Source organism: Syzygium oleosum, unplaced genomic scaffold (genome assembly GCF_021117445.2).
Source record: "Syzygium oleosum isolate NSW1041296 unplaced genomic scaffold, Sole_v2.1 Sole_v2.09, whole genome shotgun sequence".
Lineage (NCBI taxonomy): Eukaryota > Viridiplantae > Streptophyta > Magnoliopsida > Myrtales > Myrtaceae > Syzygium > Syzygium oleosum.
Window position 1 is genome coordinate 9854835 of NW_026607493.1, and position 241071 is coordinate 10095905.

The 241071-nt window shown below is 41.7% G+C and overlaps 34 protein-coding genes across 60 annotated transcripts; 16 read left to right on the forward strand and 18 right to left on the reverse strand.

Moving 5' to 3' along the window:
• The first annotated feature begins 4603 nt into the window (after window positions 1–4603).
• On the forward strand, window positions 4604–12158 carry LOC115691212 (protein STICHEL-like 2). 2 transcript variants are annotated; one of them, XM_030617798.2, is made up of 8 exons: window positions 4604–5345; window positions 5855–7536; window positions 7642–7861; window positions 9079–9261; window positions 9377–9601; window positions 10269–11013; window positions 11304–11361; window positions 11735–12158. In XM_030617798.2, the coding sequence occupies exons 2-8, from the start codon at window positions 5941–5943 to the stop codon at window positions 11810–11812; spliced, it is 3105 nt and encodes a 1034-aa protein (XP_030473658.2). In that variant the 5' UTR covers window positions 4604–5345; window positions 5855–5940; the 3' UTR covers window positions 11813–12158. The 2 variants fall into 2 exon arrangements, with proteins under 2 accessions (XP_030473658.2, XP_056170237.1); XM_056314262.1 differs by having other exon boundaries at window positions 4604–5027.
• Window positions 12159–13676: 1518 nt separating this feature from the next.
• Window positions 13677–17531, forward strand: LOC115690780 (MA3 DOMAIN-CONTAINING TRANSLATION REGULATORY FACTOR 1-like). The gene is made up of 4 exons (XM_030617245.2): window positions 13677–13829; window positions 14168–14408; window positions 15215–15309; window positions 15440–17531. Exons 2-4 carry the CDS (start codon window positions 14189–14191, stop codon window positions 17243–17245), a joined length of 2121 nt encoding a protein of 706 aa, XP_030473105.1. The 5' UTR covers window positions 13677–13829; window positions 14168–14188; the 3' UTR covers window positions 17246–17531.
• A 946-nt stretch (window positions 17532–18477) lies between these two features.
• LOC115690789 (CBBY-like protein) lies at window positions 18478–22180 on the reverse strand. The gene is made up of 8 exons (XM_030617255.2): window positions 21730–22180; window positions 21021–21091; window positions 20697–20855; window positions 20044–20110; window positions 19544–19639; window positions 19182–19228; window positions 18919–18999; window positions 18478–18829 (listed from the first exon to the last, which is right to left on the reverse strand). The coding sequence occupies exons 1-8, from the start codon at window positions 22054–22056 to the stop codon at window positions 18706–18708; spliced, it is 972 nt and encodes a 323-aa protein (XP_030473115.2). The 5' UTR covers window positions 22057–22180; the 3' UTR covers window positions 18478–18705.
• A 2250-nt stretch (window positions 22181–24430) lies between these two features.
• On the forward strand, window positions 24431–27692 carry LOC115661998 (F-box protein At5g03100-like). Of its 2 annotated transcripts, XM_056314861.1 has the most exons (5): window positions 24431–24701; window positions 25075–25944; window positions 26024–26167; window positions 27218–27315; window positions 27408–27692. In XM_056314861.1, exons 1-5 carry the CDS (start codon window positions 24627–24629, stop codon window positions 27451–27453), a joined length of 1233 nt encoding a protein of 410 aa, XP_056170836.1. In that variant the 5' UTR covers window positions 24431–24626; the 3' UTR covers window positions 27454–27692. The 2 variants fall into 2 exon arrangements, with proteins under 2 accessions (XP_056170836.1, XP_030440042.1); XM_030584182.2 differs by having other exon boundaries at window positions 24433–24701; window positions 27218–27692.
• A 1246-nt stretch (window positions 27693–28938) lies between these two features.
• On the forward strand, window positions 28939–37248 carry LOC115691596 (lysine-specific demethylase REF6). Its single transcript, XM_030618292.2, has 7 exons — window positions 28939–30109; window positions 31128–31206; window positions 31451–31518; window positions 31611–31761; window positions 31938–32608; window positions 33745–34302; window positions 35152–37248. Exons 1-7 carry the CDS (start codon window positions 29251–29253, stop codon window positions 36975–36977), a joined length of 4212 nt encoding a protein of 1403 aa, XP_030474152.2. The 5' UTR covers window positions 28939–29250; the 3' UTR covers window positions 36978–37248.
• A 1132-nt stretch (window positions 37249–38380) lies between these two features.
• LOC115691604 (mitochondrial import inner membrane translocase subunit TIM22-4-like) lies at window positions 38381–40785 on the forward strand. Its single transcript, XM_030618299.2, has 5 exons — window positions 38381–38540; window positions 39347–39528; window positions 39659–39849; window positions 39955–40027; window positions 40394–40785. Exons 2-5 carry the CDS (start codon window positions 39363–39365, stop codon window positions 40477–40479), a joined length of 516 nt encoding a protein of 171 aa, XP_030474159.1. The 5' UTR covers window positions 38381–38540; window positions 39347–39362; the 3' UTR covers window positions 40480–40785.
• A 418-nt stretch (window positions 40786–41203) lies between these two features.
• LOC115691622 (protein NOI4-like) lies at window positions 41204–42735 on the reverse strand. 2 transcript variants are annotated; one of them, XM_030618327.2, is made up of 3 exons: window positions 42577–42735; window positions 41557–41763; window positions 41204–41467 (listed from the first exon to the last, which is right to left on the reverse strand). In XM_030618327.2, exons 1-3 carry the CDS (start codon window positions 42583–42585, stop codon window positions 41444–41446), a joined length of 240 nt encoding a protein of 79 aa, XP_030474187.1. In that variant the 5' UTR covers window positions 42586–42735; the 3' UTR covers window positions 41204–41443. The 2 variants fall into 2 exon arrangements, with proteins under 2 accessions (XP_030474187.1, XP_056170269.1); XM_056314294.1 differs by having other exon boundaries at window positions 41557–41766; window positions 42577–42731.
• A 1459-nt stretch (window positions 42736–44194) lies between these two features.
• On the forward strand, window positions 44195–49795 carry LOC115662204 (B3 domain-containing protein Os02g0598200-like). Of its 9 annotated transcripts, XM_056315015.1 has the most exons (9): window positions 44195–44336; window positions 45009–45226; window positions 45477–45634; window positions 47086–47899; window positions 48475–48537; window positions 48616–48660; window positions 48758–48924; window positions 49110–49209; window positions 49357–49495. In XM_056315015.1, the coding sequence occupies exons 3-8, from the start codon at window positions 45512–45514 to the stop codon at window positions 49185–49187; spliced, it is 1290 nt and encodes a 429-aa protein (XP_056170990.1). In that variant the 5' UTR covers window positions 44195–44336; window positions 45009–45226; window positions 45477–45511; the 3' UTR covers window positions 49188–49209; window positions 49357–49495. The 9 variants fall into 9 exon arrangements, with proteins under 9 accessions (XP_056170990.1, XP_056170985.1, XP_056170988.1 ...); XM_056315010.1 differs by lacking the exon at window positions 49110–49209 and having other exon boundaries at window positions 49357–49795; XM_056315013.1 differs by lacking the exon at window positions 49110–49209 and having other exon boundaries at window positions 45488–45634; window positions 49357–49795.
• Window positions 49796–51035: 1240 nt separating this feature from the next.
• LOC115692175 (adenine/guanine permease AZG2) lies at window positions 51036–52851 on the reverse strand. The gene has a single exon (XM_030618943.2). The coding sequence runs from the start codon at window positions 52849–52851 to the stop codon at window positions 51217–51219; it is 1635 nt and encodes a 544-aa protein (XP_030474803.1). The 3' UTR covers window positions 51036–51216.
• Window positions 52852–57415: 4564 nt separating this feature from the next.
• Window positions 57416–60423, forward strand: LOC115694512 (uncharacterized). Of its 2 annotated transcripts, XM_030621618.2 has the most exons (9): window positions 57416–57579; window positions 57876–57901; window positions 58114–58198; window positions 58312–58521; window positions 58887–59009; window positions 59089–59146; window positions 59226–59299; window positions 59736–59824; window positions 60013–60423. In XM_030621618.2, the coding sequence occupies exons 1-9, from the start codon at window positions 57478–57480 to the stop codon at window positions 60068–60070; spliced, it is 825 nt and encodes a 274-aa protein (XP_030477478.2). In that variant the 5' UTR covers window positions 57416–57477; the 3' UTR covers window positions 60071–60423. The 2 variants fall into 2 exon arrangements, with proteins under 2 accessions (XP_030477478.2, XP_056170757.1); XM_056314782.1 differs by having other exon boundaries at window positions 59736–60423.
• Window positions 60374–62578, reverse strand: LOC115694500 (uncharacterized). The gene is made up of 2 exons (XM_030621611.2): window positions 61624–62578; window positions 60374–61533 (listed from the first exon to the last, which is right to left on the reverse strand). Exons 1-2 carry the CDS (start codon window positions 62415–62417, stop codon window positions 60906–60908), a joined length of 1422 nt encoding a protein of 473 aa, XP_030477471.2. The 5' UTR covers window positions 62418–62578; the 3' UTR covers window positions 60374–60905.
• A 412-nt stretch (window positions 62579–62990) lies between these two features.
• On the forward strand, window positions 62991–66896 carry LOC115662388 (26S proteasome non-ATPase regulatory subunit 6-like). 4 transcript variants are annotated; one of them, XR_004003247.2, is made up of 9 exons: window positions 62991–63244; window positions 63345–63459; window positions 64316–64406; window positions 64506–64651; window positions 64736–64955; window positions 65062–65170; window positions 65392–65560; window positions 65694–65918; window positions 66563–66896. XR_004003247.2 is itself a non-coding variant. In XM_030584543.2 (9 exons), the coding sequence occupies exons 1-8, from the start codon at window positions 63109–63111 to the stop codon at window positions 65866–65868; spliced, it is 1161 nt and encodes a 386-aa protein (XP_030440403.1). In that variant the 5' UTR covers window positions 62991–63108; the 3' UTR covers window position 65869; window positions 66543–66896. The 4 variants fall into 4 exon arrangements, 3 of the variants coding, with proteins under 3 accessions (XP_030440403.1, XP_030440397.1, XP_056170895.1); XM_030584543.2 differs by having other exon boundaries at window positions 65694–65869; window positions 66543–66896; XM_030584537.2 differs by having other exon boundaries at window positions 65694–65869.
• A 2086-nt stretch (window positions 66897–68982) lies between these two features.
• Window positions 68983–75734, forward strand: LOC115694463 (uncharacterized). 2 transcript variants are annotated; one of them, XM_056314880.1, is made up of 12 exons: window positions 68983–69551; window positions 69680–69808; window positions 70413–70607; window positions 71315–71362; window positions 71441–71563; window positions 72008–72132; window positions 72645–72755; window positions 73372–73480; window positions 74033–74151; window positions 74358–74511; window positions 75094–75238; window positions 75519–75734. In XM_056314880.1, the coding sequence occupies exons 1-12, from the start codon at window positions 69426–69428 to the stop codon at window positions 75581–75583; spliced, it is 1449 nt and encodes a 482-aa protein (XP_056170855.1). In that variant the 5' UTR covers window positions 68983–69425; the 3' UTR covers window positions 75584–75734. The 2 variants fall into 2 exon arrangements, with proteins under 2 accessions (XP_056170855.1, XP_030477452.2); XM_030621592.2 differs by having other exon boundaries at window positions 68986–69551; window positions 71435–71563.
• A 1785-nt stretch (window positions 75735–77519) lies between these two features.
• On the forward strand, window positions 77520–79190 carry LOC115662193 (uncharacterized). Its single transcript, XM_030584371.2, has 2 exons — window positions 77520–77698; window positions 78567–79190. The coding sequence occupies exons 1-2, from the start codon at window positions 77605–77607 to the stop codon at window positions 78998–79000; spliced, it is 528 nt and encodes a 175-aa protein (XP_030440231.2). The 5' UTR covers window positions 77520–77604; the 3' UTR covers window positions 79001–79190.
• Window positions 79191–79906: 716 nt separating this feature from the next.
• On the reverse strand, window positions 79907–82380 carry LOC115662184 (nucleoside diphosphate kinase 2, chloroplastic). Its single transcript, XM_030584366.2, has 7 exons — window positions 82091–82380; window positions 81780–81836; window positions 81487–81573; window positions 81204–81284; window positions 80934–81046; window positions 80734–80783; window positions 79907–80193 (listed from the first exon to the last, which is right to left on the reverse strand). The coding sequence occupies exons 1-7, from the start codon at window positions 82355–82357 to the stop codon at window positions 80126–80128; spliced, it is 723 nt and encodes a 240-aa protein (XP_030440226.1). The 5' UTR covers window positions 82358–82380; the 3' UTR covers window positions 79907–80125.
• A 2631-nt stretch (window positions 82381–85011) lies between these two features.
• LOC115661833 (GRAS family protein RAD1-like) lies at window positions 85012–87151 on the reverse strand. The gene has a single exon (XM_030584034.2). The coding sequence runs from the start codon at window positions 86917–86919 to the stop codon at window positions 85327–85329; it is 1593 nt and encodes a 530-aa protein (XP_030439894.2). The 5' UTR covers window positions 86920–87151; the 3' UTR covers window positions 85012–85326.
• A 1576-nt stretch (window positions 87152–88727) lies between these two features.
• LOC115692170 (stemmadenine O-acetyltransferase-like) lies at window positions 88728–89285 on the reverse strand. The gene has a single exon (XM_030618934.2). The coding sequence runs from the start codon at window positions 89283–89285 to the stop codon at window positions 88728–88730; it is 558 nt and encodes a 185-aa protein (XP_030474794.2).
• A 21633-nt stretch (window positions 89286–110918) lies between these two features.
• Window positions 110919–114380, forward strand: LOC115694542 (uncharacterized). Its single transcript, XM_030621645.2, has 8 exons — window positions 110919–111674; window positions 112072–112239; window positions 112414–112512; window positions 112596–112697; window positions 112820–112939; window positions 113180–113317; window positions 113418–113741; window positions 113978–114380. Exons 1-8 carry the CDS (start codon window positions 111180–111182, stop codon window positions 114257–114259), a joined length of 1728 nt encoding a protein of 575 aa, XP_030477505.2. The 5' UTR covers window positions 110919–111179; the 3' UTR covers window positions 114260–114380.
• A 2075-nt stretch (window positions 114381–116455) lies between these two features.
• On the forward strand, window positions 116456–119286 carry LOC115694549 (lysine histidine transporter 1-like). The gene is made up of 7 exons (XM_030621656.2): window positions 116456–116734; window positions 116875–117258; window positions 117933–118326; window positions 118428–118533; window positions 118652–118743; window positions 118830–118898; window positions 119012–119286. The coding sequence occupies exons 1-7, from the start codon at window positions 116556–116558 to the stop codon at window positions 119108–119110; spliced, it is 1323 nt and encodes a 440-aa protein (XP_030477516.1). The 5' UTR covers window positions 116456–116555; the 3' UTR covers window positions 119111–119286.
• A 147-nt stretch (window positions 119287–119433) lies between these two features.
• On the reverse strand, window positions 119434–123287 carry LOC115694560 (uncharacterized). Its single transcript, XM_030621661.2, has 2 exons — window positions 122840–123287; window positions 119434–120199 (listed from the first exon to the last, which is right to left on the reverse strand). Exons 1-2 carry the CDS (start codon window positions 123126–123128, stop codon window positions 119625–119627), a joined length of 864 nt encoding a protein of 287 aa, XP_030477521.2. The 5' UTR covers window positions 123129–123287; the 3' UTR covers window positions 119434–119624.
• A 5590-nt stretch (window positions 123288–128877) lies between these two features.
• On the reverse strand, window positions 128878–131446 carry LOC115662152 (malate synthase, glyoxysomal). The gene is given in 7 exon segments (XM_030584335.2): window positions 128878–129534; window positions 129619–129783; window positions 129785–129953; window positions 130247–130572; window positions 130729–131034; window positions 131037–131083; window positions 131434–131446. Coding segments are annotated over 7 exon segments (1683 nt in total).
• Window positions 131447–133761: 2315 nt separating this feature from the next.
• On the forward strand, window positions 133762–139115 carry LOC115662118 (cyclin-dependent kinase G-2). Of its 5 annotated transcripts, XR_008817155.1 has the most exons (7): window positions 133762–133909; window positions 134366–135818; window positions 136252–136387; window positions 136476–136564; window positions 136666–136777; window positions 136862–137259; window positions 138057–139115. XR_008817155.1 is itself a non-coding variant. In XM_030584324.2 (5 exons), exons 1-5 carry the CDS (start codon window positions 134356–134358, stop codon window positions 136970–136972), a joined length of 1911 nt encoding a protein of 636 aa, XP_030440184.2. In that variant the 5' UTR covers window positions 133916–134355; the 3' UTR covers window positions 136973–137370. The 5 variants fall into 5 exon arrangements, 1 of the variants encoding a protein (XP_030440184.2); XR_008817153.1 differs by lacking the exon at window positions 133762–133909 and having other exon boundaries at window positions 133916–135818; XR_008817154.1 differs by lacking the exon at window positions 133762–133909 and having other exon boundaries at window positions 133916–135818; window positions 138239–139115.
• A 5345-nt stretch (window positions 139116–144460) lies between these two features.
• On the reverse strand, window positions 144461–146588 carry LOC115667090 (LOB domain-containing protein 42-like). Its single transcript, XM_056314742.1, has 2 exons — window positions 146580–146588; window positions 144461–145877 (listed from the first exon to the last, which is right to left on the reverse strand). Exons 1-2 carry the CDS (start codon window positions 146586–146588, stop codon window positions 145257–145259), a joined length of 630 nt encoding a protein of 209 aa, XP_056170717.1. The 3' UTR covers window positions 144461–145256.
• A 1241-nt stretch (window positions 146589–147829) lies between these two features.
• Window positions 147830–159941, reverse strand: LOC115662158 (uncharacterized). Its single transcript, XM_056314743.1, has 13 exons — window positions 158857–159941; window positions 157885–158071; window positions 157418–157563; window positions 157265–157332; window positions 156801–156903; window positions 156110–156231; window positions 152228–152421; window positions 151069–152174; window positions 149945–150131; window positions 149506–149651; window positions 149340–149407; window positions 148875–148977; window positions 147830–148291 (listed from the first exon to the last, which is right to left on the reverse strand). The coding sequence occupies exons 1-13, from the start codon at window positions 159886–159888 to the stop codon at window positions 148166–148168; spliced, it is 3588 nt and encodes a 1195-aa protein (XP_056170718.1). The 5' UTR covers window positions 159889–159941; the 3' UTR covers window positions 147830–148165.
• Window positions 159942–163893: 3952 nt separating this feature from the next.
• On the reverse strand, window positions 163894–167753 carry LOC115662488 (mitochondrial pyruvate carrier 1). Of its 3 annotated transcripts, none has more exons than XM_030584639.2 (5): window positions 167581–167753; window positions 164767–164875; window positions 164592–164646; window positions 164361–164496; window positions 163894–164177 (listed from the first exon to the last, which is right to left on the reverse strand). In XM_030584639.2, the coding sequence occupies exons 2-5, from the start codon at window positions 164857–164859 to the stop codon at window positions 164138–164140; spliced, it is 324 nt and encodes a 107-aa protein (XP_030440499.1). In that variant the 5' UTR covers window positions 164860–164875; window positions 167581–167753; the 3' UTR covers window positions 163894–164137. The 3 variants fall into 3 exon arrangements, with proteins under 3 accessions (XP_030440499.1, XP_056170468.1, XP_056170469.1); XM_056314493.1 differs by having other exon boundaries at window positions 164767–164891; XM_056314494.1 differs by lacking the exon at window positions 167581–167753 and adding an exon at window positions 166728–166772.
• A 1829-nt stretch (window positions 167754–169582) lies between these two features.
• Window positions 169583–174075, forward strand: LOC115692143 (beta-glucosidase 13-like). 3 transcript variants are annotated; one of them, XR_008817193.1, is made up of 14 exons: window positions 169583–169788; window positions 170127–170203; window positions 170397–170460; window positions 170631–170693; window positions 170805–170876; window positions 171006–171083; window positions 171167–171254; window positions 171349–171589; window positions 171761–171876; window positions 172607–172827; window positions 172930–172961; window positions 173041–173146; window positions 173246–173465; window positions 173646–173766. XR_008817193.1 is itself a non-coding variant. In XM_056314490.1 (14 exons), the coding sequence occupies exons 1-14, from the start codon at window positions 169683–169685 to the stop codon at window positions 173818–173820; spliced, it is 1548 nt and encodes a 515-aa protein (XP_056170465.1). In that variant the 5' UTR covers window positions 169583–169682; the 3' UTR covers window positions 173821–174075. The 3 variants fall into 3 exon arrangements, 2 of the variants coding, with proteins under 2 accessions (XP_056170465.1, XP_056170467.1); XM_056314490.1 differs by having other exon boundaries at window positions 173246–173354; window positions 173646–174075; XM_056314492.1 differs by lacking the exon at window positions 170631–170693 and having other exon boundaries at window positions 170801–170876; window positions 173246–173354; window positions 173646–174075.
• Window positions 174076–174471: 396 nt separating this feature from the next.
• On the reverse strand, window positions 174472–178182 carry LOC115693361 (adenylate kinase 4). Its single transcript, XM_030620341.2, has 7 exons — window positions 178080–178182; window positions 177381–177758; window positions 175788–175933; window positions 175564–175683; window positions 175293–175460; window positions 175000–175089; window positions 174472–174816 (listed from the first exon to the last, which is right to left on the reverse strand). The coding sequence occupies exons 2-7, from the start codon at window positions 177493–177495 to the stop codon at window positions 174715–174717; spliced, it is 741 nt and encodes a 246-aa protein (XP_030476201.2). The 5' UTR covers window positions 177496–177758; window positions 178080–178182; the 3' UTR covers window positions 174472–174714.
• Window positions 178183–178301: 119 nt separating this feature from the next.
• On the reverse strand, window positions 178302–181849 carry LOC115693353 (nucleolar protein 56-like). The gene is made up of 8 exons (XM_030620333.2): window positions 181526–181849; window positions 180859–181073; window positions 180574–180731; window positions 180165–180352; window positions 179834–180086; window positions 179435–179583; window positions 179211–179345; window positions 178302–178912 (listed from the first exon to the last, which is right to left on the reverse strand). Exons 1-8 carry the CDS (start codon window positions 181728–181730, stop codon window positions 178545–178547), a joined length of 1671 nt encoding a protein of 556 aa, XP_030476193.2. The 5' UTR covers window positions 181731–181849; the 3' UTR covers window positions 178302–178544.
• Window positions 181850–185891: 4042 nt separating this feature from the next.
• Window positions 185892–190305, reverse strand: LOC115661808 (argininosuccinate synthase, chloroplastic). Its single transcript, XM_030584012.2, has 10 exons — window positions 189958–190305; window positions 189573–189631; window positions 189339–189423; window positions 188913–189033; window positions 188470–188518; window positions 188143–188325; window positions 187209–187283; window positions 186930–187115; window positions 186708–186796; window positions 185892–186618 (listed from the first exon to the last, which is right to left on the reverse strand). Exons 1-10 carry the CDS (start codon window positions 190022–190024, stop codon window positions 186066–186068), a joined length of 1467 nt encoding a protein of 488 aa, XP_030439872.1. The 5' UTR covers window positions 190025–190305; the 3' UTR covers window positions 185892–186065.
• Window positions 190306–192187: 1882 nt separating this feature from the next.
• Window positions 192188–197229, forward strand: LOC115662579 (cycloeucalenol cycloisomerase). The gene is made up of 8 exons (XM_030584713.2): window positions 192188–192329; window positions 192436–192596; window positions 193773–193856; window positions 194212–194253; window positions 195020–195130; window positions 195223–195414; window positions 196008–196105; window positions 196769–197229. Exons 1-8 carry the CDS (start codon window positions 192323–192325, stop codon window positions 196959–196961), a joined length of 888 nt encoding a protein of 295 aa, XP_030440573.1. The 5' UTR covers window positions 192188–192322; the 3' UTR covers window positions 196962–197229.
• A 1735-nt stretch (window positions 197230–198964) lies between these two features.
• On the reverse strand, window positions 198965–212239 carry LOC115692922 (uncharacterized). Of its 3 annotated transcripts, none has more exons than XM_056314570.1 (28): window positions 212078–212239; window positions 211651–211843; window positions 211423–211547; window positions 211201–211317; window positions 210835–210981; window positions 209551–209919; window positions 209292–209449; window positions 208398–208519; window positions 208194–208285; window positions 207720–207966; window positions 207542–207605; window positions 206568–206716; window positions 206403–206473; window positions 206138–206311; window positions 205649–205720; window positions 203314–203415; window positions 203137–203226; window positions 202740–202815; window positions 202559–202652; window positions 202396–202465; window positions 202117–202296; window positions 200630–200752; window positions 200453–200536; window positions 200188–200372; window positions 199918–200056; window positions 199783–199842; window positions 199598–199702; window positions 198965–199431 (listed from the first exon to the last, which is right to left on the reverse strand). In XM_056314570.1, exons 1-28 carry the CDS (start codon window positions 212171–212173, stop codon window positions 199318–199320), a joined length of 3618 nt encoding a protein of 1205 aa, XP_056170545.1. In that variant the 5' UTR covers window positions 212174–212239; the 3' UTR covers window positions 198965–199317. The 3 variants fall into 3 exon arrangements, 2 of the variants coding, with proteins under 2 accessions (XP_056170545.1, XP_056170544.1); XM_056314569.1 differs by having other exon boundaries at window positions 209536–209919; XR_008817198.1 differs by lacking the exons at window positions 198965–199431; window positions 199598–199702 and having other exon boundaries at window positions 199793–199842; window positions 199918–200036; window positions 209536–209919.
• Window positions 212240–217798: 5559 nt separating this feature from the next.
• LOC115662520 (60S ribosomal protein L17-2) lies at window positions 217799–220429 on the reverse strand. The gene is made up of 7 exons (XM_030584656.2): window positions 220346–220429; window positions 220162–220198; window positions 219789–219829; window positions 218651–218881; window positions 218463–218565; window positions 218317–218384; window positions 217799–218130 (listed from the first exon to the last, which is right to left on the reverse strand). The coding sequence occupies exons 1-7, from the start codon at window positions 220346–220348 to the stop codon at window positions 218068–218070; spliced, it is 546 nt and encodes a 181-aa protein (XP_030440516.1). The 5' UTR covers window positions 220349–220429; the 3' UTR covers window positions 217799–218067.
• Window positions 220430–226922: 6493 nt separating this feature from the next.
• On the forward strand, window positions 226923–230487 carry LOC115661373 (SNF1-related protein kinase regulatory subunit gamma-1). Its single transcript, XM_030583662.2, has 6 exons — window positions 226923–227181; window positions 227796–227968; window positions 228492–228662; window positions 228788–229063; window positions 229621–229784; window positions 229937–230487. Exons 1-6 carry the CDS (start codon window positions 226998–227000, stop codon window positions 230232–230234), a joined length of 1266 nt encoding a protein of 421 aa, XP_030439522.1. The 5' UTR covers window positions 226923–226997; the 3' UTR covers window positions 230235–230487.
• Window positions 230488–233819: 3332 nt separating this feature from the next.
• LOC115693252 (exocyst complex component EXO70B1) lies at window positions 233820–236258 on the reverse strand. Its single transcript, XM_030620231.2, is given in 2 exon segments — window positions 233820–236015; window positions 236017–236258. Coding segments are annotated over 2 exon segments (2028 nt in total). The 5' UTR covers window positions 236112–236258; the 3' UTR covers window positions 233820–234082.
• Window positions 236259–241071: the final 4813 nt, after the last annotated feature.

A 241071-nucleotide genomic window follows, 5' to 3' on the forward strand; every position in this document is an offset into this window, starting at 1 on the left:
CTTAGAGTAAATGTGTTATAATGGATATAATTTAGAACTTTTTGTATCATAAAAAAAAAATTAAGGTAAATGTGTCACAATGAGTATAATTTGAAGTTTTTCGATGGTATTAATCCGTATATATAATATAAAAGTTTATAAATTATTCGTGTCATTATCCTTTTGTGGAACATGAGGGCCAATTTGTACCGGACTCCGTCCTAAGGCTTCAAATAAAAATAAAAATAAAGGTGAAAAACTCCACTTGTTGTTCCCCAGTTGCAAAAAATCTTATCCTAAACTTAGCATGGCATTGACACTGATGGTAGCCCAATCATGACATTGATAAGCCACTCCAACTTATCTCGTGAATCGTAAAAAGGTTCAGTTCGATCCGTCCCGATACCATCGTGTCTCGTGTGCTCAATCAAGTCAAGCTCGAGTTTCACGTTACTTCAACGGACCTGCTAGCGAGATCGAGCGAGTAACCAAGTTTTCGCGTAGCCTCTTAAATCAACACGGGGAATTTCCAATATTTTGATCTGACAAATTCGTATGGATGCGAGCAAGCCATTTCCATCCATATTTGTGAGTAAGGTTGCATCCATGAGAGGGCAGCCTTGGCCACGAAAGTTACTTTTGAGGGAAAGCTACTGTAATTCAAACACGGGATATGGCGTGACCAGAGTTCAAAAGGTTTCGACACTGTCAAAACGGGTCAAATGGTGAGGATAAGAAGTCAATATACGACCCCCTTTTTTTTTTTTTTTTGGGTTCTAATAAAGCTCGACTCGAAGAACCAAGCTAGAAGAGAGTGCCAACCTTTTCATATGTTTGAGCAAATAAGTCATGCCCATTTTGACCCAATAATGAGTGCAAGTAGAAATCGAGCAGGGCGTTTCACGCTGGTCTGACCAAAATTGTAATGCCCAGTATCGGTGGTGCAAAGGCCCATTAGGACAGCCGAAAGAGGGCCCAATAAAACCCCACTACCCTTTGCAAAATAGCGCAAGGCTTGTGAAGAAAGGCTTCGAACCGGTCGGCTCGGTGTATGGAGACCTAGCAGGGGAGAAACGGGACGTGCTTTTATGTTAGGGGTGAGCAACCGGGCCGCTTCAATTCGAAAATCAGCTCGAATCGGCCTTATTCAGCCAATTCACAAGGGAATCAGTCCGACTCTAAAAAATGGGAACCGGTCGGCCTTGACCGGTCCGGTTTATATCCCCAAAATCAGCCAGTTTCTACCTAGGCACTTGAAACTTGAAACTGAATCGGTTTAGAACCGGTTTATTGGTCGAATTGGATATGTTTGACATATCAGTAAAAAGAATTGTGTTCACATTTGACACGTGTATATCATCTATTTAACAAAACGAAACGACAAAAAAATAAAGAAACGAAAAAAAACACCATGGCTAGTTCTCGGGTTGATGCCGGAATTAGCCGTTTCGTCCCCAACTTGGTTTGAAGAGCTCAATAGAGCCGGTTCCCGATTCCAAAAAAACTAGAAAAATGACCTCGATAGCATGGGTTCTAAATTTTTCGGGTCCGGAAGTTACTCAATTTGGAACCGATTTACCTCCAAGTCTATGCATCGATTTTGCCATCTGAAGACACATTATTAAGACCGTGCGAGGCAGGGACATGAGCAATTATTATAGTGTTTTACGTGTTGATTCAAATGTCAATGAAATGCACCCTAATTTCCGGCCTCCCTCCAACTCCCCCTCCCAAAAAAAAAAAAAAGACACATGGAGAAGAAATTCAACAGCCGTATAATTTCTTCTCGGGACGAGGCAAAGAAAAAACAGGAAAGGTCCAGCTGGCCTCCCGCATCACGGAGTTGCCTGGTCGCAACGGGACGGGAATGGGAAGACGGGGGGAGGGGGGGAAATCACGTGAGCCCGTCGTCAGATGCGAAAACGGAAAACCCGCCTCCCCTGAATCCCGCGCGTAGGCCAACACCTCATTTAATCGGCCGCGGCGCGTAGGCCCCCCAACAACACTGTAGGGCGGGAGGGGAGTCGGCGCGTCACGGACTCTTTTGCAGGCCTATAATATCTATCTACCTATCTATACGGCCTGTCCTCCTCATCCGTCCCTTCGAATGGGGGGTAATTGCGGAGCAGCGACGTGGTCAAACACTCGCTTGAGCCGTCGCTAGTAGTAGTAGTACCACCTGTGCGCCCTGCCCTGTGGTCCAACCCCACTTCCCTTCCCCCCCTTTTTTTCTCTTCCCCTTCGAAAATTAAAATGTGTCCGCAATAAATTATTGCAATTCGGGCACTGAATCGTGTGGTTAGTGCTCGTGATCTCGCTCCCTTTCTTTTCTTTTCTCTCTTTCGTTTTTTTTTTTGGGTGAGAAAAATGATTGGTACTTTATAAGGAAAGAAAACTTTTGATTAGTATTTAATGACTTTGTTAGCGAAATCCCTGTTTCGAAATTCGTGATTTCGGGAAAAAGAATGAGTTTTTCTTTTCGCTCGTGAATTACCCAGATGCTCTTTTTTTTTTTTGCTATAGGCGAAGCTAATTTGTTGGGAGTCACTACAGCATGATGTCCGAAGAAATTGAAATCCTGTATCGATATCGCGTCGCATCGCTTGGTGATGAGTTTATAGGACGTGATCTTCCTAAAGTTATGTGTTATTTTTGTTTTTTTTTTAATTTTCTCATTTTTTTTGGCCTTTTTGTCTCGGTTTCGATTCTAATAAATGAAGACGGGTACTTTGGTGATGGAAGGACGAGTGCATGATTTGCGCGAGGGACTGACGAAGTCCCGTGTGCTCTTTGATAAGATTTAGTCGACGGGATCCGAAGCATGAATTTCGGAGGACACGTATCTCTGTCCTTTTTACCCCGAATGTGGGCTCCGTTCCCTGTTTTTTACTCGCCTTTGCCTTCCCGTTTCGGTTCTTCAATTGTCATCGAGAGCATGATCCACGAGCGTTCTCAATGCCACCATGCACCTAAGAAGTCGTGCTTTTTCAGTCAATGCTAGTTTGTTTTTGCTCTTGAAAGTAGGGATAAGCATGGTCCGGGTGGACGGTTCCCACCCTAGAACCGGGAACTTCCCACTAAGGACCAGTTCAAAAAAATTGAAACCGGGAACCGCCCATTGATTCCATGGATCCACCCAGGAACTGGATTGTTGGTCCGGTCCGGTTCCCTAGTGCGTCCATGGAACTGATCCCACTAGCCAAGGACAGAGACAGAAAGACGGAGATGAAGATGGAGAGTCGAAGACGACGAGGTGAACATCGATCAAGAAGAGTGAGAGAGTAAGAGTTAGTGTGAGGCGAAAGTGAAATAAGGTGTTTCTTGGCTCAATGTGAGACTGTGAACGTTGAGCGAGTTAGATTTAGTTTAGGGATTTAGGATTTTTTTAAATTAAAAATTAAATAAATATATTATGTCATATATTATATTTATTATTATATTACCGGTCAGATTCGGGTGGAAAGTTCCATACCTGGAATTGAGAATCGGACCGATTCCCTTAGGAACCACCGGTTACGGGCGGTCCAGACGGTTTCCGATTTTTTTGCACACCCTTACTTGAAAGGGTCTATTTGGTCTTATATTATTATTGATTACGAATATAATTTAGCAAGTATCTCGTAACCATTTATTGAGTGGCAACAAAGAAAGCGCTGTGATTTTTAGCACGTTAACTGTACGCATAAGGAGTATGCCCAGTTTTGAAAATGGAAACTTTCATTCATTAAGTAGGTTTAACAAGTGTCACGAAACACACATTCTTAACAAGATATTGTATACGATAGGGGCTTCCGATGAGTATCTTGTTTTGACCAAAAACAAAAAGAGAGTATCTTGTGGGCTGTTCGTTAAGTAAACAATAGGCAATCGTTCAATGTATTGATTATTTTCATTTTTTTATGTGTAATCAAAATACGTTTAGCAGGTACTTATAGCAAGTACTTAAAAACATGCATTAGCATGATCCTTGATAATTAATCCTTCTACTAAGTTGAAAAATTTACATCCGAATTTTTACGTTAGTATTTAAATGGGCGAGGACAATGCAAATGCATGCCATCGTTTTATTTCCTCGATCCCATTAATGAATTCAAAGAATTCATGTTTGTGTTACACGTGAATATAAAGATTCTCAGACCAACCGGGTTATCGTGTATAGAAATCCACTCACCCTCTTTTCGCTCGACTAATTGCAACTCTCAAGAGTGTAAAATTTCTTTTATTTGTTGCTTAGTAAGTAATCACTCTTAAACCTTCATTAATAACTTCTACCACATGTTATCGTGTGTTTCTAAGCTCTCAAACACTAATTAAGTGTACATTAAAAAAAAATTATTTTATTTTTTGAATTGTTAATTTGCTTGACAAAATGCTCAACGCCCCTTTTCTCAGCAAAATCTTAAAAACTGTTCGTCTCTCACGCGCCAACCGTGCGAGTGAAAGAACTTCGCCAAACGGACCGGAGACACAGCCTTTCCTGTCCCCCCCCCACCACCTTTTCCCAACTAACTAAAACCGTCGAGGGGGGCAACGTCAACTCGAAATCCCCAAAATACCCCCCATGGGCTCGCTGCACAAGAGAGCCAGACAGCCCCCCCTCCTCCCTCTGCAAAAAACTCTGCACGAGAGCAAAAGAAAGTCTGCAAAAAACCAATTTTTTTTACCCTCGAATCTCTCTTTCTATCTCCGCATTGCGATGGCAATTCCGCTCCTGCGAATCGCCCTCGCTCATTAATGGCATTTACTCCTGTGCCACTTACCCATCTTCCTCGCCGTCAATGTCACATCAATGCCGAGCGGGACTTCGACGAGGGGGGAGCTCCGCCGCCGATGCCCCCCGCTGCGTTCGAGGGCGTAGGGTTTCGTATTCCGCTTTTGACGTTACCGTTCCTCCCCCCCCCGTTCAAACCCAAACCCAAACCCAAACCCGTCGTTAACTTCGAAGAGGAGGGAATGGGGAGATGTTCCCTTCCACAGCCGCGCCCTCGTGGTGTCATGGATGGGCACATGGCATTTCTTTATTTGTTAATTCCTGCTGCTGGCTTCGGGTTCGAGCCTTTTCAACTTTGTCGTTTCGCGTTCGTTGTTTTCACTTGAATATGTGTGTGTGTGTGTACTGTTTTCTCTCTAACATCTTTGAATTCGAGATTCTCTTTCTATTACATTAGCTTTCTTCCCCTCTCTCTCTCTCTTCTTGGGGACTCTGACATGCTCTGTTTCGGAGAAATGGAGTAGTGTGACTCTGTGAGTGGCCGAGTGTGCGAGCTTTGTGCGCGTTGGGCGTGCACTCTCCTCCTCCGTTTTGATCGAGCGAAGTCGAAGCTGACACTGTTCCGAGCTGCACCGTCTGTGTACTATGGCCGCAGGTGCCATGCGCATTCTCTTGTTTTTGCCTAGCCCAGCTTCCGCTCCCCCCCCAGCTGTCCCTTTCCCTCTATTTCTGTTGCAGTGACATACATTTTCAAAAGAGTGAGTGGGTTGTCTTTTATTCACGTTCAGGTGCTAACACTCCTGTTTTAGCCAAAAAAAAAGGTGCTAACACTCCTTTTCCAGAGATCTCAGCATTTCGTGTTTTGCTTATTGCTTGATTTTTGCCTCAGTTTTCTTAAAAAAAAATAAAATTCTGAATGTCTGTTTTTGCTTTGCTCACCTCCTTACTTTCCTAGAAGCTAGAAAGTTAGAGCTGGTGACATGCATTTGGAGAACGTGAATGGAGTATAATTTTGTTTTTCCTAATTTTGATGTGCTGTGCTGTGTCTGTGTGCGTTCAAACCCTAAAAAGTAGAACGACGCTTTTGCCTTTTCAAGAATAGATTAGTCCGGTGGGGTATTCTTTTGATAACTTTGATGGGTTATTCGTTGTCTTTTCTTTCAGGGTCGCTCTGCTTTTCTTTTAGTTCTTGAGATATAAATCGTAGCGAGAAGTCCACTCTTTTCTATGGTGGTGGGTCTTTGAAGAAAATGATGGATGGTAGGCGGCATTCGGTCGATGTTCCTCTTTCCAGAGCTCTCGTAGCACTTAGGAGAGTGAGGTCACTCAGGGATCCCTCGACGAATTCCATGAGCAAGTTTTCTGCTTTGATCGAGAATGCTAATTGGGAAACCAATTCAAATAATGGGATATCTCTCCAGTTTATGAACAGTCCCCAAGAAGGCGCCTCTGTCGATAAGCGTCTAGCAGGAAAGGACTATGATATTAAATGTTTGGATGACTGTGATGCTAATCCAACATCGAGGAAGTCTAAGTTAGCTAATTGTGAGAATCGGTGCTTGGTTGGCGATGCGTGCGATCCAACTTGGAATGCACCGTCAGGAGAGCTGGATTTTTGCAGTAAAAAGCAAGAAGAGCTTATTAGGCCAGCAGATGAAGTGTATCGGCACGATACCACGGACAAAGGGTTGGACTTAGCCTGCGTAACTCCTAGCAATCATATGGAGGATGTGGATTCATGCAGCGAGATGTCAATGGGATCATCTCAATTGCAAAGGATCACAAATACTGCTTCAGAACGAAAATCTCAGTACAGGATCCAGAGAAGATCGCGTGGTGTTGTTGGTGACATCGGAAGTCGTGCAGGTACTCCAAGAAATACGGGAATTGATGCTTATCTAGAAGGTTCAACCCGTAGCCCGTCATTGTTTGCTAATGAAGTTGATGCAGATGATCACTCTCAGGATGGATGCAGCATTAGTTGTTGCTGGTCAGGGACCCCAAAATTCAAGAGGTCAATTGCTTTATCCGATGTTGAAGACAGGCCTCTGTTAGTTGAGGATGTGAATGAGGCAAACCGATGTGGATGGAAAGATATTTGCAGAGATAATGAAAGTACTCCGTATTCAGATACACTAAAGCGACTTGGTCAAAGGTCAAAGCCTAAATCTTTCAATGAATTGGTGGGTCAGGATGTAATAGCAAAGTCTCTACACGGTTCTATATCTACTGGAAAAATACCCTCCATATATCTCTTCCATGGCCCCCGTGGCACCGGCAAGACTTCTGCTTCCAGAGTACTTGCTGCGGCACTAAATTGCCTCATGTTGAAGGAGCATGGACCATGTGGATTCTGCAGAGAATGCACAGTGCTCTTTTCTGGATGGAGCAGAGACGTTAAGGAGGTGGATTCTATGAGAATAAACCGCACAGATAGACTTCGATCCCTGTTGAAAAACGCGGCCATTCCCCCAGTTTCTTCACACTTCAAGGTTTTCATCGTCGATGAATGCCAATTATTGCGTGCAGAGACGTGGGCTATGATTCTGACTAGCCTAGAGAAACTTCTTGAGCATGTTGTCTTTATTATGATCACTTCTGAGCTTGACAAGCTGCCGAGAAGTGCCTTGTCACGCTCTCAAAGATATCACTTTCCAAAGATAAAGGATGCAGATATTGCCGGCAGATTGGGCAAAATTTGCGTAGAAGAAGGTCTGGACTTTGATCAAGTCGCCATAGAATTTATTGCTGCAAAATCAAATGGTTCCCTTCGGGATGCAGAAATGATGCTCGATCAGCTCAGTTTACTTGGGAAAAGAATAACAATGTCCTTGGTGTACGAGCTCGTGAGGGCCCCACACTTTTCTCATGCTTTCAGCTCATCCTGTGTCAGATTGTTTCAGCTCATTTTATATTAAATGAATCATAATTGGCCATCTTCTCTTGTGCAGACGGGAACTGTATCTGATGATGAATTGCTTGATTTGCTTAATCTAGCTTTATCTTCTGACACTTCAAATACAGTCATACGAGCTCGGGAGCTGATGAGATCAAGAATTGACCCAATGCAACTGATATCGCAGTTGGCAAATCTTATCATGGATATTCTCTCGGGTCAGTCTCAGGAACTCAATTCAGAAGCCCGCGGGAAGTTTTCTAAAATTCACACCTGTAAGTTCTGTAGCCTGCTTCTTGAGCTAGCAAAGGCCAGAAGCATTCAAATTCATGTGTATGCATATTAACATGTCATCGAATTGCTCCAACATCAATGCATGAGGTCATGAGATGTGATGTCATATTTCACCATTATGACTGCCCAAAGAATATTGTGGATATGGTGCTCCACTAACTGTGGACGATATGAGGAATGAATTTATGAATTTGACTACTGCCATTTGTGTTGCTTCTCTTGGGATTTTCTTTGTAGATTATGGCGTTTGGTCTGCCATGATCGATGCCTAGTTTCCTTGAGATCTCATTTTCTGTACCAAGTAAAATAGGAAGGATCCAGCAAGCGCATGCTGTCATTTTGTACCATTACTGCATTAGTGTGATGAAATTCTGTAGTTATTGTCCGCCAGAACTTGATGACTTTTCCTGGTTCCTTAGACTTGGGGCAATTAGAAGCTATAATCTTTACGCAATGAACTTAAATGAAAAACATGAAATCAACTAATTATATAAAGGCGGTACATGTGGTTACATCTGTGATGGACTGGTGACTGGGAAGGGTTTTCTTTTTTCTTTCTTTTAGGGGGTGTAGTATTTTTGCCTTCAGTGATTAGGAGGTGTTAATAAACATTTGGTGTGGTCCACTTGCTTCTTTCATTGGTATGATCTGCTTTGTGAGTAAAGTTATTTGAAGGTAATTAACTTCATTTGAGAGCCTTTGCCAGCTCAATCTGTCCTTGGTCGATTAAAAATGTGTCAGCGGCAGGGTTTTACCTTTATTTATCTCGTCCTTCATTTTATGTCATTTAGTGCAATTGAGGAATCAACCTCTGCTCCTTTTCCTTCTGTCTCATCATTTTGAGTGGATATTTCCTAATGATGTTTCCCGCAGTCTTATTTTTACTTACACTGCGACATTCTACAAGTCCGTCTGGTCTCTTTTGCTGATCAGATGAGCTTGCAGAATGCAGCAATGTAATCTTAGTGCGTGTTGATGGACCACCAATCCATAATTTTCAGAAAACATAGCGTGGGTTGGTGGACTGACTCGATGCTTGCTTAATTAGTGTCGGGCAGAATTGCTATCACTTTATTCATGTCAGAGGACCTCTCCGGCATCTTCTGATTTGTCCTTATGTATTACACATTTAATATTTAAGGGCATGCTGATCATCTTGAAACGCTGTCGTCTGACTCGAACTGGTTTCTTCTTCTAGCTGAAGCTGACTTGCGTAAGTTGAGTCATGCTTTGAAGTTACTTTCCGATACTGAGAAGCAATTGAGGATGTCAAAGAATCAAACAACCTGGCTCACAGTGGCGCTGCTACAACTAAGTTCTGCAGATTCTTCCTCTTTGGATGAACGTGCTTTGAAATGTTGTCCACGGAACATGGAGAAGGGTGAGTGGCTTAGTTCAGTCACAGCTTTGTAACAGCAGTCTTTATTGATATAAGTTGGAGCAAGTTTTTAATAAGGTCAACGTAGTTAATTCATTTGAGACTAATTATTGTTCAGATATAGATGGGGACTGTTGCAGCAGACCCTCTACAGAAGAGAGCAAGAATCATTTCTCCCGTTGTTCATGTGATTGCGGCGGATTGTGTATAGTGGATGCACAGGTAAACTACAGGGAAAGGTTGGATTCTATCTGGAAAAGGGCTACGGAACTATGTCAGTCAAAGGCTTTGAAGAATTTTCTGATGAAACGCGGAAGTATGTCCTCTCTTCGCTTGGATCAAGGTACACATGCTTCCTATCTTTGATAGAGTCAAGTATGGGGGTCAATTCAACAGTGCTGTGAGAGAAATTGGTAATAGGCATTCTGAAACTAATATCTCTTGATCTGATAAGCTGTCATTGAGAAACTTCTGCTTATATATATACTTGACTCAAGATGCCTTTATTCTGATCTAGTGTGCTTGACCCCGGCATGATTGTGCCTTAAGCTACTATATGAGCCCTCTGTTGGTGCATTTATTAACAGGACGCAGATAGAGCCATTGCTGACATAATCAAAATGATCCACTGATGGCATTATTCAAATGGTGACTAAAACCAAATGGTTACCATCGAATGACACCTCTTATGTCATTATTTGTGGAAATATTTGCAGTTTTTTTGTTTTGGGTGATCTGTGTTGTGTTTAACTTGCCTTTGTTGCTTAAATTCTTTTCAATAATCAATCTGCATGCCGCTTTACGTCATCTTGCTAATTTGCTATTAGATGTCTACCATAACACAGTAATTTGTGGCAATGCATCTTTGGTTGCCTCCAGCTTGAGCTCATGCGAATCCAAGCTCTGAACTCTTCTGGATCATTTTATTGTTTTACTTTTCTTTTATCAATCTGTATTAGGTTTGTAATTTCACTGTAATCTGTGATCACTGGACATGTTTGACATCTCAGGTATTGCAGTTGCTAATTTGGACTTCAGTCATCCTGACTATGTGACAAGGGCTGAGAAGTCATGGAAACTGATTGCCAGTTCGCTTCAGTCCATCCTTGGCTGTAATGTAGAGATCAGAATCAATTATGTACCTTGCGCAGCGGAATCTAAGCATGTAAAAGTGAAAAGGCCATCTTTTAGTTTCTTCAGCTGCTCCCGCAGAATGCTGCAGAAAACACGGTCAATTGTTGAACAAGGAAGCGATTCTGATTATTCTGACTATACCTTTGATAAGTACACGACCAAGGCAAAAGCAAATCTGGCCTGCCCTTCTGATTGTAGATCTCAAATGCCGCATATAGGCGATCACCGAATCGGAGCAGTAAGCACTATAAGAAATGCCGATGGAAATGTTCTAAGTGTTGGTACAGACATGTCACAGAGGTCATCCCACGACCTGGAGGGCCATCTGCCTGATCCAGAGTCTGATTGTTCAGGAAGAGAGGCGATCTGCTGTAGACACCATGTAATCTCCAGCCGAGAGCCAGAAGTTCAGTCAAACTGTTTCCCCCGTGTTATGAAGGGTCAGAAGATGTCAAACATGCCTGACACTTCGCAGATGATCTGCCAGGATATGCCAGAGGAGAAGAAGCTTGCTTCGTCCTGCCCTGGGAAAATGGCCGCAGAGACAGTAAGCTTTGCGGACGAACGATATCTTTTCTGCAGTAGCGAAGCTTATACGAGCGTTTCCAGGGATGCTGATAAGTGAGTGGCTTTGCTTTCTTTTTTTCTGTGGCTATTGCAGATCTTTGTAGATACATCTTAGGATGGTTGTTCACCGGAATTTGCTGATTGCTTTGGCCAATGCTTTTTCTGCCATAACATTAAAGTAAATGTGTGTCCAGTAATGACATGCATTAGATGTAAAAGTGGAATGGTTGTTGAGATGATTCTGTAGTGTGTATGGTCGACTGCTTTGTTTATGTTCACGGAAAATGACACTATTTATCTCCACATGCTCTTGTATGTTTACTGCTGAATCTCTGTTTTTGCAGAACGAGGGAAAGTCCGGATATTCTTTGTTGGCAGACCCCAATATTGCCAATTAGGAAGGTAAGCCCCGAGAAGCTCTGCAACACTTTTTTTTTGCGGTGGATAGAAAATGTAAACTTGGTACGATGGGTTGATTGTCCTGTTAATGTTCTATTTCACGTGTCTCTGTGCTTGTTGGCCTATGCTCATGCTTTTTCCTCATTTGGAATCATCTCCCTAAACAATTCGACTATGTGCTTGCTCTCTGTCGCTAGACTCATCACTGCTCGACATATCTTTGATGTAAAGAGGGAGGACCTCTTCGTCGATGCCCCTCACTTTTTGGATGAAGCCTCCTCCGACACTGACCAAATATTTATTTACCTAGCTACAGTCTTGTAGGAGTTGTTTTCAGTTTTGGCCTTGATCGGAACAAACCGTGCGAATGTTGCAGGCATGCGAAAGGAGGCACGACAGACAACGCGGTCACTTTGTCGAGTGGGTGCTTCCCTGCGGCGGCGGCGCCAAGTAGTTCTGCTGTACGGAGATCGGCGAAAGAACCGATACCCGTCGGAGAACATCGATAGCCCGAGACATGCCCGATTTCTCTGAAGCACACAAGGCCAAATCGCTCTTCTTTTGGTATAACCTGAAGCCAAATGGCAGTTTTCTTTTACTCTGTATGGAAGGTCAACTGCATATGTTTTGTACCCTCATTTTGTCCACTGGCTTCTCTGAACTGCTATAAAGCCAAACTGGGTCGGTGAGAAGAGAAGGATCTTGGGCTTTCTCTTCCTGCTTGCCACCTGCATTGCAACACGAGACTTATGTTCTACATATGCATTGGGCCTTCCAGCAATCTTTGCAAGGAAAAAGAAGCTTCTGAATTTTCGCAGCCCATTTCCTCGGACCAAACGCATACGATGAATCGATGATTGATGATCCGATCCGGGTCCAACTTGCAATCACTCGTCGCCCCTCGCGTGCTCCAAAATCATTTCTTTAAAGGGTAAAATCTTGCCCGACACTCGTCGATCACTCGAGCGCGAACTTCGTCAATCCGCGACGCCGCCCCCCCAAATTCCTCACTCTTTTTTCTTTTTGGGGGGGGACCGCCGCACGTCAATCTGATCTGACCTCCTTATCATCATCAACAAGAGACCAAGAATCGAACCCGCTTGTTCTCTCGTGTCTATTTCCCAAGCGCAAGGAATCCGTAGATATAAAAAAAAAAGGGGGGGATTTTTATTATTCCCCAATAACATCATCCAAAAGATAATTATTAAATTTATCTTGCCACGCATGCGTATCAATCCATATATTCCTTGGCCGACCTACGAAGTAGACACCATACCAAAACCGAAAAAGGGATAATGACAAAAGGTACTCGAACTTTAGCTCCATATCTAACGTGATTCGTGAACTTTTAATATGTTCAATGTAATTCATAAATTTTAACTTAATATTTGATGTGATCTCTAAACTTTTAATCTGTTCGGTGTGATTCCTAGACATTTGGTACATATTCAATATAGTTCTTATGTTCATATAATTTAGGGATCAAATTAAGTTCAGGGATCACATTGCATATCGAATTAAAGTTTATGGATCACATTGAACAAATTAAAAATTCGGAACTGTTTATGTTATTTTTCAATTAAAAAAAAAAACCGTAACTAGACGCCCAAGAAAAACCCGGAAAATAGAAGGGGGGGGAAAGGGAAAAATCCGGAAAAGCGAGCGAGGAGACTGCAGAGAGCAACGATCTAGTGGCATTTCGGTAAAAACGGAGGGGGGCCCGGGGAGGGGGAGGAAACCCTAGAAGCGGCTGAGGAGGGGGGGCGCCAGGTGGCGGCACCGGCCGCGGGGCCTCTCCTCGGCTAAAACGATACGACCGGGGCTTCCCCAAAAGGGGCGGTGCCACGTGGGGACACGGAGGAACCTCCGCCGATGACGTGTGCTCGTAACCGCAGCGGTAGCCTCCGTATATAAACCCCCCGCCCCTCGCTCCGCCACTCCCCCCTTGTCTCTCTCTCTCTCTCTCTTCCCTGTGCTTCTCCATTTCTCGCTGCGTCCTCATCCATGTCCCTCTCATCCGCACCCTTCCTCGTGTTCAACTGATCGAGACGCGGACCGCCCACGCGAGCGAGCGAGAGAAAAAGACGGAAGCAAACAAAAGTAGTGGGGGGGAAAAAGAAGGAGGAACCGTTTGGATCCCCACGGTTTTCGTCGGGGCGGGCGGCGGCGGCGGCGGACGTGGTTTTTGATCTAGGGTTTGCTTTGCGTGTCCGATTTCGCTGCGGCGGCCGAGGGGGTGGGAAAAGCGCGCCCGCCCGGGGGCTCGTGCGCCTCTCGCGTTCACCTGCGACTTCGCTCGCTCGCTCGCTCTCTCGCTCTCTCCCTCTGTTTGTCTGTGTGCGTGCTGGATCGGAGATCCAATCTCCGCGCGCGCGCGCTGCCTCTCTCTGTCTTGTGGCTCGAGATTCGTCCGGGCCAAGCACGGAAGCATCGGGCACGTCTAGCTGCTGCTGCTGCTGCAATCTGTTCAGGTCCTTCTATCGAATCTCGCTCGCCGCCTTTGATTTCTCTTTTTCCTCGTTTGTTCGTGCTTTCGTTCTGGTATTTCCGTCTCGCGGTGCTATTTTTGGCTCAAATGCTGTCGACGATCGCGGCTCGTGGCTCAGATTCGAAGAGCGGCCGCTCCTTCGTTCGTTGTGCTTTGTCCCCCCTGTATCGACGCTTAGATTCGGTTTTTTTTCTGAATGCGCGCGAGGCCCGCGGTCGCGCGTGCTTTGTTCGTGAATCTGAGTGTGGATTGGTCGTAGGTGGCGACGAGTTAAGGTGTCGATGTGTGGTTTGTTTTTTATCGTCGTTTCTTGTTGTTTAGGAGCGGGGGCGCTGCGTGTAGATGGCGTCGAATGAGGGGTTCCTGACGGACCAGCAGAGGGAGACGCTTAAATTAGCGACCCAGAACGCGGAGATTCTGTCCTCCTCTCCCAAGTCGCCCAAGACTCTCCTCTCCGAACACCCGTTGAAGGTTCCCGCCGCCGGCAAGGCGCCCACGGCTGGAATCGCCGTGAGGCACGTGCGGAGGTCGCACTCCGGGAAGTTCATACGAGTCAAGAAAGGTAAAATTTGGCGCATTTTGATTGTGCCCTCGAGTAATGTTTCCGTCAAAGGGTTCAGTGCGCCGGTTCCGTTTGTCTATGTAGTCGAAGTCGATCTGATCATTAGAACTCCCATTAAGTCGTCATTATCCTCTCCGTAAGAGTTTATTTCCGTTCCCTGCCTGAGACTTATTAGGTGATCTTTTGCGAAGTGCGGCAGTTAACTTATCAGTTGATCTTTTCTGTCTGTGAACTATATATAATAGATGATCAATGGAACTCATAGCCATTATTCCTCTTTTCGTATATTTTTGTATCGTGGATTTTAAAAAAATTGCATAGCCAAAAGTATGATTTAGTTTTGGAACCGTCGGAGTTGTAGTTTTGGTCACGATCCTGTTTGTGGCTGCAGTGGGGTTGATTAGGAGGCCTTTGATTTAAAATCTCTTACAACTTGAGTTGGGCCTTTTTGTTTGGACTGAATGTGTGAGTAGCTCTGGTGTTTTTCTATTTCCAGTGACTCTACTGCAGCAACCCTAAGAGTTGCATTTGGAAATCTGCTTATTAGAGTTGGAATGAACTCAGGTCCTGCCACTTAATTGCTTGGGGCCATAGGCTTGTCACGATTATATCTTTTTTCCGCGCATTTATTGAACGTGTATCTATCTTTCTAAGTTATGTGATTATGCTACAAAGGAGAGTAGTTCAATTTAGGTTAGTTGTCTGGCTGTAGCTGTTTATAATTTACTGTTTAGGGTTTGAAACTTCTGATTGAGCAATCTTTTCTTTTTTGTGTGTATGTGCTATTACTTGTATATTGGAAACAGATGGAGGTGGTGGTAAGGGAACTTGGGGGAAATTGCTTGACACCGATGGTGGATCACATATTGATAGAAATGATCCCAACTATGACAGTGGTGAGGTAATGCCTGTGTTCAACCATTAATTGGCATTTATCACTCCTCTATCTGTGGGCCGGAGGTTAGCTCTTTTATTGACAAGTACTTGGTGACAAGTGTTGATTGTGTTGCTTCTACTATTTGTTTCTACAGGAGCCTTATCAGCTCGTTGGTTCAACAGTCTCAGACCCTTTGGATGAATACAAGAAAACTGTTGTTTCTTTGGTAGAGGAATACTTTAGCACTGGTGATGTGGACGTGGCATCGTCTGATCTCAGGGAACTGGGCTCGAGTGAATATCACCCATACTTCATCAAGCGGCTAGTTTCGATGGCCATGGATCGCCATGATAAGCAGAAAGAAATGGCCTCGGTTCTGCTCTCTGCCTTGTATGCTGATGTCATCAGCCCACCACAAATTAGAGATGGGTTTGTCTTGCTTCTTGAGTCGGCTGACGATCTCTCTGTTGATATATTGGATGCTGTTGATGTGCTCGCATTGTTCCTGGCACGGGCTGTAGTTGACGAGATTCTCCCCCCAGCGTTCCTCACCAGGGCTAAGAAAACACTGCCCGAATCCTCTAAAGGTTTCCAGGTTATTCAGACTGCTGAAAAGAGTTATCTCTCAGCCCCGCACCATGCAGAACTTTTGGAGAGGAGATGGGGTGGTAGCACACACATAACTGTTGAAGAGGTGAAAAAGAAGATAGATGATCTACTAAGGGAGTATGTGGAGACTGGAGATGCTTTTGAGGCATGCAGGTGCATTAGGGAGTTGGGTGTTGCATTTTTCCATCACGAGGTGGTGAAAAGGGCTTTGGTTCTTGCAATAGAGACACGAGCAACAGAACCCTTGATAATGAAGTTGCTGAAGGAAGCTGCTGAGGAAGGCTTAATAAGTACCAGTCAAATGGCTAAGGGGTTTGCCCGTTTGGCTGAGAGCCTCGACGACCTTGCTCTTGACGTTCCATCTGCAAAGTCCCTGTTTCAGTCACTGGTTCCCAAGGCTATCTCTGAAGGATGCCTTGATGCTTCATTTTCAAAGTCATCAGATAATGGAGACGTACAAATGGAAGATGAAAAGTTAAGGCGCTATAAGAAGGAAGTTGTAACTATAATTCATGAATATTTTCTCTCTGATGACATTCCTGAGCTCATTCGGAGCCTGGAAGATCTTGGAGCACCTGATTTTAACCCTGTATTTTTGAAGAAGCTCATCACCCTTGCTATGGACAGGAAGAACAGAGAGAAAGAGATGGCATCTATCCTGCTGTCTGCCCTCCATATTGAGATTTTTTCAACTGAGGACATTGCAAATGGTTTTGTGCTGCTTTTGGAATCGGCAGAGGACACGGCTCTCGACATTCTAGATGCTTCAAATGAGCTTGCTTTATTTTTGGCTAGGGCTGTTATTGATGATGTGTTGGCCCCGCTGAATCTAGAAGAAATTGGAAGCAGGTTGCCTCCTAATTGCAGTGGGAGTGAAACCGTGCGTGTGGCTCGATCGCTCATTGCTGCCCGTCATGCTGGGGAGAGGATTCTTAGGTGCTGGGGAGGTGGAACCGGGTGGGCTGTTGAGGATGCGAAGGACAAAATTCAAAAGCTTCTGGAGGAATACGAGAGTGGTGGGGTGGTGACCGAGGCTTGCCAGTGCATACGTGATCTGGGAATGCCCTTCTTCAACCACGAAGTCGTGAAGAAGGCATTGGTAATGGCGATGGAGAAGAAGAACGACAGGATGCTGGATCTGCTACAAGAATGTTACAGCGAGGGGCTCATCACCATCAATCAGATGACAAAAGGTTTCACCCGGATTAAGGATGGAATGGATGATTTGGCTCTTGACATCCCGAATGCAAAAGAGAAGTTCCATTTCTATGTGGAGTATGCTAATCGGAAGGGGTGGCTCCCATCTTCATTCGAGTCATCCTTATTGCCCGCTCCAGTCGCGGCTACTTGAGAGGGAAACATGTATTTCTGTCTTCTCGAGTACGTTGTAGCCTGTCACGTTATGTAACGAATTGTGCACTTTCAAGTGCTTCAGAAGCCTGATTAGATGGGGGATGTTTTGAGTTCATCTGGACGCCTTTTTTTCCCTATTTCCTTGTAGTTTCCCGATGGAGATCAGCTGATGTATAAAGTTAGTTGCTTATCCAGCTTTAGGCTCATGGTGCATCATATTTGTCGCATGCAGTATGACACTAAGATTAAGAATTCTTTGATGCCATTCAGCTCGTTTTTTGGTATTGTTCCTTGTCCCTTTTTTTAATTTTTGGGGTACTGCGAGACTGTAAGTTATTTCCACAAAAGAATGCGTTACCAAGAATGGCTTAATTTCCCCTATGCTATTTGGTCAGTTGCCGTCTTGGATGGGCAGTCTTAGATGTGAGAGGAAGCGGCACCTTTCATGTTTCTGATCACGGTGAACGTGCACTAGTCTCTTTCAGTTGACAAGTTTCTGCACGGCTGTCCGACGGTGGATGCGACTCTCCGCATCAACGCGGTTGTGCGCGTGATGGTGGCTTCAAAGGTTACGTTATCCGTGCTAGCATCGTTCCTGGGCTGGGATAAGGTTGGGTGATTGGCCAAATCAAGCGTCTCTTCAGCCACATCCAATTGTTTTTGTCACCGTCTGCGAGTAGTGTCATCTCCGAGGGCTTGATTAGATAGACTGCGCAATCAGTTCGACTAGTTACTGGGGCGAGCGTATTGAGGTGGCCTTGCGTGATGGACGGGCTGATGAGCAGACCTCCACTACTAAGACTACGGTCCGCTTTAAACACGCCACGCCGTTGTTTTTAGTCGTTGCCAATTTGCCATGACCAAAGCAGCTGTCCTACATTATAAATGCTAGATATTTTCAAACGCGTATGAACAATTGGCCTAGATAATATGGGACACTGCTGCAGTCAGTCCATCATATTTAACAATAAATAGAAGGCTTCCGAATCGTCAGAAACGTCAATTTTATGATCAGTGTTGATCTTTCTAACATTACTCAATAGTGAAATGGGAGCTTGCTTGTTCATAACAGGATGCCTTGATAGCCACTTAAAATCTCCGCCTGCCCCCGTAATATAAGGATGTCCTCGCCCATACATCCGTCGTAATCACTGGGAATGCATTATAAGCAATTAGCTCAGACATTAACAGTGGAGCCAACCTCGTTACACCGATAGAAGCACATCAACATATTCAGAACGGTGGAGTCCTGCAGTTTTAATTATTCATATCTTTTGGAATCGAACATATTGTGGGGCGATCACCGAAGGGCGATAAAAATTGAAGTCCCTTCGAGGACTTCTCTTCTGTGCTTCGTTTTAGGTTTATAACTCTACCATCATGGATCTCGAGAATATATTCAAGAGTATATAAAAGAAAATTGAAAGAATTGGCCAGAGGACCGAGAAGCAAGTTTGACTAGCTAACATACTGCTTCTCAAGAAGGCTTCCACAGAATGTAAGATCGAAGCGCTCCTCTGGAGGATCTCCGATGCAATCGAAGACCGCATCAGCATTTACAAAGTCCTCCTCAGCTGTGTAACTGAAACCAATTGAAGTTCGAGTCAAATTAGTGATAAAGGAAAGTATGGGTTAAAGAGCGCCTGCTAGGCGGTGAAGTAATGTAGTTACCCGCTCTTTGTCACGATGCATTTCATTCCAGCGGATTTGGCTGCTGCGAGGCCTATGGCGCTGTCCTCAACCACAACACAACTGCCGAACTCCAACATTACACAATATATATCACAGTACCATGAGATGAATCTAATACAGTCGACAAAACATATTTTAACTGAACGAGATAAAAGATGGATAAGGGCATTAAAGGAAGTTGCTGGCAGTATGCGCTTGACCTCATAGTTTAAAAGAGACTGAGCGAATGGTAGGTATATTACCTTGAAGGATCAACACTCAAGGTGCTGGCAGCCAACAGATAGATGGCCTGCCGAAGAAATAAAATCGATGAGTGACCAAGGACATGCATACAATAAACAAATAATTGGGCAAGGAAAAATTGACTACACAAAGATAAATATGGTTAGCAGTACATCAACTGATAAATCTGAACTTTTTGGTGAAGGATGAATCTTATTTCCAGGATTACTGACTAATTAAAACTAATTTCGACAATTTGATACTCGGCAAGTCTCTGATCAGTTAGTACAATGATGAGAAAATAGGACTATAATCAGATTATCTCATGAAGCACTACACTGTACATAACACCTTCATATAGATTAAGCAAACAAGACGTTACAGGATCTGGCTTTTTACGCGGAACCACGTCTCCAGCAAATATCTTGATTTTTTCTGCGCTTTCTGGCCCAAGCAAGCACGAAACTATTGCAGAGACCTGAAACCATTGCATGACTTAGAGTCCACAAGAGAACTTGACTTGAAAATCAATACCATCGCATAAATTAAATCAATAAACTGCAGCTTTACCCACAAAAGAAGCCAAATTTGAAGTCAAACCCTCTTTCATAGAGGAAAGCCATAAATGTAATTTTCGGTCTTTCATTTATAAATGCTCATACAAGAAGAATTTGTACTGGCTCAAATTCATTTTCTTTCAAGACTGTTAACCAAAGTTTTGAATAACTAGAATACCACATGAGCACTGAATTTACAGAGATAAAAAAACTGGAAGACGTCATTTCATCCTCCATTGAGAAGTGCCATTAGCAAGTTTAATGCACGTGAAACATTATTGGCACTGCACAAAATATTAATTTTGTAGAACCTGCTGAAGCCTACCGCCTTCTCATTCGAGGTACTGCAGACAGCAACTTGTACTCCTTTTGCTAGAGCTTGATCAATGAGCCTGCGCAATTGGTGAGTCTCTCAGCAGCATGACATCTGGAGAATCTATATATGTGAAGTCATGCTTATCAGGTTCTAACGAGGTGCATTGGAAGTGTACACATTCTTACAGTGGAATTTAGACATTTGGATGTGGATGCTAATTAATCTTATACATCAAATTTACAATTGCCAACAAAGAGCACATATCTGTAGTCATTCTTTATCGACAGGATCTTGCACAAGAACAGTATTCCGGAAACTAAAAAGGGTATGCTATGCTTAGCATCTGAACTTTGGGCCAGGATAAACTACAACTTTAAGAAAAAGCTAACAGAAGTTCATCTTCAAGTCTTGTAAGTTGTTCATTGCAATTCTTAGATCCATAGGGCATCCAAAGAGAGAGACGTTGTAACTATTCACTTCTCATCAGTGTGGAAGTAAACATAGCGAAAGCAGTCTGGTCAGAAGGCGAAATGGATGGGAGATGACCTCAACCAATCAAAAGAGCAAAAACTGTGCAAGCAGAAGAACTGGCATAAAAATAGACTTTTTTTTTGGCCAAAGCATAAAAATAAAGAAACTGAAAAGGGATCATGACAACGAACTTTGCAACTCCAGGTCGTAGGGGCAGCAATTTCTTTTCAATAAGGGCCATGAACAACTCTGTCTTTCGCTTGTGAAGAGAAGCAATGAATTCCTTCCTCTCCTCTTCACTCTTTGGGGCTTTTTCAGGCCACCCTGTCTTATTGAAATACGCTGTCATCCTGCAAACATATGCCTAGTTAAATATCAGTTTAACATTCTTCCCCTCTTGAGCTTAAACCACTTTGTTCACCTTCTTCTTCTCAAATTTAGAGAACCGCTTCAATGGATCTATACAGGCCTACACAATTTAACCTCAGAATTCATGGAAAATATCGACGAGATACCTTTCTTTTCCTCCTCCGATTTTCAAAAGTTCTCCATACAAATCTACATCCCAGGTGACGCCCAATTCTTTCTGAGAAAATTATGATCAACCGGATGTTAGTGTCCATGCACGAAAATCATCGAGCCATAGTTATGAGGCATAAATGAAAATTTCAACAGAATTACTTCCTCTGTTCGCATCAAGAACCACCTAACCTACATTGCAGCTAACCACCATAGTTTTCACATCCCACTACAAGGAATGGGTTCATTAACAAAAGTTTTTACAAGAAATACGAAAACATGATCCAGTGTCTTGATTGATTTCTCTCTAAAGATTAAAGCTTCTCGGTAAACACAGGGATAAGAAATTATAAGCAAACACTCAACTTCAGAGCAGACGATGTCGAGCCCACTGTTCCAGCCTCGCTAAAATGTTTCGGTCGGATATCTTAAACGAATCAAATGAGGCAATTCATCAAGTTTCCCGATTACTAAGAAAACTCGCGTTCCTCGTGCTTTTAACATCTTTCGCCAGTTGCCACCACGAAGTCTCTAGTCTAATCGGGAAAAAATCCCAGAATGCGAAAGAAGCTATAGATTATCTTACAATGCCGAGGCCATTCTGTTCCATACCAACGTACCCAATACCAGAGCTATAGCTACAAGACTACGAACCAGAACGAGGAAGGAAGTAGGAAGAGAAAGCGGGGAATGCGGAAACTTCACTTCTTGAAAAGTATCATTGAAGGAGATCCGGTGGCCGTCCTTCTCGGTATCCACGAGCACCCCGTCGCAGTCAAAGAGAAGAGCCGACGGCAGAGCCGAAGGCGGCGAGGACGACGATGCGGCGGCAGAGCAAGTGACGACACTCGTCCTCCCGCGGGAGTCTCCGACGGCCAATCTTATCATCAGTTTCGGCGGGCAAGTGCGCCCTCCTCTCGCGCGCGAGCTCGGACGAGGCCGCGGGACCTGGGGAAGCGGGAGGCGAGCGTGGGTCGAAAGGGTCGCGCCGGAGAGCAGCGTTGACGTTGAAGAGAGCGTGGCGATCGCCATTGGAAGGGCCTCTGTAGAGCTTTTCTTCCTCCTCGGTGACGCGAAGCCGCTGCGTGCCGGGGGAGATCAGTGTGGTGTTCTTGGTTCAACGGTTCGTGGTTGGTTGTCCGTTTTGGAAGTTAATCCAACCAGAGACCACACATAGCTCCAAGGGTGCGCACCGCGCATACCAGCGCCATGTAATCTTTTAGTGAAGGGACGGGGACACAGGTAGTTAAGGGTGATCGGTTCCCGGTCCGATTCAGTTTCAAGATGGAACCGGGAACCTGATCGAGAGAACCGATTCTCAATTTTGGGAACTGCGGACTGGATCAGTTGGTTCTAGGACCGGGAACCGGACCGACCGCCGGTTCGGTCCGGTTCCGGTTCTGGTCCAATAAAATCGGTCACTTAGAGTTTAGAAATTTTTTTTTTTGTTAAACACTTAAGGTTTGGTTCACATTTTACTAATTTTTGTCAATGAATCTATGTCAATGAAGTTCACTTAGGGTTTAATTCACATTTTACTAATTTTTATTAATGAATTTATGATAATGAAGTTCACTTAGAGTTTAGTTCACATTTTATTAATTTTGTTAAAGAAAAAATTAACAAAAATATATATTAAATAGTCGGTCCGGTCCGATCCGGTTCCCCCTTGGAACCGGGAACCGGACCGCCCGGAAACCGGTTCCGCTTTTAGGAACCGGGAACCAGATCGATAGTCCCGAGAACCGAACCAAACCCGTCGGTCCGGTCCCGATTTGGGCGGTCCAAGTTGCTCACCCCTACAGGTAGTATGTGAACTTTAATCCAATATACATCGTCGCCTCCGTATTTTTAATTTATTCAATATGGTTATTTTTTTGGTCATTGTTGTCCTTCCATTAATTCCAGTTAAATGATAATATTGAACATTTTCATAAAGTCTAGAAACTAGATTGAATATATACCAAAAGTTTAAGGACCATATTGAACAAATTGAAAGTTTGGGGACAACATTGCATATTAAGTTAAAGTTCGGAAATCACGTTGCATAATGGATCAAAGTTAAAGGATTTGTGTTATTTTCCCTTTAGTGAATTGTCTTGGTCAGTGTTGAGGACATTTCTTTAACGAAAAATGACTCAAGTGGTTTCGAAGCCTTGGTCTAATATGCTTTGTCGTCTCTGGACTTTTAAATTAATAAATGTTCGATCTAGTTAATTCAAACTAAAGGAATATGTGGCTTCCAATCCGTTAAGTTTGAGCCACGGGCAACAATAATAAAAAAAATCACACTTAGATTATCTAATTATAATATCTATTTCAAATCAGGATATAATAATCTATGTCAAAAACAAATCCACATCATTAAAAGAAACATCTAATTTGTCATTCGAGTAAACGGAAGGACTACATTGTCTGTTGGTATTGCATGGGAAGCTAAAGTTTGATGATCATTTCTATCATTTTCTCTTTCTTTATTATTGAGTACAGTCCGATAATAAAGACGTGATCGGTCTTTGTTATGATCCAAAGAATCACAAAGCTGTCGATCAGGTCAGCTCGGCCCATAAACTCATCAGCTCATCGAACTCCAAGACGAACGGGGGCACCGCCTGAGGCCCAAGCCTGCTCGAGCTGCAAAAAGACGAGAATGGCACGCCGCTTCCATTCGATTTTGCGAGCGAGTTATGACGCTTTTGTCGATAAGAGTGCGTTTGGTAACCATTTTGTACCCAGAAATAATTTTTGCTCAGAAATAAATTTTTTTTATTTTGTTATCGGAAACAATTTCTAAGCATTTGAAGGTGTTTGGTAACAAACCAAATTTTCCATTCTTGGAATAGAAAAAGAACAGAATTGCGTTGATAACTACACAAAATTTCTTCTTATTAATAATATGTTTAAAATTTTTAATATTTCTTTTCTTCTTTTCCTTGGCCGTGGCCGGTTGGCTGGCAACAGGAGAGGGTGAGGGCCGCCCTCGCCCAAGCCGCGAGCCTCGATGGTTGCCCTCGCCCTCCTCAGCGAGGGCTGGAAAAGGCCAGCGACGGCAGCTCCCGCCCAGGCCATGAGCCTTGAGGGCGGCCCTCGTCGGCTCGGGTGAGGGCTGGAAAAGGCCGACGAGGGCAGCCCTCGCCCAAATTGCGAGGGTCCAGCCCTCGCCCTCGCTGGCCATCGGCCATAGGCCAGGAAAGAAGGAGAATTGGCCACAGCCAAGAAGGAAAGAAGAAAAAGAAAAAAAAATTTCTCTTCTATTTCTGATTCTTATTTCCAGAACTAAGAAGAACCGATTCCGGAACAAATTTGTGTCCGAAAATAAAAAATTTATCAAATAAATTGCTATTCATTTTTTATTTCTGGGAACAAAGGAACGTAATAAGTTACTATTTAGTAAATTACCAAACCCTTCCTAAATAATCAATCATCTTGAAATGCTCTCCAATGTCCATCTCAATCGCATCCGGATCAAAGCTCTTCGAAAGAGCGAGAGAGATGATTTCCGTTGGTCTTCACCTTCTTCCGCCATTCCTCGGCGCCTTCGTCGGCGTTCTTCAAGATGCTCCGGCTCCTGACCGTCGTCTCGGAGCGAGCCCCCGGTGATCATGGACGGCGGCGGCGGCGGCGGCGACGACGAGTTTCGTCCGCCTGCCGATACCGCGGAGCATGCTTCCCCGGAGGTGAGTCGATTGTCCATTTTCCGACCACGTTGTCGCCCCGGAATTGTAGGCGTAGTGCTAGAGATGTCGGCTTGCCTGTGCTTTTCTTGGAAGGAGCTTGATCTTGAAATTGCTTCGGATTGCTACTCTTCGTTTCTTGCTGCGCCTGCGCTTTGTCGTCCATATGAACTGGCGGCTTCAAACGTCAAAAACAGCTGATGTGTTTTATCCACCTGTCTGCTTTTATGGTTGAGTTTATGTGTTTTTTGGTTCCTTTAGTTCAAGAAAGCTGTGCTTTGCAGCTGAGGTCATGGTTTAGTAGTTTGGTGTTCTGACGAGCGCTTGTTTGATTTTTTTGGGATTTTCTTTTTGTCTATTACATTGGATTCGTTAGCATGAGGAGAGGAACGAGGATCCGGAGGACATGATCGGTGAACTGCCGCATGAAATTCTTGTCTCCATTTTGTCCCTTCTGACCTTGAAGGAAGCTGTGAGAACTAGCGTTCTTTCTCGGAGATGGAAAAAGTTGTGGAGTTACACGGCGGGCAGCTTGGAATTTGAAGATTCGAAGACCATGCACGGCATCTTGCGTAACACGAAATCTTTGAGGGTGGAAAGGTTCAAGTTCATTGGATGGGTGAATCGGGTGCTGGACTCGCATCAAGGTTCAAGTATTCGTGAGCTTAGGGTGCGTTTCGATTTGAATAATCGCTCGAGGCGTTATGTAGATGAGTGGGTTGCAGCAGCATTGGCAAAGAGAGTTCAGAATTTGGAGCTGGACTTTTCACCCTTTCTCAAAGGGAACCATCCTACATGGTACACGTTTCCCAGCAAGTTCATTTTTCCAAACACCAGATGCCGTTTGGACTTGTCTTGCCTGAGGTCTCTGTGCCTGAAGTTCGTTAATGTTACGGATGAGATTTTGGAGTGCATCCTCAGCAGTTGTCCTTTTCTTGAGCGGTTGGTTATAGTAGGCTCGGAGCTTCTTTCAAATATAAAAGTTGCAGGCTCCTCTCTGTCTCTGAAGCACTTGTTTATATATTCTAATAACTTTACAAACTTTGAAGTTTCTGCGCCGAATTTGGTATCACTTGGTTATCACAATGATTCAAAACGAGCACCACAAGTGCTCATCGAGAATGCTCCTCTGCTAACTAGTGTTTATCTTGGTGCTCTTTATGATCCTATTAGTATTTATCTACATCCTCTTTGGAGCTCTTTGCATCAACTGGGAGCTCTTCACTTACACATGAATCTCTTCAAGGTGGTTTTTGTGGTTCCTGTTCAGATCTTGCTTTAAAGTTCTTTACGTTCTTGATAATTGTAATGTGCTGATCTTTCAGGATGGTCTAGAGATACCGCAATTTCCACTGTTATTTAACCTCAGGCATCTCACGTGGATAGTTCACACATCTGATACAGCAAGTCTCCTCGGTTTAACTTCTCTTGTAGAGGCAGCGCCATTCTTGCGTTATTTTGAACTCAAGGTAGATATTTCATTTTGTTGATGCAATGCGGGTGCTGCTTCATGTTGCATCTCTGCAGTTTGTTTCCCTGTTTCCAAGATAATAGTCTAAATATATGGGCTTCAGTTATGATCCCAGATATCTAATTCACTGTGGTGATATTTTTGATTGTTTCTGATTCTATCACTTTTCCTCGTGTCTTATCAAGACCGGTACTTCTTTTATATACTGCATTTTCTGGCAATTACTATTTCTGTAGTGAAATAATGTTTGCACCTGGTATTTCATGATTCTCAATTTGATGTATCTACAAGCATCTATAGATTTTCATCTAAAATGGTCACTCAATATGAGATTCATGTCGATCCGTCTTCATTCCTTAGTTGTCAAGACTGTGTAGCTGCTCAGTCATTGTGCAACACACAGAAAACTCTGTTTGTGACCCACATAATTGTGGAATATGGGCAATGTTATCGATTGGCCGAGTCTGGCGTGTTGTGAACTTGTATGAAGAAATAGGGAATTGCTACTTTAGGCATGGATTGTTAAGACATTTGCAAATTCACAACTTACTGTGCTAGCCTGGCTGATCCGGGGTAGGCTGAACTCATTGTTTATGGGAGGCCCATAAAATGGTTTGGCCACAAAAATTTGTTGTCTCAGTTAATAGTAATGGTTGATGTGGTATTTTGAGCTTAATGTTCATGGCTGACGCTAGATGATATTCTTACTCGATTAAAGATCGTTCAATTGAATTTGCCAAGCTGAACCATATGGACCTGAATTTTGTCCTACCTGTAGCTGTAGGCTGTTCTACCGCCAAGTAGACAGCAAAAAATAGTAAAACATGTAAGCATCAATGATGGCTATCCCGGAAGAAATTCCCGAGCAACTGTTGTTTGTATGATTGTCAAAGTATCTCATTTATGTCCTAGTCACATTAGGTGCTCGTATTATCACAAAGTTTCTTTTTGGCATAGCTTTGTTCTGGCGCTCTCAAGTGGTACACGGCGCTTGCTCTGATTCATATTGCATGTTGCAAAATGGGTATATGCTATAATTTCATTGCAGTTGGAGTGGACAGAACCATGGAGACGAAGGAATGCAAAAAAGGTGAATGCAACTCCGAATCGATATCTCAAGGTGTTGAAAATACTTGGCTTTAGGGGGTATGCAGTTGATTCGGAGATCATCTCATATCTGCTTGAAAGGGCCACAATGCTCGAGGAGATTGTTGTTGTACCTCGTGCTGATTTAACAGAGGGAACTCCCATGGAGGAGGAACAAGCTGCAAGAACAATGGCTGAGCAGTTGAAACCCAAACTACCTCATGCAGCTAAATTGATAATTTTGTGATCGGTTAAGATCATGGTGTACATTTGGATCGACTGTCCTTTGCAATCTAGTGACTGAGTGGGCGATGGGTCCCATAATGTCTATAATTGTTTTCCCTTGTACCAAATCAGTCTTGTGAACCATGTCCGTACTCACACTGTCTCGCATTGCCTCTAATTGCTTCAACATCGAACTTTACAGATGGTTGTCATACTGGTCTTACTGCAGTTTCTTCTAGATTCTGCACTTTTGCTTGCTAGTTAAATCTATCACTGCGCATGTAATGTGGAAATATACATGCCATCGTGCTTCATTTGCAATACATAGTTCTGCAAGATGGAGAATTGAATTGGTGAAACTGCCTGCTTCTGAGTTCTGGCGATAGTAGATGAATGTGAACACGTTCCTGTTTGGACATCTGTTTACTCTTGTCAAATTCTGAAATGCCGTCTTTATTGCCTTGGCCCTGTTACAGAACTGGTTTCTTGCCCACATTTAAGTTTCATATGGGGGTACTAGAAATCTGTTCTTCGAAAGGACCAAGTCGAGGTGTCGATGATTCACACTATCCAATGGGAAAATGCCCATCCAATTACAGTAGTAAAGTCAAGATTTGTGCTGAAAATGAAGCATATGAAATTTGGTTTCGAGAGGTGAAGGTAACTTTGTGAGCCACATAATCGAGCCGTCAAGTGAAATTCGATGTCACAATGTCAACAAGAGCAACTGCAACAGTTGTTATTGCCCGGGGCTTCTTCCCTCTCTTAAAAATGCACAATGATTTTGTCACCTTATCATTATTGTATTATTTTTTTTGCAGCTGATGTCATGGATAAAGACATCGCCAAAATACATAGTGATCTGAAATCCACGTGTGTCCGCAATTTTCCACAGCTTTTAAGGAGAAGTCATTTGTGGACGGTACCATACATTCATAAACCTCTCAACGAAGCTTTTATACAATAAATCGTGATATGTACCTCTACGTATATACATATAGGCACATAGAATTCATATCGTGGCAAAGTTTCATTGATTTTTGTCGAGCCAAGCTTTTGCTCCAACGATGAATTACGCCATTCGGCATAACCCCATCTCTGATCCGAAGAAAAGCCATGCACAAAGGCGTCAGAAAGAATACAAGTCGCAAAAGACAGGGGAGCCCAACTCCAATTCCAACTACAGAAAACCTTGAATGTTCTTTCTTTTCTTTTTTAAGCCTACATACAACTTGAACTCGAGGGTTCAATCTTTGCAAAGTTGCAGTCGCCATTTTCGTCCCGCTATAACCGTGCCGATTATCCACAACGGAAAACGCCGAAAATTGACGCAAAAAGATGCTCTCGTCAACCAAGAAAAAGAAAATGAAAAATCGAAAGGAAGTGGCAAAAGAAATTTGTAATAATTTGGGGAAACCACCGTCGCTGCTGAATATAAAACACGCCCCCACTCACTCCTCTCTCACTCCCCCCCGCTCTCTTCCCCCAGTTTTGCCCTCTTCTTTCTCTCTGCCCCTGCCTCTCCTCTGCCCTCGACTTTCACCATTCTTTCTTTCCTCTGCATTAAAAACAGAGGAATACGCATAAAACCCAGAAACTTTTTTGCAAAGAATATGTAGCGTAGAATCTGAAATCGCTTCTGGTCTTTCTCTCGCTTTCCTTCCTCCCGTTTAGTCTGCAATGGAGGTCCTGTGGTAAACCCACCAAAGAATAAAACGAGAGAGAAAGAATCCGAAGGCCAACAAGAGGAAACCCCCTTTTGTTTGTTCTATGGCAGCAGCAACAGAGCCGTCGCAAGAGGTCTTCTCATGGCTCAAGAACCTGCCCTCAGCCCCAGAGTATCACCCCACGCTCGCCGAATTTCAAGATCCAATAGCTTACATTTTCAAGATTGAGAAAGAAGCCTCCAAGTACGGTATCTGCAAGATTGTGCCCCCTGTGCCTCCCGCTCCGAAGAAATCAGCCATTACCAATCTTAACCGCTCTCTCGCTTCTCGCGCTTCGAGTTCCGAGCGAGCTAATTCCAAATCTTCACCCACATTCACTACCCGGCAGCAGCAGATCGGCTTCTGCCCTCGGAAGCCGTGCCCTGTCAAGAAACCCGTGTGGCAGAGCGGAGGGAACTACACTTTCCAAGAATTTGAAGCCAAGGCCAAGAGCTTCGAGAAGGGTTACTTGAAGAAATGTAGCAAGAAGGGGTCTCCTTCCGCTCTCGAAATCGAGACCCTTTACTGGAAGGCGGCTGTGGACAAACCCTTTTCGGTGGAGTATGCAAATGATATACCCGGTTCGGCTTTTCCGCCATCAAGTTCAAAGAAGGGGAGGGAGACAGGGGAAGGTGTGGTGACTGTTGGGGAGACCAATTGGAACATGAGAGTGGTCTCCAGGTCGAAAGGGTCGCTACTGAGGTTTATGAAGGAGGAGATACCGGGAGTCACTTCACCTATGGTTTATGTGGCTATGATGTTTAGCTGGTTTGCTTGGCATGTGGAGGACCATGACTTGCATAGCCTGAATTACATGCATATGGGGGCTGGGAAGACTTGGTATGGTGTGCCAAGAGATGCAGCTGTTGCATTTGAGGAGGTTGTCAGAGTTCAGGGGTATGGAGGAGAGGTCAATCCACTTAGTGAGTCCATCTTCAGGCCTGAATCTTGAGTGTCCCCTGTTTTTGTCATGGCTTTACATTTTCACCGGATGTTTGAATGGCTGCATCACTTTCTATCAGTTGTTTGGTTGTTGATAGGCTAGTTATATCTTTTCGGACTGCCATATCATCTCTCCCTCTTCCTCTCTCTCTCTCTCTCTCTCTCTCTCTCTCTCTCTCTCTCTCTCTCTCTCTCTCTCTCTCTCTCTATATGCTGGTGTTGGTTCCGTCATGTGATTTTCTGGTTAGAGGAGAGGTTAATTCTTTTAAATAGGATTTGTTGCATTGTAATCTCTAATGCTCTGATAAAAAACCGTGGGAACAAGTGAGGGTTTGGGATTTTGACCTTCATGTTTAAAATAACTATTGAGGAGCTAGGGGATGATAGGAATGCAGATCCATGAGGTTTGTCGGTTGTTGGAATTTGTTCCTTTGTGCGGTGTAGTTTAGCAAGGATGCAATAGTGAGATGTAACGTGGATCTGTTAATGAAGTAAGCGAACAGAGTTGATTAAAAATAGCAAGGATAATAAAGACGGGAAAACAAAATGTCGGTTTCTGATCTCTGGAGGTTTGGTTTTTGCTGGGGAGTTCAAAACCATCTTGGGATTTGTTGACTGTCATAGGACGTTGTTGTTAACCCGTTCCTTTTGTGTTTTGTCTCACTTTGACTAGGAGTGAAGAATGATATTGGATATACTAGGTCATTCACTTAGGATTCAGGAATGGATCAATCAGGTTTACTGACATGGAGAACATATGCACACTTTATCTTGTCTCTTAAGCCTGCCATGCAAAGGATAACATCATGAGTCTTCGAATGATTGTGCATCGTCTCATCAATTTCATCATTATTTTCTGGTTTTATTTCTGATTCAACCTTTCTTGCTCAACAGTGACACGATTTCTGTAACAAAGCAGTAGGTTCTAAGTATAATATGACGACTGAGTTTACGTTCCTTTGAAACATAATTAAATTTTTGTTGTCATGGTCTTATCAGTTACATTTGCCATTCTTGGTGAGAAGACCACAGTAATGTCTCCAGAAGTGCTTGTGGGGGCAGGAGTTCCATGTTGCAGGTGACCTCTGGCTCATTTTAGAGTGCTAATTTTCTTTGACTAACTGACTTTGCTCCTAGCTAAGAAATACTGGACATCTCTGCTAGAATTAATCGTGCTATTAATTGTTTGCCGCTCAATAATATTGTGATTTATGTATTGCTGAGATAGATACTTGAGTAGTTATTCCTGAAGTATATCTTCTGTTAGGCCTTTTCACCTTCATAAAGAAAATAGTTAATGATTTCTTTTTTTCCTTGATCAGATTGGTGCAAAACGCTGGAGAATTTGTTGTCACTTTCCCTAGAGCCTACCATTTGGGGTTTAGTCATGGTGAGGCAGCTTGTTTATGTGACGACTTCTGATTGGAAACAACTATCTCGTGTTCGCAATGGTCATGATTGTCATTTTTTGTATCTTTCCAGGATTTAATTGTGGAGAGGCAGCTAATATTGCCACTCCTGAGTGGCTGCTAATTGCAAAGGAGGCCGCCATTCGAAGAGCTTCAATTAATTATCCTCCCATGGTGTCACATTTTCAGTTACTTTATGACCTGGCTTTAGCATTTTGCTCAAGGTTGACCCAACACTGTGTCGCATCTTATCAGTGCTATTCTTCCATTAATACTTACCTATGTTTGCTCAGATTTAAAATTTTTTACTTATCTGGAATTAAACTCACTCTGCAGTAGATTAGATAAAATATTCTTTGAGGACTATAAGGAGTTTGAAGTTCCATTGTTTGTTGATCAGGCCTACATGCATGAATACTGGGCCACGCAGTTCTAGATTGAAAGATAAGAAAAAGGGTGAAGGAGAGTCCATGGTCAAAGAGCAGTTTGTACAGAATTGTATCGAGAACAATAAACTGCTCCATATTCTTGGAAAAGATTCTACCGTCGTACGTCTTCCTGAAAGTTCTTCAGACATTTCTGTATGTTCAAACCTACGAGTTGGATCCCATTTGAGGGTGAATCGCAGCTTGTCCGTGGATACTATGACGTCTCATGGAGGACTGGTGTCTGATAATCTTATTGCAGATAGAAAACAGAGCATTGATTTAGTAGAGGATTTGTACCCAATGAAAGCGAAATTTGCTTCCTTTTATGAGAGGAAGAGGATTATGTCGATGAACGGAAATGGTGATATTCAACCACCTAGAGATGGTGAAGGAGATAGTAAAGCACAAGGCGATAGGTTGTCAGATCAAAGACTCTTTTCCTGTGTCACGTGTGGAATACTGACCTTTGCTTGTGCTGCCATTGTTCAACCTAGAGAACCAGCTGCTAGGTATCTCATGTCAGCCGATTGTAGCTTCTTCAACGACTGGACTGTTAACTCTGGCGTTCCTACCAATGGCTTAAATGTTGCTGCTGCTGCTGCTGCTGCTGATATAATTGCATATAAAAGAAGACCCCAAGCAGGTAGCATTTCTGAAATTATGTTTCTCGGTGCATTAGTAAAATTCTTTCTTTGGCTTGTGAGTCGTTGGAGATATTTCTCGGCGACTTTAGTGTGACTTACGAAATGAGCTGAAATTATGCATCTTGCTTGACATTCACTTCATCCCACTAGCGGCTGCCAGCATTTTGACTTATCTTCTAGTTGTCTGGCAAACTTATAGAAGCCACAGTGTTGATATATTCATGCAGGAGAACTAAACTCCTGGATGTAGTCATCTTTAGTGAGTAGTTTGTGCAATATTCTTCTGAACTTCCCATCTTTAACTTTAACTTATCATTTACTCCTTTGCCTTTGTTCACTTTATGGTGGTTATATCTTGATTAACACCTAGTGATCAATCACAGGGGCTTTAGCAGCTTTGTACAAGCTCTGCTTGCATATTGTCCATTTGAACTATTTACTCGTGGCTTCTTTTCGAATAATATGGATCAGTAGAGGCCAGTATGCTTTTGATTGTCTCATGTACTGTCAGGAAAGCAGTTTTGCTTAAAATGTATAACCATTTGTGTTTTACTCTTATGACTCAGTGGAAACTCAAACAGATCTAAGTATGCAAGTTTTTCCAACCGGGTGTGTCGGGTTTAGGTCTGAATTTATAGAAGAACAACCGTTACAACCTGAAGTCAAGATTGTTTCCCTGGATCTTCGTTTCCATATTTAATTTTAATGTCAACTTTCTCTTCTACCTCGTTTCCACCTCTCTTCTGCTTTCCCCTGGAGTTGATTTCTTTCGGTAATTTGCTTAATGCATTTTTGGACTTGTCTTATGGGTACTTGTAGGATATTTGAGCTATGTTTTGTTATTATGTTGATCCCTGGCACATTTGCTATCATCGGTTGGACTTTATTTTGCTATTGAAACCATTCACTTCTTGTCTGTATGGTCAAATCAAATTTAATTTATTCAAAATATTGTATACAAGGATGGCTTATAGTAACTTCCAAGGCCTATTGAACATCCTGAGCCAAAGTCCAATTATATCTCTCGTGCATCCATTCTCTATAGTGCATACAGTCTGTGCTTCTTTATGCTATGGATTCTCTGTGTTCATTGGATAGGTATTGAAGTTCTTCACTAACTGTCATAATACTGCAGGATCTGTTGAGAAAAGTCGTGCTGCTGCTCTCTATGATGTCTCAGTTCAATCGACTAATTATCAACTCCAAGAAGCCCATCAAAGCTCTGAAGCTTTTTCAAATTCTGATAAACTAAAAGGGACTTCTGCCCTTAGTTTATTAGCTTTAAATTATGGAAATTCATCTGATTCTGAAGAAGATCAGATTGATTTGGATGCTCCTATTGAGATGACTTCAAGACCTCAGTATGGTAATAATCATCTTCCTGATTCAGGATTGCCTCCTATCTTGCCAGAACACCACAGTGGTCCAAATGGCGGTTCTCCTCGCAATTGCTGTCCCGAAATTGGATATAGAGGAGCTAACTTCGTGGATAATAGTAATCAGACCTTTAAGTGCTCTGCTAACTTCGGAGCTGATGAAACCAGATCAAGTGAAAAACATGGAAACACAGGTTTTCCTAAATCTGATGAAGACTCCTCTAGATTGCATATATTCTGCCTCGAGCACGCCATTGAAGTTGATCAGCGACTTCGACCTATAGGAGGAGTTCATATATATCTTGTGTGTCATCCCGGTAAACATTTGCTATTGGTTTTTGTTAAAGCAGTTTAGCATTTCATTTGCCAGAAGTTCTTTTACATCCGCAAATGAATGGTGAAATGTGACATTATGTTGACACTTTGCTATAGTTACTTGGGGAACGAAGGAGAGTATTAGTCAATTTAAACTTGATAGTAGGCAATCATTTGTGTCATGCATGTCTACATGCTTAGGCTATGTTAGCCTATGAGAACCTGCTTCCATAGCTAAAGTCACCTCTTTCACAGAAGCAAATCATATCTTCAAACCGGATAAATAAACTCTAGAACCTCCCATTCTTCCAGGGCAGAGGGTTCTGCAGGGTAGTGTTACATGCCCAATGGCACAGGCACACCTATCTTTTGCTGGCCAAGATGATTTACCCATAAGGTTTTTTTTAACTTAGGCTTTCTACTTTTCTTCGGACCTGACTGGTTGGTTTGTATTGTCATCTGAGCTGCTTTATCATCAAATTTTGCTTTGCGGTTACTCTATTTGCATTTGAGCTCTAGCTCAATGATTGAGGCAACAATGAGTGCATCTTGACAATGAGCAAGGAATATCCATCTTTTTGCTAAAGAGAATGCATTGAAGGTAATCTGTTAAGATACTTTTTATGAATGTCAGCTAATTACAGTAAGTTTGCTCCCTTGCTCCCAGTTGTTCAATCATTTTATAACTAGAGTCACTCTTTGATATATGATCACTATGAGTTAAACTCAATAGGATGTTCCTTTCTTCTGTACTATCGAAGATAATGGTGGCTGTGTGTGTCTCAAAATTTATGACATTGTGGCGTGTCTTTAATTTTATTTGTTTGCAACTTCTGCTTATATAACTGCAGACTATCCAAGGGTTGAAGCTGAAGCAAAGTTGCTGGCTGAAGAATTGGGAATAGATCATTCATGGAATGACATAGCATTCACTGATGCTACGAGAGAGGATAGGGAAAGAATTCAATCAGCTTTAGATAGTGAGGAAGCAATAGCTGGATATGGGGACTGGGCAGTAAAACTCGGCATCAATCTCTTCTACAGTGCGAATCTCAGCTGGTCTCCTCTTTATAGCAAGCAAATGCCTTACAATTCTGTGATATACAATGCATTTGGTCGTGAATCTTCCAGCTCACCTGCAAAGCTTGATGATTTCGGTCGGAGGCCTAGCAAGCAGAAGAAAAGTGTTGCAGGTAAATGGTGTGGTAGAGTGTGGATGTCAAATCAGGTCCATCCCTTTCTGGCACCGAAGGATTCTGAAGAAGTAGAAGAAGAGAGAAGCCTCCATGCTATGATGACACCTGATGAGAAGCCTGAGAGGCAATCTGGGTTGAATACAGAAACCAACTTGGCAACTAGAAAATTTTCTAGGAAGAGAAAAATGGCCAGAGAGAGTGGGCCATCCAAGAAAAAGAGTGTTTATAGAAAGGAAGAAGTTTCAGATGATGCCTTAGCCAAAGATTCTGAGAAGCTCACGAGTGTTCTTAAACACAAATCATCCAAAAGCTTTAGGAGAGAGGACACAGTTTCAGATGATCAAGTCGATGAGAGTTCTTGTTTGCGGCGTCAAACAATTCCCAGAAGGAAGCAAAAAAAGTTTGCAAAGAGAGGATACGCCAGCTCAGATGATTCTCTGGAGGACAAGTTTAAAGAGTTGCGTAAAAAGAATTTTAGAAGCAAGGCGACCAATTTCACATCAAGTGGCGACATGCTTTCAGATGATTCGCTGGAGGAGGACTCTCAGCAGCAGGGGAGGATTCTTACTGGAAAGAAGACCAAACATTATGAGAGGGATGATGTCATGTCAGATGATTCGGAGGGGAATTATAACAAGCTGCAGCATCCGAGGATCCGTAAGAAAACTCCAGCTAATGCCAAATTTGAAGGCGCAGATTCAGACAGTTCACCTGAAGATGCATTTCCTCAGCGGCAGAGGAGTCTTAGAAACCGAAAGGTGAATAGAGATACTCTTCGGATTAAAAATCAAGGGAACCTGTTGGAGAAACTGAAGAAGCCAGGAATTCCTAGGGTAACAAAAGAAGTTGGTGCTCGGCATCTGAAGCAGGAAAGTTCTCGCCTTCGGAGTAACAAATATGAGTGCAGTGTTGAGCGATTGGATGTATCAGATGAAGAGGACCAAGAGGGAGGCGGTCCTAGCACACGCTTGAGGAAGAGAACTGCAAAGCCCACGAAGGAAAGCAAAGCTGATAAGCCACAAGGGAAGAAGCAAGCAAATAATGGTAAGAAAAATGTGAAAACCGGGCCTACTGTGAAGCGGCCTGCGGGACGAAACGAAGCTAGAATGGAGAAGTTTGAGGAAGCAGAATACAAATGTGATCTTGAGGGTTGCACCATGAGTTTTGGCTCTAAACAGGAGCTAACCTTGCACAAAAAGAATGTCTGTCCAGTCAAAGGGTGCGGGAAGAAGTTCTTCTCGCACAAGTATCTGGTGCAGCACCGCCGAGTCCATCTCGATGACCGGCCTCTTAAGTGCCCTTGGAAGGGCTGCAAGATGACATTCAAGTGGGCCTGGGCTAGGACAGAGCACATAAGGGTTCACACAGGTGCCCGCCCCTATATCTGCGCTGAGCCCGGCTGTGGCCAGACGTTCCGTTTTGTTTCTGACTTTAGTCGTCACAAGAGAAAGACTGGTCACTCGGTGAAGGGCAAGGGTTAATTTAGGTGTACAAAAGAATCATCACGATTAAGGATTGCTAATGGGGCTTTAGTTTGGGTTTAGGGGGTAGCATCTGATAGATAGAAATGGGGTTCTTCCCTGCAACTCTTCATTTGACTTGGCTGTTTATTCCGTTCTGATCTGGGTCTCCATTTGGTTATTTATTTGCTAGAAGCAGAGAGCATTCTTCATTTTCTTGGAACACCAAAACCAATTGTTCTCAACTGTAAATCAATGCTGACCCCGACATGCATTTCGCTGATTTCTCTCATTGGCCTCGTTGTTTTTTTCATCGGTTCTTGTTTGTCAGCAACCTGTTCGCAGCTAGTCACGATGGCTGACCGGTAAACGGACGGGGTCTGATACGATGTTTGATCATATGTGATTCCCAGATGTAGTTTATCTTCATATTACTGATTTTGTTACTCTGATTTGCATCTATAGCTGAAGTCATCTGTTAAATTTGGTTGGATGATGTTGAGAGGGCAAATTGACTCTTTTTATTAGGTAGGCTCTGTGCAGATCAACCATTCCTCAATACATCATGTACTCTCACAGGGATGCAAAGAAGTCAGCTAGTCGATTCTTTTAAGCCAGTCCCTCACTCATATTGATGGACAATCTTATTTTAGGTCGAAATGCATCGACTAATATTTCATTTTCAGTTTTTATTTTTATTTGAAAGGATCAAATTGACGCCATTTGACTTCTAAATTTATTCTCTCGAAATTCGATTTACAGAGGGAAAATCACGCAAATAGTTCTTGAACGTTGATCCAATGTGCAATGTGGTCTCCGAACTTTTAATTTGTTCAATATAGTCCATGAACTTTAATCGAATGTGCAATGTGATCTTTGAATTTTTAATTTGTTCAATATCATTCTTGAATTTTTAACATATGTTCAATTTAGTTTTTGAATTATATGAAAATGTTCAATGTAGTCATTTTATTAATTCGAGTTTAGGGACTACATTGAATATGTACCAAAAGTCCAGGAATCACATTAAATAAATTAAAAGTTCAGAGGTTAGGCTAAAGTTTAAGGACTACATTGAACAAATTAAAAGTTCAAGGACCAAATTGCACATTGAGCCAAAGTTTGGGGACTGTTTGTGTCATTATTCCATTTACAAACACGCTCCGGTCATGATACCGTGTCACATCTGTCGAAGTGATTCGTCAAATCATAACATAAAAATAATTAAAGCAAAATTTCGCGCACAAAAAGAAGAACTCATTTAGTATAAGGTTTTGAAAAAGATTTCAATAATTTCAAGTGACCGAGACTTTTTGATAATTCGACTTGAACGGACCGCAGAAATGGTATTAGGACATCGTGGTGACGTCATGATTGGGCCGGTCCCAAGGAACCGGTTCGCTCCGGTCGGCGTCCGGTCGGCGTTTCCTGGTTATATTGCGGGGTCTTCTAACAATTCCCTGCCCTCTCCGTCTCTCTCTCTCCTCTCTCTCTCTCTCTCTCTCTCCTATTCGGAAGCGCATTCCCGCTTTCACCGGCGACATCTCCGTTCAGCTGCCGGCGAGCACGGACGACGCTCGGGAGGTCTCCATCTGACTATCTCTCTCTCTTTCTCCGTGCGATCGTCAGTTCTAGTTCCTAATGTTGTTTCGGCTTGTGGGGTGATGTAACCTGTCTTTAGCCTTATGTAGTGCGCCAAGTGTTTGATAAAATTCCCAAGTCAACCCACTTCGCATCAGGAGCGGCAATAAACGTTGCTGAATTCAAGTTCTTAAGGTTGTCTGATTCAGGGAGACGTACAGTGTGCCTTTCTGCGTCTGTTCAAAGCTCTAGAGCGCCCATAGATTTCCAAGCATCTTGATATTAGGTTAGCTCGTATGAGTTGCTAGATCTCAAGAACCGGAACAAGACGTCGTAAATATGTGACAGCCTGGCGCAGAATACAGATAGCTAGGATCGTGTCGTGTAGATGGTGCACATGTTTGGCTTTCCATGATTTTGATGGCTTGTTTGGGAAACTTTTATAAAGAGGAGGAAATTAGAGAGAACAAACTGGGAATGTAAGCGTGGAAGCAAAGAAAGTCCTACTTCCTAATGCTTGTTTGGACGAGATGAAAGCAGAGAGGATGAAAAAGGCGTGAATATCAAAATGTTAAAGTACATTAAGCATTATGCAGTTAGTTTTTCGAAAGGTGCAAACTGTGGTTACTTCCTTCAATTTCTGGTAAGGACAATGGGGAGGGAGGGAGATCTGTCCATTTTTGGATCAGTTGATCTCATGGGTCCCAGGAAAAGTATCTTCTAAAGAAAGATAACTCTTCCTTCCTCTTCCTTTCCACTGTCCCGAGCATTGCTTAAGTGCACACGTGTTGACGTCGTTTTGATTTCAGATTTAAGTCACCGTCAATGGCCGGCAATTCAGCGTCTGAAACAACCGTTGACGATTCTTCGGGCTTGAAAGAAGCAGAGAAGCCTCAAATTCAGCCATTAAGGTTGCCTACACCTGAGGAGATTCGTGGTCAAGATATTTGGAACAATTGTGCTGTTCGCAGTGTTGTCAGTGGAGTCATGGGTAAGAGTTCTCAACTCTTTTGCTGCTTTTTTTTCCATTTAGTGCGTCAGACCTCGTGTGCCGAGGGTAAAATGATGCTAAGATGCCAGATTTTGCTGTTTGTCAATATGTTTCATTGAAATTGCTGCAGGAGGTGGCCTTGGGATCTTTATGGGCCTGCTTCTAGGAGCACTGGACAATCCTATAATGCAGGACCAAATGACTGGAAAGCAACAGTTCATTTACACTGCAAAGCAGATGGGACAAAGAAGTTGGCACTCAGCGAAAACATTTGCAGTCATGGGCTTAGTTTTTTCAGCTGCTGAGTGTGTTGTAGAGAAGGTATCTTTGATCTCACAAAATGATGGTGAATGTATATGTTCAGTGACTGTACTGTTGTTCTATAGCTTTTGTCCTCCTGCTAATGTGTTCAGTTATTTATTATAGGCAAGGGCAAAGCATGACACCACAAATACAGTTGTTGCTGGCTGTGTTACTGGCGGTACTTTGTCAGCAAGAGGTAGCTGTTTTTGTTGTCATTGTTCTCCTTTATTTCATGAAGTGAACTTAAAACGGGAATCCTTATTCAGTAGTGTTCTTTTTCGTACCTAGAGATGAGTGCTGAAACTCCTTGTTTACTTCTTAACACCTTTTACTAAATTTTTCTAGAAAAGTAGGAAGTTGAGTTAACTGCAGCATCTTTATATCATATTTCCCCTACCTCTTTTTATTTTTGGATCTTGTTACATTGTCACTTAATGGGAAAGACTGGCCTAGCAATTTTTCGGAGTGGGTGACTGACATTGTTTTCTTAGCAGGGTTGTCATCACCTCTGCCTCTTTCGCTGTGCAGACATCTTACTTCTTCTTCTCTTTTTATTTTGTAGGCGGTCCTAAAGCGGCATGCGCTGGTTGTGCTGGCTTTGCAGCATTTTCTGTTCTCATTGAGAAATTTTTAGATAATCATAGCTGAATTGACATCATTCTGCTTCATTTATTTCCAGTCCTGGACAAGAGAAAAGGAGGGAGATGTAGGATTTATTAAATTTTTAACTGCAAGATTGTATACCGATTAATATGATTTTTTTTGTTCACATCTTCAGTGAAGAGAGATCTCTGACCTGTACCACATCTCTGAAATGTTGTATTGACCTGATTCATATCTAATCTCATCAATCTAGATGGAGGTGAGGATGGGTAGATTGGAATAAGCACACTGTATGCTTAGCAATCACATAAGTTATAGAAAAGAAATTTTGCTATGAAATTTGGTTGGTGATTTTTGGTGTGCTTGCCCATGTAGGATTTACAAAATATGAACTTTTGTGTGGTCCTTCCGTGTATCGCCAGCCACTGGGTATTTTCTTTCCTTCTAAATCTCATGTTGACGAGCAGTTTGATTGAACAAGTAACATGTCTGAAAATGTGGTGTTGTAATTCTACTTCCAGTTTCTGGCAGTTATTGTAATCAGATGCTTGGCGTTGAAGCTATTCAAAAAGTAGTGAAAAGTAAAGGTGGAGTTTGCTTTCCTTAGCTTTTGGTTTGTGTTTAGGGTTTTTAGGTCAAAATTGACCTATGAAATGTAAAAGTTTCAGAAGGGGCGATTGAAGTTTTCTCGTACAGAAAAATGCTGGTTCCTTCCTCTTCGCTTGTCTAATATGTTCAACAAGCAAATGTGGAACTGGAATCCGCATCATGAACTTGAAGAAGAGCTTATGTATTTAATTGTATGTAGATCTTGCGACAGGATTCATATGCATCAAGAATGCGACGAAGCCGATGATAAGCAAATTACAACATAATCTCTTTATTTGAAAAGGTAAAGGTAAGCACCAGGGTTACAGCCATTCGTTGCCTCTGGGACAAGAGTATGTAGTTCTGTGTCACGATGTTAATGCCAGTTGCATATTTTGAGCCTCAAGAGCAGCAGTCGAAGTCAGCCGCAGCAGAGCCATTTTCTCTGCGCGTTGAAACCATTTAACAGTTCTTAGCATCACAGAATGAGAATTTTGCAATCAAAGATTCAACAGCCACTGGTGTCAGCTCTACCTTAGAACTCTGCTGCCTCTTCTCGTTCTTGTTGTAAGTCGAGTTGTTTCTTTGAGGGGACACGTTCCTTCGAGGGGACACCATGTTCGCTGCAGTTCCGCTGGTCTTTTTCTCGTCTCTCGCCTTGTTGAAGATGACGGTGAATCCCTCGGCGGACGCCGGGTTGTTCACATCCCACTCCCCGAACTTGGGCAGTGGCCGACCTGCCTGCTGAATCGAAATACGGAATACACAAAGCACCGTGTATGTCAGTCATAGAAAGTCGAAATCCCGTTCCACGAATCCATAACATACACAAAAATGAAGAACAAAAACAATCTCTTTGTTAGATAAATTGTTCAAAAGCACTGTCTTGCTCCTCCTATCTTGTCTTAAAAGAAAAATCTCTCATAAGGTAAGAGCGTATATAGTAATATGCTCGCTCATTACCCAACACTAGAACATTAGAACCATAATTCTCGTACAATCTCTCTGATATATGATTCATTGATGAGCTTATTCACGAGCACGCCAGAATCAGAGCGCAACCAACATGTTCAACTCGCAGCGACTCTTTTACTCGATTCAACATCTCGAGTTTTAATTTAAACAACCAACCACAAAATCGACCGTCTGAAATTCTTCGACGTCGACCCATACAAAAGCCAAAGAGCAGATACTCAAGACCATGTAAAACGGATCTTTTTCGCAGCCATTGTTCCTTCCACGATGCAACATGAACCAGTGTACAACCAAAACCAAAATCATGCTTCATCGACCGCGAAGGGCAAACGCTACTTCCAGTTTCCCGCCCATCAAAATATCGTAAAACGTCACAATGCAAGGGCGATGCGGGAGAGTTCTTGACCACGGTTTCCGATCGCCGACCTGGAACCGATTGCGAAAAGGTTGGCATACACACGCACAGGCATTGTGTTCATGCGCAGATCAATACACACAACCATCCATGCATGCACCGCACGCGATTCTAATATGCAACAACGTGAACGAATGAAAAGGAGCAACGTGAGATCAAATTACCGCAGCCATGCAGGGCGAAGGGAATGGCACCGAGGATCGGATGTCCTTTCAGAGATGAGATGGTTCTAATGGAGAGAAAATCTCAGGAACAATGGAAATTAGAGAGAGAGAGAGAGAGGGAGGGACAGACAGGGACGTGGCCAACGCTGATTATTAGTGGGGGCGATCGATGATGATACGAATTAAGATTTGTTTTAAGTCCGGTCTTTAACGTTTGTTGTTAGTAGGTTGTTCGAGACAGCTGGTGGCTGTTTTTTAAGTTGGGAGATGTTTTTTTTTTTTTTTTGGTAAGGAGTTGGGAGATGTTTTTGGTCCCCGTGAATCTGGATTATAATTGTTCATATTTCGCGTTCGGTCCTTTTTACCTTGCTGAAAAAATGACATAATTCTCGTAATAATATGATGGGTTCCGAGGAAAAAAATTCTTATCGAATCGATTTTTATCGCGTGGTGAAAGTTAATGCGTGCGAGAAATTTGTGACAAGGGTTGCTTGTTGAATTTTCATCGATCTATCTGACTATATTAGAAGATTTTTTCAACAGTCTCCTCCAAATAAGAAAATGGAAATACATGCGGAAGAAAAACCCGATGGCATGGGCCGGAGTATAGAAATGACAAAGTCCAAGGGCTCAAGTTTGGGATTTTTACCTTGCTGAAAAAATGACTACATTCTTTTGGTTGAAAAATCAGATGACTAAGGGTAAATGTGTTATATAGATACAAGTTTATGATTTTTTATGTCACAACAAAAAGTTTAGGAGAAAATTCCAAATAAGAGCCTTAAATGCCTCAATTTTCTCAAATAAGGACCTAAAGTGGATCTTGTGTCAAATAATGTCAGTCTCAAATAAAGGCCTGAAGTGGCCATGATAGATTCAAATATGGGCTTGATCTCGTCGGTTTCCGGCCGGCTAAATATTCTAATCGATCAAGAATATTTTCGTTCAAAAACAATTTCAATTTAAAATATTTATTATTATTTTTTCCTTTTTTTGATTTTTCTTTCTTCTTCGCCGGTTGCTAGCCACTAGTGATGCCCAGAGAGGGCCGGGCGAGGGTCGCCCTTGCCAGCCACAGGGGAGCTCCACCCTCGCCTGATCTGGGCGAGGGTCGCCTCGCCAGCGGCCGGTGAGGGATGGCCTCGCTTGGGAGAGTCGCGACCCTCGCCTGGGCCAAGGTGAGACCGCTCTCGTATGCCACATGGTCGCTTGGGGTGAGGGTGCGAGACAATTATTCGAGAAAATGATGGCATTTTGTATCCTTATTTAAAATATTATCAAAGTTTATGATAAATGTGTCATGGTGTGTTCATCATTTGAGATTTCTGATGTTCAACAAAAATTCTAGGATAAATGTGCGGGTATAATTTGGGATTATTTTTTTGTGACTCATTCTCAAAAAGGAAAACGGAGCCTTAATTACTAGTACTAATTATGCACAGAAATCGCAATGCCACGACAATCTTAATTACCCACATTAATCGCACCTCCACGGTCCCCGAGATTCCCCTCTTCCCCCACCCCTCTCTCTCCCTCTCTTTCAAAGAGAGGACTTGTATAAAAAGAGAACCTTTCCAGCTTCTTCTTCGTCAAAACCACGGAGACCCATCACTGCTTTCGCTCACTGGTCATGGCTTAGCGTCGCGCCTCTCGCGTCTCCAAGCTTGTCCTCGTTCGTCCCTCGCAGCAGAAGTTACAACCGAGCAAGACCAACTCGAGCGGTGTTCCCGTCCCTTCGCTTCCTTCCTCGCCAACAACTCGTGGGTTCTGTTTTTTTATTTTTTTTGTTCCTCTTCTTCCCCCCTTCTGTAATGATGCTGTCTCTGCATGCTTTCTTGCATTGGTATCGGCAACTGTCTCTTTCCTCTTTGGTCACTGGGGCGACGAATTCGGGTGGATGTTTTGAGCCGCATTGTGGGTGTAATGCGTACGCTTGCTCGTGTCCTTGAACACACACGGCAGCGTCAAGGAGTGGGGGTGTGATCACGGCGGTCTTTGTGAGATTAGGGCTTGAGTTGTTGGTGGATTTTAACCCTAGGACAGACGGGTCTGTTTTCGAGTTCTCGGAGATGATCTTCGCGCTGTAAAGTTCTCTCTTTTCGCGCTCTTTCTTTCGGTCTTGATTTTTGCTAAATTTGTGGCCTTGGGACTTACGAAAAGGAACCGTCTTTTTTAAACATGGCGGGGCTGTGTAGACCTTTCGTTCGCTGAATTCAGAGTTGGGTATTTTAAGAGCATTTGACATAGAAAATTCTCGCTAATATAATCAAAAGTTAACGGAGTATATCAGGAAATTCTGGCTCGGTTTGATAGAGACAGTTCCAATGACCGTCTCTGCAAATTTTAGTTTATTCATTTCTTTCACCCTTTGAGGAGGCCGAATGTATGTTGAAGTAGCTTTGCATCCATTTAATAGTCTCTGATATATGTAGGAGCCTTGGACCGTTAGAAGGATGAAAATGGAAGCATAGAGAATATACACATATCTACACTTCAAAATGTGTAATTTGCCGCCAAATTTGTTCTCGCAGCGGCATTTCTGTGCGAATTCTTTTGGAGTGGCTGTTCTTATTTATTTATTCTAGAGCATGATCAGCTGCGGTTACATACAATGCAAGAAATCAAGGTTGATGCTTAGGACATACAACAGGTAATGTCGGTCTTATCTTATGGGGAGTCGCATGTGTGTTGTCTCACTCATTGGGTGAGCCTTTTAAAATTCAGCATCTTCTTATTCCTCCTATTCGGAAGCTGATTTTCAAACTGGAAACTGTCGATTATGCAGTTGTGAGAAAAAAACATCATAAGAGAATTAGGAACTTCTGCTCTTTGAGAATTGTATTTGTGCTTCTCCCTGCAAATGCTTTATCATGTTAAAGGAAATGCCTTTTGGTGCATAGGTGTCCAACAGATCAGATTATCAATAGGCTGCAAGATGGAAGCTTGTGCAGAATGCTCAAGGAATTGTGTAATTCTTCATGGAAAGAATAAAAACGCATCACCTAATGTTAGCTCCTTTTTCAAGGTCATGATTGGCAGTCAATTTTCTGAGCTATTGGTATGTTGCCACCCTCTTCTATTTATGACACTGTTATAATTTTTCCCAACTTATACTTTCTTTACCACTGGTCAGTACAAGCTAATTTCTTCTCTCTTTCATCCTTCTGCATGTTGACTTATACCTGTTGAAAAGATATTGGTTATCCTTGAAAACCAAATCTTTTAAGGTCACGTGCCTTGTGCTGTTTGTAAATTTTGAGAACTTACACTGCTTGATTTTGCATGCAATAGTTGCATCTGTCCTCTTGTTTAGCGTTTTTTTAGATGTCATGCAATTGTATAGGAGGTGTGAGGACCTAATTATTTTTTGTTGGGTCATGAGTAAGGATATACACTAGTAATCAAAAAACAGCATCGATATTGGTTTCTCATTAAGGAGTTAGCACAATAATTAGTCAGCCTACCAAAATTCACTTCTGCCATGCCCTAATCCAGGTTCTAGCTATTGTGTAACTAGTCTGGACTATTATTATTGGCAGCTCCACCCTGTGAATTAGTCTGGGCTATCTCTAATGAGTGACTTGGTTAATAAGAAAGGGTTGAAGAAGCAAAGTGAACATATCAACAGAAAATCCCTGTTTTAACAGACTCTTTTCTGGACTTCAAAAACTTTCAGTTAAAAGAAACAAGTTTCATGAATAGAAACTTTATTCGAATATGAAAATGAATTTGAGCACAGCCCTAAAGGTCTAACACAGAGTCATATTATATATGAGAATTCTACCTAGTGGTGTTAACCAGTTACTAACAAAACTTCTGTTATATATTAAAGATGCAAAGCAACTGAGAGAAATAAAAAGTTTAATTCGACATATGCTGACCAGTGAAACAGTAAATTGTTTCTTGAGATTCTTTGCTTCTGCATCAAATAATTGCCAGTTAGAAAGGAGTGCATTTGTTTGGTTAGATTGTGAAAGAAATGCCGAGCCATTTGTGGAGTTTTTCCTTGGGTTTTTTTTTTTTTTTTGATAGAGAAGAAAAATGAGATTGATCTAAAAATATGCAAAAGGAAACAATAAGAAGTGGCATAAGATATCATGTCATTCAATAGAAAGTAAAAATTTCTCGAGGAATATATCTACTGATTAATTTGTCAACCTTTAACCATCCGGTTATGTAACCCAACATGTGTGGTACTCAGCTGGTCTGGAGCCTTGATGGAGAAATAGGCATATGCTTCAGGTAGCTGACCGTATACAATTTTTATTTTTCCATATCTACATGACCTGAATGAGTCACGGTGTTTTTGTTCCAGATTATTGCCTATCAAGTGCTCGGATGGTTTTAGTTGTGGTAACTTGAAGTGCTATATTTCAGTACTGTGATGCTTGCGCAGTCAACTTTCTCCCGAAATTTGATCTGGATAGGCACAATCATAGTTTGTTGCTCCCGCCGATTTTGTTGTGAGAATGAGCTTTGTCTTACAATAGATGTTTCTTTCAATTGCAGTACATTCCTCCAAAATTTGCTCCCACGGTTTCAGGACTACTTAATCAAAGTATCTGTCTGGAGGATTCAGGTGGGAGGCAATGGGAAGTGACATTGTCCATGGTTGATGGATCTTTGGCATTCCAGAGAGGTTGGAATGCTTTTTCGTGCGACCATGGTTTAGAAGTTGGATATTTTCTGTTGTTCTATTACCTGGGTTCCCACTTCAGAGTCGACATATATGATCGGACTGGATGCAGAAAACTAGATTTTCCAGAAAATAGGACCAGTAAGAAAAGAACTAGGAGTATTAGAAATTCTCTGGATGACCCCACCAGTGACAAGAGTTCAAGTGAGAGTGCTTCAGTTGTGTCTGGGGCATCAGCTGAGCTAGATCAAAGCCATTGCAGAACAAATGTGGAAGAAGCAGTGAAACAGGTGGCATCGGTGCGTCTAAAGAGTTGTCGAAAAAGTCAACCTCTATCCAACACGGTCTATGCTGAAGAATTGAGCTATATGATGAATAGAGACATTGAGAACAGAGAGGGAGAAGAGGCGCGACCTGCATTTGACTTGTTTGGTTTCGAAATGAAAAACAACAAACCCTGTGCTGGTGGAAATCCCTGTATCATGGATGGGATTGGACCTTCTTCTGCTGGAGCCGTTATATCACAATTATGTCACGATGAAGCTGGATTAGCTGATAAAGACCCAATTTTGGATTCTGTCAACAATTGGACATGTGAGGAAACAAATCAACACATCAGGAAACTTGAGAAAAGTGGAAACTCAGAAGGGATAGATAAACAAGAGACTCTCTTGAATAACTGCACGAGTAAGAACTCTGAGCCTCTATGTATATACGGATCATGCGTGTGTGTATACGTATTTATTATCAATTGGAGTACAGAGATGATAACTGTCCTTTAATGGACCTTTTCTTTCCCTTGAAAAGAGAGTTATGCTAAGAAAGCTGCTATGGGCATGGTTACTGACAATGATGCTTCGTGACTTTATCTGATCTACTTCTGAGCTGTTAATGTTAAACACTCTCTAAGATCAGCATGTAATTGTTTCTGTAACTTGAATCTATTAAAACAAGATTAGAAGATGATTATTTGACACTCTTCATAAGTTAGGCTGGGTCGTAGGTTGTACTGGGCTGTTGGCAACCACCACCCAATATGGTGGCATATTACTCAGGTACTTTGCTAAAGGCTGGACTTGTTATTGTGAAGTTAATCAACATGACTTTTGATCAGCCAGCTACTAGTACCTTTTGTTTGCTCTTTGCTCACTGCACAGCTGCGTGCTTTTAGTACCATTGGTGTTTTCATTGGTATGACATGTATCAGAAGTTCTCTTGTTAGAGGTGCTTAATCTTTTTCTGTTGTTTGATATGGTGGACAGATGAAGTGTTGCCAATTGTCAAAGGAGAGCTGGTGGAGATGAATGAAGATAATAATTGTAAAGGTTTGCATTTGCTTTTACTTCAGGAGAGGTAATTGTTATGCAGTGATGTGGCAAAAGTTAACTTCATTTATCTTTCAGTTAAAAGGCCAAGGATTATTAAACAAGAGCAAGTGGAAATCTGTGGTATGATTTCAGAGAACCTTCGTAACTGGATGCTGATTCTGTGGGTCCATTTGATAGCATGCGATGGTTCTTGCTCAATCCATGCTCCTATATGCAGGAAAAGAGCCAATTGTTAAGGCAGAGTATGGTGGGGGTACTGCTTTAATTGCAAGTGATGGACAACTAGGAGAGGGTGAAGCTATCAATGCAATGGCTTCTTCAGTACATATGGCTGCCGATACCTCCTATTCAGTCAAAGTTGTGACGGACTGCCATTCTCATCTAGTGGGTTTTTATTTTATACAATCCCTACTTATTTTCTCTTGTGATTTGACTGCTGTTGATCCTCAAAATTGGCTTAGACAGTTTTGTTTTTTTTTTTTTTTCCCCTCCGAGATGTTAGTTTTATGACAGTTTTTTTTATTTGATATTTTAGTTTTCGTTTCAGCTCAATTATTTATTTGTAGTAGGAGCATTGTGGACATCCGACGGCCCACATCCCAGCTTCTAAATTGGGTTGGGTTTACTTCACTGGCATCACCCAATAGATCTTTAACTGAATAATATAAGGTGTTATTTTTAGAATAATTTCATCGCTCCCCTGGTCATTATTTTTCTTGTTTTTTACTTATCTTGCAGATACAATTGCGCTTATGGTATTACTTGCTTGTGTGCACCTAAGTAAGATTCCTTGTTTTCTTCCTTCTGTTGATGCAGGAGTTGCCTGCTGACCTGCCATCGTCATTTTTTAAGGGAACTTCTTCAAGAGACCGCAAAGTTGTGCTTCTCAAGGATCCATCTAAGAGAATGTGGCCAGTCCTTTACCACGAGAGATCGGGACTAAGATCACTAACGTCCGGGTGGGACGGCTTTCGCAAGGCGAATGGCATCCAGCAGGGAGATGAGTGTGTTTTTCAACTCAAATTCATGTCCAGCTCCCAGTCTCTGTATGAAGTCTCCATCGCCAGGGCAAACAAGCTTGCCCCAGGCCAAGAATTCAAGAATTGTATGACCGGTATCCTAGCTAACTAGACTGTACCATCTTATTCTCAGTTGGGCTTCTTCCCAGCCTTGAAACCCCTAACTGCCATGACTGAAAGAACTAGAATGCTCAACCTTGTTGTAAATGATCTGATTAGCTTTTGCGTTGCTTGAAGTTCAAGGATATTGTGTGGTAACCTCCTGTGACTTCTCACTGTATGCTCTGACCAAGCAGACGATTCAAACACTTGGGCTTTAGTTTGTTGTCCTATGGTGTTGATGACAAAACTGCAATATTCAATATTCTTGTTGTGTTTCATCTTTGAGCAACGACGACAGAGGAATACCCGAACCTTTTCTTGCTAAGGAATAGTCTCTCTCTCCTCTCTCTCTCTCTCTCTCTCTCTCTCTCTCTCTCTCTCTATAATTGGAAACATGAGGAGCTTTTTATTTATGTTGTGGACTGTTTACTGCGGTCTATCATGGTTCTTCAAGTTACCAGCATATGCGATCTGTGTTGTGAAGCTTGTCCTCTTAGCTTAGTAGAATGTGGGGTCAATATGCAGAAGCATCAACAAAAAAGCTGAGAAACTTGTGGTCTGGTACGTGGGAACTTATCCTAGATAAGTACTGTTAAGTTATAAACAATAAGAGGATGTTTTATATCATTTCACAAAAGCATGCGGTGTTTCCAAATGAGAGCTTACTTTTCATGCTCGTAAACAACCCTATTGATCTCCATTTTCCAAAATAATGGAGGGCGGAAAGCAATGTGTCATAATCGTTTCTTTTTACGATTTAAATCTGCTAATTTGCGGCACCACATGTATGTCACCTAGAATGTGGCCTGATGTGCATATTCGTCACTTAAAACGAAAATTTCAAATAAAAGCCTAAAGTGAGGTTATTTTCTCAAAAGAGTAATAATAAGAGTCTGAAGTAGTCAATTGAATATCAACTAATGACTTGAAATGGAATCATTTTCTCAAAAGAAGACCTAGTCGATCTTGCCTCAAATAAGAGCTTAAAGTAGCCAATTTAGTCTCAAATAAGAGTCTAAACCCATTGGCTGACCATCTTCGCCAATTAGCCTTTGGGTGCTTCTTCGAAAAAATCGCCCCGCTTCATATCTTCATTTGAGGCAATGTCCACTTTGAACCTTCTTTTGAGGAAGTAACCTAATTTCAGGCCCTTATTTAGAATTTTCCCTCACTGAAATCATGTTGCTTTCGAAAGTCGACTATTTTCATTAATTTAGATTAAAGAGCGCTTTCTTCTGCAAATCCTTTTGGGTAATCAAACTCGACATATCCAAAATGAGATGTGAATCTTTGTCGGATGGACTATTCAAGCAACCAAACTGAAAATACAAATTGCTAGAGACAATAATTAGAAAACTAAAAAACTAGATTGACTACATGCAAGAGTTGCCTTGAAAGGCACTGATATTGTCAAGAGGCCAAGCCTTTTGTGTGTGCATGACTAGCTCCTTTTTTGCTCTCTTCTCTCTCATGGCAACTCGTGCATCTAATCCCCATCTTCACTTTCACGACCACAGCCATCCAACAGTCCATCCGAAGAAACATCTTTACAGATTCAGGTCATTTCGTGGGCGGCTTCCGCTTCCGCTTCCCCGCCAGCCGATGCCGACACTTGATTTTGCTCCTTGACCACCATCTTCCTCATCTTCATCAACCCCCCAACAACCCCCTTCACAATGTCGTACAAGCTTAGAGCAACGTAAACCCCAATCCCGCCAATGATCCCATTGGCTATTGAATAGGTCAAGGGCATGAGAATGATGGTCACAAATGCAGGCACTCCCTCCTTCAGATTCTCCCAATTTATGTCCCTCACCACCTTCATCGTCAACACCCCGACCGTGACCAGTGATGGGCCTATGGCCCATGGAGGGACACTGCTCAACAGGGGTGTGATGAACAGTGATGCCAAGAAATAGAGCCCAACAATCACCGCCGTCAGCCCGGTCCGACCCCCCTCCCTTATCCCCGCTGACGACTCCACAAACGTTGCGATCGGCGAGACCCCTAACAATGACCCCACTACGGTGGCGCCGGCATCGACCATGTACGCTAAGTACTCTCCCTCGAAGCCGCCCCGATCATCAACGTAGCCCCCGAGCTCGGCCATCGTGTACAATGCCGCGGTGATACCGAGGACATCGACGTACAGTAGTGTTATTAGAGCCACCCAGACTTCGGTCTGGTTGAAATTCGCGAAGCTTATGGCGCCTGCCGTGGACTTAATTTTATGAAAGTCCACAACTTTCTTGAAATAATTGAATCTTTCGTCACCCAGCGCGGTGTGTGGGAAGTATGTAACGGCGGTGCCTCTAAACCAAGAGATGACTGTCACAAGAACAATGCCATAGATCATGCTGCCTTTGACATTTTTAATCAGCCCCAAAGAAATTACCAGGAACCCAACTGAGCCCAGCCAAAATGTGGGGCTCCCCATCTTGCCTCCAATGCACTCACCGGTCTCCGGATTTGTGGTTGCACAGGCCGTGACGGTCACCAATGTGGACGGGTCAGGCCCGACGAGGCCCAGGCCCTGGTGCAGTTGCAAGCCGACGAACGCGATGAAAAGGCCGATGCCCGCCGAGCAAGCCAGTCGAACCGGATGGGGTATGAGCCTCGCGAGCTTTGCCCGGAGCCCGAGAACGGCTATGGCGAGGAAGGCGCAACCCTCGACGAGCACCACGGCAAGGGCGGTCTGGTATGAGACGGGCCCGGATCCATGATAACCCACTAAGTTGTAGGCCAAGTAGGCGTTCGGGCCCATACCCGGGGCAAGCCCCAGGGGGAGGTTGGCCAATAACCCCATGGCCAACGAACCGATCATGGACGACAAAATGGTGGCCACGACCAGGTCCTTTTGGGTCTTGCTGAGGCAGTTCTCGTAGCCGGGGTCGGGCTTCAGCGTGCAGCCGGGGCTCCCGGGGACGGTGCAGTCCGCGGCGGAGCACCGCCCGCCCGAATCGGTGAGGATGGTGGCATTCACCGAAATTATGTAAGCCATGGTGAGGAAAGTGGCGGTACCCGCACGGAGTTCTCTCGTGAAGCAACTCTTCCTCGCTTCGAGCTTGAAGTATCTGCCGACCCGGCTCCTCGAAACGGCTTCGTTGAGGCCTCTCTCCATGTTTCTCCACGAATTCCTCAACCCTACACAGAGCCCACTTCCCATTCTTCCACATATTTCACCTCCCATGCTTTCGAGTGTTGGAGAGGAAAGATTGGTATGCTTTTTATTTTTTCCTTTATCTATGAGGGGACGGGCGGTCCTTTTGAAGGGATGAGGGTGGACTTATAAGGGAAACATAATGCATGCCAGTCAAGAAAAAACTGGCCTTCAATGACAAAATTTGGATACCCAGAAGAGGATGCTGAACGAGGCGTTATGGTCAGAGCTGGCTCTGGGTTTGTGGGTGCATCACACTATAAATGTCTTGGTTGGCATATATGTATTATATAGAGAAACACACACACACACACACATATGGATATGTATGGAGTCATTATAAGTAATGTCATTATTAATTCCCTAATTCTGGAGATGTGCAAAAGGGAAAAGTGCAATTGGGAGATACATGTCCATTCTCTGTTGAAGTAGAGATGCACGTGAAAGTACTTAGGGTAGAGACAACTCCCGCCTTCAATTTTTATTAGGTAATTCGAGGAAAAAAAAAAAGGAAAGAAACGACAAAAAACTTAAAATTTTGTCCACCGTGACACATTTACTCTATACTATTTTTCGTGACACTAAAAACTCCAAACTTGTACTCGTGTGACACATTTGCTCCAAACTTTTTTTCATGACACCAAAAACCCTAAACATAAATCCATGTAACACATTTACTTTCCCAAACTTTTTCTGCTACTCCAAATTTTTAGGACATAGAAGTTTGAGGTTTTGGGTGTTATAAAAAGAAGGTTCGAGTAAATGTGTTACACTGTACCAGTTTTGGGTAAATGTGTCACATATGCACAAGTTTGAGGTTTTTTGTATCACAATTTTTTTTTTTTGGATAAACATGTTACGTTAGGCATAGTTTATAGTTTTTTGTGACTATTACCTGAAAAAAAAAAAACACAGTGAGAATCTCAACTTTATGTGAGAGAAGATATTGTATTCAGTGGACATTATCATATTCCACTTTAATCTCTCGAAGACAACATTAATCAATGCGTGGGAAATCACGTTTAACATCAAATTCATTTAAGTTAGTCAACCAGATTCCTTAAGGCTCCTTAAATCCCGAAACATTAATTAGATATTTCGTTTGGATGATGACAAACACGTGAGATGTTCTTCCCTCGGGTTGATTGGAATCTTTTGATCCTTGTGCGGGACACTCCATTGCGTCACTTTATGCAGTATTATTATAACTTTGGCTTTTGCATAACCCAACAGCGATTGTAGGAGGTGTTTTAGACCTAACACCATACATTGCTTTTTGAAAGATGGATTTATTGTGTTTTTTTTTTAAGGATGAAGATTGATTGAAATTGAAAATGGGTCTTTTCGAGTGCAATGTAATGTGTGACATTTTCATATTATCATGCATATCTTTGCTCGTACTACTGTGTTTTTCATTATATTATTGGAAATTGACACGAACAGTTTCTAACCTTTGGCAGTTCAATATGCAATATGGTTCCCGAACTTTTAATTTATTCAATGTGGTCCATGAACTTTAATCCAATGTGCAATATGGCCCTTAAACCTTTAAGCTGTTCAATATGGTCCCAGAATTTTTTGTACATGTTCAATTTAATTCTTGAATTATATGAAAATGTTCGATATAGTCCTTTCATTCATTTAAGTTCAGTAAGTACATTGAACATTTTCATATAGTTCAGGGACTACATTGTACATGTACCAAAATTCGAGGGATCACATTGAATAAATTAAAAGTTCAGGGACCACGTTGAATATTAGGCTAAAATTTATGGACTAAATTGAATAAATAAAAAGTGCACGGATCATATTATACATTGGGCCAAAGTTCAGAAACTGTTCGTGTCATTATCCCTTATATTATTTCAAGTAAAAAAAAAATCTTAGCTAGATGCTGCAGCTGATGAAAATATTTATGAAGAAAACTCGAGACACGAAAAAACAGGAAGGAGGGCCCAAATCAATAATCGGTAGCTATATATATATGTTATATAGTCTAGCTTGATTTTCTTATATTATGTGACAGTAGGAGGTCGGGGTACGCCAACTTTGGGTGAGGAATGTTCACAAAAGTAGCTGCTTTTATTAAGTCTCGCACGCCTAATCGAATTTGAATTTGTAGGTGCACCTCGAAGCTTAGTCGCAACAGTGGGTTCAACTTTTGAGGGATACCACAAGCAATGTGAATGCCAAAATTAGACTAACAAAAAGAAAGGACAATATGACAAACTAAGCAATGATTGTTCTGAATGATCTTATATTATATCCTCATCTTTAATTAATTTCCTTCCTCTGTACTTGACCAATTTCACAAGAACACATACATGTCATAATCCATGATACTTGGTCTGAAATTCCAAAGTATTTCATACTTGAATTAGGTATCTACCTTGCATCTCCCCCAATCCGGGTTCCCGTGTCGGCCGCTGATAACACATAAGAATTGACTACGGAGAAACACAAGCACGTCCTTGCACAAGATGGATTGTCGATGCACTTGTTAAGTAAACACGAAGAAGACCGCTTGGTATTTCATGAGTTTGCACGAGGGATGGCACTGCAATTTATGCGCTTCAAGGAAATTGATACTTACCTAAGTAAACCATTAAAACAAGGGTAAAAGGTACGAAAAATTTCTAAACTATACTCACTGTGACACATTTGCCATAAATTTCTTTTTGTGATGCAAAAAATCTCAAACATGTACCAGTGTTGCACATTTTCCCTTCGTCAAAATTCTGTCAATGAGAACCATTAAAAATATGCATACATGGACGCCATAAAAGCAAACAATATTGACATGGACGTGCTTAAGTGAAATAAAAACGACGTTGTTTTGGCTAAACAGTCATCTAACGGAACATTGACGGAGAGTAAATGTCTCACATATGTACAAGTTTGTGATTTTCTTATGTCAAAAGAAAAAGTTTAGATTAAAAATGTCACGGTGGGCATAATTTGGGGGTTTTTGACGTAACAATAAAAAAAATGAGGGTAAACGTGTTACGGTAGACATAATTCGGGATTTTTTTGTGACTTTTTCCCTTAATAAAGTTGGTAAATTATCCACATTTTAGCAACAATTTCATCGCTCGGAACCACCATGTTTCCTCTCTCTCAGTGATGTGCATGCGTTCTCCAAGGGTCGGACCATGCAGGTCTTATGGCTAGCGATTCTTTCATAGGATTTCTTTTTTTCGTATTTATTAACCAATCGAATATTAAAAAATTACGACTTTTGATGCAACATTTGTATAGAGAGATCAAGAACATTTCGGGGTAGAGATAAGATGGTTTAATTAAGTCAAAAGGGCAGCTTTTCCTTCTGCTAGGTTCAGCAATTCAGAGCTCCCCCTTCTCAAAAGTTGAACCCACTTTGGACCCTCAAGGACGCAGAAAAACTTCAATTTTCAAAATATAAAGTAAAGATCGATAAAGTTTGTTCATAAGGGCACGCGCGAAATTTGTTTATTAGTCCTAAAAAGATTCGTTAGGATCGACAGGAGCAGGTTTAGAGCCTAATCATGCCATCATTCGGGTCATCTGATCTGATCAAGCTGGGCACGTTCCCTAGGCTCCAACTGAGAATCGGGCAAGAAACCACACCGATTTGGTGTTTGAGCGGCGAATCGCATTGTGCGGCGTAGTCCTTGAACTATGTATGTACAATCATTCATTGGTTATTGGCGTGGTGCAAATCTACAAATATACGTAAAACATAGGTTATCATCGTATATTGATATCTGATTAGCTTTCGAGATTTTTCTTGTGGGTCATATTATAATCAAGTATGTACGTACGTATGTTTCGAAGAAAAAGAGAAAAGAATAAGGAGACAAAAGTGTCAATTGGCATTGACTAGATTCAATTATCGTATCGTTTCACTTACATCTTGAATTTATGCATACCCAACACTGATTCACTCTTCGAACAAAGTAAGAATTAGAGCTATGTCAGGTTACTTCCTTTGCCGTCGCTATCTCATCTAACATTTTTCTTTCCTTTTCTATACTTGGGGAAAATTGTGTCATGATCGGCGCGAACTAAAAGGTGCAAGAGTAGATTTTTCATATTTCGATTGCACCCTTAATTGTCGTTATTCATACTCAATCTAATTCATCGGTATTTAGAAGTAATATCTATTATCTATCTCTAATAGAACAAGTTAGGCAAAATAAATCTCTTACGTGAACATATATTTAAGGGTGCATTCGTTTTCCCGAAAATGAGTGATTTGGAAAATATTTTTCCAAAAATGATTACTTATATCGTTTAGAAAAATAAATGAATGGAAATTTTTTTCATCGCCCACAAAAATAGACATAGATTGTTATCAATGACAAAAATATTTTCGTTGAATAATTTTTCTAAACCATATAAACAATCATTTTTCGAAAAATATTTTCCAAATCACTCATTTTCTGCGAAACAATCGGAGCCTAAGGATATCGATCACATTGCATGTCATTTGATTTTCTTAGGCTTTGTCAAGAATCAAAACGGCCCACCGTTTTTGGGCTTTTTATGAGAGTAAATGGATTAAGGCCCACGACCTTTGGGCCAATAATTTGAACGCTCATTCCATTTCCGGAAACTTCATTCGGCCACCGGGAAATTCTGGTCGACGAACTTCCGTTCTGTTCATTCTGCAGAGAGATGGAAAGATTTCCGGCGATCGCTCCGATCGTCCTCTTCGTCGCGATCTTCCTAGGGTTCCAATTCACGTTCTCCTCTGCATCTCCAGCTGAAATCGATCAGGTCATTCGTTTACTTCTGCCTCTCTCTTTCTCTCCATGTGTATATTTATCTTCGTAACTAGAAAAATTGTGGAGCTCGTGATGTTCGTAGTTGATGTTTGTTCAAGTGGACGATGTTACCTTAAAAAGGAACCTGGGTGGTTTGGTTCGATTCGTGTTGGTTCCTCTGTCAAGAACATTTGATGCTGTCCATTTTCCAACTTATGTGGTTTGATTCTTTCATGTAAAATATTGCAAATTTCAGCTCGTTCTTGTTAATTTCCGGGTGAATTGACGAAAAACATTTCATATTCATAGGAATTGACGAAGTCTGCAGCTGCAAGGTGATCTCGCCTTCTTACCAGATTAGCCTGAATGATGATGTCTTATTTTTATCATTAAAAATTGTGAGGGATAGGATTGAATTAAGGTCACTTGTGATGCTTCAAGATTGACGTTGGCGTCCTCGATAACTTATGTTATTCTTGGCGACTAGATTTTGCAATTTTAGGAGTGCTGGCAATCTAACATTCCTGGTGTGTTTGATCTTCTTTAGAAATCTTAAGCAAGAACAAGAGCACGCTCATGAAGTACATTGTTCTAGAGAAAGAAGTCGGGCGGCGCGGCAAATTGTTGAGGAGGTAATAGCGACTTATTTTTTTTCTTTCCCTATACCCTGCCTTTTTATCCTTGTACGTGAAGAGGTCTTTTTCTTTTCCTAACGTTTTGTGTACACGGTGTTTGGCTTGTGTAGTATTTGATGCCGTTTGTGAAACGAGAAAAGTTTCAGATGTCGAGTCCATGTAAGCTTCACCCTGATAATGACATGTTCCGAGATCAAGAGGAGCATAAAATTCATGTCGACATAAATGAATGGCGCTGTGGATACTGTAAGAAAAGCTTTCGTGCCGAGAAGTTTCTTGATCAGCATTTCGACAACAGGCACTACAACCTTCTGAATGTCGTATGTAAATCCTCATTCCTTGTCCTTAAGTGATTGGGGGTTTTTATTAGATAGTAAGCGCTACTAAATGTTTCATCACATAGTGAAAATTATATGATATAGCAATCAATGTAAGCGAAGACCTTACAATCATTTCTTTCCGATGGCAACTGCCTCTGATTACTCTTGGTGGCCTGTGATGAATAGATATTTCTTTTGCAAGAGAGAAGGTGATCATTGTGGCTGTAGCATATGCATATTAACAGGAAGTAAATACCTTTTGCTTGTTGCTGGTCCTTGAATTGAGAAGTCTCTACTAAATTTTGAAGTTACAACCTTTGTTTAGAAATTTTGTTTTGTTCTCTCACATTTCTCAATTGAACCAGAGTCGTAACAAATGCTTGGCTGATCTATGCGGCGCATTGCATTGTGATTTTTTAATCAATTCAAAGTCACAAAAGACTAAGTGCAATCCTGCTGCTGCAGCCAGGAACCGCCACCTATGTGAGGTTTACCTGCAATCCTGCAACTCCCATAACAGATATTCACTTTTCTGCCATCTTTTTTTAAAGTTTTTCTTGTTGGCAGAGTCTTGCTGATAGCTGTTTTCCTGTAAATCAAGGTCTTTCAGCAAGCCGACTTCATGGTAATATCCGTGTAGTTCTTTAATTATTCCAAGAACACTATTTGTGTTGCTAACCATAATTATATACTTGCATTGCTAGAGTTGTTTGTGCACCAATTTTGTGATGCTCACACTTGCTCTGAAAAGAAAACGCCTTTTCCGAGAGGAGGACTGGTATGGATTGTTTTCTTTTGATAGTATTAGTATTAGCTTGTGATATAGAGCCCACATTGCAGTTGCGAAGCCAAATCTCACTAGTAACCTGGCAGAAGCAGTAAACCCCGTTCCTCTTCCTATTTCTTTCTTTGATTTGGATAAAAATGGTTTTGGGTTATTGTCCCCACCCCAAGCCTCTCAATTGGCAAACTAGAGGCTATATGCTTATATGTCAAAAAGTACCTTCTAACTTTTCCCTTCAAACAAGAGGATTTATGAAAAGATTTACATGATGTCAGATATCAATATCTGTATGTTTATAGGATCTGAGGTGTTTGAGATTACACAAAGGTTGAATCTCAAATTCTTGAATGCGAAAGTCATTCCAAACACACATGTCGATGATGTTTGTTGTCCGATGATGGTGTGGTTCTGAAATTCTTCTCATCTGCAGAAGCAACCAAATATATTGTATCTCGCAACTGCAATATTGACGCTGATGCTCCTTCCTATTCTCTATATCATTGTATTCTTACATCAGAGGTACCATTTCTCCCCCTCTTTAATTTTGGTGTACTCATTTTTGCTTAAAAACATGAGGCAGGTTGATATCCCAACTAATTGTGTGTTATATACTCTCGTATTCCAATATATTTTGGCAATTTTGCTGGCTGCCTTTCAGTGTTTCGGTTACAATATGGGAATAAGAATTCTTGTTTCCAATTTTGTAGGGACATGAGAGGAAAACAAGAACTTAAGCGCATAAAAAAGAGAACAAAGCCTTCGTAAGTGGTGTGTTGACTCGACGGTCAATCAGGCACACAATAGCTGCATCATTACGAAAGCAAGACGGCATGGCCCAGCCATTGTTTTGGTGGAATATGGAATCATGCAATTCGAAACTTGGCAGTTGCTTTTGAACCTACTTGCTGAGGTCTTAATCTTCTTGGGCCGAAAGAAGTATACTCTCTCCTGTTACCTGGAGTCTGGTTTATATAAATTCAACATTTTGGAAAATAAGCTCGGTGTGGCTTTATCATATCTGTTGTAATACCTTGTAAATATGCATTGTTTTGCTAAACACAATCTGTATTAGACTAGTTGAAAGTAGTTGTGCAATTTTCACCCACCATGCTTCGAAACATTTTCGTCCTTTAATAATGACTGTGGAGTCTAGTTTCATATTACAGCAAAAATTTGCCAGAAATGTTTCTTCTCCTGTCTCGTTCTGGTCTAGCCATCAGGCAACACCTCTTGGATCCTTTTGGTGCAATGTTGTCTTATGATGTTTGCAGTCACGGTGTAAAGTTGATGAGTCTGCTGCATCCATCTTATCTCTTGGTTCCATCTCTTGATCTTCCCAATTGGTTCTCTATTCTCTAAGAGATAGCTTCATAAACTCTGTATGTTATCATTCATGTAAAGCTGGACAGCATCTGTCCTGATTATTACCTAGCAGGCGATCGGCTTTCATGCTGATTAGTGAGACTATTTCTGAATTCGAATTCACCAGCAAATGCAACCGAAGCAATCTTCTGATTTCTCAGCAGCAGGCAGCCTGACAAGAACTGCTTGTTGGGCTGTAGGTGTTGAGGCATATGCATATCTTACGCCAATCACAGTTTTATGGAGTTATGAGCCCAAATGCAAGCGATATGAGTTCATTTGACAACAGAAAACCATCTGGATCGCTGAGCCTCATATAAGCTAATCTTCTTGTGATCTCGCCTTTGTCCATCAGCAGGGTGTTCAATTCCCTGCCAGGCATGACTTTGCGGTCCTTGTCCATGAAAATCATGTGCCCGCTATCTAAGTAAGGCTCATAGACCTTGCAAAGAGAGAGGAGGAGGGAGTCGCCAAATGCTTCCCTGGATGATCTCAAGTCCAAACCTCTTGCAGTTCTCAGAGAGAGCATCACAACATCCATGGCCAAATCATCAACTTCAACATGATCATCTCCACACGAGTCTTTCATTCCCTCCTCCAACTTCTTCACATAATCCATGTATTCGTTCATTTTCCTTGGTCTTGAGAACCTCAACCCCTTAACATAACTAGCAGAGCCAAGGCCAAAACCATAAAAAGGCGAGTTCTTCCAGTATGTAAGATTGTGCTTGCACTCAAATCCGTCTCGACCATAACTGCTGATCTCATAATGGTTGTAGCTTGCATCAGATAGCATCCTTGATGCTGTTCTGTAGAAATCTGCAGATTGTCCATCTGAAGGCAGCGGAAATTCCCCCGGTGAGTACCTGCAGCAACATTCAACAATCAGCTTCAAACTTATTTGAATCACTAAAAGCTACGGCCTTCATGCGTGACTCTATGCTTGGGCAACTTACAGTTTTCCAAATTTTGTGCCTTGTTCCACTTGCAAGTCATAGACAGAGACATGAGCAGGTGATGCTTCAATCGTCAAATGCAAACTTTCCTCCCACATTTCACGTGTCTGATGAGGGAGAGATGAGATGAGGTCCATGCTCCAATTCGCAACACCACAAGACTTGACGATTTGAATAGCCTCATGAACTTCTTCAACACCATGTGCCCTCCCACAAGCCTTCAACAACTCTTCTTGAAATGCCTGAACACCTAATGACACTCTATTTACACCCAACTCCATCAAATCATTCATCTTTCTTGCATCGAAAGTGCCAGGGTCCATTTCCATCGATATCTCTGCATCCGCCACCAACCCGAATTTTACTCTCAACAATTCCAAGATCGAAGAAACAAACCTAGGCGGCACCAGAGACGGCGTGCCACCTCCAAAAAACACAGTTTCAAGAGGAGGGTTGGTCTTGAATCCGGCTCTTGTTGCCTCGATTTCACGTGAAAGCAATTGTATATAATTCACCATCCGCGGGTCATCCTCCTCCTGATATAGTGACCCCAGAGCAACAATGGGGAAGTCACAATAGTGGCAGCGCTTTCTACAGAACGGAAGATGGACGTAAGCTGACTTGGGGGGCTCTAGCACCGCTTGGATTGTAGGAGGAAGAGTGAGTGCGGCATTTGGTCGAACATCTGGCGAGACGTCTGAGAAGGTGCAGGCAATGGGTCGAAGGAGCGAGTTCTGAATTCTGGGTCTTGTGGGGAATGTAAAGAAAATGGGAGCGAACGTTGATCTGAGCATGATCTGAAGCTACGATGATAAAATAGCAGAGCACGAGAGAGGAAGACGAACCTGTCTTCTGTGTTGTGTGAGGCGAAATGCTCGCGCGCTTCAGCTATTAGTGTCCCGTGCAAAGAAAAGAGAGACATGTATATGGGCTTTTTGTCATGGACCGAGTTCTTATGGTGTGGGCTGGAAGACGACCACGCACTAGCGAATGAGCCCATATAGCTCCTGAATTATGAAAATAAAAAGGGATAAAGATACAAATAATTTTTAAATCGTAATTCTTGAAATTTTTAATTTATTCAATATAATTTATAAATTTTATCGTGTAATATCATTCTAGAACTTTGAAATTGTTTGATGTAGTTTTTGGATTTTAGTATATGTTCAAATTGACCTCCAAATTATATAATTATCATTTAATACCGTTATTTCATTAATTCAAATTCAAAGATAATATTTTAAAAATTTAGAGATTATATTGAACAATTTAAAAAGTTATCGTTAAATAAATGTTCAAAAAACATTTATGCTATTTTCCAAAATTCATTTTTTTTTACCATTTCTTTGTGGCATCGGACCGGAGCAAGATGAAAACCCCTTGCTCAAGTCACTTCCGTCCCCAAAGCTCCGTCCCACCCAAGCACCCTGCGCCAAAACTCCCACGAACTCGAAACGCCCGTCGTCGCCGGAGCGATCGGCGCCGATGGAAGGCGAAGAGGGATCCCAGCAGCCCCACCTCGCCCTTGCTCACAAGCTCTTCCTCCTCAAGCACCCCGATGTCCAGGACATCGACAAGGTCCGCCTCAAGGAGGAGGCCCTCGCCCCCATCAAGTCCGACGGTAATGACCCCCGCCCCGATTCGCTCCCGAGATTTCCTCTTCGTGGCTGGGGTTTTTGTTCACTGACTAGCTTGCATCTATCTGCGGTGGCCGTGACCAGATATGGCCTCGCTGTACGAAACCCTGGCGGCCGAGTCGGTCCTGGAGATGGACGAGGGGCTCTTGGGTTTGATGCGCGCGCGCATTGAGGAGGAGCTGAAGAAGCTTGACGAGAAGTGGGTTTCTTGAGCTTCGATTCTGTCTTTTTTTTTAAGTTCTCTTCCTATAATCGTAGATATTCGCAGGGAATGTGTGCGTTAGCTTAGCGCTTGAGCTGGGAATGTATGTCTTCTCAATTGGAATATGTCCTAATATAGTATATCGTGTAATTTATCTTACTTTTGCCACCTCAATCCCATAATCACCCGGGCTTAATGTCTTTAGAGAACGCAATGATATGTACATGCATGGTGCTGGTAGCTTCAATATTGGCATTGAAGGAACAGACAGGTTCACAAAACTTTGAATCGACAAAGTGTACCCTTTACTTCCCTGGAGCTGTATGCCTGGGATGAATTTTCACCCGGTACCGAATGTGTGAGGTCGCTCAAAGATGGTGTCATGCAATTCCTTGGATTAGTCCGTGATTTTAGTACGGGGCGGTTGTGGAAAAAAAAATCTAATTTTGCTTGCATTCTCTTATACCACTGTAATTTCGATAGCTCTCAAATTTAATGAAGCTCAAGCTCGTTTCTCTTATTTCTTTTGGTTTCAAAATTCGTGCGATTAACTGTATGACTGAAGAAAATACTTATGGTAATAGGAGCAGCGATTTTGTTATGAGTTAGTTGCCCAAATGTGAGACTTTGATATTTGACAATTGATTTTCTTGCGGAAATCTAATCAACAGTTATTGATTTGGTTCGTTTGGAAGTATACTGTTGCATGGTGATTGGTGATGCATTGATTTGAATGATGCTGTAAGGAAATGGTTTTATGGCTTAGGTCTGATTGATCTAATACTCTGAGTTATGCCCTACATCACACATTATGTTGGTTGTTTAATGAGTCACTTTAGTTACCTCTTTCCAGGATCACTGATGCTGAAGAAAACTTGGGGGAAAGTGAAGTTAGAGAAGCTCACTTAGCTAAATCCTTGTTTTTCATTCGAATTGGTGACAAGGTAAGGTTTTGCAGTTCTAGTTATTTCTGCTGGGTGCTGGCCATATATGATTTTCAATTGGAGTTTAATCTCGCACGAGCTCACTCCTTTTTGCGATAGGAGAAAGCACTGGAACAACTCAGGGTTACAGAAAGTAAAACAGTGGCTGTGGGGCAGAAGATGGATTTGGTCTTCTACACCCTTCAGCTAGCTTTCTTCTACATGGATTTTGATCTCATCTCCAAAAGCATTGATAAAGCAAAAAAGTAAGCCATTCTGTTAATTTGTTTTTTCTTTCCCGGCTCCTTAATGTCCAATTCTACGAGATTAAAAGCTTGTTACATTACCAGCTTATTTGAAGAGGGAGGTGATTGGGAACGGAAGAACCGTTTGAAGGTGTACGAAGGCTTGTATTGCATGGCGACACGAAATTTTAAGAAGGCTGCTAATTTATTTCTGGATTCCATTTCAACCTTCACAACTTATGAGCTCTTCCCTTATGACACCTTTGTATTCTACACAGTTCTTACTGGCATCATATCAATGGATAGAGTTTCCTTGAAGCAGAAGGTCTGTTCTTTGGCAGAAATAAAATTATTCTTTTTCCTTTTTGATATCAGAGTTTTGGCAGATTTGCATCACAGCATGAGTGTTAAAAATAGCATGCTATGGGCAGGTTGTGGATGCTCCTGAGATCTTGACGGTGATCGGAAAAATCCCCCATCTTTCAGAGTTTTTGAATTCTCTTTATGATTGTCAATACAAATCCTTTTTTTGTGCTTTTGGTAAGTATGTGTCAACTAATTTCTTCTACCTTTTCTAATCAGTTTTCTCATAGTACAACGCCTCCTTTTGTTCTAATGATGTGGATGTTCTCGATAGATAGGCATACTTTCCTGTTCTTTCTCACTGACCTGGGTATTTGAAATTGCTTTGCGTTATGGGCTTCATTTACCTAACAGTTGGATTTGAGCATCTAACGGTTCTTTCATTTCCTTTTGCTTAGCTGGCCTGGCTGAGCAAATAAAATTGGATCGGTATTTGCACCCTCATTTTCGCTATTACATGAGGGAAGTCAGAACTGTCGTTTATTCCCAGTTCCTGGAATCCTATAAGAGTGTTACGATTGAAGCAATGGCAAGAGCATTTGGAGTAACAGTGGATTTTATTGATCTGTAAGTGATTGAAATGTGGATTCTTTTCTAGACCTTGGATCTTTCAGTTGCAGATTCGTTTGATTTTGGTTTGGCTTCTTTTGGAGTAAACAATTGTGTATTGCTGCCCTAAAAAGATCTGAGTCTTCTGCAGAGAACTATCTCGATTTATTGCTGCTGGCAAGCTTCACTGCAAGATTGATAAAGTTGCAGGTGTTCTTGAAACCAACCGACCAGATGCAAAGAATGCTCTTTACCAAGCGACCATAAAGCAAGGAGATTTCTTATTAAATCGGATTCAGAAGCTTTCTCGTGTTATTGATCTGTGAGGTATGTGGAAGAGTAATGAACTTGACAAAGCGGATGAATATGTTACGAGGTACTATATGATGTTGTCTCTTGGTTACATCATTTGTAGATCGTTATAATGAAGAGTAAAATAGTGAGGGTATGGCCCTATGGGTATCTAAATGTGATTCTGATACTATATTTACTTTACAATAAATTTCAGAGGTTAGTTAGAACATTGCATGAAAACTTGAGGTTGCCCTAGTATATGTACATAGAGATCTTGATAGATTTGATCTATAAAAAGGTTATGGTATTAATGCTTCATTTTCTTTCAGTATGCACTGAGTAGGGTTTTTTTTTTCTGATAATTTCTATGCCTTTACATTTAATGTGAAGCATCATACTCGTTAGGTACTTCCCACGAGCATTGTGATGCCTTGCTCATCTCATCTGAAATTGGAGTTACTTTTATAATGTTCAGATATAAAAGTCAGTGGTTGTGGGATTGTTGCGATCACTCGGAAATTGAGTGATGGCATGCAGAATGATAAAATTAGCTACTATTTGGGCAGAGTGATGAAACTCTGAACTGGGAATATGACATTGTACCAAGAAAGATTTGTTTTGTTGCTGCATGAGCATTGTGATTGTTTGTCAGCTTCCATAGCTTATAGGATGCTCATGTTGCTTTTCTTGGCTGATGACTAACAAGACAGTTGTCTGCTTGCGCAGCTGAAGAGTTATTGGACTGCTTTGTTTGGCTGGTAGGATTATTGGCCACAAAATATCTTTGGAAGAAGCAGATATGTAGAAGTTTCGCTCATGGGGACATGAAACTTCGTTTTGGGCCCCTTACAGTTGAATTTTCTAGATTCCGTACGTTTTTTGATGTTAATGTGAAATGATTTGTAAGAGAGTGGGAGCGGTTTGTATCTTATCTCATTTCTTGAAGGATGGGATCTGGTGCTTGATACTTCTTTTCCTGGCATCACGCCATTGGCGATTTGTCACTTCTCCACGGGACACTATTAATGTTGTCAAATGGACCATCTTAACTTGCAGTGCTCATACTGTCTATTCTAAGTGAGTTAAAGAAGAAGAGTTTGCGTGCAAGCGTGTGGCAGAGAACCATCTTCCGGGAAGCGGGGATATTGGGGCTGTTTTTGAGCTGCTCTGAGCTTGATATAATAACATTCCCACAATCGAATCATTCTCTCTTGAAACTAGGAATAGACGAACAAGTATGTTGGAAAGTATAACCAGTGACTTGATCAGTGAAAGCCCATGATTCTCCTGTGAACTAGGGTCCGCATGACAACTATTCTGTGTCCGGAAATTATTTCTGAACAGAAATGATTTTTTTTTATTCTGTGTCCGGAAACAATTTTTGTGCATTTGAAGGCGTTTGATAAACTGTTCAAAATTTCTATTCCTGGAATAGAAAAAAACAGAAATGCGTTTGGTAACTAAACACAAATTTCTTTTTATTAATAATATTTTGAATTGTCTAATTTTTTTTCTTTTTACCCAGGCGACCGGCCACAGCTCAGGGCCGGCGAGGGCGTCACGGCCCTCGCCGGCCGTCGGCGGAGGCGAGGGTCCCCCTTGCCGGCGAGGGCGAGGGCTGGACCCTCGCTGCCTGGGCGAGGCGGCTCGTCGTAGGTCATGGTGAGGTCGGCCTCGCCCGAGCCAAGCCTCGCCGTCGCGACCCATGGCGAAGCCGACCCATTGTGGGTCACGACGGCCGAGGTTGGCCTTAGCCCGGATCCGGGCGAGGCCGAGCCTCGCCGTCGCGACCCACGGCGAGGTCGGCCGCGTGGGTCACGGCAGCAGGTTGGGTCGCGGACGGCGGAGCCTCGCCGTCGCGCACTTGCCACATCGGTCGCGAGGCCGGGCTCGCGACCCACCGGGCGAGGCTCGAACGGCGAGGCTCGGACTCGCCGGATCCGGGCGAGGCCGACCTCGCCATGACCGACGGCGAGCCGCCTCGCCCAGGCTGCGAGGGTCCAGCCCTCGCCGGCAGGGAGGACCCTTTCCTCCGTCGGTGGTCGACGAGGGCCTTGACTCCCTCGCCGGCCCTGGGCTGTGGCCGGTCGCCAGCGACCGGCCACAACCCAAGAAGAGCAACACAAAAAGAAGAAAAGAAAAAAAAGAAAAAGAAGAAAAAAAACTGATTCTCAAAATTGTGCCAAAAAACAAGAAGTAATTTTTTTTTACTTCTTGTTTCTCTTCCAAAACTGTTTCTCGGCATAAATATTTGCAAAATTGTGCCCGGGAACAAAAAGTTTACCAAACGCATTTCTGTTCCCAAATTATTTCTGGGAACAAAATAATAGAAATTTTCATTATTTGGCACGTTACCAAACGGGCCCTAGTGTCTGAGTCAGAGTATATATTGTTTCTCTCGATCAGGCAGGACAGCCTCTTTTGCAGCGCGAGCACCCAAAGCCCACTTCCCTGCATCAACACCTTAAAAAACAGGGTCTGCCGTCCTAGTTTGAATACCCGAAAATGCAATTTCAATGGCTTTTGTCCTGATTGGAAGTACAAAGGCATCGTCCTGTTCCGGACCATGTCATCTCCATTATTAAATCACTAATTAACAAGCCTTACATAAGATATCCACGGGCGCCGAAGGGACAAGGGAGATTCCTTTGTCGAATCATACTGAAATATTCTTTTTACAACAGGTTCTGACACCATGGCAAGCGAACTTTTACATAAACTTCTTGACAAAATTGACATAGACTACGGGATGTGTTTATTTCGAGGAAAATTTGATGTTCGGGAAATCAAAGGAATTTCATTTTCGTAAATTTTAAACATGCATATTTTCTTCGATCACGTGTGATTTTCCGTTGATTGATTATTTGCGTGAAATTCCAGAAAACAAATTCGTTGAAAATTCTCTCAATCAAATAAATGCACCCTACCCCGCGCAACTTCTGATAAAAACAGACTATGGTGCTTGTTGGCGGCCCGTCCTTATAGCTCATCACCTAAGTGATGAATCCACCCAATGGGAGCACGAACTCCGTAGGCATCAACTTCCCTTACCCGGAAACAACGTTAAGTGTCTCGTCCTGAATCGGCGATGGTTCCCCGTCCTTCCCCCTTCTCCTCCGTAACATGTACTCGAGGCGTGGATTGATCGGGGGCGTAAAGAAGCCCGAAAGGAAGGAGGTGATAGATAAGGGGGCCTGGGGTGATGTGGTGAGGAGAGAGGGGTGACGCCAAAAGCAGAGAGCTCGGGACCGCTTATTTTTGCCGAATCCTTTTTCCTTTTGGGCACTACAAGCCTTTCAAGCCAAGCAATTCGAGCTCGCACGCTTCGAGCCTGAAGTGAGAGAGCTGTCCCTTCCCCCCACAACTTCGGCTCTGTTTCACCAGACATGTATGTATATATATATATGGTATGCGCCTTTATCGGTTTCTCATCCACACTTCACGAATGTACAGCTGATGCTGCATCAAGAGCCACTGGTACCAGATACGACGACCCACGTCGTTTGATTAGTTTGTGAGTCGAATGGGAGCTTGCCGGTAGTACACGGGTTGTTGAGCGTGGAGTGATTTGACCAGGAGGCAATTCGGAATGCTCGGGAAAATGCCTCCTTTTGATCTCAGCAGCATTCAAGAAAATCTCTCCACCCAGTTGAGGCCTTGGCAGCGTTCCTTTCAGTTCTGGGTGCGAGCGGTTGATATCTACGCTGGTTACAAGGTGGGGAAGTCGCGCCCCCTTTATGTCGACCTCTGAATTTTTGTCTATGTTCTTGAAATGGATGCTGATTGGAACATGGGAGTGTGTGTGTGTGTGATTTCTTCTCCCGTTTTTTTCATTTATTTAAGGTGTTGCAAGTGCGAGTGTGTCTCGAGAAGGATAAGCAGAAACAGGAGGCAATGTGGGAGAGGCAACACGAGCTTGCGGCTGACAAGATATATGCTATGTGCTCCGACCTTGGCGGGTTCTTTCTTAAGGTAACTAAGCATTTCGATTTGCGATCTTAAAGCCGGTTTTCGCTGTACTTACTGCGCATTCCAGTTTCTTCTGTGCAATGCCATGCTTAACTGGATTTTAGTTCTTTGCTCATGTGCACCAACCACCATCCTTGTCGTGTTCACACGCTTTTAGATGGATTTTGGTTCTTTCTTTTTGTTTGAGTGCCTCTGCATTGAGTTTAAGCTTCAGTTAGATTTTGGTTCTTGGACGGACTGATATTTGATGTTCATTTTTTCTTTGTGGTGCTTGCGTGCGTTGTGTTGCTTGTTCTCTAGTTGACGGAGGGCTTTTTCAGTGTTCTTATATGGTTTCGGGTATCATCCTTCCATGGGAGAGAATTGAATACTCGCAATAATTCAAAGTAGAGGGATGTAAGTTTCTTGTCCTTCTGCATATTCAGAAAAGTGATTGCATACGCATATGCATTCTCATACATGTCTGTGCTGGCATCCGTGATCTCATGCCAAAATTGCATTTCTCTGATGATCTGTCATCATCATCTTCTCATATTGGGGTAGCTAGTCATGGATCTTTTTCATGAATACAAAATTTATTGATTTGAGAATTAGTGGTTCAACATAGGTAGCCCAAATCGTTGGGAAGCCCGACTTGGCCCCAGCTGCGTGGGTCAGAAGACTTGTTACACTATGTGACCATGCTCCTGCTACACCATTTGATGTTGTTCAGTTGGTGCTGGAGAGAGAGTTGGGAAGAAACCTGGGGGAAATGTTTGAAAAAATTGACATAGATCCTCTTGGTTCTGCGTCAATTGCACAGGTAATCAGGCTGCTTATAGCTACACCTACTTTGAAGCATGATTATGTACAATTAGAAGCTTTTTGGTTTTTTTATCCTTTTCCATTGGAGAATTTCCAATAATTGGCAGCAACAGTTATGTACAATTAGAAGCTTCACCACCACATGTTGTAGTGGGAAATTTTCCTGTTGTTTTGACAAATAACATCCTGGTGAAGTTCTCTTGTAGATGCTAGATCAGAAACATCAATGATCTCTGAGTTCCCGTATTGCATGTTAAATATAATGGCAGTATACAACTAGACACTTAGTTCAACTCTTTGTTCAATTAAAGCTTAAGTGAATAGATTCAACTATGATTACTTCCCTGTTCCTTCCATAAGAAACTTTATCCTTTGACAAAAGACTTTGTGTGATTAAGAAGTGAAAGAAACTCTGATTAACTTCTTAGTTCTTATACTGACATGCTACTCTGACGGTCTGTCCCATAATCAAAAGAATCTAGGTTCTTTGATTTATCATCTGTTCAGTATCTTTAAGAACTCCTCAATCCTGCTTCTCAAGTAGATCTTTCTTTATAATGGAATAGTCTTTATATGTTTTGATGCTTTCATTTGAGAGTAGGGATATATAATTAGATTGAGACTGGGATAGTGATGTATGTCAGAAGTTGCTCCTTACTAAAACATGCTCTTGGAGCAGACTGATCTGTTTCGTGCATAAATTAGGTACATCGGGCCAGACTGAAAGGTGATAAGAGTGATATAGTTGTGAAGGTAATGAGAAATATGAAATCTTCATCATGTTGATTTGTACGAATCAATTGTAAGTTTGATGCTGTGTGATAGGTGCAACATCCTGGAGTTCAGGAGCTGATGATGACAGATATCCGCAACATGCAAGCATTTGCTTTGTGCATACAGAAGACAGACATTAAATTTGATCTTTACTCGGTTACGAAGGAAATGGAGAAACAGGTGTGAGTGTGAGTTGGCTTTTAGGTGATCATGTCTCAATAGCTTGTTAATATCAAGGAAGGCAAGAAAGATTCGGTTCTCACCACATAAACTTCTATATTTGCAAAATTGATTGGAAAGTCGGTTATATCCGGAAAACTTAGTGCATAATTATCAGAATGGGTTGCTTCTAGACTTCTAATGATTAGCTTTGATTGTGTCAATGCTCGATATTCTGAATTTGACATGTTGGGTTACCATAAATTCTTACCACCTTACAGAGTATCTGGCAATTTACTGCAGTTGCATGTAACGTTCTATGTTCCTTTTTTATTTAAATTTTGATGCTGCAGATGATAGTAGACGAGTTCTTTTTCCCCCTTTTGTGTTAGCGCTGAATCATTGAGATATAAGAGAAGCATGTGACTAATCGTACACTTTTGGATTTTATTGTTGCTGCTGAAGATTGGTTACGAGTTTGATTTCATGCGGGAGGCTGATGCCATGGAAAGAATTAGACGTTTTCTGTTGGAGTCTAATAAAAGATCTCCTGTATTGGTCCCACGGGTCGTAAGGAATCTGGTCACAAGGTATGTATTGCCTAGACATTTCAGAATTGAAATAGCAAACAAGATTTTTTCTTTTTCTTTCCTTTATTTTATTATTATTGTTATTATTTTCTTTTTTCTTTTTTTTTTGGGGGAGGGGGGGGGGGGGTGTGGGAGTTGTTTGTTGCGCTTTTTGGAGATATGGTTTTAGAATAGAGGTAGCTCAATAGTGTTACACAGGGCCCTGAACTGATCCCATCAAATGGGAACTGGTTCTTCTTTTCTTGTTACATATGTCATTGAATGTCACTGTTATGTTAGATATTTGGTTCTTAAGTGGTGCTCCTCTTTTCCATTTTGAGCTCCCTTTAGATGCATGTGTTAGAACTCTAGGACCTCCTTCTAGATGCGTAGATTTTATGCCTTTGGGTTATAATTATCATCACTATTGTTTTCGTAAGCCATGCTTTTGCTTGTTCTGTTCCCACTCATCGCTACCCCCTGGAATATAATGAGCTTTACATCACAGATTATTGTATTTTCTGCTAGTGTAGGAGGGTTTTAGTGATGGAATACATTGATGGAATTCCCATCATGAATCTTGGTGAGGAAATTGCAAAAAGAGGAATAAATCCGCACGGCAAAGTTGCAGCAGCAGCAAAGCAGTAAGCTTCTCAACTGTCCCGGAGAGTATGCTGTTGTCATGTCTTTTGTTGTTCTTGTAAAGTAATTGTTCGTAATTGTTGCAACTTATTAGCTTGTTCCTTTTTCAAAGCATTGGCGGATTCAAGGACCAGAAAGCTAGACATGTTTGGTAGTTTAGCTGGCTTAGGAGTTGCTCTGAGCAATGGTTTTTCTTGTCACTCAAGCGACTCGGATGTTTAAAATTGAATAGCTACGGCTTTAGTTATGAAATAACATGGTTCAAAAGCGTTTATTGAGAATTTTCAAACGTGCGAATTGATTTCGGTGAATAGGATTTACTAGTGTCTTAGAGAAGGCACCGGAGGAAAAAGTAGAAAGAGCTGGGAATGAGAAAATGAATGGAGGCTGCGAGAGGAGATATTATGTAGGTAGATTTGTTTAATAAGGTTTAGATAATAATCTAAATAGCATGCAATAATTCATGTAGTTGATTTCACCTGGTGTAAAAACAAGTTTTGTTGATGAGAGCATGTCAAAATCATAACTTCTCATAACTTCTCAAATATGGAGTTTTAGTTTTCTCGTTTTAAGAATAAGAAACTGCTACCTCTCAATTGTTGAATGCCTCATATACAGGAACATCCTTAGCAGCTTGACAGAAGCATATGGTCAAATGATTCTGAAGAGTGGCTTCTTCCATGCAGACCCTCATCCAGGAAATATTCTCATTTGCAAAGGTTCACAGGCAAGTGCCCACTAACAAATCCTGCTTTCGCCTATGATCTGTATAAATTCTTGTTTTCCTGTGTAATTTTCTCTGAATGTAATATAGTGATTACCTAGACTGCTGGTCGGGCTTATTGGTGGGTATTATTTCTACACTAGGCATCATTGGCGTAATAACTAGGCATAGTGAGTCATGATTTATGTACAAGTAAGGCAAACATTCTTCCCTGTAATTTTAGGAGTAAATCCAATATGAAAGATCAGGTAGCTTTGCTGTTTAAGATGGCTTTGAAGAGAATGGAAAACCAAATATAATAGTTCGACTGTTGCATTTTATCATCCTTTAATTTAAATTCAACTATATTCAAATGCTCAAATAGATGGATCATGGGCTAATCTTCTTGGTGGAAGACCATTTTGTCCTCCTTTTTAGAATAGATTGTACAAGATAAATAATGGTAGACAATGTCTACTAGACATGAAATGCTCATCTTCTGATAGCTTGTAAATTCAATGTTCTATTTGCAAACTAGTATTTTCAAATTCAGCTTGTGATGTTCCCTAATTACAGGTGGCCTTGCTGGACTATGGGCAAGTGAAGGATCTCCCAGATAAGCTGAGACTGGGATACGCTAATCTGGTTCTTGCTATTGTGAATCGAGACCCTGTGAGGGCATGTGAGAGCTACAGGTGTGAGATCTTACTGTTTGATGCTCAGTTTTGTCATCCCTTTTGTTTTAACATTTCAGAGTAGAGATTGGTGAAATGAAGCCTGGATTTTACAGAGGAAATGTAATTCTTAGTAATGCAATAATTAAAAAATTTCCGATGACTCAAAATATGAGTCATAAAGTTGTGGTCACATTATCATATCTAACTATGCATCTGATTCTTAGGGAGCTGGGCATAGATACGTTAAGCAAATGCCAAAATGAACAGCAGGAATTGTTGAGATTGGCAGAGACGATGTTTGATACAAAGTTGCCTCCTGGTGTTGCGACGCTGCAACCGTTCTCTGAGGAATCTTCTATAAAAAAAATTGCGGTTCAGGTAGTGGATCAAATGTATTTATGACCTTGTTACTGCTTCGGTTGTTCATTACTTTAGTAAGAGTGTATATGGTTGTAGTGCACGAGTACTCTTCTCTGCTCAAGATATCAATGGGCCCTCAGTTACTGCAGCTTATCTTACTCTGAACTTTACTCGTCTGCATGGGTTAGAATTTCATTGATCACGCATTCTCTAGTTTTCTGGAAATTAAAGCAATTCTTTTGATTCAGACGGCCTCTCTGGAAGCATGTATATCTTTGGCATGCAGTGGAGGATTACTTAGACTTGCTAACTTTTGAATTCTTTCCATCTGAGGGATCTCACTGTCCAGAATGCAGAAATGAAATTTCGTACGTCTGACCATTCATAAGAAGATTAGCCACTAAAATTTATACTGGTGTATTTGTTTACTAACTATTCTTGCTTTGGTCTTTGATAGTTAAAGCATTTGTTACTGATATACCATATGAAGATCGCTTTCACATGCAACAAGAAGCTTGTTATGAATTCAGTTTGCAGATCTGCTAGATCATCTTGGGCTTATCGATGTTGAGTATCCTGACATGTTGTGTGAAACTGTAGGCTTTTCCAGAGGAGCTATTCTCTGTCCTTCGGACTGTGCATCTGTTAAGAGGTCTGAGTGTCGGTCTCGGAGTCAACTACTCATGTGCTGAACAGTGGCGACCCTTCGCAGAAGAAGCTTTGATTGCTGCCGGCAGATTAGAAGGTAAAACTTCTATGATTTTGTTTAGCCCGAGATGCAACAATCCATGTCTGATGAGAAGGAAATCCTTCGGTCGAAGATACGGCATCCCCGTTTTCTTTCCATGTCTTGTCCGGAAATGCTTTGAGCATGCACTGTCTTGTTTTCTCTGCATTATCTTCTTACTTCCATGCCACTAAACGTCGGTTCGTATTCAGGTTAAGTCGGAAAATTCTGCAGGAGTCCCATTTAGATACCTCGTATTGGCGTTTCCCTGCTGACATGTCCGAGTTTCTTGTTTTAGGAACCGATGTGAAGCCTCGAAGGCGTAGACGCAGTCTGATGAAGAGATTGTTGTGGAGAGGATGACCAACTCCAGAAGGAGTTCATTCAGCAACTAATAATTATTTACAGGTTTAATGGGTCAGCGATTTTTGGTGTACCTTGGTCCATGTTATCTGATTTCCTGTGTAGAAAGACTGCCATTTTTGTTGGTGCTGTTTCTACATTTTTTGTATAAGCATTATAGTCTCGATCCTGTAAATTTTTTTGGACAGAGCTTTGCCGGTTTTTCCAGTTTCATTTCCCCCTTGATGGTGCAGTTCCTCTACAAATCCCTTCACGTGTCAATTTTTTCCCATGACGACCTTATAAATCATCATTACATTAGCAAAATCCATCATAAAATATTGAATTTTGTTAATCTTTGGGTGTGCATGTGATATCTCGCAAATATTTAAAAATCACCCAAAGTTAGGAAACTTTCCTAAGCTTCGATAACGTGTCGGAGACGACTATCCGATCTCAACCATGAGATACGATACTCGGTGGCAGCAGAAAATCTTTATCCTATCCATAACTATTTGGATACGATAATAGTATTTTATTTTGTTCAAATTCAAACGAATTGCCTTTCCATCAATATCCACAATCACATGGATATGATCGGTGGTTCATATCGTTTCCTTAATTCAAAGATAGTAAAACAAATCTGTGGATTGCGTAATTTGGTTTGGATCGTGGTGATTATCTATCTATTTGATTTATTTCTTTTAAAAAGAAAATTCCAAAAAAGATTAGTTAGGATTTGAATTGATTTTATTAGAAGATAATGATGCATGTTTAGGATAGGTTTAGAATAACTTTCTTTGAATAAGTCGATAGGATGACTTTTTAATTTAAATTAGGAATTAGAGTAATTATTTCCTAGTTTAATTTAGATATTATCCGATCTCGATGGTTCATTTTAGGGTAATTCTTGATTTCGAATTTTCATAAAAATACCAAAAAGAAGTCACTTTAGGATAGATTAAATTATTTTTTAGAATAGATTGCATGTTAATTTAGGCATTTTTTTTAATTCCGAATTTCATTCAAAAATAAATCATTTGTCCAAAGTCATTAGAATTAGGTCACGTCAGTCGCATGACATATAGAGTTAAAATGTATGTTAGTGCATGTTAATTTGTTTTTTTGCGACGATGTCTTGGATCACTAAAAAATAATAATAATTATAAATTGTCGTAAGGTGCACTCATTCAAGAATTTGTAGGAATAAAACAAATCTCTATGTTTTACTAAATATGGTCCAAGCGAAAACTTTGCATGTTAAAACTTATCGCATTGTGGCTTAGCGTGCTCTTAACAATCCATTACCCGAGATTCGCACATCTTCACATGTCAATTTTTTCCATATAAATATTTAAAAAATAAAATAATTTTTTAAAAAAAAAAAAAAAAAATTTAAAAAACTGTTAAGCTAACATAACCCTTTTGTGAATAAAGTTATTTATCGAGTGTGAATATTACTAACTACAATCCTATCAATTCCTACTTTGTGCCACGTTGTTAAGTCACTAACCGCAATGCACGGAAAATAATTAGTTAATGATAGTGGTCACTCGTGCCTTTGTAGCTATTGGATTAACGTAAATCACTTTGCTTAATGGGAAGTTGATATTCACGTGGAAAAGGTCCTAGTCAACAATCACTAATCCTAACGGCCACGGTGGCAAATCCACCTAACATAATTGTTTTATTGACTTTTCAAGTACGAAAAGTAAAGTCCCGACCCACCCCCCAAAAAAAAAAATTTTGCGGACATGGGCCGCAGGTTGGGGCGAATTAGACCGGCCCATTAGAAAGCCCAATTAGGAACGAGACATGGGTCGACGGGCTGAAAATCCGGTGGGCCCGGCCCAACATCGGGGAAGCGTCTCTGGTCCTCCTACTCTCCTTCTTCTTCGTTTCGTCTTGGCGCTCCTCTTGAAATCATTTCCCGCGACCCAAATCGCCATAAATTCTCTCTCCTCTCCTCTCCACTCCTGTCACAGTCAGTGCCTTCTTCTCCTTCTTCTCTTCTGCGTTTCCACAGAGAGAGAGAGAGAGAGATGTTGGGAAGAGTGAGGGGGCCGTCGTCGTCGCCGGATAGCTTGGAGAGGTCGACGGCCAAGCTTCTCAAGCACGATCCTCTCTCCATCTACGGTACCCTGCTCTTGATTTTCGCCGCCTTTTCTCCTTCCTCCGATCGTTTTCGGATTCGAATCGCGCCGTGTGCTCCCCTTGAATTGATTGCTACGGCGGATTATTGAATTAGCTGTGTGGGTGGGGGAAGATGATGATCCCCATTGAATCTTGAAATCGCTTCTTGGACCCTGTACTAGATAGAATTGGGGGGGATCTCTGTATCTAGCTTTCTGTCGATGTCTCGCGGTCTAGAGAGTACCCAAATCTATCCATCGGATTGATGGGTTTGTTGTGTATCGATGAGGACGATGCGATATTTGGACGGCGACGTTTCTCCCAGAAGCTCTTCCGCAATGGTGGAGATCAGTGACGGGTTTTTTTTTTTTTGTTTCCGCCTAATTCCGGTGTCCCCCTTGTCATCACATTATAAATTGTTCATGGAACGCTTTTAGATCCTCGCCTTGTCGCCGAATTGCGAGAATAGCTCCACTCCAGACTGCTGAAGTATAAAATCTCTTCGGAACTTGATGCCTCTCTTGCCAAACTGTTAGACTCTAGCACTGAGTTTTGACATGAAGTGACTGCATAGAGATAATCACGGCAGAGAGGAACCTTTTCTTCTGTCTCTTATAGGATTTGCACACTTCTGGTAGTCTGTCTGAACACTTGAAAGGAGATGGATCATCCTCATTTTTCCATAGTAGACACTAAATTTGTATACTAACTTTTTGAAACAAAAGCAAGCTTGTTGGATTTTCGACGCCGAATCTGAGAGTTACTAGAAAAAAATTGGTAATCATGTGGGCTGAATGCAGTGGAAGGAATTTTTGAGGAGCTTGAATCTGAAGGTTTACTAAAAAAATTTCTTTTTGTTCTTTGGGTGCAGAAGCAACACTTCTTAAGCTTAAACAGGGTTCTCAGCAAATCCAAGGATCGCCAACGAGTGAGTTAGTGCGGCCACATGATTACTCCGCAGGAAGCTCCAACTGTGAGGATACGATGACCATGGAGTGTGACTGTAGTTGTCCAATTCCTTCGCATTCGCAACTCACATTGTTGCATGAAAAGAATCCGATAACCGTAAATGATGCCTGTATCTTGTCAAGTACCAGCGATGCTCATGCGATCGTCAACTCGAAACAGCGAAGCAACGATGATGTATCGATTCTTCATCTGTTTTCCAAATACAAAAGCTCACAGCATTCTTCTTCAAATAGCAAAATGGTGACGATGGAGACTAATTGTTCGTCGATCGTTCCCCCAAGTCCTGGTGATTACCTATCTCTCGGAAACATGGAACAAGAATGTGTCGGCTCCTGAGCAATAACAGTTTTATGATTGATCACTCAGACTGGTGGTCTTGTGTTATTTGTAATGTTCATGCACAAACTGTGTGCTTCATAGCACTATTAGTTTGTATTAACTTGTAAAACTTACAAACACAACCTTGAGGTCAAAAGATTTTCATGCTGATAAAGATGATATGAAAGCGATACTGTTATATGTGCTAGTTTCCTTTTCTTTTTGGTGCAAATTCCACTCCTTTAAGTGCTTGTTTACTTAATCTTGCACTCACTTGGCATAATATTTAGGGGAAGGTGATCTTGTACCGTCGTATTAAATAAAGTCTCATTTCGTCAGGATTCGATTGCCTATATGTCTGTTGTGATTATCTTATGTTTTGAAGAATTTCAGGGTTCACTATGAAAAAGTTTCTGACTTATGAGTTCGGTGACAAATGCTTTTCTGTCCTTTAAATCTGTATGAATACACATCGAGTATTCCAAATAGCCGAAACTGGAAACGTGTCTCTCGACATGCAATAGATCATGGTTCCAGTTTACTCTTTGAATTTTCTATCGTATGCAGGTATGTTCTTCAAACTTATCGGGAAGGACTTGGCCTCCACATAGATCTATTAACATTTAAATTCATCGAAATTGATCGCAACTTGGGTATGTTTTTATTGAGGTCCATGTCCTTACCACCTTGTGGCTTTGGACCTCCAATCGTTGTTTTCTCATTGATACCATCCTTGATCATTGTTATTGAATTATCTGTTGTTTGTCTGGTTTCCACTCCAAAATGTTAAATCAAGTTACGAGCTCATATCTCAATGGTTGTCGATTCCATAACTCAGGAATTTGATCATACATAGCTGCAGTTTGTCAAGTTTATACCTCAGTTTTGATGAAACAAATTCTTGCGTAACCAAAGTCAACGTCATACAGTTATTCAGGTTTTCCACATTATGACAGCTTGAGAGGAACCCCAAGTCATAAACAAAGACAGACTCACTAGCCGCGGTACAAAAGTTTTTCCAAGTTTCTCTCCCAGATTACAAGGTAATCCGGATATTTAAGCACTATTAACTCAGACAAAGAATACAATCTTGATATTACAGGTGGTCAACCAAAAAGCTTCTAGAATTGCATGAATATTTCATCACTCCCTTAGCCATGAAGCTTGAGCAGGTGTCCATTGGCACAATTCGCCTTCTTTGAACCAAAGAGCTGTGGAGAAAGGTAATTACTTCTCAGCAACTACACTCGTAACAAGAAAAATCAACAAAGTAGCTCCCGTCACATGATAAGGCAACACAACAATATTAGAGCAGCAGTCAAATTATCCTCTATACTGTTTTCCAATTTTCCAATGAAAGAGAAAAAAACTATGATGTCAAGGAAATGGATTCCAATTACCCTTGACCCCTTGGCTAGATAAAGGGGAAACTACCTAAATAAACAAGACAACATTGTTCGTGATCATCCCATCATTGACCAGTCGCCAAGTATAAATATACTCGGGTCCATAGAATCTTTGAAACACCTTGAAATACATATGTTCCATCATTCATTGAATGTGAATTATCATCATGTGGAGACCATCTACACAGGAATCAGTATATCCGTGCACCCATTAACCCTAAATGATGTTTCTATGACTCAAGATCCAAGTTTCTCGCTTCAAATTAAATTATTTCAAGTGAAGATGGCACATGCAACCGATAACAATCTATTAAGTTTATAATACTAGTGTCTGATGGAACGAACCAATTTCACGTTGGCCATTCTCAGGGCTGTCGCTGCCATGAACCACATTCCTGTCGAGACAGAACAATAAAATGTTGTAGACTTAAAACTTAATACGCATAAATGTGGATTAATAAACAACAGTAGAATACCAATTAAATCTTACACCAATTGACATCCAAGAAAACAAGCTCACTAAGACTACTAAGTGAAACAACAACCTTCCAGTTTGCACTGCAAGATCCCCTCTTATCGTTCCAGGCTCAGCTTGAAGAGGATTTGTTGACCCTATTAACTTTCGTGCAGAGGCAACAACACCAACACCCTCCCAAGCCTGCAAACATGAAGGCCCAGTAAGTTCTTAGGCAGCTGATAATGAGTTTTTGAAGCAAGTGAAATTTTTGAAAATAAAAAAAGAAAAGAAAAGAGACTCCAATTGCCAACAAAAAGCCAAACAAGCAGAAACTTTGAGAGTTATTCGTAAACCATACCATACAAACGACTGGTCCAGATGTGATATACTCGATCAATTTAGGGAAGAACGGCTTGGACTGAAGATCTTTATAGTGTTCCTGAAATCACAAACGAATGAACAAAGTATTCTTGATGGTTCAACCATGCAAGAGAAGAGAAATTATTTCAAAATCTTCATGGTTGGTGATGAGGGCAACAGACAATTGAAAGAGGGGCCAAATATGGGCAATAGAAAGTATTGGATGCTCCGGGCAAGTAGAAGAGAGAGGAATAAAACCAAAGGGTATGCAAGATGAGAACCTCAGCCAATTCTCTGGGGCACCGGAAGAGCTTCAAGCCAGTCAATTTGAACCCTTTCCTCTCAAACCTCGAAATTATTTCCCCGACCTATCGCGAATCCGCAATCCAGAGAACGGAAGACAAGCAACGCCGGTAAGTTTTTACGTTACGTGGACACCACACATACACAAACCCGATTTCATTCCTTGAGGCGAGACCGAAAATTCAACCTCGACATTCAAAATGGAATAGGCTCCACACAACAGACAACTCTCCATAATCAGGGGGATGCGAGAAGAAGAGGGAAAGCTTACCAGGCCGCGTTGAACACCGTCGGGCTTTATCATAATGTAAGTCTCTTCCACTTGCTCCTGCACGCAGATAAGAGAGAAACAGACCAAACCTTCAAAAAAGCGGGTCAAAGCAGAGAAATTGAAACGAACGGCCACTACGTCATCGCGCATTCGGTAAAATATTGACTTCCGACGTGAGAAATTAGAGCGTCAATTGCAGAATCTCTTCCCCCAATTCACCCAAGAACGAGAAACACACACAAGCTCCTAAGCCCTGGAACTCGCACTCTAGCGCAATCAATACTACAAACAGAGAGAGAGAGAGAGCGGACCGAGGAAGCGACCAAATGAGGGAGGAAAATGCGAGGCCTGGTGCGGCCGCGGGAAGCGCGAGGAGCGGCAGCAGGGCAGAACAGGTGCGAGGTCGACGGGAACGGCGACAGGCGGAGACGGCGGTGAGCGGAGGCGCGCGGGTAAGGGGCGCAGGATAAGACGGCCCGAGGTCTGCAGACGACCACTCCATCTCTTCCGCCCGCGGCGGTTGTTGGAGATGACGAGAAGACACAGCTACTCGCGCCTCCTAATACTACACCCTCCATTCTCTCTCTCTCTCTCTCTCTGCTTGCTCAGCTTTGAGGTCTGTTATATAAAATAGGAAAAATTTCAATTAAAGACCTCAAGCGGGGTCTTTTTGTTGAAAAAGGATTTCAAGTAGATATAATGTCAAATAAAGGCTTGAAGTACCCAATCAATCTCAAATAGGAATCCGAAGTACTTAATTAGTCTCAAGTAAGGGCCTGAGTTCGCCAGCCAGTCAAATACTTATCGGCCGGCATGGTTACTGTTCCAACGACCGGAAAAGGGCAGTTTCATCTTTTTTTTTTTGTTGCTTTTGCTGTTTTTTTTCCTTTTTTATTTTTATTTTCTTCTCTTCCCTTCGCCGGCCATAGCCAGGGCTGGCGGAGGGGCTGCCCTTGCCGGCGTCGAGCGAGGGCGAGGGTTGCCCTCACTTGGGTGGGCGAGGTCGAGGCCGCCCTCGCCGCGTCGGGTGGCCCTTGGCCCAGAGTTTGGGCGGGCGAGGGCAACCTCGCCGCCCTTGCGGATACGCGAGGCGGCCCTCGAGCCAAAATTGGGCTGGGTGGGTGAGGGTGACCCTCGCCATATCCGGCGAGGGCAATCCTCGCCCTCGTCCTCGCCGACGCCGGCAAGGGTCGCCCTCGCCCGCCCGACGCCGGCGAGGGCGGCCCTCGACTGGGTTGGGCGAGCGAGGGCGGCCTCCGCCTGAGGCCGTCGACCTCCGCGGGCCTCGACTATGGCCGGCGGAGGGAAGAGAAGAAAAAAAAATAGAAAAAGAAAAGGAAAAGGAAAAGGAAAAAAAAACAGAAAAAGGAAAAAAAAGAAGACGAAATTGCCCTTTTTCGATCGCCGGAACAGTAACTGTGCTCGCCGGCCGGCGAACCCATATCCTTACTTGAGACTAATTTGACACTTCGCAGCTCCTATTTGAGACTCGACGCACTTCGCACTTTATTTAACACTACGTCCACTTGAGGTCATTTTTTGAGAAAAAAACCCCATTTGGGGTCCTTAATTGAAATTTTCCCTATAAAATAGGTTAGAGCCTCAATTTATTGCGACTTTTGCAATTAGGTCCCTGCATTTTTTTCTGTGGCATCTACCTACCTCTTAAGAAAATAAGATAAAATAAAACATTCTGCGGTCAAGGGTCCATAGGCTTTAGCATATCTACGATAGCCATAGTCTTTAGAGTTAATATCACGAAAAACTCCAAACTAGTATATTTGTGATAAATTTACCCTCCAATTGTACTTTTGCCTCTAAAGATCTAGTTTGAGACAATAATGTGCTTTGCTAATTGCCAAGTCCTATTGTACTTTTCCCATGTTTGTTGAATGATTGATGTTTGGAGGTAAATGAATTTCACAATTTCAAACAAATCAATTCAAATTTCTCATGGTTTCCCCCCACAATCAAATCTCTATCTTTAACGGAGGGTAAATTTATCATAAGTATATCAGTTGGGGATTTTTTGTGGTCAAAAAATTAGTTCGGGGTAAATTTGTTATAGGTGTATTAGTTTGAGGTTTTTCGTGGTATTAACCTTAGTTGATGCATAGATTAATTGTGTCATCGAAACATTTATTATTTAATTGGTGGATTTTTTTTTCCTTCTTTCTAATTGCCAATATATAGTCAATAGAGAGTAGGACCGGCAAAGTATTAGTGAAAATGACACAAACGGTCCATAAACTTTTGATACATATTCAATGTGGTCCTTGAATTATATGAAAATATTCAATGTAGTCTTTTCATTAATTCCAGTTCAGGGATAATATCGAACATTTTTATAAAGTTCGGAGACTACATTGAACATATACCAAAAGTTCAGGGACCACATAGAACAAATTAAAAGTTCAAGGACCACATTAAACATTAAGTTAAAGTTCAAGGATTAGATTGAACAAATTAAAAAATCAAGGCCAAAATTCAAGGACTGTTTGTGTCATTATCCCTATTTCCATAGCACAACTCCCAAAAGCTCCACGTTAGAGGGGCAAAAACAAAATATAATTTCCAGATTCGACCCCTAATGGTGCAAATCTTAATTAAATCTTCGTTCTTGATTCACATTGGCGAGTAGAATCCTGAAGTCATCGAATTGCACAAGACTAGAATTCTAGAACCCGAAGCTATTTTATCAATGGCATCTTCGAAGCACATACGCCTGCGGCAAGAAGACAGACACCCTCCTTTTAACCTTGTTCCTGTTGTTCTTTTCTGTAAGAAATCCAGACAAGAGCTGGCTCGGTCTCTCGCGTCGAAGTCCAAAGAGAAATTCCAACTGCTGCTTGCCAAGAAAACAGGGAACTCCGTGTCATGCCCTTTCTTGTCTGTTCGGTTCCTAGCGGACAAAGATCCAATTCACCAATGTCTCTCAACAACATGACAGTTGCTTGGAGGAGATCAAGTTCATAATTGCATTCTTACTGCGATGCCAATTAGAGAGAGGACTGCTCTAATCTGCACAATCTCATTGAAACATAATTCGTTCCGTAGGGGCAATTCTTCTCTGTACCCGAATCAGAATGCGACCAGCGTGTTCCCGTGCGATCTTCTGCTGGATAGAACTGCGAATAGGTTGTCGTTGTAATTGGGCCTCAAGATGGAACTCATGTGTTATACAGCAGTGTTTCTTTCATTGCAAAGGTCAACGAGTGTTCACAACTTCACATGCCAAACAAATCGTCCCTCCATATAGTCTTATTATTTCATCTGTTAAAAGCACCGGAAGAGGTCGCACTCAAGCTCATATGCGAGCGCGACTTATTTATATCCAAATCCGGTGTTCGCACCCGCCGGATCACGACACAGCTACAAACCCATGTAGCTTAGCAGGCGTCGATTATTGTCATTACAGAAAAAAGAGAGGGAAGCCATGTTTATATTCCATCGGAAAGCGAAACCCATGGACTTTGTAACTGTTCCTTGAACTTTACTGGAAAATGCCACTCGTAGCAAACATGGTTCAAGGTGGGGTGTTCTGTTCTTAGCATTTCCAGCAAGAAGCAGCCACAATGGGCTTGGAGTTCCACCCCAGAACAAGACACCCTTTCTCTTCAACAACAGTGTAGCCCACACAGACCTTGTTCTTGCCGAGCCACTGCTTGGCCTGAGCCATCATCTTGATTGGCATCGACTGGAACCCGGCCCTGCTCATCCTCCGCCGCCACTGGTCCACCCTCTCATGCCGCTCCACCCTCGCTGGCCCCTCGCAGCTCACTATGTTCTTGATCTCCTCCGCGTAGTAGAACTGCTCCACCTTGGCCCTCCGGGTGTCGTACTTGGGCAACATAGCGTCCAGAGAGTCGAAAATTGCAGAGTAGTAATGCAGAGCCTCCATGAACCTCCCAAGAAAGAAAGGCCCATTGTGGCTCGAATCTTGCTCTACCAGGACCAGAACTTTGGGTGACAATTCATGAATCATTTGAAGCACAGAGTTCAGAGCTCCTCTGCTCTCTTTGACAACACAATGCAGCTGAAGAATGCTGTTCACAGCAAGCACTTCACCTTCACAGATTTTGATGTCTTCAGCCCGCAGATTCTCCAGATTGGTCTCCACCACAGAGAACTCCAGATTGATCCTGAACTTGAGCGCGTAGGTGCCGAGCTCGTCCCCGATGGAGCGAAACTTCTTGGCGCTGAGTCCGATGGCAGTGATGCGGAGGCGGCGCGGTGGTTGGCCGTGGCGGCCCGCGAGGCTCTGGATTAGCCGCCGCCACTGGTACCCACATGGCAGGCCCAGGGACAGCCCCAAGTCTACCACGTGGACGTAACTCTCTCCCTCAAAGGCTTCCAATATTGATGTGTTCGCCACGAAGTGGCCGAACTGTATGTACGGGCAGATCTCGTAGGCCAGCCGCAAGGCCTCCTCCTTCTCACCGAAGGCTGCGGCCCCAGCTGCTGCTGCCGCCGCCCCCGGCGAGACGAAGCCCGACGTGCCGAGCGGCTGGAGCAGGGACAGTCGGTCAGCCAGGCCCTGGACGAAGCACGAGGCCACTCGCTGGAACGAGGTACCAAACACGAGGGCCCGAGACCGGAGCTCCGACAGCAGCGATGATGCGTGCGACTTGTCGCGGCAAGCCACGGCCTCAGCGCACGCGACGAGCAGCTGGACGAGCCTCATCCCGTCGGCAGACCCATCCTCCTCTCCAACGCTGATGATGGAGGCTGCCGCCGCCTCCTCGACAGCCTCCGCCGCGAGATACTGCTGCGAGTACGTCCGTATGTGGTCGCGGATGTGGAGCCTTGGGAGGGTGTCGAGGCTGCTCGTGCTGCTGCACCGGCTGATCCGGCCACTGCTGAAACCGCTGGTATAAGCTCCAGGGCTGTTGCTCCCGATTGATTCGGCGAAACTGTAATTCCTCTTGAGCCTCTTCTGGCCTCTGGCCTCTTCTTCCTCTTCCCGGTCACAACACGCGAGCATGCCCTCATGATCGATCGAGCTCGAGCTCGTGGAGAGGTAGCGAGTCAAGGACGACGGAGAAGGAGAAGTGAGCTTGAGACAACTCACAGAGTCGATGGTAAGGTCGTCTATGTTAAGGTACAACTCATTAGGGACCTGAATAGGAACATGAGCCATCTATCCCTATTGCTGCTGCTGCTTCTTCTTCCTCTTCTTCTCAGAAGATATTCAATGAAGCTCTGAAAGAGTGCAACACCGGCCATGGACAACTTATATAGTTTGGATTTTTGACATGTCCCAAGTAGTTTCTTGTTCGGGTCGAATGTTCCTAGGCACAAGAGCACCACAAGAAAGTGGCCAAGAAAAGAAACGAAACACACCAAACACAAAAATAATCTGGAAAAAAAAATTGGTTTTTATTAGTTGTCGCCTTGTAAGCCGGGCATGCCGTGTGAAAAGGGGAAAATGCTTCGATCAATCATATTCTCTTCGAGATTCCTCGGAATTTTTTTTTTTTGGATTGCATCCTTGTTTCTTCCCCGCTTTTCGGTGGCAATATCTCTTCCACCTCTGGTTCTGTACCCTGGAGCCAATTCGTTCTTTCTGAACTTTTAGATTTCGCCTACAAAGTATAATGATCAGCAGCATCCATTAGGCCGATGTTTGTATCTCGAGTATCGATCATACGATGAATACTGGGTTTTTGCATAATCTGAAGGTGCTTTCTTTTTGAAAACGTAAAGTTAGTTGGAAAATATTTTCTAAGGAAAACGGTATATTGTTTGGAAAATTTTTAATTTGTATCCACTTATTGCTTATAGAAATAAAAAATCGACGTTTTTTTTAAAAATCATAAATTTATATTTTTCTGGAATTTTTTAAAAATCGAATGTTTTGAAATTATTTTTCTTTTGGTTAGAATTTTTATTTTTTTTTCTTTCCTTTTTTATTTCCTCTTCCTCCGCAAACCGTGAGTATCGGTGGTGGACGGCCACAGACGAGCTCGAGTGGCTCGAGGTTGTAAGGCGGAGGAGGAAGAAGGAAAAAAAAGAAAAACGAGATCAACGAAAAATAAAGTAAAAAGATTTATTTTCTTAAAATATTTAAAAATTCGAATACAAGCAATTAGGCCGATGGTTGTATCCCGAGCATCGATCATCTGATGAATACCAGGTTTTTGCAGAGTCTAACCTTTGATTAAGGATCACTAGGAATGATGAGTACCCCCCAGCAAGAGGCCGCCGGGTCTCAGATTCTGGTTCCTGCGCGCACATGCACTAGTGCTGTGCTGGGTCGGAAGACAACATCAAGATAGTACAGAACTCGCGTGAGGACGGCAGCGAAAATTCTTCCGCGCTACAATACCTGGAACGAGTCGAGTACGTCATTGCGTGCGTTGCATTGTTAATTATCTGAAGGATCATTGGCCATGCTGGGAGCTTTGTTCATCACAGCCTATGCAGGCATATTCATTGGCTCGAGTATCCAACAAGAACAGAAGTTAAAATTTTTGAACTTACACGCGAGCCTAGTCAAGGAGAATTCCCCGACGTGACGTATGATCCACTCTGTCATCGCGTTATACAAAAAGAAACCGGACACTGCGCATTCATCGAGAAATGCATGTAGTCAATAGATTTTTGAAAGAGAGCAGAGGAATGCATCAAAGACTAGGGTAGAACTGGATTGTGCTTCGGCAGACAGAATTTGGGGGACGAAAATGAAATTGCGGCAAATACGTTCTTGAATTTTTAAGAATTTGCAACTTTATTTCGCAGCTTCCTCCGAGTGTTTGCCTCATTACAATCGCTTTCAATTCATTCTCACACACGTTCTAGTCCACGGCTAAAGTGAGTTTTCATTTCTATTATCTTCATTTCTGTGTTGCGCGTGAGGATTCGGGGAGGTGATTCAGATGAGATTTATTCGGATGGGAACTCAGGGTTTGCCAATTGTTAACGAGGTAATTCTTCGAATTGAAGAACTCAAAGGCGAGAATTCGGTAGCGGACAGGAAGGGCTCTCAGTTGCTGAAGCAAATGCAAGCAGCTCTTGGTTCCTCTCAAAAACACCCGTATCTTTTTCTTCCATGGTCACCGAAGCTTCAATTCCATCGCCGTATCTCGATTCCATCAGGACGACGACGTTCTTGAAGATCAGCCCAGCGCTGCTCACCCAGACCGGCTTCCCCCAACCGAAATCAGCTTTGTATAACTGGAATTTCCCTAGGCTAGTGAATCTGTATATGTCCATGTTCGCCGAAACCAACTCGACTATCTGTTTGAGAGACTCGAAGATGAGGGGAAAACCGCTTTCGCCCTGCATTTTCCGAACATGTTCTCTGTCAAATTTCTTTATTGACTTCCTGATCTCTTTCACCAAGTCGTGCAATCCTATCTGATCACTACCAGGTGCCATTGCCAGCCAAAGGAGATTGCCAGCACAAGATTCTGAGAGTGGCGGATCGATCCTGGCTCGCAAATTCACTGTCTGTGTCAAAACAGATGAAACAAAGGAACCCAATCTTGCGCTAGACGCATCCATAGCACACTTCCAGATAAGCGCGGAGATCACCTCATTGCGACTAGGACGGTCCCCGCGAAAGCGGCTCGTGATTTTCTCTCAGCGAAGCGATCTTACAGCCATTGAACACGAATATTTTTGTAATGCACTTGTCTTTTGGTATGTCTAGCGTGGGCAATAAGCCTGACAAGTCTTTTTGCGGGAACAACTGCGGCCGGACAAAGGTGGGAGACAAATGGTCACCAGAACCTCTAGACTTAGCAGCCCAAGCATTTACTAGTGAAGTGAATGTGACCCCATCAATAAGCTTATGCAATGTGCAGAAGCCGATGGCCAATCCTCCACAGGTAAAAGCATTTACTTGGACTGCTAATTGGAATTCTGTGGATGACGATCTTGCAATGTGGTAATCACGAGGAAGTAATTGATCTAATAACTCGACCTTTGGCAGTCTTAAGATCTCCAAGAGGGGACAGTTCACTTCGGCCTCGATGAACTCGGCCCGTAGTCGTTGCACTCCACGAATTGGTTGTCTCTGACTTTCCCCGCAAGCAGGTAGAACTCGGCCAGGGCCTCCGATAAGGATTTCTTGAGGCAACCGATCTTGGCTTGAGCTCGAAGTCTGGTACCATCATCAATGTCAGCATAGTAAAAGATCATCGGGACATATTCTGGAGGAGAGAGCTGATCTAGGAGAGAGAGTTTCAAGTGTCTGAGGCTATGAGGCGTTGGAGAAGATGGTCTTATGGTGTCTTTTGATTTGATCTTAATTTTTATCACATCCATCTCTTGTGGTTTCAAAGCTAAACGAGGAAAGGGGAAGCTTTGATGCTTCGAAATGCAGAGTTGATATAGGCATTGAATTGTTGATTGCGGGTCATCAGAGCATTGGATTAAGCGATGAACTAGGTCTCCATTCTGAATTCGACGGTATCAACTAAGTCTTTTGCTCTCTTTTGTTGTGATTTTCTTGGACTTCCTTTGGAGTCTATATCGATGATCCAATGATCATTCCATTTTTATGTTAGAGTTGCGTTTGAAACTCCCTGAGATTGCGAAAGTACAAAAACCAGACCTTGCACTTAATCTCTTGTTCCTTGGATGTTACCACGGGAACACACTAAAAACCATAGAAAAGAACTTTTAGTTGAAGGAATGCGACAATTTACAGAAGTAAAGCCGAACAAGTACAGAAATACTAATGGATAAGTCAGTGAGGAAAATGCATATTCCATTCTCATAATGATATTTTAGGATCTATCCCCTTTTTTTCCTGGGCCATTTCATATGTCAAATGCAATTATCACGACTCGGCTGTCTCGTTTGTGAATGGGACTTGTCGATTCGCATTTCGATACAAATTATGAACTATTTAGATACAAACTACGAACTGATTTAGACTTATCATTAGACTTGGTTTAAGGGATTATTTATTAGATAAATTAAGAGGATCACTGCCAGGACGAGGACACTGAACCTTTAGGGAAAAAAAATGAAAAGTGAAAAGAAGCTCAACAGGGGGGCCATCACTGGTCAACGTGGGGTCAATTGCTATGCTAAGTCCGGCCTGAGCCTGCTCTTCTTCCTTGGCATTTTGGCAGTGTCACTGTCATGGCCAAAAAATCGTTTTATATTGGATTTTTTGCTCAGAAGTAATTTACAGAGTAAATATTGGATGAATACTTCATGCACAAACCAGAACCTGCCTGATCAAATCATGTCATGTGATCTTTTCATGTAACTTATGCATTTACTTTGGTGGTGAGATGTCGGCTTTGCATCTGCAATGATGGACTGCTGAGTATTGACCTTTCTCTTGGATGAAGAGAGTATCAACTATCTAGTTTTGTACAATGAAGAGAAGTGATCTGAAGGAAGGTGACCATAAAGATAAAAAAATCACTATTGAAAGATGGCATCTCTTATGCAGAATTAATCAGGGAAGGAATAATGCTAATGGAAGGTACATGGTACATGAAGCAACGAAAGTTACCAAGTAGAGGACAATTATTTCATCTCTCACACTAGCTAACATAATGTGTTTCGCGTACGTATACTTACAACCACAACAACAACAACTCTATATACATGTCAATTAAAAGGGAGGAGTACAGGCGATGCAAGCGAGCAAGAGAATGGCGGAGGAAGCCCCGTCTTCTTCGAGATTGGAAGAGCTCCTCTTGAACTTGGAGGCCTTCCCTTTGTTGCACTGCATCAGTTGCTGGTGGTTTTGCTGCGGATGATTACACTCTCTGCCCTTGTGCTGCTGCTGTTGCTGCTGCTGCTTTCTCTTCATGGCCTCTTCCACTCTAGAAACCATCTTTTCTCCCTCTCTCTCTCCCTCCTTCCCTCACCTGAAAGTATTCAGAACTCGCTCAAATATAGTATGCTTCGAACAACCATATGCCTCCGGCTTTTTATAGGGACATCTAGAGAGAGAAAGATGGGTAGTCAGAGAGAGGGTAGCCGTGCATGGGGAACAGCCCTACATACATGCACCCATATTTGTTTAATGACATTCTTTTACCACACTCCAAGGCTTTTTTGGATCTCCCCACGTCCAGTTTCCAAGCAAGCTGACTTTAACTCAGTAAGCAAAGCATGGGCGGTTTCTTGAGTCGAGGGCACTAGTTTCTTGTTCATGCACCTGTTCTTTTCTAAAAATAAATTTATCTGATGTGATATGAATCACATGTAAGATGTAAAAACTGTCGACCATACGTGCAAGAACAGTAATCACCGGCAATCGTGAGTCGTATTCAGCGCAGGTGGTGCACATAAACTTGTATTTTACATAAACTTGTACTATTTTCTTCTTCTTTCTTTCTGCAATGAGTACTTTAGAGCACGTACGTATTCTGACGCTTAATCACTGTTTAATTTGGAATTACTTTTTTTTAATATGGTATATATTCAGACTGGATGAGTATCCAAAGAGGGACAGTCGGGTGTAACATGGCACTCCATTTTCTTGAAATAACACCCGCACATGAGTTTCTGGTCTTGAAAACGACAAATTCCGTTTAGGAGAAAATGTTTGCCATAGGAAATGCACATGCGTTGCTGTTTTCTACATCTACCTATTTAATTACAAAAATAGATATATGAATGAGCTCTCTCGACCGCCCTACTCATACACGAGTATTTTATTCAATAATAGAGAACTTAGGAAAATTCTTGATTAAATATATTGACCTTGTAGTAAAGTAATTAAACAAACACTGCAAGCATTTAAAATTTGACAAAATGGGTACTGATAAGATATGCAGAAGATGAAATTGTACAACTTATGTGTATTCCATAATGAAATATACACGAGCATATCTATAGGTTTTTCAAGATATTAGAATGTCAATTACAATTAATCAAGATTTATTAAGAATATGCATAATCAAATGAGACACATGCATAATCTTAAGAAATAAATAAAAACAATACTTACAGAATCTCCTATATCTCTGACAGGTACTCATCTACCTCACAAAATATTCAGTTCCTCAACACAAAAATAAAGGTACGATAATTTCCCAAAAAAAAGAAGTATTGTTAAGCTACCCGACTGATATGTTAGGTGGGGAAATTACCCAATCAGTCATAAAATTATTTTACGAATTACAACTTGGTCCTAAAATTTTCGATTTTGACATTTTAAGCTTAAATTTTTGCGTAAAATTCCAATTAGTGGTCCAGTCATCATAGAAAGTTTAGGATTTAGGATTGATTGGACAATTTCCCAGGCCATAACTGCACTATGATGTCTTATAACATGTGTTTTCTCATGAGATATTGCATGGGTGAGTGGTTTGCCGAACAAGTAACAAAGAGTAAAAGACACATTAATGTAATCGAAATTGTACAGAACACACACGCACACTACTGTCTCTTGGCATTCCACTAATATTGTATGCAAAGCCAATTAATGCAACTCTAATTAATGACCTAATTAATCATTTGGAATCAGATGAAAACTCGATCCAGCTGGAAGCTTAGGGAGTTCGGCGCATTGGATTCTCCCGGAACTCAAAGAATAAATTACCCAATAAGAGATTGAATCCACTTCTGATAGCTCTCTAACTTTGTCTTCATCTGTCTGGCCCCATGTCATGATACTCCTATTGGCGCAGATGCGCACAAATGTAGCTTAGATCACAGCTAGTATCTTTTGCCGTGTATTAACAGCGGAGAGAATCAGAATTATGGCCAAAACCCCTGATTGTTTATGATTGGTTTCGCGTAGAATAACAAAGAATTGGTGTCGATGACCACAGCACATACAAACGCATATAAACTACAGGGGAAAATTGTCAAAAAAGTTCTAAACCCGTTGCACTTTTGACAATTCAATCATAAACCTTTCGATTTTATCAATTTGCCAATTGAGTCTATCTGACTAATTTTTGTTGGAATTTGTTAATGTGGATGCCAATCGTCTTACGTGGCACAGCCGGCACTAACGTTGACAAATTTTAATTTTTTTAATAATAATAATTATTTTTTTATGATTTTTTCTTCTTTCTTTTGTCGGTGACCGACCATTGGTCATGCCCCGGCAAATTGGCCTCGACTAGGCGAGGATCGTGTCGCCCAAGCCAGGGTTGCCTCACCAGATCGGGTGAGGCCAGCCCTCGTATAGGCTAGGGCGGCCTAGCCAGATTTGGTAAGGGGAGCCCTCACTGAGGCTCACCCTCGCTCGGCCAAGTCTTGCTTATGGCGAGTGATGGAAACCCTTGCCAAGGCAAGACCAGCCCGCCCGGCCATCGCATCACCGGCAAAAGGAGGAAGAAGAAAGGAAAGAAAAAAAGAAAATAAAAATAAAAATAATTAAAATATTATTAAAAATGATCAATGTTAATGCTGGTCGTGCCACGTAGGATGGCCAGCGTCCATATTAGCGAATTCCGGCCAAAATTGGCCGGATAAACTCAATTTGCAAAATCGAAAGGTTTAGAACTCAATTGGCACAAGTGTAATAAGTTTAGGATTTTTTTGGACAATTTTTCCCAAATTATAGATATACCATCCTCAGTTCTCAAAGTACGTCTTAGTTTGAAATTTTAGGAAATGGGCGAGAAGGAGAATCGATCTCGCTCTCTTTTTACTCTTTCAAAAATTTGTTTCTCCTATTGAATCAAGTTAGGTCGATGTGAAGATGGTACGGGGTCTTCATCATTGCGACTGTTGAAGGAGAGAGGGTCCTCATGTGCAAGGGCCATGTGACCATGTGTCCATGTTCTTGTCCTCTTCACCAAGCTGACCCGCATCCATAGGGCCCAGAGCTTTACTTCCGAGTCTGTCATTACTTTTGTATCTTACTACAATTCCTTTTCCGTGTTGAATGTTGTCCATGGTTTTCGGTTATCATGGAGTCCATATGCATGAACTAACGACCATAGATACCCAAGATCAGCACCACTGTCCCTTGGCAAGGTACGTGAATGTCGGTCCCTCTTTCATCATTTATAACCAAGTAGGCGTGGAAGACAAGACGATATTACCTAAATTCGTTCTAATCGAGCGAACCCGCAATTTTTCGAAAATACAGCGGGGCCACGCTTGACCCTCGAAAGTCGACAGTCCTCTTCATCATTGATTAAGTGAATTGGTCACTATTTCATGTCAATCGTCCTCTGCGATCTGTTTCAAATCCTTGTGGTGCACTAATGGATTAATATCTTGATAACCTTTGAGGTTAACGGGCCGATTTACCCCTCCCTTTCTTGAAATCATGACACATACTACCAGAACTAGAAAGATTTTTGTAGTTACGACTCGCATATCAATTGCCTATTTCCGGTTTGAGTGGTGTGTCCTATGATCATAGATTCAAATGACACACAAAATCCGCATCCTATACTAGAAGTATGACAACAATTGACACGAGATAACTAAAACAGAAGAGTGCATGGTTTCGTTCAATGGGAATTAACTTTTGTCCGCATAGCCAATGCATAAGGTCCATGTTTATATGTAGATAGAATTCATTACAGCCAATGCATGACTTAATCCTATCAACTTTAAGAAAAACTACAGCAAGAGTCGTTGTGTTAGGATTCTAAGCCATCTAGAGAACAGAGAGAGAGAGAGAGAGAGAGAGAGAGAGAGAGAGAGAGAGAGGCACCAAGGAGCAAAGCATTAACTGCTGCTGGCACTTACCGGCTCTGCAATGCGGATAAGGCCATACAAGCATGGTCGGGATAAAAGCTTCACAATCAGAGTTGAGCCGAGAGTGAGAGTAGTACGGAGTGTAAATGCTTCTGCGGCGACAAGAACAGGCAAAGGACAAGCATTACATGGTGAGAGACAAGGAGCCCATAATTCTCAACATTAGAAGGGGCCATGCTTTGGAAGATGGGATGTTTGCCATTCTGCCTACAAGCCATTTTCTCTTGGTTTCAAAAGGCCATTAACTGCAAGGAGGACTTCGTTGATTCCTCCTCTTCTTTTTTTGTCTTTTTGCTGGCTGTTGACATGGATATTACATTGAGAACATGCCTATATGAGAAGTATCGTAGTACCATGTGACCACACACATGTAGTTCAGTCAATGTCGATTGCGCAACCATGGAAGAGATGACACAATTCAGACTATACTGAATACAAGGAAAAGCTTCCAAGAATCTTATGATCCAGCTGCCTAGTAAAACGGGTCAATATAAATTCTTTATGTGGCTACTGACTTGAATAAAGCTCTTCCGGGGTATCAAGCTTTTGAAGATCAACACAGACCAGTCACCTTATCAGGCGTTTATACTATGGTGATATTTTCTGTCCGAGATAATATTTCTTTTCGGAGGACACCTGGGTACAATGTGGCACAGCAAAGAGAATTTTGTCCTGTTACTTGTACTAGGATGACTTCTGCATGAAAAAAAACTAAAGTTTTCCAGCTTGGTTCGGGGTCAAGATGTGTAGAGTTGGTATGCTTAATTTATCATTCTATACGGTCTCTTTATATATGACATTCTAGGCAAGGGTAAGACAAGGTTGTCCGAGGCTAGACATTTATTCATGCATATACACGAGTATTAGACAACTTTCACAGGTAGGGACAATTACTGTTTATATCTTATTCCTTGGCTATGCGACCATTATCACCCTGTAGCACAACTTTCGCAGCTTACTGTCCAAGTCTTTCTCAAGCTTACAAAGTTGAAAACTGAAATCTGAACACCAGTGGAAATATAAGATGGAACTGTTTCAGCTGACTAGCCATTGATTGCAGAACTGGAACTATTGCCTTGAACTTCATCAACACATTACCCACTATCAATGCTGTTGGTCTCCAAAAGACGACCTGATACGTTGTAAGATGAGGTGCTCTTTAGATTGGGCATTCATTCACATTCAGCCATACTGTGATTCATAGCTCAGGAGATACCATAGTCCATACCTCGAAGTGCTCATCAAATGAGAACATGTCGTACACAATCTAGTATTGCTGGTAACGAATATTGCATAAATCTCAGCGGAACTTAATCTCTCCGTGTCAAGCAACAGCAACTCAAACTAGGCATGTACAATCACCGGTGTGCAAACACAATTGAGCTAAAATTGACAAAATCAACCAGCTAAGTTTTTTTTAAGTCCAAAAAAAAAAGCAGCTAAGTTTTTTCAACGTCCTTAATAGGAAGTAAATCGTCATGACAAGTTAACCATCAGTGACATACCTAGGGGATGCCCAGGCTTTTGTTTGGCAAACAGGGTCATATTGATGACAACGATAGGGAAACACCTTCCCCCTGCTTTGATTGGGCAAAGAATCCAGCCCATGTTAACTGCTTTACCGAAACTACCTGCAAACCCCTGCAAGTGCATGTGGGCTTATGAACAGAAAACAAAAGCATACGAATTGCTATACGACTCCCTTCACATGAGACCCGTATCATCCCAATATCGACACATTGTGTTTGGTGATGTTACATTTACTCTTTGACTATTTATGGCTCAATGAAAAGATAAGTGTGATATGGTCATAAGATGCCTAAGTATGCTTTGGAGGGAAAAAATAAAGAGAAAGATGATTGTGTGCAGGTTTTTTCAATTCTCCGATGTATTTCCACATTACATAGTTTCGAAAAGATAAATTTACTACTTATGTTGTGGAAACATAATATACCCAAGGCAACCTCTAAACTAAATCAATATTACATAGAACAAGTGCGCATCATGGTTTCCCATGCGGGAGTCCGGCTTGGTCTTAGTAGCTATTGCTTGGATTCAGTGTGAGAAAACTTATAATAGTTTGTGCGCATTGAAACTAATTCTTGATTTTTCATAAGTTTAGCTTGATATAGAAACTTGGGCAATTAGTAAGCAATGCTGCATACAGTCATTAGCCATTAATGTGTGATTATATACTCACATACTCGGGTTAGCATCACTTGACAGATGTGCACTGCACATTACTAATATCTTTCAAGAACCAATAAGGACAATACAGAAAATGGTGCGATTTTGCTCAGCAGTGTCAGCTGCACCCAGCAGCAGCTCTAGTTACTTGATGCTTGAAGTCTTTTAGATCGGTGATTCTCACGTTATACGGTGATAAACAATATCATGAAAACTGAAAAGTCTAACCTTGTTGGAGTAGCCACTTTAGTAGATCTCAGAAAAGTTTGCTGAAACATGCCGATAATCTGGAAAATGCACAAAATTGTTGACAGCATAAGAACAGATTGAAACCTGCTCTCAAAACACTTCTGGCCATGCAAATGCTCAAGTCATTAGTTAAAGCAAAAAAGAGATACCATGCTCATTATGATTCCCAGTAGCTACATTCTAGAGAAAGGGGACGGCTAGGAACAGAAATGGATATAAAAGTTGTTGACACCTAAATTTTGACTAACCATTTAGTGATTAATTGCATAGAAAATTAGGGATTAAATTTTAACCCCTAAACAAAAATATTAAAATTGCATAGCATATAGTTTAGGTTCATATAGGTTAATTGCATTCCACATCGAACCAGCGGTGGCAAGTAAGCTGAAAATTCATCGTGTAAACCGAGCTCGGGCGCCGAACGAAACTCTGCTCATTCAGAGGATGGGGCAATGGGTCTTGGTTGTCTTATTTTGAGCTTAAATTAGCCCATTGAGCTTAATTAGAGAAAAGCTCAAATTAATTGAACCCATTCAGAATTAAAATAAAATTAGATGATAAAGCCTAAGCTGAAGCCCACTAGGATTAGAAAGCCCAGTCAATTAACCTAGGTATGCGATATAAATATGTCGTTATGCGTCACAATCAAGGAAGACTCTGATAATTTTCAAGATCGGGATTTTCAGAGAGAGCACGAGAAACACGTGAGGGGAATACACGTTCTTGAGGAGTCAAAGAAGAGAGAGGCGTGACTATAGAGGGCGTTCTCTGGGGAAGCTTCAGTGGGTTTGCTGGGTAGTGGATTCGTGAATTTGTGGACACAGCAAGTCCGACGTTCAGCAAGTCCAGCCTTGGCGCCTTGTTGCTCCTGCCATCAACGTTCATTGCTTCAGCGACTCCGGAACCAACAATTCGAACAAAACAAAGCAGTTCCCAGTTGCACTGCAGCCACGTGACCTTGTCTAACATCGACGTTGTTTCCTTCCTGGCCGACGACGAAGCACTTGTTGTTCCCGTTCCTGCCGCCGTTGTTATTCTGTCATCGGCGCCCTGCCGTTGCCATCAGCGGACCAGCTCCCGCTGCACCTAGCCCCCCGGCCAACGCTCCTGCTATCGCGTCACCCTCGCGGCCAACCCCGTGGTCGCGAGTCAATCCGTCGCCCTGCTCGTGATTCTGTTTTGCAGGTGACAAGCCTAAATTCCTGACGATCCGCAAGCGGCATCGTCGTCGCCATCCACCGTCGTCGTCCCCATCGTCGGCCGCCCGTCGCCGCTCATCTCGACCACTGTCTCGATCCGCCGCGAATTCGAATTTAGAAGTTATCCGCAAATTAGGTAAGGTTATTATCCGAATATTTTTTCTAAATATTTAATTTCTCAGTTTTAGGATAATTTAGATATTTCGTGAATATTTAGTGGATTGCTAAATCTTAGGGATATTGTTTGCTCTATCCGCAATATTCTAAAACACTCAAAATTAGGAATTATTCCTAATTTGGCAACGTATCTGGACGACTATCCGACCTTATCCATAAGGTACGATACGCGGCGATACGGAAAATCGTTATCTTATCCATAATCACTTGGATACGATAATAGATTTTATTCGCTTTCCAAATTCGAATAATCAGTTTTCCGTCGATATCTATGACCCTATAGATATGACTGTTAATTTGTTTTCTTTTCCTAATTCAAATTTGATAAGATGAATATTGCGGATTGCGTGGATTGTTTGAATGCGGTTGTTATCTTTGTTTGATTGCTTTTTTTTTAAATAAAGAAAATCCAAAAATATGTTAGTTAGGATTTAAATTAGAAGTTTTGCATGTTTAGGGAACCCTAAATGTATCTAGAAGATAGGATAATTATTTAATTTAAATTAGGACTTGAGATAATTTATTTCCTAGTTTAAATTAGGTGTTATTCTAATCCTAATAGATTATTTAGGTTATTTTAAGATTCCGAATTTCCATGAAAATCCCAAAAGAATGAGTTACTTTAGGATAGATTGGGATAGATTGCATTCTTAATTTGAGTAACTTTTAATTTCGAATTTTAATAAAAAAATATCAAAAAAAGAAGTTGTTAAATTGCATGTTATTTTAGACTTTTTTTTTAATTTCGAATTTCATTGGAAAAATACCAAAAATAAATCATTTGTCCGTCATTAGAATTAGGTCACGTCGTCGCATGACATATAGTTCGCATGCTAGATTGCATTAATTGCATGTCATTTTTTGCACGTCATTGCATATAGGTTAGTTTGCATTTTAATAAAGCGCAAACCCTAAAAAACACCTTGAGTGCTTTGCTTTGTTAATTATAAATCATATTAGGATTGTCTGTGTGATTTTTTACTAACAATGTAGATGCTTGCGTTGCTTTAAGGTACGTCATTCTCCTAATCTTGCAATTTATTTATTGCTTTCTTGGGTGTTAAATTGGTGGTTTGCGCACCCGCATGAACACCTCACATGTTAGTGATTAAGTAATAAAATGGATTCGGACTGCCTGCATAGACATTTTTTGAAAAGAAAAGGTACCGAAAGGGCGTTAGACTAGATCTAGCGTAATCAAGTCCCCGAGCTTAGAATCTCTGGTTCGTAGAAATAAAACATATCTCCCTATATTTTATTTAGGTTTCTAATCGACCTACCACAAATAGATTAGTGGCGACTCTAAGCATGAAAAACTTTTGCATGTTAAAAAAAACTGTCACGACCTAAATTTCTCAGGCTAATGGATTATTAAGTCTAATCTTAATTCAAGCCCTCCCAAGCCCTACCAATTCGCAACTCATGATTTAAGTTTTTTTTAACATGCAACTGGGAACTGCTTTGTTTTGTTCGAATTGTTGGTTCCGGAGTCGCTGAAGCAATGAACGTTGATGGCAGGAGCAACAAGGCGCCAAGGCTGGACTTGCTGAACGTCGGACTTGCTGTGTCCACAAATTCACGAATCCACTACCCAGCAAACCCACTGAAGCTTCCCCAGAGAACGCCCTCTATAGTCACGCCTCTCTCTTCTTTGACTCCTCAAGAACGTGTATTCCCCTCACGTGTTTCTCGTGCTCTCTCTGAAAATCCCGATCTTGAAAATTATCAGAGTCTTCCTTGATTGTGACGCATAACGACATATTTATATCGCATACCTAGGTTAATTGACTGGGCTTTCTAATCCTAGTAGGCTTTAGCTTAGGTTTTATCATCTAATTTTATTTTAATTCTAAATGGGTTCAATTAATTTGAGCTTTTCTCTAATTAAGCTCAATGGGCTAATTTAAGCTCAAAATAAGACAACCAAGACCCATTGCCCCATCCTCTGAATGAGCAGAATTTCGTTCGGCGCCCGAGCTCGGTTTACACGATGAATTTTCAGCTTACTTGCCACCGCTGGTTCGATGTTGAATGCAATTAACCTATATGAACCTAAACTATATGCTATGCAATTTTAATATTTTTGTTTAGGGGTTAAAATTTAATTCTTAATTTTCTATGCAATTAATCACTAAATGGTTAATCAAAATTTAGGTGTCAACAAAAGTAAACCTTTTGGGTCACGCCCACAAAGTTCAATCTGTGGCTCTGTCGGATAATATCCTCAAAAGTGATGATGCCATCCCGGCAAAAAGCTTTAGAGTGAAAAGAAGGAAAAATTGAAACTTCTTGCTTAAAAGTTCAAGAGGCTGCTTCACACTATTAGTTCAATTTGCTGCAAAACAATAGCTTCTTCTTTCCCCTCTGAAAAATTTCAGATAAAACAGTAATGATGTGCACAAGTTTGCTCCCTAGTACTTCTATCTTGTTCTTCGGTAAGCTAAAGTTCGCTTGTTCTCACTACCTATGCGATCGCCGCCCATTCTACTTCATCCTGCTTCGCCCAATTTGACCATTGTATGCGTGGGAATGTGGTGGACATGAAATAAAGTCAGAGTTGTGTTAGAGCAAGAAGACTAAAACTAAATTTGTACTATGTGGTGCGTTCGAAGTCGAGTGCAAATGATTAGGTATGAAACCATGAGTCCAAATTTGCTTTCTTAGAGCTTAATTTGGGTATAAAGAAGAATAAATGAGACAAAGAATCAAGAAAAATCTAGCCCCATATGCTATTACCTCACTTATTTAAACAATACTACGTACAATCTGTTTCTCTTGACATGGTTCAAAATTTCTCACTTTGGGGGCAAAAATCTTGATAATAAGTATCAAATATGTTGTGATTAAACATGTGTACATTATATGCCTCCAAGTTCTATACCAGGATACAAAACTCTGAACAAAAAACCACTTATTTCGCTAATGTAGTGTTCTTTCTTGCGGTTTAATTGGCACGGAAAGCTTGTGTTTTCCAGGAGCCATTATCGGCTAATGCAACAGAGAAAAGCAGGGTATTGTCCCGCAGGCTTGCAAGTCCTTTCCACCTTCCCTTTATCTTTCGTTTGAGTTGTTCTTGCTCGTTGAGTTCTATGCTTCGCAGAATTCTGTGCATATTTTCACGAGTACAGCGTTGGTGTGCTAGCATTAAGTTTAATGTAGACAAGCAGATTTAAAAGATTGGGTGTATTTCCTGCAACTCCAGACCACCATCCTCCTGAAAACAGTAATGGGTATTATGCAGGTCACAATCCTAAGGGCGCGAATGGTAACCATTCTGCTCCAGAAATCAAATTCTTGCCAGAAATTGATTTCCGGAATTCTTGCCAGAAATTGATTTTTGGATGAGAAATCTGTTTGATAAAACATGATTAATTCTGCTCCAGAAATTAATTTCTGGAACAGAAATCTATTTTGATTTGTTGATTTTTTTTTGCACCTAAAAAAATTAAAATTTCACTCAAAGTGGGTGGTCACAGGTATTCTAAGCCATTCTGTGAAGTTTTAAAATTTTTTATTTTTTTATTTTTTTGGGCACCTCAAAAAAAAAATTTCACTCAAAGTGGGTGCCCAAAGGTATTCTAAGCCATTTTATGAAGTTTTGAAATTTTAGATTTTTTGATTTTTTTTGGGCACCTCAAAAAAATTAAATTTTACTCAAAGTGGGTGCCCAAAGATATTCTAAGCCATTTTGTGAAGTTTTGAAATTTTTGATTTTTTGATTTTTTTGGGCACCTCAAAAAAATTAAATTTCACTCAAAGTGGGTGCTCAAAGGTATTCTAAGCTATTTTGTGAAGTTTTGAAATTTTTGATTTTTTGATTTTTTTGGGCACCTTAAAAAAATTAAATTTCACTAAAAGTGGGTGCCCAAAGGTATTCTAAGCCATTCTGTGAAATTTTGTAATTTTTGATTTTTTTATATTTTTTGAAAAAAATTCACCAAATTTCCTATTTTCCCGAAATCTGACTTTTTTTATTTTCTGGAAATTTTTATGAATTTTTCTGGAATTTTTCAATTTTTATGCATTTTCTGAAAAAAAAAAATTAGTGAGATCTCAAAATGTGTTGTAAAGGCCACGAAAAAGAGAGGAAATAGGGAGAATGCATTCTGGAAGAGAGAAGCTACAAAAAGTAGCTTCTCTTTTTCTTGCCCAAAACTCATTTTGGAATCAAGAATGCATTCTGGAATCAAGTATTTTTACCAAACGCATTTTTATTTCAGAATGCAAAAATTGCTCCAGAATGTATTCCGGAAATTTTTTAACAAACGCATTTCTGTTCCAGAATGCATTCTGGAGTAGAATTTCTACTCCAGAATGGATTCCATGCGCGCCCTAAGTCTCCAGAGTCTCCACCAATCGTTACAAAAGATTTCATGTCATCGGATGCATTGCACGCCGCTACCTTCCAACAAAAACAAACCGACATCAACGATGAGCGATCTAGCAAAGCTTTGCACATCAATTGTTATATCTCCAAAAAGAGTTGGGCTGACAATTGGCTTCACCTCGCTCCATTAATGCCGGCTCTTGTTTCGACTTCGTGGAGGGGAAAAAACATGCCATCGGGTAAACCATCTCAGCCGTGCAGAGCACGGTGGACTAGCATGCAAATGCCCTCGAGTACATGTAACTTCTTTACATTTTGGGGAAGCCACTTCCGGTCATACAAAAGGAAGTTGTTTCCCAACCAACGATCACAAGCAGCACTATTGCAATCAATGTCGATAAAAGATGAGGAATGGGGTTTCCCGTGACTAATTATTATTGTGAAAGAGATATATTTAAGAGGCTATAGAAGATTCTGTACATTTCCCTTGATTAGTAGTCCCAACTGATTGTAATCGATATTGCCCTACTTTGGATAGTCATCCTGTAAAGCTTACAAATAGGTTTATGTACTCCTCATTTGATAATGAACAAAAGATTACATTTTTTTTTTGTCATCACAATCCTCAACTTGATATCATGATCGTATTATTTTTTTTTAGGAAGCACCCATCAAGTCTATATCGTAACAATGCCAACCGAATTGGCTGCGTCACTCAAGTTTCTCTGTTAGATCTGCAACTTCAGTTGCTATTCGAGACTCTTTCGTTGTTCATTTCGAAGAACAGACCCACCATCAGACTCGACACGCCCTCAAAAGAGCCAAATGATGTTAGAAGCCTCCATACGCGCGGCCACATCTCAGGCCCACCAAGATTGCCGCTATTGAGTGCTGATTTGGACATCTTCTGCTGCTTGTTTCAAAAATTGAATGCCGCCGCCGCTTGCCAAGCCAACTCACAAAATTTCGCAACCAGCCACCTCCACACTCGCCCACACGTCACTAAAAGCCTTTGTGCGTGAGATCCATGCGCCTACCGCATGCTGATGTCATCTGTGACATCACCCTATGCCACATCAGCAGTCCTCTTCAGCTCTGACAGTTGGCCAACCATTGATCATTGACTGGCGTTGACCCATCATTGACCGGCATTGATCGGTCTTTGTGTGTCTTGGATACACACGATGTTCTTATCTCTACATCCCTTCAAATCATCGACTAACGTTCCCTTCTTCACTAAAACTTCAGTGGATTTATTCCCTTAAGAGGTCCCACACCTCTATCCACTTGTGAATCTTCCTCTCTAGAACTGCCTTCTTCTTTTAATCTTGATGCATATCCTTATGGCGATCCCACTGTTGTAGCTACTGACATGTCTCTCGATCTGCGTAATATCCACCAATCGACATTCCTTCATCCTCTGTCTGCCATTCCACTAGAGTAAGTCCAACTTCTGTTTGACTTCGTAGCTAACATTGTTACTCTACCATTGCTTCTCTTTTTGAACTTCCCACATAGAGAGAAACCAGTTCTATTCCTCTCTAGCAGTAAGTAACGGCGGATGAGTTGCAAGTTTTAGACAAGTCTTATACATGAAATTAGGGATGAGCATGATTCCATGGTAGAATCTGGAACCTGAAAATAGACCTGTTAAACGGGTGGATCGGGTCATAAATGGTCCGACCCAAATTGACCCATTAACCCGTTTATGACCCATTTATTCGTAGTGTAAATATCTCGACCCATACCCGACCCGACCCATACCCAACCCATACCCGACCCGACCCGACCCATATTGCTAAAACACTTTTATATTTAACCTAATATAGGAATACTTGTTTCTTATGATTTTTTTTTTAAAATTATACTACTAAAACATTTTATGCAATACAAAGCTAGTGAAAAAAATTTATAATTTTTTTTAAAATTGAGGTTCTGTTTGTTTTACGAAAAATGCGACATTTCTAAAAAATATTTTCCATAAAGTCATTATCCAAGAAAATAAAAAAAAAATTAATATTTTATTATTTTTTAAATCGATTTTTTAATTATTTTTTATTTTTATTTTTATTTTTTTTTCTTTTTCCTTTATTTTTGGCTGATCGCCGTGGCCGGCGACCGACCACAGGCGAGGACGAGCTCGCCGGAGGCCGGCGAAGCTCGTTCTCACCGATCTGGCGAGGCCGAGGCCTCGCCGGCCTCAGGCGAGGCTCTAGCCTCGCCGATCTGGCGAGACTCGAGCTCGCCGGCCTCAGGCGAGCTCGACCTCGCCGGATCTGGCGAGGTGGAGCCTCGCCCGAGGCCGGCGAAGCTCGAGCTCGCTAGCCTCGGGCGAGGTCGAGTTCGCCCGAGGCCGGCGAAGCTCGAGCTCGCTAGCCTCGGGCGAGGTCGAGTTCGCCCGTGGCCGGCGAGCTCGAGTCTCGCCAGCCTCGGGCGAGGCTCCACCTCGCCAGATCCGACAAGGTCGAGCTCGCCTGAGGCCGGCGAGCTCGAGTCTCGCCAGATCGGCGAGGCTGGAGCATCGCCGGGATCGGGCGAGCCTCGAGGTCGCCGGAATCGGGCGAGCTCGAGGCTCACCAGATCGGCGAGGCTCGAGCCTCGCCCGAGGCCGGCGAGGTCGTCCCGCCCTGGTGGCCGGTCGCCGTGGCCGACCACCGGTTGGAATAAAAAAAAAGAAAAAGAAAGAAGAGAAAAGAAAAAAGAAAAAATAAAAGAAAAAGAGAAAAAAAAATAATTAAATTTCGATTTTTTTAAAACATTTTTGTAAAGAGGGAGAAAGAGTGTGGATGGATCTAGTAGGTGGGTTGGACATGGGTTCCAAACTCAATTCATTTAGACCCATTTATCTTTAAGCTTTAAAATTTAAAACCCATTTAAGGTTAACTCTTTAAAATTAAAGTGACCCATATATGACCTATTTATTTTTAAATGGGTCATATATGGGTTTAAGACCCATTTTGACACCTCTACCTGAAAACCTGGTCAATGGGAACCTATAAGTTTCAGATTTCAAGGTATACATGATAGATTCTAGGTTCCAAAAATTTGAGAACTTGTTTCGACAGATAGGTTCCAGGTTCTAGGTAGGTGGAACTTGGAACCTGAACAAGTATTTTGTGTTTTTTCTTGATCTATGTCTTCGTGTGATCCTGCGGTATTTCATGGCGTTAGATGATAAGTGTATAATCTGGAACCACTAGTATGAGCTTTTATTTTATGACTTGTTAATGTTTCATATTTTTCGTGTGTCCAAATATAAGTAATGGTTAGTGGATCATAGGAGAAAATGGTGGTTGTTAAAGATGATGATTCACTGCAATTATTCAATTAATAATACAGGTTGAACCTAGGTAGACCATGAAACCGACCCTCGAACCTGTGATAGGGTAGGTTCCAAGTTCCAAAAAATGAAGAACCTATTATCATGGGTGGAACCTATACGGAACATGGAACTGCTCACCCCTAGTATTAATTCATACAATGACTTCTCATTTTAATTATATTTATTTGAACCGTAATGATAGGAAAACTAGTCTTTTGTATTCTCTTTAGTGAATGACAAGCTTGTTCAGTATTATTGTGTTCATTTTCGTTTTGTTTAACTAAAAATGAAATAAATAAAAAAACCTGTTAGACCTTGGAACCTATCCTGAAACCTCCAGATCTTGACGGGTAGGTTCTAAGTTCTAAAAAATGAGGAATCTGGAACCTAAGGAACTTGTACCCGAGAGTAGGTTCCAGGTTCCATGTGAAACTTATAAGGAACTTAGAACCGCTCACCCCTACATGGAATTTGATTGATTTGCCTCCTGGTAAGTCCCCAATAGATTGCAAATGAGTACATTAGATTAAAACAAAGGCAAATGGTACTGTGGACTCTTACACAACTCAGCTAGTGGCGAAAGGTTTTACTTAGGAATACAAAATTAATTATGAAGAGACATTTGCTTTTATTGAACGTCTTACTTCTGTTCGCAGTCTTCTTGCTGTTACCATGGTTAAGCGTTGATCTTTGTCCCAGATGGATGTTAAAAAAGCATTCCCGAATGGTGATATTATCAAGGAAGTTTGTATAGTGCCTCCTCTTGAATACACTCATCCTTCCAAGTGTGTCCATTACGTTGAGCGTTATATGGCTTGAAACAGATTCCTTGTGCATGGTAGACCTAGTTTAGCTCCACCGTGATTTATCTTGATTTCATATCTAGTCCTTGTGACCGTGCTTTCTTTGTTTGATGCATATTTCATGGGTATTTTATTTTGCTCTTATATGTTCTTATATGTGGATGACATTGTTATTACCGGTAATGATCATATTGGCATTCCCAAACTTAAACAATATCTCAATCAACAGTTTGAAATTAAATATCTTGGGCAACTCAACTACTTTTTAGGCTTGAAGGTTCATTCAAATTCCTCTAGTATGCCACCGATCTTATCTCTTTAGCCGGACTCACTGACAACAACGTCATTACAATTCCTATTGAGACCGATGCAAAAAATGTGGTCCCTCTTTCAAATCCTACACTCTATTGACAATTATTTGGTAGTTTTATATATCTCAATATTACTCGATCTAACATCGCCTGTGCTGTTCATATTGTTAGTCATTACATGACAATGCCCCGTAAGACTCATTTTGATGGGGTCCTTCGAATTCTTCGCTACGTCAAGGTTATGTTATTTCATGGCCTTCACTTTTCTGTTCATTCTATCTTGGAGATGAAAACTTATTCTGATTCTAACTTGGCTAGTGACCTTCAAGATGGTCACTCCATTATGGGCTAATGTTTCTTTGTTGGCACCTCACTTATCTCATGGTGTAGCAAGAAACATACCATTGTCACTTACTCTAGTACAGAAGCAGAACATCGAACTCTTGTTGATACGACATAAGAGTTACATGGTTGTGATGGCTATTAGAAGGCATGAGAGTGCGTCATCATAGCAAAATAGTCATTCATTGCAGTGACAATCGAAATGCTATACAAATAGCACATAGTGATATTTTTCACGAACGCACCAAACATATCGAAATAGACTGTCATTTCATTTTGATATCATGTTCCTTGTGGCACTGTTTAAGTTGGTTCTACTTCATCTACTGACCAGACTACTGATATCTATACCAAGACACATCCTTCTAGGCGTTTTTTTGGATCTTTTCTCCAAATTCAAGTTGACTTCTTTCAAATCACTTTAAGTTTAACGGGATGTTAGAGATATATTTAAGAGATTGTAGGACATTTTTATATATTTTCCCTTGATTGGTCATGATTGATTGTAACTGATATTTTACTATTTTAGCTAGTCATCTTGTAAAACTTGTAAATAGACTCGTGTGCTCTTAATTGGATAATGAACAGAATATTACATTTTTCTGTCATTACAATTCTCAACTGCTATAGTTACTAAGTAAACAAGCAGTTCAAGAAATTGCCCATTTTAGCCCTTTTACTTCACAACTAGCATACCTGCTGAAATTACAACAACAAAGAGGAAAAAGTAACCTCCCGATTTTATTACTGATTATATGACGAGTTCACTTATAAGTTAGTAATTTTTTTTAATTAAATTTGAGTGTAGTAACAATATTATAATGGTGAATACTAACTAATAATCGGGCCCTCTTGTAAAATTATAAATCGATTTGTTTAAGACTTGCGGTTTACATATTCATTATTTTGTTGGTACGATACCATATAATGGACATGTCCGATTTACAAATTCAAAATACTTGATAACCTACTATTGGATTTAAGAAACTAAACTATAAAAGTAGTGGGTATTCTTCCATTGAATTTTTTTCTTTTTGAGTGACAAAATTTTTATGGTGGTAAAAAAACTACTTAATGAAGGGACCACTTATAAAATTCAAGAACGATTGGCAAAGTACCACCGGATATGACCACGGTGAAATCATTAAGTCATTGAAACCTTACTAAACAATTGAAAAAACCAATAAGTTGTTACTCATTTTTCACTTACCAACAATATTTGAAATATACTAGCTATTCTCAAAATTTACCACAACAGCACTCTCTTTTGGTTTTTTTTCATGCGTGAAATTTTAGACTTTTGCCGCGAAAAATAGTCTATAGTGTTTTTACTCTTATGGGTTATATTTGTCATTTTGTGGATTCTGTGGATCTGACTTGGGTGCAAACCGTTTAATAATTATGTGGAGCGAGTTTACATGACTTTGGCGATGAATTCGAAATTGTAAGTTTTCTGTTATTAGATCATGACTGGCCAATTTTATGATTAATATTGTGTGTCGTTGCGATTTAAGGCGGAGGCATGATAGGGCAATTCATATAAAAATGGAGTTGCAGCCGTTGTCTCTCTCTAATTTAATTGCCATACCTACTCCTCCTCTAAAATTTTCATTTTACCTTATAATGGAGTGTCTATGGTACGTTCCTTTTTTTTATTTGTCTGTTCTAATGTTCCGTGTGGGTAGCCCAAATAAATGGACATAATTGGCTGCGCACCCTTTTTTTTTTTTTTGGGTCCTATTTGCCAAGATTGATTAATTTTACAAAATTTTTCGATTCATGACCATTCAAAGCAGGATATTTTAGGCTCGATGGTCGACTAGATCCATCAATCGATCGAGATTTTACTTTAACGTCGGTGATTGGCAAAGTTTCATATTTTTACGATCCTAAAAACTGAGAGAATTATTAGGAATTTGACATGAAATTTGGAACAAGGACGACAACTATATATGTTCGCTCGTTTGAAATTATCTTTTAAATGAATCACATACTCCTCCATTTCGGATTTCTTGTACCGAGATATTTTTCTTTTCCAAGTGACATAGATTTACTAACTTGACAAAAAATAGGGCCAATTCAAAAAAAAAAAACACAAACTTTACTTTGAGTGACAATTCTGGCCCGAACATTATTTTTATCTCAATAAAAAGCACTAACTTTTACTCTAGTCCCAAATCTGGCTCCTGTGATGTGAAATTTTCAAATTGTTCAGGTCAGATTTGGGATGTAAGTGAAAGTTGGTGATATTTTATAAGATAAAAAAAGTTATTATCACTCAAGGTAAAGCTTGTGCTTTTTTTTGCAATTATTAATGATGACAAAAAAAAATAGCTAGAAAAAGGACTCTAATTAGGAAATAAAAATTAGGTGGCCGGATTATGATATCTACCTACCATGCTTATCCATTAAGGACGGCAACAAAATCAATCAAATTGACTGTCGATTTTGATTTTTAAACTCACAATTTAGCAAGGAATTCATGATTTACAACGGTCAACACAATAAAAGCGTGGGAATTCCGTCCTCGAGACCTGTTTATAAATGACTTCCTCTCTCTCCTCTCCCCTCTCCCCTCTCCTCTTCCGCCTACCTCCAAAATTTCAAAATTGCTTTCGACCTCTCCGCCATCCTCCTCCTTCGAGCTTCCTCCTCTTCCCCCTCTCTCTCCCATTCGACTCCGATGCCGGCGATCGATGTGCAGCGATCCTGAAACCCTAGCCGTCCCTCCCCGTCCCGAGCTCCGGCCGTTGACCGGGTAGCAGCGTATCATGTCGTCGCCCGGCCGGTGAGGTCGCCGGCGGTCGGGTTGGGGGAGGGAGGGGGGGGGGGGGGAATGGCGACGTCGGCGTTCAGGTCCACGACGAAGCGGGCGCCGATCGGGGCTTCGCCGGCCTCCGCCGACGGCTCCGCTGCCCCGGACGGGAGCTCGGCTCACCGCCGGTCGCGGAGCCTGAGCCGGTTCCCCCGCCGGCTGGCGGGGCCCGAGGACCCGTTCGCCGAGGATAGGCCGGCTCCCAGGGGGCGGTTCGTGAACACCATGCGGGGATCGGGGTTCCCGGAGATCAGCCTCGATGATCTCGCCGTGGAGTTCTTCAGCTCCGGCGGAGATCGAGGCCGGTCGAGCTCGCGGGACACTGACGTCAGCCCTAAGAAAGGGGAAAGCGCTTCGCAGAGGCGGGGGAGGTCGGTTTCCAGGCAGAGCTCGAGAGTTGGCGGTGGGAAGGGTAATGCGTTTGAGGGTTCTGGTGCGGGAAGGGTGGCTGCAGAAAGTAATTCACGGCGGAGGAGGTCGGTTTCGGTGGTTCGCTGCCAGATTAGCGATTCTGAGGTGAACTTAACGTTCTTCCCTCCACATGTTTTGAGTAGTTTAGTCGTGCTTTTACTGTAGATCACATGTTTTTTATTGGGCAAAATAGCTACTTGCTACTGAGCTGCTTAATCTGTGAGAATTTCCTGTTATGTTTTGTTCCTGAATCTGAGAAATGTTTCTTTGTATTCTGTAAATTCGATAACGGTGAGGATTGAAAGGAGTATGGATTTGCTACTGGCTTTTAAACGCAAAACCATACACCAATTCCAAGAGTGTGTCAATTACAAACAGAAATTGACTGGCTGTCATTCCATGTTCTGTCCTCCTGATATGAATTGAATTTGTTAGTCTTTCTGTAATATAGGATCAAATGGCCCATTGTACTTATTCATTTGCTTGTTTTTGCATATGATAGAGTGATGTAGACAATTCTCGTAGTTCTCTCAGTTATGCTAATAACAAGATTGTGGGTAATGGAAACAACCAAAAGCTGCCATCACACAAACCCTCAGCTTCAAGCAACAGACAATCACTGAGAAGGTCTTCGAGCCAAAAAGATCTCAAGTCCTATGATGGTTATTCTGTAAGTTTTCTCATTCTGCCTGTTCGTAGCTTTCAAATTTAACGATAAGTGTCTGAGATGGCATGGCAGTGGCTAACTTTCAGTTTGAACTGGCCTGCTGGCCAATTTATGTGCTCCCTTAGTGTAACTATTAGGATATAAAATATACTTCACACTCTCCCTTATTCTTATTAGAGCCATTCGTCTGCACTGACCGATGATGAAGCGAAGGATGCTTATTCTGGGAAAAACCGAAGTGAGAGAACAATTCGAACGGTTTATGCCCAGAAGACTGTAAGTGTTTCAAAATTAAAGCTATCGTGCATGCTAGCACACTGCAGTCCTTTGCCCTTTTGCTCACGATACTCTTCCTTTAGGCTGCCCACCCCACTGGAGGGGATGTTAACAGTGGGTTGTGCGAAGTAATGCGTCAAGAATTCAGACATGCTATGGACGAGATCAAGATGGAAATTGAACAGGTCTTAAACATTTCTGTCTTGATGGAACTGTTTGCTAACTTGATTCATCTCCAGTGAGTCCACCATTTGATTTTCGAGTAGTCTATCATCAGAACTTCTCTGTACTTTGGCAATGCTTGCAGGTTGTGTTAAGAAGTAAGCCCTCCGTTGGAGCACATGACGATTATTTAGCTTTAGAAAATTCTGATGTTCATCAGGCTGTCTCCACTGTAAGAAGAAATTACGCAACAAAGCTAGAACAGGTATGTCAGATTACCTCAGCATCCTGCTGGTGCTACTAATTATCTTATTCATTCTACTATGCAATCTCCTGCTGAGCAATTCCATAAGGTGACAATTTTGAACGTTTACTGTACTGAGACATTGATCCTATTACTCTATCGTCAAGGGATATTTGAGCAAGGACTTCTTTAGTACTCTGTCTTCTTGGAAGAACATCAGTCAATTGATTTCATTACAAATTTCATTTTACAAATTGACAGTCAGAGAAGCGTAAAAAAGATTTATTAGCCGAAATTATGTTGGAAGAGCAGCGTGGGAAAGAGCTCAGTCAGATTGTAAATGAATTACGTCCTGATACAAAATCCCCTGTACTGGATAAACCGTCGCGAAATAGAAAGGTAACATTCTTTCTCTTGATTTTTATTTTTTGTGAATATTTACTATTAAATTCTCCCACTTGGTGACTTTAGCTCTCTATTTTTCTGCTAAAAACACCAGAGGAGTAATGACAAAAGCAGGATGTCTAATAATCTGGCTGTCGAGGCTGAGAAGTATATTCAGGATTTCATTTCGAATGTGGAAGATACAGATATATCATCGTTAGATGGAGAAAGAAGTGATACGAGCTCAACTTTAGGAGGAATGACTAAGCTAGATACGTTTCAAACTCCCGCAAAATCCATGCCTCTTCCGATTGAAATGGATGGGGTTGTATTGCCATGGTTACAATGGGAAACCAGTAATGAGGTTTCTCCACTATCGAACAAGAAAAAGATGCAGTCACCGATGGCTTCAAGAGCCGGAATGTTGGATGCGGCTCAGGTATGATAGATGCTGCCTCTGTCCTTTTGTTTCTTTGCAGGGGGAGGGGGTCACTAATTTGTATTACTCACAAAAAATATTGACATTTGATTTTTTGCCGGGTAGTTGTCCTTGTATTTGTTGTCTACCATCTTTTCAATAGTCTGTGGAATTTATGTTCTCGTGGTTATTCCTCTGCCCAATCCTTGTTATATCTGTTTCATCTGATTTAATACCGTATCACCTTTGTGAAATAGGAAGTTAATACTGCGCGGGACCCGAGCTATGTTTCCTCCAGCAGTCATGGTAGTTGGAGTCCAGGAATTGTAGATAGCCCTATAGTGGTGGTCGGAGAATCCGTTGGCAGTCAATCTGGAGAATCTAGAAGTTATGGTGGTAAATATCACTCAGGCTGCCAGTTTGACCTGGATAAGTATCTGAAGTTTCCGAATGACGAAGATTTTCTGGTAGAAAGGTGGAGACAACGGCATAGAATCAATTCGGGTGGTCTGCTTCCCTGTCATCAAACATTTTTTTGACCATCCACTTGTTAAGTACTCCTTCTTTCTATCGATTTTATATGCTGCATCTCTGTATAGACAATCTGGACGCATAAATTGTCAAGTATTGTCAGAATAAAACTTAGTTATTCTTCCAAAAGATCCTGATAATTTTGTGGCTTCCGCTGATGTTTTCAGCTCAAAACTGTTCATTTGAAACTTGTGTTTCTTTATCCTGAGATGGCTATTATGCAGAGGATGGAGAGTTGTAAATACAGCCTTGAGCAGCTAAGTTGTTCTTTCATGACCTAATAACTATGAAAATTCTCGAACTGATCAAACCTGCCGTCTTCCATTTCTCTCCAGCTGCGTTGGTAGCTCCCACTTAAGCATCTAAATCTTGACACTTGATTGGGGTACTTTATACTTCTCTATTTCATTACTAAGAGGAACAACCTTGTTATCCTTATATAGATAGTCTGATAGACAAGACTGATCTTGTTATGAAAATGGCTGCTGTATATCCCTCATTTGTTTCTCAGAGATTTACTTAACTTGCTTGCTTGTTTAGCCTCTTTTATCTTTTATTATCACTCAGTCTCTCCTGCGTCAGAATGTCCAGCCGGCAAAGAACTGCACCAATCTCATTGCTTATTCTGTTTATGTCCGAGTAAGCACAAGTCACGGCTAATTTAGCGGAGCTATACTCTGTGTAGAGATTCCTGTTGAGGAAGAGAGATATTGGACTTGACGACTCCTAAGTTTCTAATCGATCGCAATGTGGAGCATAATTTCCTCACACCATCATTGGATGGAAAAGATGAAGATGTAGACGGCAATTGCTTATACCAATTTGCTGTGTTATTTATTGCCAATCCATGATAACTCCGACCAAAACATACTTTTCCAAAAGAGATTAAATTCTATTTTATGCACCCGGTTTTAAAATTCAAGTCAAGAGAGTAATTTCTAGCTCCTTCCTTTTATTAAAACGAAGGTCACATTGAGTCCAGTCTCCAGTGGGCTAAATTTTGTGCCGAAATGTCCTGCAGTCTCTTTTCTTTTAATCGAAACTAGTAATGCACGAGCGATTGCACGTCGCGGAAAAGAGGCGATCATTTTGTATGACAATTAGGAAGGAATCGTGTCTATCTGGAAGACACTAAAAAGCTAATGAAAAGTAGGAACTCGTAAAAGAGAATCTGATTAGGAGACAGACGGCGGAGATTATTGATTAGTAACCGAAGATTAAATGGTTTGATGGAGGTTTATGGGTAACTTTCAGTAAGTTTCGTTACCGCCATGGAGTTCTTCACTTACATCCTCTTATCTCAACAAAAGAAAAAGCTATACTATTCAAATACATGGTTTGAGCGCCGTAACTCAAATGATTATGATTCCATCCACAAATTTGTCGCCGATCAAATCAGTCAAATTTAAAATTGCTTGTCATGTAATCTTATCATTCGTCTAGGAGCTAATATTGTGAGGATCTCGTCTCTGTACTTGCCATATGTAAGTTCTCTTAAAATTACATTGATAGCAAAATAGCTTAGCAATTTTTTTTATATCAAACACAAGAGATAGAGACAGAAATCAATTGTATACATATTTATACAATTCAAGATCACTTAGGGGTATCTAGCCACCAGAATAAAATCACTTGGCAGGAAAAAGAAAAGCAAAACCAAATCAAGTCAAAGGCTCATCAGTTCCCTACATTTTGCCCTGAAATTGACATGTTCACTAGCAAGCACCGACTCAAAAATGAATCTACGATAATGTAATCAAGGGCTAGAATATGATTCCGATATAGCTTTGTTGGGTTAATGGATTCAGATGCTAATTTTCAGCAAAAGATGGGGGAATAAATTACACAGACACACAAAGAAAGAGCTGAACAAAGGTAGCTTTAATATTCTTAGGCTTGGTCACATTCTCGTATCAATCTGGAAGCTACATCAAATTCCATATTAGCCTCAGTCCAAAGCGGATCTAAGCTTTCGCTGGAGAGCTATGCAGTATAGGATTGGATGCACCAATTCATGCTAAACTCAATACATCGTGATCGTTAGATCATGTGAATCCGACACCAGATCCAACAAAATCAAGGGCTTTGGTGCATCGACTCGCACAAACTGGACGTATCTAGAAAAATTTTCCCCGATTGTTGGCAACACGTATCTTCTGTTGCTAACAGAATAAAAGATCCTGAGATATTTCGAAGCACTTAGCTAGCTATCTTTTCTATCTTGACACACCTTTACCTGTTCACTGGCTCTTTCCATAGAACTCCCGGATGTGAAACGAAAACAACAGAAAGAGAGAGACAGAGATGGAAATCGATGATCAATCGCTCAACAACAAGAAAATGTCAGAGAAAGATCTCAATGACTGGCTTCCAATCACCAAGTCCAGGAACGCAAAGTGGTGGTACTCTGCCTTTCACAATGTCACTGCCATGGTTGGAGCTGGGGTCCTAGGGCTTCCTTATGCCATATCTCAACTTGGGTGGTCAGTTTTTCTTTCTTTTTCATACGTCAACGCATCATTAATCTTCTCATCTAGGTCCAGGTTCTTGTCACGTGTGACTTTGGTCAATGTCTTTCATTGTTTTATCTCGATGATCTGATTATCAATGTATACTGTTCTAGGGGGCCTGGGGCCGCTGTTATGATCCTGTCATGGATCATCACGCTATACACTCTGTGGCAAATGGTGGAGATGCATGAGATGGTGCCGGGGAAGAGATTCGACCGGTACCACGAGCTAGGACAACATGCCTTCGGCGGCAAGCTGGGGCTCTGGGTGGTGGTGCCGCAGCAGCTGATGGTCGAGGTCGGGGTGGACATCGTGTACATGATCACAGGCGGGAAATCGCTCCAGAAATTCCACGACACAGTGTGCCCCGACTGCAAGCCGATCAAGACGACCTACTTCATCATGATCTTCGCAGCGGTCCACTTCGTCCTCTCTCACCTCCCCAGCTTCAATTCCATCACCGGTGTCTCTCTCGCCGCAGCCGTCATGTCTTTGAGGTATTTAATTCTTCGGATTGCCAGATAACTTTTTTTTTTTTGTCTTTTTATTGTAACTATAGGAAATTATATTTTCTAAGAATTATTAGTCCAAACACTATTTTTGGTTCTCATTGACACGTCCTAAAGTATGAAATCATAAAATTTGGCAATTGCACACTTTAATATCAGATAACATTCCCTTTTATAATTACAAATCTCTTTAAACCTCTTAAACTGTAAATTTATTGGTGAATGTACACACAACATGTTCCTCATTTCATCTATTTTTTCTTTAGTGACTTTTAAAGTAGCTTCTAATCATGTTACCTATCCAAAGTTTCCCCTTCTGTATTTTGATGTGGAGCTTTCCTATGAAGGGACTGAAAATTGCCTCATAATAGCTAGGCACCTCATGTCAAGTTAATTAAGAAATTTGATAATCCTGCACTTTACTTGTTTGTAGGATAATCTTCTGATGCTGAAAGGATGCCTTTTGTTTCACCTTGGATACACTTAGAATTAATCTGGTAGTTCATGTCGACCTAAATATTAGGTAATTCCGTCTAATTTTTGTAACTGATCAAGCGCTTTTGTTGTGGACCAAACACTGTCTGTGAAGTTTTCATCATTCAGCATGCGATTTTTTCATGGCAATATTCTTGAAAGAGCAATCATAACATGTAACCTTGCAGTTACTCAACAATCGCATGGATAGCATCAGCACACAGAGGGGTTCAACCAGACGTTCAATATGGAAGTAGGGCTTCGACAACCACGGGCCGAGTTTTCGGATTCTTCAGCGCACTGGGCGATATCGCGTTCGCATTTGCTGGTCACAATGTCGTACTGGAAATTCAGGCCACGATCCCTTCGACACCCGAAAAGCCGTCGAAGAAACCGATGTGGAAGGGAGTCGTTTGTGCTTACGGGATTGTCGCCTTGTGTTACTTCCCAGTCGCATTTGTTGGCTACTGGATGTTTGGAAACTCAGTCCAGGATAACATCCTCATATCCCTCGAGAAGCCCCGGTGGCTCATTGCCGCGGCTAATATGTTTGTTGTGATTCATGTAATCGGGAGCTATCAGGTATAGATAGCTAATTCAATCCCTTCTCTTCAATTGATTACCTATGTCTGTACACCTTTCTTCCGTTTTCTTTTGCCGACAAGATGTCATGTGGATATCAGGTGTTCGCGATACCGGTGTTTGACATGATGGAAGCGTGCTTGGTGAAGAAAATGAAGTTCAAGCCGACTAGGATGCTCCGGTTCATTACTCGCAACGTATATGTCGGTGAGTCATCCAAACTTATTCCGACCCTAACTCTCATTTCATCATTTTATCAGATAGTTTTCAAAATTGTATTTTTGATCACTTAATTAATTGGATATGAATTGTGTTTTGCGATCAGCTTTGACGATGTTCCTGGCCATCACATTCCCATTTTTCGGAGGGCTTCTCAGCTTCTTCGGAGGATTTGCTTTTGCTCCAACAACATATTATGTAAGCAATTGGCTCTACATTCATTAACCTGTATAAAACATAACTTATATGCTGATTATTTTTTAACTTTTGTATGATAATTTCAGCTGCCTTGCATCATGTGGCTTGCTATCTACAAGCCAGAGAAATTCAGCTTCTCTTGGCTCGCTAACTGGGTATGTTGCTTACACAGTTTCTTTAATGCTACGACATCTTGCAAATGATATCGATTTGGCACTTTATGCAGCCGCTAAATCTAACATTTCTTGATGAAAATGCCTTTTTCCAGATCTGCATTATACTTGGCGTTTTGCTAATGGTTTTAGCCCCCATTGGTGCGTTGAGGGAGATAATAATTCAAGCCAAGAACTTCAAGTTTTATTCTTGATACATAGTTCTACTTGATGGCTGACAAAAATGAAAACTAATTGTGTGTCTGTCTTACGTCGATAGAGTTTTTCTTAATCGATCGGGTATCGAAATACTATTATGTCCATATATTTCTGGCTTTGGAGACAAATATCTGGATCATTCATTTTTATCAAATTATGTATCATGTCTATACATTGTTTTCCTTCTGCTCTTCCGATCCCATCTTCTCTCGAGAGAGAGATGTCGAACCAAAGCGATATCTCGGGCGTACTCCAATTTGTTCATCATCCGAATCCCAACAATACTTCAAAATTGAACGTGATTGAAATGCGAAGTTAGATAGATTAAAGCATTTTCTTGTTTGAAATCATAAGAAAGGCCAATATTTCAAAGGAGGGATAAGAGCAGCCACAACACAAAGATCTTGCGAAACAGCAGATATCATCACACATTCACAACTTTTGAGCGTCCCATGATTCGTGTTTGCCCATTTTCCTTTCGTTATTCTTCCTCTTTTGGTAATTATATAATTATAGTCCCAAACCGAGAGTTAGAGCGGCGTCGACGTCAAGCCTCCATGCAAAACCACCGCCATCCATCCTCCACACATCGCACGGCAGCGTGAGCGAGCAGCTCCTCCCCTCGCCACTGCTCGCGTACTGCATCCTCACCCTACACGTGAACACCGCCATCTCAGGCACTCCCTCCTTCGCCACCAGCCACACCACGAGCTTGCTCCGGTCCTCCGCCGCACCCACCATCCTCCTGAACGCCCCGTTAGCCCACGTCACCCTCCCCCACCCATCGGATGTGAATCCCGGACATGTGTCCCTCTCCAGGTTGCTCCTCCTCTCGGCGTCCGTGCGCCCTAGAGCATCCGAAGCCACCCACGAGTCGGTCAGCCATTCAACGCTGACCGTTGACGCAACCGTCGGATTCCGCGGTGTCGCTGGGCTTAGGACTGCCGACATCTGATGCGCCGGACTGAGCACACGTGGCGTCATCGACGTCTTCTTGGGGGTGTAGCTCTCTTCGGCGTGAGCTTCGTCTTGATTGCCGAAGCAGAGCCACCCGAGGGTTTGAGGTCCTGGAGTCTCTCCTAAGTCTGCACAAGCCATTACAATCAAAAGTAAAAATTGGAAACACTAACTTAACAATTTTCACTGTATATAGACGAAATAAAAGTTCATTGATTTTCCCATTTGTGTGTATTTTCGTATGCTAGATACTTGCATTGTTTGGAAACAAGGGAAAGATAATGAAGGTGTTAAGGAATAAGAATTAGTGGAAATTTAGAATTTTCCCAGCAATAACTCTCATGAAAATTTGAATGACCTTCTCAATTTTCGACAACCACTTTCGTTCCCTCTTTTTTGCTTGGTGTCTCCAACAGAGTATAAGGAGACATGGTAGATATTCATGCAATTGACTTTGATTTCCTTACACACGTGTTAACCATACGAAGAAAACCTAAGATTTCCACGGGCAGAAAGTAAAATGATATGTTTAGCTCTCTCACATCAGCAACTGCAACTATATATTAATCAGAAAGAAACTGGAAAAGAAGATGGAGTTGTATTTTATACTAAGGAATAATGACGATGATCCCTGAACTTTGACTGTGCAACGTGGTCTTTGAAGTTTTAATTTGCTCAATGTGTCCCTAAACTTTAATCTAATATACAATGTGGTCCCTGAACTTTTAATTTGTTCAATATAGTCGCTAAACTTTTGATACATGTTCAATGTAGTCCCTAGACTATATAAAAATATTCAATATTGTCATTCCATTAATTCAAGATTATGGATTATATTAAACATTTTCATATAGTTTAGGGATTAAACTGAACATGTACCAAAAGTTCATGGACCATTTTTGAACAAATTAAAAGTTTAAGGACCACATTGCACATTGGGCTAAAGTTCTGGGACAGACCACGTTGAATAAATTAAAAGTTCATGGATCACATTGCATATTGGGCCAAAGTTCAGGGACCATTTCTGTCATTTTCACTTATACTGAGGCCATTATTTCAACTTAGACCATCTTTTTCTCCTTTCTGCCTACGCCTGCTCCTCCGCTTGAAGAGGAATATTTGTGGAAGAAATTCTTTTACATATAATTAAAGTGTAAAAAGAAGTTATGGTCATCGTTAATTTTTCGAGTGAATTATTTTTGCATCCTTGAAAGTACTTCGATGAATAAGAGAAACAAAAGGCGAAGGACTTCTTCCTTTTCAATCATTATTCTTAATATTCATCCATCATAACTTCATATATTAGGAGAAATTTTAATGCATCATCCTCATATATTCATGAGCTCAATCTTTGCATCAGTGTTGTTGGCCAAAAACGAAATTCTTTGCATCAACTGTTGCCAGTCGGCAAAAAAAATTACACGCGCGCGCGCGCACACGAGAAAGAGCAGTTCATCAAAAGAACATGCAAGTCTTAAAACATGAACCTACTTTCATTGGTATATTAATGGTGGGTGTCTTCAGAACTTTTGTTAAGCATACTTCAAAAAAATAAAATTAATGAATTCTAAAGCATAATCAGATAATTTAAGAGAAAAATTGCATAGAATTTGAAATTACTAACATGCGTTGAATGGGAAAAGTGTCAGAAAAATCCTAAACCTTTTTTTTGTGCCAATTTAGTCTTAAACCTTTTGAACTGGTGTCAATTCAGTCTTCTGGCTAATTTTGGTTGGATTTTGCTGACATGGACGCCGATTGGCCTACGTGGTATCGCCTGCGTTGACATGAACAATTTTTAATAATATTTTAATATTTTTTCGATTTTTTAATTTTTTTCTGATTTTTTTCTTTTTTTTTTCTTCCTCCCTTCCGCCCTTTGCCGATGACCGGCCACAGGCAATGGCCGGGTGGGCTACCCTTGCCTGGGCGAGGATCACCGTCACTCGACCAGGCTGGGAGAGCCCCGGTGAGGGCTCCCCTCTCCAGATCTGGCGAGGCCGCCTTGGCCTACACGAGAGTCGGCCTCGCTAGATCTAGTCTAGGCGAGGCCGACCCCTGGCGAGGGTTCGAGCCTCACGCTAGCCTAGGCGAGGCTCACCCTCGCCAGATCTAGCAAGGGCGAGCCTCGCCAATGGCCGGCGGGGCTCGCCAAAGGCCCCCTATCCTCCAGCGAGCCTCGCGTTGGCCGGCGAGGCTCGACTCCCGTCAGATCCGGCGAGGGCAACCTCACCCAGCCTCCAGTGAGTCTCGCGCTGGTCGACGAGGGCAAGCCTTGCCCAATCGTTGGCGAGGCTTGTCATCGCCGTTGCCGACGACAGCGAGCCTCGCCAGTGGCCAGCAGGGCTCACCAGTGGCCCCCTGGCCTCTAGCAGGTCGCCGGACCGAAAAAGAAAGGAAAAAATAAATAAATAAATAATCAAAAATATTAAAATATCATTAAAAATTATCCACGTCATCGTCAGCGATGTCACGTAAGCCAGCCACGGCGTCCACATAAGTAAAATCCGGCTAAAATTAGCTAGAAGGACTAAATTGGCACAAAGACAAAAGGTTTAGGACTGAATTGGCACAAAAAAAAAGTTTCGGACTAAATTGGCACTAATGTAAAAGGTTTAGGATTTTTCTGACACTTTTTTCTGCGCTGGATAATTGCACTTATAACGATCTAGGAAAACAAAAAAAGTAAAGGTTATTTTTTTTTTTTGGTCCGTAGGTAAAGGTTATTAACATAATCCGTTTCATTAAGCCAAGAGAATCTGTCTCACCTGATGATCCATACATGATCTTTTCCTCACAACACGACTTTCGTTTTCTGTTGCGCCGTGAGCCGGGCTGCTTCTTGCCGTCATCTTTCCCGCGCTTGCTGTATCTTCTTCTCTTTCTGATCACCGGCTTGACGTTGTAACGGCCGCTGCTCTCGGGCGAGGAACGAGATCCGCCGGAGCCCGACCCGCTGGCTGCCGGCCTCGGGGCGATCGGCCGGAATCTGAGCAAGATCCTGTCCATCTCCGACGACGACCGAGAATAATAATAGCCACTTCTCTCGGTTGCCATTTTCAACACCCCCTTCCTTCTTCAATATGTTTCACTGTATATATCTACAAAACACGTACACATAAAACTATTCCTTTAAGGATCTGAGCTAGTTTGTGTTTGCTTGAGGTCTGAGCGATCATCGGAAGAGAACAGGGGGCTTTTATTTGCATGGAGCTATGACATTTATCATTATACATATATACATATATATAGAAGAAAGTGTAGGCACGGCGACCCACGTGATTGCGGACGCGTGTTGAGTCAATGTAGCGATTGAACGATCCGATTGGGGAAGTAGAGTAATTATTGGTTGGAGAAGGTTCAAACTGGGACCCGTTTGGAGAGACGTGTCTCATTAGTCATTGGTTGAGGTAGACAACAAAAAGGGTCTCATTGAAAATCGAGGTAATTATTTTAGAAATATTAAAATTTATCACGAAAGTACAATTGAATCTTAAAATTTTCAAAAGTGCAATTAAGTCTTAAAACTTGTCAAGTTGGTGCAATCAATGCAATCAAGTCATTCTATTAACTCCGTCCAACTTGACAAACGAAAAATACTATCAAGTTTTAGGACTTAATTGAATCAAACTTGATAAATTGTAAGATTTGATTGCATCAAATTGATAAGTTTTAGAAACTGATTGCACTTCAATTGCACTTGAATAATAAGTTTTAAGATTTGATTGCACTTTTAAAGTTTTAGTATTCAATTTTATTTTTCTGACAAATTTTAGGACTTTCAATATACTTATCCCTTTAAAATTATTACAGGCTCACATGAAGACTTATCCCTTGAAAATCATTTTCTAGTGATTTTGGATTTAAGCTGATGCAGAGAGGGTACCCTTTATGATTCACGAAAACTAATCCGGATACGATTTGAATTCTAAACAATCAATAATAATAATAATAATAATAATAATAATAGTGGGCCGAGTAAGGGACTGGCCTCGGCCAAGATATTATACAATTTTCGAGAAGTTAGGCCATGGGCAAGATTTTATTCAATATTCAAGAAGTTATCTTATAAGGATTTATATCATATTAGAATATCACAAGAAATAACTCATTCTATGTATTTCATTTGATACTATTCAATGTGCAACGATACCATATCATTTAGAGAATGAGTCTTCTCAACCTCTTTTTCATGAAATATATAGCATTGGTGCACGTTTTATATATACTTGCCTCCGCACTGGTCTTTTGTTCTTCCGCGCATTAATAATTCAAGAAATCCGTGGTTTATCGGTCTTTTCATGAAGTTGCCGGTGCCAAAGAAAGAAAAAAAAAAGAAATTAACTGGAAATTACTGGCTAATTTGGATAATTATCATCTCTAATTAAAATTTACCAACCATAAATGAAAAGTTTGTGATTTTACTAAACCGTTTTCTTGGAATCTTAGTTTATGCTAAGGACGATACATTTTCCCAATAAAAGAGGGCGAGGCAATACGGCAATATATGTTAATTCATCTACAGCGAAAACCAATAAATAAGTTGCTCAAGTACGTACGGTTCTATCTTATCATGATTATTCTTTGCAACCCTTAATGCTTTTTTGTCGAATTATTTCGTCATCTTAAAGTTGCTCCAAAGTTAGGTTGACTCTGTTACAAAAAAGGAAAATAAGGTTGGCGCTCTGCAACAATTAATCTTAAGTTATATCTCTACCAAAGTCACGAGGGAACTTGTTTAGATACGTAAGAGATCAATATTTTCATGATTTACATCTTTAAGGGGTCGAGTGTCATGTTAATTTCACACGTTAATTTCAGTCAAGTAAAAATACGGAACAATCTAATTATAGTTGTCGGCCGACGGAACCGAGTCCTATACTTCCATTATAAGTTCACATATGCTTACTTTCATAAGTTCTACTGGCATATCCACGAATACAAGTTTGCTCATTGGTTGGTCCAACGATGGATCATCTAGAACAAAGAACAAGTCATTCTTCAATGTTGCCATAGAGATACTTCAAGATGAGTGATGCATGCTTTAGATTATAATAAGGAAAGCATGACATCATGCCTTACGCGTTTTCCTTTTCCATTTGAATTTCGCTAGATGTTTCGACCTCTTATGACACTTGGTTAATCTCATCGGTTCTCAACACGCTCTATCTATATCGCACGTGTTGAAATCACTAGGGCAAAAGGCCCCCTTGGCCTGGTCCTGAGAAAGTTACTTTTGATGGTGCTCCAAGTCATGAGGACACTCTTCAAGCCACCAACATGATATCATGTCCTAACAATTCAGCAAAACTCCTGAGGATATTTCGTGTCTTATATAGATGGTCCGCGGGAATGTAAAATGATTGCACTATGTGAGCATCACAGATCTAAGTTTCGGCATTCACCCGTTTCTTTTGGTTAGTACACCAATTACACAATAATTGACGTGCTTATGCTTAAGCATCAGGCAAGACATTTCATTGAATACTTCTACAACGCACGGATTGAAATCCTTTGGGCTCCTGAGTTCTTGAATAGACAAATAACTCCATGCTTCAAAGCAGTCAGCTTCACATCACAATAGCAAAGTCACAGCCAATGACCAAAAGCAGTTTTGCCAGTTTAGTAGCCCCACTTACAAAAGAAGAAAAGCAAACGTGTCACCGATGTCTATAGCACACCATTATATTTGCATCAATCTAATCGGGAATCACGAACAATATCTCAGGACGGTGTAGATAAGTCCAAAATCGATGCATTTTCTCTTCTTCTTTTTTTTCTTTTCATAGGCATCGATCCGCCAGAGACATTTTGACACGTTCTGTTTTGAGCCATACATCACTTGTCATGGAATCATAAATTGGCTCTCTCCAATGCTTGCAGGCCAAGTTTTGGACTCAATCATTCAACGTTTATCTAGAAGTTTGAGATAAGGCTTCTATTCCTGCGCCATGTGCCCCGAGTAAATTATTGAGATATAGGCAGCACCCATTTTGTCGACGATGACAAGGACCTAAACCTTCCTTCGTTCAAGCTCTTGATATTTGTCTGTCATTGGCAAGAACGAAAGAAGACAAAATGGTCTGCGCAAAATCTTCATGGTTCCATACATCCGTCCTTAACCTTTCTTCGTCAAGCGGTGCTATTCCAATGTGGCCGTTCACCAGAACAGAACCGAAATGGTCGGTACGAAGGTAGGATGTTTCCCCTAGTGAGAGAGACAGAAATCCGTGGAGGTAATGCTACAAGGCAGATCACTCTTGTTTTGTTAGAACATGAATAATTATTTTGCGTGGCAAATTGAGTTGATCAGGCAGCTTCCTGCATAAGCAAAAGTTATAACTTAAAAATGCATCTAATGTCATCCTCATTACAATTCAATCGATTTTAAATAATCATACATCATCTTATAAATGGTACGATAATGATATGCATACATAATTTATCATGTGGATTAATTTAGTATAGATAAGTCACGGATGAAGTGACAAAGAAGGAAACTTCCGTTGCGTATGTCCCTGGTCTCGGTGAAGATAATCATCTATGCCTTGGACCAATTCGTGTGAAGAAATCTAATCTGCCACTTAGATGGAGTTATATCATTGGAGATGAATTTTATGCTTTAACACTTTTATAATCAAAACCTTGTGGATGGGGTCTTACGTCTTTTTCTCTATAGTACATGCTCATTACATTTCACACCAGAAGAGAAGACCAGGATTGACTCTCGGGTTTCTTGTTGGAGGGAAAGAACCTATATTCTTTACAGGAATGACAGCTCCTGGAATTTGGTTGGTCCAACATGACCCAATTACGTGACCAAACATCTATTGAAAAGAGATAAATGTATGTCATGTCTTGACTCATAGCGTGTACCTCCCAAACATATTATTATTATCCTAAGAAACACATCATGCGTGAAACTTGCAAAACCCTAATAGATCACTAGTTGCTTCTTCACGTCCAATTACAAGAGCATTATATATATATGACCACATATCTCATGGTCTTTTGAAGTTTAAGTATAAGCATACTTTATTAGTGTTAATCAATAAAATCTAGAGAGACACGCGATGTGAACGGTACACATACATTTATCATTAACAAGTCATGAAAGAAATGGGTAAAGACAGCTCTAATTGTGGAAGTTAGGACCTATCATTGATTCATTTGATACTTACTGAAAAATGCTTGCCAAGACCATGTGTCTGGCCAAGAGTTGCAGATAATGTGCGATCTTTCACCTAAAGGCGTTGATTATTAAATTGCCCTATAGAGGAACAAAAGTCACGAAAGTACAACGATCCCCGCAGATCCTGTAGATTTTGTTGTCGCTGTCTTTGGAAGGAAATCAGATCTACCGCCATGATTTTTGCTGTGTCAGCCAATGGTTGTAAAGCACGTCGAACGAAAGAATCATGAGTCGTAAAGTAAACGACGACGTCGATCATTTTGACATTTAACTAAGTTGGCAAATATCCTCCGAACAGCGCCACGTGTCCGCATGGGTACCAACTACTCAGCACTTTGGGGAATTTAAATGTATATAACCGAAGGTCGACCGGATAGGTTTGTGTTAACTTTAAGATAATGATATTTTCCCATGAAGCCGCTAGAAACATTGTCTCTCTACTCTAGGGCAACGAAAAAGAGGCACAACCACCGGTTTGGATCATCTTCTTTGTTTCAAATTATATTGAGTAAGACTTACGTTTAGGGTAACCCCTAAATCCGCGGATGCCGCATCGTAAGGACTCATTTTTTTTAATTCGAGTACAAAGGTTGGAGAAGATGACGAATGCTTATCTCGACTAAAAATGACTCGAGAACGTTGAAGAATCGCTTACAATTTTATCGTTCATGAGTCGGAGAGAATTTTAGATGTTCTTATCTATCCAAATAATTTAGAGTGTAAGGAATATTAATTTAGAAGAAAGGATTCATATTAATATGTATAAGCAAGTGATCTTATTTGTTAATAATATGTCAACGTGCATGAAAACGAAGTTAATTATTGGGGCAAAATTATCCAAAAAATCTTAAACTTATTGTACTTTTGTCAATTCAGTCCTAAATCTTTTAATTTTGCCAATTGAGTCCTAATCCTTTTTACATTTTGCCAATTTAGGCTATCTGACAAATTTTGATTGTAAATTACTGACGTGGACACAGCCGGTCGATGCTGACGGAACAATTTTTAATGATTTTTTAAATATTTTTTCTCGAATTTTTTATTTTATTTTATTTTTCTTTTTTTTTCCTCCCTTCTTCTTCTTCCGCCAAGTGGTCACCGGGCTTGGGCGATGGCCGGCGACCGGCCAAAGGAAACAACTGGCAAGGGGCAACCTCGCCGGTCTCGGACTTTTTGGACAATTTTTCCAAATTATTGGTGATATCTCGTGGAATTTCCTTTTCTCCACTATAGACTTCCTGTTTGATAAGGTACACTTTGTTGTTTTAAGATGGGCCACCTCGGGCCTATAGCTGACTTATAAGCACAAAAAGCGGGACGAGCCCATCAAAGATCACTTTCTTCACTCTTTTAGGTACAAAAAGCGGCCAAGTGTAATTCAAATGATGCATGTTCCTTGTATGCAAAGGAAGAATACTGCTTAATTTCACGCGAACCATTGGTCTATCTTGTACAATTATTCTACCATATCATAGAAAAATCGTCTCAATTTTGCAGAAACAGAACGACCGGTGGTAGTCATACACGCAATTTATTCATGCATAGCAGCAGCGGAAATTGGTAAAGACAAAGCAATAAATGTCCCTTGGCCATTCATAAGAGAGAAGCAGGCTCTCAGAGCCTGGAAGACCCCCTAGGATGATGCAGGACGATGTGATTGTAGGTGTCGAGCGTCAGGAAATCGTCCAGCACCGGCGCAGTGCATTGCCTCGTGAACATCTTGCCAGCCTCCTTGTACAATCCCTTCTTGAACTTGTCGTTCCCAACCTCTCTCTCAATCCTGGCCATCTCTTCCTCCACCACCCTTCCGAACAGGTCCAAGCTCACTCTCACTCCAACCCCGTCTCCGTCCAGCTCCACGCCGTACTTCAGCCACTGCCAGTTCTGGACTCGGCTGATCTAGGCAGTTGCGGCATCCTCCATGAGATTGTAGAGGGGTACCGACCCTGTTCCTGTGAGCCAGGCCGCCAGGTATTGGATTCCGACCCTAGTGTTGAGCCAGAGGCCTTCCAAAGTCCGGACCCCTCTCGGCCTCTGGAGGAGGTCTTCCTCAGTTATGTTGGCCGCGTCCTCTCTCTTGACAGATTGGATCTGGTGCGGCGCGTTGCCCATGTGATTCGTGAAGACTTCCATTACCACCGGGATTAACCCTGGGTGCGCGGCCCATGTCCCGTCGTGCCCGGCCCTGACTTCTCTGAGTTTGTCCTTCCTTACTAGATCCAGTGCCGCCTCATTATCCGCCGAATCATCTCTGCTCGGGATTTGAGCTGCCTGTCAAAAAATTAGGACGACAGATTTTGGTTAGACCGATGGCCAAAGGCTCCACTCTACTTCAGTACTCAAAAAATTCCATACCATGCCTCCCATGGCATGAACACCGCGCCGATGGCAAGTCCGGATGAGGAGATCGGAGTAAGACCTCATGAAGTGCTGGGTCATCCCCACCAGAACTCTGTCAGGCAGGAGGCGATCGGGATGAGCCTGGAAGGTCTTGACATAGCTAAAGATGTAGTCCCATGCATCCTCCGCAGTTCAAGCCGGCCGAGTGATCCCTCAGCTCGTACAGTATCTCGTCCATCTGGAACACTGCGGGTAGCGTCTCTATCAACACTGTTGCCCTTATGCTCCCTCTCTCGATACCTGCCATCTTCTCCGCCCCCTCAAAGACGCAGTTCCATATCTTGGCTTCCCTGCGGATCCCGATGCGACAATGCCTTTAGCTAATATCATGGAAAAGTTCAGGAGGCACTCTGGCCTAGCAAACTACGGTAATATCTAAACGTTCTTTATCAGTTGACTGACTTTTAAATAAAGTTAATATACCTTAATATACTAAAAGATCATCAAATCTGATAAAGAAACTTATTTTTAAACTGACTAAAAGATCACCGAATCTGAAATCATCCAACGGTCCCTTTCATTGTTCGTCAGGACGATCGATATGTAAGAACAACCCGTCATGCAAAGATTCCTAGTTATATACCTGGAATGCTCCATCTTAGGGAGATAGAAGAAGGGCCCGAACCCCGCACCCTGCGTTTTCCTGAACGAGGCATAGTTGTGGAAGAAGTAGAGGCCAAAGTCGACGAGGCAACCAGTCGCAGGCTCGCCGTCAATGAGGATGTGAGACTCGGGCAGGTGCCAACCCCGGGGCCTGACAAAGAGCTTGGCAATCTGGTCATTGAGCTTGTAGACCCTGTTTCGGTCCTTGTCGTGGAACATTATGGTCCCATCCACCGCATCCTTCAGGTTCGCTTGCCCTCTCATCAGGTTCTCCCAGCTCGGGGATAGCGCATCTTCGAAGTCTGCCTATTTATACGGACGAAACATGTTGTTATCGTGATCATAATCGACTTCAGACTCGAACTCTAGCATCAGTAAGTTCATCAAGATACTCCTAAATGAGTTGGAAATGTCGGTGTTTTGTTCTCATTGAATGGACATGAAGATATAGAATTCGCTCACCATGAAAACTTTGGCGCCGGAGTTGAGCGCGTTGATGACCATCTTGCGCTCGACGGGGCCAGTGATCTCTACCCTCCGGTCGGCCACGGCCGGCGGGACTGGCGCGCACGTCCACTCTCCTTCCCTCACGTACCTGGTGGCGGGGTCAAACCCGGGCGGCACGCCCGTTTTGTAGCGTCACTTGGTGTCGCGGCGGCACTCCATGGCGTACCTGATGGGGCCCCGGAACTCCCTCTGCAGATCGGCGACGAACCGCAGGGCGTCCTTGGTGAGGATCTTGGCGAATTGGGCATCGTAACGCCCTCTCTGGTGTCCACCCCCTCAGGGACGTTGTACCCGGGACTCGGTGTTGGCCCTGTTGTTCGCCGGCGATTGGTATGCGAATGACCCGCGATCCATCATATGTTCCTGGAGTGATAGTGCAACTTGGCAAGTTTTGAATGTTGACATGAGGACTAGAGGTGCTAGGGGGCGGTGGACTTACATAGTAACAAAACACTAGGAGGCAAGTAGATAGGTACAGCCTGCGTTATCGTTATGGTCTATATTTGGAGTTTTTTTCTTTTTTAACAAAACACCAAAATCATTTTCTCTTTAAACCTAATTACTAATAAGGGTGAGCATAATCCGGGTGGGCGGTTCTCACATTGAAACTGGAAACCGTTCGCTAAGGACTAGTTTCAAAAAATTGAAATCGAGAATCACCTTTTGGTTCCATGGATCCACCCTGGAATAAGACCGTCGGTCCGGTCTGGTCCGGATCCCGGGTAGGTCCATGGAACCTGTCCCACCAAGTTTCACGCAAATGGAGGTGATCGAGAGTAAGAGAGGGAGGCGATGAACGGTCGGAGGCGTGGCCATGAGTCAATGAGTGTTAAGCTTGAGAGTCAAAGCCATGAGTGAGAGAAGAAAGACGACTCAAACAAGATGAGAGTGAGACGAGACGAGCACTAGGTTGATGAGCATTGAGTTTCAATTAGGGATTTTAGGGTTTTCATTTTACTTAAATTTTTTTCTTTTTTTGGGTCGGAAATATTTCTTACAAATTATATATATATTACCGGTCCGGTCCGAGTGGGCGGTTCCACACATAGAACTGGAAACCGAACCAGTACCCACCGGTTCCAAAAAATTAGAATCGGAAACCGAACCGATTATGGGCCGGTCCGGTCTGGTTTTGGGCGATTTCTGGTTCTTTTGCACACCCCTAATTACTAATATTGCTCACGTATCCCTAAGCAATTTGAAACATAAGAAAGTTCAAATTGCTCCCATATGCCATCTCAATGTAGCATCTTGCTTATAGTTTTTTTTTTTGGTCGAAGCTCATAGTTTGTGTGACTGGGTCATTACTCGATTTTGGATATTCTGAGCGGACATGAGAATTGTATGCTGGTCATTCTTATGAAAAACAAATGCCCTTTTTAAGGGTGTAATTTAGTTACAATCACTCTACTGTCCCGACAGGTGTCATAATAAAGTAAGTCATACTTACCCAAAGGTCAAATTAAGCCTAACATCTTCACACACCACAAAGCAGTAAAATTAGTTTCGTGTGCGTTCTCTTTTTTTTCACTTTAATCCAATAGAGTCGTGACGTAAAATTGAGTCAAGCAACACCCTGTAGATTGATCAACTTTCTTGATCTTCAGTGCGCTTGACCTCAAGTCACCTAATTGGATAGTCGTGCCAGGCAGGAGGAGCTCATCATCAGCTTGATTTTCGCCGGCAAAGTTTGATTGTTCTTTTTCTTTCCATTTACTTCTTAAAGAGGTAGAAATCCTCCCGGACAATTACCAAACTGCATTGCGTAATTGGAAGTGGGGAGGAGATGAGACGATAAGGGCGTATGTCTTGGAGTTTGTGCGTGCCTTGGGAGGTGCACCTTGTTTGGATATGGTGCAAGCATGGGAGACCCGACACGTGGCATGCAACGAGCCGTTCGATGTCCATCACTGTTCCAGGACGTCGCCCTAGTTTTCGCACCCGCCGGTTCGATTCCAAGAGATAATACAAACATTGATCACATCTTTTTGTGCAGTGACCAATCTGCGTTGTCCCGACGGAAGGATCACGATCGAACTTCGAGTACAATGGTTTTGATCTAGCAGAGCTCTTAGGTTCAATTCGTCCTATGGGGAGTCCGACTCGGAAATGTCCCAAATTTCTTCGCAGCTAACCTTAGAGAAACATTGAAAGTTATCGACCTCACAAAACGTGGTACAAACTAAGGGGGTGCATTGATCTCGATCCAACTCGGGAATCGGATCGGACTAGGTCGAACAAGGAGGTTCTGTATGGTATCAAGGGGACTGGTCTATGTTCCAGTTTCCAAAAATTTGAAATCGAGAATAACTAGTCCGGTTCCCGGTTCCACATAAGAAACCGACCGGACCAGTAGACTGGCCAAGATTTCATAATCTTTTCTTTTAAAGTAAACTCTTATTAGTAAATTATTTTTTTCTTTTAATATTGGGAAACTCCCTCTTACTAGAAAAAATTACCGGTTCCGGGACTAATCTTGGTGGGCCGGTTCCCAGTTCCACAAATAGGGAACCGACCTGCCCAGTCCTATCCTAAGTTCCAAGGTGGGAAACGACCGACCACCCTAGAACCGATTGCCCCCGTTACAAACTGCGATAACTCATCCGATTTTTAACGCAATGGATCCCATCTGCTTCGTGTTTTTGCAGCAAAATGCACATTTCGAAAAATAGATGGACGTTAATTCGTGAAGGGGAAATAATACTGGGCCTACCGAGTAGCGATCTTGTTTATTCGGCCCATCCACCCAAGGAATGCACAGTTCGAAATATAGATGGATGTTAATTCATATCGGTCTGGCCCGTTATACCAGTTAAGGCCCATAAGCCCAAGTACGGCAGAAATGAAACAAGGCCCAAGCCCATGATCTCACCTTCGCCGCGGGGTCAAAAACGGGAATATCACATTATTTGGGGAGCAAAACGAAAGAGGACAAATAGGAGGAGCCACCGACCTTGACCCGACACGGGACAATAAAAGTAGTGCCGTCCATCGAAGGAAGCACATTGAACGCGTTGAGTCGACGAAGATTCTCTTAGGGTTTCGTCGTCCCCTCGAAGCATCCTGCGATTGCGATCGGTACAGATCCTCATCGTCGCGACGCCTCTCCTGCGTGTCTCTCTCTCTTCATCCTCCGGTAAGGCCTTCAGTACCTGCGGATTTCGAAGGAGCGACGGTCCGAAAGCCTCGTGTCTTCGCGTCTAGGTTTTTACTGATTTCCTTTCCGGTTTCGTTGCCGATCTGTCCGAATCGGTTCTCGGTTGTCTCTCCGTTGCCGATTGACGTCCGATCTGCAGCTTCCGTTTCGTGTTCTGTCTCATATACTTTTAGATTGCAACTAGGTTCCTAGATGATCTGCTGTTGACCGGAGGGAAAAGGAAAAAAAAGAAGAAGGAAAAGTGGGGTCGGGCTATTGGTTAGGTTCCTGTCGTAGAATTGTGTGATTTTTATGATTGGGTTTTGAAAGGGTGATCCGTTCAATTATTTCATTTTTGCTGTCGGTTTGGGGGATCGTGGGTTATTTTTTGTGTGTTGAGACGTCGGTGTGGGTTTTTGATAAAGGGGGTTGTGGTTGCAAACAATATGGCAACAGGGAAATCCCGTGTCTCTAGGAGATTGGATTGTTCCTCTTCCTCCAGAAGGGATGGTCGCGATTTGGTCCGCGCAACTTGTCGCAGCGAATTTAGCCTGCACCGTGGCCATGTGGCTAAGCGGAATGATGGGCGCAAGATGGAGTCCAAGAATCGAGATAAGGAGCATCAGCTTGTTGAGGTGCAGAGTGGTGCCAAATTGTACCGAGATGGTGTCCAGCCTCCCCCTGAGAAGAAGAGGAAGTTCTCCCCGATTTTATGGGACGTCAAGGACAGGGAAATCAGGATATCGTCCAAGAACAGAGTGGTTTCAGCTAGCACTATTTTAAGCCCTCCCATGGCTCCATCTACAATGTCATCGAATGATGAGTCAGGTGGCTGTGTTTTGAACTCCTCTATCTCATTGGATCAGGTACATGGATCTGATCTTCCTATGGGTGATCAATCTATATCTATGAATGGGTCTGGATGCAAGGCTCTGGCATTGCATCAGGAGCAAAGTGAGGGTGGTGATCAAGATGACAGTATGGTCGAGGATGGAGAATTTGTTCATGAGAGAAACATCTCAATGTCACGATGGGCATCCGATAGTGATTCACCGAGACTTATCTGTGCATCCGACGATGAAGAAATGACTCTGGATAATAGAGCATTGGTCACAAATAGGTCAAGTCCAGAGAGTGGGGAGTTTCTGCCAGGAGGCTCGGTTCATCGGACCAGGTCCTCTGGATCTGATGAGATTGGGCTGGCTGGTAGAGCAAGTGTAGGTGAATCTGAAGATGGTGGTGAAGCTGTCGTCATGGATGTTGACCACACTTATCTTAGCAATGCAGACAACAACCAGGATGACACCGATGATGAGAGCAATAGAGAGCATCAAGTGTTTGAAGCGTCCTCGTTGCCTGCAAGACGAAGTATAAACATGCTTGATTCTTGCAGAAGTGTCTTCGAATATGAAAGACTGAACAAGATCAATGAAGGCACTTATGGTGTTGTCTACCGTGCAAGGGATAAGAAAACGGGGGAAATAGTGGCATTGAAGAAGGTGAAGATGAACAAACAGGACTCTGACGGCGGCTTTCCCCTAACATCATTGAGAGAGATAAACATTTTACTGTCTTTAAATCACCCTTCTGTTGTAGGTGTTAAAGAAGTCGTTATGGGTGATGCTGATAGTATATTTATGGTCATGGAGTACATGGAACACGATCTCAAGGGGCTGATGGAAACAAGGAAGCGTCCTTTCAGTACAAGTGAAGTCAAATGCCTGATGCTTCAGCTATTGGAGGGTGTCAAGTATCTCCATGATAATTGGGTGCTTCATCGGGATTTTAAGACATCGAATCTTCTTTTAAACAACAAGGGAGAGCTAAAAATATGTGACTTTGGGTTGTCAAGACAGTATGGGAGCCCATTGAAGCCATATACTCCTCTGGTTGTTACCATGTGGTACAGGTGAGCTTCATGCCTTTTCTAATAATAAAAACACGCAACATGTGTGGGAAATTGGGCCATTCTTACTTCTTGAGGATGACAAGAACCAAGTAGCATGTTACCAATTAGTGGTTAATAATACTTAGGAATTCATGAACATCTATTATTCCACATCACTTAATTTAGTGCTCTTCTTGCAAATTTCCATTTGCTTTAAAGATTGTAATTTCCAATATGCCAGCCTAGAGAATCCTGCACTTGTTTATTTTAAGCTCGATCTTCTTGGGACTCTACTTGGGTACATAGAGATAGAGATGGCTTAGTCATGTTATGGTTCCTTTTTGTACATTGTAGTTGCCTTTTCTTTTCTTTTTTCATGCAGAACACATTGGTACTTCTGAACTTTGCAGTATACAATTGTGGTTGAGCTTTGGCAGTATTTTCTGATGTGCAGGGCACCCGAACTTTTATTGGGAGCAAAACAGTACTCAACAGCAATTGATATGTGGTCAATAGGGTGTATTATGGCTGAAATGTTGGCCAGTGAACCGCTATTCAAGGGAAATAGTGAAGTCAATCAGCTTGACAAGGTAGAAACTTAGGCGTAATAGGTCCTTTATCTTGTTTTGTCAAACTCTTTGTTCAGCGATTTTCTTATTTGAAAACTGTGCTTTGCAGATTTTCAGGACTCTTGGCACACCCAGTGAGAAAATATGGCCTGGATTCTCTGAATTGCCTGGTTCAAAAGCAAACTTTGTTAAACAACCGTAAGTGTTATGTATTCACGGTATTCTATCTAGTGCTTGGCTGTGGCTCTTTTTAAGACAGCATGTTATCTCATTGTTTGAATATGATGTGTACTCTTCAGGTATAATTTGTTGCGAAAGAAGTTTCCAGCTGCATCTTTTACTGGAACTACTGTTCTTTCCGAATCGGGGTTTGACTTGCTGAACAGGCTTCTGACATATGACCCAGAGATGGTATTTCTCGTGAAGCTTGTGCTTTACAACTTACAAGTACGCCGTTGTTGTCCGTACTTATCAATTTCTTTTTTCCACATGCAGAGAATAACAGCAGATGAAGCCCTTGAACATGATTGGTTTTGTGAAGTTCCACTGCCTACTTCTAAGGATTTCATGCCGACATTTCCCCCTCTGCATACTGTTGTTAGATGATTGCCTGCGGCCAGATTGGATTTTTGGACGAAGAATTTAACCTGCCATTGCTCCCTGGAACAATTTGATTTGTTTGTGATGGATGTCTTTTTAAACCTCCTGCTTTGATTTTTAGGCATCCAGAAAGATTATCTCGCTGCAGGAAGAGTAACTGCAGGAATGCATAATTGCATTTTCTGTCCTTGGCAGGAACCTAGAGGAATTGTTGATGGTAGTAACAGTGGGAAACTGCTCCGGTCGAACAATTTACTACTATTACATCTTCACACCTCCCTTGAGTTTGCAAGGTGTGCAAGTTGGTTCCCAACTTTTTCTTGTCTTTTCTTTTGGTTGAACCATCACGGGTTCAAACTTGTGTAAATATGCAAAAGTAATAGTCAAATTAAGTTCTGATGCAACTGTCTTTTTTTCTGATAAATGATGTTCGCATCATGATTTCTTGACATTATGTCTAGTACTCAAGAGCTTACTAACAGATGAAGAGATGCAAGCGATACTAGGTATTCATGCCTATGAGAATTAAATCCCTTAAGGTATTGAATATGCAATGATCTGACAAAGGTTTTCGATTCCTTTTGTATAAACTCATGCTTCTGTTGTTGTGAGAAGGCGGGTTGCATTTAGTTTCTTCCCTCGGTATTGGTTAATCCATCTAACAGAAGTTGAGATGACTGTTTAGATTTCTTAGGGAGGAGCAGAAGCCCTGAAATTCCATTCCTTGTTAGTTGTAAGACAAACTAAGTTATGAGGCTTTGTATTGAATGATGATATGTCAGCATTTTTTCCTTCGTGGCATCAACTGACGGATAGGGTCTCTTCTATCTTTGAGTTGACTTCTTCCTATTAAGATGTGGAGTTCCTTTTTCTTTATATCTCCATGCCTGTTCTCGTACCTCTTTACCTAAAATTTAAAATTTGCCTCATGGAAGCTCCAGTCGTTTTACTGCTTTGCCATTTTACCTGTTGTTGGAACCGTCCAAATTCAGAAAAAAAGGATTGAAGTCCTAAGTGCTCTAGTTGAAAATGCCTCTCTCTCCTTTTAGTGAATTTGTAACATCCCTCGTCTTGTATTTATCTTTTGAAGGGGGCTCTTTTTGTACTTATGCTTCTAGAAGATCCACTGGATGGTGGCTTTGGGAGTGCAGGGATTCTTCAATTTAATGCCTCTGAAAGAGTGGAAAGCTTATTTTTGCGATGTCTTCTTGTTATACCGTTAGTTTCTTTTTGGGTGTGGTTTACAATATTCTTTTTATTGCTGTGATGAAGGTAGTCAATTGGCCTGCAATTGATGGAGCAGTTTCATCTTTGACAGCACTAGTTGGATGGCGTGCTTCTTTTCTCAAACCTGCGTTTATCAGGGGGTCTTAGTCTTTAATTCTTTTGGCAATGCTTGCTTCAATAAGTTTATGTGTTAGAAGATGTTGTTTCTGCCGTATGTCTTTGCTGCTACAAAATTCTTTGAATAGATCTTTTATTCATCTGTCTGTATTGTTCTACAATGACAGCTGACTTTCGCTAGATCAACCTTTCCAGAACAACAGCCATACAGGATCACCTCCATGTGAATATTCCAATTCACCTGTCTGTTCTGCTCCTCGGGAATTTATCAATTTAGCACAAAAAGTTTTCTTGCATATGATGAATTCTCTTCATGTTAAGTCTACTGGGTTGTATTGACAGATGTATATGTTTAAGAAGGGCATCTTATGGAGCTGGTGCTGCTGCCATAGTGCGAGGCGAGTGCTTCAATCTCAACTTCATTTTTTTCTCATTGGTCTCGTTACTTGTTTCCTAGCAATGTTTGTGTCATACTACTCACAACAGATAACCAGGAGAGCTGTTAAATTCCATTACTAGTAGTTTTTCTGGTAATTTTTCCCAGACCGAGATCAAGGAGAGATGTAAATCGCATGTTGTCGCCAAGCAGTGCAGAACTGAGGTAGACTTGCCTAATATGCTTTGTTGAATTTGGTGAGTTAAGCGTGTTGGTGTCGGATAGTTGAGGCTGTCTACGTGGTTTTGTATCCGGAAGTAACAGTTATGTCTAACCCGCATTGCACGCTCATTGCTTTTTCCTTGGAAAATTTTTAGTTAAGGGTGATAATTGGTTGGCTGGAAAAGTGAATTGGTAATGTGAGTTGGATCTTTCCTTGTAAAGAATCATAGGTAGTTCTTGTTGGAGATGGCGTGACTATGGTTGGAGCAGCAGCTTTTGATGGATGATTGTGAGAGTTGTCTGTGTAACACCTGGAACTGTCCCTAATTGTTTGCATGCGCAAGCCACTGATGAAGTTACTACCCATCTCTAGTCTCATCACAGGCTAGAAATGGCAATGGCCATTGACAGGCAGTTGCATCAGCCCATATCTGGGATCAGACCTCCGTATTGAGCTTTACGGGGCCACAGCCAGGCTCGTTTATGTTCATGGGCCCAATTGGAGGCCGAATCTGGGCCTTTTGGTCGATGTGCTTTAAGCCACGGAGTCAAACTCAATTGGAGGTTGAGGAGCAAAGGCCGAATTACCGAAGCTTCCTAAGAAGCTAGAGCCATTTCTATTCGTCCCGATCCAATTCATTCCCCCACCCCCATTTTCTTCTTTTCATTTTTAATGATGATGTAGGTGTCTGAACAATATGAGAAAATATTCCATGGTTTACAATCACCACGCCATATGCCTACGTGGTGTAAATATTCTCGCGTGGATCCATTAAGAAATCGTCACGTGGCGTCTGACGTGGAGAAAGAGAAAGCCTTATCATGAAGACTCTCTCCTCTGAGCACCTATTGCCTCAAAGAAAACTAAGCAAGTCACCTCGCATTAAATGCGAGACTCTCTTCATTGATTGCTATTTTCTCCCTCTCCTCGTTCTTTCCTTTTCTGAGAATGGACGCCCTTCTCTCTCTCCCTCTCCTTAATTCAAATTTTGGATCTCTCCCTTCGATCTAAAAATTTGCTCCTCCGACCTTCTGCTCCAGCATCCATTGCTGCTCCGGCGTTCCAAATCCTTCGTCTCATTTGGAAGATACCCTCTAGAATTTCCTTTTCTTCTACGTTCTCATCCTGTTCTCTTTCACTCGGAGATGCTCCTGCCAGTCGTTTTTCGTCTCTTCTGCGAGAGTTCTCTAAGGACATTATCGAAGTCAAGTTTGTCCATGCTCAGATCTTGTCAATGACTCTTACAATGAGCAAGTTTAGCTGCGGAACTTGTCCGGGTTTATCATGGTTTGGGTTGCCTTGAATATGCACGCAAGGTGTTCGATCAAGTTTGGCCCTCTGCTCCGGCGTCCGTTGCTACTCCAATGCTCGCCGCAACGACGGGCACGTTGTTCAACGAATCTCGGTTGTTTCAACGTTGAAGAGGTTGTCGAGTAGTCGGGGACTTTGACATTATGAATGTCACGCCATGGCCGTTGTTGCTACCAGCGAACGAGGGTGAGGACAGTGAAGACAAAGGTGGTGGCGAAGGAGAGGACGAAGTTGGTGTTGCCGTTGAGCATGTGAAATGGAGCCTGTAGCAGGCGTTTGCTTTTTTTTTTTTTTTGGTCAGGCATTCATTTTGTTGAGGAGTTGAGTTGTTGAGTTTTGTTGAAGAGGTTTTGCTTCTATTTCTGGTTTGGAGCACTAGAATTTATCACTAGTTTTTCTTATTTTTTCCTTAATCTGTACCTTGTACAATTTGAATAAGATTTTAGTTTTGCAACTATATTTCTGGCACTAAATTGTTCTTCCTTTCATATTTTGTTGAAGAGGGCCGATCACAATGTCCTCTTCTCTGTCTCTAGCTCGCCCAAGCCAAGCGCATCGAGCTCAAATTTTCAAACTTTCGGACCAGAAGTGGTTCTCAAGAAGTTGGGCACTTCGTTTTCCTTCCTCTTTTGCCATCTCGAGTGAAAAGTTCCGCGTTTTGCGTGTTCCTAACACATGATGGTGTGCATGCTCGGTCGATGTTAGTATTCCTAAACGAAAGGCTCTTACCTTTCGGTGGAAGCCAATGGGAGCTTTTTGAAATCCATAACTGCAATGGGGATGTTTCATGGGGGAAATGAAGGAGACGCTTTAAAGATATGGTGGGTGGGTTGTTTGGCTTCTCTCTTGGAAACTTGAAATGACAATGGTGGAAGACCGCAGTCATGTGATAGAAGATGGTGAAGTGTATATGTGGGATTTTTCCCTGCCATTTTGTTGATTAAATTCCGAGTTCATCGCTTGGTCTTCTTCAGCCAACATTGACTGCTTTCGGGGAGATTTTAGGGGAGCTTTATCGTGGGTTACACCTTTGAAAATTTTTGGAGAAGTAAATTTTTTGTCAGGTAGAGATTAATAGGTTCGTTTAGCCAACCCTATAGAGCTTGGAATGGAGTGAAAACAGGCATCATTTGGTGAAGAGAAAACTCAACAACTCATCAGTTCTAATCATATCTAGTACAAATCCGTGAACAGAAGCAAAACCTCTTCAACAAAACTCAACAACTCAACAAAAGGAATGTTTGACCAAAAGAAAAAAACAAAAGCAAACGCCTGCTACAAGGCTCCATTTCGCATGCTCAACGGCAACACCAACTTCAGCCCTCTCCTTCGCCACCACCTTTGTCTTCGCCTGTCCTCACCCTCGTTCATGGCAGCACCTAATGGCCATGGCGTGACATCCATGATGTCAAAGTCCCCGACTACTCGACATCCTCTTCAACGCTGAAACAACTGAGATTTGTTGAATATGTCCGCGATGGCGGAGCTGACGGCCACGTGGCGGAGGTGACGAGGCGGAGCTGACGGCGATGAGCGGAGCCGACGGCCACAAGGCGGAGCCAACAACCACGAGACGGAAGCGACGGCCACGAGGCGGAGCCGACGACCATGAGGCGGAGGCGACGGCGACGTAGCGGAGGCGACGGCGACGTAGCGGAGCCGACGGCCACGAGGGGATAGGCCGTTCGCTTTTCGCCGGAAGGAGGAAGCAAAAAACACAAGCGAAGACGAAGGAGGAGGGAGAGAAACAATCTGGGAAGGAGAAGAGTTTCAGAAAGTGAGGGAGAGACATTTCATTCAAACTTGAAAAAGAACGAGGAGAGAGGATAACAATTAATGCTCGTGCCTTCCCCAGGTCTTCTTTGAGCGGGAGTAGGGGTGTAGAGGAGAGAGAGCCTCCCATTAGGGCTTTCTCTTTCTCCGTGTCTCTCCACGTCAGATGCCACGTGCCGATTTTTTAATGGATCCACGCAAGCAAATATACACCACGTGGGCATGTGACGTGGTGATAATAAACCACTGAATATTTTCTCAGAGGAGAGAGTCTTCATGATAAGGCTTTCTCTTTCTCCACGTCAGACGCCACGTGGCAATTTCTTAATGGATCCACGCGAGAATATTTACACCACGTAGGCATATGACGTGGTGATTGTAAACCATGGAATATTTTCTCCTTAACAAGTGACCCCACCTCGACAGAGCTGAAAAAAAAAAAAAAAATGGCATCCATTCTCGTAGGAATGGATAGTTACCCAAAGCCCATAAAAATTATAGGCTAGAAATAGCCTCTCGTAGTCTCAAGATATGAAGGCAGACTCCAAAAACACTATGCAAATACAAAGACAAGCTTACCGTGCCATGCATGTCAAGCAAACTATTTTGCGTAAGCTTTAAGAACTGTTGAACTCATCATGGAAAATTCACTCTTTGGTTCCCATTATACGGAAAATGTGAAGTTTTCGGAAAATGTTTTTTTAATGACATTTTTAAAGAAAATGATAATATTTTCCGTTGTTCAATTGGGACATGAAAATGAACTGGAAAATACTTTGTCATTTCGTATCCGATTTGATATTTTAGGAAAAATTACCAAAAAAATCCGAATTTTTAATTTATTTTTTAGTTAATTTTATTTTTCTTTTTCTTTTTCTTCCTTGGCCTATTGCCGGTCATAGGCGAGCTAAGTGGGGCTTGAGGTTGTCAAATGTCTATGAGGCTCTAGAGATCTCGGGCAAGGCTCAACCTCGCCTATGGCCGATTGTCGGCCGTCGATGTGGTTGACGACTAGTCGAGAAAGAAGAAAAAAAAGAGAAAGAAAAGGAAAAATGAAAAAAGAATTAAAAAATGGATTTTTAAAAAATATAAATAAAAGGAAGTGGTGTTATTTGAAAGAAAATAAGATGAAAAAAGATATGCAAAACCAAAGAATGCAATTAGCTAAGAATCGCATCAATTGCCACATTAGAAGCATCACAATCAACTTCAAATGTAGAGAGTAAATTATTTCCCTTCCCATTAGATGGTTTAGGGTTCTCTCTATTTTGGAAGGACCAAGCTGATTTTGACTCCATCTTTCTTAAAAATGTAAGTATTCTTGAACCCATCATGCTTGGATTTTTTATCAAATTTGCCAAGGCCTCCCAATAAGCAAGCATCCATGGGAACAACATCACATCATATTTCATCATTATATTTTTTCCAATGTAGAATTGAACAAGACATCTTTTATCAACAGTTACCTCATTCCTTTTGCGATGCCAAGAGAGCTTGTAAGGTTGTAAGTGATTCTCCGTCTTGAGATGCTACTTTTTCCACCGTTTCGCTAGCCATTACGTTCGCAACTTCCTCCATCAATGTTAACATCGCACACCTTTCCATGAGAAGTGCATATAGTGTCAAAGATGTTATTGCGAAGCCAAGCACCGTCTTCACTAGGAGTAGCATACAAGACCCAATGAAGAGACTCTCCTTTATCTCTATAGGTAACTTCGTCTTCCTCCTCCGACCCTTCATTGGAACTAGGGGAGCTTTCATGATTGTCTTCTTCAAGCTCTTATTCTACAAGAGAGACAATCTTATGATTTGGACAATCGGAGGCAATATGGCACTGGAAACACTTGGTGCTCCATCATTCTTTTGAAGTGACTTTGAAGCGGTTGCCTAAGTATTAGAAGTAGAGATACTCTCCCCTTTGAAATAGCCTTCTTTGTTCAAAGACCGAGAGCTATTACCAAGTGCTTATTTTAGTTGTCGTTCCACCTTAAGTGCAAGTTGACAGACTTCATTAGAAGTCCAATAAGGTTGAAGTCGGATAACATTACCGATTTCTGATCAAAGTCCACCGATGTAACGAGCAACAATTTACTCCTCTGGCTTAGAAACATCACAAAGCATCATAAGGTGATCAAATTCTGTTATATATTCTTCCACGAATAGCTCCTTTTGTTAGAAATTGTCAAACTGGAGGAAGGAAGTTTGACAATAGTTTATCGGTAAGAACTTTTTCTTCAATTCTTTCTTCATTTTTTTCGAAGTTACGATATGGCTTCTTCCTTCACGATCTATTTGTTTCTTCAAATGCTCCACCATTTTGAGCTTGGTGGAGACTAGCTTCACCTTTTGATCATTTGGAATTTCTTTGTAGTCAAAAACTCTTTCTACAGCATGCAGCCAATCCATAAGTTCTTTCGATTGCATATTCTCTTCGAATTCAAGAATATCAACCTTTACATAAGAATTTTGCTAAATTCCATACTGACATCGAGGATGTCCTTCCTCACTTGAAGCATGACTTCAAGTACCAGCAAAGGGGTTAACATCCTCTTTATTGAAGAGAGCATCATCTGAATCATGATACGAATCATCATGTTCCAAAAGTTCAAAGTGTTGCAAACACTCTTATAGTTTCTGCACTTGTCTCCTTAAATCATCCACCCCACGTCTTGCAGGTCTGTTTCTCAAGCTATAGAAGACTCGACATTTGGTCCATGTCGATGACGACCAGCCATTGAACCTTGCTCTAATACCAATTTGATACCAAAGAGAATATAGAGAAGTATGAGGTAACACAATTGAGAACTTAACGGATAGGTCGCTCGCCACTCATAGGTTATCAACCTAAGAGACAAGAGTAATACTCGTCACTCATAGGAATCCACCTAGGGATAAAGAGCAAAACAAGAAAAACTTCTTGTTCTCAAGCCAAAGGCTCAAATAGTTTATGAATCAACCAAGTCGCGTCTTTTCATTCATCATAGCATGCTTATATAGATGAGCATGGAACAACCTTCCAAGCATGAGTAATTACTATCACTCATTGGAAAGACAAAAAGACAAAACTAGTTTTACTAAAAAACAACTATAATTAAATAAGGACTCACTAAACCTTGAAAATATGAGAAACATATATAGTTGGTTGACTGTCTCCAAGTTTTACTAGTTTCAAGGTAACTTAATTAATGGCCTTCAAGGAGTGCTCCGGCATCAACCTGGCCCTCAAAACTGCTCGTCTCTCGTCTCACAACCGACCACTTAGATCAATGTTGGCTGAACTCGAGCTCCCTCGGATGTGACGGCGGTTTGATGCCCAGACTTAGCTCCAAATGGAGTTGACTCTCCGGACTCTCCTCCACCGGCCGGTCGAATTTCAGCATCCGGTTCGGCTTGCCTAGGTTTGCCAGTGTAGCCTCCATGGTCTCCTCGAAGGAGATCCTCTCGGCCTCCACGGTGTCCCGACTCGCCACCACTGCTGCCGTAGGCATCACCCACGAGTTGTGGCTCGTCTCCCCGTGGATGGGCCCTGGGTAGATCCACTTGCTCCCTTCACCGCCGAACAGCTCGTCAGGTTCCGTCTTCGGCTTGGCCTGATTCGATGACCGCTTGAACCGGGTCCCAGTCCTGATCTTGTGGAGGTCTCCGGAGCCGGATGTCTTCCAGTCGTGGCAGACATCGCAGTTCTTATGGTGGGGCCCCGTGGAGTCGAGTGAAGGCGATTGCAAGAACTGGGAGGAGCCCTGGAGCACCGCCTCGACGACCGACTGGCACTGGGCCCAATTGCCCGACCAGAGCAGCTCGACCGAGCCGTAGATCGGGTCGATGATCCGCTCGCAGGCCTCGTACAGCAACGAGCTGAAAATGGCTGTCCAAGAAGGAAGACGCTCTCAGCAACCCTCGACCGCGGCAATGCGAACAGATTTACTAAGCGCATCTTCATTCCCTCGATACGATAACTCAAAGTAGAACCTATCATTTCCTCTATTTCTTTGAAGGAGAAGGATTTGATACCTGGGCAGAGGTGGTCGGGGCCAGCGGGAAAAGTATCAAAAAAAGTCCTAAAGCTATTGTATTGATGCCAATTTAGTTATAATCCTTTTTTTTTATGTCAATTTAGTCCTAAATCTTTTATTTTTGTGCCAATTCAGTCCTTCCAGTTAATTTTGATCGGATTTTGCTTAAGTGGACGTTGGCTGGCTTACATGGTACTGCCGGCGATGACGTGAACAATTTTTAATAATATTTTAATATATTTTCGAATTTTTTAAATATTTTTTTTCTTTTCTTTTTTTCTTCTTTTCTTCTTCCTCCAGCCAGTTGCCGGTCCAACGAGCAGCTGGAGGCCAGGGCCGGCGAGCCCCACCGGCCTCTGGTGAGGCTCGCCCTCGCTAGTGGCCGCGACTGTCAGCAGCTGGGCGAGGCACGACCTTGACGGATCTAACGTGGTCGGGGCTCGACCCTCGCCAGCCTAGCGCAAGGCCGCCCTCACACTGGGCTGGCGAGGGCGGCCTCGCACTGGGTTGGCGAGGGTCAAGCCGCATCGACCATGGGCAAGGCTCGACCTCACTAGATTCGGCGAGGCTTGCCATCGCCATCGCCGGCGAGGAAAACCTCGCCGCCCCGCCTCCACTGTCACCGGTGGAAGAAGAAAGGAAAAGAAAAAAAATATAAAAAACTTAAAAAATATTCGAAAAATGTTAAAAATATTAGGTTAATACGAAACTAATGCATAGGTTTGACATTCTATTTTTTTGACTAAAAACCCCAAAAATGTGACAAATTTACAAATATTTTTGACCACCAAACCAAGAGATATTTGAATTTCCCAACTAATTTTTAATATTATTTTATTTTTCAATTTTTTATTAATTTTTTTCTTTTTTTTTTTTTTTCTTAATATTCTTCATCTTCAACTTGGTCGCCGCGACGGCCTGGCGCGAGTCGGCTGGCGGACTCGCCCGCCGCCGCGGGAGGCGACCTCGGGCAGGGGAGACCTCGCCCGCGCGAGCTCGAACTCGCGGATCGCGAGGCGCGCCGCGAGGCTCGACCCGGCCTGGCGAGTGCGGCGGCGAGCCTCGCGATCCGGCGAGGCTTGACCTCGACGCCGCGAGTCGAGCCTCGCCACGCCGCGAGTCGAGCCTCACTGGGGCCCTCGGCTTGGAAGAAGGTTGAAGATGAAGAATATTAAGGAAAAAAAAAGAAAAAAATTAATAAAAATTCAAAAAATAATAATATTAAAAATTTAGAAAAAATATTAAAATAGTTGTAAATTTATAATTTAAAAAAAATAGTTTTGAAATTTCACTGATCAGGTTTTCATGATATTAACCCAAAATATTATTAAAAGTTGTCCACGTCATCGCCAGCAGTGCCACAACCATACCGAAAGGTTACCGTTTAACTTGAAAACACAATATCGCCAACCTTTGCATCTAAAGCTACTCAAGCAGTGAATCGAGCTCAACCACTTTAGATAAGTAAAACCGATAACTAGTATTAAATTCAGTCATCGGTGTTGTTGAAATATCCCACGCTTCTTGACAAAAAGATTTATACGCTCTTTATATATATATGTAATCCGAAAGCCAACTCACGTTTATGAACGTCTCCCCTCACCACAAAATCGCCAGAATAGTTTCCCTAGATCAACATTGCAATTCGACACAAGGGAATAAGCAAACTAGAGACGCGGGCAATAGAGACTAGACGCTTAAACAGAATGTACACATTCACAAGAGGCTGCCCTGTATTGCGGATTCATAATATGTCTTCTGTTAGGAATGATCAATCATTTCCAACAACCGTTCTGCATCCCACGGAGCACCAAACACAGAGGTGATGATAATGGCATATTTCATCCAAAAACAATGACAAAATACAAGAATATAGGCTCATCTGTCGCATCTAACTGAAGGACTCTAGTGGGGAATCGAACTCAACCACTTTAGGCCAGTATTAACAAGCACGGCTTCTCTAATGAACTGGTATAAGATTCAGTCGGGATTTCACAATTGGCAGGTTTATGTTTGTCTTCGGTAAGGTATGGTCAATCACTTCCAAAAACTAAGTGCTACATACACACCATGGAGCAGCAAATTGCCAAATACAGAGAACTGATAATAACGGCCTGTTTATCTTAAACAAATGGGACTTCTTTTCCTGGTCAAAGATTTTACAATTTAGCTGAACCAGCAGATAAAGCATGACTGATGAGCTCCCTTCTCAAGATCTTTCCTGCGGGATTCTTGGGGATGCTACTGATAAAAGTGACACGCCTTATCTTCTTGTATGGAGCAACCTGCAAATCCAGTTTCATGTCATCAGAGAAAAGAGTGGAGTTGTCTATGGGTCCGGACAGGGCTGAACACCCAGCAAATTTGATTGTGCTATTCATATGGGACAAGTCATCCGATCGAGCTATGTTACCTATGTAAGCTTTAGCAAGTGAAGCAAGGGTATAGTATGAAAGAACGCATCAATCTTGTTGGTAGATCTAGTAGCATTGACCACTCGCCGAAAAGTAATGTGACAAATTTGGGTTAAAGTGGAGGAAAAACAAAAACATTAGCAGCATGGAATAGAACTAGAGTTGGAGCAGAAGCTTTCTTAGGCGATATTAAAACTCGATTTCCTTATTGAGGTACTCGACCGATCGCCCCGCATGCTGTTAAGAACCAGGTGCCCAGCAAGTCAGTGATTGGGAATCAAATAGTGTCCCCTATGTAGAGAAAAATAGAGTCCTGGTTGTTCTCACTGCCAATGAATAGATGCCTCAGCATTTTCATTTAACATCCGCAGGACATCAACTCCTCTAATTCCCCGGGCAAATTTAGAAACTGAAGAAGCGTCTTCCAAAACAGATGAATCCAGGAGGACCATACCTGTTCAGCAATGAAATCCATGATTTCAGATTCTGCAACATATGCACCAGGCTTCCTCACCACAAAAGCCATTGGAACCTGCCCTGCCTCTTCATCAGGATACCTGATGCCAAGCAGTAGATTTGGATTAGTCTCGTTGGTTATTTACACAATGAGCCACTTAGCCGAAAAGAAAGCACATTTATGGATTTCACAACACACCAAAGTTTGACAAGTACATTTTAAGCAGATAAAGATTTGATTCAAAAGTAAATGTGGATCACAATAGGACATCTTCTGTCAATCATCATCTCGCACAATGGTAGGACACACTGGACCTTTTTAAACATTGACTCACCAATACTTTGCATGTCCTCCAAATAATAAAAAGATCAGTGAATGGTGAACAAAATTAAGATAGACAAACTTTGGCTCATGCAAACACAATTCATTTATGAAGGTCATAACACAAGCACTGGAGCGTACGGTATCACCGCGGCATCCGCAATTTGAGGATGAGATTGAAGTAAATGCTCCAATTCAGCAGGTGGGACCTGTAGGATGGGATGAGAATAAGATAACAAAATCTGACTAAGGAAAAATGGGAAACATCAGATTTCATCAGCAAAAGATTCCATATGACAGCAGCTACCTGATACGCCTTGTATTTTATTAATTCCTTCAGCCTATCTACAATGTAAAGGAACCCCTCCGAGTCAAAGTAACAAAGATCGCCAGTTTTTAGCCAACCGTCAGGGTCCAATGTCTCAGCCGTCGACTTGTCGTCTCCAACATAACCTACATGGAATCAGGAAAGATTCAGCACAACATCCGAGTTTCGCAAGTGATACATGAAGCTCAAAGTGGAGTTTTCAAGCAGTGAAAAGAGGAATCCTTATGTAGGTAGCAGCATAGTAATTGTCGATGTCAAGAAACCACGCAGTAAGCAAGTCAGTAATTCAATAGAAAGACAGGCATTTCCTAATTTGATGTGCTCGAACAAAATGTGCAACAGAACTCCAGACAGGTTTTCTTCACAGATTCCAGGAGGAAAGCAATCCAGGATGAGAGATTGTGGTATTACTATTGACCTTTCATGATGGCTGGGCCACGCAGCCACAATTCGCCTTTGCAGCCAGGAGGTAGAGCTTCTCCAGTAACAGGATCGACTATTTTGGCTTCCGTATTCTCGGAGAGGCGACCCACGGAGCCGTACTGCTTGGTCTCATCAGGCCCCATCATCTTACTTCCTAATAGGCTCTCTGTCAATGCATAACCCTGAATGATTCATTCAGACATGTCACAGTTGACAAAGCCATTAGTCGTTTACATCTATCAATCTTTCGCATCCATCAACTCAAAACTATGTGCGGTATCTACTTCCTAATATTCTCCAACTCTTCCGTGTCATCATCGTCCAAAATTGCTGTACGGGATTGTCATGGTATGCATGCAGCTCCTACCGGGGTAAGCTTACTGGTACGAAATTGAGATTCAGAGTGCAATTATATGTAGGTAATGCGCCTTTTGATTGATTCATTGATTTAGTATTTCTGATGCAACAATGTGTCTTAACTCCTAGACCCCGTCGTCGGGTACTTTGAAATTGAGCTCATATCATACAATTAATTATCCTTAAGCAGACGCAGTGCTCAAAACTCATTAGCATCCTAGGAAAAACTAGCAGCCTATGGAAGCAATAGTATCGTGTCGTAAAAATGTTCTTAAATGAATAAAGAATTCATGCCCGAGCATTTTGGAGTGTAAGTAATTGGTCCAGTAATAAACGATTTGGGGCTTAAGACTTTAGTTTGGCCTTTACCTCATCATTAGAAATACCAGTAATTTCTTACACATCCCACATGTATTGCATGTTTATCTCCCTTTGACTGTTTATATCTTGATTGAGATATTATCTTAGCGAAGTTTATCTTTTCGACGGGATTGAAACGGATTATTAAATATGCAAAAACTAACCGCCGTCACCTTGACATAGCATGAAACAGAGGAAAACAAAAGGATCGTGTTCTGTATGGATTACCAACGATGTCCAAAGCCGGCAGTTATTTCAGATCGATTTTCAGTTTTATCGGTGAATCGGCCATTTCTTTTTCGGGATTAAAATTAAGGGGTTAATTATCTTTTTGGCCAAACAAATTACAAAATATGAAAGCTAATGTTAGTTTTAATATCTTTAGCACTACTAGCATTTTACCTGCACCAGCTCCACGTTAGGGAATTTCTGCTGGAACCGCTCGGAAACCTCCTTCCCAAGCGGCGCTCCGCCACACAGGACGGTGCGGAGCGAGCTGAGGTCATACTTCCCGATCAGCTCCGACTTCACCAGCGTCAGCACGACCGGCGGCGACACCGGCAACGTGTCGACTCCATACTTCTCCACGGCCTTCAGCATGGCCTCGAGCTCGAACTTCCCCATCAAAACCGCCGTCGCCCCAATCCCAAACGCTCTCAATATCGCCACGAACCCGTACACGTGGAACAGGGGGAGCGGAATCAGCAAAACGGACTTCGGGCCGGGCTCGACGGACGCGTCTGGCTCGACTTGGCGAGCGCCCGCGATCCCTGCGATCATGTTTCCGTGGGTCATGAATACGCCCTTGACCCGGCCCGTCGTGCCCGAAGAGTAGAGAATCGTCGCGGGGTCCGCCTGTGCGACCCGGTTGACATTGCGGAGAATGGGATCGGTTTCCTTCGGGCCGTCCCGGGTGAAAACGGACTCGAACTCGGGCGAGTCGATGAGGATGGTGCCATGCCTGAGCGTCGGCAGCTTCCGAGCTGCTTGCGAGGTGGCGAAAGCGACGACGGGGTTGCTGAGCCCGACCAGGTGGCGGATCTCGGAGGCGGAGCTCAGGGGGTTCGCGGGGGACACGACGATGCCGAGAGAGAGGAGAGTGAAGTAGACGATGGGGACGTGGAGGGAAGGAGGCGGGAGGACGAGGGCGACGTCGTTCTTGGAGAGGGAAGGGAAGCGGGTCGCGAGGAAGGAAGAGAGAGCGCGGCACTGCGAGATGAAGCACGGGTAGTTGACCCGGCGGTCGGTGGCGGCGTCGATGAGGAAGGCGGAAGAGGAGGAGGAGGAGGGGAGGATGGAGAGGAGGAAGTCGGTGAGCGAAACGGGGAGGGAAGGAGGAGGGAGAGGGACGGAGGGCCTGAGGCTGCGGAAGGTCTTGGTTTTGGCGCAGAAGCCATTGGTGGGATCGACTTCTTTAGCGTGGTGACTAGCTTCAGCCATCGTGAAAAGATGAAGAAGAAGATGAAGAAGAAGGTGATGGGGACGACGACGAACACTCACTATTTTTCCTTTTTGTCAAACCTCAAAAGCACGAGATGACATGACATATGAACAAAATTACCAACAAGAATTACACTTTCCTTACGCTTACACTGTTCATGGCCGAGAAGCTGACGGGTGATGTTCATGCGCTCTCCCCAACAACACTTGGCATTGAAAGTGATGGCAAGCCTACGCACGTCAGACGTGCCTGTTCTCCTCCGGACCATGCGCCCATCCCGGGGGATTCTCGCTTTTGGGTCTGGATGATGAATCCTGTCATGGGAAGTGAAAGGAGATTGGGTAAAAACGATGAAAATTCAGAAAAAAAAATTTCCTTGCGTGGAGTTCAAAGTCATCATCAAGTCATGAGTAAAAGTCAAAAATTATGATTAGGGAAAAATACCTCAGATGGGCTATATCTGAGATAATGCCCTTTGACATCGACTATGAAGCTCGAGGTACTGTTTGAAACTAATGTTCGTAGGGTATTTTAGGCCAAGGACACCTCTTCGCGTTAGAAACATTTCATATCTTCTGTACATTATAACACGCTGCTTCTTTCTTTAATGGTCTAAAAGTTGGATCCACGTGAAGCACGACATTTCAGATTATGGGCCTGGCAATTTTTTAGCCGAAAACAAAAGGGAAAGAAAAGGATATTGCCTCAATCATAGACGTTCTATTAAACAATCAAGAGGACTATTAGGTTTGGAGTGCAGGAAAATTTGTTAAAAAAGAATAAATATTCAAGGCATGCAAGCACCATCTTAAGGATTATTCTGTCCCTCGAAATACAAAACTAGATACGTGAGACTCAAGTGGCTATAGTTTCAGGATACAACAGATGTTCATTTTTACTCTGCACAAAGTAATCGAGGGAATAGAAACAAAACAATGTAATATGTAAAACCAAGCAAATAAATGGAAAAAAAAGGAATTAATTTCTTATTTTTGATATATTTTGATTGTGATTTGAAGATTCTCTTTATAAGCTAATGAATAAAGGGTTAATAAATAAATAAATCAGGCGTTATAAATTCGTTATAAGACCGTTGCAAAATAATCATTTTTTAAAACTGTTACAAATTGACGACAGTCATCACTTTTGTCAAAACCGTTACAAAACAATTGCTTTAAGATTTTCAAAACTATTGAAATATTCAACAATTCCCCACATATTTCAAAAGTTTTGAAAAGTAAGGAAAGATATATGTTGGGTTAAACTTAATGAAATGCAATGCATTGGATATAGTGCCTTTTGGGCTACCAGATCTAGAAAAAATGAAATATAATTCATGAAATCATGGGTGAAGTTTAATACTTTTATGAAGAATTTCTTGTTTAAATTATAATTTTCACCAATCACATTACACCTCCATAAATTTGTTGTTCAACATGGTTGTGTGACAATAGGCCATGCACATGCCTAATTATTCGTAAGTGCTTTAGAGATTTTGCCAAAATTCTCATAGAGCGGCCCCACTCCACACTTATATAGGTGAGTATATTCTTCAGTTTAATACATCACCAATAATGGCTATGGAATTTATTAAGAGATTAGCTCAACTACTCTTTCATTGCAATCTTGCACTATTTTAATAGTGCATCACTAGATCAACACGCAACTTGTTATTACCCATATGAATCTAATTTATAGGCTCGCCAATCACATAAGTTGGGTTATCATCACTGTTGATTTTCCTCAACTACCTTAAGTCTCATTCCCCTCGATGTATAGTTAGAGGATCGGTCGAATTCACTTCTAACTTCATATAATTAATGGACATAATTTCATATTTAAGCAATTGCTTTATCACATCAGATCTCAACCGGATGTCTTTTTTTACTGTTGAAAGATTCATTTTTTGCAATGAAAAATATTTTCATCGTCTACGAAAAATATTAAGCATAAATTATTATCAATAATGAAATCATTTTTTGCTAGCTAATTATTTCAAATGATATAACCAATCATTTTTAGAAAAATATTTTCTAAATCGTTTATATTTTTGCAAAACAAACGGATCCCGAATATCTTAAGAGATCTGCTGATCTAATCATAGTATTCGTATCGCTAGAGTAAAAGCAAATCTCATCACTTCGAGTGGTCAAACATATTCCAAGATCCACCCACCACTTTAAGATCTATGGGCTTTTAATAACCTACGGTATAAAGAGAAGTGAATTATGGAGAGCTATCAAAGTTTTTGATTCAATTTTATATGAATAAGTACATTAAAAGTCTTAAAATTTATCATAAAAGTATAATTAGGTCCTAAAACTTTCAATTGTATTTTCTTGATAAACTTTAAGATTTTTATCGCACTTATCCCCAATTTTATAACAAGAGGAATTGAAAAGACACAAAGCCGTGAAGTGACATGACATCAAATTATAGATCTGGGGGCAAACCGTTTTAACAGAGGTAATAGTACAATATAGTGTCTTCTATAAGGTAGAATAGATACGATTGTCAAGAGATCAAACGTTGCCACTTGTACCAAGTACAGGAAAAAGCTTGTTCATGATAGAGCGCAACACCAGGCTGACGTCAACGTGGGACCACGAGAATCGATTTATCTGATTTCCTGTTAATTAATATCAATTAAATTAAGAATGCATTATTCAACCACTTTAGGCCCACCAGTAATGACAGGACCAGATAACCAGCCAACCACCAAACTATAATTGCTAGGGGAAAGTTTACACCATGAAACCACAGGAACTGCTTCCTGTCACATCTCCCCGCAAGCAATCAATCTTTGACGGATCGATTATCATGCACACCACTTTCGCAGATCCTAATATCTGATCTCCACTTAAGCCACAGCAGATAGGGTAGTCCCATGTGACGATATACCTATAATCATACCTGCCCTCCTGAACCATGCCGACAAAAACCATGCTTGGTGCACAACCATGCTGCAATTTTTCAGGGCAATGCAACGGCTCAAGGCTATATTATTGTGCATCCAAGTCCAGCAGGAGGTTAAATTTCCATGCAAGCATCACTAGCTGAAAGAAAAAAATCATCAATCACAACGCGAAAATATACAAATCGAGTCGCAATCACTCAAGACCTGCCAATTACGGTTTCGATAGCATGAAAGCAAACTTCTCAGGAACTCCTGCGAGGAAATCGCCACAAGACAAATGAAATGGGGAAAGAAAGACCCAACTTGCCGAGAGAGAGAGTCGAAGCGAAGGGCAGGAGCTTCTAGGCAGGAAGTTGTGCATATACCAATTGATGTGCCTAACGACTTTAGTATTTATCATGAAAAAATTTTAATTGATGAGCCTAGCAACTCGACTATATATTGTGAAATAACAGCTAGGTGGATATTGACATTAAGCATGACCTATATAATAAAACGATTCACATCGTTAAATTTATTTATTTTTATATCAATTTTAATACATTCGATATTGTTCAATTATTAAATCCTTCTTTTGATGCATTTCAGACATTGGATCAAGGGAGAAAAATTCAACGATAGTGCTCCATATAAGTCTTGTAGCTAATCTATATAAGGTGACTGATAAGATAGGTTTTGTATGCATTCATACCTTATGAATTTTTCATCCAAAAACAATGATTGGAGCACCAAACACAGAGGTGATGATAATGCCATATTTCATCCAAAAACAATTAGAAAACGCAATAATAGGGTCAATCTTCGCATCTAATCGAAAGGCTCGGATGGAGAATCGAACTCGACCACTTTAGGCAAGTATTAACAACCACGGCTTCCCTAAAGAACTGGCATAAAATTCAGTCGGGAGCAGACAATTCGCAGGTTCATGTTGGTCTTCAGTAAGGAATGGTCAATCACTTCCAAAAACAAGTACGACATGCATACCGTGGAGCAGCAAATTGCCAAATACAGAGGAGAACTGATAATAATGGCCTGTTTAATTTTTAAAAAAAATTTATACTTCTTTTCCTGGTCAAAGATTTTACAGTTTTGCTGAACCAGCAGATAAAGCATGACTGATGAGCTCCCTTCTCAAGATTTTTCCTGCGGGATTCTTGGGGATCCTACTGATAAAAGCAACACGCCTTATCTTCTTGTATGGAGCGACCTGCAAATCGAGTTTCATGTAATCAAAGAAAAGAGTAGAGTTGTCTATAGTTTCGGACTGGGCTGAACACCGACATGTGCTATTCAAACGGAACAAGTCATCTGATCGAGCTATGTTATCTGAGTAAGCTTTAGCAAGTCGAGCAAAGGTAGTACGAAAGACCAAGTCAATCTTGTTGGATGGATCTAGTAGCATTTACTGCCCGCCGAGAAGTTATGTGACAAACTGTGGGTTAAAGGGGAGGAAGAAAAAAACATTGGTAGCATGGAGTAGAACTAAAGTTGGAGCAGAAGCTTTCTTAGGAGATATTAAAACTCGATTTCCTTATCGGGGTACTCAAACGATCTCTCGCATGCTCTTAAGAACACCAGTTGCCAAACAAGTCAGTGATTGGGAATCAAATAGCGTCCACTATGAGATCCAGAAAAATAGTCCTAGTTGTTCTCACTGCCAATGAATAGATGCGTCAGCGTTTGACATCTTCAAGACATCAACTCCTCTCCTTCCCCAGGAAAATCTAAAAATTGAAGAAGCGTCTTCTAAAACAGATGAATCCAGGAGGACCATACCTGTTCAGCAATGAACTCCATGATTTCAGATTCTGCAACATATGCACCAGGCTTCCTCACCACAAAAGCCATTGGAACCTGCCCTGCCTCTTCATCAGGATACCTGATTCCAAGCAATACACTTGGATTAGTCTCGTTGGTTACTTGCGCAATGAGCCACTTAGCCGAAAAGAAAGCACATTTATGGATCTCACAACACACCAAAGTTTGACAAGTACATTTTAAGCAGATAAAGATTTGCTTCAAAAGTAAATGTAGACACAATAAGACATCTTCTGGCAATCATCGTTTCGCACAATGGTAGGATTACTCTCGACCTTTTGAACATCGACTAACCAATACTTTGCATGTCCTCCAAGTAATCTAAAGATCAGTGAATGGTGAATAAAAATAAGACAGAGAAACTTTGGCTCAGCCAAACTCAATGCTTCTATGAAGGTCATAACACAATCACTGGAGCTTACGGTATCACTGCAGCTTCCGCAATTTGAGGATGAGATTGAAGTACATGCTCCAATTCAGCAGGTGGGACCTGCTGGATGGGATGAGAATGAGATAACAAAAAAATGGGAAGCATCAGATTTCATCAGCAAAAGATTCCTTATGACCGCAGCTACCTGATACGCTTTGTATTTTATCAATTCCTTTAGCCTATCCACAATGTAGAGGAACCCCTCTGAGTCAAAGTAACAAAGATCGCCAGTTTTTAGCCAACCGTCAGGATCCAATGTCTCAGCCGTTGCCTTGTCATCTCCAACATAACCTACATGGAATCAAAAAAAAATTCAGAACAACATCCGAGTTTTGCAAGTGATACGTGAAGCTCAAAGAGGAGTTTTCAAGCAGTGAAATGAGGAATCCTTGTGCAGGAAGCAGCATAGTAACTGTCGATGTCTGAAGAAACCGGGATATCGAATTTTGCACGGCAATTTTTTGTAAGCAAGTCAGTATTTCAATAGAAAGACGGGCGTTTCCTAACTTGATGTGCTCAAACAAAAAGTGCAATGGAACTCCAGACAGGTTTTCTTCACAGATTCCAGGAGGAAAGCAATCCAGGATGAGAGGTTGTGGTATTACTATTGACCTTTCATGATGGCTGGGCCACGCATCCACAATTCGCCTTTGCAGCCTGGAGGTAGAGCTTCTCCAGTAAAAGGATCCATTATTTTGGCTTCCATATCCTCGGAGAGGCGACCCACGGAGCCATATTGCTTGGTCTCATCAGGCCCCATCATCCTACTTCCTAATAGGCTCTCTGTCATTGAATAACCCTGAAAAATTTATTCGGACATTTCACAGTTGACAAAGCCATTAGTCATTTACATCTATTGATCTTTCGCATCCATCAACTCAAAACTAAGTGCAGTATTTGCTTCCTCATATTCTCGGTTCTCCAACTCTTCCGTGTCGTCTCCCAAAGTTGCAGTACGGCACTGTCATGGTACGCACGCAATACCTACCGGGGTAAGCTTACTAGTACAAAGTTAAGTTTCAGAGTGTACATTTGTACGTAATGCACCTTCCGATTGATCCTTGATTTAGTGTTTCTGATTCAAGAATGTGTCTAACCCCTAGACAACGTTGTCGGGTAACATGAAATTGATCTCATATAACACAATCAGTTGTCTATAAGCAGACACAGTGCTCATCCTAGGAAAACACTAGCCGCCAATGGAAGCAATAGTGTCGTGTAGTAAGAATGTCCTACTAATAAAGAAATCATGCCCAAGCATTTTGGCATTTGAGTAATTGGTCCAGTGGTAAACGATTTGGGGTTTAAGACATTAGTTCGGTTTTTACCTGGTCATTATAAGCACCAGTAATTTCTCGCAGATTTCACGAACTTTGGCTTAAGAAAGTTTACCTTTGGACTGGATTGAAACGGATTAAACATGCAAAAACTAACCACTATCACCTTGACATAAAATGAAACAGAGGAAAACAAAAGGATCGTGTTCTGTAGGGATGATCAACGATGTCCAAAGCCGGCCGTTATTTCAGGCTGGTTTTTAGTTCTATTTGAGAATCGGCCATCTTTAGACTACTAGCATTTTACCTGCACCAGCTCCAAGTTCGGGAATTTCTGATGGAACCGCTCAGAAACCTCCTTCCCAAGCGGCGCTCCGCCACACACGACGGTGTGGAGCGAGCTGAGGTCATACTTCTCAGTAACCTCGGACTTCACCAGCGCGAGGACGACCGGCGGCGACACCGGCAACGTGTCGACTCCATACTTCTCCACGGCCTTCAGCATGGCCTGGAGCTCAAACTTACCCATCAAAACCACCGTCGCCCCCAACCCAAACGCTCTCAATATCGCCATGAACCCGTACACGTGGAACAGGGGAAGCGGAAAGAGCAGAACGGAGTTCGGGCCAGCCTCGGCTGGGCGAGGGCTGGCGAGCCCCGCGATCATGTTTCGGTGGGTCATGAGTACGCCCTTGACCCGGCCCGTCGTGCCCGAAGAGTAGAGAATCGTCGCGGGGTCCGCCTGTGTGACCCGGTTGACATTGCGGAGAATGGGATCGGTTTCCTTCGGGCCGTCCCGGGTGAAAACGGACTCGAACTCGGGCGAGTCGAGGAGGATGGTGCCATGCCTGAGCGTCGGCAGCTTCCGAGCTGCTTGCGAGGTGGCGAAAGCGACGACGGGGTTGCTGAGCCCGACCAGGTGGCGGATCTCGGAGGCGGAGCTCAGGGGGTTCGCGGGGGACACGACGATGCCGAGAGAGAGGAGAGTGAAGTAGACGACGGGGACGTGGAGGGAAGGAGGCGGGAGGACGAGGGCGACGTCGTTCTTGGAGAGGGAAGGGAAGCGGGTCGCGAGGAAGGAAGAGAGAGCGCGGCATTGCGAGATGAAGCACGGGGGGGTGACCCGGCGGTCGGTGGCGGCGTCGACGAGGAAGGCGGAGGAGGAGGAGGAGGAGGAGGAGGAGGAGGGGAGGATGGAGAGGAGGAAGTCGGTGAGCGAAACGGGGAGGGAAGGAGGAGGGAGAGGGAGGGATGGCCTGAGGCTGCGGAAGGTCTTGGTTTTGGCGCAGAAGCCATTGGTGGGATCGACTTCTTTAGCGTGGTGACTAGCTTCAGCCATCGTGAAAAGATGAAGATGAAGATGAAGAACAAGAAGATGAAGCCGACGACGGACTAATTTCCTAGTAGTCCTCTCGATTGTACACAATCGAGAGGACTATTAGGTTTGGAGGACATGGAGTACGTTTCTTCTTACTCCGCCGGACAGACTCCCTATTCACGTGAAGTACGACCTTCTTTTAAGGATGAGCATGATTTTAAGATAGAACATGAAACTTGAGAACGAAGAAGAAGAAGATGAAGACGACGACGGACTAATTTCCTAATAGTCCTCTCGATTAAACACAATCAAGAGGACTATTAGGTTTGGAGGACATGGAGTACGTTTCTTCTTACTCCGCCGGACAGACTCCCCATTCACGTGAAGCACGACCTTCTTTTAAGGATGAGCATGGTTTTAAGATAGAACATGAAACTTGAGAACGAAGAAGAAGAAGATGAAGACCACGACGGACTAATTTCCTAATAGTCCTCTCGATTGTAGATGAAGCCGACGACGGACTAATTTCCTAGTAGTCCTCTCGATTAAACACAATCGAGAGGACTATTAGGTTTGGAGGACATGGAGTACGTTTCTTCTTACTCCGCCGGACAGACTCCCCATTCACGTGAAGCACGACCTTCTTTTAAGGATGAGCATGGTTTTAAGATAGAACATGAAACTTGAGAACGAAGAAGAAGAAGATGAAGACCACGACGGACTAATTTCCTAATAGTCCTCTCGATTGTAGATGAAGACTACGACGGACTAATTTCTAGTAGTCCTCTCGATTAAACACAATCGAGAGGACTATTAGGTTTGGAGGACATGAAATACGTTTCTTCTTACTCCGCGGATAGACTCCCATTCACGTGAAGTACAACCTTCTTTAAGGATGAGCATGGTTTTAAGATAGAACATGAAACTTGAGAACGAAGAAGAAGAAGATGAAGACCACGACGGACTAATTTCCTAATAGTCCTCTCGATTGTCGAACTAATTTCCTAATAGTCCTCTCGATTGTAGATGAAGACGACGACGGATCGACTAATTTCCTAATAGTCCTCTCGATTATATACAATCGAGACGACTATTAGGTTTGGAGGACATGGAGTACGTTTCTTCTTACTCCGCTGGACAGACTCCTCATCCACGTGAAGCATGACCTTCTTTTAAGGGTGAGCATGGTTCTAAGATAGAACATGAAACTTGAGAACTTGATCGGTGGGAAGCTATAGGTTCCAAGTTCCAAAATATGCAGGGTAGATTTCAGGTTTCAAAAATTGGGAAACCTGTTTCGATGAGTCGATTCCAGGTTTTAGGTAGGTGGAACCTGAAACCTAAACAAGTTTTTTGTGTTTTTTCTTAGTCTATGTCTTCACGTGATACTGCGGTGTTTCATGGCGTTCGATGATGAGTGTATAATCTAGAACCACTAGTTTGAGCTTTCATTTTATAACTTTTTAATGTTTTATATTTTTCGTGTGTCTAAATATAAGTTGTGGTCAATGGATCCTAATAGCAAGTGGTACTCATTAAAGGTAATGATTCACTGCAATTGTCAATTAATAATACAAGTGAAACCTAGGTAGACCCTGGAGCCTATAATAGAGTAGGTTCCAAGTTCTCATGGGTATGTTCCAGGTTCCAGGTAGAATTTGTACGGAATATGGAACCGCTCGCCCCTAGTATTGATTCATGCAATGACTTATCATTTTGATTGTATTTGTTTGAACTACAATGTCAGGAAAACTAGTCTTTTGTATTCTCTTTGGTGAATGACAAGCTTGTTAATTTTCGTTGCGTTTATTTTCGTTTTGTTTAACTAAAAATTAAATTAAAAAAGAAGAACCTGTTAGACCCTAGAACCTACCTGGAACCTGTGACAGGGTAGATTCCAGGTTCCAGATTCCGATTGGTAGGTTCCAGGTCTCAAAAAATGGGAAACCTGTACCCGAAGGTAGGTTCCGGGTTCCATGTGAAACCTGTAAGGAACCTGAAACCGCTCACCCCCTACCTTCTGTAGTTTACTCAACAGCTCCTCTAGTAGTACCCCCAATGTGCATAGGATCGATATATAACGTAAGGAAACGAGGAGTTCAAGAAAAGCTTTAGATCAATAACTTAAAAGGGAAAATATCACCAAAAACTCTAAACTATGCCACTTGTGACAAATTTACCCTGAACTTTTTTTTACGACATGAAAAACCCCAAACTATATCACTTATGACACATTTACCCCACAATACTTTTCCCAAGGGCATTTTCGTCTTTTTCCTTTTTTTGTTTTCTTTTTTCTTTTTTTTTTCTTTCTTCTCTCTTCCCTCCGCCGGCCATGGCGGAGGGAAGCCAGCGAGGGCGGCCCTCGCTGGGGTTGGGTTTGGGCGAGGGCTACCCTCGTCGGATCTGGCAAGGGAGACCCTCGCCGGTGTCGGGCTAGGGTCACCCTCGCCAAAGTCCGGCAAGGGCTGCCCTCGCCCACCCTCGCCGGCTTCCCTCCGCCATGGCCGGCGGAGGGAAGAGAGAAGAAAAAAAAAGGAAAAAAAAAACAGAAAAAGGAAAAAGACGAAAATACCATTGGGCAAAAGTATTGTGAGGTAAATGTGTCACAAGTAGCATAATTTGAGGTTTTTCGTGTCATAAAAAAAAATTCAGGATAAATTTATCACAAGTGACATAGTTTGAGGTTTTTGGTGGTGTTTTCCCAACTTAAAACCAATAACCCGAATCGAATCGAATGCTATCTTCAAGTTTGGTAAATTGATTGCTCGATTAATTTGGTTTTGATTTGACTCACCTCAATCGAAACCAACGATATGCGTCTCCGAATTATTTGCCTTACATCAATGCACTTACATATTCACTTGCTCAGATTAAACAAGAATTGATGGGTGAAGATTTCGAAGCCCATACTCGATACATCAAATTTTATTCGAATAGGGAACAAGAGAACGTTCTTTAACTTAAGATTGGAATCAGACCTAAACCCAATCGAACAGATTTGCTCTTAACCTGAAGTTTCGTCGAGCCGATTCGTTTAATCAGTTCAAAATCATCTCCAGAAGCCAATTCAAATGCATTACAGGCGTAAATCTGTGAAAATTCAAGCACTGCTCAGTGCTCACCTATCCACAGGATTACTTGAATCCTGATGCGATAGCACCGGCCACATCCTACTACAATGAAACCGGCGCTTGAACTAAACATAGAGAACAAGATGACTAGACCGACATGAATGTGGGACCACGAGAATCGACTTATTTGATCTCCTGTTAATAGATATACATCAAATAACTTTGTTCACCTCTCGTGGAACATAAGCATGCATTGTTTAATCATCTCCAAGCCCCACCAGTTATGATGGGGACCAGATATAACCCAGCCAACCACCAAATTAAAATTGCTAAGAGGAAAGTTTCCACCATGAAACCACATGAACTGCCTCCTGTCCCATCTCCTCACAAACAATTAATCTTAGGATATGTGCATTAAAAATCTCAAAATTTACCACAAAAGTACAATTGAGTTCTAAAACTTTCAAAAAATATAATCAAATCCTAAAACTTGTAACGAAAGTGCAATTGAGTCCTTAAACCTTTAAAAAAATATTATTAAATCCTAAAACTTATCAAATTGGTACAATTAAGTCATCTCATAGATTGCACATTTTGAAAGTTACAAAACTCGATTGCACTTTCATGATAAGTTTTAGAATTTGATTGTACTTTTTGAAAATTTTAGGACTTAATTACACTTTCGTGATAAGTTTTAAGACTTGATTGCATTTTTTTAAAAGTTTTAAGACTCAAATGCACCTTCGTGATAAGTTTTAGGGCTTTTAGTGCACTTATCCCATTAATCTTCGACTGATGGATTATCATGCACAACACTTTCATAAATCCTGATATCTGATCTCCACTTAAACCACAGCGGACAGGGTAGTCCTATGTGCCGATACCTATAATCATACCTGTCCTCCTGAACCATGCCGACCAATACCATGCCTAATGCACAACCATATTGCAATTTTTCAGGGCAATGCGACGGTTCGAGTCGTATTATTGTGCATCCAAGTCCAACAGGAGATCAAGTTTCCATGCAAGCATCACTTGCTGAAAGTAAATCGTCAATTACAACGCGAAAATATACATATCAAGTTGCGATCACTAAAGACCAGCAAATTACTGTTTAGATAGCATGAAAGCAAGCTTCTCAGTAACGAAATTGCCATAAGACCAACGAAATGGGGAAAGAAAGACCCAGCAACATATTATTGCGACGAGGCTTCGTCTTTCTTTTGGGACAAGTACCTATAACAAAGAAAATAGCAAGTCACGCAATGTTTACCTGTTTATGCATCTCCCAGTCAAAGCCACGACGCAACTAAAGTCAAATGATACAAATCAAACCTAATAAGCTAAACAGATCTATATGTGCATACTTGAGGTGACAGGTGGAGAGTGTATTAAACCAGTGTTGCAATAGGAACTTACCCCTGAGCCCTTGCCCAGCGTGATAGTTGATAGAGCTGGACAGATTCATTTGAGACATGGCATGCAAGAAGTAGGTAGTTCCGCGGCTGCACCATCCACGCAAACCTCATAAACAGTGCAGAATATATACACATGGCTGCAATCAAGACACAAAGGTGAACACAGAGTCTGGCTGGACATGATAAGAAGATAATAACATTGATTACTTTTTTTGGAGCGGAAATTGTTAACCTGCTGTCATGTTGCCAGATATCATCTCTGGCGGTTTCTGCATGTCAACCAATCCCTATTGGAAGCAACAAATAAGTTAAACATTAGTGAAATAGCTGAAGATCCAGGCTTTAGGATGTTTCACTAGTGACATGTGACCGCATGTGGAAATAGAAATTATGGAGCAGAAGCATACAGCAGCCACGAATCCCCAGTTTGCAACTGGTCCCCAGAAATGAGTAGTTTTGGGGCCAACAGGACTGTTCAAGAAAGCTCGGAAAGAAGCCATTTATAGCAGGTAATTCCTGCAGAAAACTCACACTGGACATATCAGAAGCTTGCCTCCCAATAATATGTAGAGGTAAATCTCATGCAAACTTGGAGAATGGTCAACCACAAATCGGGGAACAGTTTTCTTGCAAGAAATAGGTTAAATTTCTGAATGACAGGAGATAGCCATGGATCTAGAAGCAGTCTGTTCTGTGCAAATCACCATCTATTGCTCACTGGGTGCTTATACTAGGTAGAACTATGGCAACCTGAGTGTGCAAAAGCCCACTATATTCTCGATTAAGTTCAAATAAAAGCTACAACAATGGCCACACCAGACAGACAGCAATATCATGAACAATCTAACCTCTTACAAAGGCAATAACTAGCAAGGACTAAGGGCAAGCATAGATACTGGCCCAAAAGATAAAGAGAGAGAGGGGGAGGGGGGGACAAGCTAATTGTTCAAAAAATGTCGATTCACTAGCCTTTCCTGCGCATTGTTGAGTTGAGCTGTAACACCCAAAACCCCATGATAACGCTATGTGCAAATGCCAAGGGGCTACTATAAACCAGCGGAGCGAATACATAAAAGTATAATTTTATTGAAAAGCAGACAGAGTCCCCCCTACATAGCTGATATATCAATCAACCTGTAAAGGAAAATCCTAATTTTTCTCATAGCATGCATATATAATAGGTACACAGCAGGCCATTTCAAAAACAGATCCAAGGCTTGGGTCAAACTTGGCTGATGTACAAGTCTCAACAATAGAAAAGCCTGGGAGGCACACAATCGGCTGATCAATAACGTAACTTTAACATATTTACAGGACATGAACATGGAGGCTCACTGTTGGCCATGATGGAACTAGTGATATTTGTACGACAAAACAGGGACTATTGGCCCACGTAGACCACAAATCAATTCTATACATAAATTGGCAAGGGGACACGCTAAGTATTTGTTGATCAACTCTAACTCCAACTAAATCCACTTTGACTTCTAGTGCCTGAGAATTTCCCAATAAACTCTCCAGAAGTGACGAAGACACCCTCTAAGCTAAAACTGAAAATGTTAAATAAGGGGTGAGCAGCACCACTTCAATCAGTGAAATTTCAAGGTCTGAAAGAGATAACTTGATATAAGTAGTCACCTTCACAATTGACGCAAGGTACACGTGTATCAAACATGCAGATGAAATGAGTTTCACATGAATGCTACAAACAACACATTAATCAAATGAAGCACACAAAAGTGGGTTTGTATAGAAAATTTTAGGGTCTGGCTAGAGACTCATCCTGAGAGCAGAGTATTGCTCTCATGACTATTGAGAACGAATCAAATCAGATGGTTCTATTCCTCAATCGTTTTGACTTGCTCCTACGGAACCAAGGTCAAAAATTGAGAAAAAATCAGTCATTCACAACCATTGATGAAGGATTCCTCGAAAGAGTGGCACTTATCCACTTAGCCACAACTTCTTAGATTCCACGATCAACAGGTGTTGATATAAAGGACTGAAGTCCGGTCATATAACATATAACACAGGTTCCCATTAAATCACATAGAAAGTCGTTTTAACGACCTCGCTCGTGAGAGCGGCAAATAAGAACAACAACGAGGTAATAGCTAAAACCCACATAGACCAATTAGCACACAATGTGATTCGCATCAATCCACATGAGCATATACCATCAGCCATAGTCATATCGCCACAATTCATCAAACACGTGTAATGCGATATACTCACTGATCATATATTACATGTAGCGCACATTCACTTGAGGAGAGACACAATTCACCATAGTAATATTTAACACCAACACTCAATCACTCGAGTGCTAGGGGGATCAAACAATTTCACACCAAGAGAGTTAACTCACACAAGGTCCAAGAACTTGATTTCAAGACGGCCCAGCAAATATTCCCTTAATCCAAGTCACCTAAAATCACCATTTTAATCATCCATCGTCAACCAATAACTTCTTTCTTTCTTAACTACATTTAGATACTTAAATTTAGCCTCTCTTTTTTTCATGGATTAAGTACCAAATCCACACGTAAAGGCCTCAGTCCAGCTTCGGACGGACTGCATATCATTTTAATTCTTCAAACTTCTCGACTCAAAACTCACTACCTTGAACCCTAATCACCAAATTACTTCGACAACTTATAGGGGTGAAAGTTGAGTGCATTTTCCATTCAAAATGAAGCTTCAGAAGTCTATTTCCAGCACTCAAAGTTCACGACCAAGTTGGTCCAGTTGCTGCCCAGCTTTTCCTTTCTTTTCTGTTCATAATTTTCCTTCATTTTTAGCACATCAAGCTTACAAAAAAAACTCACCAACAGTTACAGCATCAGACCACTTAGTGATATGACTTACTTACTTATTTCAAGTCTTACGGAAAACGAAGCACAAAAGTTTACCCTTAAAGCTGGACAACCTAAACCAAAATCATCCGTCCAAATAATCAACCAAAAACTCTACCCGCTCGACAGCAAGATCGCTACTTTAGCCCATCTAACAAAAAACCCTTTGAAACCAAGCTCAATGAAATCAGGGTTCAAATCATCTTGCCCAATCCAAGCTTCTCCTTTTACACCTTAAAATCCCAATGCAACCATCAAATCACAGAAGCAAAAAAAACCAAAATTTAGCACAAAATCTACAAGGGCTCCATGAAATCCGCAAAAAAGAAAAGAGTTCGGAAGAGGATGGCACTTGCTGAGCATTACCTCAGAGAAGATATTCTTCCGATATAATGCTTAATCACAGATTCCGTATCAACAACCTTCAATTTGTCACCAGTTGTGCAAGATTCGCGCTTGAAATCTCGAAGGAAGGCCTCTCTCCCCTGTTTCTCTTTCTTTGACTCTGCTGGTCTGACTGTATATCCCCTCCCTCTCCCGTAACTGCGGATCCGTATTTAAAATACGCTTTTCTAAAAATTATCGCTTCAAATAATTAACTAATAAAAAATATTTTATTTATCGAAAATAATTTATATCTAAATATTTTCATGAACGGTAAAAATATGTTTTGGTTTATTCATTCTTGTAAGCGATATGATCAATCATTTTCGGGAAAATATTTTCCGAACCATTTATACTTTGCTATACAAACGAAGCCTTCATTTCTTCGTTATTTTCTTTAAAGTCGAGGTTTCACTTACTTTATACCATCAGATAATCTAATAAACATACTTAAACTTGGTTATATTTCGATGTGTTCAAATAATTTCGGCTTAAAGCCACTATGCCACACTAAATCTCCATTATCAATAATCGAGCGAGTTTCATCAATCCTCGATGGCATTCATTCGCAATTAATCTAACATGTCACTTATTGTGAATTTTAAGATGCTAGATGAATAGCGAAAATTTCCCCATCAACTCCACCTTCATTAATGTGAAGCTTTTGGCAAATTATTCATTTTCAGAATGCAGCAGATTCATAGGCCCAACAAGGTCTACAAATGATTCATTTTTCGTTTCAGTGTTCCATATGTCATGTTTACAAGCCCAAACAAAATAATTTAGAGTCCGTTTGGATTGACTTTTATCTTTTTAGTTTTTTTTAATCTGATTTTTGCGATATACGCATTTAACTTCAACGTACAAATATTAACAGGTAAATTCACATATATTGGCCGGTAAACAAAAAGAAAATTACTTTTTTTACTTTTGCTACATATCAAACAAAGCTTTTTTCGGTTTAAATAATACGTAGTTCTTAATAACTGGGTTTCCTTCGAGAATGCTTTTGCTATGCAACCATCTATATTCGGATTGGATATTAGAAGGCTACTAGAGAGTTGGGTTGGGAGAGGGAGTAACAGGATTTGGTTTGGAGAGTCTGTTTGAGATGTAAGGGTACGATTCAAGTAGAGTTGTAAGATGAACGAGCTTTTACCATGTTAGGAGCGTTGGGTTTGAAGTTGGTTATTGCCCTCTTCTCGTTCCTGCCTTCAAAAGGAGATTGCCTTGGGGCATTCAGTAACTCACCGGCCCCAACTTTCTCTTTTTAAATGCTTCATTGATCATGCCGTCTTCATCACCATCAACAACAATGGCCCTTCTACTCGCTTTCTACTTCCTCGTTTCGCTTGTTTTGGAGGCGGCCGATGGTTGGTTGCCTTTGGTCTCTCTTTCTCCTTTTCTTTTGAGTGCATCTCTTTATGAATTCTAGCATGGGACATATCAGATACTCAAGTTTAGAGGATAATCTCTGAGAAGATTTTCTGCATGTATAATGCATGGCTTACTTTTGTGATTGACCCAAACGCATGTTTATGTTTATTAATAGCAATACAGGAGAAAGAATGGTCTAAACGTCCTCATTATGTCCTTAATCCTTTCGGAAACTACTTGATCTTTTCTTTTAGTATCTTGTGCAAGAATATTCTAACCAGCAGTTCAACGATGTTTTTGCTACAAATCAAACAAAGCTTTTTTCGGTTTAAATAATACGTAGTTCTTACAAATTTTTTTTATGTCGTCAATGGGTTTCCTTGGAGAATGTTTTTTGCTATGCGAGGCCCTATTGTTAGATTAAAGAAAATGGATTAAACCATCCATATCCGGAGTGGAAATTAGAAGGCTACTGGAGAGTTGGGTTGGGAGAGGGAGTAACAGGAATTTGGTTTGAAGAGTGTTTGAGATGAAAGGGTATGATTCAAGTTCAAGAGTTGTCAGATGAACGAGCTTTTACCATTTTAGGAGCGTTGTGTTTGAAGTTGGTTATTGCCGTTTCTCGTTCTTACTATTAAAAGGAGATTGCTTTCTGGTATTTAGTTCTTCACCCACCCCAATCTCTCTTTTCAAATGTATCATTGATCATGCCATCTTCGTGGCCATTGCCCACAATGACCCTTTTACTCGCATTCTACTTGGTCGTTTTGCTTGTTTTGATCTCGTCGGCGTCGTCGACGGAGGCGGCCGATGGTTGGTTGCCTTTGGTCTCTCTTTTTCCTTTTCTTTGAGTGCATTTCTTTATGAAATCTAGCATGGGACATATCAGGTACATAAATTTAGAGGATAATCTATGAGTAGATTATCTGGATGTAACATGCATGGCTTACTTTTATGATTGACCCAAACGCATGTTCATGTTTATTAATCACAATACAGGAGAAAGAATGGTCTAAACGTCCTCCTTAGTCCTCAATCCTTTTGGAAACAACTTGATCTTTTCTTTTAGTATCTTGTGAAAGAATATTCTAACCGGTAGTTCAACGATGTTCTAAATCTTTCGAAGATATTAAGGTTATGTCTTTGTGCAGTGATAGAAGAACCAACTGTCAAGAGGTCAGACTTCCCAAATGATTTCTTGTTTGGAGTTGCCACTGCTGCTCAGCAGGTGAATATCCGTTTCAACATGATAAATGTATGAAGACTAGTATGTCAGTATTTGTTCAATCTTACATATACATGTCTAGAAAATGTGAGTTCATGTTGATCAATTACATGATTTATTATGGCCTAAACAGCAGAACAAGTGTGGCTTTTTCGTTTTTCCTGCGTAACAAGCACCACAAATTGTTATTATACAGATCGAAGGATCTGCAGCAGGAGGTAAGGGACCAAGCGTGTGGGATCAGTATGCTGCCACTCCAGGTTCTTTCTTTCTTTCTTTCTTTCTTTACTTCGACTATTTATTGTTTTATGATTATATTTCTATATGCCTTACAATTTGATTTTCCTGTAAGCAGCTTTCTGATTATAGCTAAACATACTGACTTGTTTTAGTTTTTCCTTATCTTGTTCCCTGAATTTCACAAACCCAGGCAACATCGATGATAGGAGTAATTCATTGGTTGCTATAGACTCATATAATCGTTACAAGGCGAGTCGACTTCCATCTTTTTTTTTTAACCATAGACAACAACATAGTTCATTGTACAACCTGAGATAAATCAGTCTTCTGCATATGATAAATTTATCATCATGTGTACAGGAAGATGTAAGAATCTTGAAGGAACTCGGGGTAAACACGTACCGGTTCTCCATCTCCTGGAGCAGAATTCTTCCTCGTAAGTACCGTACTGGTATCATTTGATCTTCCAACCGTATGTTTATTGCATGCAAAGATATCAAGCATTAGCCGATGAAGAGACTCTAATGCTGGTCTGGTCTGCTTGCCACTCTAAATTCCCATGCAGGAGGATCAGTCAGTGGTGGTATAAACCAACAGGGTATTGATTATTACAACAATTTGATAAATGAACTGGTAGCGTCCGGTAAGACAATGACGATGACACCGAGAGATACCGTTGTTTTGGGAAGTTGTTTTGTCCTATTCTTACACTGTGATTACTTGCAGGCATCAGACCTTTTGTCACATTGATGCACAATGACTGCCCTCAAGCCTTGCAGGACAAGTATGCCGGATTCTTGAGCCGTTCCATATTGTAAGCACGAGCTACTCTGTAGATTAAATGGTTTGAGGATTAGTTCTTGACAATGAAGCACAAGTTTTGGTTTGGTGTTTCCTTGGATATGCAGGAACGATTTTAGGGACTACTGCGAGATCTGCTTCAGGACATATGGAGATAGGGTAAAGAACTGGATTACCATGAATGAGCCACTAGTTGCAGCGCTCTTTGGGCATGACCTTGGAGTAGCTGCACCAGGTCGGTGTTCACATTGTCGAGCCGGTAACTCTTCTACAGAGCCTTACATTGTGAGCCACATTCATTTGCTTGCACATGCAACTGCTGTTAACCTCTACAGAGAAAAATTTAAGGTGAGTCAACGCACGATATGAGTTCCCTTATGCATGCCATTAAGCACCAGTTCAAATTAATGCTGGGTTTTTGCCTTCATTTTGTCCAATCAACACTCTGCGCAAATGCTGGACTTGTGTGTTTCTGTTCTCGCAGAAATCTATTTACCCGACGGTTATATACTACTGCAGGCTGACCAAAAAGGAGAAATTGGAATTACCCTAGTGGGAAAAAATTGTGTGCCATACTCTGATAGCTTAGATGACAAAGCTGCATCAGAAAGAGCTATCGACTTTGCTTTGGGTTGGTGAGTGAACTTTCCATCTCCACATGTGGACGTGATCAGATTTACATACCTTCTTCTTATATAGCTACAACGAATGAGATTTCGGATGTCTAATGACATTGTTCGTACATTTATAAGTGCATATACTTGGTTATAAGACATCGTTTCAGTTACCTATCTAGTCATGGTTTTCCACATTAGCCTTGCTTAAGTCACATAACCAAAATCATCTCTTGGCATTCAAATGACATATTTCAGCGATGTTACAACTCACTCATCGAAGGGCACTAAATTTGAAGCTCGCCTCTGTCGACAGGAGAGTCCATCCTTTTAGTCTTGGTCGAGTCATTTATTGATGCTGCCACTCGGGCATTACTCAATAGAGGATGGGTTGTGTATCAATTTTTTCTACCCGTACCAGGGAGAACACAAAAGGCCCTTACTATTGCCTGATGAATTGCCTTTGCAAATTGAATCGATACAGAGTTACCACTATTTCTGCTCTTGCTAGCTAGGGGATATATTATTTCATTTCTATCAATTCCTTTTGAATTAGGGGGAATGCGTAACGTTTTTTCTACTTCTTTTTGTCCTATTCTGGGCATCCATGTTGACGGTACTACTTAGATATAAGTTGAACAACCAGCGGCCTTTCAGAAAATAGATGCCACATGAATTTTGTGCTAGTTCATTCCCCATTCAATAGTTCATTTTCGGAGAAGCTCGACAAAAAGCCATTTTTTCTCAATAGGTTCATTGATCCTTTGGTGAATGGAGATTATCCAAGCACAATGAGAAGCTTGGTGAAAGACAGATTACCCACTTTCACTGCAGAGGAGAAGCAGCTGATGAAGGGGTCTTTCGACTTCATCGGTATCAATTACTATTCATCGACCTATGCTCAAAACGTCCCAGAAGACGAACGCAAAGTGCCAACTAGCTACTCTACCGACTCATTCGTGAAGGAATCTGGTAAGACGAGCCATATCTTTACCATGCCAAGATCATGAAAGATGTATTTGGACGAGTAGGTATGATAATCCGTCATTTTTAACCCACTTCTCTGATTTTCAGCAACCAAGAACGGCATACCAATTGGTGCAAAGGTACATATGCTTTTACAACCTCATTGCAGCACATGACAGTCGAACCTTATTACCAGAATAAACGAATCTTCATTTTCAGGCTGAAGGGATTGCGTGGATATATAGGTATCCAGATGGTCTGGTGCAAATTTTGGACTATATAAAGCGGAAGTACCAAAACCCAAAGATCTACATTACTGAGAACGGTAGGAGTCGCTTTTCTAGTGATATATCATCCAGATTATATATTTGGACCTCCCATATAGAAGTAACCCATTTTACTCGGGAAACATGTTTTATTACAGGTGTCACTGAAGCAAAGGTAGAGGGCCGTCCACTGGCCAGTGCACTGAATGATCCTCACAGGATTGATTGCTTGAAGCAGCATCTCGCACGTCTCCTTATAGCGATGAAGTAAGTCCTCAACTCCATCACATTTGCGATCGTCGCTAGTTCGGTTATCTGCCACTGCAATGCAGCATCTTCTTAACCGTGTGTTGGATTTGCTACAAGTGTCAAAAGAGGGTGAGAGGAATATTTCTTTGCATTCACACCAAGGTATCGGTTCTTCGTGATTGCATACGTGTGGCAAGTCGTGGCTTGATCCACTTTTACTACGGCGACTAGTTTAAACTCTTAATTTAGCTCTGCTCGAAGCCAACACCCGGTAACAACTTATCAAACTGATCAATTTGGGCAATGCAGGAACGGGGTGAATGTGCGAGGATACATTCACTGGTCACTCGCTGACAACTGGGAATGGGCGTCGGGCTTTGTACCGAGGTTTGGGCTCTACTACACTGACTATAAGGACAACCTCAAACGCATTCCTAAAGCATCTGCCAAGTGGTACAAGGCTTTTCTCCAAGATAACCAATGACCAACCTTAACTGGCTGCTCTCAACTGTTGTCACCTTAGTCTGAATATTCTGTTTTTATCTTCTTATCATATAGCGAGCTGTACTACTGTTTATCAGAGTGATATCCTCTTTGGAAGTACACGTTACCTTGAGGATTGTCATTTGTCAGACTAGTACTATAATAATTTGAAGAGTTTCAATAATTCACCATTGCCACTGTAACTGATTGCCCTCATGGAGTCTGAATGTATAATGTGGCATTGGGACTGCACAGATGAGATGATCTTTAGAGGGAATTGGCCGCAATTATAGGCAACTCAATCCGAATTAATGATCATATATTCCAAGGGATGACCCCAAAAATCTCAGAATGAATAAGAATACTACACATTCATCAGTTTGGTGAGTATATATTCAGATAACAAGCTAGACCGCCATTACCTAATATATTCATCTCAAAGTCAACAGTGGTATTTCACAAAAAAGGGTCTCACGATTCAAGAAGCTCTCAATCGATTCACTAGACAAACTTGTGATTCTCTCTTCATCCATAACCTATCCCAGGCCCAAAAACTGAACGTTAATTAACTCAAATCATAAAGATCAGGAAAAGACGGAAAATCGGAAGAGTTCGTGAAGTATGGAGTCTATATTTCAAGGGAAGGAAGGCATAATCAAGTAAATCAAGGCCTACTTTATTGTCATCGGTGCTTATCGAATCTGGCATTTACAGAAGAAACGACCAAAGACGAGTAATTCTGTACTGAACTTTATTTCGGGATCATAAGAAAAATCCCTCAACAATTTGACAACAGCTGCCACATTCAATTACACAACAGTGGAACCAGCAACTCAAAGGTTCATCCTGTAAAATTCAGCATAATTGTTGGAATTCTCAGGTGGGAGCACCATCTTCAAGAAGACAAAACCTTCTCAACCTCGGCCGTCACATCCTTAGGAGGTTTTTCAGCATGAAGATTTGCAACTATTCCCTTTTTGGAGTAGTAGTCAATCACCTGTATCCAAAGTGCACCAATTAGACAGCTAACTAAACTAAAAGAGAAACACGATTGGCTTAAACAAGCAGGAAGGAGGAAATAAGCAATGAATGCGAGCTTGTGAAATGGATTGTCTCATAATTCATCCAACGTCTAACACATGAAATTGAAGAAGGCACTAGAAGGAAAACGTGTAGGTACCGGTTCAGTTTGCTTATGGAATGCCTCAAGTCGAGATTTGAGAACAGCTGCAGTATCATCCTTGCGCTGAATCAAAGGTTCTCCGGTAACCTTCAACAGAATAAACAAGTAATGAGACGCGGCCGGAGTTAAAAACAGATCAACTTTAACAAACAGTTTAATAATTGAAGCAAAACAACTGAAAAAGGAAAAGGACCCTCTCTTAATGTACAGTAGGCCATCTTGCACAAGAACTTACAGTTTCCTAAACCTTTTAAACCAAGGAAAGAAAAATGAGCATCCAAAATGCTTACATCGTCAACCCCCGGAACCTTGGGAGGAGCAAATTTTGTATGGTAGGTCCTGCCACTGGAAGGATGGATCCACCGACCAGTTATCCTCTCCTCCAAGATTTCATCGTCAATTGCAAAATTCAGAACTTTATCAATTTTGGCACCTTGCTTTTCTAGCATCTTATCAAGCTGTCAAAGAAAAAACAGAGCAGCCTGTGAGAAAATGAGACAATACAGGGAGTTGACGTACAAAAGACGACATATTTGATAAACCAAAGTACTAATACATAACCTTCTGTGCTTGCATGACGGTTCTTGGAAATCCATCAAGAATGAAACCTTTTTGGCATGAAGGTTTTTTCATTGCTTCATCTATAATGCCAACAACCAAGTCATCAGAAACGAGTTCTCCCTGGAAAGCAGTTTTGCACACCAAACTACATACCGTAAGACATCATAGAAACAAAAAGAGGACTCCAAGTGGAGAGGCCAAAAATAATGTAAAAGAAGTCATACCTTGTCCATAGCTTCTTTGGCCTTGAGACCAAGAGCGGTCTTTGCAGCAACAGCAGCTCTTAACATATCACCAGTAGCCAAGTGGCACAAGCAGTATTCATCCTTGATGATCGGTGATTGGGTACCTTTTCCAGATCCAGGAGGGCCTGCATTTTCTCAAAGGAACCACAAGCCAAAGCCTATCCATTTTAATACCTAGACAATAGCTTGCATACTGACAACCGCTAAGATGAGCTTCAGCACCAATGAAACAAGAGACTTTCAACATCTAAGAAGAACAACATTTGAGATTAATAAACAAAGGCCCGACGCTTATAACTTGCGCTTCAGTACATCTATTTCTTTTTCTTTTTTGCTAGTGCCTACTGGCTATCTCAATAGCGAATCTCAGAAGCTGTCATAGAGATATATAAAGACAAGGCATTGTCTTTGAAAATAGAAGAGTGTATACAGAGAAGTAAACAAATATACACAATTTATGAAGTTTCACGCATGCAGGCATGTGCAGAAATTTATGGGGCTTAAATCTCAAAAGCTCTAGGTATACATTCAATCAACGTGACAAGAAGAGAGGAAGCTTAACAAACATGAGGAATCAGCGAGCACCAATCAACATTATCATATTATGACTAAATCTGAAGGCCTGACTCTTTAGTAGAAACAGAAATACCCACTACGCCTGATATGATCTTTCTAAATGTGAAGGGCGATTTTTGTAGAGAAACTATAAAATTAAAAGGTCCCTTTTAGATTGGTAAAAATTAAAAGAAAAAAACAAGGTATATGAAGTGTGAGTCCAATCAAGATACATTTAAGCTAGCGGACAATAACAAACCTTCTTTTCTCCCCCAGAAGCCTTACAAGAATGCTATATTCAGATACGCTTGACATTGATTCCAAGTATGTTAAAGCTTTAACACGATATTGGCTAGAGTTTTGTAGGAACATCTTGCATGAAAGAACGGAACTGATATGGCCAAGAAAGTGTTCGAGCACGTCAGTTTTCCAATGACCTCTGTTTTATTTCGGTAGAGAGGCAAGAACCCTTGAACAATCATTCCCATGAATTGACCGTAATTGGGGACAAGTTCTCTGTGTAGAATATGTCTGCCGAAGCCCAATCCGATAGAATCACACTCATGAGTACTACAAATACAGAAGTGACTTCAGCCCATAAGACAATGAAGCACATAACTCTTTTCCTCCTTTCCGCTTACCAAGTTTGACTTCAAAAGAACATGACATTGCACTCAAACAAGACCCTAACATCGAATGATTATGAAGCCGGCGACAAGACCGTCGTGCGAAAACAAGGCCGAACTTATTGAGTTCATTCAAAGTAGGCCACCGCATGATGCTTCTTCTCTATCCTTGCATTTTCTCAGGGAGCCAACAGAGCCTCTAGTTACTAAAACCCAGCCAAAACCCACACATTCGCCAGTGACTCGTGAATTTTGACGGCACTGGGCCTTCGAACGTCACATAAATTCCGCAGATACGACCTTACTCGCGAGACAGAGACGTGATCCAACGAAAGAATAAATGAACAAACACTTGTTACGAGAGAGCGAGGCAGGGATGAAAGCGAACTACCGATGAGGATGACGCGCTTGTCGGGCTTAGCGGAGCACTTCATGCGACGGAGGAGCTCGCTCATGAGATCGACCGACGGCACATCTTCCAGGTTCACCGCACTCGTGCCCGCCATCCTCGCAGTCGCTTCTCGCGCGCGGCGCTTCGGGTTTTTCTGCGTCTCGACGAAGAAAGCGCGAGCAGAGACAGAGAGAGAGAGAGAGAGGGAGGGAGGGAGGGAGGGAGGGAGTAGCTAGAGACAATAAAGAGATATTCTTTCCTGTCATGGAGAGTCGTAGAAAAAGCCGGAATTAAAAACGACGGGAATCTAAGACCCCCTCTCGCAAAAAGCCACCAACCATACCGAACCACGTATCAACGGAAAGCCGACCGCGTCACCTGGAAACATAACACAAATGAACATGAACTTTGGCTCCACGTGTATTTATTGGGTGTGATTCCTAAATTTTAACCTAATGTGTAATATCGTACCTAATCAATATATTATTTTTGGTACATGTTTTCTAAACTATATGAAAAATTTTAATTTTGTCTTTCCATTAATCATATTCAAGGATAATATTGACCATTTTTTTAGAAATCAAGGACTGATTAAACATAAATCAAAAATTTAAAAATTATATTGAACAAATTAAAAACTCAAGAACAACATTGTTTGTTAGAATAAAGTATAGAGAAGAAATTGGGAGCTCGGACTACCGTACGGTTCCACCTCTTTATGAACTCGTCCGCAGAAAATAATGTTCTCAGCATCGATGTTCTACAGCATGGACAACAAGCAGGGGATAGAAAGGAACTCCATGAACCCGGGCAAGTAAAAATGATATCGTGAATGCCATTGCTCGCTGCTCTGGATTCAGAGCGCATGCGTTGGCTTGGGAAGAGCATTCGTTGCGTACCAAGCCAACTACACCTCATGAATTAGATATCAAGAAGTAGAACTAGCACTGCCATATATCAAATAATGAATGCCACAATACCTCGCATCATCACATGATTGAAAAGAAGACAAATTTCGATAACCAAGTTCCTTAGATACAGAGGTTCCAACAAAAACAATTCAAAACGCAGCCGACTTGCTAGCGCTACTAGGCTGCTACTACCACTTCACAGCAGTCGGTCATTATGGCCGAGAATCATATCCCCGGAAACGCCCTTGAAACGTCACTCATCCTCACTTTTCGACTTTTTCTTCTTTTTCTTCTTCATATCACTTGCAGCCTGCAAATCTGCACCTTCTTCAGCTTTGCTCTTCTTCTTCTTCTTTTTGATTGTCCCATCCTGGTCGGCATCAACGCCATTCGTTCCATTAGATTTCCCATCTGCTGCAGCTTCCTCCAGCTCATTTTCCAATTTCCGCTTCTCCTTTTTCTTCTTCTTTTTCTCTGATTTAGGTTCCTCAGTAGCTTCCCCATTTGCAACAGGCTCAGCCGTAGTCTCGTCATCCTCTGCTGCAGCAGACTTTGATTTCTTTTTCTTGGTTTTTTTGGTTGAAACTTCAAAGGGCGCTTCCTCAGTTTCCATCTCCACATCTACAAAAAGCAACAGGAGGCATGAGCATCTGTGTCAACTTTTTTTTGGTCGTGGTGGTGGTATCTAGAGAATCAGAGTTACAATGCAAGGGAAAGCATTTCTCCGGACATTGACCAATTTTACTTCAAAACAATTTAAAACCAAACAAATTAATCACATCTCAGATTGTGGCAAGAAGAAAGTCATTTAAGATACAAAATGAGTCGATTACTTTTTTTCGATGGTCAATGTTTGGATTACTTTTTCTTCTCACTTTTCCTTGTTGCTACTAAAAAACTTGCATACTCCAAAAGGTACCTTTGTTTTGAGTACTCTCCAGGGCGGCTTTCATCACATCAATATTCTTACGAGGGGCAACTCCCTTGTCATAGAAGTCAAGTCGCTCCTCCACTTGTTCACGAAGTTTCTCACCAAAAGCAGTTGTTCCTCTCTCTACATATTCATCATGCAAATTCATCAAAACCTGTACGGGCAAGGGGAAGTGAATTGGGAGAAAGTGCCAAAAAGAAATAGAATTTCACCAGAAAAGCAGTCGATCCTGGAAGCCATTGAACATTTATTTGCCAGATAGCGAGCCATGCGGCCCTTATTACGTGCAGATGCACGGCCAATGAAAGAAGAATGGAAAATGAGACCATACTTCGGTGTGTTTCCTTTAGTCTTCAATGCCCTGAATAAAGATAGGGAAGTCAGAAAATGGATCAAAATCATGACGGTGAGATTTTTTTTTCCACAAAATCATTGTGAAGTCACACAACCAAAAGGAGGGGAGGAAAAGCTCCACTTGATAGCAGAGCTTCCTGCTGTTTACACTAGATCCTATTAAAACTTGAGAGTAAACAAAGAAATATCGAGTCAATTCAGTGATCCAGCTCCAGACGAAAGATAATTGGACGGAAGTCTTTAGACAACTAACGAACCTGAATAGAGCTTTTTCTGCACCGAGTATCTGAAGGGTTGAAGAAGGGCACTTAGCCAAGTTAGTCAGACTACCTGCATGAGAAATCAAACGAGCACCGACAACTTCACCAATCAAAGAGGCAAGATTGGGAGCAATGTCATTCATCTTTGTTACAAGATAGTCATAAAGCTTCTTCCTGTATTCAGAGAGGTCCATAACCCTCTGTGCAAACTGCTGGACGTTAATTAAGTCAATTGGCGACAGCTCCTGTCCTGCAGGAATCATAGACGTGAAGTAAACAAAAACCCAATGAGGGCTAAGCAAGTAGAAAGCGCGTATGAGGAATCTACCCATGGATGCCTTGGCAGCTTCTACAATTTCCTTCGCTTTGTCTTCGTCCCCAACTATGTCCGTTAAACCAGGGATTTTGTCATCAGACAACTTTGACCTCTCCTCTATAAACTTAGCAACTTTGGCATATAGATAATTGTCGTTAACAATCTTCACCAGTTCTGGAAAATGCCATGAATACCATTCTCTGGAAGAAGGTAATTAACAAAAAAAAGAAAAAAAAAACTTTCAAGAGGATGCAGGAAGTACCACAAACATTCAACAAAGAAAGACTTCTCAAAAATCTTCATATTGCGGACAACATTAAAACCGTAAAATAACAGGCTTTTTTGCTGCCAATTGCAAGCAATCAAGATGAGCAATACAAGTTAGAAAAGAATTTCCTTTGCATAAATTTCAGCGACAGACCTGACTCTCATGGAGAACGAGTTGACATCCTTGTCGAGAGTGTCCAAAAGAAAGATTGCCTGTATAACCATATTGTCGACTCTGTTGACATTGAATTTGACCTTTGCCCTACTATAACTGTGCCCTAGACCAAGTTGTGCTTTTTCCAGATCGCCATGCTACAGAGATGAAAAAGGACCCAGAAGCATTTCATCAAGAATGGAAGACTTTACATCATTTGCCAGGAGAGACTAAAAAAACGCTGCAAAAACGAGCTCAGCGGAGGAAAACAGAGAAAGACCAAACCTTCAAGTCCTTGATAAATCTGTCAAAATGAAGCCGGACACCGCGGAGAAGCTCGAGAACGAACTCGTTACTTTGGCAGGGGATTTTCGTCTCCTCAGAGATGTGAGATCCTATCTTAGGCTCCGCAAGTCCTAAACTAAACTTGGGCTTCTTACCATCCTTGACCTTTGGTAGATTAAGCTCCAAGAAGTTCCTCAACTCATCAGTCATTAGCCCTGAGATGCAATTAAAGGGAAAAAGCGAATACAAGCTCGTCATATCACCAGTTAATAGTCAACCAATTACCATGCTACCTAGAGTTTGACATCGCACGTATGATTACTTCGCCATTGTCTACTATCAATATGAAGAAACATGACAAGACCAGGTAACAGATTCGATCATCCAAAATAGGATTAACGGGGCACTAACAATCTGTTCGGACGGCCAATATCGCATATTTTAAGTTTAGCTCGGCTGACAAACCACCTGGCCGACAATGACAAACCAATATCTAGATGTCCATTACGAAAAGTTATTCTCATGTACCAATCGACAGCGGAAACATACTACAAACCGGCCAGTCGAAGAAAGCCAAGCATATCAAACGAGAGCCCGAGAATAAAGTACAAACGACCGTAGACACGAACCCACGTTGACAAGCCCACGCGAGGCCTTCTTCCTTTACCTTCGGACACGGAGTTGCACTGGTTGAGGGCATCGAGCGCGGACTCGAAGGGGCTGAAGGCGGCGAGCCTGACGACCTTCCCGAACCGGTTCAGGTCGGCGACGGAGCTCCGGACGGCCTCCGTGTTCTGGCCGATTTCGTCGAGGCCGTGGGCTTCGAAGAGGGAGTAGCCGGAGGCGGACTCGTAGAGCAGGTAGAGCGCCATGTGGGGCGAGGCGAGGGGCTCGCGCTCTCCGGCGGAGCTCCAAGCGACGGTGGGAGGAAAATGGAGAGAGAGAGAGACGGAGCGAGGAAGAAACTACTAGGGTTTATGGTTTTTGCGGGACGCGCAGACGGACGAGAGTATATTTATTCACCCGTTCGACTGTTACGTGGCGACCAGCGCAAGCCAGTGTATTTACGGTTTTATCCCCCGTCGGAGATATGCCTCTATTGGGCCAACCTCCGTCGTCCTCTTGTGGATTTGGGCCCGAAGTTCTTTGCAGTGAAAGCCCAAATGATTTCTTTTGGGTCGAGAAAAGCCCAAATACTTGAAAGTCTCCTGTTTTGGTCGCGAGTTTTACTCGTTTTTTCTCTCTTTTAATTACCCCAAATGAAGATGCATACGAGATTATCAATGAAAATAATCTCCTATGTATTTTATAGGATCGTAGCAGAACGCGAGCTCTTCGTCGGCGCAACGGATTACACGTGTTACTTTTAATACAAAGTAGTTAAAACATACTTTGACTTTTGGATCGTTTGGAATGCATTTATCGCTCACATGATCACGTGACAGTGTTGGTTTTCGCATTGTGAATGGAAGTCCTGATGTTTTCCTACCGCGAAAAGTCGACAGAATAAACCCTATTCACCGACTAAACAAACAAAATCCATGGATCTCGGGTATCATCAATCTCTTGTAATAAAAAGTAGGAAGGATCCGTAGAAATTCAATTGCTAACCCGATCGGCTGCAACTGATTTGCTGCATCAATAGTGGCGATTGTGCATCGGCCTATGGGCTTTTTAGCCCTTGTAGTCTAAGACTTTATATAAAAAGTTAATAGCACGAAAAATCTCAAAGTCTTGAGCTAGTAGATACGTGACAATTTTATCTTAAACTAATTTTTTAATCACCAAAAACCCTAAACTGGTACACTTGTGACAAATTTACCCTCCGTTAAATTTGATTAATACCACGAAAAACCGCAAATTGATAAACCTATAACAAACATAAGGATAAAACTCCAAATTGATATACATGTCAACTATCGCGTATCATCCAATTCAGAAATTTGACCGTAAAATTTAACGGAAATTTAACGGAGGGTAAATTTGTCACGGGTGTATCAATTTGGGGTTTTTGGTAATAAAAAAATTAGTTTATGGTAAAATTGTCACAAATGTACCAATTTTGGATTTTTCATGATATTAACCCCATACATAATAACACATAACGAGATAATACGATATAATACTGCGCTCTCCGTTACAATTACATTTTATATAATAGTAGAAAATCAGTTTTTGTTTTTTTCCTATACAGGAAAGGGTAAAAGCAACATGAATCTTTTCATTCACCAGGGATCTGGTACGGATTCATTCGCATAAAAGAATTCATTTTTTTCCGATTTTTATTGAAGTAAACAAATAGGAACTTGGAAGAAGAAAAACGAAGACGGGGCAGTTTTGCACTTTTTCTACTTGTCACACCCACCAGTCGCCATGTAGCGATATCTCTGTATTTTTTTTTAATCATATCAGTTAAGACACTATAAATATCCGTTAAACATTTTATTTGAACTCAAAATTCACAACTCTCTTTGTATATATTGACAAGCTCTAATATTAGCTTTTCTACCTCTCTCTCCTTAAACAAGAGTTTATATTGTCCCAGTCCTGTCAAGCACTCCACCCCACTCCTCAGCCGTCTCTTACTTACAATTACTCATTTTTACTAGGAAAAAACCACAAAAAACCCAAAACTTTAACATACGTGACACACATTCCCGAACTTTTTTGATTTCAAGACAAAAAAATTGATCTTTGCTTTTTGTGACATATTTACCTCAATGCATTTAGTCCATGGGCATTTTCGCTCTTTCGCTTTTTTCTTTTTTTTTTTTTTTTTCCTTTCCGCGAGGGGGCCTCAGCCCTCTCTTACTTACAATTACTCATTTTTACTATTCGCACTAACACCAACCTTAAGCCTAAGTAATGATCACAAGTGAATTCCGGGCAAGTTTCCCTATACATATAAAATTCAACCATGAATAACATAATTTTTTTTCACGAGTTACAAATCACAAAAGTACAGTTTTGTCGAATTTTTTTTGGACGAGTAATAAATGCTAATACAAAATGCTAATACAAAATGCACATGATAAAAATGTTTCATAAACTATTAGGCATTAGTGTGTGGATCTTCTTGCTTGCTGTTTTTTTTTTCTGAAAATGAGTTGCCCAATCCCAACCAAAATTGATTAATGGGCGGCCCGACACCAAATCGATTCGGGCTTTAAAATAGTGACAAGGCTTTATGCTAATCGGGTCTAAGTTGGAGATGGACAAAGCCATACTCTGTAACCAAAATCCACATTTAAGAACAAAGGCCTCCAAGAACTCACGAGTGGGTGGGGTAAAGTCCGATGAGCTAAAAATTAGGTAAACCCCCCGCCCATTATATACCGCTAATTCCTGATCAATCATCTCCCTCAAATTGGAAACATTACTGGGGAATTCAGTTTCTGTTGCATGTTCTTTGTTGTCTACTGATTTTTCTAATTTTGAAGTCAGTTTTGCTTTTCCTGTGTCGCGCTATAGGAGACAGGCAACGTTCTCTTTTTCTCCTCGTTGTGAAATTGTATTGGAGAGATGAGAAACTAGATAGCCTGGATATACTTTTGACCTGTAATTTTTGGCTGTGCAAGTGACTCTATATAATACGGCAAAGGAAGTTCCGCATTCCTTAGCTATCATCGCTTTTCCCATTGTTGAAGCGGGGTGAAATCTAGGTTTATGCTGGAGTCAGATTTTGAATGTGACGTGATATGAGGACGTGGAATCCATTCAATAGCCTACATTTTTCTTTTTTTTGGTCGGTAATTCAATAGCCTACATGAATGGTGGATGGTATGCACAATTGGAAACGTAGAAGCTGGCCCAACCATTGTATTTCTTCGTTGTTCATGAAGATGTGGGATTCAGCTTCTTCTTTTTCTTGTTTCAGCAGTGTTAACTGATTCTAAAAGTTTTCAGATCCAATGGACCGCATAATTAAGCCCAAATACTTGGTCGCGAGTTTAATCATCTTTTCATTGTCACGCATGATATGCACGATTAATGACTTCATCTTTAATCTCTCTTCCTAAAATCACCTGGCACGAGAGCTATATCTTGCATTCTCAATGTAAAAATCTCCTATGCTTTCTCGAATCATAAAAGAATGCAGGGCTCTTCATCATTTCAACTATAATCTCGATTGGATAATCGTGTGATATCTCAATTTTATGTGTTCACATTCCATGTACCGGCAATCATCGATCTCTTAATTAATAGTAAGAAGAATCAATAGAAGTTCAGGTATAACAAAGGAATCGTTTGTTTCATTCAAAGGTTCTTATCGCAGAATTTTTTTTTTTTCAAACAGTTAAATTTTAGAGGAAGTAAACCATTTTTTGGTGTTTGTTTGTGGTGAAAACAAGTTTAAAAAAATTGGTTTTATTGTGCTTGATAATAATTGAATCCACTAAAGGCAACTTGTGTCGTTAGAAAATGACCTGTAATTAGTAACAAACCAAAATCGATATCTTCTTTATTTATTGTGAAATCCATCAAAATAGCAAAAATTACAAACAAATTAGGAAAGAAATATGAAATCATCTATAGTGGTGTTTTTTTGGAAATGTAGAAGAACATTAGAATTGACGAGTTATTTTCAAAAGATTGTAGACAAGATTTATGAGAGAACAAATGAGACTTATCAGGCAAAACAAAGAAAAAAAGAATAACGAAAGGCAGGAAATAAACATAAAGGAACGTATTCTTCTCACATGAGCGCACAGCAAGAAGGGGAGATCATTTCCCTAGTTCAACTTTTTGACCTATTCTTTTCGTCTATCGATTAATTTTCCAATATCCCACCACTTGAAAGTGCCAAATCAATTTCCCGAAAATGGTATTTCATCGAACAAACCGACTCGAAATGTTTACTTTCTCTCCCATTTATAACCCCGGATCTGTTAGTAACCTCTTCTAAATTTTCTACCAAGGAATAGGTAATCTCCTGATCAAGTTGCTTCAAAAATAACAGCAGACGTTTTTGTGATCTCATGTCGCTCTCCATTCCAAGGAATATAAAATGTACTGTGCCAGGAGAGAGAGAGTGAAGCAATTTGTAAACAGTTTACTCAGAAGTTAATAATCATCCCACATGCTACCACATACACTAAATCGAAGACCAAAATCTCAACAATTCTAAATTAAAGGCCAAACATTTAACAGAGCCTATCCAACATCACAGCCAAGATAAACCAGTCATCAGTAGCTGTAAAAGCCAATCAAATATCTTTGTTAAGCATTGCTCGCACCCTAATCGGAAGACCATAAAGCCGGATAAATCCAGCAGCATCAGCTTGGTCGTATATTTGGCTACTCTCGAATGACGAAATATCTTGCCTGTAAAGGCTGAAGGGGCTTTTTCGACTAGTAACCGCGACAGATCCTTTGTATAGCTTGAGGACTACTGAACCGGTCGTAGTCTCCGTGATCTTCTCCATGAAGGAGTCCATCGACTCGCGAAGAGGATCGAACCATCGGCCCGCATACACCAGCTCTGCATACTTGAGGGCCAGACTATCCTTGAGTTGCATGGATTCCCGATCCAGGGTCAAAGACTCTAGCTCGCGCACGGCAGTGAAAAGGATGGTCCCACCAGGAGTTTCATAGACCCCGCGGCTTTTCATCCCGACTAGTCGGTTCTCAACCAAGTCGGCGCGACCAATACCGTGCCTTCCCCCGATCTCATTTAGCTCGGAAAGCAAAGATGCAGGAGAGAGCTTCTTGCCGTCGATGGAAACTGGGAGCCCTGACACTATCCCAATTTCAACATACCTGAAAAATGCAGGTCATCACAATCTATGAAGTGATTAATTCATTTTGAAAGAAAGAAACGTCACAGCGATTCCGATCAGAAGACTCACTCGGGTTGATTAGGAGCATCTTCAGGGTCAACGGTCATCATGTACATATCCTTCTTTGGCTCATTTGCAGGGTCTTCCAGAATATCTCCCTTCAGTAAGAAAGTGATTCAGCATCTCAGAAAGGCCACAGCAAGAACCAAAAAACACAGCTTCAAGAGTAATGCCACCTCAAATTATCATTCACCAAAAAACTTAACAAATACATAATGACTTCTGAAATACCTCATGGCTCAAGTGCCACAAGTTTCTGTCCCTGCTATAGATGGACTTCTTTGTCACGGGAACTGGCACATGATGCTTCTTAGCATATTCGATGGCATCTTCTCTCCCCGTAATGTCCCATTCCCTCCAAGGGGCCACAACATTCAGTTCAGGGTTCAAGGCAAAGAACGTCAGCTCAAACCGAACCTATGCAAAAGATTTCAGATTGTCATGTGATATTGTAGCTGGATCTCTCTCATACACACGCCCACAAAATTTATGTTAACTCTTAATAGAGACCTGATCATTTCCCTTTCCAGTACATCCATGAGATACAGCATCTGCTCCAACTTCTTTAGCAACATCTACCATGGCCTGTTAAATAATAAATGTATCAATACATAGAAAAATCTTACCAAGACAAAAAGATAAGTTTGGAGTTGGAAGGGACTAGAAGAAAACAGTGCTTAAAACAGATAATCTCCTTGACAAAAACTACGCCCACTTGCATGTTGGTGTTGATTGGAAAATTTACAGACAGAATTTTCATTACCTTAATGTCTTAAATTCAATGAAAAAACCATACACCTCTACAGGGAATATAGAAAAGCAATGCATCTGGACCACAAACATTACCCTGTTTTTGATGCTATCAGAAATATAAAGTAATTGAAAATATAAATATAGCATAAAGCATTACTCTTCTGATGAAAAGTGAAGGAACATTCAAATAACTTATTCACAGGTTAATCAAAGTTTCTTAACAAGGACAGTCCAGCATTCTTTCACCAACATAGTGCTCACTCGGTATCTTCTTGATTACCTGTCATAAGGTACTGTATTTAATCCTTCCATTTTTCCATAAACAGTCTTAACTTAAATAGCGCCAACATAATGAACTTCGATCTTTAGAAAATTTCTGGTAGGAACACAGTCAGTGAAGATTAAACTTAAGAAGGAGTAGATGTAAACATTTTAAATCCATTACAGAACTTCGAAAACTACCGAAGGGTTTTCTAAAGCCTAACACAGGATTATAATAGCAAAGGATGAATCTATAAAGACAAAAAATAAAAAAAAAATTGCTTTCTGAGAAACTTAATGAACCATATGCTTGAGTGGAGCAGTGAGATATCACCACCCCCACCATATTACTCTCAAATGCAATGAGGAGAAAGGGGAAATGCATATAACAGTCTTTCCACCTTCTTGAAAAAAGTTAAAAAAACATAACCTTAGCAATGACTGGTCGGGCCATAGAGGTCCCCAACAAATACTTCCGCTCGTAGATAGCACCAGCTCGCAGGCAAGGATAAATGTAATCCTTCACAAATTCTTCCTGCAGGTCCTTGACCACCAGCTGACATGCACCACTGGCCTTCGCCTTTTCTTCCAAACCTTCAAGCTCCTTCAAACCCTACAAATCAAGCACAAAATCCTCCAGGTTTGAAAAAGAAACATGGGAAAAATCGATCCAAATGATGGTCATATGAAACACAAACTATTTTCTGTGAAACTATATCTTCTTTGAAATAATTCAATGACGCATTAAAGAACATACTTGGCCAACGTCAGCAGTGAAGCATACAACCTCACAGCCATAGTTCTCCCTGCAAGTCATGTAATTCAAATTTCAAGCCGAAAGCCTGTGAAAGGTACATAAAAACATGATCCTATAAAAGCTTGTGAAATTAAAATAGTGTTAATAATGTACATTTTGGTATCCATGAAATTTATTCCCCTATTAAATCTTGCTCAGAAAAAGATAGATTTCACTGCCCCCTCTACTCTAACCAAATCCCAGAAAAAAGGAAAGGCTAACCGGACTATCATACCTTTCTCAATGTGCCAAGAAAGCATTAGAACAAAGTATGAGGAACATTTAGATGCAAACTGAATCTAAAAAAAAAATTTCTTGCAATGTACATCACATATTTCAAAATGTTATGGATGTGAATACGGCATGTTGCATATGCACAGACAGAGCGGAGAAGAGAGAATTACCTCAGCCATGGAACAATAACTGAGGTATCTAAGCCGCCACTGTAGGCCAGAACCACTTTGTTCAACTTTCCACGCTTACCTCCACCCTTTTCTGCATCACTTGGCAAAACTGCTTGAATTCCTGCAGTCAAGAGTCAACACCCATTAGATTGCAGAGCATACATCAAAAGATGCAGGCCATAGGATTCTGGCAAAAAGGCTTTGCAGCAAAATCCATAATCAACTCTCCTAAACCGACTTTTTTTGTTCAAACAGATTAGCAATACTTTGGTGGAACTACCTTCCCTTGTTTTTCATACATGTTCCACACAACTAAACTGACAGAGGATGTGAGCACATAACCAAGTATCGAGTTGGTAAAAAGTAAAAAACCTCACCTTTAGTTTGTATGCACATGTCAAAAAGGCTAGGGAAAACAAACCTCACCTTTTCTAACACGAGATTCAGCAGTGATACCGCCATGGGACCAACCAATCGGATATCCATGGAAGCAACTCAACCGAGCGCCAAACTGTGGTAAAAAAGTTTATAACGATCTCATCAGCCCAACTATTTTGCTTCAGAAGAAGCATTGCTCATAGAAGGAAATCGGCATTCCCTTCATGAAGAAAAGAAAAACAAAGTCCATGGAATAGACTTTATAAATGATAAAGGCCATACCTTTTGCGATACAAATGAACTTTTCAGGCAGCTTATCTTGTCGTGAATAAGAAGTGTCGCTGGAAGTTCAATCAGACACGCAAAAGGAAGAGTCAGCTAAAAGCAAAGAACAAATTTCGTTGGTCAAAAAATGCATTTCTTTCGCTCTCTTTTTAAGAATCTACTCTGCTCATAGCCAGTCGGGCGGGCCATCACAAAAACTTGCGTCAAAATCAATAGCTCGATCTACGAGTCAAGAGAGAATTAAGTACAGCTAAAGCTTCGATCTTTTTGCTCAGCAAACGCATGTCCACGAAGCAAAAGATTCGAACTTTCACATGCAGCAAGGATATCCAGCAACTGGGTATCAACAGAAACGGCAAATCAAAAGGAGAAAAGATTATACCTTTGTCCGATGCACAGACTGTGGCGCTGTTGCCAGAGTAGGGAATTGCCGCGTGCCACTGAGCCATGTCCGCAAACTCTCGCCCCTTCTGAGATTCGCAGAATCGGATGGGCTGATCTGGGCAAAGCGCTCGACCCGGCTGGGAATCGGATCCTAGAACTGCAGAATTGGGCGATCGATTCCTCGGAAATGCGTCGAAACGAAGCTGCCTTTCCAAACGGGAACACAAAGGAGGGAGGGAGGAGATAGCGTCGCGGTCAGCGGAGGGTTTTGAGGGGGTTTTGCCAGTGTTTTAGGCGGGCGCGTGTTTGGTTTCTTTGGGCAGCTTTTGTCGTGCTTCCCTTGTCCGAGACGGATTTTCCTTCTGCGGAGTTACCGATTCGCAGGGTGGCGACAAGCGGGGCACGTGCTCTTTAACCACTAGGGTTCTTTTTATAAAGGCACCGTTCTCTTTTGATCCTCTTTTACTCTGCTTCGTATAATTTCGCGCACATGCTTAAGCCCGGCCGCCAGACAGGATGACAAAATCAAAAGCGATGTGCTCGAACTCATATGACAAACTCGGGGAATTTAAAAGCGGCGAATGATAATTATTATATTTTTTTATTTTCGGGAACAGATGAAACAGTAATTCATTTGACAACACAATTTTATTTTTTTTTATTTCAGGATAAATTTTTAGCCCGGATATAAGTTTGGAATTGATCTGAGAAGTGAATTTTTTTTTTACTTTTTTATTTCTGGAATAGAAACATAAATAATAACTTTCTTTTATTGCTCGCCTTCGCCTGCCATCACTCGCCGCCCGTCCGCCGCCGCCAGCTGGGAACAGAAATTTAAGAGTAACCTATCAAGCGAATTTCTATTTCGGAAACACAAATTTTGTATCGATATCAAAAGCTACTTTTTGCTCGGGAACTCGTCTAGAGAACTAGTTAGAAATAGGACCAGGAAGAGAATGGTTATCATTCACGCTCTAAGCGCGCATTCGATGATCATGAGTCAACTTCACCGTTATCTCCTTGGGCCCGAGCATTTCTACAATCCTTGAAAAATCTGATTCCTAAGAATTGGGGTGATCACTGAATCGCAAAAAATAAATCTTGATTGATGATTAAAAAACTTTGGAAAATTTTATGGAAGAAATGTATAGGGAGTATGATAATAGACATCGGAGTATTGTATTTTTAGGATGGTGGATCGGTCTCTCAAGAGATCGTAAAAATCTCCAGTACAGTACACTCTTGCTTTTAGGCTCTAACTATAATTTGTACTTTCAAATCCTTCTTATTCTTTAACTCTCGCGTGCCGTAAAAAAACATTTCAAAAATTAATCACGTGCCAAGAAAGATTTTGACGACGTAAATTAATTTAGAGAGATTCAAACTCAAGTTTTTTTTTTTTGGTCGAAATTTAAATTTAAGTTCGGAAAGTAGATTTTGACGGATCCGTGACGACTTCAATACGAGGAACGATTGCCTGCCTCGTGACTCGAGGGCCAAGAAAGTCTGCTCAAGCCAAGCCTATATTATTTTTCTTTTTTCTTTTTTTCTTTACCTTTCCTTCCTTTTCTTTTTTTCTTCCTTTGCCGGCGACTGCCCATCGGAGCGCTCGAGCCTCGCCACAGGCCAGAGCTCGCCCAAGGCCGGTCGGGCGACTCTTTACGTGACAATTTTCTTTTTCGTCATTGAAAAGCCACATGATATATTACATTGTTTTAACATTGCAACAAATATCACAAAATACGAAAAATTTACTAATATTTCCCGATCTTCTCGCCGCATGCGTTATTCAATATTTCGAAAGTCAAATATCAAAAAAGAGCATATCTCATTATCTTTTGATTAATATCACGAAAAACCCTTAATCGGTACACATATGACAAATTCACCCCAAACTGGTATACCTGTGACAATTATACTCCAAATTAATTTTTTGATCATCAAAAATTCCAAACCGGTACATATATGACAAATTTACTTCTATTAAATTGGATTAATACTATAAACCGAGTGGTAAAATCCCAAAATTGGTACATTCGTAAACTAGCACGTGTCATCTAATTCAAAAATTTAATGATAAAATTTAACGATAACTAGCAAATATAAATTTATTATATTAATTTGGAGTTTTTTATGGTATTAATCTTTACCTTTTTATCATGTTTGTCTTTTACGTTATATTTTCAAATGCCGTATAGCACGACAAAAAGATTCGACAACAACGTGGGCTGGCTCCTCTGGCTGGCACTCCTCCCGGCATCAAGAAAGCCGACCTCACCCACCCAACTCCCACTCTCCAGTCTCAGACACTACTACTGCTGACGGCGAGACCTCGCTCCTCTCGAAGATTCCGGCGCTTCGCAATGTCCGGTATATCCCTTCTTCGTCTCCATCGAGCTCCATCTTCGTCTCTTTCGGGCCATTCCCTCAAACGCTAAGGTGGTCTGCGCTTCTTCGTTTCGCTCCGAATGCGCAGGCGGTGCGAAATCGGCTCCTTCTCCTCCTCCGCCGCCGAGCTCGAGCTCGTGGCTCGCTCCGAACCCCAGCAAGAGATGGGGCGAGCTCTTCTTCCTCCTCTACACCCCGTTCTGGCTCACCCTCTCGCTCGGCATCGTCGTTCCTTACAAGCTCTACGAGGTCCGTCTCGATTCTTCTCGACCAAGTTTGGATTTTTTTTTTTTTTTACCTTTTTTCTTGCCCGAATCCCGTGTTCGATTGCATTTTGCTGTCGTGGGTTTTGGTTGAAAAGGGGGGTTTTGGTTTACTAGAGCGGAGTGGGTTATTTGGTTCATGGTCGTGAGTCCAGTTTTCCAGGAGGCATTAGGACTTTCGCATTTCGCTGCAAGTGTGTCGCTTTACTTTCGGTCTAAAGCTGAGCTTATTAACTTCTTTTCTGGACGAGGGGAAAAAAGAAAAAAAAAGTTTGGTACATTGACAGAACTGGCAAAAACAAAAGCAGGTGGCTTTACATTAGTTAAGGAGCGAATCGAGCATCTCATTTCGTTCTAGAAATGAGTAATCATCTATGTATTCTCTCTCCTTCCCGTTTGTGTCGACGGAGGAGAGAGATGATGATGCATCAGCTTTGCAAGAGACCTTTCCATCATTCCCTTCGTCTTTGTCTCTCTTTTCTTTTTTTTCTTTTTTTCTTTTGGGGGCGGTTGGGGGTTGGAGAGTGATGGAAGTCATGAAGACGAGTTTGTGGTGAATTCATCCACTTCTACACTCAGTTTGGATGGAGTGATTAGGAGGGAATGGAAAGAATTTGGATAGTTACCAGAGAAAAGAAAAGAAATGAAATAAAAAGTTTGAGCTAAAATGTTGTTTGGATTCTCATGAGGGAAAAGAACGGAAACGTATGCAAAATGAAATAAAAAGTTCGAGCTAAAATGTTGTTTGGATCCAGTATGTATGTTGTTCAAATCCCTCTGGATCCCTCCATATATGTAAGGGGGGATTTAGAAACTACATAAAACTGGCTGCACTAATCCTTCTCCATCCATCTTCCCCATCCATCCAAACCCATGATCATTTTATATTCTTCTCTTCCCTTCTAATCACTCCATCCAAACTGACTGTTAAAGTAATTAAGAACCGTTAGAGTGATACATTGCAGCTCTTATCTTGCATTTCACATATCCTCCAGGTAGAAATTTCCATATTTGTTCAGCCATTTCTAGCTGAATAGACACTTTTAAATGTTCCCATGCTATGACCTATGTGGCGCATAAATGAGAAAATGCACACGCTTGAGTGAAGAGCATAAACTGAATCTAATTATCTGTGTGTTTTTCTCCTTGCATTGAATGACAGAATTTTACCGAGTTAGAGTACTTGCTTCTGGGGTTGGTGTCAGCGGTTCCTGCTTTCCTTATGCCAATGGTATTTGTTGGGCAGGTATGTTTGTTGACTTGCTTAATGGACTTACATGTCACTAGAATGAAATCATCCCCTAAACATTAGTATGGATTTTCATGTATACTCAATTCTGTGGTTCCCCTGAAAACTGCGTAAGCCGGTGCTTGGAACTCTGATTGCGTTCTCAGTTTTAAGACTACAATCAAGGCGTTAAACTGGAATTTGCTTATTTCAAGAAAGAAAAAAATTAATTTGCTCATCATAGTCGTGTCTACTGAGATTACTTCTGGTCTTCTGGAAACTAATTCTCTTTCTTAATAGTATTAGATATGATCCTGAGGTGCTAGAACTCCCTTTTGATATGAAATGTCCTTAAATTTACGTACTTGGGCAGGCGGATAGCAGTTTGTGCTGGAAGGATCGCTATTGGGTCAAGGCAAGTGCTTTTTGGGGTATAATTGTCCATATTCTTAATGCTCTAGAAGCTACTTCCATGATATATATTGCTCATCTACATTTACACTCAGTATCATCAATTATAGGGTATACCGCTGACGGATCACACATTTTGGTGATGAAGTGTCTAAAACAGCTTTGTTTCACATGTTGCCTTATTGATTCGTGCATGATGTGCACAGTCTGCAAGCTACTTCTACTTTGTGTCTAGGAAAAATATGTGAGTTGGTCTGTTGGAAGTAATATTGGATCACTGTTCAGATAGAAATTTGGATTTGCAATTATAGAGAACACGTTGAACCTGAATTGTTTATGGGTAGATTGCACTGCTGTGGGTCCTGTGACTCACGATATACTTAAGAAAAGCTGACAAGTTTGATTCTGTAAAGAGCTGGGGCTTTAAAATTTGTATCTGCTGTTACAATTTAGCAGAACATTTGAGCAATTTTAAGTGCCTTTGCTTTATATCCCTGCCAATGTGGTGTTCAGTGCCGATGGTCTAATTAAACAATCTGAATTACATGAAAACTGGAGCATCAACTTAGAAGTTGCATTAAAGCACATTAAAGCAAGTTCTCTGAAGGCTGTGTATCTCTCCTTTCTGAGTTAAAGAAGACTGTATATGTGACGTTTTACTCATCCACTACGTTATGAAGCTGGCCTTTGTGTGGACATTATATAGCTAGATATTAGGATCTCAAAGAAGAGCTGCCCTTCCACCCTAACACTTAACCATGCTTTGGCAGGCGAGTCTCTGGATAATAATCTTCAGTTACGTTGGGAATTACTTTTGGACGCACTACTTCTTCACAGTTTTGGGAGCTTCTTATACATTTCCATCATGGAAAATGAATAATGTGAGCCATAAATTTGAGACATTGACTAGTTACGCTTTTCTTAATCATCTGTCTGTTTCTTATCATGCAGTCTGGTTAACTTTTTTGTGCAGGTACCGCATACTACTTTCCTCCTGACTCATGTTTGCTTTTTATTTTACCATGTTACGTCAAACATGACCCTCCGCAGGCTAAGGCATGCTATTGCTGACTTGCCTGAAAAAATCCAGTGGGTTACTGAGGCGGCATGGATTCTGGCTCTTTCCTATTTCATAGCATACCTGGAGACCGTAGCCATTTCTAATGTATGTCCAGACCAATTGTTCTACTATCCATTATAATTATATCCAACTTTTTTTTTATATAGATGGCATGCTGATTTTATTGCCTTTTTGAACTGGAGTGGTTCATATTTGTCAATGCATTGTCTCCAAGATTGCTTATTCTGGCCATTCTCCTTTATCCACAGCCTTATCATGAAAAGAATCAGTTAATTTGACAAGACATATTCAGTCAACCTTGAAATGAAATTTCGTTAGATTAAGAATATCAATTGTTATCTGTTTTGTAATATCCCCGGTGAATGCTGATTCTTTTCTTCTTCAACTTATATTCCTCAGCATGTTTCTGTATTTTCCGTAATGAGAATGATAGTTCGACATCTTTCTGCCTGCCATATGACGTCACATTTATTTTGCAAGCTTTCGACTTTGCATGGAGCATTTCTTGTGAAATCTGTTCTTTCTTTTTGTGCCAGGCAGGTCTTTGCTGTGAAACAAACCCAAGACATTATACATTGCAATTGTCGCTATTTCATTTAGTTAATTACAGATACTTAAAAAGTAATGTGATATGCAGGGATTATGCAAACCTAATTCATTTCGTTCAATGTTTGCAGTTTCCTTATTATGAATTTGTAGACCGGGCATCCATGTATAAAGTGGGGTCCTTGTTTTATGCCATATACTTCATTGTGAGCTTCCCAATGTTTCTGAGGTGAGAACTTTATGTGCCCAACACCTATTTTATGGATTCTTATCCTCTCTGTTTCAAAAAATGCATGATTCAGCAGTAACACGTGCATATCACAGCTGCACAATCATGTGAAGAGTGATATGGATGTACTTGTCCTAGAATGAATTTAAATTGTAATAGGTTCCAGCTTGTATAAATGCACGGTCGGTAGTTTATCGATTCGGACAGTGATTTCATTGATAAATAACTACAATGATCAGTATTGCGTTTTCATAATAGTGAAACCATATGCCAGAATGAAGGCAATATAAAAATGTAAATGCAATCATCTAAACAGATGAAAACATTATCTGGTTAACAAGCCATAAATTCTGGCAAGGTTGATCTGCATTGTACACACCATTTTCTTCGTGTTCTCTGGCATGTATTCAATTATGTGGTTGTTTTTCATACATTATGTTTCATATATCCAAATTAAAAGGAATAATGCTCCTACTCATTAGAAAACTACAATTGCATCCTTTTTTCCCTTTTTTTCTTTTTGATATGAAGTGGAAAAATTGGAGAATATGGAAGAGGATATGGAAGTCATAGCTTTGTCTTTTCTAGTCATACGTTTTGTACTTGGTCAATCATTGGAGCTCATGCAACATTCGTCAGCTGAAAATAAACTTGTGCCTGCAGGATTGATGAGAAGCCAGGCAGTCCTTGGGACCTGCCAAGAGTAGCCGTCGATGCTTTGGGTGCAGCCATGCTGGTGACAATCATACTTGACTTGTGGCGTATTTTCCTCGGACCAATTGTCCCAGTTCCTGACTCGAAACAATGCATTCAGCCAGGACTTCCGTGGTTTCCTGGACATTCCGTGGAAGCTTGACTTCTCATTGTACTAAAACGGGAGCTTGGGTTTTTGTTCCCAATTCCATAGAGGCTGTAAGTTTTGGGGTGTTCCCTGTTAGGGAAAGATGTAACCACAACCGTGCCAAAAGACTTGTATTGTACTAGTTGTAGTGCTCAGGACATTAACCGTCTTTTGAGAAATGTCTTTCTAATCAGTTGAAACTGGGGATTAGAGACTAACAATGTGAATCTTATTGTCTCTCCAAGTATATGCAGGTGCGTGAACCATGACGGTGTTACTATAAGGTTGCCCAATATGCTTGCCTGCGGTTTTTATTTGTATATGTGCCTCATTTAGTTTCCGTAGCTGTGTTGCATGGCATGCATTGAATTGTGAACGAGCTCAATAGATTCGACGAACACTGTGGACGAGGCAATTTCTCTGTCCTTTCTCGTGACTTAAGCATAGGTTTAAAATTCCCGAACATTTAATGATTACAAAGCATCCAATCTTTTAGGATGGTAGCCATGGAAATTTCTAGAGCCCCTCCATGGTTTTTCTTCTGTTCATCCCCTCGTATGAATTAATACACCAACCAAATCTTATTTTCTATTACATGTAAAACCTAGTATGTTTACTCCAATTCTTCTTTTTGCTAACATACGGAGGATTACTCATACTACTTGTGGGAGGCTAATCATTTGTATATGATTGGCGCAACAATAATTGGAACCCCTCTTCCTTTTCTTCTTAAGCTCACTTTGACAAAGACCATTCTGTTTTCTTTTGCCTCTGAACTCCAACATCTTCCATAGCTAAGGAATTAAGGCAACGACTGAGTTTGACGGGAAGGGAAATTTGCTGATTCAATTAAATCGGTTGATCGAATTTGGTTGAGCTAAATGGAAGGAGGAGAAGAGAAGGCAACCAACTTGAGAGAGGATTTTGAAATGTAAGATTCTGACGGCTGTCTGGTGCAATTGGACGTCCAAAGCCCTTTGAGCTAAAATTGAGTGTTTGGGAACAGTTTTACAAATCCCATTCAGCAAAAGTCAGCCTTGTGAAGGCTGAAAGCCTAAGGCAAGTCCTAGGCTACCTTGGGCTTTCAGGTTTCTCGGCATGTAAGACTCCCGGGTAAGTAAAAAAAATTTCTTCCAAAACTACTCTCATCTATTTTTTGATTTTGGCCTCGTTTATCATTGTTTATCATCTTCTTCGCTTAGCTCGGTCGGCATGGCTATTAGGGGACGGCAACAAGCCAGAGGGGAGCCGGCGTGGTTGCACAACCCAACGACTGTCGCCTGGGATCGCACAACCGCCGTGAGGGGCCACGTGACCCAGGCGAGGGCCATCTGAGGTCGCGCGACCTAGACTGCCCTCACCAGAAACTCACGTGACCTTGGAGAGGTACCGCGTGATTCAAGCGAGGGCCGGCTGAGGTCGTGCTACCTAGACGACCCTCGCTTGGGTTTCGCGACCCTCATCGGGGGTCGCTCAACCACATCCATCCCTCGTCGGCGGGGGCTGCTGAATGACCTCAAACAACGGCCGCCGACACCAAATCTGGGTCGCTAGTGGCCGCTTGCCCTTCGTCGGCTCTGGCATAGGATTTCAATTTTTCTTTATTAAAAAATAAAAAGGTACTTTGCAAAAATAATTTTCCCAAACACTACTTTACATAAAGTTGCTTTGCAATGATCTTTTATGTTATAACTTACCAAACATAATTTACATTTTGAAAAACTCTTTAACTTAAAGTCCTTTGCATTGTTTCAAAGGGGTTCATAATCACCTTAAAGTTCGAATAGAATACCGAGCAGGCCAGGAGGCATAGTGATTTGCTTTTCAAGATCATGATATGTGATGATTCCTGTTTTCTTCTACAAAATAAATGCGTGATTTGCTTTTCAAGATCATGATATGTGATGATTCTTGTTTTCTTCTACAAAATAAACGCACATTTCTATTGTTTCAAGTGCACAAGCGCAGGTGTGCTTCTATGTGTGAGTGTCCGCGCGTGCGAGAGAGAGGGAGAGATCTTATCTGACCACTATTAACATAGTGACAGTAAGGACTTCACCTAAAAGAGATGAACAAAAGTTCAATTTATATGAGAATCAGTAAATCCTAAGAGCAGCAAAGAAAGCAAAAGAGGACAGATATGATGCGGAGCCAAATTAAAAGCTATTGGAGGCTTTCCTCTCTCTCTCTTTTATACCAACAATCCAAGAAAAATGGAAACAAAAAACTTGGCAAGAAAACATTACAAGGAGAAACTAAAAGAAGGGGCTTCCCAGGTTACAAAAACAAAATGGATTACTTTCGTAGCAGCTTCTAGGAGGACGAGCAGCGGGTCAAAAATTGCAATTGTGAATTAGTGAACAATAATACTTCACATGAAATAACTGAGTGCCTTCTTTCTTCTTGAACCACCTTCACCGTAGAGTTCATTCCACTGCAGAAGCTCGGTCATGTTAACAGACTCGGATGATACGCTTGCACATACCTGTTTCCATGTTAACAACACAGATACGAAATCAATTGAAGCTTCACCAACAATAAGGAAAATGAACTCCTACTAAGTTGTAAAATAGCTCTAGGTTTGTGGACTATCACGCTATGGTGAGAAAAAAGTGCCACATCTCAGATATGCCATTTTCAAAAAGTTTTACCCGTTCATGTGCATATTTGAAATCTTCCATATTGAGAGACCGTATATCAGCGCTCCCTCTCAAAGCTGGAGCAGGTTTGCCTTCTGCTAGAGCTGCAGCACGTTCCTGCCATGAGTTGCAAATAGTATCAGCCATAATCAAAGTACGAGTAAAGTAGCCATATCGAATTACGGGAAGACATGGACCTTTTTCTCCTTTTCCAATATCTCTTTAATTGGCCTGTGCGCCGCAGTTACACATAAATTCTGTAATAAGACAGTAATAGGTGAGAGTGAATTCTCCACTAGCGAACAGTGTGAGTTAAGATTCTAAGGTGTCACCTTTAGGTCACTTCCTGAGTAACCATCTGTCATGCTTGCAATTCCGTCCAAGTCGACATCTGCAGATAAGTCTTCCTTTGCTAGTATAACTTTCAAAATTTTTGCTCTATTTGGAGCATCTGGAAGATTTACCATCAATCTGTAGTAAAGACGAAACTTAGCATCTGCTTTTGGGATATATGAAGGCCCACTCGGAAAGGAAAGAGGATGTGAAGGAAAGTAAGAATTGCAATATATATGTCCATGAAAAAAAGTCATGGTAACACTCACCGGCGAGGCAGCCTACGGATGACTGCCTCATCCAGGTCGAAAGGTCTGTTTGTGGCTGCAAGTACCAGTACTCGTTCTGTATCTTTAGTCCGTAAGCCATCCCAGTTGACCATAAATTCATTTTTCATCTTGCGCATGGCCTCGTGCTCTCCTGGGTTCTCCCTCCGGCCCAACATACTATCAACCTAGGTAACCACCAAAACACTATGAGAAGTACAACAACTAGGAACCTAAACTAACAAAAAGAAAGAATAGAGAAACTGACTTCGTCAACAAATACAACACTCGGGGAAATTTTACTGGCAAGTGAGAAAACAGCTTTCACATACTTCTCGCCTTCACCAAACCACTGCAAAGAAAAGAAGAATTGGAGCATACAGCAGTACGACGTTAAGTCTCCGCAAATTTCAAATGATCACAAGAGATCAGCCCCAATATTGACCTTGGATGTGATACTTGACATGGAAATGTTGATGAAATTTGCACCAGCTTCAGTAGCCACAGCCTTTGCAAGCATAGTCTTGCCTGTTCCAGGGGGACCAAACAGAAGAATGCCCTTGCAAGGCTGGACAAGAAAGGTAACAGTGAGACTAAGAGCAATCTCCACCATGAAAGCATTGCACAAATAACTTGTATTACAGAGGCACTTAAAAGACTGCTTATGACATCAGACAGAAAGGTTTTCAAGCATGAACTTGAGACAATTACTATAAAAAAAAAAATAGAGAAAAACCAGAACCACTTTTACAGGCAGCTCATTAAACCAATTTCTGCTTTTTGTTCTTTCAAGAAGCCTAAACCGTCAGAATTTTTTTACTTCAGATAATTCTTTGACACATGGCCAGTGTCGTTTCAAGTCTACTCGTATTTCCACACTGGTCTCTTTTTCATGTCTTCTCATATTTCCACACGGCCGCATTCTTAGGTGTGCCTGTGTACCTACTACTTGAAATGAGCCTCTATTAGCTCTTTTTGGAACAATGACACCAGCATTTCTTGAAGAACACTCAGCTTCTTTTGGCTGAGGAAAGCCACTTAAAGCACACTAAGTTATTTGGGGGGTTCAGCAAGGCCAGGATCACCATCAACACCCTGTCCCATCTCCACCCCATGCACCATCTCTACCATTTTGCCCTGTTTTTGCTATTCGCAAAAAGATAAATCTAACACAACGAAAGATCTTGATCAAGATTATCTCACCTCAAAATTCAGCTTAAAGGTTATCCTTCTCGAGACGGTTAACTTAGTTATAACGGTATAAATCTACAAAAAACCTGTGTTGCCAAATTTTCTAATATTGAACAAAAGTTTAAGCCGATAGGCATTCTTGAGATGAGTGATCAACTAGTAATAATAATAGGAGTACAAACAATAAGAGATAACTTAATTAGTCTAAAAGAAAAGAAAAAGAAAGCCTAAGTAATGCAGGGTGAGCTGCGGCAGGGGTGGGCCGGACTGCGGCTGCACCAGGCAGGGCAGCCAATCAGGATGGATGGTTACCACATGAATACATACTGAACGTCACGTTGCTAGCTGATTGTTTATCAGGTGCCTAGCTACCTCAACTGTCTATTATCCATGATGAATCCTGCATCAAAGAACTTCTTGCCAGCAGATCAACTTTTCTACATATTTGTACTGGCTTTATAGCCTCAGAAAATAGAAAACCAGAAAGTTTCTGCACACCGTATAGTAGCCTCAGAACAGAACACCTATAAATTTCTATAAAAAAAGACAAGATTAAACCAGGAAAGTCAGTACATATATTATGGCCAATATACGTGGACATATCATAGTCATTAACAGAACACAATTACAAATGACAAGTAATGCCGGAGCTCCAAAAAGTATGTGCAAGAATTAATTAATCCGTTATTACGACCAAACTTCAAGTGGAGCAAATTGAGTGCTCATAGAGAAAAGCAGAACCTTGGTTAATTGCCCTTTGCAGAAAAGTTCAGGCCTCTGTAGAGGAAGCATGACTAGCTCCTTCAATGTATCTTTGACATTTTCAAGAGCTCCGATGTCATCAAATGTGACTCCTATGTCACTGGGGGGAATAACATCAGCAAGAAGCCGTTTCTCAAATTCGTTTTCAGTTACAACATCCTGTACAGAAAAAAAACTGACCCACAGTTAGACAATTTGTGATTCTTAACACAGGTATTCCTGCTACACAAAATTTAGTAGCCAAATAAATATGATAACCTTGAGCGACTTTTTCAAGCTCTTAGACTCGTTCTGAATAGCCTGCAAGATCCCAATGCCATACTGGATGCTGCCAAACATTTCAAAATGGTTTTGTTAATTTAACCCAAAGATTGCAGCCGATAAAACATGCATCCTGACAGAGAAAGGAACAATTCCTTACCTCTCGCTGGACAGAACAAGCCCTGAATCAGCATTAGATTCAGGATTCTGCATTAAATGATGGCTTAGAGCCCATCCAATGACCTTTTCTGCGCCTGCCAATATAAAATTAAATTTTAACACCATGTTAAGGAAACATGGTGAGCAACCTCACTTAAATGGATCAATGGTAATGTACATACTCTCAGTGGTAAGTGTTTGGTCCTTGATGCATATCGTATCAAGTCCTTCACATTCCATTCCACACCGACCAAGAACCTGAACATAAGGATAAGAAACTATGACATTGTCTCCTCTGCTGCATAAGACTGCCAAACTTAAAAATGCCAACAAATCGAAAGATTGCCCTCATGCTTAACCTCTTCAACATTCTCGGAAACTGGTGTACTATGGGAAAAAATTGTTACAGGGCATGTATGTTGTACACATGGCCGTGATTGGAAATACTTTCAATTTATCAGAAAATGCCCATTAAAAAGAAAAGGAGCGCTCTTAGAATTTCATTTCATTAACCAACTATGATAAAACCAGGCACGAGATGCTCCATGATCTTAAAATATAGGAGTGAAAATTGCTCACAGTTCGCAAATTATTCAAATTCCCTTTGATCTTTAGGGTCTCAGAATCTCGATCCAACTGATGCTTCCAAGATGCAAGAAGCACTTCATCCTGCAATCAGTAGTTGCAGTTCCAAGACTCATGTTAACTGAAGCAATTGCACGTGAGTATCCAAGCTCCACCGGAGAGAAGTCATACCTGTGGCATGTGGATTGTAACTTTATTGGGGAAGAGCTTTGTAAGAAGTTTTGTCACCTTTGGAACTTCTTTTCCTCTGTCATGAAGCCTTCCAAAACTATCCTGAGACCATTAAATGAGGTCAGCATCATAACCACAACTTTTATTTGTGTCTTCTTTATTTGACAGAAGAGAACCAAACAAAAAAAAATACACCTTGTCCGACAAGTCATATGAAATAATGTTAGGCTGAAGGTATACAATGGAGAACAGAATTCAAGCATGGTGGAATGAACATGCAAGTCAGACGTGGAGTACAAACATCTGCCATCCACGGAAAAACATACTTCAAGTCCCCAAAACAAATGTGTCAAGCAAGAGTTGATGCAGGCCACCAGAAAAACCAAGTCCACATAATAATTATTATCCATATTTTAGAAAATATTTGATCAACTTGTCTGTTTTAATCTCTTCACCTTACATATAAAATTCAGAATGGTCATATTGTCTGTCTTCACATTTGATTATTATGTCTCTGTCCCAGCCACAGGATCAAATGATATTTAAAATCAAATGCCCGGATGTTAAAGCGTCTCCATAAACATCTTATAGCACATCAGCAAGTCATGACCCAATACACATAAGTACGAAAGTTAAAGCTGAAAGGGAAAATTCCAATTAAGGACCCCAAGTGGGGTCAAATTCTCAAAAAAGGGTCCAAAGTGAACATTGTGTCAAATAAGGGCCTGAAGTGCTCAATCAGTCTCAAATAAGGACCCGAAGTGCCCAAAAAGTCTCAAATAAGGACCTGGGTCCCCGGCCGGCCAAAATACCTGCCGGCCGGCGAGAAAGTTACTGTTCCGGCACCGGAACAGTAACTTTTTAATTTTTTTATTATTTTCTTTCTGTTTTTTTTTTTTTTCTTTTCCTTTTCCTTTTCCTTTTCTTTTTTTTTTTCTTTTCTTCCTCCGCCGGCCATAGCCGGGGCCGGCGGAGGTCGCCTGAGGCCGCCCTCGCAGGCGTCGGGCGAGGCCGCCCTCGCCGGCCTCGGGCGAGGGCCGCCCTCGCCGGCCTCGGGCGAGGGCCGCCTCGGTGCCTGGGGCTGAGGTCGAGCCTCGGCGGCCTCGGCGAGGTCGGCCGCGCCTCGCCCTCGGGGCCGGGCGAGGGCGGCCTCGCCGGTTGCCGGCGAGGTTGAGCCTCGCCAGATCTGGCGAGGGCTCGACCTCACCGGCGTCGGGCGAGACCGGGCCTCGCCAGTTGCAAGCGAGGTCGAGCCTCGCCAGATCTGGCGAGAGCTCGGCCCCGCCGGCCGCTGGCAAGGCTTGACCTCGCCGGCCTCGCCCGACGCCGAAGTTCATCTGGTCGAAGCAAAGTCGAAGATCATCCGGAATCGCTTCCTCTCGATGCTGCTCAAGGCGGCGATGCAGGCCCTGGGTCCTTGGAGGAGGCCCTGCTCCTCCTCCCACGGCTTCGACCGGACGAACTTCGAGGCTGGAGAGAGAGAGGGCTCGGCCTCGCCAAATCAGGCGAGGTCGAGCCTCGCCAGCCTCGCCCGCGGCCGGCGGGGCCGAGCCCTCACCAGATCTGGCGAGGCCGGCCTTGCCCGACGCCGGCGAGGTCGAGCCCTCGCCAAAACCGGGCGAGGGGCTGCCGACCTCGGCGGCAATCGGCGAGGCCGCGCGAGGGCCGGCCTCGCCCCTCGCGGCGGCCTCGGCGACGCGACCCGGCCCCGGCTATGGCCGGCGGAGGAAGAAAAGAAAAAAAAAAGAAAAGGAAAAGGAAAAGGAAAAGAAAAAAAACACAAGGAAAAATAGAAAGAAAATAATAATAAAATTAAAAAGTCACTGTTCCGGCCGGAACACCGGAACAGTAACTTTCTCGCCAGCCGGCAGGTATTTTGGCCGGCCGACGACCCAGGTCCTTATTTGAGACTTTTTGGGCACTTCGGGTCCTTATTTGAGACTGATTGAGCACTTCAGGCCTTTATTTGACACAATGTTCACTTTGGACCCTTTTTTGAGAATTTGACCCCACTTGGGGTTCTTAATTGGAATTTTCCCAAGCTGAAATCATAGCACGTCAGCAAGTCATGACCCAATACACATAGTACAAAAGTTAAAGCTGAAATGGTGTATCTTCATATGAATACATTATGGCTCAAAAAACAGTAACTTAGCAACTGCTCATCATTTAGAGGAAGACCAAGCTCAGATTGACAGTCTAGCCAATCTACAAGCATATTATGCGAACCTATAGATGCCAACATCCCCAGGTAAGACAATGAATAAGTGCCCTAAATCCCACAGAATTAAAACAGGTACGACAGTACAACAAGGTGAAGAACGAAAATCATTACCGGAAAAGCCAAATCAAGAAGAGCAGTCTGATTGCTCCCAAACTTTGTGAAAAGAAGACCACCAGGATGTGACTGCCACCAGAAAACACGTCAAACACTACCAGAAGATGGTACATACTTCTGTGCAAATTCCAGGCCAGCTTAAAAAAAAGAATTATCCTCCAGCAAAGGGCTGAGGGAATAAAGCGCAACAAACTGAACAAACTATATCATCTTCTGTTCCAGATATTAAATCAACGAGGAGGAGGAGGAGACAAAACCGATGATCCTCTACGCGACTACAACTTGAACAAGAATTTAAACATATATCTCATCTAATGACTAAACTGTCAGATAGAGAGATTGCAAAAATGACAACCAAAGCCAATTATTATAGAGCCATGGGAAGCATCAGATCCAACTAAGCACGCTCAAATTTAACAAGCGACACTGACGAATCACCTAATAAACAACAGCAAGAATTATTTCTCAAAACCAGATAAAAGTTACCTTCTCCTTGCGGTTGTCAGTATGGGTATGTGAACCGATGACAACAACATTATTGGGAAGCTTTTCAATTCTGCTTTTAAATGTAGGGAATGCTTCTGAGTTCCCAGCAATAGACTTCTCAGCATCTTTCACAAACAAAATGAAAGGAGAATTTCTGCTCTCACTGGAGACAGCCTGACACCAGAAAGGACACACAAATAAAAAACTAAAGAGATACTAGTTATCAACTATTAACAATTTCAAAAATGGGAAAAGGAGAAACCACCTCGAACAATGTGTCAATTAGTAGCTTGTCCAAATCTTCACTACAGGAGTTTTCCAACCGAAGATCAGCAGCTGGACCAAACAAACGATGAAAGGAAGAGGGTTAGAGAAGATAAAATAGCCTGATGATTTTGAGCGGAAGAAAAACTTAAGAGAGAAACTATACCATTACAGAAGAACCCATGACCTTCCTCACAAGAATTCCCAAGGTCAACTCCTTCAGGGACAGATTTATCAAACCTCACACCAATTTTGGACAGAGGATTATCCTCGAAAAGTAACACTACCTTTCCACATTTCCCAGAAGCCGGGCCCCTGTCAAAGTTATACAAGAAAAACAACACAAAAGAACATAATCAAATAAACGATCCATGGCACACATCCATAGGAAAACTAGAAAGACGAAATGCATATCAGAAACATAGAAAAGTCAATGCTGATAAGAACTGAACCTTATGCACAGAGATTTCAGTAATATTGCTGGTATTGTGAAAATACAAAAACAGAAATGAGCTATTCAGAACAAGCAGACCAAGAAAAAAAAGTCATTATACACATGGAAGGAGCGCAAGATGTTACTCAACCAATATAAAGCAGTGGTAACAACTTCTGCAGTATCTCCATGCACATTTCCAGAACCTAAACAAGCTACACACCCACCCACACTAAACTACCTGACAAGCTAGAGATAAGCAGCATCACATTACTTCCCCACTTAAAAATATACTTCTATAGAAAACACAAGGATGACCATCAATACACTATATAATATCCGCCCTTTGGTATTAGCCTAACAGCAAGCAATTCTTTGTCCTAAAGAAACAATTCATTTGCTATAATAAGAGATGCACTCAGGACTCTACCGGCCAGACTATTGCTTCTCATTTCAGATTTAGCATCTCAGCCCTTCTCATTGGTGTTTACAGATAGCAACATGAAAGTCAATACATGACACAAGTTCTACAAAGTTTTCCTATTTCTGACATATTTCACATTCCAATCTAGAAAGGCTTTTAAATAATCCTTAACCAAGAGGGGGCAAAAACAGACAGTAGAGAGAGTTGACAAAACAGACATGTTGATAAAGGTATCTTCATGAAATTAAGAAACAAAAACACAGGTAGCCAATAATAGAAGTACCTTGATGGCGAGGAGGATGGGTACAAGGAACCAGAAGCTGACCCAACAAACCTTACCCTGTCGCCTATATGTTTTAAATCATTGTGTTAAGTATAATGCATTAATACGAACTACATATTAAGGAAAATTAAAATGAATGACAAAAGATATCTGTCAATAATCAATTCAAGTAGCATACCTAATTTAAACGAATTACTCTTGGATGCACCAGAGGATGAAGCTACATTATCATTCTCGCCCTTCTGCTGTGAATCTGGGACAAAAGGCGAGGGAGCATTTGAAGAGCTAGGTGCATTGCCATCACCAATTGGCAAAGTAATCGCCTTGACCAAGTCAGCTGGAAGAGGGTTTTGTTTTGTGCAGTTGCAGGATTTGTCAACATTAAGTCCTTCCTTTAATAGCTCTGCCTCCTTGGAAGATAAACCCTACAACAAATTCATAATCATCCAGTGACATAATTTTTATTTTTTTTTGGTCGAACATCCAGTGACATAATTGACCTCAACCTATGTAGCCAAGATTGGAGATTGTTTAAATAATATCTCTCTCCCTCCCTCCCTCTCTCTCACGTACACAGAAGAGGGCAGTGTTCACGAAAACTAATAGGGGATAAAGTTAAAACATTGAAATAAAGCACAAGCAAAACACTTACACCCAAAAACGAATGGCAGTCAAATATCAGCAATTTGGCACCAAAGTGATTTGCAAGTGCCTTTGCCAACATCTCCTGATAAATCTCAGACCCTACAATTAAAATATTGACAATTTAGAAATTCAAATTAGCTCAAAAGGAGAAGATTGCTCAAATAAGAAAATATTCGTGTTCACACTAGAGGAAGAAAAGAAACTAACACACCAGCAGGGCCTGAAAGCAAAATCCTTGGGTTCACCGTTGGAAGTTCCGAGGCATATTTAGCGTGTTCTCTGTGCTTCAAATGTATAAATGAAGCGGCAATTAACACATTCTTGGTGTTCTCACTGCAAAAAAAGGCGCCTCAAAGTTTTTAATTCATGATCAACCATATCAGGACAAAGCAAACTGACCATGACTCTCTAACTGTTGACAGGTCAGCATAGCAAGCAGATCAAATGCAAATCAACCACAAGGGCAAATTAGGTCTCTACCATTCATGAGATGCTATTGTTAGATCTATTTATAGCAAAATAAGATGCCATCAGACAACATCACGTCGCAAGTGGAGGCATTATCTTCCTCCTTGTGCTTTAAAACAAGAAGCAGGTCTAGTGGCAAAGATTAATAAAAAAACAAGAGGCAAATTAATTTGCAAAGATAATCCCAAGAGCACTATCAATAGGCCAATAGCATCAAGAGCACAAGCTCCTCTTAATCAGAGTTGCACCTAAAAAAAATGAGCAACAACACTTAAACTAAGCCTTTTCCCACTAAGAAACACTTTACAATCAAATTATTTTCTCCCAGGTGACCCGACTAAAGTACTCTCTCTCTCTCTCTCTCTCTCTCTCTATCTCGATCTCTCAACCCGTAAATGACACATTCATAACATTGTTTTGGGCATACATTGGAAACTGAAATTGTCAAACGAACAACTTGTAATCATTCAAGTTCAAACTCAGGATGCAGACTAATGTTGATCACCAAAAATTATCACTGCAACCAACAATTCCATCCAGTAACAGCCAGACAAGTTCCAAAGATATCGCCATTCCCAAAATCACATAGACATGCTCATGTCTCTTACCATCAAGAACTAGTAGTAAAAGAACCCACCTTAAGTAGTATGGAAAGTTATCGAATGAAACTTCTATCTCTCTGCCATCAAGGATTCCTGCATGAACCTCTTGCTTGAATACTGCACAACGTAAAGACATGCCTGATGTCGATGCTGGTTGTGAATCCCTTGTCCTCTCGCTCGATTCTTCCAATACCTGTTAACACATACTTTGCTCAATTTCAGTTTACAACTAGTTGATAGAGCAAACATCCTCAAGGAAGGCCTTAGCAAATGATTCACCCCAGAGATTTTTACATTGCCTGCCTCTATGCCAGCGTCCTGGCTGCTGTCGACAGGAAGACTCTTGTCCGTTGCTCCATCTTCTGCTGCTTTCTCACTTGCAACATCTGGCGCCGAATTGCCTTCCAGGCCATCATCAATGTCCATCCCATCATTAATTGCAGAATGAGCAGGGACTTCAGGTCCTTGATAGATTTTAACGGAAGCCGAGCCAGGCGTCTTCCATCGTGATAAATCTGGCTTCAGGTTTGAAATGGATGCCAATATGCTAGCCCCAGTCATAGCCGAAGGATCCCCTGATCTCCGCTCAAGTTGAAAGAATTTTCCCATGCTTTTCATCTCTGCGCCCTTAACCGTGAGATCAGATACCATTAGCTGGAATATCTGGATAGAGAGAGATTAAGGAAATCCCATGCATAAAAAATGCATGACAAATACTTATAAAAAGAGTGTGGACAGTAACACATAACATGCAATATACCACCAGAAGTTACTTTCCAAGAAATCCTCCAATTCCACGATAAGGTGATGATTTAATGTCCAATAGAAATTCCCCAAGAGAATGTCGAGGGACGATTCTTTTCCCCACATTTAGAAGTCCTCGAAGTCAATGGCAAGGGATGATTTTAGGTCCGAAATCAAGTCAAAGGGAAGTCCATGTGTCCAAAATGAGAAGGCTTATGTCATGAAAAGTGTTGATCGTGTACTTTAATTACATTATCTCTTGTCTTTGTTGGCACTATTCTGGATGTCTACTGAAAGCTTGAACTTTTTATTCACTTCATACTTCAAGTAGATTGCAATAACCTCAACCTCATTGATAAACACAACACTTCAATAGACTCCATTTACCCAACTTCACTCTGATCTTGCCCTCATTCTCTCCCTTTTTTCCTCAAGTTCGCGCTCACCTCTCCCTCCCTCTCCATTTCTTTCTCCTACCTCACAGCTATTTTACTTTTTACTTTTCTTTAACCCCTCTCTCTCTCTCTCTCTCTCTCTCTCTCTCTCTCTCTCTCTCTCTCTGTATACACACTTCCTCTTCTCTTGATTTCCATCCTTCCTCCTCATTTTTTCTGCTTCCACCTTTCGGCTATTTATTGATACTTTTACTTCCAAAGTTGCTGAGTTCCTCTCGTTCTTCAGAGTCATATTTTACTTTCTCCTTCAAAAGACCACGAGACTTCTTCACAACTTCTAGGAACTCATGATGCAGTAACCATGGAGATGACAGAGTTTCGGAACCAGAACACCAGAACCAAAAGATTTAGACAAGCATGAGATGAAAGATAAGGATACATAAGCATGGTTCCCCAGCATGCCAAACACGATCTCATCCCCCGAGCTAAGCGTGCAACTGGAGTTCTTCTTGACAGCATTTCCATTTACTTGAACCAATCCCTTGCTACCCGTGCTCTCTAGTATGGCCACAGCAGCGCCTTCTCGCTGGTCAAGTCCACAGATAGTGAGTAATGATACTGCATGTGCATTTTACAGGCTTCATCTCCACATAGAACTAAGTTAACCCAATAGAGCGAATTAACTGAAATTTGGCCCGCTATTTAAACGAGAGACCCTCCTGTACTATTCAAGGAACCGGCACTTCCCTAAACATAAAAGAGAACTGTAGTTCCTCACGACTCAAGACCGGCAAGCGAATGATACCTGAGTGTGCTTTATCTTGCAAAGAACACCACTTATTGTCTGGTCCTTCAATGGGAAGTTACAGTGTCTGCTAGAACCAATTGTGAAAGTAGGGGAGCTAATAGGAACCTTTGAATTCTGCAGTCCATGAAAACACACATTAAACCACAAGAAATATATAAAAATCCCAATTACAAGAAACCAAACTAGTCAAGACTGCATTCAATCTCGAGCTCCAATTACCTGACCCGATTGGGGCAAAAGCCGACACCACGGCGCAGAAGACTCAAAGCTCGGACTCTGTTTTTGGTATAAATTCCAAGAAGTGAAAGAACTCCGATGCTTATCCACCCCAAGTGGCGAAGTACCTGCCAGTAAAAACCCACAAGAACCCATACGTGAAGCATAAAAAGACGAGCTTTATGACCCAATCAGATGCATAGAGCCGATCAAGAACGCAAAACGGCTTACCCTCAGGGATCGGCGCCGCCACGGCGTCGGCCGGCGCCGCCTCTCCCTTGGCGGCGCTGACGCAATCGTCCCCGGCGACCGCCGCATCCCCATCCGCACATTCCGCCGGATCAGTCGCCGCCGCCGGCGAGCACAGCTCCTTCGAATTATCCGCCGCCGGCATCGGTCTGTCCGACGCACCGCTGCTGTCCTCCTGAAACCACAAACAAGGCGAGGAAAAACGAATCAGATGGGTGGTGGGGGGGCCTCGAAACCCACCCAAAAAATCCCACACTCCGCGACGCGAAAAAAGACAATCTTGGTGAAGAAGAAGAAGAAAAGAAGAGAAGGAAAAGAACAACATCCACGCAAAAGTAGGAAAAACGGCGAGAAGAAGAGATTAGGGACGAAATCGCCAATCGATGGCTGGTTCGTTCTTTCGGGTCACCTTCTGGCGCTTCGGCGACGGCGACTTGTCTTCCGACGAAGAAGATCGCTTCCCATTATTGCCCGAGAGAGATCCACTGCGCCTCGTTGACACCATGGCTCTCCGTCTCTCCTCCTCCTCCTCCTCCTTCCTTGTTGTTTTTTTTTATATTATCTTCCGGCGGCCTCTTCCTTGCTCTGGTTTCTTCTCCCCCTGCCTGCCTTCCTGGTCTGTGCAAGTGTGGTGTTTCTGGTCTCGCGCACTGCGAGACCGAGAGCGAGAGCGAGAAGAGAGAGAGAGAGAGAGAGAGATGGGTTTGAGCGAAATGCAATGAAATTGTAATGCAAATGTCGAGGGGTTGGGGGGGTTAGAGAGAGAGAGAGGTTGTATTATTCTCGTCTCGTGGAAAAGGGCGAAAGCCAGGGGATTAAAAATATCGAAGAATGGTGTCTGGTTGGTTTGGTACACGGGGGGGCGGTGGGGAGGATCGAAATTTTTATAGAGAACTGCGAGACCCGGCGCAGGTTAGACTCGTTGGCTTGGTTGGTCCGAGGTCGCGTGCGCACGTTAGCGCTCTTTTGTTCGATTCCACACAAACCCCCTTCCCCGGGTATGCGCCCCCCCGAGATTGTTGTGTGCATGGGGTGGGGGGGGAGAGGGCCGTTTTTACGGGCCTCTTCTCGGCTCTTCCCGTTGTTGCGCGTTTTATATATCTCCTTTTCCTAATTTCCCTTCTCTCTCTTTTTTCTAATAATTCATTATTACTGTGCACGGAGAGGGGGAAATTCCAAAAACGGTGGATCTTGTTTTTGAAAAGGGGGGGCTTTTAAATAAGGGCCCGATATGGCAATAAGCATGCAACCTTGTTGATAAAGAGATTGAGGGGGTGGGAATATTTGGGGCTGTGGAGCTCATTCGAGAAGCCGATATGTACGTATTATTGAGTTCTGGTACATGGCTAAGGGGGAAAGTAGGATGGCAAGTTGATGATTAATGTCGAAGCAGTGAGTGAACCGTGATAATTTGATAGTGGAAGCACACTGCTGTTTACAATTTGAAAGTATCACAAGAGAGAGAGAGAGAGAGAGTTAAGAATAGGACATACCAAAGAAAACAATCAGGGCTGACATCGCCGGCTGGCTAAATATTCCTATTGGTAAAGGGCATTTTTGTCCGAAGGCAATCTTAACCTAAAGTTAAATTAGATTAAATATTAAGAAAGTTCAAAGTTCTTTTTGAAAGAAGAATGAAAAAAAAAAATACAGGGGGAGGGCTGGGGCCGCCCGTGGTTGCCGCCCCATCGCCAGTGGGGCAGCGACCATGGCCGGTGCCTCGGCAAGGGTTGCCAGCCCTCGACATAATTGAGAGAGGGCCACGACCCTCTCTCGATTCTGGTGAGGGTCGCCGGCCATGGCCATCGCCCCACCGGCAATAGGGTAATTCAGGCCATTATTTGAAATAACGTTCACTTCCTTATTTAAGAAAATGATGATCTTATTTGGAATAAAGTCAATTTCATGCCCTTATTTGGAATTTTATAAGGATCTAAGTATGTCCTTAAAAAGTTTCGTCTCGATCCTCATTTAGATATTGAGATTATCAAGATGTAAAACTTTCAGAGGTCATTTTCTCTTCCTAGAGAAGATAAAGATACAGAGGGGAATTGATGGCACGAGGCATGCAGGCATGAGATAAGGACAGGCCGCAGAGGCCTTTCGTAATAGCGAAAGCTCCTATTTCCTCTGGTGAGGTTAACTCTTAACTAAACATCAAGTATCCAAGGAAAGCCCCTGATTATTTCCTGACCAATAAGTAATTGCAAGATTTAAGAATTTATAAGGGACGTCTCCATTTATGCAACAAATATATGACGTGACACTAATTATACGGACGGTATAATCGCTATACAAAATGGTTTGGGAAAATTTCATTTTGGTACCCCAAGTGGAAGCGTTTTCTCAATTTGGTACCCAAAGTGGACACGGTATCAAATAAGGACCTGAAGTGCTCAAATAAGGACCCGAAGTGCTCAAAAAGTCTCCCTTTTCTTTCGGCGTCGGGCGAGGGCCGCCCTCGCCTGGGCTGGGCGAGGTCAGCCTCACCAGTTGCCGGCGAGGTCGAGCCTCGCCAGATCTGGCGAGGGCTCGGCCTCGCCGTTGTAGGCGAGACCGACCTCGCCAGATCTGGTGAGGCTGACCTTGCCCAGCCCAGGCGAGGGCGGCCCTCGGCCGACGCCGGCGAGGGTTGCCTCCGCCTGAGGCGGGCGACCTCCGCCGGCCCCGGCTATGGCCGGCGGAGGAAGAGAAAAAAAGAAAAGGAAAAGGAAAAGGAAAAAAAAAAATAGAAAGGAAAAAATAATATGGCGCGGCACTAATTATACGGACGGTATAATCGCTATACAAAATGGTTTTGCTACGCGGTCGCTATATCAGGGGATGCGAGATGTTTCCCGCATACATCGACCTAAACAAATAATTCAGCGGGCAGCAGGATTTTGTATTTGAAAAAAAAAAAAGAAGACAAAAAGCTTTCGCTTGTTTGACATGTCGCCTGTGCCTTTATGGTTTGTCTACGTGGATGGGGCGCGAGCGTTTGGTGTTGGGTCCCTGGCACGACAATGCGTTCACACGCGCGATTAGAAACGACGTCGATCGATTCACGGCTTCCCGGGGAAAATTGATTAAACGACAAGAAACGGGGGTGGGTGACTAAAAACGACGAGTCGTCGGGACGGGAATTCGAAGAACGAGAAAGCGATTTGGTGGCTTTGAACCGACGACGTACCAAAAGACGAAGGAGATATATCGTGCGTCGGATGCGGTAATAAGGCTTTTGAACATCGGTCGGTAAATCCCAAAGTTCGAAAGCGATTCCCTTCCCAAAAGTGGAACGTGAATTGGAATATTCAAGGGTGGGGGGTTTGAACGTGCGAACGTAGTGGAATATTCAACGGAACTCGATTCCTCTCGTGCCTTCCCTTCCTTGCCCGAAGTGGGGATCGTAAGAGAAGGAGATGCAAGTTGCGTGGGGCTCGGAAGGATGGACCAACCTTTTGCATTAGACAAAAAAAAAAAAAAATGGGTATCTCTTGCGCTATGTCCGGAGATAATATCGACGGGAAAATTGGTCAGATGAATCCCGAATCTATTGTACGGATGCCGATTCAGTCTTGAACTTTTCGAATTATGCCGATTTGGTCGTGTAAAACTTTGCAATGGATTCCAGTGTAGTCATTCCGGTCAGTTTTCGTTGAAAATCTTCGACGTGACGGTGTGTCATATAAGTTGGCCAGGCGATGACTAGACCGCCAAGTTGGAGATTTCCGGCGAAAACTGACCGGAAAGATTGCCTTGGAATTTAGCGTAAAGTTTTACGATTAAATTGGTAAAATTCGAAAAAAAAACCAAGACTGAATTGGCATTGGTACAATAGGTTCAGGACCGATCGGACAGTTTCCTCATCAATATTATCCCACAAATATAGCGCAAGATATCCCCGTTTTTTTTTCTTATGCCAAAGGTTGATCCATTGGGACAATCGACGATGACTGGACAGCCACGTCAGTTATTCCCGACGAAAATTAACCAGAATGACTATATTGGAATTTCACGTAAAGGTTTAAGATTAAACTGACAAAATTGAAAAGTTTAGGACTGAATTAGTATCCGTATAATAGATTTAGGACCGATCAGGTAATTTTCCCCGATATTGACATTGAACGAAAAATGAAGGTGCCCGATTTAAAAGAGTACGAAGGAATCGAGTTCAAAGGCTTGAACTTTTCTTTTTTGTCATCCAAAGGCTTGAACTCAAAAGTTGCTCTTTCGAAGGTGGAAATGGTGTGCCTCGTAGCGCAAGCAATTCTCACCTCAAGTTCACGAGCCAATGTCACATAAATCAGTGTCCCGCATACGTACACCTATAGTCATTCGCACCATACCTCACCACTAGTACTTACTAAATAGGCACAGATCTATTCCTGCTCGAGCCGTCCTTTGGCCGGTGGCATAACCTAACAAGTTGGACCAATAATCATCAACTTGTCCAATCCAAATTGATGATTTCATCCCGGGTTCGTCATTTTTTCTTTTTTGTAATCTACGTTAATATTCGCGTGCAAATGCCAGGCAAGGCAAAACTGCTCCTTCCTCCGCAAGTAGTAACTTACTGCCAGTAAATACTTGCTAAAGCTTTCGTTCGTACGGTAAAATAACCTAGCAAGTTGGACCAATAACCTCAACTTGTCGAATCCAAATTGATAAGATCGCCCTGGGTTTGCCGTGGTTTTGTAATCAATGTTAATATTAGCGTGCAAAAGCTGGTCGAGGCAAAAAAGCTCCTTCCTCCGCAAGTAGTAATTACTCGGGAAAAAGTGTCAAACAAGTCTTGAACCTTTTGTATTTGTGCCAATTTAGTCATAAATCTTTTTTTATGCCAATTCAGTCCTAAACCTTTTGTATTTATATCAATTGAGTCCTAAACCTTTTTTTGGTGCCAATTCAATCCTAAACCTTTTGCATTGGTGCCAATTTAGGATTGAATTGGCACCAAAAAAAGGTTTATGACTAAATTGGCACAAATGCAAAAGGTTTAGGACTGAATTGGCATAAAAAAAAGGTTTATGACTAAATTAGTATCAATGCCAAAGGTTTATGATTTCTTTTTGACACTTTTCCCTAACTACTTGCTACGGAAGTATGCGTCAAATTTGAATGCCATCTCGGTGTGCTTGTTCCAAAGGGGGAAAAAGAGGCGATTTCACCGGCTTTGTACTTTGGACTTTTTAGTCAATAAGTGAGCCACGAAAATAGCTCAAAAGGTCTTACCCAAAAACAAAAATGGCTCAAAAGTGGGGTGATCCTGAAGCGCGACATTACGAGCGCTTTTCGGTCGCGGTTCAAAGGTGTCAAAGCATGCACGAACGTTGAATAACACGTCTCCGGTGACCTGCCTGATGATGGCTAAACAACCAGTCTTCGACTAATCATGCTGGGCAAACAACCATTTTGGCCTTTCTCGATTTATGCAAGGACTGTCGTGGGGCGACGTAAAAGGGGGCCTCTAGTGACTTTCCCTGATACTTGAGATGAAGGCAGAGTTTCCCTTTCCTTTAGCCAGAAAAAGGCAGAGCACTCGGGGTTCAATTACAAATTTGTCTTCTTTGGAAAGAATTCAGGGTCCAACCATCGAATGATAGACATTAGACACGATCACGGCTCTGGTTACAGATCTCGATTCCTAATCGGAACAGTTCAGACTGGTATCGTTTTCTAACTCTAGTAGTCTGTACAATACCTTTACGCATCGCATTACAACCCACACGAGTAAGGCATGAAATACAGATCTTCGATGATTAATTTGATTGCAAAGGCTTCGCTCGAAGAGATGGGGATTTTGACAAGACTCTAAATTTTTTTTTCCTGGATAGATATTCCGACGAGATCCTACAAACGAACCACCTTCGAGAGATGATCAAATTCTGACGAACTGACTGCTCTCACTAACAAAAAGTAGAGGTTTGGTTGTCCAGAAACACTTGGATTGACTCGCACTTGCGTCCACAGAATAACATCCAGCCATCTGAATTTTGTCAAATCTACAGCTGAACTACCAGCACCGATCCTTATGCATGCAGCGTCTAAGATGCACGCATCTCTTCTAAAGCAGATAGCAAGGGGGCTTAAGAGTGAAAACCCCCAATTACAAGGAGCAGTTTGCAAAAATAACAACTGACGCATGAACTTTGAATGCTTTTGCATAAGAGCACCCATATAAATGCAACTGAAAATCAAGTTTCCACTGACAAAATAAAAACCAAAAACTTTCTGAGTTGATCATGACCTGAGTTCCCTGAAAGATACCGGCAAGAATGCCATGAAATCAATCTAAATACTCCAAATCGCACATTCTCACTTAACAAAGAGAGAGCAAAACTGTTCCCTACATCCCGAGGATGGAATTTAGCTAAAGAACACTGAAGTGAAATCTGAACCACCCTGACGCACCAACTTTCAAGAGGAAGCCGCACTACGCAGAGCGCTCTTTGATTTCCTAGGAGCAAGCTGGGTCTCAGGCTACAAAATCAACAAAGATTAGATCAGTTGATGGATTGCTTTTAGAGACAAACAACTCAACCAATCTCGACAGGCTGTCATCTGAAGTAAATTCAGCCAAAAAGCAAGATAATCCCATAATACTACATGGAAAGGCATCAAAATATCTTCAACTTCTAGCTTACATTAACACATGAAGGAAATTACCTCTTTCATGACAGGTTCTTCCTTTTCAGACAAAATCAGCTCAATGTGGCATGGAGATGACATATAAGCTGCCAAGAACAGTATACGCATGAATCTAGAGAAATTTTACCGAAGGTAAAACATAACTCAACCAGGTGATGACTTACGATTAATTCTCCCATGAGCTCGGTATGTCCGGCGCCTTTGCTTTTGAGCTTGATTAACCTGTATGTGAGATACGTATAGCGTATCCACATCCAAACCTTTCACCTGGAAACTCACAACATAACAGCCTGTCATCAGTGACAAGTACAAAAGTTCAACCTCTTACGCGTCCTAGTAAGATAATGCATACTTCTGCGTTACTCTCAGCGTTCTTGAGCAAATCCAAAATGAACTTTGCAGATTTGACAGGCCAGCGCCCCTGGCCATTAGAATGACGGTTTTTAGCCTGTGCAGTCCGTCCAACACCCCTACAGAAGCGCCGGAACGGAATGGCTTGCTTGTGAGCCAAAACATCCTCCAAATATCTTTTAGCCTTCATCAAGGGCAATTTCCTAATAGCATGGGCAGTCTCCCGAGTATTCTAACAGAAAGCAATAGAAGTCAAGCAACTGTCAGATAGAAGATACAATAAAAAACACTGAGATAGAGAGAAATTAACAAGACAGCAATGAAGAGCAATTGAGCACTCAAAAATGACAACAGGGCATTTGCTCCAAATAAGCGAAAAAGAAAATAAAATTTCCGTTTGAACTAAGAGGAATCTGCCACTATTTATTTTCACCGAAGATTTCCTGAAAACAAAAGTTGTTTTTAAGTTTTCCAACTTCCCTGGAATGTTTATCTTTCTTATCTCCAGCTTTCACGTCATACATCTATGTACTTCTATTACTTGATGTTACCTGGAATTATCCAAAACAAGATACTCTCCACAAGGTTTCGCCTTCATTTCATTTCAATTGAAAAAGGAAATGGAAAATGCATTCTCTTGCCGTACTGCTTTTGTATCTAGAAACTACAAAACAAGGGGGTCTATCTCTAACCTAATAAATTTTATAACCTCTTTTCTTGCTTTTACCAAAAAAAAAAAAAAAAAACCTAAAAACAAAGAAGTGACAGCTTCTCTAACCAAGTAGACTGACATTAGGTATTCTTCGCATCATGGTTGAGAATTTCGCGAAACAAAACCATGGGATAGAGTGGGATGCAGAAGTCAATCAAAGACGACTAATAAGTCAACAGGAAAATCTTGCAATTCTAGCAAAGTTTTCATGGTTTAGAAAGTGTCTACAAATGTTCAATGCGTCCAGATAATTGTTCTCTAAGAATGAACACGGACAGCAGATAAATTAGCTTTCCTCTAAACTGATTCAACGGGCTCCGGCAGTGCAGTCAACATCACGCATCTCATTCATCAAGACAATGATAGAAGCAAGACATCACTGTTGCCTAACCATCACATGCTGAAATTTCACAGTACCTAACCGTACCTTGAAATGAACCCGGAGATCAGAGCCCCTTGCCTTGCAAGCTGCAGATGACCACACATACAATATCAAGAGAAAGTTCGACTCTACAATAGCTTTAACCTGAATTGCGCGACCACGTCTACTCAAGTACCAATTCAACCTGAATCTAGTCACTATCCACATAATTATCCGCGATAGCCCGTCATACACTAAAGCCATCCCCGCCACAAATCGAAGAGGAGGCACAAACCCTGATTCGATACCGACTGATTTTGATTGACTAAACAGCCCTTGCAGGGTCATTCCACAATACGAGGAAAGATGGGATTTTTGCCTGATGTCGACTAACGCAGCAAGCGAATCACGAAACACAACACGGAAGCCATGTACTTACACTTGGTGGAATTGTCCGGCTCTCTCGAGTACTTCACCTGAAAAAGAGAATCGTCACAGCACCGACCGTGAGATTTCGTGGCATCCGGAGAGACGTACAGAAACAAAGATCAACAGAAACCTCATTCGATCACACATGCGGAAGCGTCGGAAGCTGAATTCGTCGGATTTCGACGCGTACTCACCATTGTTGTTCGATGCTCTGTCCTCGATGCTCCGCTCCTCCGCCTGCTGAGAGATAGTCGGAGCTAGGGTTTGGCGATTATAAGCGATCCGGGTGCTGCTGAAAATTGAAATTCGGGCCATCACGGGTCGGGTCTCCGATTCGGGCCTGCACGTGTTGGCTTTTGTGTGGGCTCCTGGGTCGGACCAGGCTTTAAAATAGAACAAAATTCTCTATCCTAAATAAAAATCAAAATAAATCCATATTTTATAGTTGGCCGTATTTTCTCGGGAAAATGACACGAATGGTGTCTAACCTTTGATAATCCACTCATGGATCATTTTTCATTTGAGCAAAATGAAAGACTATATTAAACATTCACTAATAGTTCGGAAATCACATTTAACAAATTAAAAGTCCTTGATGACGGCACATTAAAGCAAAGTTCATAGATCATTTTTTTATGTCGTTTTTCGTAGGAAAAATTCCAAATAAAAACATGAAATGCCTCATTTTATCAATAAGGGCATGAAGTGACCGTGGCAATCTTAAAGAAGGGCTTGTGCTAATCTTAAAGAAGGGCTTGACTTCACCGATTGATCAATGGCATTTTTGCCATTTACCCTTTTTTTCTTTTTTTTTCTTTTTTTCTTTTTTCTATTTTTTTCTTTCCTTTTCGCCGGCAGTCGGCTATCGCCTAAGACTAGCCACTGGCGATGCCCAGAGAGGGCTAAGCGAGGCAACAGGGCCTATGCGAGGGCCGCAACCCTCGCTAATGGAGAATGCCGACGAAAAATGTTGACACGATTTTTATTTTAAAATTATCTCTCATAAGTAGCGTTAAGGTTAACAAAGCACTAAAACGATATCATTTTGATTCAAATCCTAATTTTTACACAAAATCTTAATAAAATTAGGTTAAAAAAATCTATAAAAAATTCCATAAAAAGACAAATTAAAATAAGAAAAAAAGGCTAAATCTTAAAAAAGAAAAAACCTAGACCCTCTATGACATGCGAAATTTTCTTCGTAGTTTATGATATTTAAGATATTGAGTAGTGAGAGTCATTAAGGTAATAAAATTAGTTTAGTAATTGTCAATGAGGACCGATACGCTCCAAAATACGTATCGAATGATTTTCAAACATTAAAAATTTTATTAAGTTAATGTGTCACTTTTGTTCTATACTTTTATTAATAATTTTAGCGATTTCAAAATAATTTTCTGATTTACCGGCATTCCAAACGAATACCGATTTCTCTATTTATTTACCGCAATGTATACCCAAAATAACCTAATATCTCCCTCTTTTCAATTAAACTATACCATTTGTCACTATATCATCATGGACAAATGTCTTAATTCTCACCCTATTTTTTTTGCCACACGCCTAATTGAAATGCATTGAACCTAAGCTTATCACCTCATGCATGACATATTACATTTTTAACTCTAGTAAGTTATTATCTAATTGTAACTCTAGTTATTGGTTATTATTGTTTTTAATCCAAGCCATTTAATATGACCCCAAAATACTCTTCATTGTGGCAAAATTTTGGAAGACAAGAGGCGAAAAAGCACCTCTTCTTCATCTTGGCGTGGACATCACTCCCTTCTTCTTCTTCAAGTTGCAAATCTTTCTTTTTTCCACTCTCTTTCAAAAAAAAAAAAAAAAATCAAAGTTCAAGCTCACCTTCAATCTAGTTTCTTGACAAAGTATATTGTTAAACTTCCCTTTCCTTTTTCTTTATCAAATAAGCTTTGTTGTTTTCTAAAGAATAAGGCTTGTTAATTTATTTTAGTATCTATTTTGATTTCAAGGTGGTTAGAGGCTTGCTTTGTTCAAGATTTCACTTTGGGTAAGTGAAAATAGACTAAGCTAGAATGATTATTTAGTACTCTTGAGCTTGGTTGGTTGATTGATTGTTTGTTTATTTAGTTTGGATCTTTTTCTATGTATGAGCAAGTTTCAATAGTTGTATGTTAAGCTATGGTGATTGTTGAGCTTGAAGTAAAAAGCTTTTCACATGTTTATGTGGTCCTTGAGAGATTACTAAAAGGTTTTGTTCCATTTTGAGTAGGAAAAGTGTGAAAATGGTAAAACTAGGCATAAAAGGGTATTTTGGTAATTTTCTTGTCAAGGTAAGGGAGAATTTCGAATTTACAGAATTTAATAGGGGCTGTGAACAGTGTTATTTTGTGATTGTTAGTGTTTATTACAGGGTTATTAAGTAATATTAATTAAAGGAAATCAAGCCGGTTGGAAAAAATTGAGTTTGTAAGATTTAGGGGCAAATTGGTAATTTCACCAAGTTGAGGGGGCGAATCTGTAAAAACTGAAAGTTCTGGGGACTGTTCACAGCATGTCGAACCTCATTTTGATAAGTGGTTAAGTTATTTTTAGAAATAATTGCTTAATTATGACATATGTCTAACAATGCATATTGGAGCAATTTGTAATAATTAATTAAAAGTGGGCAGTTTTGAAAATTTTGAAATTTTTTTTGTCTATAATATAAATAAAATGCTTGTGTGTTTTAAATAGCATATTAATAGCATTTAGTTTTTAATTTAATTATTATGGCTTGGCGGAATAAAAATCGAAAATTAGGGGTAAAATTATAAAGTGAGAAATTTACTAGGAAAATATTCTAATTCTAAGAATTAGGAATTATAGAAATAATCTCTATTATATGTGGTAAAAGTGAGCTTAATAGAGGAGGTTTATAATAAATAAATGAAAATTAGATGAGATACTAAATTGTGGAGTAGTAATGTTTAATTTTATAGAACTTGTAAAAGTTCTCTTCTAAATGATATTGGCTTGGTGAAAAGAAAAGGAAATGTTTTATGTTGAAAGGTGCATAATTAATTGATTGTCTTGTACATTATGTGAAATGTCAATAGATTGACATGTCGTTGTTTGCGATTGTAATTATGAAAATGCATGACATGTTTTGTGTTGTAATTAATTATGTATGTCTTTGATGTTAAGTGATTAAGACATTTGCTACGGCCTATTCGCCACCGAGCGAATTCCCTTGTATGAGTATGTATATAAGACTTTGGAGTCAGCCAAATATTTTACTATATGAGACGGTCCTCTGCAAGGTTGAGATGACATGAAATTTTATGATGACATGACTCGTGTAGTCATGGTATGACATGGCTTGTGTAGCCATGGTATGATGCTAAGAAATGGCTAACATCATGCGGATATACGGTGGTGTATTTATCCTCGTTAATGTAGAGGATACCCGTGATAAATAGGCTAAGTGGCTATGCCTCATTAGTCGAAATGCCTCGTAAATCGAGATGGTTCTGGCCAGTGACGAATATGAATTCATTTGCGTGAATCGATGAGATGTTATGTGATATTTATGATATATAATTTGCCATCCGCTTATACATGAGTGATTGATTTTATGCAATGTTATTGTTGTTTCATTAACGTGTCATGATTGGAAGGGTAGTACATTATTCATGTATTTTTGCACTGCTTTGAACTCACAATTATTGTTGATACCGGGTTGAGTGGTGAGCGAATCTTCTACCTTAGATTTAGATATTTCAATTACCGGGTCTCGACTCACTCCTTATTTTTCAGATATGTAGGATGGATCTCTTGCCACTGTCACGTTTTAGAGCTCCCATGTTCTTTGATTATAGTTATGAAGATATTATTGTACCTGGATCACCAATAGTTTATACTAGGTGTACTTTCGTTATATGGGTCGACGTGAGGTTACTAGAGTATATACTCCATCCTTACGTCGCTTGGTATGTTAATATCGAGAGCGAGTTAATTGGACTGCTTAGAGGCTTTGATGGCCCTCCAGGTTTTGGTGATGATGGCTCGTCGTCAGGTGAAGTTAGGAACCCTTGGTTGATGGTCCGACAGTGTATAGGTAGGCTTTTGGGTGTAGAAGTATAATGTTGTAGGTAGGTGACCCTGACCCTTCCCAAGAATTATGTATTTTGTTTTTTGGGCTGAATGTTGTATTGTACAACTAGTGATAATATATATAAAAAAATGCATATGTATTTTATTAAACTTGTATGGGAATTTTGTAAATACTTTAATATGCTTCCGCTTGTTTAATAATTATAATTAATGATTGGAAAGGACACATGTCGTGTGTGACGTTCTGGGGCGTCACACCCTCCGCCTGTGGCTGCCGCACCATTGCTGGTAGGGATTGGTGACTCTCGCCTAGATTTGGGAGAGGGTGCTAGCGAGGCCCAGCCAGCCCTCGCCGGTGCCCCACCGGTAATGGGGCAATGGCCACAAGCGAGAAGGCTTCACTTGCATTTTTTTTTCTTTTTCAAATTTTTTTAGCTTTCTTAAGCTTTAATCTAATTTATGTTAAAATTGTCAACGAAAATGCCTTTTGACCAATCGGAATATTAAGTCATTAGAGAGGTCATGCCCTTATTTGAAACCTTCATGGCCACTTCAGACTTAGGGATGAGTAAATTTCTAGGGTAGAACCTGGAATCTGAGAACCGGACAGGTGGGAACCTGTCCGGTTCCAGGTTCAAAAAATTGAAGAACCTATTTCGACGGATAGGTAAGTTTCAGGTTCTAGGTAGGTGGGACCTAGAGCAAGTTTTTGTGTTTTTTTTTTGTTTGTGTCTTCGTGTGATTCTGCAGTATTCCATGACGTCCGATGATGAGTGTATAATCTGAAATCACTAGTCTGAGCTTTCATTTTATGATTGAGATTTTTACTTTGTTAATGTTTCATATTTTTTGTGTGCCTAAATATAAATTATGGTAAGTGGATTGTAGAAGTAAGTGGTGGTCATAAAATGTGATGTTTAACTGCAATTGTTCAATTAATAATACATGTGGAACTTTGGTAGACTCCGGAACCGACCCCGGAACCTATGACATGGTAGGTTATAGGTTTCAAGGTATGCATGGTAAGTTCTAGATTTCAAAAAATCAGTAACTTATTCTAACAGGTAAGTTCCAAGTTCTAGATGACAGGGGTGTCAAAATTACTCGGCCTAGCCCGACCTGACCTGAAAATTTCAGGTCTTTTTAATTTGGGTCGGATAATATATAAAAAAAAAACCAAGTATCGTAGTATTTCGGTTCGGATCGGGTACCCAAATCGAACCGAAACACATTTTGATTCATTTGCTTCCCATACCCAAAAAGCTTTCCTTTTCCAGAGTTCATCACTTGCCATTTTCTGTCTCTAATCACGAAACCCCACTCTATCTCTCTTTCCATTTTGTCTCACTAACCAAGCCTTCGCTACGGTAATCTCTCTCCCTTTTTCCGGTGACGACAACATGTGGAGATCTAAGACTCGCCTCCGGTGGAGCTCGACCCAGCCCTTGCCTCTGGTGGAGCTCAACCGAGCCTTGGATTCAGATCAAAACGGCTAAGGCTGTCACAAATCCATAGAGAGAGAGAGAGAGAGAGAGAGTGAGTGTGTGAGTGAAGAAGAGAGATGTCATCAGCGATGGAAGAAAAAAAGACCTTGAAGGTATCAAGATAAAAAGGAAAAGCACTCATGTAGAAATTTGAGGGGGTTGCAAGAAAAGATGGAATTTCTTTTGTGGGCTTGTGGAGTGGTGAGAGACAGAGAGTGACCAGGAACAATTAACACAACAGCAACACATGAGAGGAAATTACGAAGAAAAACGCTAGCCCCAAAAAAAGGGAACGCAACAATGGACGAAGATTGCCTCGATAGGAACAAATTATTGAGGGATGCAAACTTGCCAAAAAAATAAAACACCATAGCTGGATGTCACCTCGCAGACAAGCTCCACCCAAAATTTTTTTTCCTTCGAAAAAATCCGATCCGACCCGGATTTTCGTTTCGGGTCAAAAAGAGAACATCCATCTCTTGTGGTTTGGGTCAAGTTGGGTAACACGGGAATTCGACCTGATCTATTGAATTTGTGCGGAAGCCGAAATCGCCCGCTCCTATTCAGATTTTTATTCAAAATAAAGTCCCGCTTTACAAAATTTTGTCATGTATCTTGATTAAACGGGGGCATCATCGCAAGCATTTAATGGATATCTTATCCACTCTCAAGGCCCAAGAGAGAGTCAACATGGTCTTGGCATTTTGTATTAAAGTGCAACCCGACCGATGATTGGTGCACAAAAGTGCCGCTCCCGAACCACGTCACGTCACGTCACGTCACCAACCGAACCTAGTCAGCGTCCCCCCCCCCCTCCCCCCCGTCGCCATCTTCCGGTCCAGGACGAAGCGCGAAGATCACTCTCCGCCCCCCGCACGCAGAGTCAGCAGCCGCCCCCCCCTCCGTGGCCCACAGTTAAAACCGGATAAGCGCACCCCGAACAACCCGCCCCCAACCCGCTTTCCCGCTTTTGCCCCCGCCCTTTGACCAGCCCCGACCTCCGTCAGGATCCTCCCACGTGTCCCGGCGCGCGGCATCGACGGCCGAGCGGCCTCCCCCCCCACCCGGCGCTCCTCGTCCCCCCGCGCGAGCGGGGCACGCACGGTGGCCTGCTCCCATTTCCGTCGTTATCTTCTCCTCTTCGAGTGCCACTATATATGTCTCGCCATCAATGATTGCACTCGGTCGAAACTTCTCATCAAACTTGACTGGAATTGCAGTTCCAGTTGGAGATAGAGATAGAGAGAGAGAGAGAGAGAGAGAAAGCCCGAGGTTTTGTTCGACGATGGCGACGATGCAGGAGGTACGGACGGTGCAGGAGAGCCCGAGGAGCCCGGAGGCTCGGCTCGGGATGAAGGTGGAGGACCTGTGGGACGTCCAGGAGGCGCAGCTCACCCCGACGGAGAAGCTCAACGCCTGCTTCGAGAGCGTCCCCGTCTCCGCTTTTCCTCCCGCTCCTTCCTCTCAAGGTACCGGTCGGCGTCGTCTTTCCGCTACGGTCTATGTACCGATCGCGCGGGGTGATCGGGGGGGCTGCGGTTTCGCCGCCCGAGGAGCTGCCGGCGACGGATTTGTTTCGAACGCGCGTTAGCTTTGATTTTGCTCGCCCGCGGCAGCTTCCGGATGGTTCCTCGATTTTGATTATGCCCGCGGTCTTATTTGACGATGCTGTAGACGAGGGATTGAGGATCGTTAGTAGCCTAATCTAAGTAGACAGTTGCTCAAGAGATTAGGATGATGCCGGTACTGCTCAGGTATTATTGTATCATTAGCATGTATCTTCTGTGTAACTAATTTCCTAAAGAAAGAATTCAAGGGGGAACAGAGAGCAACTTTGAGCGTCGTATCTCAATCGGAGTGTAATTGGAAGATGCTGTTGTTCACTGTTGGCGAGAAAGCGGTTCCTCTCGATAATTACGTACAGTTTTCAAAGTAATTCGACGGTTCAACAGTGATCTGCCAAGTATAGACTCATGCTTTTCGTTTCTTTCAAATATGGCATATTGAGAGCAAGATGTCTTTCTATGCTGGTTCATTGGCTGAAGCTGTGAACTCTAAAGGATGTATGTGCTCTTGTGTGCAGTAATTGAGATACGATCGGATGCCAGCCTTGCTGAAGCAGTTCAAATATTGTCCCAGCACAAAATCCTTAGCGCTCCTGTGGTGAGTGTTGATGCGCCTGAAGATGCCAGCTGGATGGATAGATACCTTGGCATTGTTGAGTTCGCAGGAATCGTTGTTTGGATTCTACATCAGGTGAGCCAGCCTAAAACAATTAACCGCTCGAATAGGAAATAAGCAGAATTTCTTACCTATGTCTACTAGCTAAGAGTTGCCTAATAGAGACTTTGAAACTTGTGCTCGCTTCACCACTTCAAACTATTGGAATTGCTGTCTTTTAACAAAACAGAATTTAGCCGATGTTTTAATCTCACAGCGGATATATGCTAATAGTTGCAAATTATCTAGATTCGAGAAAGCGAGGAGAGAATAATAGAAAGTTTTAAAATTTTTAAGAAAATGAGGAGATAATGAGTTTGATGTGCTTTCTTAGTGGTTTTAGGCCACGTATTAACTCCTCTTACGAAATTAAATAGCTGAACTAGGAATGGCTGATATTAGGAGACACCTATCAGTGTAAGTTGGGAAAATGACAAGAGTACTCTCATTTTACGTCGCTCTGTAATTGCAGATGTAGATGTAACCGACCTAATTAAGCGCATTCGGCTTGTTGACCGAAGGGACCTCTAATTGAGTTATCTAATTCTTCATATTGCAGTCAGAACCTCCATCTCCCAGGAGTCCCAGATCAGGAACTGCTTTTGCTTTAGCAGCTAATGGAGTAACTTCTGCTTCAGGGCTTGGAAACTTAGGTCCTGAACCTGCTGCTGAAACTTCTGGAAGCTTTTTTGAGGATCTCACGACATCTGAAATCTATAACAATACTAAGGTTGTATGTCCGACATCAATGGCTAAATCTTCTGTTTGATGTGTAGTTTCTTTTTTTTTCTTCTTCTTCTTTGTAATGTTGTATACCTGAAAAAGTTCTCATTCCAGTAAATTCTGTCTATACAGGTGCACGATATTTCAGGGTCATTTCGCTGGGCCCCTTTTCTTGCTCTGCAGAAGTCGGATTCCTTTTTGACTATGCTCTTGTTGCTATCAAAGTACAAAATGAAGAGTATTCCGGTGGTTGACTTGGGTGAGGGAAAGATTGATAATGTCATTACTCAGTCTGCAGTCATTCACATGTTAGCTGAATGCACTGGCCTTCATTGGTTCGAAAGCTGGGGAACTAAAAGGCTATCTGAACTTGGGCTCCCCCTCGTGACTCCTGATCAATTAGTCAAGGTGCGGCCAATTATAGAAGCTTTCTCCCCTTAAATATTATCCTCACATCTCGTTCCCATTGAATGTCTTAGTCATTCCAGAAAGATGAAAGTAACCATAAGAACGATCTGATGGACAAAGTGCTCTTTTCAAAATTTGAGAACTTTTTAAATGTTTGAATACACTTTTTTGTGAGAGAAAGCGTCCTCAATGGTGAAATGATACTAGATCATGTTACTACGGGGTCTTTTCATGCACATTCCATCCTTTTAAGCTTTGCAGAAGAGCACTTCGCCACGGGTTGTTTGTGATCATTATGTCTGTCTGGGTGATCTCTGGGTATGTGAGTCTTGTGTGCATTTCCCAGCATACAATCAATATCTTCTTGGAACATGTTGGACACTAGAATAAGCAAACATGACAGAGAATAATTTGGAATTTTGTTGAAGATTCGGTACCCCAGGCCCAGTAATATGGCTTTTTCCATCAGTTTCTAGTCCAAGGTTTCAAAGCAAAATGGCAATAGCTAAACACAGTCTTTCATCTGATATATACTGATTCCTCTCTCACTGCTCCAGGTGTATGAGCATGAACCAGTGATGCAGGCATTTAAGCTAATGAGGAAAAGAAGAGTTGGAGGGATACCTGTCGTTGACAACAGTGGTAAAAAGGCAGTGGGCAACATAAGCATACGAGATATCCAATTCCTTCTGACTTCACCAAAGATCTACCATGACTACAGGTTGGTAACAGTTTCATTCATCTTAACATGCTTCCAGCTTCCTAATGGCATAGCCTTCTCGTTTTATATACAAACCCTTTTGTTTATCCGTTAAGTCTGCCTCGTTTATTACAATGCATTGGCTTATCTTCTGTTTCTTACAATTTATTCAGATCAGTTACAGCAAAAGACTTCCTGACCGCTGCTAGAAACTATTTGGAGAAGCATCAAGAGGCCTCCCCAATGTTGGGCAGCATGATAACATGCAAAAGCAATCAGACTATCAAGGAGCTAATTTTGATGCTCGACTCCCACAAAATTCAGAGGATATACGTTGTAGACGATGGCGAGAACCTACAAGGTGTTATCACTCTGAGAGATATCATTTCGAAACTAGTCCACGAGCCGCGTGGCTATTTTGGTGACTTCTTCGACGGAGTTCTACCTCTTCCTCAGAACAGCAGGGTCTGATGAGGCTTTCTCATCAACCTTAGTGACCGTCTCCTAGTCGACTGACATCTTTTCCGTTTCTGTTGGATGCCACTTCACTATGTCGTATGCGGTGGTTTTTTGGCTAATGAATAATTGTGTTTGTAAATAGGCAGGCATAATCAGTTTTCCTCCTCAAGAAAATGTGACTCTGTTCGTAGTTTGCCGGGCGTGAGAACTGTGGGCAAACTTGCTTATATTGTCAAATAAATAGCTTTTCCATCTCTTCCTAGGACATGCTGGTTCATTTCCCTTACCGTTCGGCTTTGGTGAATTAAGTAGATATAGTTTTTGAGATTGCGGGAGCCAGCGGATATGTACATGTCTCATTGCCCTTAATGGCACGCCTTGCAAACTATCTCCTGGTCGTATCGATCAAAGGGACGTATCTCTTGGATCCTTTCCACCAAACTTGACCGTAAAAGTATGTCGGGTTGCTCGAGTTTATGGCCAAGGACTAGAGCACCAGCTTCTGCAGCGTTATATAGCACATCGATTGGTCTAGCGTTATTCCTCCAATGCGTTATGTATCTCATATATTCATTGATCCTCGAGGCCAATATCTGTTCGATCAAGTTGGGGATTCTCTTTGGATGTGATCAACCAAATAATCTGCGCCATCACCGTAACATATGCAGGGAATCGCCTAGGGGTGGGGACCTCGCCTAGAGTACGCATGCCGAGCACAGGTTAAAATTAACTACTCTACTACCGTGAGATTCAGATCGGTGGTCAAGCGGATCCTGTGCTCTGATTGCTTAGATCTTTGTGATTTGATTGCACCAAGAAAGATATCAATCTATGGAGAATCCATTCCAAAACGTCCACGGTACTTAGACCTGTGCTGGCCGGTGGCTGCTAGCGCGCGGAGAGGGAGAGGGAGAGGGAGAGGGAGAGGGAGGTCAATTCGCTCACAAGCTAATAGGACCAAGGATAATCTACATTTATTGGATTTCCATTGCCCAGAATAAAAAAATTAAAAAACTACCTGCACGACGCGACATGAACCTTTTACTAACATCCAAAACACATCAAGTAAATCCAACAGAAACTAATAAGCAAATTAAAACCTGACACAAATAGAAATTCACCAAACATCGAAGCCAAATGACCAAATCCACTGGCTTTCCCTTCATTTTAACTGAGAACAAGATACCACTGAGAGATTTCAACCAAGCATATTGTTTACCTTCCCCAACAAAAAGCAACAATTCAGGCGCCTGTGACGATAATCGAGAGGCAGGAAATTGCGGAAGAGTTGTATCTTTAATGGACAATCACCATGTCCAGTAAGGAACCACCAAAACATAAACAGAATCAAATGGCAACTTTAATCGAACATCAATGGATTTTCGTTTTAAATAAATGATCAGCACAACAAAAGGTTGAATTTTACGGAATTTCTTCACCAACCAGTAATGAAGAGAAGAAAAACGATCCTCAAGTGAAGGAATATGATGTTTATGTTACCAAAAATAGAAAAGATCTTTAGCTAGGATGAATGTTCTCATACAAGGAAAACCAAACAGTATCGGTTGTCTGGGAGTCTGGGACTCTTGAGGTAATGCCACCGCCATCGCAATCAGCAGGAGTTTAAGCTAAAGAAACTCCCCACTATTGCTTAATCAGTTCAATTCTGATAATTCTCAAACAAACAAAAAGTACATTTCGTAAGGTTGATAAATTCCTTCCCGTTTAAGACTCCATAGATCTCCAAAGGTTGAGTAAAACTAGCAACACGCACAATCAGAGAGTTTCGACATTACAACATAATACTTCAAGTACCTAATAGATACTAATATGGTACTGCCGATTTCATAACAGCAGCGTTATCAGTGACTATGCCTCAAGTAAAGATACATAATACTTGCATGAAAAAATGTGCAAGGACTCCTCTTAAATATGACATTCCAAGTACCCCGGCAGCATTAGACAATATGGTACTGCCGATTTCATATTCATCAAGACACCAAACAGGCACCAAAAGAAACCTGTTCACTCATCAGCCTTGCTTTATTGTCCTTTGCATCTAACAGAGCATGAAGGTTGACGAGGCACGTGAAATATGGTAAAAATTCAATCTAGAATTTATTGAATATACTATGAACACTACATAATTCTGACGACATCATACAAATCATACGTCATAACAGAATTTCCACTTAATGTAAATCAGATCCTCAATTTGGAAATTAAAAAAAAAATTTGAATATTACTAAGGCATTTAGTATTTACAATTTACATACATCCAAAATCATTTTACCTGGCAAAGACTAATGGAAAAACACTTCTTTTCTAGGTTTGAGATGAGGAAATAGGTACAAGAAAAAGGACATGCATCCTCCTTTCCAAAATTAGTGGTCTTCAGGAGTAGATGCATGAGCACTGACCACTGAAACAAGTCAGCAAGCTCTATGCTTCCTCTTTACAATTAGATATTATGATATGAAAACCAAATGATTAGTTCAATTTACAGAGACAAAGATTGATCTCCAAACAGACCAAAGGTCAGTCGGTATAAGACATATGAAGAGAAAAATTAATGATCCAACAAGATATAAGTGCCCTCCTCTATTTCAACAAGGATGGAAAAGCATATATAATCATCATGCACCATTACTAAGGACCATGACAACAATATGATATCACTCACAGGGCAAAAGCAACTCCATAACCTATTTGAGAAAGTCTTGACTTTAGCTAGCAGTGTCATGCTTTTATTATCATTCATCATCTCAAAATCTGAACATGATGGCCTTGACATACCCAATGGGTCCAGCAGTACTTTCAGCTCCAAGCCGATCTATTCCTTACTGAATCAACCTCAGTCTTTTACTCCTATTAGTTAAAGGAACTTTCAAAGCTCCAACTACCAAATTTTGTCCCGTCTATAGATGAATTAACACACATCATGTCCATGCTAATGCAGAGTAATAGAATCTCGAGTGATCTCGATGAGTTTGTCATAAGGATTGCAGGTTCTACAGATGTAAATGCTCCTATCAGAATAAGCACACAGCTGAATGATCTTCGTTATTAACATTGTCCATTAAATTCTAAGATCAAAATATCCTCGATCATCCTTCAGCCCCCAAGTAGGGTCCACTTTTAACACCTTCGCACAAAACTTTATTCCAATGACGTTATAATTTCAACAACACCTCCCCCGCCCCTCAAACAGAAATGCAAGATTGACTCCTAGAGTACTCCAACGACACATTTTGGCTCTTAACTATAATATGGGGTCACAAATGCAGATGAAAGATGAGGAGGAGAGAAAATCCCATTTACTAGCAGAGATCATAAAGATGATGAGAATTGATCATAGTACATGACACAGGATTCTATGGCAAAGCCAGCCAAGGGAAATGGAGCTTCCACATAGAGGTACTTAGTAAACCATCTCGCACAAAATGAACTTAACTTTCAATTGAATATACCATAAACAAGATATAGCATGAAATCATCAAGACCTTAACTCTTGCAAACTTAAAATGATGAGAAACAGGGAAGGAGGAGCCAGCAGAACCGCAGCATCAGAAAAAGCAAAGGGGCTAAACTGTCATCTAGCAAGAAGTCCATGATATCTTGACTAGTTGAATGCTCAGTACGAATTCATATAATAATGTACACAAAAGGTGTCGAGCTATGTTCTATTATACATGTACATCAAGTAAAAGGGAAACATCTCAACCAAAAGCTGTTGTTTATAATGTTAAAAACCAAAATTAAACATCCAATGCATCATGCTACCACAGACGGGTACATTTCCGCTTTAATCTTCTTTATAAGAGCAGCATCCTCACCTGTTACACAAGTATTGTATACTCCTACGACGAACTTTTTCTTCTCAAATGATGCAGCACTCCTGGCGATCCTTCAAACAAGTCCAGCAAGTAATTCTCCAAATCTTCTGGCGTATACTTGATATACTTCCCAGCATTCCTCCCGCTCTCGAGCTGACTCCCAAACCGTCCCACAAAGGAACGATAGGCTGGGATCACCTTCTCAGATATAGATATGCGGAGCTCTTCTCGGAGCTGAGGATCTGGGACCTTCCAAGCCGTCTGAATCCTGTAAATTTCCTCGAAGCATGCATTGAAGTTCTTAAACCTATCCTTCAATGCCACCTTAGAAGCGTTATTTGAGCTGCCGCCAATGCCCTCATCCTTCAAGAAAGATAGCGACTTGCTCCAAGAGGCCCTTAGATAAATTGTGGCATATTGGCGGGTCAGCCCACGGCGCTTCCGAACCCAATGGTCACCCAAAAGTTTCCCGAGCTCAGAATCCTTCACTTTCTGCACTACGTACCAGATATTATTCATCAGGAATATGTACTGAATGGCAGCATCCTCGTAAAGTCTTGATTTCTCCTCAAGGTTCGACTCTAGAGTGGAAATCAGCGACTGGAAATGCCGAGTAACCGGAGACACCCTCTCAGTTTGCAGCTTGTCCCCGTCAACTCTTTCTGAACCATGAAGCTCATCCTCATCGCTCTCCAAAAGAGAATCCAGAGTTTCAATGTAAACCACGAGTAACTTAAGATAATTCATCACATATCGAGTTATGGGGTGAATCTCCCCATTTTGCATCGGTTTCCTCGAGGTTTCACCCCGCACTGCTTTCTCAAACTCCGAAAAAGTGGCTCTTGCAGCCTCTCCCAATCCAGATAATACACCTTTGGCCTCAGAACACACAAACTCATCAGTAACCATTGCCTGCAAATTCGGCAAGGCATCTGCAAGAGCATCATACATATCGAGAATCCTAAAGAGCTTCTCTGATGACCTGTTGCCAATCGAAACGGCCTCTCCAAAATTCAACAATTGCATCATAGACCACTTTGCAGTCTCGTTAAAGCAAATCTCCTTAATGGAATCAGAGCCATTAAAAATCTGATCACAAAGCCTCTTTTCGCCAGTTAACAAGACTCTTACCGCAATCTTCACAGCCTGTATCCACTTCTTCATCTTCTCATCCAAATCCTTCCACTCAACCTTCTGCACGTCCTCGATACTTAACTTCTCAACTCCTAAGATCACCAAACACTCATCCAACGCCTCTCGTCTCACGCTAGTATAAGCCTGGCAACACTCCTTCTCATACCCGGACCTAATCATCCTATCAGCGATCTCCCTCAATTCCACCACAGCATCCGGATTAATCAAGTCCACAAACAAATCATCACCTATGCTCGCGCCTCGCTCGTGAAAACAACCGCTGCTGTCATTATCGACCTCACCGAAACTCTCGAATTCATCACCAATCACACCGTCGTTCGAGACGAAGGAGAGGGAAACCCTACGGATGGATCCGTAGAGCCGATCAGCATCCAGAGGCACCGTGTTGCGGATCAGTATGTGTCGGAACTCGTCCTCCAATCGCGACATGGCGATCTGGATCGCGGTATCGGCACGGTCAACAAAGTCCTTATCGTCTTCGACGGTCAAGTTCTCGCACAGCTGCAGAATCTCGTCGAGCGCGGACAAGTACTCGCCGGCCTCCTCCGGCGAGTCCTCCCAGGCGAGAGAGTTGGAATTGGAGTCGTAGCGGAGGATCACCTTCTCCGCCGAGTCGAACCGGTCCTCCAGGGCCGACGAAGTGTGGATCAAGTCGGTGATCTTGGAGAGGCGATTGTCGAAGCTGGAGAAGATGAGGAGCATGTCCTCCCGGACTTCCTTGGGAGTGTTGAGGCTCTTCAGAATCTGCTGCGCGGTCGCCATCACGCGGTCCTCCGCCCCGCCTCCCCCTCCACCCCCCCCCCCCACCCCCACCCCCGCCTCCGCCTCCGCCGCCGCCGCCGCCCCCCCCTCCGCCGCCTCCGCCGATACCGGACGTGGTCGTGGTGGTCGCGGCCATGGTTTCGGTTTCAGCACAACTCCGGCGATCTCCGAGGTCGATCAAGCTGTTCTGCGAGAGCTAGAGAGAGAGAGAGAGAGAGAGAGAGAGAGAGAAGGGGTGTTGAAATTTCTATGGCGATGACGTTGGTGATAGTGTTAAAGTGAACGTAGAGAGAGAGAGAGAGAGAGAGAGAGGGGGGCGGGGGCCGTGCGAGTGGCGGAGTGGCCTGAAATTACGAAACTGGGTCGGCCGGCCGGCCCGAAAACCGTGGACAGCAGAAATATCCCAGACACGAATCGGAGGAGGAACGTGTATGGTAAGTGGTCTTGGTTTCCTGTGTCCGTGCACGGGATATTTATTTGACCTGCAGAAGGGAAAATGACACCAGCGGGTCCCTCGACTTTGATCCGATATATAATTTAGCCCATGAACTTTAGCTTAATATTGATTGCGATCCCTAAATTTTTACTTTATTCAATTTAGTCTCTAGATTTTTTGCACGTGTTCAATTTAGTCCCTGAACTGTATGAACGTGTTCAATGCCGTCCCTGAACTTGAATTAATAGAAAGACTGCATCGAATATATATCAAAAGTCCAGGGATCACATTGAGCAAAGCAAAAGTTTAGGGACCATATTGAATATTAAACTAAAGTTCGGGGAGTACATTGAACAAATTAAAAGTTTATGGACTACGTTGACACATTGCACGTTGGATCAGAATTTATGAACTGTTTATGACATTATCCCCCTTGCAAAATTATTCTCGGCCCTTAAATTAGTATATTAATTAATTGAGCATGCTAGGTAAAATTCTCCAAATGGATAAAATTATATTCGACATTCGATAAGACTCCGCTCTCTTCGTCTCGATATGATTTTCTCGCGCCGCGTTACAAGTCGCGGCAGTTCCGACAATTTTTACGTCGGGAGTGTGAATATTGATCCATCTCGAATTGTCTCGCATTTAAAAGATCGATAGGTATTTTTAATCAAGCGTATCACGTGAGAAATGATTTCAAGTGTGAAGTTAGTAACACTCTGTCTTTTCCTTTTTTATTTTCTAGTAACCAAATTAGCAAATTATATTTTCCTCCAATGGCATAAAAGGATATTCGGCACTGATTAACTTTCACGTGGAATGATCTTAAGATAATGTACAAAAAGGAATTAGTGGACAGAAAAGTCGCTAAGGCTCCGTCTGTTTTCGCGGAAGACGAATGATTTGAAAAACATTTTCCTAAAATATAATCGATGGTATCTCTTGAAAATATTTTTCGTCCATTCATTTTTAAAAGCGTACAAACTATTTTTTTAGGAAAATGTTTTCCTATATTATTCATCTTTCGAGAAACGGACGGTGCCTAAGAATATTTCCCTAAAAACGATTGCTCGTATCGCTAACAGAAATGAATGAACTATCAGTATTTTGCAATCAAAGGAGGAGGCCCTCCATGTGCGCTCCCCCCGGAACATTGTTAATTACGTTATTTTCATGCCGAGTTCACACCTAGGGCGCTCGCGTGATCATGTTATGTGTGTCTATATATATATATATATATATACGCATTGTTAAACGAGAAATACGAAATTCATCCCTGTAAAAGTTTGCGACCGTTCGTCTTAAATCAAACACGAAACGGAGATAAGATCCTACAATGGCCGCGGCACGTCACCATCGCATGCTCGAATTAGATCCCAACATTAGCAAAATTTTTAACCTTTCCCCACTATGCAGGCTTCGATAATGGCTAAAAAGCTAGACGACGCTGACATGTTGTCTAAGCTATTTTTTACATAGCATGTGACCCAAAAAAACAGAACTAAGGGTTCAGGGAAAGCATTTTCCGATAATCCGTTTTCCGGACTTCACGGAAAATGATTGGTCAACCGAAAACACTTTCCGGTTAGGGAAAACATTCATGTATAAAATTAGGAAAGTGAATTTCCTAATCTAAGAAGGTGAAAACACTTTCCGAAATTGCTTCCCTTTACTTTTTTAATATTTTATTCTTTTCTTTCTTTTTTTTTTCTTTTTAAAAATAAAAATATCGAAAAATTCGAATTTTTTTTTTAGCTTGAGATAAAATCATGAGATTGAAATCATTTTCAAAATATTTTCCAAATGAGATCCAAAACTAGAAAATATTTTCGATCACATCTCACAAAACCAAGGAAAACTAACTATTTTCCTGGAAAATGATTTTCCGGAAAACATTTTTCAAAAGCGTTACATTTTCCATGAAACAAACATACCTTAAGAGAAGCCTAATCGAAGTTTCCCCCTTTTTTACTAATTATAACCACAATGGAACTTGCCACCATTCGAAATATATATATATGTGTGTACATAGGATAAGGGCCTGTGAAATGTCCAAATTGCCCCTAGCGCATCTCTCACGATAAGAGAAGAAGTCAGGATTAATATTACGAAGAACCCCAAACCGGTACACTCGTATTTTTACCGTCAAATTGCTGAGTTGGATGACACGCGGTAATTGACGGGTGTACACCGGTGTACCGGTTTGGGATTTTAACATAGGTTTATCAATTTATGATTTTTCGTGGTATTAATCTAATTTAACGATGGGTAAATTTGTCACGGGTGTACCACTTTGGAGTTTTTGATGGTCGAAAAATTGAATAAATTTCGGAATAAATTTATTAACTAAGCTTACAAACACCAAAGCGAAAAACAAAAAGTTGTCCAAGAGCCTAGAGATGAAAATGGGTCGACATTAAAAGGCGGGCACGACACCGTCAGGATTTTTTTTTCGTCGCAAGATGTTTTGTTTTCTGTAAGTTTCTTCTTGGAACGCAAACGAAACAGAAAAAGGAACTTACGGAAAACATGCCGCGACCACCCCCCAACAAAAATCAAATGAGCCGAGGGAAAGAGGAAGAAAGACCGACAATCGCGGCGATGATTATGGGCCACTTTCCCCATCTCGTTCCCACCGTGGGATGCGGAGAGAGCGCTCCGAGTGTTCCAAATCCGATGTGTAATGGTCTCTAAATTTTAATCCGACGTGTAACGGTGGAATTAAAAGAGACTTGCGGATGGGCTCTAAATTTTAAGGCATTTTTAAGGAAAATCGACGCTGATGGTCTCTAAATTTTAATCCGATGTGTGATGGTGGAATTAAGGAGACTTGTGGATGGGCTCGAACGATTTGATTTTGACTTTATTGGAAAGTCGAGGGACTAGATTGAACAACCTGGAAAGTTCGGGGTCTACATTGAAGAATCTTAGGATATCGTGGAACGCATCGAAAGAATTAAAAATTTAAGGACGACATTGTACATCAGACCATAATGAATGATTTAGGAAACATTTTTCTAAAAATGATCGCATGCATCGCTTACAAAAACGAACGAACAGAAATTATTTTGATCGTCAACGAGAATGTTTAGACATGAATTGTTGCCGACAATGAAAATATTTTTCACCTACTGATTATTTCAAGTTGTACCAGCTATCCTTTTTTAAAAAAAAAAAATCTCAAAATCATTCATTTTTCGCGAAACAAAGGAAGCCGGTTACATTTGTTTTACCGACTTTCTTCTTCCATACCTCCCTCATCTCTATTTCATGTTTGATTCAAGATGAATTGCCACAAACTTTCGCGGGATGAATTTTGTATTTCTCATTTAACAAATGTATATATACACACGCAGCACGATCACGCGAGTGTCTAGGTGTGAACTCGGCTTGAAAGTAACGTAATTAATTATCGATGTTTGGGGCTGTAGGAAGCACGGACACTCTCCGGGGGCCTCCGTGTCGTGTCGAACACGCGTCGGATGTGTCGGACACCGACACTCGTTCGACACTCTTTTTATTATTATTTATTTATGTGTAGATCCGAATCGAATTAATTTGATTGAAATAATCATAAAAATGATAATTTATCATGTATATATAAAAATATATATTTAATATATAACGTGTCTCAACGTGCCAGAATTCTCTATTTTTTGAAAAATGACGTGTCGGCGTGTCATATCGTGTTGCGTGTTAGTATCGGTGTCGGTGTCGGTGTCGGTGCTACGTAGGTTTGGGGGGAGGTCCTCAACTTTGATTGCGAAATGCTAATATCTCCCTACGTTTGACCCGTTGTTGTTTTCCCATTTCCCAACTCGGACTCGGACTCATTCCTCATTCCTTTTTTCTCATTCTTCTTCTTTTTGTGTCGTCTCTCAATGCGAACTAGCGTGCCAATTCGCGACATGATTTCTCGTCGACCCACACGCATCTTCGAATTTCGTATTTGACCCATGACCCGTTCCTCCCCCCGCCCGACCCATATACGTTCTCGCCCGAAAGAATTGCCCAGGGTCCGGACGCGTACAGGCTTTCGACTAACGTCTTCCTACGAATGTCTAGCGAAAGTCGCGGACGAGAAAAGTCCAGTTCGATAAAAAAGAATCCTCGACCCACCTCGAGCGATCGCTATCTATCTCCGTCTCCATGTCCTTGTAAGTTGACAAATCGAAATCGAATTTCGGGTCATCAATCCCACCTAACTTTGTGTGGACTCTAGATTTCGATGTTTCCGTTTAGTCTCTAGGGGTGGGGAGAGAACATGGTTTATTGATGTAACGGAGGGAACGCGAGACGCGTCGTTTCCGTTCCGTTCGATTGACTCGTTCCCGTCTTTCCTCCCGTAAAAGAAGGTAAATAGATCGAGAATCTCGAGGACTCGATTATTCACTGCAAGAATTCGAAGCCCGGGAGGTTGTTTGGTGACCTAGAAAGCGATAGAAAACTGAAAACTGCCGAATTGACCAACAACATTCAGTCCTCTCAAAGCAAGGCAAAACGCAGAACCACCACACATTTGACTCTTTGGTAGCAACAGGGGCTTATCTCAAAGTTAAAAACATAAAGAAGGTATCAATTTCTGCTGTACGAATCTGAAGCTGCTTTGCATAAACAAATAGCAACAGGGGCATATCTAACAGTCTTAAACCGTTGA

What these genes read in the sequence shown, in the direction of transcription:
- LOC115691212 (XM_030617798.2), top strand. Translation starts at nt 5,941, where the DNA reads ATGATGGATGGTAGGCGGCATTCGGTCGATGTTCCTCTTTCCAGAGCT. An exon ending in GTTTTCTAAAATTCACACCT is followed by an intron (nt 7,862 to 9,078) that starts GTAAGTTCTGTA and finishes TTCTTCTTCTAG; the next exon opens with CTGAAGCTGACTTGCGTAAG. An exon ending in TCCACGGAACATGGAGAAGG is followed by an intron (nt 9,262 to 9,376) that starts GTGAGTGGCTTA and finishes ATTATTGTTCAG; the next exon opens with ATATAGATGGGGACTGTTGC.
- LOC115690780 (XM_030617245.2), top strand. Translation starts at nt 14,189, where the DNA reads ATGGCGTCGAATGAGGGGTTCCTGACGGACCAGCAGAGGGAGACGCTT. An exon ending in GTTCATACGAGTCAAGAAAG is followed by an intron (nt 14,409 to 15,214) that starts GTAAAATTTGGC and finishes TATTGGAAACAG; the next exon opens with ATGGAGGTGGTGGTAAGGGA. An exon ending in CCAACTATGACAGTGGTGAG is followed by an intron (nt 15,310 to 15,439) that starts GTAATGCCTGTG and finishes TTGTTTCTACAG; the next exon opens with GAGCCTTATCAGCTCGTTGG.
- LOC115690789 (XM_030617255.2), bottom strand. Translation starts at nt 22,056, where the DNA reads ATGGCGATCGCCACGCTCTCTTCAACGTCAACGCTGCTCTCCGGCGCG. An exon ending in TCAATGATACTTTTCAAGAA is followed by an intron (nt 21,092 to 21,729) that starts GTGAAGTTTCCG and finishes TAATTTTCTCAG; the next exon opens with AAAGAATTGGGCGTCACCTG. An exon ending in CTACGACCTGGAGTTGCAAA is followed by an intron (nt 20,111 to 20,696) that starts GTTCGTTGTCAT and finishes CCAATTGCGCAG; the next exon opens with GCTCATTGATCAAGCTCTAG.
- LOC115661998 (XM_030584182.2), top strand. Translation starts at nt 24,627, where the DNA reads ATGGACGGCGGCGGCGGCGGCGGCGACGACGAGTTTCGTCCGCCTGCC. An exon ending in TACACATGAATCTCTTCAAG is followed by an intron (nt 25,945 to 26,023) that starts GTGGTTTTTGTG and finishes CTGATCTTTCAG; the next exon opens with GATGGTCTAGAGATACCGCA. An exon ending in TGCGTTATTTTGAACTCAAG is followed by an intron (nt 26,168 to 27,217) that starts GTAGATATTTCA and finishes ATTTCATTGCAG; the next exon opens with TTGGAGTGGACAGAACCATG.
- LOC115691596 (XM_030618292.2), top strand. Translation starts at nt 29,251, where the DNA reads ATGGCAGCAGCAACAGAGCCGTCGCAAGAGGTCTTCTCATGGCTCAAG. An exon ending in GCAGGAGTTCCATGTTGCAG is followed by an intron (nt 31,207 to 31,450) that starts GTGACCTCTGGC and finishes TTCCTTGATCAG; the next exon opens with ATTGGTGCAAAACGCTGGAG. An exon ending in TAAAAGAAGACCCCAAGCAG is followed by an intron (nt 32,609 to 33,744) that starts GTAGCATTTCTG and finishes ATAATACTGCAG; the next exon opens with GATCTGTTGAGAAAAGTCGT.
- LOC115691604 (XM_030618299.2), top strand. Translation starts at nt 39,363, where the DNA reads ATGGCCGGCAATTCAGCGTCTGAAACAACCGTTGACGATTCTTCGGGC. An exon ending in CTGAGTGTGTTGTAGAGAAG is followed by an intron (nt 39,850 to 39,954) that starts GTATCTTTGATC and finishes TATTTATTATAG; the next exon opens with GCAAGGGCAAAGCATGACAC. An exon ending in CGGTACTTTGTCAGCAAGAG is followed by an intron (nt 40,028 to 40,393) that starts GTAGCTGTTTTT and finishes TTTATTTTGTAG; the next exon opens with GCGGTCCTAAAGCGGCATGC.
- LOC115691622 (XM_056314294.1), bottom strand. An exon ending in AGAGGCAGCAGAGTTCTAAG is followed by an intron (nt 41,468 to 41,556) that starts GTAGAGCTGACA and finishes TTCAACGCGCAG; the next exon opens with AGAAAATGGCTCTGCTGCGG.
- LOC115662204 (XM_056315010.1), top strand. Translation starts at nt 45,512, where the DNA reads ATGGAAGCTTGTGCAGAATGCTCAAGGAATTGTGTAATTCTTCATGGA. An exon ending in TCTCTTGAATAACTGCACGA is followed by an intron (nt 47,900 to 48,474) that starts GTAAGAACTCTG and finishes TATGGTGGACAG; the next exon opens with ATGAAGTGTTGCCAATTGTC. An exon ending in CGGACTGCCATTCTCATCTA is followed by an intron (nt 48,925 to 49,356) that starts GTGGGTTTTTAT and finishes CTGTTGATGCAG; the next exon opens with GAGTTGCCTGCTGACCTGCC.
- LOC115692175 (XM_030618943.2), bottom strand. Translation starts at nt 52,851, where the DNA reads ATGGGAGGTGAAATATGTGGAAGAATGGGAAGTGGGCTCTGTGTAGGG.
- LOC115694512 (XM_056314782.1), top strand. Translation starts at nt 57,478, where the DNA reads ATGGAAAGATTTCCGGCGATCGCTCCGATCGTCCTCTTCGTCGCGATC. An exon ending in TTCAGCAAGCCGACTTCATG is followed by an intron (nt 59,147 to 59,225) that starts GTAATATCCGTG and finishes TTGCATTGCTAG; the next exon opens with AGTTGTTTGTGCACCAATTT. An exon ending in CTTTTCCGAGAGGAGGACTG is followed by an intron (nt 59,300 to 59,735) that starts GTATGGATTGTT and finishes TCTCATCTGCAG; the next exon opens with AAGCAACCAAATATATTGTA.
- LOC115694500 (XM_030621611.2), bottom strand. Translation starts at nt 62,417, where the DNA reads ATGCTCAGATCAACGTTCGCTCCCATTTTCTTTACATTCCCCACAAGA. An exon ending in GGCACAAAATTTGGAAAACT is followed by an intron (nt 61,534 to 61,623) that starts GTAAGTTGCCCA and finishes ATGTTGCTGCAG; the next exon opens with GTACTCACCGGGGGAATTTC.
- LOC115662388 (XM_030584543.2), top strand. Translation starts at nt 63,109, where the DNA reads ATGGAAGGCGAAGAGGGATCCCAGCAGCCCCACCTCGCCCTTGCTCAC. An exon ending in CGCCCCCATCAAGTCCGACG is followed by an intron (nt 63,245 to 63,344) that starts GTAATGACCCCC and finishes GGCCGTGACCAG; the next exon opens with ATATGGCCTCGCTGTACGAA. An exon ending in AGCATTGATAAAGCAAAAAA is followed by an intron (nt 64,652 to 64,735) that starts GTAAGCCATTCT and finishes TTACATTACCAG; the next exon opens with CTTATTTGAAGAGGGAGGTG.
- LOC115694463 (XM_030621592.2), top strand. Translation starts at nt 69,426, where the DNA reads ATGCTCGGGAAAATGCCTCCTTTTGATCTCAGCAGCATTCAAGAAAAT. An exon ending in AGAGTGATATAGTTGTGAAG is followed by an intron (nt 71,363 to 71,434) that starts GTAATGAGAAAT and finishes GCTGTGTGATAG; the next exon opens with GTGCAACATCCTGGAGTTCA. An exon ending in GTAAGGAATCTGGTCACAAG is followed by an intron (nt 72,133 to 72,644) that starts GTATGTATTGCC and finishes CTGCTAGTGTAG; the next exon opens with GAGGGTTTTAGTGATGGAAT.
- LOC115662193 (XM_030584371.2), top strand. Translation starts at nt 77,605, where the DNA reads ATGTTGGGAAGAGTGAGGGGGCCGTCGTCGTCGCCGGATAGCTTGGAG. An exon ending in CGATCCTCTCTCCATCTACG is followed by an intron (nt 77,699 to 78,566) that starts GTACCCTGCTCT and finishes CTTTGGGTGCAG; the next exon opens with AAGCAACACTTCTTAAGCTT.
- LOC115662184 (XM_030584366.2), bottom strand. Translation starts at nt 82,357, where the DNA reads ATGGAGGGTGTAGTATTAGGAGGCGCGAGTAGCTGTGTCTTCTCGTCA. An exon ending in GCCCCAGAGAATTGGCTGAG is followed by an intron (nt 81,285 to 81,486) that starts GTTCTCATCTTG and finishes TTGTGATTTCAG; the next exon opens with GAACACTATAAAGATCTTCA. An exon ending in CTTGCAGTGCAAACTGGAAG is followed by an intron (nt 80,784 to 80,933) that starts GTTGTTGTTTCA and finishes CTGTCTCGACAG; the next exon opens with GAATGTGGTTCATGGCAGCG.
- LOC115661833 (XM_030584034.2), bottom strand. Translation starts at nt 86,919, where the DNA reads ATGGCTCATGTTCCTATTCAGGTCCCTAATGAGTTGTACCTTAACATA.
- LOC115692170 (XM_030618934.2), bottom strand. Translation starts at nt 89,285, where the DNA reads ATGGATGCGTCTAGCGCAAGATTGGGTTCCTTTGTTTCATCTGTTTTG.
- LOC115694542 (XM_030621645.2), top strand. Translation starts at nt 111,180, where the DNA reads ATGGCGACGTCGGCGTTCAGGTCCACGACGAAGCGGGCGCCGATCGGG. An exon ending in TCAAGATGGAAATTGAACAG is followed by an intron (nt 112,698 to 112,819) that starts GTCTTAAACATT and finishes CAATGCTTGCAG; the next exon opens with GTTGTGTTAAGAAGTAAGCC. An exon ending in AACCGTCGCGAAATAGAAAG is followed by an intron (nt 113,318 to 113,417) that starts GTAACATTCTTT and finishes TAAAAACACCAG; the next exon opens with AGGAGTAATGACAAAAGCAG.
- LOC115694549 (XM_030621656.2), top strand. Translation starts at nt 116,556, where the DNA reads ATGGAAATCGATGATCAATCGCTCAACAACAAGAAAATGTCAGAGAAA. An exon ending in TACTCGCAACGTATATGTCG is followed by an intron (nt 118,534 to 118,651) that starts GTGAGTCATCCA and finishes TTTTGCGATCAG; the next exon opens with CTTTGACGATGTTCCTGGCC. An exon ending in TCTCTTGGCTCGCTAACTGG is followed by an intron (nt 118,899 to 119,011) that starts GTATGTTGCTTA and finishes GCCTTTTTCCAG; the next exon opens with ATCTGCATTATACTTGGCGT.
- LOC115694560 (XM_030621661.2), bottom strand. Translation starts at nt 123,128, where the DNA reads ATGGCAACCGAGAGAAGTGGCTATTATTATTCTCGGTCGTCGTCGGAG. An exon ending in GATCATGTATGGATCATCAG is followed by an intron (nt 120,200 to 122,839) that starts GTGAGACAGATT and finishes TGGCTTGTGCAG; the next exon opens with ACTTAGGAGAGACTCCAGGA.
- LOC115662118 (XM_030584324.2), top strand. Translation starts at nt 134,356, where the DNA reads ATGGCAACAGGGAAATCCCGTGTCTCTAGGAGATTGGATTGTTCCTCT. An exon ending in GTTGTTACCATGTGGTACAG is followed by an intron (nt 135,819 to 136,251) that starts GTGAGCTTCATG and finishes TCTGATGTGCAG; the next exon opens with GGCACCCGAACTTTTATTGG. An exon ending in TGACATATGACCCAGAGATG is followed by an intron (nt 136,778 to 136,861) that starts GTATTTCTCGTG and finishes TTCCACATGCAG; the next exon opens with AGAATAACAGCAGATGAAGC.
- LOC115662158 (XM_056314743.1), bottom strand. Translation starts at nt 159,888, where the DNA reads ATGGCTGAAGCTAGTCACCACGCTAAAGAAGTCGATCCCACCAATGGC. An exon ending in GCGGAAGCTGCAGTGATACC is followed by an intron (nt 156,904 to 157,264) that starts GTAAGCTCCAGT and finishes GCTTGGAATCAG; the next exon opens with GTATCCTGATGAAGAGGCAG. An exon ending in CTAACGTGGAGCTGGTGCAG is followed by an intron (nt 150,132 to 151,068) that starts GTAAAATGCTAG and finishes TGAATCATTCAG; the next exon opens with GGTTATGCATTGACAGAGAG.
- LOC115662488 (XM_030584639.2), bottom strand. Translation starts at nt 164,859, where the DNA reads ATGGCTTCTTTCCGAGCTTTCTTGAACAGTCCTGTTGGCCCCAAAACT. An exon ending in ACTGGGGATTCGTGGCTGCT is followed by an intron (nt 164,647 to 164,766) that starts GTATGCTTCTGC and finishes TGCTTCCAATAG; the next exon opens with GGATTGGTTGACATGCAGAA. An exon ending in ATCTGGCAACATGACAGCAG is followed by an intron (nt 164,497 to 164,591) that starts GTTAACAATTTC and finishes TCTTGATTGCAG; the next exon opens with CCATGTGTATATATTCTGCA.
- LOC115692143 (XM_056314490.1), top strand. Translation starts at nt 169,683, where the DNA reads ATGCCATCTTCGTGGCCATTGCCCACAATGACCCTTTTACTCGCATTC. An exon ending in CTGGAGCAGAATTCTTCCTC is followed by an intron (nt 170,877 to 171,005) that starts GTAAGTACCGTA and finishes ATTCCCATGCAG; the next exon opens with GAGGATCAGTCAGTGGTGGT. An exon ending in GCATACCAATTGGTGCAAAG is followed by an intron (nt 172,962 to 173,040) that starts GTACATATGCTT and finishes CTTCATTTTCAG; the next exon opens with GCTGAAGGGATTGCGTGGAT.
- LOC115693361 (XM_030620341.2), bottom strand. Translation starts at nt 177,495, where the DNA reads ATGGCGGGCACGAGTGCGGTGAACCTGGAAGATGTGCCGTCGGTCGAT. An exon ending in CCGTCATGCAAGCACAGAAG is followed by an intron (nt 175,461 to 175,563) that starts GTTATGTATTAG and finishes TTTCTTTGACAG; the next exon opens with CTTGATAAGATGCTAGAAAA. An exon ending in TCCATAAGCAAACTGAACCG is followed by an intron (nt 174,817 to 174,999) that starts GTACCTACACGT and finishes CTTTGGATACAG; the next exon opens with GTGATTGACTACTACTCCAA.
- LOC115693353 (XM_030620333.2), bottom strand. Translation starts at nt 181,730, where the DNA reads ATGGCGCTCTACCTGCTCTACGAGTCCGCCTCCGGCTACTCCCTCTTC. An exon ending in GTGCAACTCCGTGTCCGAAG is followed by an intron (nt 181,074 to 181,525) that starts GTAAAGGAAGAA and finishes ATTGCATCTCAG; the next exon opens with GGCTAATGACTGATGAGTTG. An exon ending in GGAGAGTACTCAAAACAAAG is followed by an intron (nt 178,913 to 179,210) that starts GTACCTTTTGGA and finishes TGCTTTTTGTAG; the next exon opens with ATGTGGAGATGGAAACTGAG.
- LOC115661808 (XM_030584012.2), bottom strand. Translation starts at nt 190,024, where the DNA reads ATGGCTCAGTGGCACGCGGCAATTCCCTACTCTGGCAACAGCGCCACA. An exon ending in TGAATCTCGTGTTAGAAAAG is followed by an intron (nt 189,034 to 189,338) that starts GTGAGGTTTGTT and finishes TCTTGACTGCAG; the next exon opens with GAATTCAAGCAGTTTTGCCA. An exon ending in GTTATTGTTCCATGGCTGAG is followed by an intron (nt 188,519 to 188,912) that starts GTAATTCTCTCT and finishes CATGACTTGCAG; the next exon opens with GGAGAACTATGGCTGTGAGG.
- LOC115662579 (XM_030584713.2), top strand. An exon ending in CAATGGTATTTGTTGGGCAG is followed by an intron (nt 193,857 to 194,211) that starts GTATGTTTGTTG and finishes GTACTTGGGCAG; the next exon opens with GCGGATAGCAGTTTGTGCTG. An exon ending in AGACCGTAGCCATTTCTAAT is followed by an intron (nt 195,415 to 196,007) that starts GTATGTCCAGAC and finishes CAATGTTTGCAG; the next exon opens with TTTCCTTATTATGAATTTGT.
- LOC115692922 (XM_056314569.1), bottom strand. Translation starts at nt 212,173, where the DNA reads ATGGTGTCAACGAGGCGCAGTGGATCTCTCTCGGGCAATAATGGGAAG. An exon ending in TGCTGGGGAACCATGCTTAT is followed by an intron (nt 209,920 to 210,834) that starts GTATCCTTATCT and finishes CTCTCTATCCAG; the next exon opens with ATATTCCAGCTAATGGTATC. An exon ending in AACTTTCCATACTACTTAAG is followed by an intron (nt 208,520 to 209,291) that starts GTGGGTTCTTTT and finishes CTTTTTTTGCAG; the next exon opens with TGAGAACACCAAGAATGTGT.
- LOC115662520 (XM_030584656.2), bottom strand. An exon ending in GCCGGACAATTCCACCAAGT is followed by an intron (nt 219,830 to 220,161) that starts GTAAGTACATGG and finishes GGTCATCTGCAG; the next exon opens with CTTGCAAGGCAAGGGGCTCT. An exon ending in ATCTCCGGGTTCATTTCAAG is followed by an intron (nt 218,882 to 219,788) that starts GTACGGTTAGGT and finishes GCTTTCTGTTAG; the next exon opens with AATACTCGGGAGACTGCCCA.
- LOC115661373 (XM_030583662.2), top strand. Translation starts at nt 226,998, where the DNA reads ATGGCGACGATGCAGGAGGTACGGACGGTGCAGGAGAGCCCGAGGAGC. An exon ending in AAATCTATAACAATACTAAG is followed by an intron (nt 228,663 to 228,787) that starts GTTGTATGTCCG and finishes CTGTCTATACAG; the next exon opens with GTGCACGATATTTCAGGGTC. An exon ending in AAGATCTACCATGACTACAG is followed by an intron (nt 229,785 to 229,936) that starts GTTGGTAACAGT and finishes CAATTTATTCAG; the next exon opens with ATCAGTTACAGCAAAAGACT.